The sequence below is a fragment of the Platichthys flesus genome, chromosome 9, assembly GCF_949316205.1.
Source record: "Platichthys flesus chromosome 9, fPlaFle2.1, whole genome shotgun sequence".
Taxonomy (NCBI): Eukaryota; Metazoa; Chordata; class Actinopteri; order Pleuronectiformes; family Pleuronectidae; genus Platichthys; species Platichthys flesus.
Window position 1 is genome coordinate 18,250,930 of NC_084953.1, and position 245,931 is coordinate 18,496,860.

The window sequence follows — 245,931 nt, forward strand, 5'->3', positions numbered from 1 at the left end:
CAGCCCTATGTCACCGAGGTTATGTCTTGGTGTATTTCTTTGTCAGTAAGATTACACACATAACTTTCATGAAACTCTGTGGGTCAGGGAAGAACCCATGAAGTCCTATTAATTCTGTTCCTGGGATCACACAATTGTCATTACAACACAAAGCTCTTATCACCTCAAACTCTCTTGACATCTCTGTCTTCTACGCGTGTGTCACCGCTTTTTCACCAGGAGGTATTATTTATCTGTTTAAATTTGTTTGCGTCTGTCGCACACTATGGGGGGCATAGCTTTAACAAGAGGGCCGATGGAAGGAAGTGGGATGTATAGATTGCCTTTTTTCCCCAAAGTGTAGCTTGTGCCTGCTTGCACCAACCCTAGCTTTAAGGGGAATGTTGGGTCTTGGCTATTTTAGTTTCCAGATTCAACAGTTGGAAGCAAGGTGAACTAAAATCTTTGACAACAGGAAAAAAAAAAAAAGGAACGGAGGGCGGAGTGCCAACAGTTAAAACAAGGTCTCTCCACATGCCACGAGAAATATACCTGACAGGTTGACTGTAGGGTAGAGCACAGACGACTGCTGCCAGTCTGTTCACTACACAGCATGTACATTCAGGATGCATTACTAACCACACTCCTTCCCTGCTTTCTCCTTAGATGACTTAATGGTGCTTCTTCAGCAGAACGTGTTGCTGAGACACACTGTAGGGGGACGTTTACCCCACAGTGACGAGAGAAGGGTTGCGCCCATCAAAACAAGTGCATAGGGGCGAAGTTGCCCCTTGTCTATCGCTGCTACTGATTTAAGCTAGTAACACTCATCACTAGTTGTTTTGGAAGGAGTAACTTCACCCCCTGCAGTGCCAGGGAGGGTCATAGCAGGAAAGAGTTTAGGGACAGAATACTTCTGCTCAGTTCAGGGTCTGAATAGTTTCCAGCAGTCCCGGTTTGAGAAGGGAGGGGCTCTCTCCACCTGCAGCTGCGATATCTGCCTGCACGGCTGCATCCCAGGAGAAGGTGAGCAGAGCTGCAGGGACCTTAGACACAACATACAGACATGAAGATAAACTGACTGCAGCAAAGTGAAAAGAAAAACATACAGATATGAATACTTACTGACTGTGGCAAAATGCTTATACAGGATTGTGTCAAATATGGCACTTCGGTTTGCTTTTGCTTATGTTTATTCAAAGTTCAGTGAAGATTGACTCAGTACGCAGATCCCTGAACAGCAGAAGCAGTTGCTGTTGTTCAGATCTACAACACTTACATTGATGAGTCCCAGCCGCCGCTGCTAAAGAGCTGGTCGCTTGTTTATTCAAAGTTTTTTCATATTGAACGTGTCCAGTGTCCAAATTGATTTATAAAAGTATATGTAACCGTATCGATAAAAGACAAACATTATGTATTGTTGACCTCATTTGTTCCTACAGGACATAAATCTTGCATTAAATTAAACACTTCCATTAAAAAAGGCTCAATGATTTCCTGCAGCAGCTAACTTTGGGGACTGTTTTCAAGGCTGGATTAATGAACATCAGGTTGATACATGACAACAAATCTGATCTAGATTCAAAGTAGTTTCGGTAGACCAGTACAATGAGATGCAGCTTGTTGCAACTCACCAAGTTATGTTCTGCGAGCGCCACTTCCTCTGCCTCTTGCAGTTTGACGCCTCCGGGTGCAATGAGCTCAAAGGGCTGCCAGCCGTCCACCAGGGACTCCCGAACAAACCCAAACAACACAGACAGACGGTCCCACGCATAAAATATGCCTGCGGTCAAAAATCAATCACTGACTCATTATTTACAACCGGGGACATCACAAAAATACATTTTACACCTTGTTGACAATGACCACTTTAACAAAACTTTTTGTTCATGAATGCTTGTGTGTTAAAATAGGAGGGGGTTCTTACCCTGCAGCAGGTTTCCATCAGGGAGCCTGATCCTGAGCAGGGTGTAGTTGTATTTCCTTCTCTCCCTCTGCTCCTCTCTCTCCCTCATGGCTTTTGTACGCATCATGGCGTTCTTCTCCACCAAATCACTCCTGACAAAACACACACAAAACAAGCTGGTCAGCGAGTGCAGCTTCTCTGAAAGGTAAACTATTGCTGATGGAAAAACACAGTCCACAGTCGTGGGACGGGTATGAGATGCACGTTAGTGGCTAGAGCATCACAACCATAACTTCACCAATCCACAAATCAACAGTTGCAATCCAGTCTTTGCACCTGAATTGCTCTGCACCACTCTAATCCATTTACTGTGTAAATGTTTAATGTTAGCTAAACAACCCATTTTAATTTGAACTTTCTATTAGGAGTAATGTAGTTTCCTCTGCTTATTTTAGATGCATATATGGCTTGGGTCGGGTTTGGGCAAACACAGAATGTGGGTTATGGGCGGGATGGTTAGTTTTCTCATGGGCTTGGGTCGGATTTGGACAGAAAAATGCAACCTGAGTCACTCTCAATACTTTAAAATTGTCATGTCCAATGAACTTCTTGCCCGTCTCGTTCAGCTTGATGTATAACACTCTCGGTTAAAAGAAAGTAAGTCTGCACAGCTTCTATTACCAAGAGGTCTGTACCTCTGCAGTTGCTCTCTCTTGAGCTCCTCCGCTGTCAGGTTGTAAAATTCTGACGGAAGATCAAAGCGTTGGGCGTGGGGAGAGGGTCTGAACGCTTGGGGCTGTCTGTCCAGCTGAGCTCTGACTGGCTCGCCTCTCTGGAGTCGATCCCTTCTCTCCTTCATCAATTCCAGTTCATCAGGACTCTGCTCTGGTAACACCAGGAACTCCTCTTCTTCCTCTGATTTCAGCAAACGTGGGCACAAGTTAAAAGATGCAATGACTAATTTTATTCTTCAAGTCGTGATGTTGACTGTGACATGAAAGTGAAAAACCATTGTACAGTGCACAGGAAACATTCCTCAGGAGTAATTTACCTTGACCCTCTATAGGAAGCATGATACTTGCGAAGCCCAGGGCCTCCAGGAACTCTCTGGTGCCCTCCAAAGAACGCACTTTCTCCTTAAAGAAAACAACAGGAAGAATGACTTTTATGAAATCAGTTCGAGCCAATAAAGAAAAATGGCACGAGGTTTCTTCCACACCTGGAACACCTTGTTGCTGAGTTTAATCTTCCTGTATTTCTCCTCTGTGGGACACTTGCATATATTATCCACATACCTGATGATGAAGCAACAAAGACAAATTTAACAGAATTCGTTGACTGGTGGAAGTGTAAAAACAACAGCTCAAAACTGAGGTCAAAGTCAGCCCTAGCTGAAAGGAACATTTCCTCTGTCATTAGTATTGTTATCAATCATTGAAGAGTGTCTTACTTGCTTATGATGTCCACAGCAGCCTTCACTTTCTCTCTGTCTTTGTTAAATGTGTGGACCATCATGACAGAGGCCTCAACTGCATCCTCCTCAAACCGCTGACCGTGAACATACAGGACATGTTTTACTAACAGGATTAACTGAGACATAATCTCACTGCATACACATTCTTATTTGAGCATAACCAAGAACAAGTGATGATTATCATTGAAACATACCATAAAAATGGCCTCCTTAATGTGTACTTCCCTCTCACTCTTAGTTAAAGTGGCTCCAGTTAGTGGACAGGTGAAATACACAGCTGACACAGAGAGACAGGTAGGATCTTTCACTGGCACTTTGGATCCCTGGAAATAAATTAGTCATTTTAACAGTGTTGTCACACTAAATGCTGAGCAAAACATAATACTAATCGAATAACTTCAGAAAGCTTCATTTAGCCGGACACATACCTCAGCTGTTGCTGCTTTATCCTTCTCAGCCAGTGCCACTGCCTCTAGTTCTCTTTTAACTATGATCAAAAGCAGAACATCTTGCAGTTATACATCTTTCAAGAGACAAGTGTATATGCTTTTGTTACAATTATTACTTGAACACATCATTGAATTGTGGCAGTCATCCACAGTCAAAGCTCCCTCATATGAACTTTAAACTTGAAAAAATATCTATGCTCTGCTTCTGAGAATTTCACATGTAATAACTAACACTAGCACAGGTTTCTACCAACAGTTAGTTAGAATTCATACAAAAAACAGACTGAAGTCTTCCGAGTCAATCTATGTGAGGAGCTCAATTACAATTTTACAGATTCCAAGACAGTAGAGGTTATTTTCATCATATTTTGACCTTTTAACCAATTTCCATGCCGTTTACATTACTAAAGCTGTTTTCAGACCGGACCTCCGGAGGAGTTCTGGAGTTCAGTGCACGTCTGGAAGCAGCTCAAATGACCTCTCCCCTAACAGAAATGGTGAGGTTAGGGGAGAGGTGAAAATGAGCTTAGTTGGGTTTCAGACACCGTCCTGAGTGGGAATTGTTGTGATTCCAGGGATGCACCGTTAGTTTGCAGAATGTCAAACAATACTATCAACTTCACAGGATCTCGTCTAAACGATTTTTGTTTAGATATATCAAGTCTCTAGAATTTAAAGAAAGTAAAATAACTGCAGACATTTACAGTGAAAATTTCCATCAACAATTAGAAAGCATTTTCGCCCTCTTTCTTTTCTCTTTCCTATATTTACGTTAAAAGGCATAGTTCAGCCAAAAATGAAAACTCACTCAGTATCTATTAACATATTCTACTGATAACTTAACGGTAGTGTTTAGCTGATTGTCTGTAACACTTGTGTATAAACACGACCACAGACGGGGTTGTTCTGAAAGAGAGGGCTGCACCGTGTCTCACCCTGGTTCCTGATGTGGTCCTGAGAGGTGTGGACCTTGGGCCGGGGCTGCTGTTCAATCCTGGCCAGAGCCGCGGCCCCGGCCCGCTGGGCCCCCTCGCTGGCAGCATGGCGGTTGTGTTTGGCCCCGGAGCTGCTCTGCACCGCCTCGGGCTTGGCGCTGTGGGCGATGAGGGCAGAGGAGGGTGGAGATGGTCAAACCTCAGCTGACCCGCGGTGTTTCACATGCTGACGACAACATTAGCATGTGATGCGTCACGATGCCGTATTGAGCAGCTCAGTCGTGTGTTGTTTACCCAACATTGCGGCTAAATGTGACGTTACTTCACCTATTGACTGAGTAAGCTTGTTGAGGGATTACCTGTCGGACGCCCTGACATTAGCTGCAGAGTGTTATATAATATTGTTGCTAACGCGTAGCAGAAGGCAAAATGAACCATCTACCAAGTGAAGGGTGCTGGTCAACATAAATCTAGTTAGCTTGTCATGCAGCTCAGTAATCGTTACAAACCAGTAGCTAACTACCAGCTGACCTACTGGAGCAGACGTTAGCCAGCTAGCTGAGTTGGCTAGCTGTTTTTAGCGCTTTAGCCGCTGAGAAAAGTTCGCTACTCGCCTGGTGGTCGGGGCTGTAAGCTTCTTTCCGGGCCCCGCTGTTTTAAACTTAATGTCCTTCTTAATGTCATCGAATAACTTCTTCATCTCCTTGGACAGCTGGTGAAGGTGCGGCCGCAGAAGCAGAGCAGCTAGCTTACGTTAGCTAGGAAGAGGACGACCCAAACAAACTGTACTCGAGGGAAAAAACGGCTCCTTGTCGCCGCCAAGTGGCGGAGCTGAACACGGAGGAATCCAATGGCCGCGAGGGACTGATGCTTGTGTTCGATACTGGTGGAAGAAGTATTCAGATGCTCCACCACATATAAAAGTCCTCCATTAATCTTAAGTAAAAATATGCTAGCATCAGCAGAATATACTTAAAGTGTGTGAAGTAAAAGTTCTTAAGGTGCAGTACAATGTTCTTCTATCCTGTCTGACCTGTTTGGATAAATATTAAAGTGCAATAATGTGTACTAGTGCAGAGTCTTTTCTAAACCTGCCTGTTCTCTGGTCCTGTGTTGATGCTCCGGAGCTACTTCACAATTATATCTTGGCAGTAGTGAGTCTTCCTCGAACACTTCTACAAAATACTGTCACTTGTTATCGTTTGTGCACTGGACGTTGTTAGCAGAGCTTTTTGTAAACAGTCTGTGGTGAAGAGTGAAGTCCCAGCTTTTACTGTAATAAACTTTTTATATTTCAATAAAAATAAATAGTCTCTGATCCAAGTATACGTCCTACCTGTTATCTCTATAATGTTTTATTTAATCATTAATCCCTTTTTCCACCGAAAAACACTGCCATTTATGACCTTGTTCATGGTCCTTCTTGCCCTCCTAAACACACTCTGATTGTGAGATAAGATTCCTTCGATTTCCATTTAAACGCTAATCTTTCTGTAATCAGTTTTTCCATTACTTTCCACATATGTGATGTCAGTGCTATTGGCCTATAGTTCATTGGATTTGATAGATCCCTCACCGGTTTCATGATCAATCACAGCCTCTATCCAAATAGCAACTTCCCCACTTCCCATACCTTATTATATAAACCAACTCTTTCAGTAGGGATGCACCGATATGGAAATGCTTGGCCGATACCGATGTTTAAAACAACAATCTGGGCGATAGCTGATGCCGATATTTGTTTATTTTGTTTTGTTGATATTCATTCACCTTTTTGGGCCAGGAAAATATTTCAATCATTATTTAAAAAGCACTATTTTAAATTTGTTCAGCCCTTTATCACTCTTATCTTTTAATGAGCACTAATTTAATCAGATTTATGAAACAATCTTTTATGTTACTAAACTTTATTTAACGGAGACATATTATGCCCATTTTACCACAAGCTGAAATGGTTCTTTGGGATCTTAATGAAATGTCTGCGCCTCTGTCAGCCGAGGCGCACCGCCGGAGGGAGACCCCCGCGCGAAAGGAGGGTTCCCCCATCGTGCGCTGTAGCTGAGGTGATCCGCGAGAAGGGACCGACCCGCTTTCAGAAACGCCGCCTCCGACCGCCGTACCCGGTCCCCTCCAACGGCCCTACTTCCGAACGAGGACCTGCCCCCCCAAAAAACCTAGAGGCGTGCCGCACCCCGAGCCTCCGGTGGAGAGGAGGGCGACGGGGCGACTGCAACCCCAGCCGCGGCACGTGCCCAGCGGTTTTACCACAAATATGAACATCGGCCAATGATATCATTGAAAGTCAAGTTTATTACCGATACGCCGATATCAGTAAACAAGGCGAATATAGGCCGCTACCGATGTTCGGTCGATACATCGGTCACTTCTTTATAATTCTTATTAAATTCTGTTCTTCTTCTTCCTTTGTTTTGTTTATTGGCGGGTGGCAATCAATGTCAAGGGGCATTACCGCCATCTACTGGATCTCAATCTTTCTGCATTGAGGTCCTTTAATCTTTACAAAGACATTTCCTGTCCTTTAGAGCTCTTTGATATGTTTGCTGTCTTTGTAAGCTTTGATCTTTGTTGCTGCTGAGATCTTATAAATATTAGTTGGGGAAAGGAACTAAATGCACTTTGGTGTGATGGTTGCAAGCTGACAACATGGGAACAGTCTATTATCACCAAGAACAAGCCGACAACCAGGGACCAGTGTATTATCACCCGGATAAAGCCGACAACATGGGACCAGTCTATTATCACCAAGAACAAGCTGACAACCAGGGACCAGTCTATTATCACCAAGAACAAGCTGACAACCAGGGACCAGTCTATTATCACCCGGATCAAGCCGACAACCCGGGACCAGTCTATTATCAACAGGATCAAGCCGACAACCAGGGACCGGTCTATTATCACCTGGATCAAGCCGACAACCAGGGGCCAGTCTATTATCACCTGGATCAAGCCGACAACCACGGACCAGTCTATTATCACCCGGATCAAGCCGACAACCCGGGACCAGTCTATTATCACCCGGATCAAGTCGAGAACCAGGGACCAGTCTTCTATCACCTGGATCAAGCCGACAACCCGGGACCAGTCTATTATCACCCGGATCAAGCCGACAACCCGGGACCAGTCTATTATCACCCGGATCAAGCCGACAACCAGGGACCGGTCTATTATCACCTGGATCAAGCCGACAACCACGGACCAGTCTATTATCACCCGGATCAAGCCGACAACCCGGGACCAGTCTATTATCACCCGGATCAAGTCGAGAACCAGGGACCAGTCTTCTATCACCTGGATCAAGCCGACAACCCGGGACCAGTCTATTATCCCCAAGAACAAGCCGACAACCAGGGACCAGTGTATTATCACCCGGATAAAGCCGACAACATGGGACCAGTCTATTATCACCAAGAACAAGCTGACAACCAGGGACCAGTGTATTATCACCCGGATAAAGCCGACAACATGGGACCAGTCTATTATCACCAAGAACAAGCTGACAACCAGGGACCAGTCTATTATCACCCGGATCAAGCCGACAACCCGGGACCAGTCTATTATCACCAGGATCAAGCCGACAACCAGGGACCGGTCTATTATCACCTGGATCAAGCCGACAACCAGGGGCCGGTCTATTATCACCTGGATCAAGCCGACAACCACGGACCAGTCTATTATCACCAGGATCAAGCCGACAACAAGGGACCGGTCTATTATCACCTGGATCAAGCCGACAACCAGGGGCCAGTCTATTATCACCCGGATCAAGCCGACAACCACGGACCAGTCTATTATCACCCGGATCAAGCCGACAACCCGGGACCAGTCTATTATCACCCGGATCAAGTCGAGAACCAGGGACCAGTCTTCTATCACCTGGATCAAGCCGACAACCAGGGACCAGTGTATTATCACCCGGATAAAGCCGACAACATGGGACCAGTCTATTATCACCAAGAACAAGCTGACAACCAGGGACCAGTCTATTATCACCCGGATCAAGCAGACAACCAGGGACCAGTCTATTATCACCTGGATCAAGCCGACAGCCCGGGACCAGTCTATTATCACCAGGATCAAGCCGACAACCAGGGACCGGTCTATTATCACCTGGATCAAGCCGACAACCAGGGGCAAGTCTATTATCACCCGGATCAAGCTGACAACCCGGGACCAGTCTATTATCACCCGGATCAAGTCGAGAACCAGGGACCAGTCTTCTATCACCTGAATCAAGCCGACAACCCAGGACCAGTCTATTATCACCCGGATCAAGCCGACAACCCGGGACCAGTCTATTATCACCAGGATCAAGCCGACAACCAGGGACCGGTCTATTATCACCTGCATCAAGCCGACAACCAGGGGCCAGTCTATTATCACCTGGATCAAGCCGACAACCACGGACCAGTCTATTATCACCCGGATCAAGCCAACAACCCGGGCCCAGTCTATTATCACCCGGATCAAGTCGAGAACCAGGGACCAGTCTTCTATCACCTGGATCAAGCCGACAACCCTGGACCAGTCTATTATCACCCGGATCAAGCCGACAACCCGGGACCAGTCCATTATAACCCGGATCAAGCCAACAACCAGTCCCCAGTTTATTATCACCCGGATCAAGCCGACAACCCGGGACCGGTCTATTATCACCCGGATCAAGCCAACAACCAGGGGCCAGTCTATTATCACCCGGATCAAGTTGAGAACCAGGGACCAGTCTTCTATCACCTGGATCAAGCCGACAACCACGGACCAGTCTATTATCACCCGGATCAAGCCGACAACCCTGGACCAGTCCATTATCACCAGGATCAGGCCGACAACCAGGGACCAGTCTATTATCACCTGCATCAAGCCGACAACCCGGGACCAGTCTATTATCACCAGGATCAAGCCGACAACCCGGGACCAGTCTATTATCACCCGGATCAAGCCGACAACCACGGACCAGTCTATTATCACCCGGATCAAGCCGACAACCCGGGACCAGTCTATTATCACCAGGATCAAGCTGACAACCAGGGACCAGTCTATTATCACCTGGATCAAGCCGACAACCCAGGACCAGTCTATTATCCCCAGGATCAAGCCGACAACCTGGGACCAGTCTATCCTAACAAGGATCAAGCCAACAACCAAGGCAAACCACACAAAAACGTATCTCTGCCTTTTCTGTCTTCGCTAGCAAATGCTGTTTCATCTCACACACAGTCTGCATGGACAAACAAAGCAAAGGCTTTTCGGAAAACAAAGGACCAGACGGCAAACTTTCAAAAGAAATCTAAAGTCACATTACTGCCAACCCCAGCATGAGAAGAGGTCCCACCTCCTTGAGTCTCTAAATAACACCAAGCAGGCTCTGGAGGAGAAGAAGAAAGGGAGAGAGATAACTCAATCTAGGTCTGGAAGTTTGAGGACATTGCTGTCCTAGAAAGGTGAGACTCAGACCAAACTAAAGATGGAATGGAAACAATCACTCTACGTCTTTACCACTTTTAGACTGTGTAAAAACAATAAAAGATTTGTGGAAGTAGTTCGCCAGAGCCCATCCAGGGTAACCAAGGAGAGTTGATTGACACAGCTGAAGTTAGTTGTCCAATGAAGTCTCCCTTGATACATGTAGAGAGACACAGAGATGCAGGAGAAGACACACGCCAGAGCTGTGCTTTCATGACAGGCAGAAACTGATCGACAACTTATGTTTTGTTGTGTTAATGTTTGCTGTTCTTCAATTAACGTGCTGAAACGGGGAATGTTCATCTCTGTCTGTTGTTGGGAGACCCCGGAGCCAACCTCCATTGCCACAGTTTCTCTTAGATTACTGTTTCAACTTATATTTTTGTAAATGTTATATATAATAAAATAAAAAATAATGCTATAATGTACATTTGTTTGTCTTATTAACAGATTGTAATGTTACAAAGCCTAGAAATGATCGTAGCTCAGCAATGTTTTTTAAATTTTTCCCACAATAGAGATTTTATCAGGTAATGTGAGATATTTTTTACATTTGCTCCCCTCTAGGCGAGCTAAAATGATATATCGGTAAAATTTACACATTTCCCATTAGGGGAATTAACATTCAGGATGTTTCCTAGCAATGGAAAGGATCAGGATGTCTTCAGCACAAAGGGCTGGGAAAATATGATTAAAAAAATGTGGTCTTGTGTCTCACTTTACCCCAGCTTAGGGATAAAGTGAAACAGACCCGAGAAATCAAGGGGATTAAGTGATCCACCTATTGTTTCCACTTTAAAACTATCATAACAACACATGTTATAATAGTTAAAATCCTGACAGCTAGATTGTCAACCACACATTCCAAAACTAATATCAAACTAGTAACAGAATCATGGGGATTGGTCAATTAAGCACATTTATGATTTTTATGATTCATGGGATCTCTTGCACACCCTAGCTTACCCACACATTGTTTCTCTGTCCAATTGGCAGGAACAGGGAGATTGTTTTTCTCTGCGTATTCAAATGCCAGTTCACGGCACTTAACTGGAGCAAGGCCATGGCACTGGTCAGTTAGTTGTTTCGAGTGTTGGGCAAGCTCCTCCTCCATCTTATCTCTGAATATTCTCTTTGCCTCAGCTACTGCAGCCTAGGCTACTGATTTTACTTCCCCATTCTCTTTTTTCTTTTGAGGGTTGTCTTGTCATTTGGCATACTTGCATCCAACGGTTCAAATAGGGCTGACCCAGTATGAGCTGGAGACTGTTTTCTGCAGGTGATGGACATCAATTTCATTTGTGCCTCCTGTGATTTGAATCCTTCTCTGATAACTAGTTAACCCAATTGGGGTTTTGTTTCAGTTGTTTCAGTTCCAAGTAGCCAATGTGGGGGATTGGCTGCATCTAGGATTGGCTGCACACTTGTTGACGCACACACATTTCTAGCAAACTTCAAGATTAAACTCTAGGAAGGCAAAGGTTATTATTAATCATGTGTGTGAAGGCCATTTATCTGGCCCAAACTGTTCATGCCCCAACCTCCTATCTTTAGAAAAAAGAGTTCAGTCAGACACAGACTAGCTCAAATTTGAAACCCTAACAATTTGCACGTGTCTTTGCTGTTTGCATGCGTTTTCTTAATTCGCAGTGCGTCGGCCTCTCTCGGCCACCGTAGGAAATGCGCTCAAAATGCACTCGGCTCGTTGAATGTACGAGGAGCACTTGAAGGCAGCACGCCCGCGTCCCTCGGCAACGTCGCCAGTGCCACGTCAGATGCGACGTAGCGGGAGGTGTAGTCCGGGTGGGAGGCGCCGGCAGCAGCACAAAGTAAACTCGGCTCAGACATTACTGGTGCCTCACACCGGAGGAGCGTCTGTGAGGTGAGTTTAATATTTAATCTCATATTGGATGTTTTTACGGAGTGGTTAACAGTCGCAGAGCTGCTCGCGCTGCTCGTGCTGAATCCATCGTCGGACCACACTGACCGATGCTGGGACTTAGCTCTGACAGCTCTCCAGCACCGTGGAGCTCGTATCGTCCTTAATCATCTTATGTTTCATTCATCGCACCACGCTGACAGCGGAGTCCTCCCTGCTCACACGTACATGTCGTGTATGTGGTGGAGTCGACACTGCCTCGTGGGAACTTGATGTCTCAAGGGTTTTTATTAATCGAAGAAATGAATCCATCATTATATCATGATTGTGTCTGGCGGCTCTCTCCTCTCACCCGTCCCGAGAACAGGAACATGTCACTGCTACTCACAGAAGTAAACAGCAATATACATTTGATTGAAATGAGAAGTGAAGTGTTGAAATGATACAGTAACGAGAGGAGTTTACGTGAGGATACCTTCTAGAAGTGAAGGATATTATGTGTGTGTGCTGTTCATAATCGGGGGATTTGTAATGACTTTTATATCTGTATTTAGTTCTGATAATAATTTTTGTTTTAACTATAAACAAAAATTATTATTTCAATATGCTTGTTGTCCAGTGAATGGACCGATGAGACAGCGATGAAAACAAAAGCTCAGACAAATGTGAGGATATCCATCAGTTCTGGATTGTGTCCCTTCAAAGAAGAAGCAGCTGCAGCCCCCACCATCCCATTCCCCCTCCAGTGGTTGCTTGATTTTTCCTGGTAGAGCAGGTTGGAAGGTTGATTACGAATCAACATTCCAAGGTTAATTTGTAATCAGCCTTTCATGAACACTCCCAGTTCAAGATGCCGATGCCTGGGCTTGGTGTTGTCACCAGTCCTGTTTGTTTAATAGCAAGGACTGTAGGAAATGATGTGCTTCAAAGTTTCAGCCGAGGAACTCAACCGCAAAAAAACAAAAGGAATAGCCATCACCCAAACTTCATCTTCCTTCAGTACTGGTGTGTTGAGTTGGCGTGGCCAATCATCTTCTTTTCATCACGAGTGAACTTGTGGTGTTTCCCCTCTAAAAATGATCATAGCTGGTTAAATCAGTGTCTGAATCATCAGACACACATCCCATGTCCTCATCTGTGTTTCCGTGTGGTTACAGAGTTAATCAAAACCAACATCCATCATGGACCCCAGTGTGAGCGGACTCACTCAGAGGTTGGCCGAAGCCGGCCAGTCTCACCTCCTGCAGTTCTGGGGCGAGCTGAGCCCTGAGCAGCAGGCCAACCTGACCCATGACCTGCAAGGAATGGACTTTAAAGAGATCAATGGGTTCTTCAAGAACGCCATGGAGGTGTCCAGCAGCAGCAAGCACGAGAAGATGGACGCCCGCATGGAGCCGGTGCCCCGGGAGGTGCTGGGGAGTGTGTCGAGGGACAGGGGGAGTCTCAAAGAGTGGGAGCAAGCAGGTGAGGATTTATTTGGCCAGAGTGGTTTAAGTCACAAGGACACAAAATATCTTATTTTGGCTCTATTTACTTTTTATTGGGTGTGTGACAATGTCATTCTCAGTAGGAGAGAGAGCTATGAGCAATTATAGTTGGTAAACCGGTCTTACCTGTTTAGAGCATACACATTACATTACATGTCATTTAGCTGACGCTTTTGTCCAAAGCGACTTACATTTTAAGAACACTCAACATTTTATGAGGGGCCATTTAGGGGTTCAGTATCTTGCCAAGGACACTTAGGCATGCAGATGGGAAAGACTGGGATTCGAACCGGCAACCTTCTTGTTGCAGAACACCCTCTCTATCCCCTAGGCCACGACTTTCAAACATTGAGGTAAGACAGGGGAAGAGAGGATTAAACATCACATGCTAACCCAAATGCTATGATGTTGAGATGGCTCAGTGAGCGTTCTGATAATGTGAAATTCCAGAGGTAGGCCCTCATTACAGCCTTTTTTTTAATCACCTATGTAGGAGCTTATCGTTCAGTCCTAGTTGAGTCAGAACATCAGCAACTCCCCGTTTGTCCTCTCTGTGGTTCACAAAACAATTCTCAGCCTCCCTCTCCTTCATAGATCTGAAATATGAGTATGTCTGCTTGTGTTGTTCATTATGTTTTGCGCAATTCCCCCCCTTGCAGTGGGGGTCTGACCACTTTTACTGAGACTGTTGGATTTTCCCTTTTTTTTCCTGGGGGTGATGACAGTGGTGGTGAGCATAGGGGAACATCTGGTATTGATTTGGGCCCTGACGTAAAAGGAGTTTTTGCCTGACCCTCGTTCATGAGGTCATCCTGCTCTGTTGGGACTTGGGTGTGGTGTGTGCGAACATGTGTGTGCGTGTATGTGTGTGTAGATTTGGGAGGGTAATCAAAGTCTACCTGACCTGCCTTAATGGGCATAGACATAAGATAGATATAAACCTTGTCTTTTAATGACCTCAAGTAGAAAGAGTGTGGATATTAAGTCTTGATCAGCAGTTTACGTAAGAGATTATATAAACCATTGAACCAATGGACCACAATAAAGCCAGTCACAGGCTTGGTCAGGGTTATTAGATTTCAGTTCATGGCTTTTCAAATATCATCTTACCTAAGTCCTGGAGGACTGATCATAAAATGTTGGGTGGTGCGTCAGTAAACATTATTTATACTTTTAGTTCTGTTTATTGTTATTTATCAGTTATGTTTTCACAAAACTGCACTATGCCCATCACTACAGATTAGATATTGTCAATTGGGATCATATTCCATCAAGTATATCAACATATTTCACTGCCATATCTCTTCTCTTTACTACAGTTCAATCTGTTGTCCTCTGGCCCCCTCAGGTCTTCACCACATCTCTCAGAGTAAAGTGGCAGCCCTTTTGCTGGCTGGGGGCCAAGGAACCAGACTGGGGGTCTCTTACCCCAAAGGCATGTATGATGTGGGGCTGCCGTCACACAAAACCCTCTTTCAGATCCAGGCCGAACGCATTCTGAAGCTGCAACAGCTGGCGGAGCAGCAGCACAAAATTAAGTGCTGTATACCCTGGTAAGACATGTTGTCATGGTTTGTGAGGTTTTGGATGAAAACAGATTAGTTACTGTGCCTTTCAGATGCAGCTTTATTTAAGAATAATGAACACATCCAATCCCCCAAATACTCTTCTTTCTTTCTTCATTATGAGAACCAAACAATACATGTTGTCTAACTGGGTCAGATCACTGTGATGGTAAAAGGAAGCTCAATCGAGGGGGTTGTGTTACTGGAAACAGACACGTTTCCTTATGAAGCGAGGAAGAGTTAACAGGGTGTAACAGTAACTGCAGCTTATGTCATAAAGTCTGATTCTGTAAAGAAGTTTATTATAAGTCACATAGATGGATTCGGGGGATGTCAGCTTCTTGTTTTTGTGAATAGGCTCTGAAGAAGATTTTGATTTACTAAACATACTGGGTATCCCACAGCTGTACTGTTTTACTGTATATATGATTTAAAATAGAAAGGAGATCAAATAGTGCCATGTTACTTCTCTTTTAACTTCAGGTACATCATGACCAGCGGAAGGACAATGGAGTCCACCAAGGACTTCTTCTCGAGACACAAATACTTTGGCTTGGAGCAGAGCAACATCGTCTTCTTTCAGCAGGGCATGCTTCCCGCCATGGACTACAATGGCAAAATCATCCTTGAGAGCAAAGGGAAGCTCTCCATGGCCCCTGGTAAACTCCCTCATTATCTGTGATTTTGGTTTTAGTAAGTGAGTGTCCCTTAGTTCATTTTTTTTTTTTTAAAGCCTTTCTGTGCTTGTGTTTCAGATGGGAATGGGGGTCTTTACAGAGCCCTGGGGAACCAGGGCATCATGGAGGACATGGAGCGCAGGGGGATTCAGTTCATCCATGTGTACTGTGTAGATAACATCCTGGTCAAAGTGGCAGATCCCACCTTTGTGGGTTTCTGTGTGCAGAAGGGAGCAGATTGTGGAGCTAAGGTTGGTCACACATAAATATCCTGCTTTTTCTCTCTGTAGCTGCCTATTGCATTTCTGATTTGAGATCTCTGCAGTCTCAGTTATTATTTCAAAAGAGTTTTGAGATAAATTAGTGTTATTTATGTATGAAACACAATTATCATATGGTTTAGATTTTAAAGATCTTAATGTTATGATTTAATGGTGTTACTTTGGAAGACCACGGTATCTAAATTATGAGGCTGCATAACGTATTAACTTTTATATCTATCTCTGTGATAACAAACAGGTCTTTAGTAAGAGTTTTATATGCCAATAAAAAGTCATGCTCTCACACTACAGGCTCCAATTTAAGAAAAACAAGATAAACTAAGCGTGACATTAAAGCAGACTTATTATGGTCCAGCCATAAAGTTGTTCTGAACAATGAGCCCTTGTTTTTTTGCGCCTTTTACACTGATAACCTCACTTACCTTTTATCAGACCAGGAAGTCATCATAAGAATGCATGTATTCAATGGTAATATTATTCTAGTTATTCAAATACTGACGTGTGTAGTTAGTGCACAGTGCAGGTGACCAAAGAACATCAGCATTCACTGAACGTGATCCAGTCTGATCAATCAGTCGTGTATAAATTCCAGGGAGGCTAATTTTGCTGTAGAGCGATTGGAATAGAGTTATGTGTCCGTGTGCATGTGTGGCAGTCATGCATTAGGAGGTGTGGTCAGTCTGCTCACACAATGAATTAACTGCCAGGTTTCTGCTTAGCTGCACCTTCCATTGTTGCACCACTGGGTGGCGTAACAGGCCCGTTTGTCTCTTCCTGTGGTCTTTTAGGCAATAAACTCATTACAGCTTTCTAGGAAATTTGAGTAAATGAGCCCAAAATCTTCATCATCACCATTTTTCATCACAGTCTCAGATAACACTAGTGTTTTTTTTTAAGAAGCTGGCATATTTTCCTAAACTATCTGTTTGGACAGAGTGTGGTCTCAATTCAGGGAAGGAAAAGGACTTTTCAGGGTGCAGGGGTTGGACTATAGAACTTTCCACTAGCAAATAAACTACTTTTCTTAGTTTTTTCCCCAAATCTTTTCATTTCTTTTTGGCTAATAACATGTATCAGCCCCTGGACTGTACATAAATAGATGAATAGTTGGTAGGCGACTCACGAATCAGATCAGTTTATGAGGATGATCCATCCACAAAACTATCTTTTGAAATTTGTAGTTACAATGATTAGTCCTCTTCTATATATTTAGTTCATGTAGAAATGCGATGCAAAGCAACACATGCTTCTCTTTATAGTAGAATAATAAAGGTAAACATCATTAAAGATTAACATCATCTATTCTGTCTTACTTTGTATAAAGCAACATTAAAATCATGTCCTGTATTTGATACTGTTGTTCTATTTGGAAGAACTGTCTGACTATCTGTCTTTTTACAAGACCTGTTTGACTTAAGGTAGTTTCTCATGAGGTTTTAGCGACTCTTCATACTTTATCAGAATTACAGTAGTGAGCTCAACTGTATTTGTGAAGCCTTTGTAAAATAGTTACGATCTTGTGCTGGTGGTGGTAATATGTGTTATTCCATGTCTTTAAAGATTTTTGTTGTTAGGTAAGACTGTATATAAAGATAAAGGACACGTCTCTAATTGCCCCCCACTTTCCAGAAATGAAGCCAAAATAGCCTGGATGTGAATGCTGCCATCTTGCACATTAGGAGCCAGAGTCTGTTCAGTAGCGATTAGGGGATGGCTCGACAGAGTCAATCTCAGCTGTCGATTAAGTTTCTTATGTATAAGTTTATATGGCAACAAATGATAAGTTAGGGTTAGGGTTAGGGTTAACCTCATTTAGACCAGGGTTCACTGGTCTCTGGTCAGGGTTCACTGGTCTAAATGAGCACTTAAACATAAAAATAGCGTGTTGTTCATCTTTATATTCAGACTATAGGAAAAACCAAGGAGTAGGCGATACATGACTGGTCAAAAGCAACAACGACCTTAGAGGAAAAGGAGGAAAATATTCAACTAATGTTGAAAAACAAATTGCTGGATGAAGCTCATTGGTTGGCTTGTGGATCAGTAGTTGGGTCTCCTGTTATAAACGTTTTTTCAGTATTTGCCAGAATAAAAAACAGACCTGCAACCATTCGGAAAAATGCTTTATAACCAAATGAGGGATGGCAAATGAGACTTTGTCTCAAAAAGTCAAAATATATAGTTGTCATTGTCCATAAAAATAATAATAATCCCCTGCTTGGGCAATAGGATGTGTTGTCTGGCAACTTCATGAAAATAGTCAAATCAAGTTTCCCCATTCTCATGGCAATTGAAAGTTTAAAGTGAAAGATTTGTGCGCCTGAAGTCAGTCTAGCTGTTTCTAGGCACGATATTTCTTAGCAATACCACAGTGAAATATGTTTTTCAGTCTGAGTATTTCCCCCATATTTCCAGCTAATACAGAAAATATTGAAATATTTAACTGCAGATCATCCAGACCCTGCTCCTGTTTGACATTATGAGTTGTGCGGTGAAGCAGAGATGGAGGGATCAGAGCGAGAGCGTCCCACCCTCCCGTCATAAATATCTAAGCCCCACTACAGTTCATGTGGCTTCACCACCACCCCCTCCTACCCCCTCACCCCACCCCGCTCACCAACCCCCTCATCAGGACTCCGCTCTGTCATTATGACCCAACAGATGAGGAGAGGGATTTTTTCTTGCCGTGCAGGCTTTAATGTGCTGCTGTAGAAAGTGGAAGTTTCTGAAGAGCAACGTCACAAGCCAAATATCAATAACTTGATTACTTCAGGGAATAGTTCAATGATACAGTGAATGCACTGTATTCCACGAGCTTATTCACCAGTCAGAGCTCTTCACAGCACTTTCTCTATCACAAATAATACACACAATGACAGTACAGCCCTCCGGGGTAGTTTGTGGGTTCAGTGTCTTGCCCATGACACTTAGGTATTTGTATATTGGGTAAATTGTCTCAGAACCAACTCACGTCCTGTATTCGGACTACAAGCTCCTCCCCTCAGGCAGAAAGCACCACAGTTTCAAACACTCCTCTGTCCCCCTGTCCATTGTGTTTAACACCACCTAGGCTAAAATATATGTTTAGTATTAAACTTTATTAAAAAAATTCACAGAGGGAAATTTCCTACTGGTACAATAAAGTTCTGTTTTTTTTTTCTTCGACAAACATTTTCCAGGTGGTGGAGAAAACCAATCCGACAGAGGCCGTCGGTGTGGTCTGCAAGGTGGACGGGCATTACCAGGTGGTGGAGTACAGTGAGATCACCCTGGCGACGGCTGAGAAGCGCAGCTCCGACGGTCGACTGATGTTCAATGCGGGAAACGTGGCCAATCACTTCTTCAGCTTTCCCTTCCTCAGAGACGTAGTGCAGTAAGTCAAATGCTTACCCACTCTTGTTCTGTCGTTCTGGTTGCCTCTAGCACGAAGAGTAGCTCGCTGTCATTATACAGTAAATGTGCATAAATAATACAAAAATGTCTCTCTATTGATCAGGAAGTACGAGCCAAAGCTGCAGCACCACGTGGCCCAGAAGAAAATCCCATTTGTGGATTCACAGGGTCATCTAATCAAACCAGACAAACCAAATGGGATTAAAATGGAAAAGTTTGTCTTTGACATCTTCCAGTTTGCCAAGTGAGTTACAGTGCATTTTTTTCACAGAGTGAGTGTATGGTTGACAGTGTCAGCCAATGGCATCGTACCTCAGACGTAAAAGCCTTAAAGTAATAACAATACAATGAACATCTTATGCTCCCTTTGAGAGGCAGCTTAATTGCATATGTTCTTCTGGAAATCCTTCAAGCTCGGGGTTTGACTGGTCCTTGATCTGTTCCTTCACACATGAACCAGCCCCTTTTTCCAGTCCTGATCTATATCCACCAGCCTCAGTCATGCCGTTGCTCCGTGGCCGGGTCCAGCAGCCCCGGCCTGCCAAGCTCTCTGCAGGAGGATGGAGGTTTTATGAGCTGTTCACTCATTCCACCTCCTCCCCTGTTACATGACATCAGCTCTGAGTCATGCCAGTACTAATAGAACTTTACATCTAATGAAAGGATTCCCGTAATGATTGACTGATGGAAAAACACTGCAGACAACTCGGTCTTGCTTCAAGGTTTATTCGCTATATTACAAAGCAGAGGGGAGGAGGAATGGTTTTCTGTGTTGCAGAGGAGATGGATTAGAGTTGTGCTCGGACTGGCAGACTGGCCCCTCCAGCAGAATCCAGATGGGCTGGAACCCTTTGCTGCCTAATTTTAAAAAGGCCCCATATGTTTTCTGTTCCTCCCCCAGTATTGTTTGGTCTCAAGTTTCACTGGCCCTGTTCAGAGCTGGTTGAGGACGAACCAACACGGATATAGGGAAGCACAGAAACTTATATACACAGGGATGGCAGGGGCAATTGATCACAGGTGGAAGACATTAGGACTGGTGCAGACAATCACAAGGGCTGGAAACGGGACAAAGGCGGGAAGTCAAGCCGGACAACACAAGGAGCAGAAACTACAAAATAAAACAGGAAACGGAAGACATGGAGAAAACATTAACACAGAAAGAAACAAAGAGTAGGAAACAGAATGGGACACCGTGAAACACAGGTACGGGTCGAATACAAACATGTACATAGTGATGGACACGATACACAGGGAGGTTATAATCAAAACTGAAAACACTCTTCATTAAAGAGGCGAGAATAAACAGTCCGGATTCATAATCATGACAACTCTGCTTTTATTTCAGAAGCATTTTGTTCATCCCTGAAATTTGTCTTGCACAGACACAATCTTTCCTTTAGCTGTTAAACAGCTCCACAGGAACTACTGGAGAATAAATTCCTTGTATAATATTATAAGTTATAGTTTGTCATCTAATAGTAGCGTCTGATGTATCTTGCCTCTGTGTCTTTCCAATAGGACGTTTGCTGTGTATGAAGTGCTGCGGGAGGATGAGTTCTCCCCGCTGAAGAATGCAGACAGTCAGGATGGAAAGGACACACCCTCCACAGCCAAACACGCCCTCATTTCCCTCCACCACCGCTGGGTTCTCAACGCTGGGGGCCACTTCATCGACGAGAACGGCAGACGCGTGCCTGCCATACCCAGGTGACCATAGCCAGTCGGCTAAAACACACCATCACAAATGTCATGTCCCTTCACACTCACACAATGTGAAAAAAAAAACGTGTTCCAGGTTCCTTGTGCTCCTCCTCACCTTCCAAACACTCGCCACACTTTGTTTTATATGCATTTGGCTTTTTTTTGAGAAGTTATATTATTTTAGCCTCACACTCTCACTTCCCCTTCCCTCCTGCTTGGTCCTGCACCTGTGTGTCCCATGCAATGTTTCCAGAGACGGAGCAGCAGGCAGTGTCACAGATGCTGGCAACAGAAAGTAACTATCCCCCTGCAGTTCTGAGTGCATGGTGACGGGGTTCTCGCTCTTATTTTCCCTCTCTCTTAGTCGTGTAAACGCTACTACTGATCCTTGATGTCCCCTCTCCTTCATTACCACTGAAAAGGAGGAACCTGCATGGAGAGATTCCAGGCAGCCTCCATTTTTCAGTATCTTCACCGTGTGATGAAGTAAATGACAGCGAGGATCCCTTTAAACAACTGAAAACGCAACGCTCTAAGCGTCCTGGTTAGATGATATACAGTCATAATGACCTGCTGACATGTATTTTCCCCTCAGATGGTTGCTACTAATGCACAACATGTATTGCATGCTGGTTAATGGGCTCCTGTCACACTTTATGGCAAACTGTAACAACTCTGCAGTCGCTGAGAAAGCTTTTATTACTGTGTGAAATAGTTAAACAAGGGCCGCAGAACCTTTCTTGCTAAATTTCCTGTGAGTGTCAGTCCACCTGCTTGTTTTGAAAACTGAAATAAGTGAGCATGTGCTTCAGAAACATTCATGGAATCCATGAATGTTAATCGGGCTCTGACTGTTTATGGTGTGCTTCTTCCCTGATCATTCAGCTTTTCCTTTACTCTCATGATACAGCTATGTGGGTGGCCGCTCAGCCGAACACCTGAAACACCTGATGTGTGATTAGTAATTGTCGTCTGTAATGATTATCTAGAAATAAACAATCTGAGTGACGGTAATGTGGTGCAAAGTTCCTCCAGTTTACCAAAAGCACTGGGCGGAGAGGCATTCATATTACCTGTAATTCATGTGTTTTCTTCTAGAGGAAGTCTGTTACAGAGGGACTAATCACCGGTTGTGTTTGGGAATGATGAAACTCTGATTCTTTGCCTTTTGAACTCTAATCACAAGCTGCTGTCGAAGAACAGCTGTGTCCAGGATTCACAGCTGCTTCTCTCCGCTACTGTCCCTCTACCCTTTCTTTAAGGAGACAATCACTCATTCTGTTTCCTTTTATCTTCGATCGTCGCCTAATTTGTCTCTTCTAACGCAGCCTGAAGGACGGAACAGACCTGCCAATCAAATGTGAGGTCTGCCCTCTGGTGTCCTACGGGGGAGAGGTAAGGAGGCAGTGTCTGATGTATGAAATAGAATCTCCAGATGTGGTCTGTACAACCCCAAACAATGACCTGATGGTGTCTGTACTTCTTTAAGGGCCTTGAAGAGTTGGTGAAAGGACGAGAGTTTCATCCCACGCTGATGATCGATGAACATGGAGTCCATGAGCTGGTGAAAAACGGAGTTTAAAGAATGAGAGGAAGAGAGACAACCCAAAGACCAACCTGCCTTTGTCTCTTAACTTCTTGAACTTTAGTTTAATCGCTGTGCAATAACAAATGTCACGTGCATGTGTTCCTGAAATTGACTGTCCTGTCCCAAAAGATGAATGAATGAATAAGATGAAGTGTTTAGTGTTGTTTGCACCATATGATAGCATCATTCCCAGTTCATATTTGTTATGAAGAACACTTGAACACAGCATGAGATGAAGGACAAAATCCCTGTCATAGTGACTGGATGAAGCAGTCTTCAGGTGCATCTATTTATTTTGCTTATGAGACTTATTTTTATATGTATCGATAGATGCTTTATAGGTGGAAATTACCATCTAGTCACTTATCCTGATGATTTTTATACAATATTGGAGTGATTTCTTAACAGCATGTAATTACGGTACATGGTACGGGCTATGGGGGGTATTTATAATATTTTCTTCTTTTCTGATTGTAATCATTAAAGATTAGATACTATTCAGCTTTAAGACTAAATATGATTTTTATCGTCTTTATTAAACAAGTTTCCTACTTGGAAAAACGTGTGACTGTGTTATAAATGTGGTACTTTTTTTTTTTTGCATTATTAGCCCTTTGTATCTTGGAAAAGATTTTCCAGAAAGTGGTTTATGATGGACTGGAAAATGTAGCTCAATTGCAGCTATTCAGTCAGTATTATTTGTTGTTCCATTGTGAATCGTTTCCTTTCTCACTCTCAAGCTACATTACATTAAGCATCATGATGTGACAGATTGCAGTGAGGCTATTTAGCAGAATGACACTGATGTCCTAGTTTGCAGACTGATATTTGTGGGGATGAGTGTGAAATGCGGTAGAAGAGTATGAAGAAACGCTAGCAACTGTGAAGCTACACTTCTACACAAGTTTTTATTTGAGTTATAACGAAATGTGTTTGTTTAAAGATGTTGAGTTTTAGTTTAAAAAACATTCTATAAACAGTCTATGGTAGGTGCTCAAGCTAATGCTAGTTAAATGCTACCTGCTCACAGTGACAGCGCTGATAACCTAATGTTTAGCAGCTATACTGTTGATCTTTCTAACCAGTTTAGAATGTTGACACCTATTAATAATCTGTTGAAGCCCAGAGAACATTGTTAGATGCAAAGTCAGGCGATCACTAGGTTATTAAAAGTCGTGCAGAACAGCCTTCTGTGCCAGACATTGACTGTGTATAAAGATGGATAACGCATCTGCACTTTGTGGCTGTTCAAAAATGAGGCCAAAATGTCCTAGATACATTTGCTGGTATCTTGTTTTTTTCAGTATTTGGAGCCAGAGACCAAGAGATGGAGCTGCAGTATCGAGGTCTCACCAATACACATGCTTGACCAATCACAAGTCAGTCTCAGCTGTCAATCATGGCGTTTCCCCTCATTTTTACTAACGTGGAGGAGACAGGGTTTGAGACAAATACTTCAGCCAGCCACCAGGGAGAACACGAAATGATTTGACTTCACTTGTGGGAGCTGTCGTCTTCCATCTTTATATGCGTGATCTATGGTATCAAATTTGAAATCTACCCATAGCTGCCGGTGAAAAAGGCAGGTCATCACCAAACTCAGCAGTATCATTTTTGTAGCTGTTGTAATCCAAACTCTACAAGTAGCTTTCCACACATCAAGAAAGCAGGAAACCCTGATGTCAAAATGTCCTCTGGATAAAACAAAATACTTTCTTCAGTCTGGTCAAATGTTTCAGGCCACATTAGCTGCAAAACCCACATTTTATGACCTGATTAGAAAACACCCTCTCCACGACACTCTATTCCTAGATCTGGCTGCAGTGACGACACCACCATATTTGATACAAAAACAGTGGATTGTTGCATACATGTATGTATATATACAAATCAAAGATCAGCTTTTTTATACAATCAAACTCAACAGGTGTACTGTATGATGATTTGTATTCACAGCATTTTACACGTGACCTGGGAACTTGATGAGAAGTTGTCTGGGATAGCAGCAACAAACATTTCCTACAAATGTGTTCTGAAATGACTTCAGAGGGGAGCAACACAAACATTACCTCGGATTGTTGCTCCAGCGTCTAGCTGTCAAAAGAAAGGCTCTTTTCAGGAGGAAGAAAGCTTTCTGATTGAGCGTTGGATTCGGCCTTAATTGAAACCTTATGTGAGGCATGTGGAATTCTGGGACTTTGGCACGCTCCCAAGAATCCACAGAATGTTGAAGTTTTTTTTTCCCTACCTTTCTCTCTCTCTCTCTCTCTCTCTCTCTCTCTCTCTCTCTACCCCTCTCCCTCGCTCCTCTCCCTCTCCTTTTTTCCTCTGTGCAGGGGTGTCTTACATCAGCCCTATGAGTCCTGGTGAAGGCGACTGACGGGGAGAGAGCGAGAAGGGCTCGGGTTGTAACATCCAGCCGTCTGACTGTAACTTGGATAATCTGGTACCGTCTCGGAACAAATGGTCTAAAAGGAACAAAGATCATCTAAAAAGTAAGTCAACCTTTTTCTTTTATACTTCTCATCTTTAATTTAGGATCCTTCTTCTTTTTTCTTTGTTGGGACTGTAAAGTTAGGAGTTCAGACGGCGACCAACTTTCATGAAGCCGTGTGTGCCATAAACGTTCACCCTGATCGTCCTTCTTGCATGTTTGAACTCTTTGTACCTTCTGTGTGAAGTGGCTGTTTTTTTTGCATGCCAGACTAGAGGAATGGACAGCAGAGCAGAGGGATGCTGGGCCAGATTCAAACTCCTCTCTGTTGTGCTGCTGCAGATCCAGCTGTTTCTAACTGAGGCTCTAATATATGTTGCTTTACTTTGCTGTGGCTGCATTCAAATGAGATTAAGCCTCATTCCTTTATTTAAATACCTTTCAGCTTCAAATAAAGATCATGATTAGAGATCATATTTTAAATCATGGACGTTTCTATTTAAAAAGATCCTCAAAACTCAAGCGGAAGTAGATCACTTCAACTTTTAAATTATTTTATTCAGAAAATGCATACAAATTAGATGTTTTAATATGTGTTTAAAATGTAACATAATCATTGAGTCTGATTCAGGTTGTCTGTACTCTGTTTACTTCATTATACAATTGACAATACTGTGCTGAATGCTGGAAGTGTCCTTTTTATGGAAAAAAGAAGAGTAACTAAATGAAAAGGATGTGACTTATTTTTCTGCTTCAATCTCACAAACATGTTTGGTTTGCTTTACTGTGGCGGGGGAAGTTAGAAGAATGTTTTGGAAAAGTTAAACAACTGACTCATCTATGGTTGCTCAGAGTTCACTGTGGTCAGCTGGCGAAACTTTGAATGTTCAAGGTACGGCTTTAGAAACGATACTCAGTACACATCCTGCTTTTGTATCATGGAGGTGGTGTGTACGTTTGTGGGCGTTATGTAGGCGTTACGTAGATGGTATGTAGGTGTCCTGCCGTGGTATGGGGGTGACAGGTGCCCACACAGAGGTCTCTGTTCTCTCTCACTGAAGTTATGTGGTGAGTTACCTCGACACAGAAGAGTTAAGGACATGCACAGTGTGCGCTCACAGCTCAGACATCTGGGCAGCGCTCGCTGACCTGAACTGTCGACGTTAGACTGGCACTGATCAATGGAACAATTGTTATGTAGAGGTCAAGGTCATCCTGAGATCGCTCAAGATAGCTGAGTGATTGTGTGTGTGTGTGTGTGTGTGTGTATGCTGTCCACAATGAATGGAACAGACGACTGCTCTTTCTCTTTTTAAGAATATAGCCTTACAGAAAATAAACACAGATGCTCAAGATATCATAATATGACAAGCGAATTGATGATTCAATTCAATTCAATACAATTCACACACACTCAAATCTTTATTTGGGCAATCCTAAGGCACCAAGAGCATGTCAAGTAAAAACAAGAAGGACATAAGTGCAATGTCCAGATACAGTTAAAAATCGGTTGACTATACTAGAACTATACAGTAAGAGTAGTCTATGTAAGTAAATAATCAATTACTACTTGTACCTTAATTGCCCCATTTTGATAATTGATGATGAGTATAATAGCTTGCTGCCGGTCTACAGGCAGAATTTACACTTTTCTTAATGTCATTTAAAGGGATATTATACCTTACAGTGCAAAAACCCTCTTTTAACTCATTTTTGAATATGCAATGCAGAATTGAGACATTAATGTTTGTATTAAACATTTGCATTTAAACTACTCTGTATATCTCTGTATGTATATTTTCCTTCCTCTACAATATGTTAATTGTTTCCACTATGTTAAAAAATCATTATAATTTGTAGAATGCAAGACAAGTCCATGACATATTGGGATATCTGAGAGAAGAGTTCTCCATGTGCTTTCCGACTAAGAGAAACTCACTCTCCTCCTCAATTCCTGTGATCCATTGTCCTCCCTCTAAAAGTTCAGCGGCTTTCTCTGTGGTGTCTACAAATTCTGCACTGAACGTACAAGAAGACAAAACAAATTCCATAAACAAAAAGTGACATTAGAAAATACTCTGATCACCTCCGATTTAGGAGGATTCATATTTTATCAGAGCATCAGGTCGCTCCAGCCTTACATTCCCTTTGTTGTGTGCTCGCTGGGCTGCTGAATATAAAACACCATTTATTAGCGAAAAAAGGTTCTTTGTCGAACTAGAATGGAGGAGCAATCGCTGCAGGGAAATATATGAAATGCCTGTGGTGGATGTCAGAGGGGAGTGGATAATGTTCTCATATTCAGTATTTTTTATTTGTTCAGACAACCGGAAAATGGAGGGAGGGAACGTTCACAGGGAATTTGATCCAAAGCCATCACTCACTATTATTTGGGTGTAATTCAATTTTTATATAGACTGACACTCAAACACACACATTTGTTCTTCTATCTAAGGGAGGACACTCATTGGTATTGTGCCTTCCCTAGGCCCTTACCCTAACCTTAACCATCACAACTAAAAGCCTAACCCTAACCCAAACATTCAACTAAACCTAATACTAACCCTAACTCTAAAACCAAGTCTTAACCCTCAAACCGTCCATTAAAGGTGGGTCAGAAAGTAAGGAACAGACAAAATGTCCTCACTATCCCAAAATGTCCTCACTTTCCCAAAATGTCCTCACTCTGTATAGGTTGTACAGGCTAAAAATGGTCCTCGCAAAGATATCTGTACAAGAGCACAAACGCACACACACACACACACACACACACACACACACTAAGGGATACGATAGAATGAGAGAGCGTATAGATGCAACCACATTATGAGTGTGTTATCACTGCGTCTTTCTAACATGTCATTTCAATTAGCAGCCCCTCCCTCTGGAGGCTGACTGACATCCTCACATACCCTAATCACACCCCACAGCCAAGGCTGTAATTTCAGCCCCACATTCAAAACCCTGCACTTGAGGCACCCGGTGCTTTCTTAGCTTAGCTGTAACTCGATGCTGATGTTGTTTGATTGGAAGTGTTTTCAAATCAATGCCTCTGGCAAGAGAAAACCAGCTGTGCTCGCTCCAGCTGAGGTGCACGCTGTAATTTTGGTATATATAGAGCGACATTTTGGGAAAAGATTGTGCTTAAAAGAGAGCGCTGTTGATTTTGCATCCCACACTTGCTTGAACTTCGACCCTGCCCAAACCAGCCCCTCCCTCATCCCCTACTGTTTGAGGGGGTTTAAGTTACATGTAGCTTGAAGAGGTCCTGCATCTGTCCCTTATATTTCTGAGTTTGAAAGACTTGTTTGTCTCTGACTTGAGGGCCACTTCCAAAACCAGAGATGCTGCAGCTCTAGTTAGAAGAAATATTACATACTCTATATTTGATTTCTTCTGTGATATTTTCCATCGTGGAATAATTGAAGAAGTAATTATAAGGTTGGGTGGAACAGTGGTTTTCACTGTCGCCTCATAGCAAGACGATTCTGGGTTTGCTATGAATGTGAGTGTAAAAGATTGTTTGTCTCTGTATGTTGGCGCTGGGATACTCTGGCTACCTGTCCAGGTTGTACCAGCCTCTTGACAATGTTACCTGGGATCGGCTCCTGTGACACCTAAAGGATAAGCAGTATAGATGGATGGATGGTTGCTTGCTGCTTTTATCCAGACTACAGAAGAGGGAGCTCCACTTGGCAGATGATAAGCAGTGATCACATAACCAAATGATTATAAAGGAGCAAAAAGACAGATGTGAATACACAGTAACACACTGTAACACACGGGAGCCCGTTCCTGAATCCTCCACTATGTTTACACTTGTGGCCTTGTTTTTTTTCCTCATTCAGTCTTCATTCGCTCTCGCCTGTTTACATGTGGCAGCTTCTCTCTGTTTATCTGATGCTCATTATCTGTGTCTCCACCTATGCCTCGCTCGAACCCTGTCTGTGCTAATCACAGGCTGTCAGGGAAGATGGAAGGTAATATTTCAACATCAAAAGGACCTCATGACAGGCTGCAGGCTGACACTGTGCACAAATGACAGCCTGCATGGGCAGTGAATGAGCTGTCACTGCCGTATGACTTGCAATACTGCTGATGTATCATGAACGACACTGGGCGTCACAAATATGTTATAAAGCTATTGCTATCTGCTTTGTTGTGTCAAGTAACTTTATTTGAATGTTAAGGCACGTTAAACCAAGAACTGCATTTTAGTGCAGTTTTGAAATATATACTAATACTTTTTGGCGGGGCTGGGCCCTCATATATAGTATACATAATATATAAAGTGACAGCTCCCCCTTCTTCAGCTATAACAGGGAACTGCCTATGACACATTGATGCATCAATATATAAGAGTGTCTTATACAGTATGATTCTATATCTTGCAGGACAAGTACATGTAGCTGATAGTACCTTTGCTATGAGTATAGTTGTACTTTTGTTATTCATCTACTTACAAAAGCGAAAGATCTAATGCCTCTTCCACCACTTTGTGGTACTATGAGTGCATTTAATGCATATGTGTATACTATTTAATTCATTATTTCCCTTCAGAATAGAGCAGGATATGATATTGTCCTCAACAAAGGAAAAACTCCTTCCTCAGTTCATATAGTGGTGAATGTATAATCTAAACAGATGCAATACAGTGCAGGTATTTAAGTCATATTAGTTTAAGAACTCAGATGTACTTTCCTGTTGAAATTTAAGAAAGTACTTTCTTGCAGTTGAATTGAGGACCCGTGTGCTGGGGATGGATCTCAGCTTTGACGAAGGAAATGGAAAGGAAAAAAAGCCTCTTGGCGTCAGCTGCTGTTTTTCCAATCTGACAGTGTAGCTGTAAAGTTCAGGGTCTGGATATTAAATCAGAATGGATTTCCAGTCAAGGTTTTTAAGAGACTCTCTTTACATAACAAACGCAGGCCTGGTCGCTTCATGATATTCACAATGAACAGTTATGAGTCGAAAACGCTGTGGGTGGATTTTAGCAGGTAGATTAAATACAGGGTTAAATCGGTTCTCCCTTGTGGCCCCTGAACATCAGCTGGTAGTGTTTACGAGCACCGGCATGTGGGCTTGAACAGTTCACATCCTGGGGCGACTAAAGGTCCCGATGGCAGCGTCAGTGAGGTGTTGCAGCAGGTCTGCTCCTGCTCGAGTGTGTCTAACCACCCCCCCCCCCTTTCTTTATTACATAATGTATGTGTAAGGGAAGTCATCACAGTGCAGAGAGGTTATCCTTCAGGACTCTAATTAAAACCTCTCATGCCATCATGCCACCCGTCCAACCATCCACCCATCCATCTATCTAACAGTTCAGCAATCCATCTATCCATCCATCCCTCCTTTTTTGAATTTGTCACAGTAAGGAGCCTGCTTAGCAGCATCTTAATCGTTTTTCATGGTGAACAGTTGCTACAAGATTCCAAGGATTATAAAGCCATTGATCTGTGAGGTATAGTGACATGGAGCACATGATCTTAGCTTTTTTATTTTGTAGTAGTGCAATGGCTTACAATGCAAAGTGTTGTTTTTATCCACTTGATTAAATATCCGTCGGCCGTCGTTACATGTGCAAAGGTGGTGCGAGATATCCTGTAATTGACTTCTCTCCAGGTATCATATCTCACCAGGACAATAGAGGATTGGTTGGTCTTGTAGGAGAGCAAACTTACTAACGTTTATGTGAGTAAAACTGCCTGCCCACATACATCTCAGATTTTACTGCTGCATGCTGACATGGCTCCACCTGACTCTGACTTGGGAATGTGATTTAGATTTCATGCATTGCCATAAAAGTAAAATATCTGTGATACAGATGTTTCAGCCTTAAGGGAGAAACGTGAGCATATAATAGAAAGCATATGTGGATGGTTATGGTGCATAGTATAGGGGCACACAGGCCCGGCACAAACAGCGCACATAAACACACACACACCCTTACAGTATATGCGGCCTGTGCTATAAGGCCTGGAGGTTGAGGTTGTCAAGACAAACCTATGTAAAATGTGATCTGCCTTGTTTTCAGCAGCTCATATACTCAGCATGGCCTCCACTATTTAAGTTTTACTCAACACTCACAACATGTGTTTTTGTGATTTTTATGTGTTTTTCACCTTTATTATTGAAGAGTAAACAAGAAGGTATACAGAGTTATAACATGCAACAAAGTCCCGGAGCTGAAACTGAACCAGCCACATTGGTTTTATGGTATCGGTATTTACCACCAGACCACTAGATGTCCCATTGCACCATTTTCATTTGTGGTCCCTGTGACTCGCCCTTATGCCATTACTGGAATCTTACCAAATGTGTAGGGGACTCTGAAGTGATCAAAGCTGGTAGATGAGTTACTTTAAAAATGTATATAAATAAAGTAAATGTACTTTGTTACATCCCCCCCTGGATACATTCTTGACAGTCACTGCAGTGCAACAAGAACCAATGAAAATACAGACCCTTGTGGCTTTTTTAACCTGCACTGATTTTAACTTAGATTCATTACGAGCATGAATCCAGAATCAAACATTTTGTTTAATATGTTTAACAAGGTTCAGTTTAAGTTGTCAGATTGGTAAAATGACACGGAGTCATGCAAGTGAGCAGAGATTATGAGCTGTATTTAAATTGTGTGATTACAAAAGCAGGGATGTAATTCTGCCGACTTCTAAGCCTAATGCGTTCCTCTTTCAATGGCTGGAGGTCTTGGTGGTTGGATGGTAAAATGTGAAGTTGTTCTCAATCTTCTGAGCCTCTGTCAGAAGCTTTTTGTCCTGCCGGGGGTTGCGTAGAACCCTACATGTTGATGTTGCTGGTTGTGTTTGTGTGTATGTGTGTATGTGTGTGGGAGAACCTGGCGGGAGAGAGCGACTGAGTCGGGAAGCAAAGCCGAGTAAACCTGTGTGTTTACTTTACAAGCTTGTTCCCAGAGAGCAGGAGCTGGTGGTGCACCAGGGTTTCACTGTGTGCTGGTCTCGACCCTCCGAGGGAAATCGGATTATTTATACAAGCAGGAAAGCCTGGGAATCAACCAGAGCAAAACTTCTGCAGGAGGACATGACAATGAGCTTTGGACATAAGATGATTCACCATAGGGAAGGATGTTGATGTACCAACTTTAATATTTTTTCCAAGGTGACCAGATTAGTTATTTATGCCCCTTCTTTTTATGAGCAGTGAATCTCTAATGAATTTAACTTCTCTCTGATTAAAATTATAGCGACGGCTTGTCTGGTTTTCTTGATTGGGCTTCTTGAGCTTGTGGGTTTGTGAGTGGAGGATCTGTCCTCCGCCATTTCCTGAACTAGCCGAGGGGGAGATGATATTTATGGGTGCAGACATTTTTTTTTCTTTTCTGAAGCTGAATTCAAGTCAATAGTTGTTCTTTTCTAGAACGTTCTGCACCTCGTTGATACAATAAACTCTGCTCGCTGCCTTTTAACATTTCCTGTTTATAATAAGCTGTTTGAATTCTAACAGTGCTCCAGTCAGAGTTATTACAGTTTGTTCTTTTTGTAATACTTGATAGACGTCCAGTCTGAGTTCAGAACTGTGATGGAGCACTTTAGCTGTGATATCTTTGGATATATCTGAGTCCCTGACATGTTAGAGATTGTTTTAATGTGAATGAGAGGCCATTAATTCCTCTGGTACAGTACAGACAGTAATTTGCAACCACATTCAGGTACTGTTGGTTATACTTAATATGGTTACTACGGGAGAAAGTTCCACTGCAGTAAATTTCTGTCCTGCTTAAACACACCAGTTGTAATGGTAATATTTTTACATCAAGAAATTCTCCATTATTGATTAATGCAAGTACGCTACCATTTACTTTAGTTCACTTTTTTTATCTGGAGGCTAAATTTTAGATAATAGTGTTAGGTCGTACACTTTCGTCTGAGACATGTCCATTCTCAGTTGAACCTTTTAATAGTAATTTTTCCACTTGTTGTTTCTAAACAGTGACTGAGATAAAATGCAGCGAGTTCTCTGTCCAATCAGAAATGTTCAGAGCTGCCAGACCCATCCCTAAAGTTTGTGAACTTCTGAAAAGTACGACACTACAATCAGGACAAATTTTCTTTGAAAAAAATAAAATCATAATCCAGTATTCGGGGATGGGGGCACACTTGGGAGATGAACTGGAACTTGATTTAACTGCGCTGTTTAAGTTATATTTAATTTTCTTATATATTTGAAAAAAAAAAAGGCCTTGATCAAAAAGAAATAAAAGATTACCACAGAGCCTTAATTATTCCTTGGTCCCTGCGGTGGAAATGAGTTGCTGCAAAGGTTCCCTGTCCCGAGGGAAGTTCCTGTGGTGGAAATGCAACTAATGGGAATTTATTTAAGGGCCTTTGGACACATGGATGAACTGTTTTAAATGATAAAGACAATAGCAGTTATACAATGAACAATTCTACAGTATTTTTGAAATATTCCCTTACTGAATATCGTCTGTGTGTTTGTTGGTACAAAGCAATTACAGTCGACAGGGAGCTACACCACGAACACAGATTGAGCCGTGGACATATAAGACATAATAATGTTTATAGTCCTAAATATGTGTTATAAAATCTCTCTCAATGGATTATGTGTGAGAAAATGTTTGTACAATATTGATATTTGGTGTGGATGTTTATAAGAATAGGAATGAGACACTGTATGCATGGGTATCCTCGCCACACTTTATGTCTAAAAATATTTCTCTGAGGGACAGAGGAGTTTTCCGGAGTAGGAACATATGAGACCAGTTTTCCTTCATGACTTGTTGCCCAGACTTTTATAATCTATCGTCTAAGGTGATGCTCGGACCTTATGAAGAAAAGTTCTATGACGTCTTTGTCCTTTGCTTTATTTCGAAACAGGTAAAGTAACGGACTTTTTCACATTCTTTGCTGTGACCTTGTGTCTTCTCACTTTGGTCGCAGCGGGTAAGACTTTTTTATGTGGATTCTTGATGAGAAAATGCTCCTTTGGCCATTTGAGGAGAAAATGGCTGAAAACTTGTGGAGGTGTCATTAGACCTGACTTGGGTTTATTTTCATAAACGTGACCCAGGAATGCTTTGAGGTATATGATCACTTTCACTTTGGATTTTTTCACGCCAGGCTAAATTAAAAACCCTTTCAACGCTAGCGCCTCTGTGAGAGTGTGACTTGCTTATTTTTTCTAAAAGCTGTTGTCAAATGCCAATGCTAACATGCTAAACAGGTTCAATGTTTACCGTTGTAGTTCAGCATGTTAGCACGTCAACATTGGCTAAGTGGCACTAAGGACTGAGGGAAGGATGGAACAACATCCCAGAACCAAGCAACTAGCAACGCGAAGAGCAATTGTAAACTGTTTATGAAGTTTGATGTCATGACTGCTCCCCTTAAGTGAACCCAAGGCTCCTCTAAATCATACAGTTTTCCCTCACCATGTTAGTGGATAGGACGTGGACAAAACAAAATATAAAATGTTGAATATATTTTCTCAAAGCTAGTTTGTGTCATTTTAGTTAGTTCATATCGCTTCGATGTTTGTTCAATTGTTCTTATCCCAGATGCCATAAAAACAACTCACGTCATGACTAACAGCTTCACGATTGGTTGAGTGTGTGTATCATCAGGATTTTGCAACTGCTGCTTCTCCAACCAAGATCGCTTCTGCACAGACTTTGGTTCCATTTGCGCAAAATAGCAGCATTCGTAACTGGGATATTTTGACCTCATTTCTGAATAGTGGAAGAAGTTGCCGATACAATGTTTATCTTTATATACAGTCTATGAAAGAAACATATCAGCACAAAGGACAATATTTTAAAAAGTTCACTAGCCCATAGTTTACACTTAAGTGCGCATTCAGGTGGGGAATGCTATTTGACACAGATTTTTCTTCTGCTCTGTCACTCAAGAGCTATGAGAGACTATTATCCTATCACTTTTACTCTCACTTGGTTATCTGGTCATGTAGAAGCTGACGTTTTGAAGAGCAATGTCCATTGTTCAAACTTCTTAAGTATTAAGTGGGATAAAGTATAATTATGAAGCTAGATTCTAGGTCGTGATTTGTGTGTGGAAGACAGCTAAAGCATTATAACTAAAAGGCTATGAACTCTTGTGAATGTATACATAGCAAGCAGATATTTAAACATTCAGACGATTTGACAATGGTTTTATTATATAATTTATACTTAATTTTAGTTAGTAGGGGAAAAGGGAAAAAAAGTCCTGGAACAGATATATTTCTAAACCAAGATAGGACGTGAATACGTTTTTCCTGCTGTATCCCTGGAAGACGAGAATGGAGAGAAGTTTCCAGGACTGTGAAACTGGGACTGTTTAAGCAGAATCCAGCTGTTGAATAACAGATGTTTGTTTCATACAGGTATTGAGAACACAGCTGTCCACACTTAGAGGAAGCACCAGCAGTAACTAATACACCGGACATTTCAACAATCACATGACCTTATACACCTTTTCTGTAAACTCATACATAATAGACAAAGTTTTAAATTGAACCCATTTACTACATTTTACATACATTTTACTTTACAGCCATTCTTAAAAACTTACCATAGCCTTCAAAATCATTCTAACTAACGATTTCTGACTAACAATGTTAGTATGAAACTGTTGCCGCTAGTTGAGCAAGACGATACATTCAGTGGTGAGGGATATGCCATTTTGTATCTAAATGAAAAGGCTTCCTCTTGAGTGCTGGTCACGTTTGGAGATGAGTCGTCTGATGTGGTTCAAACTTTATCCGTGTTAACTTTGTTAAACTTGGCTTAAATGCCACTGGCTTCAGCTGTCAGACTGTCAGTGTGTTTGGAGAGGGTAACGCTAAATTTAGCATGTTAACATTTAACATTATCATACTCTAACAACAGCTTTAGCTATGTTAATGCTCATCTCAAAGCACAGCTGAAGTGAGGCTGACGGGAATCAGGTATTATGTTCAGATATTTCCTGTCAGGCACAAGTGTTAGATCAATGGAGATTTTGACCTGAGTATGAGAAGTCAAGAGAATTCATTTTTCGAGGAACCATGTTTAATCAATCCATTAGTTTTGTATGTATTTCACTCTGGTCTGTAAATGTTGACAACTGGGAGAGTGGCCTCCATCTCCAGGAATGGCATGCTTTGCTAAATAGTGAGCAGTGCAGTAAGATGTATGTGATTTGCAGTAAATGGGCTATAATACACTAACCCACCAGTACGGTCCTTTGAGAGTCTCGTTTTGTAGAAGCAAAGGTCAATTCTCCTCCTCTATACAACACAAGAAGCCTTTACAGAAAAACGCTCTGCAGCACGTGGTAAACATATTTTTGACTTCCAAATGCACACAAGCCATCAGGTGTTTGTCTTTCATTAGCAATGAAAGCCAGGAGGAGTTAAACCCGGTTAAAGGGCTCTCAGTGGGAAGTTGCTGTAACCTGAGGCTGCAGGAAATGGAAGAAAGAAAAGCAATGAGATTATATGTGAGGCCACAATGAAAGAAGCAAATCAAGGGTGAAATAAGTGTCAGAAAATTCAACACAGGTCAAACAAGACTAAGGAGGTTTTTACCTCCAGTTTTTGTTTGTTTGTTAGCAAGATTTTGCAAAAACTACTGGATGGAAACATGGTGGAAGGAAGCTGTACGCGTCAGCGAAGAAACTATTACATTTTGGAGGGGATCTTGATCAGAGTGCAGATTCTTACCTCTGCAAAATAGGGAGATTTTAATATTTTCGTTTGATTTCTCTGCAAGTAATGCCTGAATCTTCATGTTGAGAGGACTGATATTTATTCAATTTTAGATGGTTTGTTGGTTTGTCTTCAGGATTATGATTGGCTACTGTATGGATGTCTATGAAACTTAGGTGGGACATGGACCAAGAAAGATCCTCTTACATTTTGGGACAGATCCGGTTCAGGGGGCCGATCCAGGAAAAATATTGTCATCAATTTCTTAATTGTATCAAGATAGGGCGTTTTTGGAGCTTTTCAGACTAATATGTGGGTAATGAAAAAAACTGATATTTATGATATTTAAAACATTGAGAATTTAAATGTGGTTTCACAAGGTACATGGTTTTGTATTTATATAGTGCATTTCTAGTCTTGATGACCACTCAAAGCACTTTTCAGTACAGTTTTACATTCACACACACATTCATACAGTGCATATATTAGCAGCACTTTTGTTGTTCTATGAGGGCCAAATCAATGTTCAGCATCTTGCCTAAGGACTCTTCGGCATGCAGATGGAAAAGACTGGGGATCGAACTACCGACCTTCAGGTTGGAGGACGACCGCTCTACCCCTCAGTCACAGCCGCCCTCACAAGGGGACTGTTGGGCCTTGGCAGTTGTATATGGACCACTGGGTGCCATTCTAGTTACTTCGGCTTTATTTAAAAGGTCTGCTTGTGCATTTGGTTATTAATTCATGGACGATCCCAGTTTCCAGACAAAAGGAAAAACTGAGGAAAGTGTGCTTTAGTATCGGGTATCATTAAAAATTCTGCCTGCTTCTCAAAAATAGAGTAAACTTGGGCATGAGTTCAAAATCAACAGGTCTAGATTTGTTTCCCATAGTGAGTATGGAGCATTTGCAGACATGTTGAAACCGGTGGAGATCCCCTGCTCCCTGTCAGGCTGTTATAATACAGCGCAGTACAGACCTCTGACACCTGACTGAACAGTACGTGAGCTGAAGGCTTGTACAATTGTCCAAACCAAAGTGCTGCAGCTCTGAGCGGTACGATGCTGATCCTGCTGTTTTTTCAATGGTGAGATGTCAGGAAAATGTTGTTTTTGGCCTGTGATGACGACCAGCAAAAACACACACAGTGAAAATTCCCACAGTGCTCTGGTAGCTTTGTTTTGTGTCATGTGTAATTCAATTTAGATAACCCTGCTTTGCTGATATATTTGAAGGTTTACACTGGAGCGTGTTGCCTGTACAACATTTATTTAGATATTAAAAGTGACAACCGCAGACTAAAGGAAAGAAGCATTAATGAATAATTAAATAATAACAGTGATAACTAGACGAAAAAATGACTTATAACTACGTTATTAGCAAAAAGGGGAACTTTTAAGATATTTTACAGTGTGGCAGTTTAAACGTTGCTCTGATGCACTCTCCAATAGACCTGACCTCCGAAAGTCATGATATATCCCCTGTTAGTATAACCAGGCCAGTTAGAAGAATGTACAATGATAAAGATATAGAATCATTAGACATTGCCAAAATAGGAATAAAGCAACAAAAAACCCTGCAGGTACAGATTTTTCTTTGTAATTAATAAAATAAATTAATTATGTTGTTGTTTTTCAGTTACATAAGGTATGGTTAGTGAAGTAAATAATTAATAGAACCTTGGTTATATAACACCAACATTGAGCAGCAGTAAAAGAGCACTGCTTGTAGTTGTTTTAAGTGAAGCAAACCTTTGCTAATATGGGTTAAGGCTGCGCCGCTGTGAACACACCACTGTCTCGTTGGAAATTTTAATTAACAATCCAAACTTTTTACAAGCAACCGAAGATGTTTGCATTTTATTGTTTGTTGTTTCTTTTTATTTTGTGATTTGGACTTCGCATACAAAATATGGAAAGAATCTAATGCTTTTTCTCGGCTGTTTGACTAATGGCGAAACAGTTCGGGGTGGCTTGTTGGCGCTGCATCCGTCCAGTTGAAGTCATGTCTGTGACTCAGGGTCTCTTTCCCCTCTTTCTCCACAATTTGTCCTTTCATTTATTCTTTCATGCGCTCATTCATTTATGCATTCATTCCTTTACTCATAATAATAACGAAATAAAAACTCCATATTAATTTCATAAGAACTACTATGTTGTACGTCTGCTGCTGAAATCTCACCACAGTTACGGTTTAATAGGTCCTCTTTCATACAGTGATAAAGCACAAAATAAATGGAAATTCCATTGTTTTGTGGCAGTTATTATGTCTTTTATTGAGTGAAATAAAAAACATGCTTTCAATTAAAACTCCCGTTTTCCCCTTATATATCTAAACAAATGTTTGGTTCCCATGAATACAGAGACGTAAATACAAAATTAAAGTGTGTGCATGCTGCCGCTAACATTACACACTGAGCTATTTTTTTCTTTCAGCCTTGTGGTCAAACTGACATCATGCGTCCTGCTCTTTCCATCTTCTCTTTTAGATCGGAAGCCAGTGTCTGTGCATGTGTTTGGGATGAAGCACCTGTGGGACGTTCACTTCCTCCTGCTCATCCTCCTCTGCCTGTTAGGAGCCGTCACATCACAGGTCAACCCAGGTAAGTGCGTACAGAAGAGGACACGTTTTATCCTCCAGTTCTTTGGATCTCACCGGCTGTATTCACACCATATACTCAGATGGAATGAGATCATATTCAACACTCTATGAACACTGCAAAGTGACTTTTCTGACTCCTGGGTTGTGTTTTTGGGGGTTTGCTGCTGCAGTCCATCAATCCAGACTGCAACTGATTCTGGATAAGTGCTGCTTTGTCGGAGCCATGTGTTCCCCTCCCTCTGGTCTGGCTTCTTTGATCCCAGCATGCACATCTTTCTCCAGCTCTCCCTTCGCCATACGGGTGGTTTTTGGGGACGTCAATGAAAAGAGACCAATACTTTTTTTTCTTCTTCAAGGAAATAGAGTAGCAACATTTGGTGGGCAGAGGCAGAGTCAAGAAGGAACCAAAGAGAGGTTTTTGGTTATTGTTGAAATTGTTGAAATACGGCAGATATTTGCCAGTAAAAACTCTTGAGTCGCTACTGTTTTTGATTTCAGTCTGAAAGCCTCTGTCATCATGCTTGGTTTTCTTTCTTGTTGAAAGGATAATGATTGAATAAACTCAGATCCAAACAGTTATTAATAATGGTTCTGTCAAAAAACAGATTTTATAGTTCGGACTGATCTCACTCTGTGCTCAATAATAAAAAATCACTTCCACAACATCCTGCCTTACTCCACCCCACTTCTACCTTCAAAATAAAAACTTGTTGTATTATATTCTTCAGTGTTGTAAATCAATTACATTTTGATAAAGTTTGAAAATGAAACAACCATGAGGTTATAATGACCCACCAGAGGGGTTTTCCACCCAAGAAGAAAAACTACGAACTTAACATTTTTTATGTTTAAACATGAATATATTCCACAACAGCTGTTTTCTCGAGCACTTCTCTATACACTCAATCAATCATTTGCACAAAAACATATACACAGACAAGCCACATGTAAACATGCCCTAAAACCTGGCTTGTATTTGTCATTCATGCATTCTTTGTGCCAAAACTAACAGAAATAAAAGAGCTTTTTATTCGGACGTCAAAGAAAGCAAGGGAAGAAACTAGGAGAGTTGAGTGAGATAGAGATCATAGAGTGTGTTTATAGAGGGAGTTTTTGAGTAAAATAGAGTGTTCATGCTGTGGTTGCTTTCATGCATGTCTGCATATGTTAATAGCAACATTTCTGACCTTTTTAACGAGACATAAATGTAACATACGATGCCTTTTTGACATTCAAATTTGTATGCACAATCATAGAGACCGTTTTGCATTCAGCAACAAAAAAACGTCAACATGAATATTTATGAGATATCGCTCAACTACACTTAATAAAGAATTTTAGTAGAACCCTGTGGGACTTGTGTGTTTGTGCTCACATGCATATACCCGCGTGCACATGCATGCTGTGGATCCAGCTATCCCACTGGAGTCTGTGGCTAATGCATACCAGACATTCTGACAGCAGGAAAGTCCATTGAAATAAGCTCTGTCTTTCTCCCCAACACTTGTGTGTGTATATGTGTCTGTGCGTGTATATGTGTCTGTGCAAGTGTGTGTGGTGTGCTCTTCCCAGTACTTGACCACTCATAAGTCATGGAAAGGACTGTTTGTGTATCTGATCATGGTCAAAGTTCAACAAGTTCACCATCAGATTTGTTTTTAAAATCTGACCCAGGGGATTTCTTCATCGAGAAACCACCAGCGATTTACCTCCAGTGTTAAGAAAACCTCAAATCTCCACCTGCTCTAATATATGGAAGCAGGATATATCCACCTATATTCTGTCTGATGCTGTAGTGCTGTTGCATCGAGAAGAGGGACATTTTTCCATAGTCTGGAAATATTCATGGCTGAATTTAGTAGTGCTGAGATGTTGAGTGATGCCAACTTTCCCCTGTTTAAAATTCCCAAGCAGTGGAGTTATACCATCCCTGTCTTTCCCATTTTACTAGTGAGTGGGCGAACTTTATTTCACTGTGGAGAGGGAAGGCGGATGTGTGGACATACAGGCCTGAGCAGAGCAGCCAAATATCATGTAGTGTTATTAATGTGTGGGCTTCTCCTTGTGAGGATGTTTCACATAAATCCCGAATGAATAGATGAATGCATTAGTACTTTTTCTTTCGATCACCAAACTCGAATGACTTTAAAGTGAGACTAACTTCAAAATGAAGAAATAGTTTTACACTAACCAATCAAAAGCAGAAATGCTGCTCGCCCCATTTAAAACCCCGGGGCTGGGTTGTAGTATGGACGGGCATTCACTCCCTGATTGGTTCTTATTAGCTTATAAACTTCCAGAAATCACAGCGTTGCTAACACTTAGTTTCAGTAACAGTTCCAAGTTGTCATTGGTTCATGTGAAAAAATCCCTCGTCCTACTCATCACTATTGCTCTTGCTCGTTCTTAGTATTTTTAGTATTTTCTCTAAGGAATTAACAAACTTCATAGAAGACAATCTGCTTCCTGTTTACACACCAGGAAGCCCGGTGTGCATGAATGGTCTCATACTCAGTTGTGGATCGTGGAGATTACTTCTGATACTGAGATGAATATCTTGTCTGGATGCAGATTTTGTTAAGTTAGTGAAAGCAGCAGGTCATAAACCCCGGGGTTAGAGCGGGTCGTCCTCTACCCAGAAGGTCGGGGGTTCGATCCCAGTCTACCCCATCTGTATGCTGCAAAATCTTTTTGAGCAAGATACTGGACCCCCCCCAAATTGCCCCTGATGCCTGAACCATTCTCATAGTACAAGTGCTGCCCATACATGCACTGTATGAATGTTTGTGTGAATGGATGGACGGCGAAAAACTGTACTGTAAAGTGCTTTGTGTTAATGCAGGTGACCCTTTGTAAATTTCATGTAGTCTTTGAGCCATTGTGAAAGTCAAAATATTGATTCGTGCAAAATATTGATCCTGCAGTTCCCACTTATGACTGCAGTGGCCCCTGTTGGCAAGGTACACGATGCCAATTTTAGGAAGCAATAAAGTAGACAGTAAAACCATAACCATAACTTCCCTGACAGGTATTATGTAGCAGACGTGAGCAGCGACTTGCGTGACTGCTCAGTGTGTGTGATTGGAGTGAGCGGATGGATAGCAAACACTACAGAACAAGCCTGCCTTTCAGTAGTCAGGGTGCGGTAAAATCAAGAAGTTTCAGGGGGGGGGGGGGGGGGTTGGGGTATTGGTCCGTTACTCCTTCATCTCTCTCTTTCTCTCCCTCTCTTCCTTAACCACACAAGGCTGGTATTTTTCCACCTTTTCCAGGCTGATATATTTAGATACTGTGGCCAAATGTGAAGCCTGATGGGTGGCGGGGTTGGTGTGTGTGCGTGTGTGTCTAAAGGCACACCGCTCGCCCCCGAGGTCACCTCTGAGTGGGTTGGGTAGATAAATAAACACAGCAAAAGCCAACATTTGCAAGAGCGGTCATGCATCCGGCACGACACACTGAAACCCCTCTCTCTCTTTCTCTGAATCTCTGTGGGATGTGGTTGAAGACTCTGATAATGACTCTTATTTTCTTCAATTATGTCCCAGGCAATTACTGTGTTTTCCCCCCAACGGGTGATGCTGCACTGTCTGTGGTCTGCAGCTTCTCTGCATATTTCTGGCAAGGCCTCACAGGAAAAACTACACAACTCATGTCGCCGCCTCATACCACATGACATGCACATTATGGCCCCAGCATTTCCTCTAAGAGCTCTGGGCTCTATGACAATGTTTCATGCCAGTGTGGAGACAGGAGATTCAGCACCCTGCTCCCCTCCTTCTCCGTCTCAATGCCTGTTTACACTCTTCACCTCTCTGTGAATCTGGGCTGTGCGGAGGAGTGCCAAACCACCTCAAACCCCATAACCTCTCCCTGGACTGGGCTGCAACCCTGTAACATGAAGACAGATACAACATTTCAGCCTCCTGAAGCCAGATATTATCGTAAATGTTCCACTTTATTTCAAAATATTATCCCACTCTGATTTGATTTTGAACAATTTTCTTGGAGATATCAGTTGTTGCCCTTGAAGCAGGTTTTGACGACTTGTGTTTCACTGCAGCTATGATCCGTTCAGTCTAAGCGCCGCACCTATGATCGAAATGGTTTTGTAATTGTGAATCAGCCGAGTGCTCCACTAATATACAGGGAATATGAGACGAGTGAGGCGGTTTATGGTTGATGTGGTCTGTTTATAGTCAAGGCGATGTAGTGCAAGGGGCAGAGAGGAGGGAAGGGGTGTAAACAGATAAATGATGAGGGCTGAGGGGAAGAGGGCTGAGGAACAACGGTTTGAGAGGACAAGATGAAAGAAAGAAAGAGGAGGCAAATGTCGACATCTGGAAGAGTTTTTGTTTGTGCCTCTTTCAAACTGTCACGGTGTCACTGCGAAGACTGAGCCTGCATGCGTGTGTGTGGTTACATCTACGCCTGCCTTGTGTGCACACGACATGTGAGCTGTGTATCAGATCTGGAGCCCTCGTCCAACCCTTCAGGGGTTTCTACATCTTGACTTTTAAACAAATATTTGGAGGAGATGAAGAGAGAATCGCAGGGAGAGAAAAAGGGGAGGAAAGACAAAGCAGGAGAGGGACAGAGACAGCCCTGAGCCTCCATCTCTGCTGTTGCTGGGGCCTTCTCAAAGGCTTTTCTGTGAGTCAAGGGGCCGAGTTAACAGTGTCAGGATCCCCTAAACTTTTGCTTCCAGCTCCGTTGCTATCACATATACAGAAATCAATTTTCTCCAAAGGCTCTTTCATCCACAGATGAGGGCACCTAGTGGTCACATCCTATTTTGCGGAGTTATCAGTGTTAGACCAAAACAGCCCAAACGTTTAGATAACACATGATGGAAAAGTGCCCTTTTACTTTTCCTTGTGGAAACACCCATTCATTCATTCAGAGTCTTGTAAAAGTTAATAGATACCATGCCGGCTGTGTCACGCTCAGTTAACCAGGAACCCGCTGAGTCCTAATGGGATGAAGCATTTCTAAATCATGGTTTTAATTTGAATCGAGTCTCGCCACCGAAGGAGACAGAAGAGAGGAGAGAGGGATAAGACCACACAGGAGGTCAGGATGGAGAGGAGACAAAAAAAGTAAGGATGAGGGGGTGTATGCAGGAAACAGAGGGCACATTGATTCTATTGACCACACACTGGAGGCGTGATGGACTCCCACCAGACAGTTTTACCACACACACACACACACACACACCCACACACGTTTGTGATACCAATGCTATTTGAATTGGCACTCAATGGATCCAGCTTATTATTTCAATGAAGCAACCACAATTTGAGAGCGAAGAGTGTGTAGTGATCGTGTGTGTGTGTGTGTGTGTGTGTTCTCTCACCCCACTGCTTCACCCAGCATCATTAGGAGCTGGGAGTTCTGTCGTAGAGATGTCTGAGTGTGTCTGGTGAATGTTTGAGTATGGGTTTAGAATTTTCTGCACCCACCAGATGGGTGGTTGGTCTGAGTGTATAGCGGCATGTCTCACAGTGTGCTAATACAGGTAAAAAACAAATTGAATTTAAAGGGGACAACTATTAGATTAAACTAATCAGATAAACAATACAAATACAATTCCCTGATTGAAATTCATTCTTTTTAATTAAATTGTTTAAGTTGAGCAATTTAAATATAAATTATTCAAATACAGGCTGACACAGGTGACCATAGTCCTATTTCTGTCCATTTTTGACAAGACAGAAATTTGACCATAATGGAAAACAATGAACTCTAAAATTGCTGTATTGCTAAAAATATAAAAGTATGTCAGGCAGAAAACATGGAACCTAAAAGAAAATCTCATTGTCATAACAGTTTCATCAAAGTTATTTCTGGATTTTCCAGAATTACAGAAAACCGGTCTTGATGTACTTTACCATAGAGTGGCTGCAAAGTGTAAAGAATGTACCACCAAAGATGAACTAAAAAAGCTGATGACACTACTTCTTATTAGTCACTTATTTTACCCATTTTGGTAAATAGTGTTTATGGCAGAACAAACAGTGGATGTCGGTCTTGTTGTTTTTTGATGACCTCTATTACAGTTTTGATGTTCACTAGTGTTTATTTGTTTCTCAGGTGTGTGTCGGTATCCTCTGGGCATGTCAGGAGGGCAGATACAGGATGAGGACATCTCCGCCTCCAGCCAGTGGTCTGAATCCACCGCCGCTAGATATGGAAGGTCAGTCACACACACGCACACACACACACACACACACGCACACACACACACACACACACACACACACACACACACACACACACACACAAACACACACAAACACACACACACTCACTCACACACACACACACACACACATAAACACACACATAAACACACACATAAACACACACACACTTTACAGTGTGTTTGCCCTATAATGAGTGTATGGGTGCAAGGTGCCAGTGCCTGTTTATTTGCAGTTAACCACAATCTGGGGTATCAGTTCAACCTACAGCCACATGGTTAGGAAGCCTATATATATATGTGCGTGTATGTGTGTGTAGCAAAACTTGGGTGGCCGTCACTCAGTATCAGGATAATGATGTTATGCACATTCTCAATCCATTCTGGCTGTGTTTTCAGCTCTGCCCAGCTCCCTCCCTCCCGTGCCAGGCCCTCGCCCCAAAATGAACAGTTAACGAAAAATTTACAATGCAATCTTTCACCAGATGTTTCCATAACAGGATTTAAAAACTGAAACCCACCACCACATTCCCTTTTACTTTCCTCTCACCATTCCAATTCCATCCTGTCCCAATAGTTCTTCTGCCACACTCTTTTCCCTTTCCTGCTGTAATTCTTCTGCGGCCGTCCATCCACCCACTGTTCATCCCTCAATCGTCCCTCCTCCCTTTTCCATTCATCTCTCTCCAGGCTGGACTTCGAGGAGGGCGATGGTGCGTGGTGTCCGGAAATAACAGTTGAGCCAGACAGCCTCAAGGAGTTCCTCCAGATTGACTTGCGCTCGCTCCACTTCATCACCCTAGTGGGCAGCCAGGGTCGACACGCTGGAGGCATGGGCAATGAGTTCGCCCAGATGTACAAGATCAAGTACAGCCGTGACGGGAGCCGCTGGATCTCGTGGAGGAACAGACAGGGCAAGCAGGCAAGTCAATCCACCAATCAGTAAACTGGTTGGTTTAGATGTTACTGTATGATGTACTTCAAGATTTATGACAAACTTCTGATAAAGATCTGTCTTCAGGTTTTGATTTTATGGCATTTAGTTACTTTCACCAGATATGACAAAGAGGAAATTTATAGAAACAAAGAGGTAATCTATTAAACTAAATCCATATTTGTATGGATTTTCATTATGATATATAGGGGCCATTTCTTCTCAGTCATTAGCTAGTTCCTTTTTGTGTTTGTTTGCAGGTGATTGAAGGAAACAGAAACGCCTATGACATTGTACTAAAGGACCTCGAGCCGCCCATCATTGCTCGCTATGTCCGCTTCATGCCCGTCACAGACCACTCCATGAACGTCTGCATGAGAGTGGAGCTCTACGGCTGTGAATGGCTGGGTAAGACGTGAGAGAGGACTGACAAGAATATAGATAGCATACGTAAGGACTGATGAGGGTATAGAGAGGATACATTAAGACTGATGAGGGTAGAAAGAGGAAACGTAAAGATTGATGAGGGTATAGAGAGGACACGTAAAGACTGACAGGGATATAGAGAGGACACGTAAAGATTGATGAGTGTAGAGAGACGACACGTAAAGACTGATGAGGGTATAGAGAGGATATGTAAGGACTGACAGGGGTATAGAGAGGACAAGTAAAGACTGATGAGGGTATAGAGAGGATACGTAAGGACTGATGAGGGTATAGAGAGGACACATAAGGACTGATGAGGGTATAGAGAGGATACGTAAGGACTGATGAGGGTATAGAGAGGACACATAAGGACTGATAGGGGTATAGAGAGGACACATAAGGACTGATAGGGGTATAGAGAGGACACATAAGGACTGATAGGGGTATAGAGAGGACACATAAGGACTGATGAGGGTATAGAGAGGACATATAAGGACTGATGGGGGTATAGAGAGGACATGTATGGACTGATAAGGGTATCACCCTTCACATTTACAGTACATTCACATTTAGAGTCAATTTAGAGTGTTTCAATTAATCTATTCCCAACCTGCATGTCTTTGGACTGTGGGAAAAAGCTAGACTACCACCGGGCTGCCCCACAGCAATAATAACACAATGCATATTTCTTCCAGTATTAGACACCTCCCCACTTCTGTTCTTTTCCTTTCATGCTCACTTTAATCTCAAATTTCCCAGCATTTGAGTTTGAAGTGTTGGACTCACCAAAAAAAACATTGCTTTACAGATGGTCTCGTGTCATACAACGCTCCAATAGGAGAACAGATGAGCTCGCCTGCTTACCCTGTTTATCTCAACGACTCTGTATATGACGGAGCTGTCATCCACAGGTATGTGTGTTTTACTGTGTGTGCTGTGTTCTCACACCACTGAACTGCTTCACCACTGCTCTTATCCTCCATCACCACCCTCAGAATCAGGTTTTACTGCCAAGGAAGTTTATTCACACAAGGAATTTGCTGTGGTGTATTTTTTGCAAGGTTTTATGTGAAAATAGGAAAATAGGAAACAACAATTTAATATAAAAGACACTTTAAGCTCCAGGGGAAGGATTGTGCAATAGGTTCCAAGGAAACACTAGAGACTGGATTGTGCAATGTACAGTTAGTCCGTTATTTGCCAAGAGAAGTTAAAGTGTCATTCTCACCTCTTTGTTGCCTGGTCACTATGGTGAAAGCAAAGAGTCAGATGGTCGGGAGTGGGTCATGGTGGTTTACTGTGAAGCAATACCTCATGGGAATGACTGAGTCAAAAGTGTCTATAAAGTTAGTTTCAACACTGCAATGAACAACTCAGAGTCTCATTGGTGCTTGGATTAGAATATGGTGAATAATGTCCTCCATGACACAGGCCTCAGAAACACTACAGAGGGAAAAGAAAATGGCCCGTATTACAATATCTCAGCCAACAGTAGCAGTGATGGATTGGTTTTGTAATGCTGCCCTCTAGTGTTGAGTAGTTGTGCCGTTAAAACTATTTGACAACACAGGCTCAGAGATATCACTCCACTAAACAAGTCAGATTTTTTTAAATCAGGACCCATGAATGAATGCCCTATCTCACAATGTTAAAGAAGTAATAAAATAAAGTCCTGGATCCACTCCATGATCCAAATCTTCTCCAAAACATAATGTGTTCTTCTCCGGCCAATATCAAGTTCCATGATAATCTGCCCAGTAGATTTAGCATAACCCTTTTTACTAACTAACAGACAGACACATGACAGGCTGTGATGGCATCTGTATTTTCTACCAATTACCTCTTATCTGTGTTTTTATCAGCATGACAGAGGGCTTGGGTCAGCTGACCGATGGGGTGTGTGGTCTGGACGATTTTACACACAGTCACGTCTACAACGTGTGGCCCGGCTACGACTACGTGGGCTGGAACAACGAAAGTTTCCCCAGTGGATATGTTGAGATCATGTTTGAGTTTGACCGGACTCGAAACTTCACCACCATGAAGGTGATGTACCACAAGATCATCCTTTCACAAAAGTTCAGTTTTACTTCTCTATTCATTTCTAAAACGATCCCCTCAATGTGTCCCGGGTCCAGGTCCACTGCAACAACATGTTTTCCCAGCACGTCAAGGCTTTCCGTCAGGTGGCGTGTTACTTCCGCTCTGACTCAGACTGGGAGGCCTCGCCACTCTCCTTCAGCCCTGTGGTGGATGAGAAGAATCCCAGTGCTCGATTTGTCACAGTCAACCTAGCCAATCACATGGCCAGTGCCATCAAATGCCAGTTCTACTTCGCTGATGCCTGGATGTTGTTCAGTGAGATCACTTTCCAGTCAGGTACTGAAGAATTGTATGCACAATATGTATGTGCTCATTGTATATTCTTAGGTTTTATTATTTTCATTATTGTCACATTTGATGAGCACAAGTGATGCTTGTGTAATATCCTATCTTCAAACAAAATGTTTAAGAATTAACATCACTAACTAAAAAGGAACTATTAAAGCAATTTTTGATGTAATCTAGAAATGATTTTTTTATTCAAATCAATAATTTGTCTCTGCTCAGCTCTGTACCATCTGCCCTTTCAGACACAGCCATGTACAACACCACTCTGGCTCCAACCAAGCCTGGACTGCCACCCAACATACAACCAGGTTAGTGATCTCAAGACCCACACACCAAAGTCTGTACAACTAATAATAGACGGAAACAGTTTTTCAGTTAATAATCCTGCATTATGATTGAGAATGGACAATATGTCTTAATAATTTGACCAACATGGCCACACAAATATAACGTGCAAAAACTGTTCAGGATGTCCCTATTCATTTTTCTATTGATAGTTTTTTAATGTGGTGTCCGAACACTGGATTAGTGATAAAAGATAAAGTATACTCAAACTACAAAGCATGAAGCCTTTATAGGGCCAACTTTGCCCATATTGCATACTTTAATCATACTAAATGCTAAAAAGGAGGTCATGCTGTATGTAGTACACACTGTGTAGCATTAGTATGTTGCATGGATTCACAAGTCTTTATAACTCGGTACAGCAGAAGAAGCACAGATGTTACTGCGGCTCTGTCTTATCAGTCATTTTTAACTTTAATGTATAAACCTTCATCTTTCTCACCGTGACATTTAAATATATCTCTACAATTAGAATTTAAGAAAAAGCAAAAGACACATGGGGGGAACTAATCCTGATAAACTGGTTCTGCATGATGTGGGTGTGCCGGTAAGTCCTATCACTTTGGGCTGATACACCTCAATGAAAAACAACTATGGTTAATTTTAAACCTGTTAGATAAGCCAAATGATCTGCTTGTGATTGACTTTTCATATAAAAAAATTAAATTAGAATGTAATTCAGCGTTTGAATGTGTACATGCTTCAGGACGGGTCTGATTCAATTGCAGATCTACTGTTTGATCCCTCATATCCACATCCTGTCATTAAAAATGTATCTGTATCTCCCTGCCCCTCCACAGAAGATGACCCGACCCACAAAATAGATGACAGCAACACCAGGATTCTGATTGGTTGTTTAGTGGCCATCATCTTCATCCTCGTGGCCATCATCGTCATCATCTTGTGGAGGCAGGTGTGGCAGAAGATGCTGGAGAAGGTGAGCTCACCAATTGCTCAAAAGCGACACCGACAAAAATACTATTGATTTTGCACATTTTCAATTAGATTCCTGAGTTCTCTTTCGGGAGGTGATTAGACCTGTTCCTTCACCCCCACATCCTTTATTCTGTAGGCCTCTCGTCGGATGCTGGACGATGAACTAACTGCTAGTTTGTCAATACAGAGCGAGACGTTCGCCTACAACCACAACCAGTCGAGCACGACCAGTGAACAGGAGTCCAACTCCACCTACGAGCGCATCTTCCCCCTTGGTCCAGACTACCAGGAGCCTTCACGCCTCATATGTAAGCTGCCAGAGTTTTCACAGAGCTCGGAGGAGCCTGGTAGGTGGACATACACGTCTGCTTGCATATCAATTAAAAAAGATATGCACAATAAACATGCTAAATCTTGTCTAATGTGTTCCAGCTTCTACCAGCACAGCAGCATCCAAATCCACCATAGCTACTATCGTCCAGGATGGGGCCCCTCACTATGCAGAGGCAGACATTGTGAACCTGCAAGGTGTGACAGGAGGCAACACGTATGCCATCCCTGCTTTGGCCATGGACCTGCTGTCAGGGAAGGACGTCGCAGTGGAGGAGTTCCCTCGAAAACTGCTCACCTTCAAAGAGAAGCTGGGAGAGGGCCAGTTTGGAGAGGTGTGTGTGTTCGTACCAGACTTTTAAAGATTTATTTAAAAAAAAAAGAGAAAAGAAATAGTAATAAGGATAACACTTATAAACTTTATTTCTGTAGATGCTTTCAAAACCAGAGTTACAATGTGCTTTACAAAATAAAGTGCATAGAAGCAAATAATAGAAAACTCCGATCATAATCAGCGACACAATCAGACAAAACAGATATGAGAACAACATCAAAACAATAAAATTAAAATATGAAGACAAAAAATGAAAAAAAATAACTGCTTATCCGCTTAAAAAAAAAGTTATACTTAAAACTACCCTCTCCTCTCCTCTCCTCTCCTCTCCTCTCCTCTCCTCTCCTCTCCTCTCCTCTCCTCTCCTCTCCTCACCTCTCCTCTCATCTCCTCTCCTCTTCTCTCCTGTCAGGTGCATCTGTGTGAAGCAGATGGAATGCAGGAGTTCATGAATAAAGAGTTTTTATTTGACATCCCAGAGGACGTGCCAGTTTTAGTGGCGGTGAAGATGCTCCGTTCAGATGCTAACAAAAATGCCAGGTATCGACTTGATGCCCCTTTTAGCCTGTTTCCTGTACTATAAATATGACATTGATATAATTCTGATTTGAATCTGTGTAAAATAAGTCACTTAACTTATGCAATGATTCTATCTTGGTAGGAATGACTTCCTGAAAGAGATAAAGATCATGTCGCGTCTGAAGGACCCCAACATCATTCGCCTCCTAGCTGTGTGCATCTACAGCGACCCGCTGTGCATGATCACAGAGTACATGGAGAACGGAGATCTCAACCAGTTTCTGTCCCGCCACGAACCCGAGGGACAGCTCGCTCTGCTCAGCAACGCACCTACTGTCAGGTGAGTAAGTGGCTGCTGTAAATACATGCATACACCTCTTTTATTTTCCTTCACAACCAATTCAACTATATCTTCTCTCTCATTCCCAGCTTCAGTAATCTTTGCTACATGGCCACTCAGATAGCATCAGGGATGAAGTACCTCTCCTCTCTAAACTTTGTCCATCGGGACTTAGCCACGCGAAATTGCCTGGTGGGCAAGAAGTACACGATAAAGATAGCTGACTTTGGCATGAGCAGGAACCTGTACAGCGGTGACTACTACCGCATCCAGGGCAGAGCCGTGCTGCCTATACGCTGGATGTCATGGGAGAGCATCCTGCTGGTGAGGACTCATACTTGAACTATAAAGAAAAATGTTCCCAATCATGTTTTTGCAGCTCCCCCTGTGTACAACTGTTGAACGATATATGCAGACTGTGCTGCTCGCTCTTGACACCCTCTTTTATTGCAGGGTAAATTCACCACAGCTAGTGATGTGTGGGCCTTCGGGGTGACCCTGTGGGAGATACTGAACTTCTGCAAAGAGCAGCCCTACTCTCAGCTCACTGATGAGCAGGTGATAGAGAACACAGGGGAGTTTTTCAGGGACCAGAAAAGACAGGTGAGTGCCATTACAACCATTGCAAATATAAACTAGATTGCCACTCAGTAGAGCACATACCTTCACCAAGGCCAAACAGTCCTTGTAAATTCAATCAAGATGCAGCCAAATTTCACACATTTCTAATAATCAGTCCTTGAATCAGAACCACGAATTACTCTATATCTCGCAATGTTAAAGATGGTGAAATGAAAATCCAAGATCCGACCTCTGATCCGGATCTGCAGCATAATTTAATGGATTCCGACCTATACAGTATCCTTTCACCAATCTGTTGTTTTTTTTGCAAAACAAACAAACTTCCCTCCTTATCGTCTCTAGATCTACTTGCCTCAGCCAGTGCTGTGTCCAGACTCGCTCTACAAGATCATGCTGAGCTGCTGGAGGAGGAACACCAAAGAACGGCCCTCTTTCCAGGAAATACACCAAGCCCTCCTGGAAATACAGCCTTAAGCCGGGGCTACGTTTGCAGACAGTGATTCCCAGGCTGCTCCTCTCTGGAAGAAGTGGTGCTCGACTAAAAAGGGGAGAGACACTCCAGGTTCAATTTGTCTTGTCTTGGGGGTGAGATCGACCTTTGGGCTACAAGCTACGATCTGGGAAACACTGTTCCATGGACTTACCACACCTCAAAGATGGACTACTAGAGACATTTTGTGTGTGTGTCAGTTTGAATTTAATCAGCACAATCACATTGGACAAGATGTCTTATAGAAAGGCAGATATTCTTAAGAAAATCAATTCTGTGTAGTTGCACACCAACCCTGAAAAACACACATGAAACAAAGATGATTACGGTTGTGTGGGGACACATGTTGTGCAAGTCAGAATCAAATGTAGCAAGTGACCTACAGCACTTTTGAAAATAAAATGTTAATTTTGTTGATACGAGTTTAGATTTCCCATTTTGCCCCCGTACTCGGTAAACAAACGTTGTAGAATAACTTTCTTCTTGAGGACTGCTTGAATGTAGAAGGAAAAAGTGCAGCAATCCATTACTGTTACATTTCATTATATTTCAAGTGTTTCATCTCAGTCACTCAGACAAACCTCCACACGTTTTTTAAACAAGAACATTCAGTCTCTCATCTCCCTGCATTTTTCCTACAGTGATCTGAACACATGTATATGCCTGTGTATATTCAATAGATAAGTCTAAATCTCCAATATCAATATTTTGTATTTTATATTTATATGTTCCTATGTGTCTGTTCTGGTTATGTTTTGTGTATTAATATGCTTTTAAAGTTGATGTGTGTGAAATGTCATGTCCTTTACTTTACAAAAATCAGGAATCCAGGCTGTGCTGTGTTGGTTACTAGTATGTTTTCAGTCTGTTTCATTGAAGAGATGTCACTGAGTGTGTTGTGGATGTTGAATAAGAGAAAGTAAATGTCTTTTAAAAGAGGAATGGAGAAGAACATTGAGTTATAAATCATGACTTACGACTGCTGCAGATCACACAGTGGTTTAGCTCATTCAAACACATCCTAAGGACTCCTCAATGGGAATTAGTTATCAGCAGTCAACTTGCTCTCTGTTACTGATCTATGTGTTTACCTGTGTTTTTCCACATGGAATAAAGCTTTGTGTTCTTTGTTTTACTCCAATAGCTTGAACGGCATACTGCATACCACTGTTTGAGCTACATGGCCTGTATTTACAGTTTCTGCACTCTTATCAGAGGCCTTTGTCCCAATTACCTCGTACGTTAAAGACACTTCTATCCATGGCGCATGGCGTCTCAGCCTTTATCTTTCACTATTTCACAGTCTCATGTACTATCTGGTTTGAAGACAAATTCCTAAGTCAATTCATGGCATTTACGTCTTCTCAGTGTCATAAATGAGTGTAGAGCTGCAAAAATGTTATTGCACCCAAATAAGTCATATTTTTTTGTTTTTTTTTTAACTTTGTACTACATTTTTTAGTGAGAATGTTTTTTTTAAACATAAACTGAAGTTGTACATTGATGGACAAATTACAAAATAAAACTTAAACAGGGAAGTGAATACCTCTCTCTGTGTGAGCTGTTGTCTTATTTATGAGGGCTGTTAATGTATACTGTGTGGGCGGTGCTTGAAGCTGACCAGAATGGTGTCAGGATCTCATTGGCTGGATCTCGCTGGAGTGTCCAGTCACAGGACGGAGGTGGAGACGAGACCGACACACATGGACCAGACACAGAACTTGTTGCATGTTAAGGACATTTGTCTGTAAAATTTGTGTTTTCTGTTCCATTTGTTTCCAGTTTGGACCTGAGAAGATGAACAAGGTTGTTTTGGTGACGGGAGCAAATAGGTAATGACTGTATTTGTTGTTGTTGTTGTACACCTGAAGTCTGGCATCTCAAGTGGAAAAAGCAAATCACTTTCTCTCAATATCTTCAATCCTATTTTAGGATGTGTTTAGTATTTCATTCTATTATTTACATATTGGTTATTTATTTGCCTCTTTGAAATTTCTATAAAAATATTCTATAAAAAGCCAGTTATGTTGCTTTTAGTACAAGAATGTGCCATGAACTATTATCTTGAACATTCAGGTACTGTGTGCTTATAATACGTGTCCATGCTATGTGTCTCCCTGCAGTGGCATCGGCCTGGCGCTTTGCGAGCGTCTCCTCTCGCAGGGCTCGGAAGGCCTGCAGCTGGTACTGGCCTGCAGGAACATGCGTCGGGCTCAGGCCGCTCGCGCTGCTCTCCTCACGTCTCACCCCACGGCTCAAGTGGCCCTGCTGCAGCTGGACACCAGCAGCATCTCCTCTGTCATCAGCGCTGCACGGGAGGTCAAGCTCAGGTAGTAGGAAGGCCTCACACACACAAAGACACACACATACACACATTCACGGATTTGAATAACAAGGAACAGATCCTTTTTGTGTGTGTTCGAAAGCAACTAAATACATATCTGTGCCTTTGCTTGTCATCTGCAGGTATAACCGATTAGATTACCTCTACCTGAACGCAGGAATCATGCCAAACCCACAGTTTGATGTAAAAGCCTTTTTCAAAGGCCTCTTCTCAAGGTATGTTATTGATTTTAGATGCTCCTGAGTCATGAAGCCCCTCTATGTCACTACATGTGATGGAGTTTTATAATCTGACCCATCTTCAGTCATCTACATTATTTATATGATGCTTCTATTTCAGCAATATTGTTACCATGCTTGCTACCGGTGCGGGGATTCTGACGCAGAAGGACGACGTCACCTCTGATGGCCTGCAAGAAGTTTTTGCAACCAACCTGTTTGGTCATTTCCTACTAGTCAGTTACATCTACTTTGTCGAACCAAATAATCTTTAGGTCTGATTCACACATAGAACTAATGCACATTCCCTTCATTTCTCTTGTCAGCTGTTTGCCCTTGTGGACCAAATATAGCCGATACTTGAACCGACTGACACTGATCAGTGACGCTCATTAAAAATTAACAGTGTTCCAGCCATAAGGTCACTGCAGACACTTTTCTGCTTAGTGTGCGTTTGCAGGGGAATTCTGTCCGTCATGGCAACTTGCCATCAAAGGAGAACCTGATCAAAAGATCAGAAATGTATCTTTATTGCTTACTTGCTTTTTAGACAGTTAAAGAAAGCTATCTTTTAAAGGGGTCCTTAAAGTCAATTAAGTTTAGGGGAATTTACATATGCTGATTAGTTTCATTCATCTTAAAGGGCATGTTTTGTGCATGAAAAAATATGCTATATTATTGTCCATGCTGCTTGTAAGCTATATCTTAAGAGTTTGTTACAGATGTAAAAGTGAATTCATATTTGAAAGAATTACATTCCACCTGTTTATGATATTGATAAAACTGTTTAAAATGTATCTAACTGTATTTTTTCAAATCAGCAGGATGCCACATTTTGTCACCTTCAAATACAAATTGCAGCAGAAACCAAAGCACGTTTTTCTTTGCTTTGTTATTTAGAACTATAGCTGAACTAAGGCTAAATTACTGTGTTGTGGCCCAGATAAGGGAGCTGGAGCCAGTTCTGTGCCACACAGGTCGGACCTCACAGCTGATCTGGACCTCCTCCATTAACGCCCACCGCTCAGCTTTCAAACTTGAGGACGTACAGCACCTGGGAGGCACCCAGCCCTACAGCTCCTCCAAATATGCCTCCGACCTGCTCAGCCTGGCGCTCAACACACACTACAACAAACAGGTCATCTCTCACACAAATCACATGTTGTGTTGCGTATGTCACATACCTTTTAAAAGTCTTTGATGATCGAGATCCTTCTGCCTTTTTGCTTTCCAGGGTTTGTTCTCATCTGTGATTTGTCCTGGTTTTGTGATGACCAGTCTGACCTACGGCATCCTGCCCTCTTTCCCATCATTCCTCTGGACCCTGCTAATGCCTATCTTTTGGCTTGTGAGTGCAGCTCGCAATTTAAATTACTGACGCACATCTCCTCCTCCAGTTAATATTGTGTGTATGAAATCAGTTTTTGAGTCATTTGCTTTCGTCTCTCATGATCACAGATAAGAATGTTCACCAACAATTTCACCCTGACCCCTTATAATGGAGCTGAAGCCCTGGTATGTAAAATAAAATCTCTAATAAAGTGAAAAAGTGACTTTTAGAACAACTCTAGTTCCGGAAGTATATTTCAAATAATCCAGTAACATTTTGTAAAATTCCTTTAATCCTGGAAACAGATAATAACACATTTGATTCGTAGCAAAAATACAAATTGGAAAAAATGCAAAGATACAAGTGTGTGTACATAATTATTTAAAGAGGGAAGGAACTACATAAACCTGTGCAAACAATCCTTTTCCAATGACTTCCAGTGAATATTCTTAAATTTTACCTTATTAAATATTGTTGCAATAAATTAGCGTTTGTCGTGTATGTATGTATATAATGTATAATGTAGTAACTAATTTAGTAACCCGGAATGATCTGATCACAGCAAATATGATTCTAGAGGTTGTGGTAACCATTTCCATGGAAACAGCAAGCTCCACCAATCTCAGACTTCACCGTCACTTCTGAGGATTGTGGGTAGTGTAGTTGTCTTTTTTGACATTGCAGCTAAAACACTCGTGCTTCCACAGGAGTAAATAACATTGTTTCATTATCTCGTCACTTATAGTAAATCTACCTTGGATGGTTACAATATTGTGTCTGATGATCAAGATCTCTACTCAGACAATGAATCAGACTTCTACTTCCGGAACTATGTTGTTGAGCTCTATATCTATAAAAGAAATTCTGTATTGCTGCTCTCCCCTGTAGTTTTGGTTGTTTAAGCAAAATCCTGAATCACTGGACCCACAAGTGAAGTACCACAGCTTAACATCTGGAATGGGCAACAACTACACACAACCACGGAAGGTGCGGCTAAAACAATTTTTACGTTTAGATAGTCATGTCAAGTAGTTCACAGTCTTGAAACAGAGTTTTGTTTCTCCTGGACCTCTTTTCAGATGGACATCGATTTGGAAACGTCAGAAGTTTTGTATGACAAATTACTGCAACTGGAAAGTGAAGTAAGGAAGAAGCTGAAGGAAAAACAAATATAACCAACCCAACATGTGTGACAGTGGTCCTGCGAGATCTGGATCATCTTGATGGATATCACTCAGTTCTGTGAAAGAAAGATTTTACTTCTTCAGCACGCACACTGTCAGACTTTACAGAATTAACCATCCTCCATGGACATCTGAAATCAAAACAAATTGCAGTGACTGCAATTATTTTAAGTTGAATTTAGCTGTTTACATCTGTTTTATCTGTGTTGTGCTCAAAATAAAATGTCTGTCGTGATGGCTTGGCAGAGAGCTGAGGAGGACAACACCGTTTTGCGATTAGGCATACTTGAATGGTGGACCACGTTTCTGTCTACGCGGTGCAGGAGGGACTATATCCAACAATGTTGTTAATCCCGTGATCCACGCGGCAACCTGCGGTGCAGTCTGACAGCAGACTGTCAGTGTCATCCCAGAAGTTAACGTAAGTGGTCTGAGTGAGCCCCTGTGCAGCGTGTAGCGGAGCCGGTGCCTTGTGCTCACAGACGCACCTGAGGCTCCGCTGTGGAGGGTGTGAGGCGCAGAGGTGCTCCCCGTGTTCCGCTGCTTGTTTCCCGGTCCGGTACTCCTCCTCCGCTCCGCTCAGTTTCGGGTTACAAAAAGCCCAAACCATCCCGCAGAAGTAGATGAAAAACGAACCCATGACCATGACCATGAGCGCGTAGGACTCGATCATGGCTTTGTTGACTGGAGACGTCATCTCTGAAGAATGCGCAGGAACAATAAGCGGGTTTCCAAAGTGTGTTCGGGAGGGGGGAACTGTGCGACTGGCAGCATCACACATGTGGGCTGGGTCAATTCAGTTCCCTCTTCTGCCAGGTGGAGACACTCGGGAAAATATGTATCTTCTCTGTCATCTAACTATCTTAGACCAGTATGATATCTGTGTGAGAAACAAATGTAGCCTCAATAAACCGAATTTGATTTAATAAAATTAAAAATGATTATTATTAATTTGGAGGATAATTCTAATAAAACTCAAATGGTTGTTGTTTGGGGACATTTAAAGAGGTCACGACTGGAGAAAAGACAAAAGATCAAGATAAAGATCACCAAATTGGGGGCGGGCCACCTATTAGCTGTTTTTGAAAGCCTCCTCTCAGCTTGGGGCACCAGGCTATTGGCTGTGTTTTTGGACCAAAAGCTTTTATATAATTTAATATCACATGATTTTCAGGAACGATCACAGATTCCTGAATGATAATGAAGTAAAACCGGGATGAACTGCTGAGGAGAATCATATTTTCAATTAACTGAATTGAAACTTTGTGGACTTTCAATTGAGACCCTTCTGGGCAGAATTTAGAAAAACGGATTAAGTTGAATTTCCTTATTAGGTCATTCTGCACAGCCACTTAGTATAGGACAACTGTGTGGACCCTTTTAAACATGTGTTATTTAAGGTCAAACCGTGAATCCTGTTTTTAGGATTTAGTTGTATTTATGTGTGAGTAAGAAGGTAATGAAACTGTACATTTGTATCTGTGGAGGTAGCTGGGAGAGTACCTTCACCTGGAGGATCAGTCATCACAGGTGAGAGCTGTTAGGTGATTGAGCCTCTGGTTTTAAAGGCAGCGGGGGAGCTGCCTCAGAAGGACACTCTCCGACACTCAAGATGGGAGACACACTGAACACGGAAGAACACGCACAGGGGAAACACTATAGTGCCAAGCTAGTCCCTTTAATTTGAGGTTTGTATATGTTTGTTCACGTGTGTGTTTTGGACTTAATAAAAGATGCTAAAACCTGAATGGTTTGTCTCTGGCTGCTGTGGTGAGAGCCCTGTGGCGTGGTCCACTGCCACAGTAACTTACAAACAGATCAGATTGACGGTGAGTGACTGTGACAGTATTTAAACAGGTTGTTTAAGAAGCCATGAGTCAGTTGTTCTCTAGGTCAGTGTTCACTAACAGACCCATCAGCAGCTGGCAGGGCTTCCCTTTTAAGGTCAAACACTAGCAGCCACAACACAACTCCCAAAATACAAGCAATGATCACTGAGTCAGGCTTACTGCCTTTTTATATTAATATATTAACCAACATTTTAAAATATTACCTTGCTGGGTGGGACATAACTGAACTTAAAAACGTTAGCATCCTTTGTGAAGATGCTGAGAATTTTCTAATTTTATTCACTCATCTGAATAGTAGGTCTTCTACTACTTATTTGTTACACTTTATTCCTTGAAAAGACGCCATTGTTTAGCAATATCACTATTCAGCAAGAAGGCTCTGTGTTCGAATCCCGGTTTTCCAGCCATGGGTCTTTCTGTGTGGAGTTTGGAGGTTCTCCCCATGCAGGGTTTTCTCTGGCTTCCTCCCACAGTTTAGAGGATAATAGTTTTCATCATGTGTAATTTCTTACATACATAACTGTGCTACATTGCAGATCATTTGTATTTCATATGTGAAATATAAACTTGAACCACTCCATTGAATATAGCATCTTTCAGAGTTTAATTTATTTTTAATATAGCAAGGCCCTAACAGTACAGAATACTGTACAACCTTTAGTTTAATGAGCATACAGATATCTTGTATTTCTTTAATCCAGTAAATATGTCTAAGGCTTGGACAGAGTAGAGGTGATAAGAGAATACTTTCTTCTTTATTCTTTTATTTTTAACTACTGTCCAAAACAAAAGGACAAGACATGCAGCCGTACACCCTGCTTCTTTATCAGTATCGGTATCTTCCTATAGTTAAATAATGCCTTTAACTGTGTATTTTTATGTGAAGGGAACATGGAGGGATACAGGCTCTGTATACACAAAACAAAGTTATTTCCATGCACTTTATGTTCCTACAAGCCACACCATGCACCACTCTGGCCCTATAAAAATGACTAAAAAATACAACTGCCCTGCTCCATTCTTTAAACCTTCATTTCCATTATTGGCAGAGACCTCAAATATCCACATAAAATAATGAAAAAGTATATTTGTAGAAAAGAGTGTTTTCAGATATCCTCAATATCACACTTTTGTATTTTGCAGGGACAAGGCCTAGAGTGTGCCTGATTTCTCTCAAGGTTAATGAAGTATTGTGCGAGAAATCAATAGAAATGTTGAAGATATCACAATGTTAAAGACAAAAAGAAAAACTCATGGACACGCCCACTGATCTGGAGCCACAATAAATGTGAATGGTTTCTTTCCTCATCTATAAAGCTACCTTTAAGTTAAGGATAGGTATAGTACTTTTCAATTAATAAGTGCCCATACATGGCTTCCCAAACATGATACTTTCGAGTTAATGCAACATTTTAACAATATCATGGGCCAAATCATGTAAAACCATGACCAAATGAAAATATTTGACTCTTTTAAATAAATGTTTGTCTTTACCAAGCTCTGAGCACTTTTCACCCTGTCCGAATAAACCAACTATCAGGCTATTTTCAATGCTGAGTACAGTACGTTTGCTATGGATCAGGTTTGTTACCCCGAGGAGTGGTGCAAGTGTGAAATGTTAACATGCAGGGTTTAAAAAGAGCCTGGGGGGCACAGTGCAGTGTGAATAGTTCAACATACATTAATACCAGGACCTGGTCACTACAGCCTGTGCAGTTTGTCACTGTTAGATTTTGACTGTAATTCCTAAATTATATGTTTGACCTTTGCTCTGATCATGTCTTCCAAGGTAAATTACCACACAGCAGCTAGCAGATGCACCTGCTGTGTTAGAAGGTTAACTAATGTGTGGATGAAACATGGAGGAAGGACTCGTTACGCTCTATTTGTGTATTTAAAGCTGATAAAGTGGTGGTGCAGCAGTAACAGAGTCTGGGGACGTTTCCACGAGGAGTCAACACAACAGTGTGTAAGGTAATTACCATGCTTTTCCTTCACAGAGGCTAGCAACAGCGCTGAGAACGGCATTGTGGGAAAAGTAGTTTTTCTGTTTGCGTGTACTCTATAGACGTCCATTGTTTGGTCGCTTTCAAAAAACTACACGCCCCAGCCGCGCAAAGCCCCGAGGTCCCGGATGTCTATCGCGCCGGAAGAGAAGAAGGTCCTTTTCCCAGCCATCTTGTGGCTTCATCTAGCGAAGTGTTCGCACCAAGCCTCGTAGAATCGGAGGAAAATCCTGCTGAAGGGGCGCCATCATGCCCGGACAAATGCAAGAAGGTTTTGGCTGTCCCATAACCAATCGGTTCGACCAGCTATTTGACGACGAGTCGGATCCGTTTGAGCTTCTGAAGCAGGCCGAAGCGAGGAAGAAGGAGGCTGCTGCGCTCCCTGGTGCCGCCAAGACCGCAGCCCAGGGTCCCAAGAACCCAAAGAAAGAATCCCAGAAAGAAAGAAAGGTCCCGCTAACCGACAAGAAAGAGGAGATCCAGGCTCCCGTCCCACTCAAGAAAGATGGTAAGCCCGGTTTCATCGTTTTAAGCTCCCGGTCAGACTGGGGCTGAAAGGGTGTTTAGCTAGCAGGCTATGGTGCTCGTTTCCTAGCTAGCGACGGTTCCTAAGCCCCCGTGACATGAGGTCCGCATGGCTGCTATTGTGTCTCTGTGCGCTGTCATTTATGCGAACAATTACATTTTTAGCAAGGTGAATAGCTGGAGGCTGTGCCCCTTCAACTATTCACCGAGATTCAGTTTACGGGCCGACTTGTTTTGGCTCGTCTCCCCATCGGCCTTGTTGAGCAGGTGGAACCCGAAAGCCTGGGTATCCGGGAAAAGTGGCCTGTACATGCATTCATGTTCACGTGCCGTCAGGTCGCGAGGCCACTTGGTGTCCGATCAAGCCCACAGCTGCGGTTATTTACCGATATTTTATTACGTTTTAATATTAAATAAATATATGCATTAAAAGTATGTTCATGTCAAATCAAACGTAACTGGTTAAAACTAAATCGTAGATCAATGTCGAATCGCGGTTTTATTGTAATGGCGGTGGATGAGCCGGTGGTTTTGTATCACTCGGAGCCGAGCTCCCTCACGGAGATGAACCTCGTGGTGACCGTGTGGGGCGTGTTGAAGCTCCGTCTCCGAACTGCCACTTCCCAGTGGCGCACATTACCCGCTCGAGCATGCGCTTGGCCTGTTTCCGCGCATTTAATTTAGTATTTGTGATTTCCGCAGATATACTCTATGTATATTGTGTCAATATTCAAACTACCACCTTGGCTGTGAAAATGGAGGCCAAGTTTATGCCCCGATGTTCCAACGTGTGTATACCACGTTGAATTTACGTCACGCAGAAGTGGAGCATCCAGTGTTAGGTGGATATTTGCTCTCGGACAGTTAAATGGCCATTATCAGCAGGTCACGCTGCCAAGTTGGCTCCTATCTGTTTGCTGGGGAGAAGATTGGGACAGGTGCCGACCACGGTGCGCCCAGCTGCTACTGTGTTCCACAGGGTGTCTATTTTGGTAGCTTGTGGTTTAGGCCAGGGGTGGGATTGGGTCTGTCACATTCGACCATGTGCTCCACAGGTTGAGGGGTTAAAGACGATGACAGGCTTAATTCCGTTCAGTGACTCCGTGATTCTGGTGGTCAACACACGTGGAAACAGAGTGGGAAATGAGTGAACATGCAGGAAACACCTCAGTCCCCATCAAGTTAAATCACAACCCTCTGTATAAAGTTTCTACCTTACAATTGGTAACACATTTTATGAACTTGAGGGAGTTTGAAGTTTTTGCTGTTTTAATATTAAATTAACACTACTGACCAGATACAAGTTGTAGGGTATTTAAAAATAGTATTAAAAAAAATCGTTAATTACAAGAAATGGATTTTACCAGTTGATTGGAAGAAAAAACACATTCGTTGAAATTTTGCTCCATTTAGACGGAACAATAACACTCTTCTTTCTAATGTCTGATGCTCAATGTTGGGTCCTGATCTGTCAATCTCATCGGTCCTCTAACCTCACTGTTTGGTCATCCTAGGTCCCGGCGTGAGGAGAATGGGGCGCAAGCCAGAGGGTGACGGCCCCAGACCCCAGGGTGGACAGGGCTTCCAAGGCGGCCAGGGCGAAGGGCGCCCTCCCACAGACAGACGGCCTGCGGACAGGCGGCCCCCTCGTCGCTTTGAAAGGCCCGCTGGCGAAGGCGGCGAGAAGACCGAGGGTGGTGAATTCTCAGTTGAGAAGTGAGTTCAATTGAACATGTTCACAAAATGTCAAGACTTTTTTCAATGTGTTTAAAGGTCCAGTGTGTAAGATTTAGGAGAATGGAATCTATTGACAGAAATTGTATACAAAAATAATCGTAGTGATGTTTTCATGGGTGTGTTTCATCTAAATTAAACAAATAGTTTTATTTACCCTTGTAGTAGCCCAGACTTGACAAACTAAACACCCTTTGGGTTTTATGAAAACTGAAGGTTACCACAGGTTCTATTTCATGTTTAGAAGGGGAGGGTGTCACTAAATTCTACCCAATTTAACTTTAAATATGTCTTGTAAACTTTTAAGTGAATCACATCAACGCAAAGTAAACTAAAGTACTGTTCAGGTCCTAATAATTTAGGACTAGTGATGGTGTTAATTGTTAATGTGTAAAGTGAGTGCAGGCTGCTGCTGCAAAATGAACACAGACCCTGGGGAGTCCATTAGTATGATAAGTTGGAGGGAGTTTTCTCTCACCCTCCAAGCCGGTGGGGGGTTGGGAGTATGGACAGCAACTGTTTAAGGCGTTGTTTGCAATGATAAGGCTTAGTATGTTTGGCCCAAAATGCTGCATGCAAGTTAATTGATCAGTTAACTTTTTAGGATCGACCCAACAAAAAAATTAAGTCCAAATCTAAATTTAGACTTCTTATAGGTAAAAGCCACAATCCCTTCGTTGTTCTTTAAATGTCATTTAAGGCAGCTAAAATAAATTCATATTTTGTTAGTCTTCTTAGCTCCTCCCAGCTGAATTTATGAAAATAGGCTGATTTAAAGATAGCCCTGCCTTAGAGCTAAGCTTCTGACAGTCAAAGACACTTGTACTTTGCCAAAAAGTAGACTGATAATCATCATCTGTCTTTTCAGACCAATCGGTGACAGGCCAATGAGAGGACGTGGTGGTCCCGGTGGTGCCGGCAGAGGGGCCCGTGGAGGCAGAGGACGTGGCATGGCTCGCAGCGATGGCTTTGACTCCCGGGGCAAGCGTGAATTCGATAGACACAGTGGCAGTGACAAAACGTAAGTACTTTTTTCGCATTAAAAAAAAAAAGTTCACCCATGGTCCGTTAAAGATCTTTGTATGTTTTTATTCAGTAGATGTGCATTGATCGTGGCTAAAGCAAATGTTGTTTCAGTAGTCAGAAGGGTGAGGAGAAGCGTGGTGGAAGTGGATCTCACAACTGGGGCACCGTCAAGGATGAGCTCAAGTAAGTGTCTGTATTTATAATGACAAACTTTGCATTATGAGAGATGAGGGAGTTTCAGAATACGTGCACAGACTCCAATATTGACCTTACATGTATAACACATCTGTGTTAGTTTCTCCTCATTTTGTATTTTAAGAGAACACTTGGTGACGTAATGCTAGTCAGTTAACAGGAGTCACATTTGGAGATGGGTCGTGGGTGTTATTTTTTTATTTCATCAGTTTGAGTGCATGAGTTCAGCATGCTCTATCATCTTAGTATTCACACTGTATCCTGGTTCCAATAGTGACAAACAATTTTTTTTCTTCTCTCCTTAAAAGTGAGCTTGACCAATCAGCCAACCCTGAAGAGACCCCTGAAGGAGAGGAGCATCCACCAGCTGACTCTGAGAACAAGTATGAATTTTCTTGTTTTATTAATCTTGTTATAAATTACAAGAATAATTTGGAGATTTTGGTTTTTCTGTAGTCTACAATATAACAGAGGGATGTGCAGATAAACCTAAATTCATAGTAACATTAATTAGGGTTATGTTAAAACTACTAGTAACACTCAACTCTTTGTGTCTCGTCTTTGTTGAAGGGAGAATGAGGTAGAGGAGGTCAAGGAAGAAGGGCCCAAGGAAATGACTCTGGACGAATGGAAAGCTGTGCAAGACAAGGAGCGGGCCAAGGTGGAATTCAACATCCGTGAGGCCAACGAGGGAGCTCAATGGACCAGAGGGTTTGTGCTGCACAAGTCCAAAGCAGAGGTGAGTCAACAACATAGCTGCGAGAAAACTTTATTTCGGTTAACATAAAAAGCCAAAATGTGTCATTTTTGATCGACCTTGATGATAAGTTATTTATGTCGACTAAAATAGACATTTCTTTGTTTCTAAGGCAGTAAAAAGATCTTTTGTTTTATTGCCATCAAAAAGAAACCGACTCATTCTATTAATCCATTAAGACTCAAGCTCCAAATACAATCACTCTTAAACATAAGAACTTTGTGGGGACAGCCTTGAAAATCAGAGGGTTTTCTGATGAGCTGACAAAATAACTAACGTTCACAAAATCCAAAATGTTTGGCCTCTGAACCAGAAAACACCATTGATGGCTTAAAATTTGAGTTTAATTGTAAATTATACCTTTCCAATTTTTGTGAACTTAAAAGTTAGATAAACCTGAAACTCACCAAGATCCCCCACCCTTCCTGCTCCTCAAACCTACAAGCTAAGCACGCTAACAAACTACTCATTTTCATTGAATCGGAAACTATTCCTAAAAATAATGACACCATGGATGAGATTCACCCTAACATAGCTTCCTGTCTTGCAGATTAATACATGCATGCATTACATCCAGACTGAATTGTTAAGGAAATCCCTTCCCTCTGATTTAGTTTGTAATCTACCACCCCCTCTTCCTCCAGAGAGGTCCCTCTAACTTTAAAAGTGTTGCACCAGTTTCCTGTGTGTGACAGTGAGGTGTCCAGGGTTAACACAAACAGCACTTACTCAATTAGTTTCAAAATAGAGGTGCAAAATGTCCCTGAACACTACATGCCCCAAACCCTCTCCAACAAAAGCTCCCTGACATCATTGTGAATACTGATACAATAAACGAACAGTCTCATTAATACTGACCTATAGTTTTTCACAGCTCTATATATGCAGTAAATGAACGTCTGTTTTTCCTTCATTAAATTTTTTTCATTTGATATGCAGAACAATCTGTTAATAGACAAATAATTTAGTCCACTGTTTACTCTGGACAAAACCTAAACACTGTGGCTCAAGTGAGTGTTTGTGGTAGGAAGATGAGGTTAATGATTGTTGCAGTCAGGAAATGCAGACTTTTTGAATTGAATGTTTTGCTTTTTCTACTTTGTAAAATTGTTTCTTTCATGGAAAACAAAATCTGTTTATTAAAAGCAAAATAGCTTGTATGTTTTAGAAATAACATCTTGTATTTCACCATCACAGGTTAAAAAGGAGGATCTGATTGAAACCCCTAAGGTTGAGGAGCCTAAGGTAAAACAAACATTCTGCCTGTCTTGCACAGTATGACATCAAATGATACATACAAGTTAAATAAGGCAAAGCTGTAAAATGATATTCAATCAATTTTGTAGCCTCAGCTGGAGGATGAGCACCACTTCCGTAAGCCAGCCAATGACATTACGTCCCAGCTGGAGATCAACTTCGGAGATCTGGGCCGTCCGAGCCGTGGACGTGGGGGACCACGTGGTGGCCGGGGAGGTCGTGGCCGTGGCGGTCCCGGTGGCCCTGAAGCCCCAAGGCCGGTCCGCGCAGTAAGGACTGACAAGGTAGATACCTCTACAGTTTAGCTGTTGTCTTTCACTTAACACACCCTCTTAAAATGTGGTCATTGTACCTGTTAAGATTAAAAGCCTGATAGATTCTTGTTACTATAACTAACTCTTTCTTGTGTTTACTTTTCCTTAGCCGTCATCTGTGTCTGTTCCCAACGTGGACGACCCAGAGGCCTTCCCAGCCCTGGCTTAAGCCCCGGCTGCTGCCCTCAGGCCTACAGGAGCCTCCTGAGCACCTCCACTACGAGGCTTGCATGTTCCTGGATCCTTCAGCAAAGTGAAATGATGGAGACGACTGTCATTAACTATGGCACTCAATGTGAGGACTGAGTTTTACCCAATAAAAACAAAAAGAAGATGGAAAAAACAAAACAAAGTAAGGAGAAAAAAAAAAGTAAAAAAAAAAAAATGAAAAGGACTTCTTGCTACACCGGAGCAACTTATTGGTAGAGGTTTTGTACTTGGAAACAAAGTAGCAGGGATGTTTTCATACAGTATTTTTTTCAGAGGTTATGCATTGTCCATTGATACATTTTTGTAATTGCTGCTTGAAAATATGCATTTTCAAAATGTAAGCATAAGAAAAGTATCTGTTAGCTTGGTGTGTGCCATTGCTTGCTTTCTTGCTTTGAAATAGGCACCGCAGAGCTCCAACCCAAGCTCCTCGGCTCTGCCACACCAGGTATTATTGATGAAGTTACAGCTTCATTCATTGAGATTTAAGGATTTTTTTTTCTTTAGCACTGGGGTATTGTTTTATATTTTATACAGGAGGTTATTCTTTTATGATCTTAGGCCTGTAAATCTTGACTATTTTCATAAATTCTTTCAGAGACTGTATTTCAAATGGTGCAAATAAGACACTGCATTGACGAAATGGCGCCTAAATCTGTATTAAGGTTCTCTTTTTTTCTTTCACAAATATTTTTAAGGAGGAACGTTAGGTCATTTTGGAGGAACACATTTGCCATCTCTCGCTAAATTTACACCAATCCAGAGACTTTTGTCAAGTGGATTTATTTGAAGCTGCAGGTTGTTCCATGTGTTCTGATTTTCTCGTATCTGGAGTGCTGTTCACAATCGAGTGTCTCTTCCTCCTCGCACATTTCACCTCTGATTACTCACCATGTGGAAGTCAATCAAAAGTTTTCTTCAAAGAGTGATTCAGAGAGGAAGTGTCTTGATGCAGCCGTAGCCTCCCTCAGGCCTCCTGACTGTTTACACACTCCACTCGAGCATCCTTCCACAGTTGAAACTCAGCCCAGCTTCGTTTGTTTCGGCAATCTGTTCTGTGCTGATATTTTCCTCCACTGTTGACTCGCCCTGTAGCTCTCACAGTGGCACCACTGCATAATTGCTCTGAAAGAAATACAGTCGTTCATTGTGTGGAACAACTGAAGTGCTCTACAAATGTGTGAATTCTAGCCCTGCTATTAGAGACCTCTGTCGGTAAATAAAGATGGTCGATAAATTTTTTGCAGCGTCCCTTTTTTTTGATGTCACAAATGTACTGTTTGAATTGCTCTGCTTGTTGTGTATCTACATACATTCTCTACAAGTTTTGAGAATGAAACTGTAGAGCAGGTAATTGAAACTGTCAACTTTCACCTCTGAATTTAAATTTCAAACGTGTCAAAGTCCAAGAGGACGTAATGGCCTTCTGCCAACACTGAATATCTTAAAACCCACCCTGACGTTCAGTCCGCGGTTCTATTCCTGTATCCTAGTAGGGAGCGACTATTCAAAACAAATTTCAAACTAGAATGCTGCACCCAATGTCAGACCTTCATAGATATCAGTTCCCTAAATGTGCCCATTTATGAATTGTTCCCTGGTTAATCTTGTTCACCAAACAGACGAGTGAAAAGCCCCTCGGCAGAGATGACAAACTCCATCTAAAAACAAACTAGTGCAAAAGATGAAATATTTTATTTTCAGCGATGAAGAGTAAGGCTGCACAAGTAAATCAAATCAAAAGTAAAAATGATATCCAAACATGGTGAGTAGTTGAAAATATTTTAAAGGCAGCTCTGAATATGACTGATCCTCCTTTTTCTAGTATGTTGATAAAAATGTAAAGAAAAGACCTTTCACATTCTATTAGTTTATAAGTATATAGCCATTCTGAAAAAAAAGGATAATGCATACAATTTTAACTTAAGAACATTTATGTCAATGACTACTGCTTAGTTTAGCGCTAGACTTTGTTTTACAGTTCTGATTACAAGTAAAGAGGTAGTTTATGGATTGTCTCAGTGTGATCCAAACAACACACTTATTTTATTGTGTCCATTATCTTCCCACCAGACAGTTCAGGGTTCACCTTAGCTGTCCTGAAAGAAGTCACTACAGAAGTCAATTTTCACCGCGTCCAGAGTTAACTTTCCTCCGAAGCTCATGGGCCCGCTGAAGAGGTGGTGACTGGGGGAGAAACCCAGCCTATCCTCCTCCTGATCCTCCTCTTCCTGATCCTCCTCCATATCTCCCAGACCGTGTGATGAGATGTAGTCGACAGTTGTGCTCTGTGTGTGGTCGGAGCTGTCAGAATCATGGGAGAGGCTCTTGATGTAGGTGGTTGCAGGGTACGGTGGCGTGGCGTCTAAGCTCTGGCTGATCTGAGGAGGGAGTTGCGAGGTGGAGATGTTGCCGCTCTGCCTGGGCAGCTCCTCAATATCGACCAGGATCGGCTCTTCCTCCTCCTCGGTTGTACTGGAGTTACTGTGCTGCTGCTGGAGGTTCATCTTGCCCTGTTGGGAGGACAAAAAGGGCTCAAACCAGGAACAATGAGCTGCAATGTAGCTCAAATATTTTTCTTCTTCTACATAAAATACCTTTTCATGGGTACACTCTTTTGCCCACTTGCTGTTTGCAGGATCTGGGACAACATCGAGCATGAGGCACTGGCAAAACACCCAGAACCTGAGAGGGAACGTGGGAAACTGATCAACAATATAGCATGGAAACTTGTTCTAGCAAAATGATAATTTATTGGTCGTGATACGTAATTTCAATGAGGCTTTCATGGAGCTGCTGTCGTTAACTTACTTCTGGTTAACTGCTGAAAAATTGCACAGGCAAACTATAACCACAATCAGGGCGATGGCACCAAACACAAGGACATTGGTCAGCAGAGTTCCCTCTGCAATCACGAGAAAAACACCGGGAGAAGATTTGAAGTCGCAGCATATTATCTCCTCTAGTACAGTCAGTCAAGAAGTGCAAGAAAAAAGTGTCTACATCATGTGTCCCTGGACAAATCTTGTCTTAATTTGTTTCCATAAGTACTACCATTGAAAGAAATTCTGCTGGAGTCTTAAAGACAAATTGTTAATTATTAATTAAGTCAATAAAACTATTAACACATATTTCCCCAAACTGGCAAGTGTGCTTACGCTGGATTAGGAACTTCATTTGTTGACCCACAGGCCCCTCTCCCTCAGCGGTGGACGCAGTCATCCACAGGCTGTAGACGGCAGGAGACAGGGGCTGGATCACATACGTCCTGACCGATGCTGGCACGGAGTCTGAAATACAAACGTGTACACACACAGCAGAGGAGCAATTTAAAGGAGGCTTATCCTGCTCCTATTCAGGTTCATAATCTATTTTGGGTTATTACTTGCAGAGATCTACATGCTCTGATGTTCAGAAAACATTCATATCTTCATTCTGTTCATTGCTGCAACGATGGCAGGTTTCCCCTTTCCTGACACATCTCCCTCTACCTCTTTCAATGTTTACACAGTCCCTAACAGGCACTAATAAAACAATTCCTACATCTCTGCTGGTGTCCACTGCTGTTCTCTAAATAGATGGTGTAGTTGGTGATACAGCCCCTCTGCTTGCTCCTGGGAAGCTCCGTCCAGGTCACCGTCACTATTTGTCCCTCGACCGTCTCTTGGAAAGATGGACCAACCTCTGGGGCTGCAACCAACAAACACAACAGCATGGAGGAGTCTGTTAACTTCTGTTCACAACACTCCAGTTTCCACCAGTTAGAATAGCACAAGTCATAATAAGCAAATAAGTAAAAATAGTAAAATAATACTAATCATGTATGTATAGCTCCTCTATGATCTTACCTGATTCCAAAGTTGTGACACCTGAAAACACCATCCTGGTCACTGAGCTGTCGCTATAGAAAACATACACTGCCCCCCTGTAGCATTCAAATGGCTTTATACCTGCATAAAGACAAATATAGGAAAACAATATAATTAAATCATTTACGTAAATAAAAAATGACCAAAAACATGTCATGTCATAGGGGTTAGTGATGTGTGACATCCGTTAACCCTCAACAACAGTAGTAGAGGAAAAACTACCCTAAAATGTAAACACCTCAGAGAGAGCCACACGAGAGGGATCCCTCTCCCAGGACGGACAGAGGGGCTATAGATGCCTCGTGTAACCAGCCAACAAACAAACAATCAGCTTCACATTCACACCTCAATTTCATGTCTATTTAGTTTGTAATAAGCTCCAATCTTAACCCTTAATAAAGATACATCGCTGCCTTTGCTTCCTTGTGTTAATCCATCTGTGTCTATTGTACCATCACATGTTCTACCTGTGATGACTGCATGGCCTTCACCGCCGCCCAGTCGGACCCATTTGAGTTCCTCCAGCTTCTGACCCTCTGGGTACCACTCCACCACATAATAGGCTGGTAACAGTGCAGTTTCAGGCTCCCTCCAGGAGATGGTGACATTGTGGATGCCAGTGGTTACTTGCACATCCTGAGAGGACTTGGCTGAGACAAGAGGAGCACGAGTGAATATAACACTATTCAGTTTTAGTAATGCACAGGTCTGCTCAAACAGGCCTGCTGACACAAGTTTAGTTATTTATACCTTTCGTGTGATGTGTGATTGTAGCAGGAGGCGACCACCCTTTGGAGTTGCGAGCCCACACAGTCACTTCGCAGTTAGCACAAGTTGGGACAGAATAATTCCTGTCATCCTGGCTTACGTTGGTGACAAGGTCCAGTCCAGAGCCTGGACAGTAAACTCTGACTCTGTATCCTAGGATCTTCCCTCTTGCGATGGAAATGTGCGGCTTCTGCAACCAGAAAAAAGTTTAAAGGTAAACCAATCAGTATATCCACATATATTTGTGTTTTAATTGAAAATTTCATTTGAAAAGATTTTGTGGCAAACTGTAGGCGCTTCAACATGTGCCTGGGATATGGCTGTAAGAACAGGATGCTCAAAATCAACACGCTGCAGGTTTAGTGAGTAAGACACATCATTTCTGTTCAACTCCTGGTTTCTTGTAAACTGAAACTGTGGTGTCAGTACTCAGGTTTCACTTACCTTTCACAGTCTTTATGTGACATTAAATGAATGTAGGTGTGTGTATTTGTGGTAGAGGGTGGGGATGTGCGAGTGTGTGTGTGTGTGTGTGTGTGAGGGTTTAACACGTCAGAAGTGGTCAAGAGTTGACCTTTAGTTTATGCAGAACATCGTAGTAAGTAGAGATCTGGATGTGTCACTATGGCTACAACACTGCACCACTGCACCACACAGCAGCGTGAGAAGGAGAGTGAACGCATGGAGACGAGGAAACAGCACAGTGGTGTTCTGTGGTCACTGTCATGACAGTCTACATAAAAAAAACTGTCACGACTTACCTTCCAGTAAACTCTCGGGGATTTTGATCCACACGCAGACTCAGCGTACCATACGTCCAACTCTTTTGCAGGAGCTGAAACAATAAAGCATTACAGTGTCACATAAAGGATTAATATTAGCTATAGCTCAAAATAGTATTTCTTTAAAAGTGACACATATAATCTGTGCAGGTCTGACACAGATGACAAACACTTCCAAGAAATCTCGTACATAACATTCTTTCCATTAAAATGACACATAAAGGCAAATATTAAGAGCTTTTTCAAAAGGATATTTTTACATCTGCCATCGGTTGGTTTGTTGGCAGGATTATGCAAAAACGACTTGGGTTTACATGAAACAGGTGGAAGGATGGGGCACGGGACAAAAAAACAGGTCATAAAATGTTGCCGCCGATCCAAAGCGGCAATTTAATACATTTTTTCACTACATCACTTTCTTTAATTATTTTTTTTTAATTCATCAATCTTGATTTGGATGAATTAAAGGACTGATATTCATGAGTGTGTGTAATTTGGTTTTAATTTAACTGACGGAATTTATCATGTAACCGACTCCTGCTACAGAAAGCAAAATTCATTTTCCTCTTTTAGAGCACTGACCAACACAGGGACCAGTGAACATGTGACATGTGATCACTCAGTAAGGAAGTTAAGGTCCCTCCACCCTGTATGTTTGCACAGTATGGAGGAAGTTGTGACCTGAGAGCACTCCACCTCTCTGGACTGCTGATGCTTTAACACGCTTATACAATTAGAAGGGTGATAAAAATAATAAATGATGTTCAACAACCTCAATGTGGGTTTCGAAAACTACACATTGGACACTATTTACATTAATGCCAACTGTTCAAAAGCAGATGAATTATTTCATGGGTCCCAGTTGGGAATGGAGACCTTTGTGTTCGCTACCCAGTGGCAATGTTGTTTTAGTAAAAAAGAGTGCTTTACATTCAACCTTGTTATTGCACACTCTACCAGCTCAGTGAACATAATAACGTTGTTTAATTACCTTGATATTTCACAATTTTATATCAAAACATATTCTCTAAGTCTAATCCACATAATGAGATGATTATATTTGCAGCTGTAAAACATGAAAAGCTATGAGCTTTCATTGGGTTTGCCTAAACCTCCCTCTCAATAACCCCTACCAAATCTCAAATAAACAGTCTGTTCCTCTTTGGAGTCCTAATTGAACGTAACCTTCGTGAAATACTCAAACTCAGTTTGCTTCAAAGGGACGAGTTTTTACTTTAATTCTTTACAAGACGTTTGGTTTGAATACGGGACAAATGGGGAAGTTTGCATTTGAAGGAAATTGTTAATTGAATTTGTTTAATCACTTGTGTGGTTTTAAAAAGGACTTTAACAGCTTAAACTCAACCATCCTCCCGGGGCATGACTGACAACCAAATTTAGTTTAGCCCATTCATTTACTGAATAGTGGAACACAAAAAGATTTTGCCTCCCTTTATGAACCCCAATTTAGAAAAAAACTAGATCTGCCACTGCTCAGGGAAGCTGACAAGATTCTGTGTTTAGTGATGACAGCTGGAAACTTTCTCCAACTTATATGCTCCCCTTTTCCAGTTAAGGCTCAGGACAACGAAGATCACATTTCTCTTCACTTCTGCGCTCGTTTTAGCATCTGTCTACAAATTAACCCTAACCCTAGCTCCTTCTCGTCTTTTCACTGTGACTCAGTTTGACCTGACACAGAAAAAGACTCAACTACAGTTATCATAATTTATTCTCTTATTTTGGTCTTGTATTTATACTGTTGTATGCACTTTTGCAACTGTGCATATTTCGTCTTATCACTCGCTCTCAACACACAACCCAGCGAGAATTGTGTCAGTGGTTTATCCTGCTTGCAGACAGTGGTGAGCTGATAACTGCCTCAAACCACAGAGATACTGTAAATACTTTCACATCTTTAGACAGAATTCGTGCTGCTTTCATTCAGTAAGAGCAGTAATACCCACACGTTGGATAGGAAGAGTTCCCCTACCTTCCTCCTGAGTCCAGCTGGAGATGTTTGTGCTCCACTGACTCCACAGGCCGTAGCTGAATCTGGATCGGACTCTGAAATGGTACACCCTGTAAGGCTCCAGAGAGGAGATGGACTGAGCCGGAACGGAACCCGTCGGCACGCTCTGTAAATAAAAAAGAATAACTCGTCCATGCTCGTATTCTAGTTTTATTTCGTGGGAAAATGCCATGTAGTTAAGTCTAGTCTGATTTATTTATACTAGTGCAGTGCCCGTTCAAAATAAAAGATGTTCAAAATAATAGTAAATGCCAACAAAAAAACAAACAGACACCAGCAGACTCATTAGAAAGAATCAGGCTAAATTAAATGCAAGATTAAATAAGTAGGATATTAAATTAGATTTAAAATTACTGATATTACGACAAGACCTAATGTTTGCCGGGAGACTATTCCAGAGCTTAGGCAGCCACAGAGAAAGCCTGTACCCCTCTAGGTTTAAGAAATGAAGCAGGGATTGAAAGGAGTTGGTATGAAGAAGACCTTGTGACCTGGGGGCAAAGTAGGGAAACAGTGAGGCAGATCACATTGTGAGAACACCTCACTGAGAGTTTGCCTCTGAGCCTATCGGCCTGACAGTCATATCTGTGTATTGCTTTGAATCAGACCTACAAGATACGATCGCACAATGTCGACTTCAGAGGCTCTAAGTAACCGACTGTTATATCTCATGCAACATCTCATCTCTGAAGTGTTAAAGACGTCTTACCAGATCTGGATAAGATGTCCATGTCTGTTCTGCTGCTTTGTACTGGATCTGCAGGTGCTGAGTCCTCACAGGCTGCTCCACTGTGAAAACGCACTCCCGGGAGGAGCACTCTGGTCGCCCAAGAACAGGAGGTAACGGCGTTGCTGCTCAGATCAACACAGACACCAGGGGTCAGATATACTGTCAACACGAGGGACACACAAGATCAGTTGTTCTCTGAACTGTGAAAAAAATCTTATTCTACTAAAACATTTCATAAATTGAAAGGAGGATTTGGGGAGATTATGAAACAGCGTATAAAAGAGCTTCAAACTTTCAGTCACACTCTCATCATCATTTCATGCCTTGAAACTGTCATCACACGTAAAAGAATTGCACGCTCTTCCTGCAGAAAGTACCAGGTACACACAAAGTGAAGGAGCTCAGCCATTTCTGTGGGTCTTACCGATGTCAGTGAGGGAGTACTCAACGGTGGCATTCACCTCAGGGCCCAGTTTATTGGAGACATTAACACGCACGTAGATGAGCTGCACAGACCTGAGGACAGTGAGCGTAACGGACAGTGAACCAGATCCCTTACTGGAGACATTGTGCGTCTTCTGTTCACTCGTTTGATTTCCTGCTACAGTTCTCAGCCTGAAAACACAACAAAGCCAACTTTCAATTGACAGTATAAGAAGGGTCATTTTATTATAGGATGTTTTGGTGACATGTTCAATTCAAGTTTCCTTCTTTTTCAAACTCACCACAGCTCTGTTTTGTCTTTAAGAAAAGTCTGCCTTCCTCTATTCCAAGTGCAGAGCACATCTCCACTTTTATTATTTAAGACCTTGTAGATGCATGACAGGTTTTTAGGACTGTCTGGTACATCTACAGGATGAAGAAGACGAAGAGGAGTTGAATAGATCTTAAATACTGGGGTTTTTAAAGTTTGAATTTGAAAAATCACAGTATCAATGTGTAAAGCATTACAATGTATGGGATGGAAATGTGCCTCAGTTTCAGCCTGGGTTGACTAAGTCTGTTACATTTAGAGAGAAATATGCAATGATAGACAATCTTCATACATTTCCTGCTACCGGTCATCACATTGCTCAGTCTAACTTGGTTCATGTCCAGCAACAAAGCGACCAAGCCTTCATCCTTAAATGCTTGTGTTAAGAGATGTTTTGTAATTTATTTCTTTAGTTAGTGAGTTAGTCTAAGTGTGACCTGTCTTTTGGTATGATAGAGAATTACGGCCATTTAAATAAATAATATATATCAGAGATTAAGAGAATAACATTGTAATATTATAAGAAAAAACATGTTATTATAGAATACATTTGTATATATGCAGCCTGGTCAAAATGCATAGAAACATGTAAATTCACAACTAACAAAATAAATGTTACATCCGCAGTAAATTATCATCAAGTATCAGGACTTTCAAAAGATTGTGCAAAAACTAGGAAGTTCTATCTATGTTCTATTCAAAGGGAAATCTTTTCCAGGAATAATGAGATTGTTTCAAGATTTTAGATTCAGAAAGAGTGGAGAACCGATGCTACCTTAAATAAGAATGGATTATTGTTTCTTATTTTACTTAAAAATACTTTTCTTTTTTATCTTAATATTATGACACTTTTCTCGTATTTCTGTCTTCTCAATTACTACGTTATTATCAAAGTCTCATAAAGTTTTTCTTCATATTGCACTAAGAATCCTTCCTATGTGGCTTGGTTTTGGCAAGTGTAGGAATTAATTTTTTGCACAAAAGTTCTCATTCCCACTCATTAGAAATATACATTTGGGAAGCATTAATACTATGACCAGTCAGTAATGAAAACAGTCAGTAACTGAAGTAGATTAAATGCAAAAATGTGCTAATCTATTAAGTGACAAGTTTCATTGCTTTCCATTGGAGGTTAAGTCTTTTGAAATGGTGGGTGTGTCGTTACTGGACTGTACTTGTTGCATGTGTGAAAATGAAGTGTAATCAACTTGTCGCAGTCAGCTAAAAGACTTTGCTGCGCTCGGTCTTCAACATGTGAACAGTGTGAACTCTAAATAAAGAAGAGAAAGCAGAACCAGCTCGAGGTGCTTGAAATGCACTGCAACGCCCTGAGATGAAAGTCAATACCCTGCAGGATTTTTCTATCTATAGTTTGAAGCTAGAAGTTTTAAATAATCATAATGTGTTAGCATTATTTCAATTAGGTGAGGCTCTTCACTGTTAAAGCTGATGGCTACTGTGGAACTGACATTATAATGCGGTACATGGATTGAACGCTTGGACATTAGTCCTATATGAAATACAATAATCTTAAATCCCCCATTAAAATGTGCATTAACACACTTTGCAGTGAGATAATAGTTTCAGAAACAGATGTTGCTTCTCTTCATACTCACACCCAGTGAAGATGTCCAGTCCACAGGGGTCCAGTGTAGGAGAACAGCTACACTGACAGCTGTATGTCCTGTTCTCTGTTATGTTCACCACCTTAAAATATATGGTTGTAGAATTCAGCTCACTGTGATTCTGTAGTGTTGACGGGTGGCCACTGTACATGGATCCCCTGCACTTGCAGTTAAAGGTGCAGTACACATCAAAACTGGTGTCTCGCTGCACCACGTCTCCAGCGCTGGACCAGATGGTGCAGGACTTCTCACCTAAAAGCAGAAATACCAACTTATAGACTGACATTACGTGTCCATAATGTCTTTAACAGACTAATTTTCTGTTGAGTTTAAAGCAGATTTGGTCATATCTATTACCAAAGGTCTATTTAATCAAAATGTCATCACCAAATCATAAATAAATCGAAGAAAATATATAAAATGTATCTTACATATCAAGACAGATGTTGGTAATGTGCGTCCATAGAGAAGTCTGAGCTTACCCATGCAAAGCTGCACCACCAGCAGTGCAGCAGCGATGAGGACGGAGCATGTTTGAGACATGATGTGTCGTCAGTAACTGTCCTGTTGCTAAGTTCAAATAACAATAGTACACACATGCATTAGGTCAGTCATGGTTTTGAAATAAAGCAAATCTGGGGATAACAGGAAGGATTAATGATTCTCATCATAAGCAAAAGTTAATATATCCCCACGTATTTTCTATTCATATTAAATAACAGTATTTAAGCAGAGGTTTGAGGACAGACACCAGATTAAATTGCAAATGTTTTCAAACAACATTGAAGAGTAATTCAAAATAAGTTTAAAAAAACTCAAATCACTCACCGAGACATCACATCCCAGTAAGACCTCGGAGCCTCATCCAGCTCTGTCCTCCATCGAGAGGCGCTCAGAAACATCTGTCTTCACAGCTGCACGTCATGACTGACTCAAAGTGGCAGCATAGGAGGCGCTGCCATTGGCCCCTCCTCTGGTGTGAAACACTTCAGTCACAGTTCATCAATGAAGTCTGACACACACACACACTCACACAGACACACACACAAACTTAGACTTTTCTTATATTGCATCTTTTCTTTTATTGTTGGCATGCATTTGACATTAGACACATATACACACAAATCAACACCACACACAATGCAGATGCAGGTTTGGTCATAAAATCCCATTTAGAGGTTGAGAAAACTGAACATGACAAAGCTCCTCAGATTGGTTGTTTTAAAACTGAACCCGTCAAAGTTACAACAACACAGCACATCAATTTCCACGCAGACCAAAGTCTCACTCCGTCAGTCACATCCACACGTGCTGCAGAGGAGGACTTTCCCCTGTCGCTGTACCATCCTTATTCACAATGCAAGGCTCAGTAAGAGCTGTTTGACATAAAGTGAGAGATTTCTTACTGCTGAAGTGCGCAGACAAAGGAGAGACCCTCCTGCAAATGTTATTGCCAATGAGGAAGTGAAATAACTCTCAGGAAGTCCTCAAAATAAGGTGTTAACTGCAGAGGGTGCTTGTGTGAGTAGAAACATACACACCAGATGCAGGTTGTTCAAACCTCACACAGAGACTAGGTAACAAGACAAAACCCCAACTGAAGTTTTCGAGTAATTTCACACTTCACTGTTGTCTCGTATTAGACACAGCAGAGGTCACCAAATGTGATCTCAATCTGAAACAGAGAAACATCTTCAGCCGATAATACGGGACTTGGCACAGACATGTACATGATGATTAGTTATCATTTCATATTATATAATTTATCAAGGTTCTGTCAATTTGAAAGTTTACTTTCCTAATTGGGTGGTATAAAGAGAGCAGTGGTGGAGGAAGAGCTCCAAGATTTAACTTCAGTAAAAGAACAAATAAATACACAAAAATGTACCGAAGTAAAATTATCCCATTAAATGTTCTACTTGAGTAAATGTTTAAATTACTAAAACTGAATCTTCCTGCAGAGTGTGACTTATTCCCTAATGCAAATAGCATTATGCCTTAGCCTCTACCTTTTCCAAATACATTGTAGATGTGTCACCAGTGATGCTTCCGTTGCAGGTTATGCTGCATGGTTAGTCCTTGCTCTCATTTCTCACTTTAAAAAATATAAAATACAATGCGAAAATGTAACCCAATGCTATGTAAAGATAGAATGTACAGATATTTGCTAAAGAGATATATAGATATAGCTAGTGAAATAAAAGGGAAAGGTAACAGAATAAATCTACTTAAGTAAAGTACAGGTACATAAAAATGTAGTACATTGGGAACGTAAATATACTATATTATATCCCACCACCAGACAGAGCAGGTTGTGATAGATGGATAAATATTTTTCAGAACTTTTATTGATCTTTTGACGAAGGTCGTGGAAAAGTCAGAGGATGACAAAATATATTCAAATTCTTCCTGAGTGGTGCATGAACATTTGCATGAAAAAACAATCTCACGGATGTCTTGGCCACAAAAGTCACAGATCATCAAAATCCTCAGGGCGTATCATCTGAGAACAATGAATGTTAAACAATACAAACAAACACACAAACAAAGAGACCCATCAAAATCGCCATCCATAAGGCCACTGAAATAATTATTACTCTTAGTAGCATTTTAGTAACTATTCATTGTGTGTGTGTGTGTGTGTGTGTGTATGTGTGCGTGTGTGTGTGTGTGTGTGTGTTTGTATGTTCTTTTTGGGGTTGTTTTTATGTGAAGCACTTTATGGCACTTTATGTTATTTTGTTTGCATCAAAGTGTTATATAAAGTATTCTTTGTAAAATATGGTACAAACGTAACCACAGCCAAATATTTATGATAATGGGCATGAATCAAACTCAGTTTATTCAAGTTTATCATAAATAAACTTAAATAACTTGGTTTTAACAGTTACCGATGATAGTTTTCCAGTGATCTCACAAAGTCACACATCTCAGGAGAAGGGTTGATTGGGTAATGCTTTCTTGAACGTTAGTTTAGTGCAGTTTGTCCTGTTTGTGTCATGCACATGTTCCAGCTAACTCTGTGTGTCACAGAGTGTAGTGACCTGAGGGAAGTAACCTCCACTCATCATCTCTGTGTTCTGGGACAAACAAGTTTCTGCCATGTCAGGAGGGTGGACGACACCATGGTCTAACTCCAGGGAGGGACAGTCCACTTCAGCCTCGCTCTCAGTCCCCCTCCCCCCCGTCGAGAAGCCTCCACTCAAGACATCTGTTGCTTCAGGAGTTTTAGGCCTCAAAATGCCATCAGAAGAGCTGAGAGTCGGTTCCAGAGGTGAATCAGAGTAATCTATTTCCACACTAGAAAGCAAGCCTCCGGGTAGTCCTCTGAATTCACTTAAACATACTTCTTCCTCGACATTGACTGGTACGTCCTTTGGCTCATCTTCCACTTCCTCTTTTTTTGAAGCCAGAGTAGTAATATGAGGTTTGTAGCTGACATGTTCCATCTGCTTTTCAACAAGCGCAGTCCCAGTATCAGATGGTAGTGAAGGTGTCTCCGCTATGGTTTGTCCTAATCCAAAGTGGGATACTTCTACATGGATGACGGGATACACATCGTCCCTCTCCTCCCAGGAAATCAAACTGATGGGCGACAGCAGAGGGTCACTGTCACTAGAAAAGAAGAACCGTTCACCTCTGTCCTGCCGGAGACCAAAATAACAAAGCATAGTTAGATTTTATTGGCTTATCCAGTGGGTTTAATATATAGCAAATGTAATGGAGAAATATAAGATGGCCCCAAAGTGCAAATCATGTCACATCACAAAACACAATGGTATATAAGAAAACATTATGGCAGTAAAGCATAAAGAAAAGGTAGATAGGCTAACAATTGACATGGCTCATGGCTGATTACACGGACAGTGTAAAATTCGACTCGAAACAGCATCATTTTCACAATGTTTATCGCCTTAATGTCCTCTGATATCTTCCTTCAGAGACGCGTTCCCTCATGGATCACAGAGGATCCATACGTTTGAAGAATTGGTCAACAATTACTTTAATTGTGTTGAATTTGGCTGCAACACTGGCATTCCCTAAAACTCCAGAAGAGTTTTGTGGACTCAAACACTTCCCTCACCCCTCCATAGGCATAGTGGTGAGAAGATCATTTTCACTTTCTTTAACATTGTGAAATGTGTGATTGTGAGGCATTTTTCAACATTTATGATGATTTCTCAGAGAATAATTTTGGGATCTTCAAGAGGAAAATCATACATGTTTAGGACACTGATATGTCGGAGTGTTTGCAATGGGGTATTAATCCAAAGAAGTATCTGCAAGTTGTCAAAGTGACAGCAGGAACTAATAACTCACATCACCTTCTATTATAGTACAGAGTGGATATATCTCAACAAACTCAAGAGTTAGTGGGTGTTAATATGTTTAAAACATTCTAAAAATGTATAATTGTGCTGTTGTTATTGGTGATAGTTGCAGATTCTAGCTGTTGCAGTGAAAACAGTTCACAGAGAAAGAGGGAAGCAGGAAGGTGAACACAGTTGTTTACCTCCAGTAGTCTGATGGCATTACTGTTTTCTGGTTTTGGTAAGTTTTCAACAAGCCAGGCAGGTCCCCAGGAAAGACACCTATGTTTGATCCTGACACAGAAAGACAGGTCATCTTAACAGGACTGATGAGGACAGGTCAGTCTCAGCTGCAGTTAAAGGGTACGTTTCCAGAATTAAAACACATCTTATCTAACATCTTATCTGCAACTGAAAAGTAAACTCCATGGTGATTTCATATGAAACACACACATCTCCATCAGAATCACGACTTTGGCACAGTGTCTGTGAAGTGGTTTAAGTTTCTCTTCATGTCAGTCAGGTGAGTTCTTATCGTGATGTTCAGGAGTGTGTGTGTGGTATTTCATGAAACTAGCCACACTGGCATCGATCACGGCTACCAGAAAAACTAAACCTATGATCATTCAAAATCTTTTGCAGGATAACCATATCCCAGTTATGGTCTTTTATGGTTATACCTGAACTGAATATTTGCACTGATTAGATGATGTCTGATGTTTTCTATGAAATAATAATATATATTAAAGCCTTATTGTTTAATACCTTTCCCTCACACAGCTCCAGCACATCAGGTTGGCTGTGATTGCTATGAAAAAGGTGATGATGAAAACAACCACAATCACCAGGCCGGCTAGAAGAGATGAGAGACAGTTTATTACACCAGTTATCATTAGGTTAAGACAACAGAGTTCTCTTGTTTTCCCAGTTTAAGTCTAATTTAGCTGGAATGATACGAAATGAAGAAGAAATACAGTTGCGGCTTTAATGAGTTGGTGTATGTTTTTTTTAGAAATGACCAGAAGGACGGCAGCAGTAGGCTGACCTACAGGAGCTGCAGGCTGGGAGACAATCTGGCTCCCTCGCGGACCTTCTCCTGCTGAGGTGGACGCAGTCAGCTGTAGAGCCAGAGTTCCGTCAGGACAATCCAGCCACATCTGTCTGGGGCCAGATCCAGACACCACCACTGTAGAGAAGTGAAAATAGATCAGATTTTTGGTTAGATTGGCACAATTACAAGATTATTTGGGCCACTGTACCTTTTTAAGTTGAAACCACAAACTTTTTAGCTAAAACTTAAACATTTGCATAACTATTAGATATAGAACAACATATGTGTACATTTCAAGTTACAATTCTTGTCCCCTGAGGAAGGAGGTTTATAGTCCCTTAGTATTTTAGCTCTGTTTTTGGTCTCCACCAACTCCTGAGTGAAACACTCTATCTTGTTCTGCTAAATGCATCATGACATTCACCTCCTACACAGCAACTGTGTCTAGCAAAGAGCATGGAAATATGGATACTAAACTGAAACTAGAAAGTGCCTTTTGGGACGAAGTGCAGTGGGATTGCTGGCTTGTGTCTGTATAAAGATACTGTTGAAGAAATGGGAGTTGGGTAATTTAAAAAAGGATGATGAATGCTGTGCAAGCAGTGCTTAGTGTCAAATACAGGGCTTTAATATTTTTAACTAGTGAAATTATATTCATGCTATAGATAGTCTCACGACTTCTGCCTCTATATTTACTTGTGTGTGGATTTAAAATTTGCATTCATTTATCTGAATGTGTGATTGTCATAAATTCAAGTTAGTATTTATAACATTTAACAGCTGTATAAAATATTTTGTTTATGTGTGACGTTTTGTGCTAGTAGTCATGTCACTTGTAAATATATATATATACACATACATACATTTATAGCTGAAATATGCTGAAGTAGTAAAAGAGAGGAAAAGGTAAACTCTCAGGTGCCTTTACACAATGACGCTCCAGAAATAGTGCCTGGTTACTAACAGCCTTTACGGTTGCATGTGTGCATGTAGCCTCATGGCTTCCTGTTTGTGGTCAAAAGCCAGTTCTAGAAAATATGATTCACTGAAGATACTGTGAAAATGATGGTTACCAGTCTGCTCACTTTACCCACCATCTGCAGTTCCCAGTTATATGTTGAGATGATATATATTCTAACAGACCTTCTGACAGTTTAACCACAACAACCAGTTTAGATATAGGATGAATAGAGATATAAATCCGGTTGTCTGTGGTAAAACTACTAAAGTTAAAGCGTGGAGATGAATTTTCTTTAACAGTGTTGAATGAATGAAGTGCAGTCTTTGTTGGAAATGGAGACTAATCCCACCTTTTGTTTGTCTTTTGTTTTGTTTACAACGTTTGACATTACTGGAAGTGAGAGCAGAAAAACCCTGCTGATGCACTGAAGCATTGTGGGAGGGGGGTATTTGTGGAATGCTTGTTGCACAGTTTCCATTATGTAACAGTGAAAGACAATAGACGCACACTACTGCTTATATTATCTCCCAGACACGTGTGCATAGATACTAGCGTGCTAGAAAAAGCCTTCACCCGACCAAGGTAAAGTACGCACACATACACCAATGAGCACCTTGATGTAACAGAACAGGAAACGATACACGGCCAAGTTGTGTTTCCTTCAAACCTTCAGATCAACACAAAGTCACATTTTACTGTGAAGAATCCTGTCAAGCTCCACAGATTTTTACAAAATCTACTACGGACATTGGTTTAAAGTTTCAACTTAAAGGTTAAGTTCCCAAGTGGTATGTTGTCATTCGGACAGTTTTTCCTTCTTATTACAGGATAGATCCATTTTTTTTTTTACATACTTATGATTGTTTCCATCTGTAGAAATCTGATGTTTATATTGCCACCACAAGATTAAGAAAAAATATGAAGAAGATAAATATACCCTTTATAATATAGACATAGATTAGATTTAAAAAAAATAGCCCTCAACTGATGGTAAATCCTTTCTTGATCATTTGAGTAATTGTGTTTCCTGGTAATTGCCAACATATGAGAAGAATGTCTATCACGATGCCCAGGTGATGTCTTTCCATTTGTTTATGATGTATTATATCTGTCTTATTCACATATGTTGGACAAACACACACATAGGGACACAGCAGAACTGCTCACCCCTGAGTGTTGTGTGGTTGGAGTCCAGTGACTGGACGTAGAGGGTGTAGTTTGTGACAAAGCCCCTTCGCTGGTCCACAGGCAGCTTGTCCCATTGGATCAGGATCCGCCTGGACTCATGAACCAGAACCAACAAGATGGGACCGGACACAGGTCCTATAAAATAAAAAATGAAATAAAAACAATGACATAAAGAGAGGATGGGGATGTTTATCATCTTCATTCTCTCATTGAAAATGTTCCATCCCTATATTTAAGACTGTGTAAATAAGTTCTGGGAACATGCTGAGTGTATGTATCTCACTCTGTTCTTTGGCGTAGACGAGGCCGGATGATGGAGCACTGACACCTCGAGTGGTCACAGCGTACACAGAGATGTTGTACCTCACACCTGCAGTCAGACCTGAAACAACAGGAAAAGTAAACCCTCTCAACTCTAAATATTCACACAAATATTTAACAACACGTATGAATGGAGGATTCAGCTTGGTAAGGATTTACACATTTAATTTAAAAGCTCTGTGAGTGTTGTAATTATAAAGAGCACAAACTAATGTAATTCACCAAGTGATCACAAGAGGTCACTGCTTGATCTCAGTTGAAGTACTTGTGTGTTTGTGTGCCTGTGTGTGCGTGTGTGTGTGTGTGTGTATACCTGTGATGGAGGTGCTGTTCTGATCTTTGTCCAGCTTGTTCCACTGCAGCTGTGTCGCTGGTACACTTATCCACTCCACCACATAGTGCCGCAGTTCTCCTCCAGATGTGGACCAGTGTTTGGTCCCCGGCCACGACCAGGAGACGAGCACAGCGCTGCCGTTAGCTGCAGGAGCCAGCTCTCTCAGTACAGGCCCAAATACACCTGAATAGATAGAATCACATTTTATTAATGGCTTTTTAAAACTTGCTTTGTTAGGTTCTGTCTTAGGTGTTGGATCTTTGAGTACCTGAGTGTGTGAGTGGCACATCAGCTGCTGGAGTGGACCCATATGAAGTGACAGCACTGACGCTCAGGGCCTGAACCTCCGCTGGTACCATAACTGACCTCTGACTGAAAGTCGCGGGACAGGTCCCTGCCTCTTTCTGTTCAAAAAAGATTTTGTATTCTTGAACCACACCACTATAGTCGTCTGGATGCGGAGGCTGTGGGGTAGAAGTCCAATCGTCACGTCAGGTTTAGTTTTCGCCATTATCCCGTAAGAAAGATACTAAATCTTCTTTTCACATACACATAAAAGTGGAACAAAAGATTTAATGATTTAACATATTTCGAAAATCTTAAACTGATCTTTATCAACAAGCATCTATTACTGGTATTTTACATACTTTTGTATGATGAGATCAGTATCAATATAAAAACCAGTTCTAATGAATGTCACACATTACCTTCCATAAAACAATCACCATCAATTGGCTGCTGAACGTCCTCCACACGTGTAGCTCCTGGGATGGACCTAAAGATAAGATGTGGGTTGCGAGTGACGAAAAACTTGTTATGGCATTATCAGTTGCCTTTGTTACGTGATATATACACATTTTGAGGTTGAGACTGTGAGCTTGCCTTTTCCAGGACTTCTCCCTGTCACAGACGAGCTCCATCTGCTGCAGGACGGCCGCTTGCTGGAGGTTGTCAGTCCTGATGTTGAGTCACACGTCCTGATCTGGAACTCGTATTCAGTCAGAGGCCTCAAGTCATCCACTCTCATCAAACCCTCACTGAGCTCTGTTGTCTCTCTGGCTTCCTATAAGACACCAAGAGATCAGGTCTCCTGCTCACTGTCTGATAGAGGCCGATACTGCTAATGAGCATGAAGCTTTTATTTTACCCAGGAGCCGCTGTCTGTGAGGAGCCTGATGTACGATCTGAGAGTCACCGAGAAATCAGAGGTATTCCACTTCAGCACTGCTGCTGTGGAGCTGTCCTCAAACTCTATGTGTAGAATATGAGGGGTGTCTGGTATCACTGCAATGCAAGAGGACGTGCCGTGTGAGGAGTTCTAAGTGCAGCCAAATATCTCCTGGACACACTGGAACACTCATAACGTTAACTGACACAGTGGCATACTATTGTTCAATTAGAGAAACAGTTGATAGTCAGGACACAATCAGTCAAACTGTAACGGCTCACAGGATGACTAATTTCTTCAGAAAGTAGATTATAAATATCACAAATTACATGTTTTTCAAGCTGTGTTAATGTACTCTTGTTCATAGAGACGTGTTGGACTAAAGTGAGGGCTTACCTATATCTTTCTCACACAGCATGAATGGATCAGACTGTGATGCTCCAAAGATGTTGTAAGCCGTGATAATCAACTGGTATTTTGTATTTCCATCGACAATTCTTCGGGGTATTGTGATTTCTTTAGCCTCCTGGGTTTGATTTAAATGTACCTGCGTCCTATTTCCTCTGATGAAAATAAGTTTTGCCATTATCAAAAGCATGGTACTACTCAAAGGCATAAAATAACAGCTTAATTTGACCTCAGACTAACACCGCACCTGTAAACTGAAACGTTGTAGGAAGTAGAGAGGTATGTTTCAGCTCCGCTCTTCCACGAGCAGTGGATGAAGGCTGAGGCCCTCGTCGTTTCACAAGTAACGTTTCCAGGTTTATGTGGTGGTACTTGCGGAGCAAAGATGGGGGATAAAATTGATAATCAATGAAAAGCAAATCAAAACATCTTGTTAAGCCCTGAGGCAAATGCGATTCATGAATAAAGGCCACATCAATGAAATTCGATTGATTGTATTATTGACAAAAAAGTGTGTGATGATAGAAATGGGAGATAAACTATGAATATTAAAATCAGCTCATTTAGATGCTGTACAGCCTCTTCAATTCTGTATTTACACATACACTCAATTTGTTATTTCCTTTTAACTAAGGCTCAGTGTGCAGGATTTAGTGAAATCTACTGGTAAAGTTGCAGATTGCAACCAATTTAATACCCCTCACCTAACCCCGCCTTTCCAAACAGTAGGAGAACCTACAGTGGCCTTTAGGTGATATAAAACACATAGGAGCCAGTGCTTGGTTTGTCCTTTCTCGGCTATAGAAACATGGCAACATGGTGGACCTGCTCCTGATGTAGATATGAAGTGTGCTAGTTTCAGGTGAATATACACTAACAAGAATACAACGTAGACTTAAATCCTCCACACTGAGCCTCATTCTGTAGTCATCAGAGTCAAGTGTACATACGGTCGCCATGTAGATCCAGTCCACTGACAATCCTGGTAACATGACGACTTTTTAGTTTGCAGAGCACGTAAGATTGTGGCATCCGAACATTGGTCAGATTAAAGATTGCCGTGCTGCAGTTGACTTCCTTCCAATCCTTCACTGTCTCGTTGTTCAGATCCAAGATTATTTTCGACCTGCAAGTGAGTTACACAAACTGTATCTGAGCTTTAGCTTCGTCTCTCAAGAGGAGGAACATCAGACTATTTTTCCGAGATACAAAATGACCTATCACGTTGTTCTGTACTTCTACCATTCGTACCACTTCTGGCAGTCATTGATGTGGCAGGTCACTGTCAGGTTCGAGCCAATGAGGAAGACTGTCTTCCTCATTGAGCCAATGAGGAAGACTGGCTCGACTGTCAGGTAGCCAAGTTGTCTGTAGGACAGGCAACCGACTGGGCGCAGAGGGGAACCTGTGCACACAAACACACACACACACACAAACACACACAAACACACACAAACACATATATGAAGACCTATCACGGTGCCTTCTGTACATAAAACCACACTGCATGTCTTTTTTTGTAATAGATTTTTATTATCAATTACTTTAATGTATATTTCATCTATCTATCTATCTATATATCTATCTTTCTATCTATGCATCCATCCATTCATCCATCAATCATCTATCCATCCATCCACCCATCCATATTACTGTCTTTACAATGAGGCATTACAAAAACACAGGTTTGATACAGAATATGTGGCTTTGCATGATTATTTTACTGTGAAAGAAAGAAATTCAAACATTTTTGTCTCGCCACTGTGGTCAGAGCTTAAAACACAGGGTGTAAAACCTCAACAGCCACTGGATACAGTAACGCAGTTTTCCTTTCTCACAGACTCAGAAACTGAAGCGCATCACAATATAGATGGTATAATGTGGTTAGGCAGACAGACTCACGGTGGAGGGAGAAATTGAGAAGTATGATTATCCATCTCCAAATACACGAGAAGAGGTTCATCTCAGATCATCTTTGGTTGGCCCCCAAAAATTGAATCAATCAGGAGCTGTAAACAAAATGGATTCTTATTAATAAAACATATTTCATGGTAAAGAATGACTTCTTTCATAGATCATTTCCATACACGCCACAGTGTGTAAAAACTTACCTCGGCCATGAAGAGCAAACTCTCCTGTGAAAATGTGGTGGAGACTGTTCTACGACTGTTTCCTTTTTTTCTCTAATTTGAATTTGTATCAGATAAGATCAAGCAGCTCCGTTCATCGTCTCTGTGACACACGTTCACCTCACCGTCACTTTTATCATGCAACAAGATGTTCGACGTAGTCACAGCTTTCTTCAGATGACTTGCTCTGTGAGATGCATCTGACGACAGTAATCTGTGCTGTTGAAAGGAAATGTGTTAAAGAGGCCACTGACCTAGTTTGGTGGTATTTCAGTGAAGCCAGAAACTTTGAACATTTGTTTAAGTACTTCACTGTCCTACTTCAGTCACCTGGTTTTCATCACCACAAACCTTCAGATGACATATAACACGTCAGTTTGCTGAGCACCAGCTCTCAATAAACATGCAACTGCTGGCATATAATGAACATTACATGTAAAATGTGATGACTCCAGTCATCTGTGAGAATTATGCTGATCGTAGCTTCACAGCAACCTCATTATTATGATGTGCTTGATCTTTTTACTGGTACTCCCCCTTTCTTACAGTATTTCTAAAAGTGCTGAGGTAGGAAACAAAGCAAATGTTATCAGAGGAAATTAAGTTTCAACAAACATTTTATTAAAATATAATTCACCTGTATCTCTAACTGATAATACATATAAATCTGTTCTTTGAATGTTGATCTTGAAATCAGTGAAACAGACTTACATTCTGAGCTTGAAAGAGGCAACTTCTCTGTAATGACAATGATGCGTATCTTTTCTCACTGAGCTTGTTGCTTGTACAATTTGGACTGTTTGAGGAAATAATTGTGCAGACTGAGACCTTTCAGCCTCGTGTAGTTTTTATAATTTCCTTTCGCTTGTTACTTTCCATCTCTACCTTCAAAAAGCTTTTCTGGGAAAACCCAGATGTCAGAGGGTGTGTGTGTTCATGTAGAGATACGAGAGACCACAAGCTTGAGGTTGGCTAATGTTCAAGACTTTGAAGTTAAAGGTTCTTGTAGAGGGAATCAGATAAAAGTGCAACTTTTATATATGTCAATTATAGAAGTCGGGTTTGATGCACAAGGTTAGCCAGCAGTAAATGAGTTTATTAAAAAAATGTCTGTCCCGCTTCACATCACGATTTATCCAGTCAACTGAATGGTGCAAACTAAATTCCTTAAAGCAGCAGGTATCACACAAAGTCAGTCTGGTAAGCGGCAGTTAGAGTGGTAGCATGGTGCTCTGGATTTTTCTCACCTGCCAAACCTCAGACTGTAACCACCATGTGAACGCACACAGGGGTCTGAGAGAGAAGCATCACTGTTATTAATTGCGACACAAGTCAGGTTTTAGAAAGTCTGACAAAATCGAATGTGCAAAAAAGTTTGAACTTATTGAGTGGTATTAACGTTATGATGAGGGAAATCGATTGCCTAAAGAAGGGGTTTATAGTTTATGGTTTATATACAGAGGACACAGAGGACAGCATCTCCATTCCTCACTTGTCTATGATTAGATGTTTTAGAGCGATATATAAGCGAGCTGCCGTGACTAAACACAGCTCAGATTATATGAAACTTATCTGCCGGTCTTTCTGTTTTCCTGTTTGCATCAGCAGCACTTCCTGCCAATGAATCCATCGGAGGTGTGTCTACATAATAAAGAAAAAGTCCAGTATTTTCTTCCAGTCCATTCTATGTTACTTATAGACGCTTGTTTCTGGCTCATTATCCCCTTGGACGAGGTTTGACCTGTGATGGCGATAAAGACAGAGCACTGACACTAGGCTCTAGAATGAAATAAAATATGATATATTTTAATACATATTCTTACCTTATTGTATTTACTAATTCATTGATACTAAGTGATCACTGAAAGTATTTTTTTGTCTCTATATTATTTGGAGGACCTCTCTGACATGCAGCTTCATGCAAACAGTAAGCAGTCAGCTGGAAGAGCTCAAGATTCAGCTCTGTTTTTCACTTCACTAAGGAGGCCAAAGGTCCTTAGGGGCCTACAACATTACGTAACATTTCCTGGTCGAGCCTGTTTTTTCCTGGACTCCATCATTCCTCGCCCACATTTGATGGGATTAACACAGCCTTTCAGAGAGCTGTTTGAAACATCTTCATTATGATTTTTCAAGCTATTTTTGATTGCTTGGACTTTACTGGTTGGCTCCTGTTTGGTTTTGCATTGTTGCTTTTGACTAATGTGATCAGAAACTGGAGGCCTAACAACCTTCCACCTGGACCATGGGCTCTGCCTTTTCTAGGAAATGTCTTCACCGGAGTTGACTTCAAAACAATGGAGAAGGTGAGATGAACACTGACACTTCATAGAGAGTGTGCATGAACACAGTAGAGTCGTTCTTTAGTATCCATGTGTGACGGTCTCTGTTTTGCTCTGCTGCTATTTCTATGTATTTCACTGGAGTCAGGTTTAATGGAAGTAAAAGCTGTCCATGCTTTTCTGAGTTATTTTCTACACAGACAACCAGACACACAGACACACACACACAAAGACACACAGACACACACACACACACACACACACACACACACACAAACACACACACACAGCATAATGACGTGAGGAATGTTTTGCTATCATTTGTGAATTGCATATCTGTACATGTTCAAGTATTTAACTCAAACCACATTTATCTGGGAAATTGATTTGGTAGTTTTTGCAAAATCCTTCTAACAAACAATCAGACCCAAATGAAAACGTAACCTTCTTGGTGGAGGAAACAAGTGTAAACCGCATCAACATAGGTTACAACATTAACAACGTGAAACTTACATTAATGAGCCCAAAAAATTGATCGACACAAAACTCTCGTCGAAGCGGTTGATACGTTTAATGTTTGAATTTGTGGTTAGCGATGATGTAATTGACCATTGACAATTGACCTTTCTGTGGAAAAAAATGTCTGTGTTTCTTTTCAAAACATCTTCTCTCTTATTGAGTAATTTTTATTTTGACTCCAGCTGGCTCAGGAGTATGGGCCAGTGTTTAGCTTGAGGAGAGGCAGCGAGAGGATGGTGTTTATTTCAGGACACAAGATGGTCAAAGAGGCACTGGTCATCCAGCTGGACAGCTTCGTGGATCGACCCGTCGTTCCTCTCTTCCATGTTGTCTTCAAGGGCCTCGGTGAGTCAATAAATGAATGTTGCAAGATATGTTTTCTCTCCAACTAAATCGTTTTTATGTTGTGTTGAAGCATTTGAGTAGAAATCATGATATCGACAACCAATGTGCATGCAACTACTGGATCATTTTTGAATGCCACATCTGTGTGGCGATAAAACGGTCACAGACATCTTATCCCTCCCAATAGGCATCCAGTACAGGAGAGGATAGAGGGTCACAACTGTTAACTGTAGCTGTTCAAAGTTCTGGAGGTTGTCAATAGTGACAAGAGTTCTAACACATGAAAAAGCATCATATCATAAACTCTGCCCAGTATTCACGTTATTCTGAAACTACATGCATGAATCTTTGTTCTGTTTGCCAACAAGCTAAAGTGATAAGTTCACAGGCATCGCACTGAGCAATGGCTACTTGTGGAAGAAACAGAGGAAGTTTGCCAACACTCACCTGCGTCACTTCGGAGAGGGCCGGAAGTCCCTGGAGAAATGTATTGAAGTGGAAAGCAACTGTCTCTGTGAAGCGTTCAAAGAGGAACAAGGCAAGCAGATACAATAGCTTTGCGAAAATCATCTGTGATTTTTCCTGTGGGATTTATCATTTGAGTTGAATTGACTAATGTATATTCCCAGGAAGACCCTTCAACCCCCACTACACCCTGAACACTGCAGTCGGTAACATCATCTCCTCTGTGGTGTTCGGGCATCGCTTCGAATACAGTGACGAAAGCTTTCGCAGGGTTCTTGAGCTTGACAATGAGGCCGTTCTGCTCGCTGGTTCTCCTCAGACTCAGGTAATTCCTGTATGAAGTATTATCTTGTGATCTAAAAACAAACTGCGTTGCTCATCTTTGTTTTTATTTAATTATCCTTCAACCAGCAAAGCTCTGATTAAGATATAATATCACTTCTGCCAGGGAGTCTTTTTCAAGAGGGGCCGCGAATTAATAAATAACAAATAACACAAAAAGTACTAGAACACTGTGAACAGACTAAATCACAAAACAGACACTTAGAGGAATTAATGAATCAATGGGATACAATCCTATGGATGCAATGATATTGTTCTATGAATACTGATTTTAAAATATATCTTAACATGCTAAGCGAGGGTAATGATTCCTGGTTTAATACACTTTGTAGCGCACATGGATCATGAAAGAAAAAGTATATTCAACAAAGCAGCTCTGGTTAGGAGATACATTTTCTTTCAGATGTTCTCTTATTGTAGCTATAAACAGAGTGTTGTCGTAACTTCAGCACTAAAGCAAAAAAAAGAAAAGATACAGGTGGTCCCTCTATAAACCACAATGATTTTCACTGAACACTTTCATATTATTTACAGTGAGGCAGCATGATATGCTACATCCAGTTCTTTTAAGACAGATAAAGATGCATGCAGACTTATACCAAATTGGATATTAAAAGGTACTTTTCTAACAGTTAAACGAAAACATTTTCACATGAAAATAGAAACCTTGTCTATGGCTGACGAGACTGTGTCCCATCAAACAGCTGTATGATGCCTTCCCTGGCTTGTTTAAGTACCTGCCAGGGCCTCACCAGAAAGTCCACGCCAACTACGCACAGATCAAAGAGTTCCTGAGGAAGGAAATTGAGAAGCACCAGGAGGAGTGGAACTCTGAAGACCCTCGAGATTATATAGATGTATACCTGTCTGGGATTGAGAAGGTATGATCTTTATTATGCTTTCACGGATTTGTTAAACATCGTGGACATTTTAACAAAGAAAGATTATTAATCAGCCCATTATCATAACATGGACAAAACAAGAAAACAGTATGAATATCTATATCTTCCACTGTTAGAGACCTGACCTGCCTACCCACACAAGCGTTTTTACACTGATCTGCCACAACATTTCAAGTAGTTACTGGTTTGAAAGAGTTTATTCTGAACCATCTGAAAAGTTTCTTTTAAATTTGTTCTTATTTACAGCTGTGTCATACCTAAACAGGATTGTTGTATAGTTGCTCAGCACTGGTGCCATAACAGCTTCAGTAGCCATCCTGAGAGGGCGTGGTGTCTGTGTTTTTATTATCTATTGGGAAAATAAGATGTTAAAGTCCTCGATGAGAATGACTGTTAAATATCATGTTGCATCAGTGAATTGTAAAGTATGAAGGCCACAGCCGTGAGTAATGTCAAATCAAATAACCTGTTTTATTGATGACTCATCAGAATAAAGATGATCCTCTGGCTGGCTTCAACATTGAAACCCTGCTGATTTGCACGCTTGACCTGATCGAGGCCGGGACGGAAACAGCCGCCACCACTTTACGCTGGGCGCTCGTATACATGATAAACTTCCCAGAGATACAGAGTCAGTCAATTCAGCCTCATTAATTATTTTAAAGACTGGAGTGCTGTGTTTAATGGCCAATGTTGTGGTACTGGTTCTGCTTCCTCACTCTACAGAGAAAGTCCAAGAAGAGATAGACAGGGTTATAGGACAGTCTCGTCAGCCAACTATGGCCGACAGACCCAACCTGCCCTACACTGACGCCGCCATCCACGAGACTCAAAGGATGGGTAACATTGTTCCGATGGGATTTCCCAAAATGGCGAGTAAAGACACCACACTGGGAGGATACTTTATACCCAAGGTAGAAGACAGTTGTCCACACTCACCCAGATGAATGTCAAGTTGTGAAATTTGCAAATGATTCATTCACAGCAGGTTAAAAAAGCATCCCATGACTCTTTTCAGGGCATGGGTATAACTGCACTGCTATCATCTGTGCTGTTTGATAAGAATGAGTGGGAGACTCCAGACACCTTCAATCCCGACCATTTCTTGGATGCAGAGGGTCAGTTCCGCAGGAGAGACGCCTTCTTGCCATTCTCAGCAGGTTCGTTCTACACTCGTTGATTTCTTTAAAACTCCTTGTCTTATAAGAGTTGCTACCATAAAAATGTATAAGAGGTTGTAAGTGCAGAACCTTCAATCTCATCTGTCTCCGCGCCCAGGTAAACGTGTGTGTTTAGGGGAGCCCCTGGCCAGAATGGAGCTGTTTGTGTTCTTTACGTCTCTCCTCCAACGCTTCACCTTCTCTCCTGTTCCTGGAGAAATGCCCAGCTTGGAGGGTGTGCTGGGCTTTACCCATTCCCCAGACGAGTTCAGGATTCTCGCAACACCCCGTTGATGGCTCTCCATCTCTCCAGCTTCCATCAACCCATCCAAGACAGAGGCATCAATTAGCAGGATGTCCACAGTCTTCTTGCGGCCACAAAATCAAAGATTTGTATTTGTATAATTGAGTAAACACATCAAAGGTCCGTCATTTTAAGTTAAACAATAAGACAATGATTGTATATCGAAACTTGCAATTGTAAAATACTGAGAATGAATTGACTACTATGTGAGTATAAATAGTAAAATAACCACAATGACAAAATTCCCTGTCGTCTGGGTCTTTGGCTTGAGAGCACTCAATGACTGTTCATTGGTTCTTTTAGCAAATTGAAGCCATGATTTCCACAGTCCACCCACAGCCGGGCTTTTTACAGTTATTTTGAATGTGAAAACATGTTTTGTTGTTTATAAGCAAAACTTAACCGACACAACTTTAAGTACCGTTTTACCCAAACCACTGCTCTCTGTTGTTTTTGTGTACTCAGTAGTAAGCCTGAATTATTCATTACATTTTTCCGTTCGACAATGTATTTGCACTGATCACTGATGTGAGAAGCTTTGATGTACAGGTCCTTAGGTACTTCAGTAACAAGCTCACTTTAAATTTTGATAAATCTTTATGGACCAATAATACATAACAAGCAGCTCTTTGAACTTTACATCTCTTAATGACCCCTAATCTAGATAAGTTGGTTGTTAAGTTTCAACTTTTACTTACTTATATAACAGTGATTCCACAACTCCCTTATCAAACTCCAACTTCAATAATAAATAATTATTACAATTTCAAAAGGGCCTCCGCACTGTTGGTGCTCGTGCCTTAATAATACCAATGACACAAACCCCTCAGAAAAAGTTGTTGCCTAAATTAATTTTTGTTTTTGTCTATGCTTTGTTTCAAAAATACATAATTTCCCCTATCACTTTCTTGTAAAAGATCATAGTTCATGTGATTCAAATGGCTCCAAACACCTACACAAAAAACAAAATCTTCATTCACCACAAATGGTTGCATCTCCCCCATATTTGAATAAACCCCCACATTCTCATAACTGCTTTTCACAATAAGAAAGAAAAAGGACAGAAAGTTTAAATTACTTCTTATTAATGAGGGACTTGGAGAGCGCCGGTCACGGATGCAAGAATTTCTCTTCTTCTCTCCTCCCCGCCGCTCTCCAAGACGTCCTCCATTGCTCCACTTCTTTCATCAACGAAACACCGGTCTGGTCAAGAATACTTTGTTTGCGGGATCTCGCAAAAGTTTCTCGGGACTTTCTCGCGATCTCACAAAAGTTTCTTGAGAGCTTGCAAAATTTTCTCAGGATCTCACAAAAGTCCGTCCTTTTTTTTCACCCATCATTTTTTTTTTTCGTGTCCCCTTGGGGGCTCCGTAGTGCACTGAAACTATTGTGTTGTGAAATATTCCTTGTGTTTTGAAAATCAATTTCTACCATTTCTAAGAAACTTGAGATTTGTTTCATGAGCTTCTACTTATGGGATTTGTCTTTCAATATATTCAGGTGAAGTTCAACATTAAACATCATTATTAATCTCAAAAAAGTTTGTGAATAGCACTACTGCTTTAAGCCTCCTCCCATCTACCCTGACAAAGGTCTGGTTTGTTGATGGAAAGGTAATTTAGGGTTATCTGTCACTGATTACACAAGTTAAATGTCAGCACCCTTGTATAGATTTTGTACTGATTGGTTTATTTGTGTTACTCACCAAAATAAAAGGTTGGACACTGGTGCTACACTGGTCAGAAGAGAAAGTACTGGAAAACACAGACCTTCCTCCCGCTGCTGCTTTGCCTTTTGAAACCATGTGGCTTTATGATTTTTTGTTGAGTTTCGACCTTAAGGGGTTGATTCTGTTTCTGTTCATTTTTATTTTAATGGCAGATTTCATCAAACACAGGAATCCACCAAATTATCCTCCAGGACCGCCTGGTCTGCCCATTGTGGGGAATTTCTTCAGTATGGACAGCAAACATCAACACAATTTTTTTACCAAGGTAAATATTACAGGTTTCAACTTACACAACTTTTAAGTTATTTAAGTGTTCATTTATTAATAAATATCATTAAATCTCTTAAAATAGACCCATTATTACACATTTAAACTTGATTGGTCTTAATTGAATTAATAGAACAAATATATATTCAGTTGAATATTCCAATTGTTTCTATCAGGATAGTGGCATATGTGCTTTATTACAACATGTATAACTTGGTCACACAACTTGAAATAATTTACTATTTGATTCGTTTTTAGAAATTCATTAGGAGAAGAAACCTTAAACTATGCTTTACCTGATATTCTGTTATTTTTATCTAGAAGGATAGCTGACACATTGTTATGGTGCATTAGTAGGTATTGTATATAATTTAAAAAGTAAAAAAAAACTTGGCTCAGCTGAATCTCCCTCTCTCATGTCGGCAGCTGGCTGATGTCTACGGGAACGTGTTCAGTGTCCGCCTCGGGGGGAAAAGATGGTGATTGTGACTGGGTATAAGATGGTGAAGGAATCCATAGTGGCACAAGCTGACAACTTTGTGGACCGACCACACAGTCCGATGCTTGACAGGATATACAAAGGCGGCTCAGGTGGAAACATCCCTCTCTTTCTCTTGTCCAGTGCAGAACAGAAGTGACTTCCCACAAGTTGATCACTCTTTTGTTCCTCTGCATGGTCGTGTGTAGGTGGTCTGTTCATGAGTAATGGTGAAACATGGAAGAAACAGCGGCGTTTTGCTTTGTCCACCTTACGTACATTTGGCCTGGGTAAAAGTCTCATGGAGCAGAGCATCTGTGAGGAGATCAGATACCTTCAGGACGTGATGGAGAACGAGAAAGGTGATTGAAATGCAGCATACAATAAGGTCATAATCCCACATGAGGAGTTGTCCTAACATGGACTCCTCTCTTCCAGGTGAACCTTTCAGCACAGCAGGCCTCTTTAACAACGCTGTATCCAACATCATTTGCCAGATGGTGATAACGCTATGAGTACAGCGACCACAACTTCCAGACCATGCTCACATATCTGTCTGAGGTTATCAGGCTGGAAGGCTCCGTATGGGCTTTGGTGAGTCAATAACACACATAAAGTTTAATCATTGCCAGAGAGGACGCTCTCAGGTGGAATTGAGGGGGTCGATTCTCCGTAACCAGGAGGCCCACGTCTCTGCTCAAAATTTAAAAGTTGAAACAAAAAATGTTAACTTTCTTTCCTCTGCTGTTTTCATACATGTAGCTGTATGAATCGTTCCCCAACGTGATGAAGTACTTGCCAGGTCCTCACAACAAATTATTCAGAAACTATATTGACCTCCAAGACTTCATTAACCAGGAGTTACAGAGGCACAAGAAGGACCTGGACCACAGCAATCCCCGGGATTACATCGACACTTTCCTCATTGAAATGGAAAATGTACGTGGCCAGATGTTTTTTTATGTGGAATTTTGGCCCTCTCCCTCATACTGCAAATCATTCACCACTATATCCACTCTCTGAACAGCACAAAGACACCGACTTGGGCTTCACTGACCATAATCTGATTATGTGCTCTATGGATCTATTCCTGGCCGGAACAGAGACCACTGCCACCACATTGCAGTGGGCTTTGGTTTATCTGATCAATAACCCAGAGATCCAAGGTAGGTCACGTGCAAAGCTGCATAGAAAGCTGTGAAATAGGAAGGAAACGTTTGCATCCATCCATACTTAGTAAATGCTACTACTTATTAATACAAACATCAGCATACGGACACACATCATGTTAACATGATAATTTTATGCAGGAATAATGATGAATATGTTCAACTTCTTTGTTCAGGTTGTTAACATGCTAACATTAGCTAATTCATTAAAATGCCAGGGTGATAGACTAAACGATATACCTGATAATGTTGCTACTTGAAATGTTAAAGGAAACAAAGTCTTTACAATACATCTTAAGGGAATATGAACATGAGTACCAAATGAAACCATCCATGTTGAGTTGTTCTGGACCATAGACTGTGTCTAGATGGACAACACATCTCCACCTCCTCCTATTATCCAGAAAAGATTCAAAAATATCCTGGATACATACGCTGCCCTATTGCACTTCTGGAGTCTTTGAAGTAGCATTCCAGGAGGTGGAGCCACAGTAGCAAAGTCAGTCAATATTGTAACCATCCAAAGGAAGACTCACAACAAGCTGCAAGCATGTGAAACTATGTAATATGCTCCTGTAGCAGACACAAGTTCATGTAACAACTGCATAATAATATAAACACATATTATTTGCAATGTCAAGGAGTTGCACGACACGATCCACAATCCTGAAGTATAATAGCAACATTGCTGATTGGTGGAGCCCGCTGTTACCATGGAAATGCTAACAACAACAACGAATACAATGTTGGCTTAACATGGCTCCAATCTGAAATGATGAGATTGTTCAGCTTTACATTAGGTTAATATAATATACACTATACGAAACATTATATATGACACAAACTACAATATATTGCAACACTATATCAACAAAATGGTTAAAATTCCAGAAGAAGTACACTACAAGTTTTTGGAAAGGTATCTGTCTTGTGCAATTGACACAGTTAACATGAAACCCTTAAATGGGGTGCCTTTCGTCATTCAATAAATATGGTTATCATAAAAAAGATATTGAATATTAATATTACAAATATTAATATTATAAAAGGCATTTTATTAATTAAGGTTACCTCTCGGCACCACCGTTCAAAGTAGGGGAAAGATAGACAATTTATTGATTAAGTCTCTTGAAAGAACTAACTACAAATTTGGAACTCTGATTAACAATTAAAAGAATAACTATAACCAAAATCACCATATAGATAGTTAGAAAAGCTCAAGAATATAGAGTCCTTGACTGTGTAGAGGTTTGCAAAATTCACACTAATGCAACATTAATTAAAGCATTTGTGAAAGAAAAACATTCAATATGAAGATAGTAAATTATAAAAACTAGGCATTTACCGATGTATCGTCCGCGGCTGGGGGAGCAGTAGCCCCGTTGCCCTCTTCTCCACGCCGCCGGAGGCTCGCTATGCTGCACGCCTCAAGTTTATTTGGGGGGCTGGGGCAGGTCGTCGTCAGCGGAGCCTCACGGCGTCGCTGGTGCGGGGGCTTTCTTTCTCTTGGCGGTGTCCGTCGCCATCCGGTGGAGGGGACCAGGTACGGCTGGCGGCGGCGGCGACTTTGGCGCGTGTTGGGCCCTTCTCGCGGATAACCTCAGCTACGGCGCCCGCTGGGGGAACCCTCCGGCGGTGCGCCTCGGCTGGCGCCTAGCAGCTGACTTAAGGCCAATGTATGCTTCTCCGTTTTGACGGACACGGACAGATAGGACCGCCTTCTCCGCCGCGGAACGCCCTCTCCGGGGCTCCTCGGAGAGCTTTTCGTGCAGCTCTGATTTTTCTAACTACACGTCGGCATGGCGGAGAGCCCACGGATAGCCCTTGGCTGTGATTGGTCCGCTAACGCCTGCATTTCGGGACGACATCATTTCCGGACCTCAAACTTCCTGTTTCATTCCCTAAACCACAATAAACCTAAATCATAACTACGACGCTTTGATTAATGTGACAAGTGTGTTAAGCCAGCGGCGTTGTCCGGCTGACGGTGGCTGGTGAGAGCACTTACGGCATGTGTGTACGGTCACATAAGGTTTATCATAACAGGGCTGGCGGGCTAGCCACCATGCTAACTGCGGTGGGAACAGCGCAAAAACCCGCTGACTTTAATCCCACGGCTCTCATGACACTGTTTCTCAAACACCATCAGGTTAGAAGCAAACACTTGGTAGTAGTTAGTATCGCATGTCCGTGCTGACTGTGTGTGGAAGCTGGGGGGGAAGACAGCTGCCTCCGTGTAGCTTCAATCTGTTGCAGCTGTTGAATTAGCAACGCAGTTTGGAAACAAGACCGGGGTACCGCTGCGCTAAGACACGACACCATAAGCATTTCAGCAAAGTCTGTCGGGTCATCAACAGCCTTTTTCTGTTAGTTTTCATCGTTCACTGTGTGTGAGGAGCCGGGGGGACGTAAATAAACCAGTGTGGACTTCTTCTATATATCTCATGAGGTAGGCTTCTCTAAACTACTGTTCTGGCAGTGAATTGTTTTTGGAACAAAAAGGCTCATAGAACTATCAATCAAAAAGTGTCCGTCCGTCCGCAACGGACTCGGAGAAGCATACAGAGGCATTAAGAACTGGTGCGGACCAGGGGAATCCGACTGTTTAATTAAAACAAGCATCGCGAAGGCCCACGGTGGGTGTTGACGCGATGTGATTTCTGCCCAGTGCTCTGAATGTCAAAGTTAAGAAATTCAATGAAGCGGGAGTAACTGTTGGCACTCAAAACAGGTCTGTTAAGTTATCTTGACTCGTGCAGTGTAACTTTGCATAAAAAGTATGATCGGTATCGGCCAAGAATTTCCATATCGGTGCATCCCAAATAAAAACACAAATTACTAAAGGTGTACTTACTATATACAGATGTGAATGTGATTATGGGTGTCTGTTTGACTGAGTGTCCTTTCAAAATGGTGCATCTTACAATCTATGGTCTGGACCAAAGCAGTGGACTAATCTACTTATCAACATTGGCAACTTTAAAGCGGTGTTGAATGATAGGAAATATTAATATGGCTACTTTTTCTAAATCAGAATCAGAATCAGAATTCTTTTTATTGCCAAGTATGATTGCACATACAGGAAATTGCCTTGGTGTCGTTCATTGGTGCACTGAACATAAAACAACATTATAAAAACAGCAATATAAAAACAACATATACACATAAAACAACAATATAGAAACAACAATATAAAAACAACATATACACATAAAACAACAATATAAAAACAACATATATACATAAAACAACAATATACAAACAACAATACAAAAACAACATATACACATAAAAAAACAATATAGAAACAACAATATAAGAGCAACAATATAAAAACAACATAAAACAACAATATGGAACAAAATGGAACAAAATATATACAGTACCAGAGTTATGGGCATGTGCGGTGCTAAGAGATTGGTGATAGTGTCACTAATATATCAAGTATAAATTATGTGCAGGGTGGGAGGGACAGAGTCAGTGTGATGCAGAGTCAGTGTGATGCAGGGGGCTTGTTTGTGAGCCCCACTGCCATAGGGAAAAAACTGTTCAGATGGCGCGAGGTCTTAGTCCTGGTGGCCCGGAACCTTTTTCCGGATGGAAGTCTGTGGAAAAGGTGGTGAGCGGGATGAGAAGGATCAGCAATGATCTTGCGTGCTCTCCTACTGGTTCTGGAGTGGAACAGGTCTAGGAGAGCCGGCAGGTCACAGCCGATGACCTTCTCAGCTGACCGAATGATCCGCTGCAGTCTGCCCTTGTCCTTGGCAGTGGAGGCAGCGAACTAAATCAAGACCCAAGGGGATTGGACAGCTCAGATAAATGATTTTCTCCGTAGAAGAACACTTCATGAATCAGATGTAACAAAAAAACAAATGGATTAGCAGTAGCTAATATATATGTGTGCTGTCAGTGGCATTCTAACAGACATGAAGACAGGATCATGATGTTTGATGGCAGATCAAGGAATACAGTTTTTAATATTTCCCCCTTGCCATAAGTTAAAAACCATTTATTTGATGAATTTCAAGAAAAGGTCCAGGCAGAGATAGACGGAGTGATCGGACAGAGCCGTCAGCCCACTATGGCCGACAGACCCAACATGCCCTACACTGACGCTGTCATCCATGAGATTCAGAGAATGGGGAACATTGTTCCTCTGAATGGACTCAGAGTAGCTGCCAAGGACACAACACTGGGTGGTTACTTCATACCTAAGGTACAATGTAATATTTAAAGTCAGAACATGACATATTTATATAATAAAGAGAAATGAAATATGTGTGTGTTGTTGTTGCAGCATTGCTTGTTGTTAACCTATGAATCGTGTTTTTTAGGGTGCGTCCCTTATGCCCGTTCTGACCTCGGTGCTGTTTGACAAAGATGAGTGGGAAACCCCGCACACTTTCAACCCCGGACACTTCCTGGATGCTGAGGGAAAGTTTGTGAGGAAAGAAGCTCACCTGCCTTTCTCTGCAGGTAAACCATGCAGATTAACCTCCATTTTAAACATTACCCAGAATATACATCTTGTGATATTGTGCTCTTACACGTGTGTGTGTGTGTGTGTGTCTGTGTGTCTGTGTTTGCGTGCGTGCATGCGTGTGTGTGTCGCTTCAGGGAAACGTGTATGTCTTGGAGAGGGCCTGGCCAAGATAGAGCTGTTTCTTTTTTTGGTAGGTTTACTGCAGAAGTTCTCTTTCACGGCTCCTGACGGTGTCGAGCTGAGTAAAGAAGGCGTTACTGGAACGACTCGAGTGCCGCACCCCTTCAAGGTTCATGCCAAGGTTCGCTGAATTAGGCGACATCTCACTGAACTGTTTTCTGCTGAATCAACGTGTAACAAGACAAGACACAAGCAAATCACAGAAGAGACGGCTCATTCTGATGCTTTCACTGTTGTATGATCATGTACTGAAGAACTGCTTAGTCTCTCTGCCTGTTCATTTAACTCTGTGTGATGGAGTTAGTGATTTATAAGTTTTTATTGATTTGTTGAAAGTTCAGTTAAAAATTTGTTTGCTTTTGTTTAATTAAGGAAATCATCAATTGGTTTATGTTACTGATAAAAAAGACACATTAAAACAATATAACATGAGATTGAGTTGGTTGGTGCAGCTGTTATAAAATGTATGCTTGTATTTATGCAATATTTTCTCTGGAGGAGGTGCATCTGTGAATGCAAATGTCCGTCTTTCCCCCAAGTGTAAATTCCGTAGAAATCCAGCAGAATCTAATGTGGGAACACAGCAGGGGTTGATGACCCACGACAGACACATGAATGAAAAAAAAGAAATCAAATATCTCCTGGTGAAAAAGCAGTTTCCACACGTAGAAGACACTGACAAAGATGTCAAGAGAGTTTCTGGTGATAAGAGCCGACACTGGTTTCTGTTTGTTGTCAGGAAAACCACTTGATCACTTCCTGCCTTTGTCTGCTGCACCCTTCTGCTCCACCTCTCACCTGAATAATGCAGAGGATTTGTTGCTGTTGGGAACGCTGCTGTGTTGGGCATGAATATGATGTATATTCAGCTTGGAGATCTTTTGAACATGGTTATAAAACATAATGACATTTACATATATGATGCCTTATGCTCAGACTTTTAATTACTATTCCAGATGTGTTCTTTTAGTTCTGTCAGACAACTCACGTTCAATCATGTAATATATTTATTACAACAGATTTAGTGTTTGGCGTCCAGGCTCCAACTTAATCACTCCCCAATATGATTACACAGGAATGATGGGAGTGATGAGCAAATACTTGTAACCCCTTTTTGGAGCCTACAGGTGGATGCTGGGGTGGTGGAGGGACTGAAGCAACAGGTAGCAATACTGCAGCAGCAGTGCGAGCAAGAGGGGTTGATGGGAAATGTCTCTCTGGTTAAATAGACCACCTGATAAGCTGGGTGTGATGGTAATATAGATGGTTGTGGAGTTTGAGGTATGTCACATGATTTATGTCACATGATTGGCGCAGCGCAGCTCGAGTTGCCTGCCAGACCTACCTCGCAGGCGTCGCCATATTTTCCTCCCTTCCCTGAATGTTTTTTGACCCGCTTATGGTAAAAGAAGGGATGTTGTTCAACAGGTCCGTAAATCTTAGGTACAACGCATGCCCAAATTAAGTCAGCTGATCTCTGGTTTTGGGGTAAACACCTCCCCTATAAGAGTCCTTGTCTTGCAAGAGGCGAGCCAGATTTTCACTTATTGGCTTGTGTGTTATCTCCGAGTTACTAGAGCTCGTCCTGACCTGTGAAACTTATTGTAATAAACATTGTATACGTGTAAGTACTGGGTCCGCGGTTTCCTTCCTTCAACAACAACATCGACAAGACTCTGTTGCTTGAAAGACACGACAAGTGAGAGGACAAACTCTGGGTTAGCTCTGCAGCCAATTCTCTAGATTTTACCCAAAGGTCATGTCTGAAATGGCTCAACACTGGAGATGTCAGTTGCACTATCTTCAGCGGCCCAACAAAACTCCCGTAGCAGTATTTCAAATAATTCCATCTATAAAATATCTCCACCAATTTCCTCACAATGTTTTAACCAAGCTGACTGCTTATTTTAAGCAGTTGAGGGTATTTTTTTAAAGCCCACTGAGTAATATTGTGATATTTGTGGGAGTAAATAACGCAGCCTCTCCTTTTCTTAAGCTCAGCAAAGATAAAACACAATTGTTTTAACAAAGAAAATAACATAACCAGTACATATGCACATACCTCCACATACATCCACCAAGCCCCAACAGTCCTCTTCTGAAACCACATTTAAATGCACTAGGTCGCTATTTGTATTAGGATCTGTGCCACACTGCAAAATATCTGTCCCCTGAACATGTCAGATTTTTCTCATCAAGATCCATGACTTGGTCTCTGAGAAATCTTATTATATATTTAAATGGCACCATATCCATAACAAATCCTGGACTGCTCTGGATCCACACCAGATTTTGATTAGCATTTCCTCGGCCGATATTTCCTCCTTCCAAGTTTTGATTCTGCTTAAAAAATCAGCTCCTCCTCTGCTCCATGACGAGGGGTTTCATCTCCTTCTGTGACTTAATCTGAGGGGACTGCTGCTCGTCTCTATCACTGCTCTGCTGCTCTTGTAATTTCTGATCTGATATGGATAAGGCTTTGCTTTGACTAAAGTGCTGAACAAGCTTATAATGTAAAAAAAACATAAAAAATAAATATAAAAACACAAAGCAATAAAACATTAAAAATCATAAATAATAGAGAATAAAATATTGTACAAGAACAAATAGAATCAAGGTCTCAAACTCAGATTGAATTGAAAGCCAAGGAGAAGAAGTGGGTCTTGAGCAATGTTTCTATGCTCTGAGTGTTTCTCTTCTCCATCCCTATCCCCCTTCCCCGGAATCCCTTTGCTTTATCACCCGCAGATCCAGGGCCTCTGTGGCCGCACCATGGATTGCGGTTTGTTGATCGCGCACAGGAAGTCGCGGTGGTGGATCCAGTGTGGCGGATTCTGTGTCGTGTGGGCTGATCGTGGTGGTGGTGGCGGACCCTGTGTGGCGGATTCTGTGTCGTGTGGGCTGATCGTGATGGTGGTGGCGGACCCTGTGTCGCGTTGACATCGGGTACGGGCATTGGACCAGGGCCGCGGCGGCGGCTTGTGGTGGGTGGCGGTGGACGGTGACTGAGGACTGGAGTGGCGTTCTGGTCTGGATGGTGGATCGTGGGCCTGCTGGTTGCTGACCATGGACTGTGATTGCAGCGGGATTGCTTGGCATGTCATGTTGGGGTTGTCCTTCGGGATGCTTACCCTCATCAAATGCTGCTAAAGACTTTAATCTTTAATCTTGAAGACTTTAATCTTGATGATGTTCTCCTGCACGTGGCATCTATTGCCCTTCTGTCCGTCCTGGGAGAGGGATCCCTCACATGTAGCTCTCTCTGAGGTTTCTACGTATTTTTACCCTGTTAAAAGGGTTTTTAGTAGTTTTTCCTTACTCTTGGTGAGGGTTAAGGACAGAGGATGTCACACCCTGTTAAAGCCCTATGAGATGAATTGTAATTTGTGAATATGGGCTATACAAATAAAATTTGACTGATTGATTGATTGATAATGTGAACAGGTCAGCTGTCAGGGGATCCCACTATAAAGTTCCAGTTTGGTCTTTTATGCTGCAGTGGATTGGCTCGTCAACCAAACACTCACACCATGTCCTACAAAGTGACATGCTATTTCCACTCCATGCCAAGACAGCTTGTTGGTGTACACTACTGTCAACTTTAAAATATTTGTATAAGAACACTTAAAAAAAGGCAATAAAACATCAAACATCATAAATAATCTCAAATAAATATCGTATGAGAATAAATTAAATCAAGGTCTCACACTCAGCTAGAATTGCATTATAGCTGGACTTTAGCAATGATTTAAAGGTAACCATGCTCTTAATGGTTCATTCATTCTAATACGAACAGATCAGCTGTTAGAGGAAACCACTGCAAAGTACAAGTTTGGTCTTTTATGCTGCAGTGGATTGGCTCGTCAACCAAACACTCAAACCTTGTCCTACAAAGTGACACGCTATTTCCACACCCTGCCAAGACAACTTGTTGGTGTACACTACTGTCCACATTCAATATATGTATAGTAGACTGAAACACTGCGTATGCTTTGTACACAGTGACGAAAACTCAACAAAGTTTGTGCATAGTACTACTGCTTTAAGTTTCCTCACATCTAGCCTGACAAAGGTCTGGTTTGTTGATGGAAAGGTAGGCGTGGGTTATCTGTCACTGATTACAAAAGTACAATGTCAGGACCATTGTACAGACTTTGTACTGATTGTTTTATTTATATAACTGACCAGAATAAAAGGTTGGACACTGGTGCTACACTGGTCAGTAGAGAAAGAATTGGAAACGACAGACCTTCCTCCTGCTGCTGCTTTGGCTTTTGAAACCATGTGGCTTTATGATTTTTTGTTGAGTTTCGACCTTAAGGGGTTGATTCTGTTTCTGCTCATTTTTATTTTAATGGCAGATTTCATCAAACACAGGAATCCACCAAATTACCCTCCAGGACCGCCTGGTCTGCCCATTGTGGGGAATTTCTTCAGTATGGACAGCAAAAATCCATCCAATTATTTTACCAAGGTAAATATTACAGGTGTGCTTTATTACAACATGTATAACTTGGACAAATAACTTGAAATAATTTACTAATTTAATCCTTTTTAGAAATTCATTAAGAGAATGAAATCTTAAACTATGCTTTACCTGATAATCTGTTAATTTTATCTAGAAGGATAGTTGAAATTTTGTTATTGTGCATTAGTGGGTATTATATATAATTGAAATAGTTAAAAAATACTTGGCTCACCTGAATCTTCCTCTCTCATGTCGGCAGCTGGCTGATGTCTACGGGAACGTGTTCAGTGTCCGCCTCGGGGGGGAAAAGATGGTGTTTGTGACTGGGTATAAGATGGTGAAGGAATCCATAGTGGCACAAGCTGAGAACTTTGTGGACCGACCACACAGTCCGATGGTTGACAGGATATACAAAGGCGGCTCAGGTGGAAACATCCCTCTCTTTCTCTTGTCCAGTGCAGAACAGAAGTGACTTCCCACAAGTTGATCACTCTTTTATTCCTCTGCATGGTCGTGTGTAGGTGGTCTGTTCATGAGTAATGGTGAAACATGGAAGAAACAGCGGCGTTTTGCTTTATCCACCTTACGCACATTTGGCCTGGGTAAAAGTCTCATGGAGCAGAGCATCTGTGAGGAGATCCGATACCTGCAGGACGTGATGGAGAACGAGAAAGGTGGATAAAATGCAGCATACAATAAGGTCATAATCCCACATGAGGAGTTGTCCTAACATGGACTTCTCTCTTCCAGGTGAACCTTTCAGCTCATCAGGCCTCTTCAACAACGCTGTATCCAACATCATTTGCCAGATGGTGATGGGAAAACGCTATGAGTACAGCGACCACAACTTCCAGACCATGCTGACATATCTGTCTGAGGTTATCAGGCTGGAAGGCTCCGTATGGGGTTCCGTGAGTCAATAACACACATAAAGTTTAATCATCGTACGAGAGAGCGCTCTCAGGTGTAATTGAGAGGGTTGATTCTCCGTAACCAGGAGGCCCACGTCTCTGCTCAAAATTTAAAAGTTGAAAGAAAAATGTTAACTTTCTTTCCTCTGCTGTTTTCTTACGTGTAGCTGTATGAATCGTTTCCCAACGTGATGAAGTACTTGCCAGGTCCTCACAACAAATTATTTAGCAACTATATCGACCTCCAAGACTTCATGAACCAGGAGTTACAGAGGCACAAGAAGGACCTGGACCACAGCAATCCCCGGGACTACATCGACACTTTCCTCATTCAAATGGAAAATGTACGTGGCCAGATGTGTTTTATGTAGAGTTTTAGCCCTCTCCCTCAAACTGCAAATCATTCACCACTATATCCACTCTCTGAACAGCACAAAGACACCGACCTGGGCTTCACTGACCATAATCTGATTATGTGCTCTATGGATCTATTCCTGGCCGGAACAGAGACAACTGCCACCACATTGCAGTGGGCTTTGGTTTATCTCATCAATAACCCAGAGATCCAAGGTAGGTCACGTGCAAAGCTGCATAGAAAGCTGTGAAATAGGAAGGAAACGTTTGCATCCATCCATACTTAGTAAATGCTACTACTTATTAATACAAACATCATCATACGGACACACATCATGCTAACATGATAATTTTATGCAGGAATAATGATAAATATGTTCAACTTCTTTGTTCAGGTTGTTAACATGCTAACATTAGCTAATTAATTAAAATGCCAGGGTGATAGACTAAAAGATTTACCTGATAATGTTGCTACTTGAAATGTTAAAGGAAACAAAGTCTTTACAATACATCTTAAGGGAATAATGAACATGAGTACCAAATGAAACCATCCATGTTGAGTTGTTCTGGACCATAGACTGTGTCAAGATGGACAACCCATCTCCAACTCCTCCTATTATCCAGAAAAGATGCAAAAATGCCCTCTTTGCAGTAGCATTCCAGGAGGTGAAGCCACAGTAGCAAAGTCAGTCAATATTGTAACCATCCAAAGGAAGACTCACAACAAGCTACAAGCATGTGAAACGATGTAATTTGCTCCTGTAGAAGACACAAGTTCATGTAACAACTGTATTATAATATATACAGATATTATTCGCAATGTCAAGGAGTTGCACGACACGATCCACAATCCTGAAGTTTAATAGCAACATTGCTGATTGGTGGAGCCCGCTGTTACCATGGAAATGCTAACAACAACAATGAATACAATGTTGGCTTAACTTGGCTCCAATCTGAAATGATGAGATTGTTCAGCTTTACATTAGGTTAATATAATATACACTATACGAAACATTATATATGACACAAACTACAATATATTGCATCAACAACATGGTTAAAAGTCCAGAAGAAGTACACTACAAGTTTTTGGAAAGGGATCGGTCTTGTGCAATTGAAACAGTAAACATGACTGCATTAAATGGTGTGCCTTCCGCCATTCAATAAATATGGTTATCAGAAAAGATATTGAATATTAATATTACAAATATTAACTTTACCTCTCGGCACCACACTTCAAAGGAAGGGAAAGATAGCCAATTTATTGATTAAGTCTCTTGAAAGTACTAACTACAAATTTGGAACTCTGATTAAATATTAAATGAATAACTATAACCAAAATCACCATATAGACAGTTAGAAAAGCTGAAGAATATAGAGTCATATACAGTGTAGAGGTCTGCAAAATTCACACTAATGCAACATTCATTAAAACATTTGTGAAAGGGAAACATTTATTATGAAGATAATCAATTATAAAAACACAAATTGCTTAAGGTGTACTTACTATATACAGATGTGAATGTGAGTATGGGTGTCTGTTTGACTGAGTGTCCTTTCAAAATGTTGCATCATGGTCTGGACCAAAGCAGTGGACTAATCTACTTTTCAACATTGGCAACTTTAAAGCGGTTTTGAAGGATAGGAAATATTAGTATGGCTACTTTTATTAATTTTTTAAACCAAATCAAGGCCCAAGGGGATTGAACAGTTCAGATAAATGATATTCTCCTTAGAAGAACACTTCATGAATCAGATGTAACAAAAAAACAAATGGATTAGCAGCAGCTAATATATATGTGTTTCAGTGGCAATCTAACAGACATGAAGACAGGATCATGATGTTTGATGGCCGACCGAGGAATACAGTTTTTTATATTTCCCCCTTGCCATAAGCTAAAACCATTTATTTGTTGAATATCAAGAAAAGGTCCAGGCAGAGATAGACGGAGTGATCGGACAGAGCCGTCAGCCCACTATGGCCGACAGACCCAACATGCCCTACACTGACGCTGTCATCCATGAGATTCAGAGAATGGGAAACATTGTTCCTCTGAATGGACTCAGAGTAGCTGCCAAGGATACAACACTGGGTGGTTACTTCATACCTAAGGTACAATGTAATATTTAAAGTCAGAACATGACATATTTATATAAGAAAAATAAATGAAATATGTGTGTTTTGTTGTTGCAGCATTGCTTGTTGTTAACCTATGAATCGTGTTTTTTAGGGTGCGTCCATTATGCCCATGCTGACCTCAGTGCTGTTTGACAAAGATGAGTGGGAAACCCCGCACACTTTCAACCCAGGACACTTCCTGGATGCTGATGGAAAGTTTGTGAGGAAAGAAGCTCACCTGCCTTTCTCTGCAGGTAAACCATGCAGATTAACCTCCATTTTAAACATGACCTAGAATATACATCTTGGGATCTTGTGCTCTTACACGTGTGTGTCTGTGTGTGTGTGTGTGTGTGTGTGTGTGTGTGTGTGTGTGTGTGTGTGTGTGTGTGTGTGCGTGTGTGTGCTTGCGTGCGTGCTTGTTTGTGTGCGTGTGTCTGTGTCGCTTCAGGGAAACGTGTGTGTCTCGGAGAGGGCCTGGCCAAGATGGAGCTGTTTCTGTTTTTGGTAGGTTTACTGCAGAAGTTCTCTTTCACGGCTCCTGACGGTGTCGAGCTGAGTACAGAAGGCGTAACTGGAGCGACTCGAGTGCCGCACCCCTTCAAGGTTCATGCCAAGGTTCGCTGAATTAGGCGACATCTCACTGAATCAACGCGTTTCAGGACAAGACACAAGCAATCAGAAGAGACGGCTCATTCTGATGCTGTCACTGTTGTATGATCATGTACTGAAGAACTGCTTAGTCTCTCTGCCTGTTCATTTAACTCTGTGTGATGGAGTTAGTGATTTATAAGTTTTTATTGATTTGTTGAAAGTTTCAGTTTAAAATTTGTTTGCTTTTGTTTAATTAAGGAAATCGTCAATTAATAATAAACTGACATGGTTAAATAAATACATTTAATTAAATGAAATGAAATTATTTGATCATTAATTGGTTTATATTACTGATAAAAAAGACACATTAAAACAATATAACATGAGATTGAGTTGGTTGGTGCAGCTGTTAAAACATTGACGCTTATATTTATGCAATATTTTCTCTGGAGGAGGTGCATCTGTGAATGCAAATGTCCGTCTGTCCCCCAAATGTAAAGTCCGTAGAAATCCAGCAGAATCCAATGTGTAAACACAGCAGGGGTTGATGACGCACGACAGACACATGAATGAAAAAAAGAAATCAAATATCTCCTGGTGAAAAAGCAGTTTCCACACGTAGAGGACACCGTCAAAGATGTCGAGAGTTTCTGGTGATAAGAGCCGACACTGGTTTCTGTGTGTTGTCAGGAAAACCACTTGATCACTTCCTGCCTTAGTCTGCTGCACCCTTCTGCTCCACCTCTCACCTGTATAATGCAGAGGATATGTTGCTGTGATGTGCATGAACATGATGTATATTCAGCTAAGAGATCTTTTGAACATGGTTATAAAACATAATGACATTTACATATATGATGCCTTATGCTCAGACTTTTAATTACTATTCCAGATGTGTTCTGTTAGTTTCCTCCCTTCCCTGAATGTTTTTTGACCCGCTTATGGAATGGTAAAAGAAGGGATGTTGTTCAACAGGTCCGTAAATCTTAGGTACAACGCATGCCCAAATTAAGTCACCTTATCTCTAGTTTTGGGGTAAACACCTCCCCTATAAGAGTCCTTGTCTTGCAAGAGACGAGCCAGATTTTCACTTATTGGCTTGTGTGTTATCTGTGAGTTTCTAGAGCAGGCTGACCTGTGAAACTTCTTGTAATAAACATTGTATACGTGTAAGTACTGGGTCCGCGGTTTCCTTCCTTCAACAACAACATCGACAAGACTCTGTTGCTTGAAAGACACGACAAGTGAAAGACAAACTCTGAGTAAACTCTGCAGCCAAGTTTCTAGATTTTACCCGAAGGTCATGTCTGAAACGGCTCAACACTGGAGATGTCAGTTACACTATCCTCAACGGTCATCCAAAGCTCTCGTAGCAGTATTTCAAATAATTCCAGCTATAAAATATCTCCACAAATTTCCTCACAATGTTTTAACCAAGCTGACTGCTTATTTTAAGCAGTTGAAGGTATTTTTTTAAAGCCCACTGAGTAATATTGTGATATTTGTGGGAGTAATAACGCAGCCTCTCCTTTTCTTAAGCTCAGCAAAGATAAAACACAATTGTTAGAAAATAACATAACCAGTACATATGCACATACCTCCACATACATCCACCAAGCCCCAACAGTCCTCTTCTGAAACCACATTTAAATGCATTAGGTCGCTATTTGTATTAGGATCTGTGCCACACTGCAAAATATCAGTCCCCTAAACATGTCAGATTTTTCTCATCAAGATCCATGACTTGGTCTCTGAGAAATCTTATTATATATTTAAATGGCACCATATCCATAACAAATCCTGGACTGCTCTGGATCCACACCAGATTTTGATTGGCATTTCCTCGGCCGATGTTTCCTCCTTCCAAGTTTTGTGGAAATCTGTACAGTTGTTTGTGTGTGATTCTGCTTAAAAACCAAAAAAAAATTCAACTGACAAAGGTGAAAACTTAACCTCCTTGTGGCTCGTCAAGTTAAGGTCCACAATCTGAGAATCATCCTCATGCAGATTGTTGTCTCTCACTGGCCATTAAAATGTATCTGTACATGAGCTGTGAGTCAGCAGAGCATCAGCCCATCTCTAGCAGGGAACAAATGTGATCCTACTCAGTCATTTCCTCGACTGTGCTCCTCCTCTGCTCCATGACGAGGGGATTCATCTCCTTCTGTGACTTAATCTGAGGGGACTCCTGCTCGTCTCTATCACTGCTCTGCTGCTCGTGTACTTTCTGATCTGATATGGATGACGCTTGTCTTTGACTAAAGTGCTGAACAAGCTTATAATGTAAAAAAAAACATAAAAATAGATATAAAAACACAAAGCAATACAACATAAAAAATCATAAATAATAGAGAATAAAATATTGTACAAGAACAAACAGAATCAAGGTCTCAAAATCAGATTGAATTGAAAGCCAGAGAGAAGAAGTGGGTCTTGAGCAATGTTTCTATGCTCTGATTGTTTCTAATGTGAACAAGTCAGCTGTTAGAGGAAACCACTACAACGTTCCAGTTTGGTCTTTTATGCTGCAGTGGAATGACTCGTCAACCAAACACTCAAACCGTGTCCTACAAAGTGACATGCTATTTCCTCACCATGCCATGACAGCTCGTTGGTGTACACTACTGTACATATTCAATATATGTATAAGTACAATGACACACTGTGTATGCTTTGCACACAGTGACAAAAACTCAACAAAGATTGTGCATAGTACTACTGCTTTAAGCTTCATCACATCTAGCCCTGACAAAGGTCTGGTTTGTTGATGGAACGGTAGGCGTGGGTTGTCTGTCACTGATTACACAAGTACAATGTCAGCACCTTTGTATAGACTTTGTACTGATTTTTTATTTGTGTAACTGACTAGAATAAAAGGTTGAACACTGGTGTTATACTGGTCAGAAGGAAAAGTATTGGAAAACACAGACCTTCCTCCCAGTGCTGCTTTGGCTTTTGAAACCATGTGGCTTTATGATTTTTTGTTGAGTTTCGACCTTAAGGGGTTGATTCTGTTTCTGCTCATTTTTATTTTAATGGCAGATTTCATCAAACACAGGAATCCACCAAATTATCCTCCAGGACCGCCTGGTCTGCCCATTGTGGGGAATTTCTTCAGTATGGACAGCAAAAATCCATCCAATTATTTTACCAAGGTAAATATTACAGGTTTCAACTTCCACAGCTTTTAAGTTATTCAAGTGTTCATTTATTAATAAATATCATTAAATCTGTTAAAACAGACTCATTCTTACACATTTAAACTTGGTTGGATTTGATTGAATTAATAGAACATAAATATATTCAGTTGAATATTCGTATTGTTTCTATCAGGATAGTGGCATATGTGCTTTATGACATGTAGAACTGGGTCACACAACTTGAAATAATTTACTATTTGATTCCTTTTTAGAAATTCATAAAGATTATGAAGAAAGATAGTTGACACGTTGTTATTGTGCATTAGTGGTATTGTATAAAATTTAAATAGTTAAAGTGGACATATTATGAAAATTCCACTCTTCTACTCTTTAATTTGGGTATCTGGCATGTCTACCCTCCCAAAAACTCTGGAAAAAAACAAAGCCGGCGATTTGTTGTGGTTCCTCTATGTCAGAAACGATACGCTAGAGTGCGTCGAATGGGATTACGACCGAAATAAACATCATAGTCACACCATGCCCATGTAGGGAGTCTCGCTACATGGCCTTGGACGAGCGAGCTAATGCTAGCCGGGCTCCATCGGCCCGGTTAGCTCGCAGGCTGAAGTTAGCCGGGGAGCCGGACTCCCCTAGCTAGGCCTGTGGAGCCCTCAACAAAAGGTCAATCTGAGGAGGGCTGTTTTAGACAGGGTAAAAAGGTGCTGTTTTAAATTATCCTTGTGGTATTTTGACCAAAATATGTTACAGACATTTCATTAAGAACCCAAGGAACCATATCAACAGTGGTAAAATGGGCATAATATGTCTCCTTTAAAAAACTACTTGGCTCATCTGAATCTTCCTCTCTCATGTCGGCAGCTGGCTGATGTCTACGGGAACGTGTTCAGTGTCCGCCTCGGGGGGGAAAAGATGGTGTTTGTGACTGGGTATAAGATGGTGAAGGAATCCATAGTCACACAAGCCAATAACTTTGTGGACCGACCACACAGTCCGATGGTTGACAGGATATACAAAGGCGGCTCAGGTGGAAACATCCCTCTCTTTCTCTTGTCCAGTGCAGAACAGAAGTGACTTCCCGCAAGTTGATCACTCTTTTGTTCCTCTGCATGCTTGTGTGTAGGTGGTCTGTTCATGAGTAATGGTGAAACATGGAAGAAACAGCGGCGTTTTGCTTTATCCACCTTACGCACATTTGGCCTGGGTAAAAGTCTCATGGAGCAGAGCATCTGTGAGGAGATCCGATACCTGCAGGATGTGATGGAGAACGAGAAAGGTGGATAAAATGCAGCATACAATAAGGTCATAATTCCACATGAGGAGTTGTCCTAACATGGACTCCTCTCTTCCAGGTGAATCTTTCAGCACAGCAGGCCTCTTCAACAACGCTGTATCCAACATCATTTGCCAGATGGTGATGGGAAAACGCTATGAGTACAGCGACCACAACTTCCAGACCATGCTCACATATCTGTCTGAGGTTATCAGACTGGAAGGCTCCGTATGGGGTTTTGTGAGTCAATAACACACATTAAGTTTAATCAATGCTCGAGAGTGGACGCTCTCAGGTGGAATTGAGGGGTCGATTCTCCGTAACCAGGTGGCCCACGTCTCTGCTCAAAATTTAAAAGTTGAAAGAAAAATGTTAACTTCCCTCCCTCTGCTGTTTTCTTACTGTAGCTTTATGAATCGTTCCCCAACGTGATGAAGTACTTGCCAGGTCCTCACAACAAATTATTTAGCAACTATATTGACCTCCAAGACTTCATTAACCAGGAGTTACAGAGGCACAAGAAGGACTTGGACCACAGCAATCCCCGGGACTACATTGACACTTTCCTCATTGAAAAGGAAAATGTACGTGGTCAGATGTGTTTTACGTAGAGTTTTAGCCCTCTCCCTCAAACTGCAAATCATTCACCACTATATCCACTCTCTGAACAGCACAAAGACACCGACCTGGGGTTCACTGACCATAATCTGATTATGTGCTCTCTGGATCTATTCCTGGCCGGAACAGAGACAACTGCCACCACACTGCAGTGGGCTTTGGTTTATCTAAACAATAACCCTGAGATCCAAGGTAGGTCACGTGCAAAGCTGCATAGAAAGCTCTGAAATGGAGGGAAACAGAAGTTTGCATCTATCCATACTTAGTAAATGCTAATACTTATTAATATAAACATCAGCATATGGACACACTTATACGCACAATGCCAACATGATCATGTTATGCAGAAATTATGATGAATATGTCAAGTTCTTTGTTTAGGTTGTGTACATGCTAAAATTTTATAATTAATTCAAAGATGAGGCAGATTTACCTGATAATGTTGCTACTTGAAATGTTAAAGGATAAACAAAGTCTTTAGATTACATCCTAAGAGAATCATGACCATGAGTACTAAATTAATCTATCCATGTTGAGTTGTTCGGGACTATAGACTGTATCAAGATGGACAACACATTTCCACCTCCTCCCATTATCCAGAAGAGATGCAAAAATATCCTGGATACATACACTGCCCTCTTGCACTTCTGGATTCTTTGCAGTAGCATTCCAGGAGGTGGAGCCACAGTAGCAAAGTCAGGCAGATACAAATGCTCGACCAATCAGAAGTCAATCACATTCACATTCTAATTAGATGTTTTGATTACCAGTCAATATTGTTACGATGATGTTATTGTTAAAATGATGTTATATGCTCCTGTAGAAGAAACAAGTTCATATATTAACTGCGTTATAATATAAACAGATTTTATTTGCAATGTCAAGGAGAAGCACTAAGACCCACAATCCTGAAGTATAATAGCAACCTTGCTGATTGGTGGAGCTCTCTGTTACTATGGAAATGCGAACAACAACAAAGAAATACAATGTTGGCTTAACTTGGCTCCAATCTGAAATGATCAGATCGTTCAGCTTTAAACTAGGTTAATATACTATACACTATACGAAACATTATACATGAACAACAAACAACAACATATTGTAACACTATATTATTAACATGGTTAAAATTCCAGAGGAAGAACGCTGCAAGTTTTTGGAAAGGGATCTTTCAAGTTGAGCAATTGATACATTAAACGTGACACCATGAAATGGTGTGCCTTCGCCATTCAATAAATGTGATTATCACTAACGATATTGAATATTACCATTAAAAATCATAATATTAAATAGCCATCATGTCGTCCATCTTACAATTTATGGTCTGGACGAAAGCAGTGGACTAATCTACTAATCAACATTGCCACCTTTAAAGCAGTGTTTAATGAAATGAACACTTAATATGGCTTATTTTATTTTTCATTAACTAAATCAAGACCCAAGGGGATTGAACAGTTCAGATAGATTATTTTCTCCCTAGAGGAATACTTCATGAATCAGATTCAGATGGATTAGCAGTAGCATATATATATATATATATATGTGTGTCAGTGGCAATTTAAAAGACATGAAGACAGGATCATGATGTTTGATGGCCGACCGAGGAATACAGTTTTTAATATTTCCCCCTTGCCATGAGTTAAAACCATTCATTTGTTGAATTTCAAGAAAAGGTCCAGGCAGAGATAGACGGAGTGATCGGACAGAGCCGTCAGCCCACTATGGCCGACAGACCCAACATGCCCTACACTGACGCTGTCATCCATGAGATCCAGAGAATGGGAAACATTGTTCCTCTGAATGGACTTAGAGTAGCTGCCAAGGACACAACACTGGGTGGTTACTTCATACCTAAGGTACAATGTAATATTTAAAGTCAGAACATGACATATTTATATAAGAAAGAGAAATGAAATATGTGTGTGTTGTTTGGTGTTAACCTATGAATCGTGTTTTTTAGGGTGCGTCCATTATGCCCATGCTGACCTCGGTGCTGTTTGACAAAGATGAGTGGGAAACCCCGCACACTTTCAACCCCGGACACTTCCTGGATGCTGAGGGAAAGTTTGTGAGGAAAGAAGCTCACCTGCCTTTCTCTGCAGGTAAACCATGCAGATTAACCTCCATTTTAAACATGACCTAGAATATACATCTTTGGATCTTGTGCTCTTACACGTGTGTGTCTGTGTGTGTGTGTGTGTGTGTGTGTCTGTGTGTGTGTGTGTGCGTGCGTGTGTGTGTGTGTGTGTCGCTTCAGGGAAACGTGTGTGTCTCGGAGAGGGCCTTGCCAAGATGGAGCTGTTTCTGTTTTTGGTAGGTTTACTGCAGAAGTTCTCTTTCACGGCTCCTGACGGTGTCAAGCTGAGTACAGAAGGAGTTACTGGAACGACTCGAGTGCCGCACCCCTTCAAGGTTCATGCCAAGGTTCGCTGAATTAGACGACATCTCACTGAATCAACGCGTTGCAGGACAAGACACAAGCAAATCACAGAAGAGACGGCTCATTCTGATGCTTTCACTGTTGTATGTTCAAGGACTGAACACCTGCTTAGTCTCTCTGCCTAATTCTGTGTGATGGAGTTAGTTATTTGTAAATTTGTATTGATTTGTTGATAGTTTTAGTTTAAAATATTTTTGCTTTGGTTTAATTAAGGAATTCATCAATTAATAATAAACTGACATGCTTGAATAAATTAATTAAATGAATTGAAATGAAATCATTTGATCATTATTTGGTTGATGTCACTGATAAAAAACACATTCAAAACAATATAACATGAGATTGAGTTGGTTGGTGCAGCTTTTATAACATCAATGCTGGTATTTATGCAATATTTTCTCTGGAGGAAGTGCATGTGTGAATGCAAATGTCCGTCTTTCCTCCAAGTTTAAAGTCCATATAATGTGTGAACACAGCAGGGGTTGATGACGCACGACAGACACATGAATGAAAAAAATTAATCAAATATCTCCTGGAGAAAAAGCAGTTTCCACACGTAGAAGACACCGACAAAGATGTCAAGAGAGTTTCTGGTGATAAGAGCCGAGACCGGTTTCTGTGTGTTGTCAGGAAAACCACTTGATCACTTCCTGCCTTAGTCTGCTGCACCCTTCTGCTCCACCTCTCACCTGTATAATGCAGAGGATTTGTTGCTGTTGTGAAGGCTGCTGTGTTGTGCATGAGTGAAAGACAAACTCTGAGTAAACTCTGCAGCCAATTCTCCAGATTTTACCCGAAGTTCATGTCTGAAACGGCTCAACACTAGAGATGTCAGTTACACTATCCTCAACGGTCATCCAAAACTCCCGTAGCAGTATTCCAAATAATTCCAGCTATAAAATATCTCCACAAATTTCCTCACAATGTTTTAACCAAGCTGTCTGCTTATTTGAAGCAGTTGAAGGTATTTTTTTAAGCCCACTGAGTAATATTGTGATATTTGTGGGAGTAAATAACGCAGCCTCTCCTTTTCTTATGCTCAGCAAAGATAAAACACAACTGTTAGAAAAGAACATAACCAGAACATATCCACATACCTCCATATTACTCCACATACCTCCACCAAGCCCCAACACTCCTCCTCTGAAACCACATTTAAATGCACTAGGTCCAGATTTGTATTGGGATCTGCACCACTCTGCAAAATATCAGTCCCCTAATCATGTCAGATTTTTCTCATCAAGATCCATGACTTATTATATGAGAAATATTATTATATATTTAAAAGGCACCATATCCATAACAAATCCTGGATCTGCTCTTGATCCACACCAGTCTTTAATGGGCTTTTCCTTGGCCGATGTTTCCTCTGTCGTGGCAATTTCTACAATCCCAACTTAACAACGAGGAAATGAGACTCAAATCTCTTACAGTATTGTCACACTTTAATGCTCAGAGCATGGTGCATGCAACAAAGGTTAGTTTGTAATATGCACACCGATGGGAAGCAGTTCTTTGTCTTTATACATTTGGCTCACCCCTCCCACTCTGGTTGGGGTTGTTTCAAGTCAAAGGTTTGGATCTTCTGATGAAATCTAGACAATAATGCCTTAGAAAAAAAGCAATCAGGCCAAGATGAATTCAGTAGTACAGGATACAGCATGATCAAGGTTACATTGTATGAGATTCAATCATGATCAATCAAAGGGGAAATAGTTGTTTGTGTGTGATCCTGCTTAAAACCGACAAACATGCTGCTTGTCTTTATCCCTGCTCTGCTGATCGTGTACTTTCTGATCTGATATGGATGAGGCTTGGTTTTGACTAAAGTGCTGAACAAGCTTAAAATGTAAAAAAAACATTAAACATCATAAATAATTGAGAATAAAATATTGTGCGAGAACAAATAAAATCAAGTTCTCAAACTCAGATTGAATTGAAAGCCAGAGAGAAGAAGTGGGTCTTGAGCAATGTTTCTATGCCCTGAGTGCTTCTAATGTGAAAAGGTCAGCTGTCAGGGGAAACCACTACAAAGTTCAGGACTGGCTCATCAACCAAACACTCAGACCTTGTCCTAAAAAGTGACATGCTATTTCCACACCATGCCATGACAGCTCGTTGGTGTACACTACTGTCCACATTCAATATATGCATAGTAGACTGAAACACTGCGTATGCTTTGCACACAGTTACGAAAACTCAACAAAGTTTGTGCATAGTACTACTGCTTTAAGTTTCCTCATCTACCCTGACAAAGGTCTGGTTTGTTGATGGAAAGGTAAGCGTGGGTTATCTGTCACTGATTACACAAGTACAATGTCAGGACCTTTGTACAGACTTTGTACTGATTGTTTTATTTATATAACTGACCAAAATAAAAGGTTGGACACTGGTCGGTTGGACACTGGTCAGAAGAGAAAGAATTGGAAAACACAGACCTTCCTCCTGCTGCTGCTTTGGCTTTTGAAACCATGTGGCTTTATGATTTTGTGTTGAGTTTCGACCTTAAGGGGTTGATTCTGTTTCTGCTCATTTTTATTTTAATGGCAGATTTCATCAAACACAGGAATCCACGAAATTATCCTCCAGGACCGCCTGGTCTGCCCATTGTGGGGAATTTCTTCAGTATGGACAGCAAAAATCCATCCAATTATTTTACCAAGGTAAATATTACAGGTTTCAACTTACACAGCTTTTAAGTTATTTGAGTGTTCATTTATTAATAAATATCATTAAATCTATTAAAACAGACCCATTATTACCCATTTAAACTAGGTTGGTTTAATTGAATTAATAGAACATATATTTATTCATTTGAATATTCATATTGTTGCTATCAGGATAGTGGTAACTGTGCTTTATAACAACATGTACAACTTGGTCACACAACTTGAAATAAAATTTGATTCCTATTTAGAAATTCATTAAAATAATGAAACCTTAAACAATGCATTACCTGATAATCTGTTATTTTTATGAAGGAAGAATGTTTACACGTTGTTATTGTGCATTAGTGGGTATTGTATTTAATTTAAATAGTTAAAAAATACTTGATATACCTGCAGGACGTGATGGAGAACCAGAAAGGTGGATAAAATGCAGCATACAATAAGGTCATAATCCCACATGAGGAGTTGTCCTAACATGGACTCCTCTCTTCCAGGTGAACCTTTCAGCACAGCAGGCCTCTTCAACAACGCTGTATCCAACATCATTTGCCAGATGGTGATGGGAAAACGCTATGAGTACAGCGACCACAACTTCCAGACCATGCTGACGTATTTGTCTGAGGTTATCAGGCTGGAAGGCTCCGTATGGGGTTTTGTGAGTCAATGACACACATAAAGTTTAATCATTGCCAGAGAGGACGCTCTCAGGTGGAATTGAGGGGTCGATTCTCCGTAACCAGGAGGACCACATCTCTGGTCAAAATAGAAAAAATTAAAGAAAAAGGTTAACTTTCTTTCCTCTGCTGTTTTCTTACTGTAGCTTTATGAATCGTTCCCCAACGTGATGAGCTACTTGCCAGGTCCTCACAACAAAATATTCAGCAACTATATCGACCTCCAAGACTTCATGAACCAGGAGTTACAGAGACACAAGAAGGACCTGGACCACAGCAATCCCCGGGACTACATTGACACTTTCCTCATTGAAAAGGAAAATGTACGTGGCCAGATGTGTTTTACGTTGAGTTTTAGCCCTCTCCCTCAAACTGCAAATCATTCACGACTATATCCACTCTCTGAACAGCACAAAGACACCGACCTGGGCTTCACTGACCATAATCTGATTATTTGCTTTCTGGATCTATTCCTGGCCGGAACAGAGACAACTGCCACCACACTGCAGTGGGCTTTGGTTTATCTCATCAATAACCCTGAGATCCAAGGTAGGTCACGTGCAAAGCTGCATAGAAAGCTGTTTGCATCTATCCATACTTAGTTTGCATCTATCCATACTTAGTAAATGCTAATACTTATTAATATAAACATCAGCATATGGACACACTTATACGCACAATGATAACATGATCATGTTATGCAGGAATTATGATATGTTCAACTTCTTTGTTTAGGTTGTTAACATGGTAACATTTTATGATGAATTCCAATGTGAGGCTGATAGACTAAAAGATTTACCTGATTATGTTGCTACTTGAAATGTTAAAGGATAAACAAAGTCTTTGCAATACATCTTAAGGGAATAAAGACCATGAGTACTAAATTAATCCATCCATGTTGAGTTGTTCTGGACCATAGACTGTATCAAGATGGACAACACATCTCCACCTCCTCCTATTAACCAGAAAAGAGGCAAAAATATCCTGGATACATACGCTGCTATTCCTTCATTTAAGTTGATCAGAAGGAGAGGTTTGTTCCATTCACAGAGTTGAGTAGAAGAAGAATCGAAAAGAGTGATGAAGTGAGCTGGACAGCCACACTTCTCCTCTCTGAGTGTTGAGTAGAAAGAGAAAAAAGAGAGGTGGGACTTGGCTTATATTAACCTGATGACATTCTTGGTTAATAGTGGTTGAAACTGTGTCCCTGGTCAGTTTTCACACCTCTGTATGAAGTTGAAGCACACTTGGAGACTGATTCTGGCTGCTCTGGTTTGTCTAAAAGAACAAAGAAAATGTGCTCAGGCTTCGACTGTAGTTCACAAATACCAGGTCCCGACATTCATTTTAGTTTGGGTTACGTCTCCTCTACTAACATGGAGGTGGCAGGGTTTATGTTCTATACTGCTGCCATCCACTTTTTGGTAGCCATCATGTCGTCCATCTTACGGGCTATGGTCTGGACCAAAGCAGTGGACTAATGTACTTATCAATATTGGTACCTTGAAAGCGGTGTTGAATGATAGGAACTATTAATATGGCTAATTTTATTTAAAAAACTAAATCAAGGCCCAAGGTGATTGAACAGTTCAGATAAATTATTTTCTCCCTAGAAGAACACTTCAGGAAACAGATCTAACAAAAAAAACAAATGGATTAGCAGTAGCATATATATATATATGTGTGTCTGTGGCAATTTAACAGACATGAAGACAGGATCATGATGTTTGATGGCCGACCGAAGAATACAGTTTTTAATATTTCCCCCTTGCCATGAGCTAAAACCATTCATTTGTTGAATTTCAAGAAAAGGTCCAGGCAGAGATAGACGGAGTGATCGGACAGAGCCGTCAGCCCACTATGGCCGACAGACCCAACATGCCCTACACTGACGCTGTCATCCATGAGATCCAGAGGATGGGAAACATTGTTCCTCTGAATGGACTCAGAGTAGCTGCAAAGTACACAACACTGGGTGGTTATTTCATACCTAAGGTAGATTGTCATTTAAGTCAGACCATTACATCTTTATATAAGAAAGAGACATGAAATAAGTGTGTGTTGTTGTTGCAGCATTGCTTGGTGTTAACCTGTGAAGAGTGTTTTTTAGGGTGCGTCCTTTATGCCCATGCTGACCTCGGTGCTGTTTGACAAAGATGAGTGGGAAACCCTGCACACTTTCAACCCCGGACACTTCCTGGATGCTGAGGAAAGAAGCTCACCTGCCTTTCTCTGCAGGTAAACCATGCAGATTAACCTCCATTTTAAACATGACCCAGACTATAAATATTGTGCTCTGACACCTTTGTGATTGTGTGTGTGTGTGTGTGTGTGCCTGTGTGTGTCTGTGTGTGTGTGTCTGTGTGTGTCTGTGTGTGTGTGTGTGTGAGGAGTTTATGGAACGATTCGAGTTCCACCCCCCTTCAAGGTTCATGCCAAGGTTCGCTGAATTAGGCAAAATCTCATTGAATCAATGCGTTACAGAACAAGACACAAGCAAATCACAGAAGAGATGGCTCATTCTGATGCTTTTGTTGTGTATATTCGTTAGAGTAGACCATGTTGGGACGTGCCTTAAACACAAAGACAGGCTTCAATTTATGATGCTTGCCCTCTGGACACTCAGACATTCTCAGAGAGTCCACCAGATGTTTGTCTTATTTACTCTTTACCTTTTGGGGATGACTTTTGACCTAGGGAATTATCTCTGACCAGCTAATGGATGGGATAAGAAGGAATGTTCTTGACCAGTGTGTCTTCATGTTCGGACACAAAAACATGCCCTTATTTAGTCAAAAGTCCCATGGGGGACGTCATTTACCTGAAGTCAAAGGTGGAACCAACGTCCCTATATAAATGTGTGTAAGACCGCCGCACATCAGATTGCATTATTTGGCTTGTGCATCTCCAGGTTTCTAGAGGGCTGACTTGACTGGTGAAACTTCTGTGTAATAAAATTTGTTATACTGAAGTACTTAGTCCTCGGCGTCCTTCCTTCATCATCAACAACTTCGACGACACTCTGCTGCTTGAAAGATACAGCACTTTCACTGTTGTATGATCAAGTACTGAACACCTGCTTAGTCTCTCTGCCTAATTATGTGTGATGGAGTTAGTGACTTGTAAATTTGTATTGATTTGTTGATAGTTTCAGTTTAAAATATTTTTTAATTAATGAAATCATCAATTAATAATAGACTGACCGGGTAAAATAAATAATTGATAATTTATTGGTTCATGTCGCTGATAGTCCGTAGAAATCCAGCAGAACCCAATGTGTGAACTCAGCAGGGGTTGATGACGCACAACAGACACATGAATGAAAAAAGAAAATAAATAACTCCTGGTGAAAAAGCAGTTTCCACACGTAGAAGAGACCGACAATGATGTCAAGAGAGATTGTGGTGAGCAGAGTCAATACGTCACTTCCTGGCTTGGTCTGCTGCACCCTTCTGCTCCACCTCTCGCCTGAATAATGCAGAGGATTCGTTGCTGGTGTGAATGCTGCTGTGTTCTGCATGAGTGAAAGACAAACTCTGGGTAAAGCCAATTTCCCGAAATTTTACCCGCAGTTCATGTCCAAAACGACTTAACAGTAGAGAAGTCGTATAAATCAACTAATATTCTTGAAATATGCCATATCCCACAGATTGTTCTCTCTCACTAGTCATTAAACTGTATCTATACATGAGCCGTGAGTCAGCAGAGCACCAGCCCATCTCTAAAGGCCGGCGCATGCTTCTGCGTTTTCAGAGACATGCAAGGACACACAAGCGCAAGTGTCCCTTGCACTTGCGTACCCCTGCTTGCTTGCTAACGTGCGTCACCGAATTTTTGTAACTATACGACAAAGCTACGAAAGCCTCACGCAGCCCGTAAGGCTATGATTGGTCTGCTAACTACATCCTTTCTGGAGTCACATTTTCGGTTTCATGCCCCATAAGAACAATACCGGCAGAAACCAAGGAAGGATTTATGAAAAAAGAATATGGACCAAGTAGAAGAGCGTTTGGCAGAAGAGATCTGAAAGTATGACCACTTGTATAACCCGTCATTGGCGGATTACAAGGACGTGCAGATGGCCTGGAAGGAGATCTCGGCTAACGTAGATTTGCAGGTCGAGGAGTGTACGAAGCTGTGGAGGAAGATAAGTACGGTGGCCCTGAGAGCTCAACGAACAGCAACTTAAGAAAACACATGCAAGTTAACAAAACACATGCAAGTTGACAAAACACAAGCAAAGTAAGAAAACATCTCCATCAATTTCACAACACAACACAACACATTACAGAAACGCGCAGCAAATAGTCACATGCGCTGCAAATATGAACGTGATTGAATGAGGGCCTGATATCATCGTATCAGGCCCTCATGAAATACCAGGAGCGGGCGTGGGTGTTTGTGTGTGTGTATGTGTGTGTGGCCAGCGCACCGGGGCTCCGGCCCTGCCCACTCGCTCGGAGAGAGCCACAGTGAGCTCTGAGCTCTGAAGATGGTCCGATCTAGAGACATGCCGTCTTCTCCTGTTAAACTGAATTGCGCTAACACGCAAGCCCAAGTTTGTTAGGCCATGTTTTGTCCATAGTGTGCAGGGGTTTGAAACCTTTACTATCAGAAGAGACATTTTGCCCCCTCTTCTGAGCGAGTGGGCGGGGTCGGTGCCCCGAGACCCGAGACCGGTCAGACCGCTACACACACACACACACACACACACGCACAAACACACACACACACACACACACACACACACAAACGCCGGCTCCTGGTATTTCATAAGGGCCTGATACGATGATGATTAAAAAAAGTAACGTGACGTTCAATCACGTTCATCGTTACGTTCAAGTTAATAATATGAAAACTGATTCGTTAAGTTCAGCGATCGCGAAACATATGCACAACACTGTACAGTACAGCCACTACAGAGGGGCTGAAGAGCCGCGTTCGGCTCCAGAGCCGCGGGTTGCCGAACCCTGTGCGGAACCGAAATTGTATAGTGTATTGGACGTTTTAGTGTCTCCTGTGTCCATCCCTTTTACCTGTCCTCTGGAAACACTTCCGTTGTGTTGTCGCCTCTATTTTCTGCGCGTTCGTCTATTTGCTGCGCGTTCGTCTATTTGCTGCGTGTTTGTCTATTTGCTGTGCGTTCGTCTATTTGCAGCGCGTGTGTCTATTTGCAGCGCATGTGTCTATTTGCAGCACGTATGACTATTTCCTGCGCGTTTCTGTAATGTGTTGTGTTGTGTTGTGAAATTGATGAAGATGTTTTCTTACTTTGCTTGTGTTTTGTCAACTTGCATGTGTTTTCTTAAGTTGCTGTTCGTTGACCTCTCAGGGCCACCGTAGATAAGGGACAAATTTATCCGCCAGAAAAAGGCTAAGAGGAGCAGCAGTGGCCATGTAAATTAACAGTCGACGACGACTGCCACACACAAAGAAGGCGTCTCTAAGGTCGTCCTCGACAAAAAACGTTCCTCCACCTAGTGTTCTGGAGTTGAGTTGCATTGCAACACGCGCAACCCTTGGAGAACCATGAATTAAAACGAATCCGTCAACACAACCGGCTGTTCACATCGAACCACCGAAGCTGGATCATCCTCTGCAGCGAGGGTTTCCCCTTGAAAGTATACTGTGGTCAAGTGAGCAGACGTTCGTCTTTTCTTGATTTCAAGTGCGCCCGTATTACAGAATGTATGGTAAATGCAGGTAGTCCATGATACGGAGCGAGACAATCTTTTATGCTACTGTAAAATCCCTTTATTCCATAATTTCTGACAAAGGCTGTTGTCCTCAGCACCACCCTGACTGTTCATTCACTCAGTATCAAGCATATTTACTGTATCAATGAAGAGATTTTACTAAATAAAAGTCAAACATTTGTGGCTTCAAGTAGGTAATTTCTGGATATTTCAAAGTCCTATAAAAAGACTTTGCCTGATATGACTGTGTTCAGGACTTCTCAGGCTACCCAATTACTGAATATCAGACATTTTTACTGTACAGATTAAGAGATTTTACTAAGTAAAGTCCAACATGTTCACAATCAGATTTCACATTTATAATTTTCTGTTAGACAGTATGTGAATGCATTTTAACACACAAATCCCATCAAATCCGTATTAATGTAAATTCCCTGTTGTAATCACACAACAATTTTGGTGTAAAGATATATAAAAATGTCCGTTCACTTCATTTCTGTTAACAAATGGACACAAACCAAAACGTTTGGGTGATTTTTATTCTTCATTGTCCATCACGGTCTCTCCAAAATGTTGCTCTTTGCTATTATCAGCAGCATGCTACATCCAATTCATTTCAAGCGTTTATTGTCATTGAACAGCTGTACAACGAAACTTAAGTGCAACTCTTCTCAGTAGTACAAAGAGACAATAACAGTTAACTATTTAAAATAGCAATGAAGACATATGACCATGACAACAGCAATGTAGCATTTGGTTAAAGCATGGTAAAGCTCGTAAACATGAATAAAGCCTGCTAGTGTGGTAAAACATTTGAAATGATTACTAAGCAATGAACCTCTGTCAGTATTAATTTTTCAGATTCAGTGTGACAGATGTAGCCGGTGGATTCATGCCCGGTGCCTCCAGATGGACACAGCCCAGCTTCAAAATGTGCAAACCGCTGACTGGAATTGCTGTCCGTGTCAAAAATAATTCCACAATCAGTATGCGCTATGTCATTTTTTTTTTTATATGTGACACTGTTTACTTCGTCTGTGTATGAAAGGGTCGCCTAAAACACATATTTTGCCTTTCATAGTATAACCATCTGCAAAAGCAACACTGGTATTGTTTTCACTTTGTGAGTCTGTGTGCAAGTCCCCAGGTGTTTATAATGCTATCTCTCTGTGGACAGATTTTCTCATCCCGATAGTAACCGTGAACGATGCAGTCACAGAACTTTACAAGTGTTGTTTTATATCAAAGTGAAGGCCGCGTTTGAAGATTGGTGTGGCCCAACAATGGCACCTGAATTACGAGGTTAACAGGACGGGGTTGATCTGGACTTTTACGCCCCTTAACCAATTTATCGTCATGGCTGTTTAGGTTTTCTAAATTTGTTTTAGTTTTAATATCACAGTTGAGTGATATTTTGTGTTTTTTACATAAAGGTTTCAGGTTCACATTTTATACAAAATGACATAAATTTTTTTTTTTACCTTGTTATAAAGAACAAAGCTTTTGACAAGTTTTTTTTTATAAAAAGCATTTTTTCCCTCCATTGTTGGCGTTATGTATGTATTTGTTATATATTCCCTGTACTTACAAGATTTGCAATAGTGAAATGGTGATAAATAATCAAGCTCGAAGGGAGCAAAGGAGCCACAGTTGGTGCCAATTCAAAAAATATTATAAAATATAACACTACTTATTGAACAGAGCATAATACATAGGAAGACAAATTGTATTTGTAGTGTAAAGGGGTACCCCAATCTAACCTAAGCATTATCCCTATAAAAGGATAAGATGATTTTTACATATGGGTGCGGCTGGAAGAGAGGGTAAAACAGTTACAGATTCCAAGAAAAGGGACTAGTCATAGGAATGGGAATAGAAGCATATCAGTCTCACTCTGGAACTATTGAGCTAACTGTTTTTATAGTACTTTGAAATATCCAGAAATGATGTATTCCACAGTGGAAATGTTAGACTTTACTTTGAAATATCTCTTAATTTATACAGTAAAAATGTCTGATATTAAGTATGTGGGTAGTCAGAGAGGTCTTGAACACAGTTATATCAGTCTCACACTGGAATTATTGGGCAAAATCTTTTTATAGTACTTTGAAATATTCAGAAATGATTTATTACACAGTAGAAATGTTGCACTTTACTTTGAAAAAACTCTTAATCTATACAGTAAAAATGTCTGATATTGAGTGTGTGGGTAGCCTGAGAGGTCCTTAACACAGGCATATCAGTCTCACACTGGAGTTATTCTGACGTGAAAGGTCCTGAACACAGGCACATCAGTCTCACACTGGAATTATTGGGCAAAGTCTTTTTATAGTACTTTGAAATATCCAGAAATGATGTATTCCACAGTGGAAATGTTGGACTTTACTTTGAAATATCTCTTAATCTGTATAGTAAAAATGTGTGATATTCAGTATGTGGGTAGTCAGAGAGGTCCTGAACACAGTTATATCAGTCTCACACTGGAATTATTGGGCAAAGTCTTTTTATAGTACTTTGAAATATCCAGAAATGATGTATTCCACAGTGGAAATGTTGGACTTTACTTTGAAATATCTCTTAATCTGTATAGTAAAAATGTCTGATATTCAGTATGTGGGTAGTCAGAGAGGTCCTGAACACAGTTATATCAGTCTGACACTGGAATTATTGGGCAAAGTCTTTTTATAGTACTTTGAAATATCCAGAAATGATGTATTCCACAGTGGAAATGTTGGACTTTACTTTGAAATATCTCTTAATCTGTATAGTAAAAATGTCTGATATTCAGTATGTGGGTAGTCAGAGAGGTCCTGAACACAGTTATATCAGTCTCACACTGGAATTATTGGGCAAAGTCTTTTTATAGTACTTTGAAATATCCAGAAATTATGTATTCCACAGTGGAAATGTTGGACTTTACTTTGAAATATCTCTTAATCTGTATAGTAAAAATGTCTGAAATTCAGTATGTGGGTAGTCAGAGAGGTCCTGAACACAGTTATATCAGTCTCACACTGGAATTATTGGGCAAAGTCTTTTTATAGTACTTTGAAATATCCAGAAATGATCTATTACACAGTGGAAATGTTGGACTTTACTTTGAAATATCTCTTAATCTGTATAGTAAAAATGTGTGATATTCAGTATGTGGGTAGTCAGAGAGGTCCTGAACACAGTTATATCAGTCTCACACTGGAATTATTGGGCAAAGTCTTTTTATAGTACTTTGAAATATCCAGAAATGATGTATTCCACAGTGGAAATGTTGGACTTTACTTTGAAATATCTCTTAATCTGTATAGTAAAAATGTCTGATATTCAGTATGTGGGTAGTCAGAGAGGTCCTGAACACAGTTATATCAGTCTGACACTGGAATTATTGGGCAAAGTCTTTTTATAGTACTTTGAAATATCCAGAAATGATGTATTCCACAGTGGAAATGTTGGACTTTACTTTGAAATATCTCTTAATCTGTATAGTAAAAATGTCTGATATTCAGTATGTGGGTAGTCAGAGAGGTCCTGAACACAGTTATATCAGTCTCACACTGGAATTATTGGGCAAAGTCTTTTTATAGTACTTTGAAATATCCAGAAATTATGTATTCCACAGTGGAAATGTTGGACTTTACTTTGAAATATCTCTTAATCTGTATAGTAAAAATGTCTGAAATTCAGTATGTGGGTAGTCAGAGAGGTCCTGAACACAGTTATATCAGTCTCACACTGGAATTATTGGGCAAAGTCTTTTTATAGTACTTTGAAATATCCAGAAATGATGTATTCCACAGTGGAAATGTTGGACTTTACTTTGAAATATCTCTTAATCTGTATAGTAAAAATGTCTGAAATTCAGTATGTGGGTAGTCAGAGAGGTCCTGAACACAGTTATATCAGTCTCACACTGGAATTATTGGGCAAAGTCTTTTTATAGTACTTTGAAATATCCAGAAATGATCTATTACACAGTAGAAATGTTGCACTTTACTTGACCACGAAAAGACGAACGTCTGCTCACTTGACCGTAGTGAAAGACTGGCGCCAGAAAACACACTGGAAATCGTTTATCAACGATATAAATGGCATATTATACATTATATAAATGATCAAATAAGCATCCCATACTTTTGCTTTTCCTGCTGTTCTCCTGGAGTTTCAATTTCCCAGATCCCCCCCCCCCCCCCCCCCATGATACAATTTCAAGCACACAGGCAGGCAGACAGACAGAGCCGGAAAGAGAGGGGAACCCACATTGAACAGAGCATACAACAACCAGCGGAGAAAGCAGAATCACGGGCTGACCAGCGCGGAGAAATGCGTGTCCGGTATGAACAGCCAGGAGGATGCGCGCTGGGCGGCGCTGCGTGGCGCTTCGCTGCCGGTGTGAACAGCACAAATGATTAACACGGGCGCGGAAAGGAGGGGGATAGAATTTGTTGTCATTTGCTCGTCTGTGCTCCTGCTCTGCTCCATGATGAGGGGCTATCCTCTCTTTCTGGGGCTCGATCTGAGGGGACTGCTGCTGGTGTCTATCACTGCTCTGCTGCTCGTGTACTTTCTGAACAAAAAGGATGCTCCTAACTTTCCCCCGGGACCACTAGCACTCCCTCTTCTAGGAAACGTCTTCAGCATCGAAGCCAAACAGCCTCACATTTACCTCACCAAGGTAAGAGGAGAGCATCAAGACATTTAATGCAGTGCTGTTTTTTGGTGATTCTGGCTTGAGCAACTTGAGCATGTCCTTAAGGAGGAATTAATGTCTCATTTACAAATTCTGTATCTCGGAATTTCAATTTTCAGTTACACAAGTATAGTGGAGTTACTAAAAAGTAAGACAAAAGATTTTGTGGCAACAAGATATTAAGCTTACTAATAAAATCAACGCTCCCAAAAAACTGTTGATATTGAGTCACAGTGCTTAACAATATATTGTGCTGAGAAATGCATTTTACCAGAATCACATGCTGGACAACAGGCCTCTTATTCTCTCCCTCTGCATCCACAGCTCGCTGATGTTTATGGGAATGTGTTCTGCATTCGTCTGGGAAGACACAAAACAGTGTTTCTGTCTGGATGGAAGATGGTGAAGGAAGCTTTAGTGACACAGGCGGACAACTTTGTGGATCGACCCTGCAGCCCAATGGTTAACAGAATTTATTCAGGCAACTCAGGTAAACCTGGATTATATACATGAAGTTTGTCAGCATTAAAGCAACACTGTTTTCAGACATGAGCTCCGGTAAATGTCGTGATGAAACCTCCAGAGTATCCAGCTGAGATCTTACTAGGGCACTCTTTTCTCTGTGTCCCAGCCGGTCTTTTCTTCAGTAACGGGAAGGTGTGGAGGAGACAGCGACGCTTCGCCATGGCCATGCTACGCACCTTTGGTCTGGCCAAGAGCTCCACAGAGCGGAGCATCGGTGAAGAGAGCCAACATCTGCATGAGGAGATGGAGAAGGAGAAAGGTAAGCACAAACAACAGGACAGGCACAAATTATAAAGTATACAAGTACTTGCAGAGTGTAGCTTTTTTCATACGTATACTTCATTATTATGGCATCGCTGCTGCTTTCGTTGAAGGAGGAGGGGTCAAATATTACCTGCAAGCTCTGATTGGATCAGCGGATCAATTCAAATCTCATTATTGATAACTAAAACATAAAAAAATAAACATGTAATGCAATGCCTTGTAAAAAGGTGTCTAGGGAAGTAGGAGGTACAGGTATTAGCTGATAAATGTTACGAAAAGTGAAAAGTTTAATTAAAATCTACTTAAGTAAAGTACAGATACATAGAAAGCAGAAAAATAGAAGTACAATAATGAAGTGCATGTTCTTAATTACGTCCCACCACTGTTAATAGATAGACTGAAGACATTTCTTCTGTTCAGGTAAGCCGTTCGACCCCGTGCCGGTCTTAAACAGCGCTGTAGCCAACATCATCTGTCAGATAGTGTTTGGGAGACGGTTTGACTACAGCGATCACGACTTTCAGAGCATGCTGAAGGATCTGACTGTGATTGCCTACTTGGAAGGCTCCATATGGGCTCTAGTAAGACGCCACAGTAACACAGACATTCGCAGATTTGTCACTTGATGGTATTCAACACAAAATTATAAAAGCTAGAGTGAGATCTTCATCTGCCTGTGGATAAAAAAAAAGATGACTGAACGAGTCCCTTGTTTCTTCTCTAAACAGCTTTATGATGCGTGCCCTGCTCTGATGAAACACCTGCCCGGCCCTCACAACGGCATCTTCAGCACCTCCAAATCTCTGGTGGCATCTATCAGGAGAGAGATAGAACGGCACAAGTTAGATCTGAACCCCAGCGACCCCCGAGATTACATCGACACCTTCCTGATAGAAGAGAAAGTACTGTGCTCACATTCTTGACTTAGCCTCTATCGTTACATACATGAACAGGGAGAGAGCCGTTTTTATGAACTAAGTGTATATGTGTTCTGCCTCCAATCTGTGTGACAGCACAACAGGCGCAGTGAACAGGGCTTTGAGGAAGGAAACCTGGCTCTGTGTTGCCTGGATCTGTTCATGGCCGGCAGCGAAACCACCTCAAAGACCCTGCAGTGGGGCCTGATCTACCTCATCAAGAACCCTAATATCCAAGGTGGGACCTCATTTCATGATCCCTACAGTGGCAGCTCAAAGAGCTAATAGATTAAAACTCTTTTCTTTTACCCCGTAGAAAAAGTCCAGGCAGAGATAGACGGAGTGATCGGACAGAGCCGTCAGCCCACTATGGCCGACAGACCAAACATGCCCTACACTGACGCTGTCATCCATGAGATCCAGAGGATGGGAAACATTGTTCCTCTGAATGGACTCAGAGTAGCTGCCAAGGACACAACACTGGGTGGTTACTCCATACCAAAGGTGCCTCTACTTGTAACACACAGTAACTACAAAGTCCTGCATTCAAACTCCTACTAAACAAAAGTATCAGCAAATAACACTTGTAGCATGAAAGTAAAAGTACTCAGAATGTCCCTGTGAGTGAAATATTAAAATATCAGCATGTTAATGACAGTTTACTGTTGTTGCTGCTAGAGTTGGAACTAGTTGGAAATTGTGTTATTAAGTCCAGCAGTTTTGGCCCCTACAAAGAGTCACAAGTCTCCTTAAGGATGATCCATGAGAAAGCAAATATGAGAAAATGTACTTCTACTCCACAAATTATATTTTTCCTTCATCTCTCAAAATTCTGTTTTTTTTTTAATTTTGGATATTTTGGATATATACTGTTTAGGACTAACTTTTTTAAAATCTTTTTAATCATATTATAATTTTCTAAGATTCTTTAAGCTCACATTTACTCGCAGATGTAAATGTAGTAATGTGTGTAGAGGTATACAGGAAAACAATATTTTAAATGCTTAAGTACATTCTAATATACACAAAACTATACTAAAATACAGTACTTGAGTATATGTACTCAGTTACTTTCCACCACTGCCAAAAATGTGCATTTTTAGAATATGTCCATGTGCGAGAGCCTTCTAATGTTACTGTGATACATCTCCTAACACTCGATGGAAATGTAACTCCCAGAAGAAAAGGGTTGGTCCTCCAGTTTCCCATTTTCACTATTTGTTGACTTTTTACAGAAGCTATTTAGAGTGTGTTGACCAGTATTTACTGAAGACACTTAACTGACAAGATAATTACATCAAACATGGACAATAACTGAAGATTCCTTTAGGTCACAAACACATATACTATACCCATACAGGGAGAGGCGGTGGTCTAGTGGCAGAAACTTGGACTATGGGCAGAGGTCTCTGGTTCGTCTCTGGTTCAACTCCACGGAGAGACAACAAAAAGACGAACCTGGATTGATCTGTCCAAAAATCCAAGTGTCTCCCTACCCTGTCTAGTGCCCCTGAGCAAGGCACCTTACTCCCACTCCCCGAGCACCGTACATGGTTGCTCACTGCTCTGTGTGTCCTGCACCAGACGGGTTAAAAGCAGAGATTAAATTTCCCTACCTGCATGAGTGTGCCTTTGCATGTCTGTGCATGTGTTTGGGACTAATAAATGCATCTTAATCTTAATCATATAAGTTAAAGGTCTGCCTATGACAATCCTTTCAGGAGAGACCTTGTGATGAAGACATATTACATCTATACAAATTACAACAGTTGATTGTTCAGGTTCATATTTTGTGCAGGGAACATCTGTGATGCCCAACCTCACTTCTGTGCTGTTTGACAAGACTGAGTGGGAAACTCCAGACACCTTCAACCCCGGACACTTCCTGGATGCTGAGGGAAAGTTTGTGAGGAGGGAAGCGTTTTTACCTTTCTCTGCAGGTTGGAAACTTTAATCATTAAATGCCCTTCATGTTTAATAAAGGAGCTGATGAACTATATTTGCATGGAAGTGCAGATCAAACCAAACCTGAGGGCCACTGTAGGTTCACGTGTAATGGAAGGAGTCCTTAGATTGTTGCATTTGAAAGCCCACCACTAGATGCTGCTAAATCCTACAAGCTGAACCTTAAAGCGGTGCAGGAACAAAGTGATGCTGGCTGCATACTGTGGGTAGATGATGAGAGTTGTGCTTGTCTTTCCCAGGAAAGCGGGCCTGCCTGGGAGAAGGACTGGCGAGAATGGAGCTGTTCTTGTTCTTCGTCAATTTGTTTCAGAAGTTTTGTTTTTCCACTCTGGAAGGAGTTGAGTTGAGGACAGAGGGAATCACTGGAGCCACACGTTCTCCGTACCCCTTTAAGATCTATGCCAAGAGCCGATAAATCCTGTAACTGCTCCCCTGTACTAAATACTAATCCACAATTTATTTTACAGTTTCATAAATAGACAACATCTGCTGCAACACTGGCTAGTTTTCCTTGCCATCCAGAAAAACTGATGATGGAGAAAATTGGTAATGAGGTGGAACTGTAGCCTGCTCTTTGTTTTGCTGCTACACAGAATCACATAATGAGTGACTGTGTGATGAATGAACCTCATTGTGTAACCAGCAAGCAGCAGCAAAATCTCCCTCTTTTGTTATTGACATGTGGACTCATTTATCACTTTCAGTTAAACTGTTGTTCACCATAACATTTTACTACAATAAAAAATGACTTATTTTGTCCCTTTTTGACTCTTGTATGTTGACAACATGAATGTTTGACTGGATCATGGACTCTGTGTAAAGATGGAGGACATAACTGCACCCAGAGAGGGAAGCCAATGTGTCTTGATAGCCACCTAGTGGCTGGCTGCCGTATATGTAAAAAAAACACATCTCTCATGTTAGTATATGGCGCATGGCCCCAACTAATAAATAAAGATTTCTCGAAGATGTTTTCTATAATTTTATCAAGGTCACAGAGATGTTCTGTTGCAAGTACTCTTTCTTGTAAATTTGCTTTCAGTTCTATAATGGCATAAAAACATGCTGAAATGTCACGATTGAAAGCTGAGAATGTGATTGGTCGAACACCACATCTATGGGATTTCACTAACACGGCTCCAAAGTCCTGACTGCTGCTTCGCAGACTCTGGCTCCAAATGTGCCAGATGGTAAGGACAATATCCCAATTTATTCTACTTCATTTATTGACAATGGGAGAAAGCGAATATTTGTCGTCCATCATTATACAGTCTATCGTATGCTGGATCTTTCCTGATGGGGTCAACATGTAAATTGCTTCTTTAGTGTCACATATGATGGTCTGTCTTTTAGCAAGACTGTGTGTGTGTGTGTGTTTTAATCCCTGAATTCAAAGATTGATGCATCTTAATGAGACACTTTAGAAAAAAGGATTTATTTATTTATTCACAAAAAAACAAAGGCTTTAGAACTTCACAATGCCTTCCTCACTTTTCTTCATTTGTACACAAACCTGTGACTGCTATACGTTTGATGGTACTTCTAATTTTTATATGACACTACTTTTAAATCAGCAATGTACAAGAATCAGCCACTGCAAAGGAAAATAAAAGCGCTTTAACAAACATCTGTAGATCAGAAACCATGAAGACAGAAATGACCCTTTAGGGTTACTGCAAACAAAGAGATGAACAAAGCAATCAGCAATCAATCAACAGGCATCGTACTTAAGACTCCATCAGATCAGATGGCCAATAACCACAGATATCAAAGGGAACAACTGCTTCTCTGCAGCTCTATAGGGATCACACCTCTAGTGTTACAATTGTATGAATCCTGAACCAGGTCCCAACATCAGGATCAGGCGCTGGTGTTAAAATCATATTTACATTACAGCAGTACGACTTCATTGACTAGAGTCCTGATTACTTACCACTAAATAAAGCTCAACACATTCAGTGAATTAAAAAAAGGTCTGTCACTTTTCATTTAAAAAATGCTCCCTGTAGGAGTCTAATCTCAATCAAGAGTCTAAAGACATGAGAAACACAACTTATTTTGTGTGATTTGTCGTTGCAGCACCTCAGAGGTTGATCACTAAATTGTGACTTATAAGGTTTTTTACAGCTATGTATTATGGGCTTGTTCCATTAGAAAGAAGAAGAAAAAACTAAGTGACTGATGTTTGATGCCGAAAACAGCTGGTGACCAGCACCAAATATATAAATCATTTCCTTAAAGGTCCCCTCTTCACTGCATAGTATGATGCATCTGTTCTACGTACATCAACAATCATTTTAACTTACATTTAGTTGTCATTAGCATTCAAGTAACTTTTTTTTAAACATCACATTCATATATTTTACAGTCTCCAAATCTGAAAAAGATTGTCCATGTCCTTCATTTCTGACCAAGTGTGACAGGATATAAGAAAGCAAAGGCTAAGTGTTCGGCTGAGACTGCAGTCACCAAGGCAGAAACACATCAAAGTATGAAGCTGTAAGTCTGTGGTAGGGAGCGTGTTCACAACTTTAGCTAGTGAGGTGAACACAGGTTGTGATGTTAACGCTCTATGCAAGAGAGGAAGGTATACTCTAACCATGGGTTGGTGACTTACAGGGTACGGTTTGATAAGAAAGTGCCCATCGATCCACACTCCCACTGTGTGACCCTGAGAGCGGATGTATGGTTTAAGGTCACTTGAGTGCTCACTTTTGGGATGGAGGGAGGGTATTTTTTCCCCTTCACTGAACAAAGGTGAGGCATTTGGCTCTGTGACAAGGTCTATTTGGAGGTGGTGGGAGGCACGCTGATGGAGAGCGCCCGGCGTGGTGCGTTTGAGACTTGACGCTGCTGGGACAAAAAGGACAGGCCAGGGGACAGGGCGGAGGAGCTTCGGCCGCCAAGACGGGACTCGATGGCCAACTTCTGAAAGTTCAGACTCTGAAGAAGAAAAAAAAATGGAAACACAAGTGTCTTGAAATTGAGCTTTTTTGCTCTTCGTATAATATAAAGTAAATCCCAATGAAACCATGACAGTCAGAGGATAAATTAAAGAAAATCTCATACCTTGTTATACCACGCTGTGACAATCAGCTTCTCCTCGTACTCTTTCAGACGGGCCTGCTCACACTGACGCTGGGAGACAAAATAAAATTTGTAAGATGAGAAAAAAAGTCCTTTAGAAACATCCTGTATGTTCATATTAAAAACATTGAACGAACACCGCAAATGTAAAAAATGCTAATTTACTTCCAGGGTGACCAGCTGCTTGTCCCGGTCTGCCAACTGGTTCCTCAGGGCCTGGATCTCAGCGGTGGCTGGATTCAACTTCGGGTCCAGTGCTCGGATCACCTATGAGCAGGAAAGGAAGGACGATACTGAAATTCTGATTCTGATGAGACTTTAAGGTTCAGGAATTAAAGTAACTAGAATAAAATAGAATAATACAAATAAAAACAATTGTCCAAACACTCACATTACGAGCTTTCTCCAGATACATTTTGTACCTCTCTTCCATGGCGCGCATGTCGTCATCCTTCTTCTTAAGAGCAGCCATCAGCTCATCCACCTTCAAGGCTGAGAGACATGGTATTAATTCAAGGTTTATCTGAAGTCATATGGTACTGGTCTGTTTTCGTGCACTCCAATGATTAGAGTAGATAAATGACGTAATGAGACTTACAGGTCTGGGTGTTGTCAGGCTGAAGATCCTCCAGCAGCTCTTTCTTCTTCATGATTTCATCCTGAGCCTCGTTCAGCTGAACCCTGAGGAAAAAGTTTTTTGATTAGATGGATCTAGATGGAAATTCATTTGACATCTCTCGGCTTTAAAGCACCGACCCAAAACCCAAACTTACATGTGTGCATCCAGCTTCCGCTTTAGGTTTGACTGAAAAAAAAAGAAAGAGATGAAAATAGACGCATCAACTATCACAAAGGTAACATCCAGGGGCTTCAATCTCCTTATCTGTTTAATTTTTGACTGAGTGATTGCATAATACAAAGCCAGCACAAAGTCTAAGAGCCTAATGAGATTAACTCTGTGGGGCCTTTTCTCTGTATTGGTGCCAGAGCATTTTGGCACACTTACATCATCGGGTTTTGCCACCTGACTCTGAAGAGCCTTCTGGAGGTCCTCCACCTGCTGCTGCAGCTCACTGATCCGCTCTCTGCTCAATCTGGGGATTTGTCACAACAAAGAGAAAAGACATGTTTGACAATGGAGTCGACGCAATACATCATTAATGTATCATACCACATCTTCCTGTGGCTAATGTAGGAAGACACAGAAACTCTGTTAACCTGTTCTCAGTGTCCAGTTCACTGCGTGTCTTATGTGCTTCCTCCAGCTGAGCCTGCAGATCAGCGATCTTCTCATGCTCATTTTCCTCCTGCTGCACTCTGAGCATCTTGTTCTCATGCTGCAGCCTGATGAACTTTTCTCTGAACAGTCACACAAACAAAGTCAGTGTTGATGCACACTCGCTCACATGAAGAAGAAAGAAAACAAATCCTATGTTGTCTATTACCTGTACTCAATCGGTATTAATTCAGCTGCTAGGTTATCATGGCTGGGGCTGGCAGAAGGAATTATCCCTACATGGAAACATTATGTGCAATTTAGGAAGAAAAAGTGGCTCGTGGATAAATAGGGTCATTGTTTTAAATCTAACATTGTAAAGAAATACCTGCTTGAGCTTGGGAGAGCTGGTGCTGTTGAGCCTGAGTGCATCGCAGCTCCTCATTGATCTCCTTCAGAGAATCTCTTTCAATGATGGTCCTCTAGGGTAGGGGGTGCAAATTCAAAACAACCATACAATTGTTGCTAAAAACTGTAGATAATTTTTTTTAATTTCAGCTAGAGTCAGAAAAATCTTTTGTAATTTCTTCCCAAGACATTTAAAAAGCTGCCACACCTCTTTCTCCTTCATCACGGTTTCGTGCTTCTCCTCCAGCTTCTTCATCTCAAAGGCGAGAGTGTCTGCTCGCCTCGTCTCCTCAGACAACTTATTGTGTAACTCCTTAACCTAAAGAAATCAGGTGAACATGCACATAAGCATATCAAATGGAAAAACATGCATTCGTGGCAGGTGGCATTTAATTAGGAAGTGACTTGTTTGAGTTTGGAGTTTCTCCTTCTAACCACCATCTACCTGTCTCTTGTACGTCTCGAGCTGCGCCCGGGCAGCATTGGCCTTGCGTAGCTCTTCCTCCAGGCTGACAGTGTTGTGCATGTAGGTCATGTTATTCTCCTCCAGCAGCTTCATCTGCCGCTTCAGATCGCCCAGATTCTCCAGTTTACGTTTGTAAGTGTCCACTGAGGCCTCCAGCATCACCACTCGATCTGAGCAGTTTCTGTGTGAACACACAAATACATGTTCAAATATCGAACAAGCTCATAACTAAGTATTCTGTCAAATTAATGTTTTCATATCTGCTTATAGAGGAAGATATATTTACACTGATAATGATATCTCTGTTAAAGGCTCATATTGGCAACTGATCAAATCTGTCATGCTCTGATGTTTGGTCATACAGGAAGAATACTTTGTGTATTGTGGCTGTTTTTCTGCCTCCACCTGTTGACCAAAAATAACCCTCTATGTAAAGACCAGTAAAAATCAACATCAGATAATTTCACTGATTCGTTCCTCTTGTCTGGTTGAGTCTTTGGTAATCAGTAAAATCATGGTCCTTGCCTTCCCTCGCCATCTAACTGTCTCAGCTGTATGCTCAGCTCCTATTGGGAGGCAACAGTCTGTATGCTGCTCCCTGACACACACCTCAGAACGTCCAGTTCATCTTTGAGAGCTCGAGATTCTTCTGCCAAGCTGGTGAGCTCATCATTACGGTGCTGCACCTCAATCAGCTGCTTCTCCAACTCTTCGCAGTGGATCCGGTAGTCGTCCTTTGCAGCCTCCAGCCTAAAAGTTTTAAATGCACAGTTTAGTGGTTCATCAGAAAGAGGTTACTGTAGTTTATTTGAGCAGAAAGTGGCAAACCTGAAGTTCTCCTCCTGCAGTGTCTCCAGCTGCTGCTGTAATTGGCTGTGTTTTCTTCCTGAGGGTGTGCTAGGGTCATCGAATGTGTCAAGCTGATTGGTTCTGTCAGTTAAGACATCATTCTCAGCCAAGAGGCTATTTCGTTCTTCTTGCAGTACGGCCACCTGTCAAGGTGCAAACAAGGTTTTAAAGCCACTCTCAGAGACATTATGATTGTCAAGTTAGTATGCAACACAAATAAAAAACCAATTCACAGCAAGTCACCAAGGACAGTATGTGATGTTAAATTTCTCTTCTGTCAATTATTTCATGCAAAGCAGCAAAATTCACATCAAAAGTCAGATCCCTTCAATCACAGATAACCCTCGTCCTCTCCCATCTGTAAAAGCAAGAAGTGCAGTTAATCCATGCTGAAAATATGAACTATAAAGAAACATGTTGATGAGTGGTTTGTCAGTTTTATTTACCCACCTATCATTTCCACCCAGTCTATTTCACCATCAGCCATTAGACAATCAGTCTGAAAGTTACTTGCAATTTTTTAATTGCAAGTAGTCTGAAATGTCTAAAAGTCTGAAATGTCTGATGGTAAAATATATGAAAACCACCTCTATGACCATGAACTACATGGCTGAAACCATAACAAAAAATGTGTTTGACACATGGTAATAATATATAATATACCAATATGGCAAATGTATAAACTTGGTGCATGAATGTAAAGAAAATGTTCCACTCTCATATATTACAAGTAAAATAAAACTTAACTTAATTATCTTTAAATCATTAATCTGGGCAACAGGAAAAAACTGAGATTATAACTGAAAGGCTTGAAACAATAATATAGAATTTTCACCCAGAGCAACCTCTAACATCTGTTGTCTTGCTCTTGGAGCTATCCTGTCAGCTTGTATAGACAATGAGACATTTTGAAATATTATGATGGTGCTTTTCCCCATAAGAGGTTGATACAATTATTGTATACGATTATTATGACAGAAGTGTCCCTTTGTGAATTATTGCAATAATACCACAAAATATTAAAACACTCATCGCAGGACTCAGGGTGCTGAGAGTCGACTATTAGCAGAGTTAGAGTCAACATTTGAGCAGCGGGTTTAGATGGGTTTAGTTTTGCGGTACGGTCAGCCACGATGGACTTACCTCACTGCGGCGAGAGATGAACAAGACTGGGAGCAGAAAAAATCAATCTGTCGAGAATCCAGTGGAACAGTTGATCAGTTACTGTGCTAAATGTTGTCTGTACAGTGCCAGGGGAGGCCTTGTAGCCGTGGCAGAGCATAGGGTGGTTGTCACGATGGGAGCCAGCAGAGCCCAGACTATAAGCTCACAGTCCTTCTGCCACAGCAGCTCCAGACAATGGACCCAAGCTTTACAGAGAATTACCCAACTCCTGTTTATACTGTACCCTGGGCATGCGATTTCATGCTTGTGTGTGTGTGTGTTGTGTGTATTTGTGTGTGTGTGTGTGTATTCACCTGTCTATCCAGCTCTTGACAGCGTTGGGCTAGTGCTTCCTTCTCGGCTAAAAGTTCAGCAAGGTCCTCGCAGGATTTTTCTAACTGGGCACATGAAGAAGCTGAAGTAAGTAATACACTCACTCACTAACTCCAGCACACACACCAGACACTAAGATAGACTGGTGCTGCTGTACTACTTAATTCAGAGATGCATTTAAACCCTTCTTTAACCTCCACTGCATATTTTCCCTCTTGACTGAGGTGACTAAGTTTCACCTAATGTAAAGCTTGTTATACATCCTTCTGCCTGATGAGGGAGCTGACACCCAGAGTGCTGCACTGTGTATGTGACGTTTACAGGAGTTGTTAAAAGAATATTACATTCATATTCCTGTTTACATTAAACAGAGCATAGTCTGATTAGGATGTTAAGCATTTGGTAATCCGCCATACATGTCGATGTCTCAAAATGCTTTGAAAATTCCAATAGGATGTTATATTACAATTAAAACATATACATGTCTATACAAATTAAGACGTTGAGATCAAAATATTCAACATCTTAATTTTTTAGTTCCGAATAAATATTTTCAAATGAAGATTTATGTATCTTGTTATATACACTTAAATGGTTCATACGGTGCTCCTTTTCAAGTGGTTAAAGTTAGAGCCATAATATATATATAATGTACAACATTGATCTCTGTAGTAAAGACACTGACCTGCTGTTCAAGGTCCCCTGACTGCTCTGCTCCAAAAGGGCCCTTGGTCTCTTTACTCATGAGCTGGAAAGAAAACATTTCACTGGGTTTATTAGACAGACTTTTTATAAGAGCAGCAAAGCCTCACTTAACAACCACTGCTGCTGTCCAAGTCCCATAGAGATGGACACTATCGAGGGAAATTACTGTCACTCACAAAGAGGTAGAAGTGTTCAGCCATGCTTTTCTGTTAATGTTTTATACATCTAGAAAATATGAAGGAGAAAGTATTAAGATGGGCTGACCTCCTGGATGGCTGTCATGACAACAAGCTGCACCGACTCCTCCAAAGTCATGATGATCTGAATGTATTCTGTCAACGGAGTGAGAAAGAGACATCAAACCCATAACTCATTTTGCACTGCGGTCATTGATTTTCCATCAGGGCTCTGCCTTTGTCAGTGGCTTGGACAATAATTCATAATTGATTTTAATTCATAATTTCCCCCGGCATTGTGCAGCACATTTATATTGTAGATGAGGATCTGCACGTCTCTACTTTGTGTACACAAACCATGCTTGGCGTACAAGCAGTCACATACCTTGTTTACGCTCACATCTGACAGCACAGCCCAGTATGAGCTGCAGCAGCCTCCCCGACTCCACAGGGTCTGAATGCTCTGACACCAGGGCCACATCTGGCCAAGGGAAGTCTGAGATCTCCTGACCTAGGACCTGATATGACCAAGCAAGAGATAGAGAACCTAACATGTCATTGTGCTGCAGCTTTCTGAGTGCAAGTATTCACAAATACAGCAAGTTAAACAGCACTGATGTTTAAAAGCTATGTGTGCCTACAGAGATGGCAGCCGTCAGGCTACAACTAAGGAGATTGCTGAATAAAACATTTAGGTTTTGTTTTAATTCAGAAAAATTGTTAGAAAAAAAAAGCAGGGCCCCTAGGATTCCATAGTATGAATGTGTGGCGTGCGAGACTTGAGCTGCTTGTTTAGATCTGTACAACACAATCGCATTTTCCTTAAGCAGGTCTCCTGGGGCTTTATAAGATGTAAACAGTGCAACCCCCATAGACACAGAAGAATCACACTGAGGCTGCCTCTCACAGAGACAAGATGTTTCTTTCAATCACTTAACAACAGAGGACAGTGTGTACAAGGCCGCCGCCTACCTCATTATAATAATCAACCACCATCTGAAGGACCTTCTTCAGGTTGTTCATCTGCGAAGAACAAACAAGGTCACAAAAAAAAATTAAAAAAAATAATAAATTTTATTTATAGAGCGCTTTTCATGATACTCAGACACTTTACAACATTAAAAGTGAATTTTATAATATCACTTTATCATATATGTATATGAACAAAGAGGACAAGGTGACCGGAGAAATACACTCTAGCCTCAAACTATAATAATGTAATGACAGAATAAACAAATATATACGCGTGAGAAAATAATATGCCTTTTTCACAGCAGAAATGTTGACATGTATCAACAGTAAACACTTTCCTTCTAATTCATGCGGGTAAAAATGTACCTGTAGCCCCTTTTTGATTGTTTGCATTTTACTTTCAATAAAATATTCAAGTCCCCAGGACAAAGAGTTATGAAGCAAAGCATGTTGTTAAAACCTGTCAAAATAAAGCCAGTTTGAGTGGATGCTTATTGCATATAAGAGTATGTTGTTCAGCAAAAGTGACCATCATGCATTTTTGTTGTGTAAAATCTGCTTTGGATTTTGGAATTAATAAATATTTTAATTAGTCTTATAAACTTTTGTATGTTTAATAGATTGGATACACAATCAAAAGTGTATTCTAATAACAGGTACATTTTACCCATTGGTAGTTTGAGCTAAACAGCAACCATTGATAGTTATTGTTAAAATGTCCTAGTAATCCATGACAGTGTGACAAAAAGCCCTGGTACAGGCTCTGCTGTTAAAAGGATCTGTGCCAGGACCCTGAAAGAGAAGCAGCTAACTGAAAAATTATTTTACTTTTCAAATACATGTCTAATTGTATCCTGTGGAAAAGGCCTATCATGGTAGACAAGCTGTAGCAGGCAGAACACAGCCAAACAGAAGTAAAGGGAATGGCATGCATTTGTTTCCCTAAGTTCAGCCTTAATGACAAACACACACATTTCACCAGCTGAGTCGGAGCGTAGGGTCAGAGTGCAGGCTAAGGCAAGAATTGTTCCCCCGCCCTGGAGCAGGTAGGAGGTCAGTGTCAAGGACAGTTGAGCAGGACTGAAGCAAACAGAGGATTTTGCACACAGGGGGGTCAGCAATATCTGAAGAGAAAAGCTACACATGGAGGGAGGCCCGGGAGGATGGCACTTCTCTATACCTTCAGTCTCCAGTTGTCATCAACATCTGTTTTGATGCGACCAAGCCATCCATCATCGAACCATGCTGGGTCTCTGCAACACACACCCACAACCACAGTCAAAAAGAAAGAAACATAATCTTCCCTGACTTTTCAGAAAAATAATACAGCTAATATTAGTTATTGTGTATGATTAATTGTCACGTTGGTTGTTTTTCATATTTTTGAATGAAAGTGCTTAAATTTACTTCAGAAAATTATTTCCTGCAGTTGTACATGCTAATAGAGATAATTGTAGTAAGAATAACATGTAAGAGTGAATCTTATCTCAAAACAAAACATGCTTTTCTATCTTTTGTCTATTTCCAACACTAAAGACAGCTCTTACATTAGATTCCTCCCATAATTAATCAACTCTGCTACCAACTGATTCTCCAAAAGAAAGTAATTATTTGTGATTTGATCTGTACGACATCAAACATCCTTGGCTTTTCTGCCAGGCTGCTGCCAAATGTGATGTAATATGACCCAGACAAGACTGGCTTAAGATAATGTATCTGCAGTATCTGTTGTGTGTATGTGTGTGTGTGTGTGTGTGTGTGTGTGTGTGTGTGTGTGTGTGTGTGTGTGTGTGTGTGTGTGTGTGTGTGTGTGTGTGTGTGTGTGTCTTCTCACATCTGATGCAGTGCCTGTGAAATTGCCACTCCAGTGGTCAGCTCCTCCACTGTTGTGCAGGGTGCAGTAGTGTTAAAGGTCTGCAACTGTCAGTCAGAAAAGACAGAACCATCACAGGGACTGGTCAACAATAACAGTTCAAAGATAAAACAGTCAATTATGCAGTCATGCACTTCATTAACCAACCAATCACCCAAGGTTTCCTCCACAACACTGCAGCAAAGCTCGAGTCTCAAAACCACTACGAAGAATAAGTAAAGGAGAGGAGAGAACTGAAGAATGGGACAGCAATGTGGCCGGGTGAAAGGCAGATATTAGTGGCAAAGAAGAGGTTTCAATTTACATAATTTAAGGAGCAGCGAAGATGTGAGGTGAAAAGCGCACATGCTGCTGTTTACATACTGAGGTGTCAGCCAAAAATTTGGAAACACTGGCATTGAGCTTGGCCTGGGGGATAAACAATCCAAATCATTTTCACGATATAATTTTCATCAGTAGCAATATGAAAAGAGTCACAGTGAGGAGGTGCAACACGGAATGGATCAACCTCAGATCTGTAAAATACTGTTTATCAAAAGTTTACGATTCTCTGCTCATGAAGAGTTTAAAACCACAAACTTCACTCAGGAGCAAAAATCGATCTTTACACTTAGAATACATTTTTTTTAAAGTAACATGTTTCGTGGTATTTATCAATATGTACTGATGTGCACCCAGCCCTGCTTATACAGTTCAAATTCAGTTAACTTTGAAACTGAAGTATTTGACTGTCTGGAGACAAAGTGGTTTATTGAGTGTGGTACAAGATCATACAATCACTTAGTGACACTGTTGATCAATAACCAGATAAGTAAGTGATGCGGCTCAGATACAGCCGCAGGATTTAAAAAGTCAGATGAAGCTGACATGAGATCTGTTTAACAAAGGAACTGACTCACAGCCATGGAGCAGGACAGGAGCAGGTGCAGCTACAGCTCGCCATGTATAAAAAGGTATAAAAGTAAGTGTGCTGCTGCAGGTGACTGCTCCGTTTAATCACTTGAATAACGTTAACGAAAAGAGTTAAAGTTACAAAGACATTCCACAAATATCTCCTGCTTAAGTGGATTAGCTCCTTAAACCCGATGAGGATCGAATAAACCGCAGGATGTTGGACGTCCTGGTGGTAACTTTACCCTCACTGGACTGCGGGCTCGTTCCCAACACCGATGAGGATAATAGTAATAATAACAATGGCCGCAGCTGAAGCTAACGGTTAGCTGTTAGCCTGAATCCTATTCTCTGAGAGACACACACACAGGTACATCTCCTCCATGAAGTCCTCCTCGTCTCAGGCGACGCGTTCACAGAAAACACACTCACCCAAACGATGAGGCTCTCGACCAGCACCGTTTTCACGTCGTCCATTTGTTCCATCGGAGCTGAAACAACTTCTATCCACCTGTCAGCAAGCCACTTCCGCTCCTCTCGCCTGCATTTGACCTCACCTGCTGTCAGGAGGCAGATCTGCAACGACAACTGCGTACAGGCGAGAGGCGCTACGGACGTTCCGCCGTGAACACAACGCAGCGTGTACGCGAATGGCGCAGCTTCTTACCTCTCTGACGGTTGGGTTCGATGATGGGGATTGGTTGAGATGAAGCGACGGGACAGTCGACTGATCCAATTAGCATCGAGAGCGGTGATGATTGACGGTTGTTAAGCCCAATCACTTTTTTTAATAAAGTGTGGGGACCAAGTCCAATCATTTGAGAATCTGTGCTAATAAATTGTTTCTAATCAAATGTAATTATAAAATGTTTTTACTTTGCATAGCCTATTGATAAGTGCATTTATTTTTAACAGTTATATTTTCACGTTTTAAATGCTTGTTAATGTTTTAATATGTAACAATAAGTAGGATAGCAAAAGCTGTAAGTTACAGGCAGTGCAGTAAAATGGTTAGTTAATAAATTGACTTGCCATCAGTACAAGTAGATCACTAAGTTTAGCTTTTTTACGTGTAGTCGGTGTGCACAGTTACCATATATATTGTATGATGCTATTTTCACAAAGAAAGATGGTGTAATCTTTTTTCATGTGTTGGTTAAATGCCCTTCACTGATACATTTATATATATAAAAAAAAACATGTTTTTTCAAGAATGTTGTTCTGTCACAGTTTTGACAAAACAAACATTGTTCGTCTGCCAAGTAATAGCACTGACCCGGGCATCGTGAAAACCAAAATTGCAGTTGGATCAATATTACATTTCGCCATCTTAGTAAAGTATACAACCTAACCTCCTGCTATTACCAGCACATAGAGATAATCTTGACTGGTCAGTTTTGCATGTGTCAGCTTTGGGGTTATAAGTTGAATATAACTGGAATGTTAATCTCTTTCAGCCCCATTTTAGATGCTATAATGACTAGAAACACAAAGTATTTTTTTACAATCAACTCTTTTCCCAGATAGCCACTAAAACCATGGCGGCGTGCCAACCCTCCTCTGAGGGTTAATCATTTATCGTTCATCCCCATAAACCTGCTCACCTTATCCCTTTATATATCGCATGTGGCAGCGTGAGTAATTGAAAATCACATCCTCAAGTGTGTTTCCAATAATACGGCTTTAGTCATATATAAGATAACAAATTTGCACTTGTCACCTTGAGGAGAGAATATGGAAAATTCCATTCTTTTCCGAAGCGTCAAGTGCAAATGTGGCCTTGTAACACGTTTAATTTCAATTGGGCTGAGTTCATCAGAAGGAATTGTTATATCAGCCTGTGCAGAAAAGAACTATGTGATTATTGAGCAAATTGCCTCCTAAAATAAGTTTGTGTATGACCTGAGACACATGTGGCCTTCAGGAGTACCTTTCAGTCCTGTGTTTAAAGTAGGTGAGCTCCTCTCTTTACTCAGAGGCCCTGACCCTCACTGACTGATGGCTGCTATTTTTAGATGACCTAAACCATGATGACCCCCCCCCCCCCCCCCCCCCCCCCTCTCTGTAGCTCCTATCAGAGGTGAGGTGAAGGGCTTTAGTGGACGTTTGCCAAGGTATTTCCGCAATTCTGCTGTCATGATGAATTGCGTGAAGTAACATCCCCAGTCGCTGTCAGATACCACACGAGAGTTTTATCTGACATTTGCAATTGATACAATAATACAAATAGACAGAGTTGGAAACTTTGTTGCTGCATTTTGAGTTTTTAATTTTACCCAACACCTGATTTAGAAAGAAAACGAGTGGCCACAGTGTGATCATATTTAAGGAACTGTTGCTTAGAGACATCTGCCTGGATCTATGCCAAGCCTCCTTTTCTGTTGCTGGGGTTATTATCTACAGCTGAAAAGCCCTGGGTGCAGCATAGTGTTAATGTCAGTGACAGCCACATGCAAGTCACCACCAATAGTTTACTGTGAGGCAACAATTATGTGAAGTTGTTTTGTTGGCAGAGTAAACTTTAAGTAAATGATCAACACAGTCAGATGTAACCTACTTGAACACTGCCCGGGACAGTTCTTTTCCAGCTTTGATCTTGTGACGAGTCATGTGACCCAGATAGTTTTCCTCTAACCACACCGATGTGAGAAATACATTGTTTTTTTTTTTTAGATCTAAAATACTTTCACTCAAAACAATTCATCACAGTCTGATGAAAGGTGTGTATGTGTGTTCCCTGGTGCAAAAAGCGCTGCCTCACTGATCTCATTGCACCGCTGGTCCCTTTAAGCAGGAAGAGCTGATATTGGAAGGTGCAGTTGATCATTAACAGGCAGACAGTTTATTTTGTTCAGTGATGCAGGCAGGCTGCACTTCACTTCCTTCCAGGAGACAGTGACTCTCTGTCAGCTGCTGCTTCTGTAGTTCAGCTATGCAGCCGCACAGCAAATCTCAATCAAGGTGAGTCTCACTTTATGAGTTTGCGTTTTGATCTCATGAAAAACAGAGTTGGCTCACCTCAGGTGTTTAAAATACTGTAGCTTGAAAACCCAAATCGTTGCTCAATGGTGTGAACTTTAACATATTTTTATACCAGAACAAATGCGAGTATTCTTCAACTGATTATGGGTTTCAGTAACTGACTCATAATTTGATAAGATGATATCTGTAAATTATAATATGATCGTTGTATAAAATGCCAAATCAAAATTGATGCCAGCTCAATCTATTTAACGTACTTCTATTATTTCTTGCATTAATTCACTTTCCATTTGGAAATTATAAGCCCTGGTGGGTGCAACACGTCCATCGGCTCACAGAAGCATATCTGCGAAAGGGCTGTAGTCAAAGCATCTGCATCTGTAAACCACACACAGAAAAAAAAATGCTGAGCACAATCAAACTTATCTCACCAATCAATAGTTTTGTGTCAGTATGACCTCATTAGCTGATAAATAGGATCTAAGGTGTGTATTATCATTGTCATCTTGTCATGTCACGTTGCAGATCGAACTGTCTCCTCTCAGAGGGTCGAGTGGGTCAGAGTCTTCCCGGATCATCCAGGGCTTTGGTCTGCACAATGGAGCAGTCATCTTCTCCGTGTGTGAGCTGCCACAAGGTGAAAGCTTCACTTACTTACACACAGTACCAAATGTGATCTTATTTTGAAGGGACTGGAGAAAAATAACAAATACAAAGGCAGTGACATCATAATGATAATACTGATAAAGGTCTTGCTGTTTACATAGACCTAACATAAAGTCCCTGCACACGTATTGTGTATCTACTGTACTACACTGGAAATTGTTCAGGATCATCAAAGCTTTTCAGAGATTTGTAGAGCTCAGGATCGTCAAAATTCCTGCTCCCCGGACTTATCCCATTGTTTTATTCTTTCTTTCCTTTAAACTTTACAGGACTCTGCAGAGTTCTGCTCATCCACAGGTCATCAAGACAGGCACTGCCCTGTGTGCCTGCAGACAGCCAGCTTCCCCGTGCAGACCAACTGTGGCCATTTGTTCTGTGGTATGATATTAAACACACACACACCCACACACTTTTATTCATGCATCTGCTCACTCCATCATTTACTGTATGAAAAGGGATTTATTTATTTTCCATTGATCTCGCTCACCGGTTACCTCCCGTGTTTATGTCTGCTTCCTTGGCTGAGTTAGCATCATCGTGCTACAGATGTGTGTCCAAAACATTGATATGAAATCTCTCAGTCTACTTATGTTTCCCAACTCTGCCCCTAAATTAGCTTTTCACGTATATATACACATCAAGAACGTTGTGTACTTTGCTGAGCTACTTCAGGCTGGAGTTGTCTGTACTGGACTCTTCATGCAACCTTGACAAAATACTTTGAAAGCACTCCTAGAAGATATCATCTTTGTAAAGCATTTCAGGATTCTCCAAAACCACTGGAACTGGAACTTTCTAATTTAGTTGGAGGTTAACAAACATAAAATGAAAGTCACTTCTCAAAAGTTTTTTGAGGAAGAAAAATGTCCAAAACTGTCTTGAGTATTTGTTTGTTTTGTTGCTTCATTGATTGACACAAGGGTGTCATATAGTGTAAATAGTGAAATGTGGATTGAAAGGTTCTGATTTGGGTTTGATTCTCCAGCTCCCTGTCTGATCGCCTACTGGAGACACGGCTCATGGTTGGACGCTATCAGCTGCCCGCTCTGCAGACAGAAGGTACAGAAAACATGTTCAAATGTAAACACAGTCTGAACAGTTCCGAATGAGTGTGAACATGGAGTTAAAATGTGCCTTTTACAGGTCAGCGCGCTGTGCCATCTATTTAACGAGAGTCGATCAGACCGACAGTCAAAGGAAGTGCTTGGGGAAATCACAGATTACAACAGACGTTATTCTGGAGCTCCACGACGGGTCAGTTCTCCACCCAACCCTCAGACGTGACATCACACATCACACACCTCCAGCTAACAGCTCTGTCCTACTGGAAGGAAACAAGTGTTTTATTTGAAACTTCTCTTTCCACAGTAATTCTCCCTCTTCTCCATTCTCCACCTGTCTGGTTGTGTAAAATTCAAGATTACATCAGATTAGACCATAGAAAGGAACTCCTGCTCTGTTGTCCTGTTATAATAGGTGTGGTAACTGGAGTACCACCTACACAACCACAACCATTCACTGTCCTAGACAACCACCACCCTCCAGACAATAGTGTCTGGTGAACACACATTGTACTGACACACCTTTTTATCCAACTGGGCATTTTTGTCTTTGACATATTAACGGTACTTATTTCCCACATACATCTCCTTCACATGAATACATATGGTGGCACTCTTCACTAAAAGAGGTTAAAGATGTTAACCTGATGTTAAAGTGCACTGTAAAGTACGGCAGCTGATTTTTGAGATGACACAGTTTTGGAATAACTCTTTAAAAACCCAAATAAATTCATTTTAAATTAAACCTATTATTCTCATTTTTTAGCATCATAATTTACTTTCGGAGTAAAGAAGGTCGGCTGTTCGATCCCAGTCTTCCCCAAGTGAATTCCCCAAAGTGCCTTTGGGCAAGATACTGAACCCTGAATTACACCTCACAGAAAAAGTGCTGCCTAAAGAGGAACTTTATGAATGCATGTGTGAATGGCAATAAATTGTAATGTAAAACACTTTGAGTGGCCACCTAGACTAGAAAAGCACTATGTAGGTACAGACCATTTACCTTTACTGCAGACTTTGGGCCTTTAAAATTTGCAGATATAAATGATTTAGCTTCTCTTTTAATACTATAGAGTAAAGGCATATGTGACATTTGAATGATCTATAAATTCATTCGGCATGATTTCCTCTCTTCTTCTGGCCACTGACAGGTAACAGACTACCTGTGTGACGCGCCCCTCCTCCTGCAGTTACTCGCTCGGAGCCTCGGCACCATGGGAAGTCTTGTGTGGCTGTTTTTCTTCAGGGTGGCCCTGTGCTGCGTGGGGACCGTGATGTCCATCTCCTCCCCTCCTTTGGACCCAGTCTCCCCTTCATCAGCGAGTCCCCTGGAGTCAGACCCCTCCCTCTGCGGACTGCTTGGGGTGCTGGATGACCTGGTGGTGGTCATCCTGCTCCTAATCTGCATTATCAACATCAACCAGCAAATGGTGTCAGAGAGAGGAGGACACTCAGCGAACACTACGACCTCTCGAGGAGTCATGGGGAATTCACTGTAGACAGGCGCTGCTGTCAAGCTGTTTGACATGAACTTGTGTTGGATTTCATCCTTCTGGCCGCGGATGGTTGTTTAGTGGATGCAGAGATATTGACATCAACACTGACTGTAAAAGTCAAGATGTCAAAATGTGTCTCAGTCTCCAGTCCTGTCTGTCAACTGTTTACAGAGCCTATGTATAGGTGACATAATAGCTCAAATATGATTTGCAGTGTGATTCAGCTTTGCTTAAAAAAATCTTCATGTACATTAATGCTCAATTTATATCTTTAAAACATTTTGACATACAAATAACCTGACGTTGTTATACTCCTCTAACTGGGCAGCAATTAACCCCTCACCTTTTTTCAGCAAGCTGAAGAAAATCGCTCATGTCAATACTGGAATAATGACATCTACGAAAATCCTTTATATTGTTTGTTTTTAAGTGTAAAATAAAGAATATTTATTGTTTTATGTCATATTTTATGTTTATTTGCAGATTCAGTTTCTTGGGTTTCAGCATAGCAACATTGGTAATGTCAGCAGGCTCCACTGGCACATTAGTGAGATATATTGAGAGTTCCTGTGCAATGAAAACAGAATCCACAGAAGTCTCAAAGTTAAAGGATTACAGCATGTATTGGTAATAATGTAAACAGTCAAAGTACCACAGTAGGTAAAAAAGTGAAGAACCATATTGACTAAGTGAACAAAGGTTCAGTCCACACACACTCAACAGAGACACTGCTATCTGGACAGCAACAGAGATTTGGACAGAGAATGATCATCACTGTGTGTTGCTGCACCAGGCGGCTGCGTTCTTGAACATGCGCAGCCACGGAGAGGGTGTGAGAGAAGCCCTGAAGTCCCTCGGGGCCCAGGGCCACTGCCAGCCAAGGGTGCAACGCTCCGGGTGGGGCATCATGGCCAGGTGTCTGCCGTCCGTGGAACAGAGCCCTGCGATACCCTGCGGGGAGCCGTTAGGGTTCAGAGGGTACTCTTCAGTCGGACAACCCAGGTCGTCAAGGTAACGCAGGGGGGCGTAGCCTCCAGAAATAATCTGGTCTTGAGCCTGGGAGCTCCGGAATTGCATCAGACCTGGGGAGAGGAAAGCAGTTTTGGGAAAATCAATATAAAACACAACTGTGGATTACAGAACACACTGACCCTGTGACATGTGAGTCAGCAGATCGAGCCGTCATTGCATAAGGTCACCTGTCACAGTGATTCGCTTTTTTGTGCTCACTTATGATCCAACAGACTTTCTCCAGCTTTCAGCAGGTTACAATTGTAAACAAACTACAGGCAGAGACTTTACTGCAAACAAGCCAAGTGCAGTTATCAGTTCCATGTTGGTCTTTGTTTTCACCATTTCCTTCAAAGTGTACCGAGTGCTAGTTTCTTTTTCACATAAGTAAAAGCTTCTCCACACAAACAGTGATACTTTTCGAAGAAGAGTTAGGTCACGAAAACATTTTAGCTGATTAAAAAACAGATAGCCGATGCATTTCAGTCAATGTGGTGCGGCTCTTTTGCTCCCAACATGGATTGTTTTCCTGTGGGAACCTGCCCAGACATGATAAGTCAAACTAGAAAACCTTTCCCTCTTCTGCATATTCACATATATAATCTATTTATAGACATAACATAAGGTTATACTGACAGCTTAGAACCACACACAGCAGTTTTCTTATACTTATGACCATTTAAGAAGTATGTCAGTACATTATTGAATTTACAGCAGATTCCTGACTGTACCTTCTCCATGTGCAACCCAGACTCCTAGAGCGGAGCCCTCCATGCCTCTGAGCCATATGGACGGGGAAGCCTGGATCCCAACGCTGACGAAGCGCGACTCAAACCTGCCAGACTTATTATGGGTCAACGCCACCTCAGACTCTGGGGTAAAAATGGAAAACAACAATTGTGTTAGGCCTGGTAACTACTGTAAAAATGCTTCTCAGTGATGACAACATTAATTTCTTCACCAACTGTTACAATGTACTACTGCAGTGGTATATTATCATTGCTTTTCCTTCATTTTTCTCATACCTGCTCCATCTTTGCCTTCTCCCACCCAGCCCAGCAGGGCCAGAAGCTGGCAGCCATTACACACACCCAGACTCAGTGTGTCGTCCCGCTGCCTGAAGCGATCAAACTCAGCCTTGGCTTTGGGGTTATATGCAACTGTGGCAGCCCAACCTTTCATGAAAGGAGAATGTTGTTACACAGGATGAAATCAGTGTCTCACAGTACTCTGGAGATGTGTGTGTGTTTGTGTGTGTGTGTGGTTCTTTACCTTTGGCAGATCCCAGGACGTCTCCGTAACTGAATCCACCGACAAACACAACAGCTTTGAAACGCTCCAGGGTCAGGGAGCCGGAGCAAAGGTCCTGCATTGTGACGTCCCACACCTACACACAAATATAGACATCGCTCCGGTAAACATACAGTGCAGCCAGTTAATGAAGGTGATTGTGTCTCACACCTACCTCAAAGCCGGCCATGTACAGAGAGACAGACATCTCTCTGTCTCCGTTACTGCCTTCTTCCCTGATCACAGCTACACGAGGCAATGCTGCAGCTGAACCACAACAAGACAAAGACAGATTTATGATTAATACAAAATTTGTCAACGCTAATTTTAATATATTATATAAAAATGTCTGTATATAGCTACTCCAATGCTCCAATAGTCATGACAATTCTTTAGATCTTTCTTTCTTTATAGTATTAGAAAAAATAACTAATCCATGAACTGATCATGAAGATAGTTATTCCTTTGGAGCCTTGGATACACTAAATAATAAATTGTTATTATCAGTTATGTTTACTCTCACTGAGCTGAGGCGTTTCCAAGGGGTTGAAGGAGAGTTTAAAGTAGGGCTGCGTCCTCGTGGCCAGCCCCGACTCTTCCTGTTCAACACAGAGCTCATTGGACTGCAGTCGCTCAAGCTGGAAACTTGTATCCTCCCACAGAGCTCTGAGGCTGGGGAGCGGCTCTCTCAGCAGCTCCTGTCCGTCCACGCGAACACTGACCTGGAGACGCAGTGAGAGAAACAGGAGATGACTCTCATCGCACATGAAGTGAAATGGTTTCAGATGCATATCCAGGATGATGTCTCACCACAGCCTCTGGTCCAAAGCCACAGGTTCTGCCGATGCGGAGGCATTGCACGCCTGCATTGCAGAGTCTCTGACTCACTGTTTCTACATTTGTCTGTGACACCTCGAGAACCAAACCCAACTCCTCACTGAACAGCAGCTCCATGACTGTGTAGACAAAGATGCATGATTTTTTTTACTATTTATAATCTGTAGTTTAAAGGGATAAACAAACTCACGTACCTCCAGTTCCTCCAGACGACAACTCAACGTCAATTCCACGGTTTCCAGCAAATGCCATCTCCAGCAAACAGGAGATGAGGCCTCCGTCACTGATGTCATGTCCCGCACTCAGCAGACGATCTGAAAGAAAACAATAGTCTTCATGATTCTTTTCACTACAATTTTTTACTTCCACACTTTATAACAACTTACATCAAATTCACTTAAGATTGAACGCCAGATGTACTCAACTTCTGAAAAATGAAATAAATACAACCTAAAAAGGCAGATAATACACAGTAAACCCACTAGGTGGCAGTGCTCATACAGCACTAAAAGGCTTATTGACTAGCGTATGAAAATAAAGCAAAGAGCTCTCACAGACGGAATGGTACACAAGGCTACACTTTGTCTTCTTCAATGGTAGATTGTGCTTTGCTGACTGCAGACTGACCGTGTATGAGAGTCTGAGTGGTGCTGAAGCAGGAAATGAACAGTTCTGGATGGTCCAGGTCAGGGGAGCAATCTCCCAGCTGGCTGTAGCACTGAGCCAGGGCAGAGCCTCCCAGACGATGATGGCCTGGACTGAGAGGAACCCACAACAACACGCCTGCAGACAGAGGATGAAGGGTCAGAGGACGTCTGTTAGTCAGTTAGTCAGGTGTGTGTTAGCGCAGTGGTTCATGACCTCTTCAAGTCACAACCACCAGTGTGATAAGGCTGGTGCAATTTTATTGTTCATTAGTTTTGTTTTGTCCAACCACTAAATCTGACTCACACACTCGGTAAAATCTATTTTAAAGCACATGATGTTACTGTTACATTCATTTAAAAGTTATTATTAGATATATAATTAAATTTACATATATTATTTAACCTTTTCTCAAAAATCAGCTGGTGATCTCCAGAAATCATCGAGCGACCCCCAGGATGTGAATCATTGTGTTAAGCTGCAGTTATGCTTTATGGATTGGTAAATGCACACTACCAACTGTTATGTCAACATGACGCTTTTCCTATTATATTTCTGCTTGTGGTGCAGCAACTTGATACAGTCTTCTAAACAGCTGCAGAGAAAAATACAATACCCCCAGAAAAGGCAAAGAAGACAAAGTAACAAAACAGTTTTAGTTATATAAACTACGTAATTAGGCTATAGAGAGATAAAGAAATGGATTATGAGATCATTTTAAATTCTGTATTCTGTGTCATCTTCTGACTTCTGTTTAAACTAAAACTCTAGCAACAAGACTTTTGAATTTTCATTTCGTTCGAATCGTTCATGCACACATTTCTGTATCTGTGAGTGTCATGCCTTTGCCATCTGGATCCTCCAGATCGGGCGTCACAGTGGCCGTGATGTCAGGACAAACCGCATATGCAGAGATAACCAGAGCACCTGAAACAAAACCAAGTTTAAGTGAAAACACACTTCTACCCACAGACATACACACACTTCTATATACACAAACACACACACAGTGAGAGTACCTGGAGCTTTGACTGTCTCCTTCCCAACTCTAGCCGCCATACTCAGAGAGTCTTTTCCGCCATCGATGGCCACTCCCAGCTGACCCATGACCTCACACATGGCTTTGCAGGCCTCCCACAAACAAGCTCCTTCCCCGGGCAGCTTGGCAGCCCACATCCAGTTACCACTACACTTCACATCCTGAAGACACAGGTCCAGGACATTTATTTGGTAACAATATTGAAGTCATTGGATATTTGTCGCACTTCTTACATAATCTCCATTATTTTATAAATTGAGGTTAATATGAATTTTTGTTAAATTTTTTATGCATGGCATACTTCATGAATTTCCACTATTTGGGTTTTGAAAGAGACAGATTCCTTGACTTTTCTCATGCGCTCCATTATCTGCTCACCTTCAGCGCTGTGACTCTAGCAAACACCAGATTGGTCAGAGCTTCTCCCACAGCCATACGAGCCCCTGCTGCAGGACACACCAGCCCTTTAATGGGCTGCTCCCCGATGGCTGTCGCCGCTCCCTCTGTGCTGAACGCTGACAGAGCAACAACAGCCACGTCAGCCAGTGGCGTGTGAAGAGGCCCGACACACTGTTGCTGAGCAACCAACCCTGTCACAGACCGGTCCACCTGAAAGAGGGACAGAGGGAAAATGAGAAAAGCCACATGTTGTCTGCACGAATTTACTTCTGAAGGGCCAGAGAGTGAGATGGGGACGTAACACACACCTTGTTGGTCAGGTAGCGCTTGGACGCCACAGCAGGCAAACGCAGAACTCTGTCCAGAGCATCCCTGACCAACAGCCCAGCAGGAAGAGCCAGTGGCTTGTGGGTTGGGGTCAAACGCTCCATCTTAAAATCCTTCTGAGGCATTTTTCCCAGAACCCACTCCAGCTGCAGGTCAACAGGACAGCGCCCTCTGTCTGCCTGATCACCATTACCTTTCTCATCATCCACCAGGACAATCTGTGGGAGAGATCAAGACAGAAATAAATTATGCTGAACTGGAAACTCACTAAATATAAATCATAGGGTTTTACAGCAAAGGAACCACTTATCATTGAAGCTTATATATTGGGACACGATGTGTATAAATGGAATTGATCCAACTGAAACATGCCTTGCCATCTCCAGTGATGTTTCCCACAAAGTCAATTGGACACTTCTCCCTCCGACACACCTTCTCAACATAAGACTTGTCTGTGGGGCGGAGCAGCACAGCATTGCTCTCCTGATATTCTGCTCCCCACAGCTCCAACACACTCAGTGTGGGGTCACCTTTCTACACAGCAGCAAGGGAAGAGGACAAAAAGAAGAGTGAAATTAACTGAGAAACAGCAGAATGTGTACTTGTGGATCCTAGGCTGTAGTTCTAAATTTCGGTGCAAGTAAAATGTCTGAGTGAGAATACAGCAGGATATTCTTAGCGTGAGTGGACTTGTGAATGACGTTTCTAACATTCAATGGACGAAAAACTGAAAAAAAAAAAGAATATAAATATCTCGACATACACATAAAAGATGCTGACAAAGATGTCACCTTGTCTTGTAAAAGACAACGAGATTTGAATGCTTTTAGTTATAAGGGCTGACCCGATGTCGATGTGCTATAAGAAAAATCATGTCCTGCCTCCTGTGGGCTCTACCCAGGCGCCACCCTTCCCCTGAATGTTCAAGAAATCGCCTGGAATTGTGAATACATCTAACCCTAACCCTGACTCAGCAACTCATGAACATTTCCCGACCCAATTTACATGTTTGTAGATGTGTTCATGATCTGATTACCTTGAATCTGCTGCAGTAGATCACAGCTCCGGCTGGCTCACTGAGCTCCTTCAGTACGTTACCTGAAGATGAGAACATGTCTCAATACCTCATCTTTTGTATTAATGCTGAAAAAACAGCCTCATGTTTCGTACCGTTTCCTCCCGCCCCCTGATCATGTATACTGCAGATTGGATTCCCACTGCTTCTTTCCAGACAGGCTCTGAGAGCTCGATTCATCTTCTGCTCCATCTCAGCGTCTCCTCTCTGCACTGCACCCAGATCCCTGTCGCTAGAGTTGTCCCCCTGCACCTACAAACCAAAATATGAATAAATACATCAAGCTGTCCACACCAGATTGGTTCACTGACAGTCTGGGTGTGATTTAATATGATGCCCATACTTCTACAGAGGAGGCCGCTCCTCCACCCACTCCTATCCTGTACACAGGCCCTCCGATCTTCACCACTTCCATTCCTGTTGGATCAGGGCAGCAGAGGGAAGGTGTAGGTTATTGATGTAAATACAGACACTGCATTAATTCAACAAATGTTTCGACATTCTGCTAAATTTGTACCAGTCTCTGCCCCTTCTTTGTTTACATCTGAATCTTCGATAGAACCGAGACCACCACTGAACATGATTGGCTTAACCCACTCTCGCCGCTCGCCGTTAGCCAGCCGCATCCCAAAGGAGCGAGCAAAACCTAGAAAGGGAATCATAATGAAGAGAGTACGATGAAACAGTGGACTGAAGAAAAAATGAATCAATATTATGGTTGCTTTGCTGTTTTGTAACATGTGCCGATCAGTTCTGTCACATGTGTTGATTCCAGTAAAGAATGATCTGTAACTTAATTCTTCAGTATATGTCGAGCCGGTTTCCTACCTGACAGGACAGGTTCTCCAAACTTGTTGCCGTAGTCTGACGCTCCGTCACTGGCCTCGATGGCCACCTGCAGCGGAGAGGCGAAGCTTGAGGGATAATCCCAGCTCTCTCCATCAGACTCCCAGGGGAGAACGTAACCTGAGGAGGACAACAGTCAGAGAAGACTGAGCGGAGAATTATTTTTGATAAAACACTGATCATTCTCTGGAGACCTGTCCAGCATGTACCCCACCTCTGGGATTGGATCCGGTCCCCCCACCCCCTGCTATCCTCAAAGGATAAGCTGCATAGATTATGAATGAAAGGACTTTCCAAGGTTTTCTGTGTCTCCGTTGTATCTCTTCATTAGTTTAAGTGAGGCTCAGGGATATTTTTTCTATTCATAGGTCCCCTGGGTCACATCATTAGTAGACATGATGTCTCTTCATCATTCTGCTGATGACACACAGATGTACCCTACAGTCAGGCACATGGCTATCGGCATGATTAAAGACGACTGACATATAACATGTCCCGTCTCTCAATCAAAAAAATAACAAATTACCTAGATTGATGACGTTGTAATGCAATGTCAGTGTCCTGCCCAAGGACACTTCAGCATGCAGACTGGACGGGCTGAGAATTGAACAACGGACCTTTAAATTATTGGACAAACCACTCTACCTCCTGAGACACAGCCACCAATTTGTTAGCAGGATTACAGAGACTACTGAACCGATATCCACCAAACTTAGTGGGTGGATAGGACCCATTACTTTTAGGTATGAAGGCAGATTAAAGTGTGAATACAGGATTTATTTTTTTTACTTTCGTTAACTAGGTTTTATGAGAAATAAATAATTTAGGTACAACCCACTTCTTTTATATTTCTACAATAACAACTATACAATCTTCTGTATGATTGGTCGGCGCTGTACCGCATATTTGTCTAGTTTCATAATTTGCTGACTTTAAGCATATTCAAAATAAAAATAAATAAGTGGTGAGTGTTTACTGAAACCTGGAGTAAGTGGGCGTGGCAGCACATATCTTCGCTTTTATACTTTGAGTGACACTTATTAAACCCATGGATGACATCTTGTTCTGTCTCCTGAAGATACACACTGAGCTTCTTTCACATCTGATGAAGAAGAGACAGATGATGGAACTTAGACTGAACGATAAATGAAACCCTGTCGTGATGAGGTACATGTGTGTGATTGGTCTTTATAGAATTCAGGCGGCTGAAGTGACTTTGTTGGGATTTCATTTTGCTGCTGGTGGAATTAATTTCTATTGGCTGAGCTGTTCCCTCTATTCAGGGATTTATAGAAAGTTAGAACCTGCTTATAATTACACATGTTGCTCTCGGCTTTGACATGAACAGCTACTCCACAGATATGCACACAAAATATATATATAAATTATGCTCATCAGCTACTACAATGTCATTTTAAAGTAGCATTAAAAATGTTTTATTATTTTAGTGCCCATCATTCCTCTAATATATATTAATGTAGCACTGCATACATTGTAGACTGCATGCAGTGCGGGTGTAGCATCCATCTGAGAACATTTCAAGTTAATATTACTCTTGAAAATAAAGCAACTCCTAGTCTTACCTGGTATGTGCAGATTGCCAAAGCAGTATCCTGCAGTGCCCGCGATGACGTGCCCTCCTCGTCCAGCAGCCTGCACGTCTCTGATACGACCTCCCGTCCCTGTGGTGGCGCCACTGAACGGTGCAACACCTATATGTCAGAGGAAGTGGAACATTATTATAGGGAGTAAAACACGTGAGGAAAAAAGACACTTAAGGGTAATTTTCACACCTGAAAGTCTGGACCATGGTTCAAGTTATGTCTTTATTATATTGCAAAAATTTAATCTGGTTTAGTTTGGTTTCACATTGTAATTTGGGGAGAAGACTAAAGAAGTTAGTTTGACATCCCCTGTATCCCTATACTTGACATTGATTGGATGGGAGGTGGCTGTGTTGTCAATTCAGTGATATTTTTTGAATAAACCTCATTAAAAAAGTAGTCACTGTTTGAATGGAGACAATGAAATAACTGGTTCACGTCATTAGTTTCATTACCACTCTTATATTATTATGGTATTACTACCAGCAAAATGAGCGTCCTTGTAATTCAAACATTATATCGTCAAAAGTGAGGACTACAAACTATCCTGTGAGCCGCTTCAATTTTTTTCATTTTTATTCTATTGTTAATGTTGTCTCAACTTACTGAGATTGGTCTGACAATCTAAACTATTCAAATAAATCTTTCAATGAGCCAAACTATGTTTCTTTTTGATCTGGCCTAAAACCACCTCTTTTGGTCAGTCTAACTTTTAGTCCTTTGCTTCGAATCGTGGTCTGAGGCACTTTTCACAACCGGTTATTTGGTTCTGACCAAACTGAAAAGTCCAAAGGTCTGGAACAAACAAGGGAGGTATGAAAGTGTCCTTATATAGCAGGTAAGAATAATGTTTTTGTCCGGACCTGTTGGGAAGTTGTGTGTCTCTGCGGTGAAGATGACATGACGTAGTGAGGGCCGTGTCTCATACGAGCTGGCCTGGGATGGGTCTTTTGGGTAAACGCACTCCAGTTCCATGCCTTTGATACCACTGGAGATGCACGCGCACACACACACATACACACACACACATTTAGACAGAGTGTGAAATGCACACACACACGCCATCTGTGGTTGCTGTGCAGCTTCCACTGCTACCTGCTGTTGTCGCAGAACTTGATGACGTTGTTCTGATTGCTGTGCTGCTGGGTGTCCATTATGAGACTGAAAAGAGTCTCCTTCTGCTCCTGCCCATCAATCACCATCCGTCCCCGGAAAAACCAGTGACGACTGTGTTCACTGGGACACCACATGGCAAGAAATCATTATTGAACAAGAACACCACAGATTGAAAACTACAGAGCCGAGCAACATGCATGCAACAAAAAGCTATCCTGCAAATCTGCAGACAACAAACCCCACCTGTTGGACTGGGCCATGTCAAAACACTCCACGCTGGTGGGGTTCCTTTGAATCCTCTGGAACATGGATGTGTAGAAGTCCAGATCCCAGGAGTCAAAGGCCAGACCTGCATTAAGCATAACATGCACATGACATTTTAAAGAAAAACAAAAAGATGTTGAATGTTCTCTTATGACAGCAATGGAGATGACAACCCACACAGAGGTCAGCACTCATGATGCAAAATGAATCAGTCAACACAAACACAATCCCACACAGTTATTTATATCCTTTACAAACTTCTTCGGAAAAGAGACACAATAAATAAACCATAGGAAGGAATTATAACTTAAAGTATGAGCTGCCTTAAAATGATCATAAGAGTTTGTCTCCTTTCTAAAATAAAGACACCATGTTTAACTCGGAGGGGGAAGCAAAACAGGGAAAGCAAAATGTATCCTTACAGACAATTAGGATGCTACAGACTCACACAGGCCCTTCTTAATCATGCCCTAATGACCAGTTGAGCCTGAGGGAGCCCATTAACTATGAATGGAAATTATTCTCATCCATTTGAGCGGCTTGTGAATATTAATGAGGCTTGGTTGAGGTGAATTAACAGTGTATTCAAATAAGCGTGCACGTCTGAGCCATAGACTGTATATAGGGAAGCATCTTGATCGCCACCTAGTGGTGCAGTACAGGTCATAAATCCTGCTTTCTTCAGGTAAATAGATGGAATTTCAAAGTACAATTCAAATACATTTATCTCAAAGATGGTTTCTGTTATTTTAGGTAATTCATATCGACTGATTCGAGGGTCCACTTTCCTGCTAAGTTTAATTTTAAATAGTTAAAAGCAGATTGAAACATCTTGATTGACAGCTGACTGTGTATAGGCGATACCTTGCTACCACAAAGACTTTGGCTACAAATGGCGTCAAAGCACTGTATGGTTTTGGTTCATTTCTGGATAGTGGGAGGAAGTAGAAACTTCTCATCCATCTTTGTAAACAGTCTATGGTTTCAACATGTTTATACAAAGTAATCTGTCCTGCGAGGCCTTAGTGGTGGTATGTACTCTACTTAGAACCATTATACTCTCTTTATAGGTTTCATTTGCTTTCACTTAACACACACACACACACCCAACACACGTGCACGTGTAAGATAATGAGCAGCAGCATCACTGTCCTGTGACTTTAACGAGCTAAGTAATAATGTCATGCATCATGGGACATTATTACCTCCACCAGCACACACACAGTGTACTCACAGATAGCTGCAAGACTGAAAAGATGCATATAGAAAGAGAGAGGTGAGTGTGAATTCAGTACTCATTTGTGTGACAACTGTTGGAGCAGAGATTGAGAAAGCCCGAGTCTGAAATATCTGCAAAGAGAAACTGTGAAGACAGTCTCACCCAGTTCATCGTTTGCCGTCTCTAAAGCTGCACGACCCTTCCCCAGGATGTCCACCTCAAACACGGGCTTTGGTTTGGTGTCCACGGTGAAGGAGGTGATGGGATGTTGGTAGATACACTCTGTCATACTGTCGTACAGACACTCAATCAGCTTCTTCAGATCTCCATTGAGGTCGGTCACACTCTCCTCCTTTCTGGGCTAAAGGGAAGAGAGACGTGTAAACATGAAGAGACACAAGAATCCTGAATAAATGCTACAAAATCAGTTTACTGTGAGTGTGTGAGAGTGTTGTGTGTGTGTGTGTGCGTTCAAACCTTGATTAGAAACCTGCGCGACAGCTCGACTCGTGTGACATTAGTCAGGCCGGCGCTCTGGCAGATGGACACAGCGTTAGTGGACCAGGCAGTGGAGAAGTTCAACCTGAAGATCGAAACAACAACGATAGCAATGAAATCTGATTCAAACCCGTTCTTTGGCTTTAATATCTTCCTTTCTGCTCTGGTGCTGTGTTCTTAAACTGCCATGGGTTCAAAAGTAAATGGTTCTCCAAGTTATTTCAATGGAATTCCTCAGAATAAATATGTTATTCTTACAGATTAAGCTGATCAGATTTCTACATAATCTTCCAATTGGCATTCCCTTACTTAATTTTGTATCATGTTAGTAGATGCTATAAGCCACCGTAGATAATCTTACATATCCTGGCCAGCATGCAGAGAAATGCAAAGACTAACAGTTTGTGCTGCTGGGATGTAGACTATAGTTGTCTAGCGATACATGGACGTTTAACCATTTTGCAAATGTTATATTTTTCTTTTGAGGGCCTCCGAGGGCGTCACATCTCCATTACAATTAGTAGAAATACTCACAAGTAGCTCAGTATTAATATTAATGCTTTATGACCTCAGCTACATTGACCATTACTAAAAATATGTACTATAGTAATGTCCAGATTGTTATGGTATTTATAGAGCACATGTATGATCCTCAGAGGATAGACCTTCAAGGTTTGGTACACATTGAGCTTTTCCTATATTACCAATCTCACGTGGAACTCCAATAATATAACCTTATGATCAGAAAATTCTGTGCAGGGATAGGTGCTTGTTTTATTTGATGGTTATGAACATTGTAGCATCCAGGGGTCACTAGTGAGGCTTCAAATTTAATGAAATTAATGCCAAAGTAGAGTAATAACATAAGAATAAACATTTGCGGTCAAAATATAGAAACCGGACATCAGTGTGTGAGAGTATTTTCATGTACGTTTCAACTCATATGTTTTAAAATGTGTGTAGGACAAAAACAGAGGCACAGCTTGTAGCACAGCTCATTTATTGACCCACTGTGTGGATGTAACAGTACCTGGGTCCGATCTCCACCAGTTTCTCGCCGCTGCCCTCTGTGAGGTTTGGCTTCTCTGACAAAGGGTCTGAATGCAGGGCAGGACGAAACAACCAGAGGAGAACCTCCTTCTGCTCTGTGCTGAGACTCACGCAGCCTGCAGCAGGAAGCAAGGAGACAGAGGGGCAGAGGTGGAAAACACAGCAAAGGGTACATTAGAGAATATGTCCAGCATTTGATCAACTGCTTTTCTGTCCATGGCCTTAAACCATGATCTGCTACACACTCACCTGTAAGCTCCACGTTGTAGCACAGCTCGGTGGTGATTGACAGTTGCGGGTAGAGCTTGGCCGCCCGCTGTAAGGCCCGCCCCTTGACAGCCTCGTTACTGTAGAACTGCACCACAGCCATGACTGATAGAGCTTGGGGAAAAATAAATTCAACTCCATTAATTAAATCAATCACCAACGTCACGGAAAAAAAGATTGTCAGCATCTTGTGTCGATGACATTGATTCACTCTGTCTGACTGAGTGCATATTCTAAACTAATGCAAGGAATCACACAGGTCAGGGGTCAATGGTGGTGATCAATGGTAAATAAGGGCTGTTGTATTTTCTGACTTTGTCTCCAGATCCGATTGGTTGAAACAAATCAATAATCAAGATAGCAGGTCCCTAATGGAATGGTAGCAAATCCTGGAGTATCACCACAAACATACACACAGAAGAGTCTCCATCAGGTCTCAGTGTGGTCAAACCATGAAGTTCAAACAACTAAGTGATAGACAATTAATTACTCGCAATTTATCTATAGACAGGATTTACTTTTCAATATAAAGGGTCTACAACATGGTTGGGAAAAAAACAACCAAGAGTGTAGCAATCTTTGAATCAAGTTACATCATATTTCTTGTTGCTCTTGGTTTGTACCCTCGGGGTCGAATGCACTTACTGTAAGTTGCTTTGGATAAACGCGTCAGCTAAATGAAATGTAATATTTAATGCATATTTAATTTAAAGCAAACAATATATTTTTGATCAGAACACCACAGTTTACATATATTTCAATCTAGTTAACCTATATTTTAATTGTCACTGGAAGAAAAGTTATTTCAAGATCAAATGTTCACCTGTGTAATACCTCCTTACTGTGCTAACACAATATACAAGCAATATATTGATAGATGGGATGTTTGTTGTATTGCTATTGATTAAAGTTATATTGCGATACTTTTGATATTGTTTTATTGCCGAGTTGTACACAATGAATCTGCAAACATAATTTATTTTTCCTTTACGTTGGTAGAAAACCAACATAATCCCATATTTGTGAAGGTTCTCATTGCATCTTTAACAATTATACATTTGTTCAAAGGCAACTGGACTTGCTTTGTGTTTCTAGAGGTTTTTGCGTTCTGAAATGAAGACGCCTCTTGGATGCCATGTACAACTGCTGAAGACAAACTACCCTCAATGTGTGTTTTGTCTCAGAAGAAGTCAAATATCGTCACTGAACTAAGCTACATCATATTTAGTCTGAGCGATCACTGTAGTTTACATTTGTGTTTTCATTCAAACCTTGGCAACAAACAACCAGAGTAAAATAAATTAATATTTATATTGCGACCATGTGATGTTTAAATTAGCATAATAATAAAAGCATGTGTCTACATCACGCACACGCACACGCGCACGCGCGCACACGCGCACACGCACACGCACACACACACGCACACACACACACACACACACACACAGATTATTGGCTCATTGATTGTGTGCATGTTGGAGGTCACACACTGCACGGTCAGGAGCTTTCTGTTAGTTCTTAACCACATGCATGCAGGCACGCGCAGGCGCGCGCACAGCGATAATCAAACAGCTTGTCTACAGTAACAATGTGGATGATACAGAGGATCTTTCTTCTAAATATGAAGCAGGTGAAGGTTGACTTGTCACCTGGTTCATATTTAGTAGACGGAGCCTCTGTATCAACTTGAGAAAACTAGTCCCTCTGACTTTGACAGGATGTTAGCACGTTGTTGTTCCGCTTACTCGACTTGTGGGTGGAAGTTAAAAAGTGAAAAGTTAGCACTGGAGTTAGCCGAGAGCTAGTGAGTAAAGTTAGCTAAGTTAGCTTGAGCGTCAGCCTCTGTGACAGCGAGGTAGAGTGTGTGTGTCTCACCTCCGGTGTCCTGGAGAAAGGTCTGCTGCTCTTCAGTGAATGAATGAACCAGAGGAAGAGGAGGAGGAGGAAGAAGTGGTGGTCGGTGCAGGTCTGTGGCTCAGGACAACACAGAAGAGGATGAGGACCTCTACACCCGCGTGTGCCTTCAAAACTCTGCGCATGCGCGACAGTGTGCTGCTCGCTGGGCAAGATCTCATGACTTTTAGAAATATGGTGTTGTGGGGGGGTTGTCTCTGTCCTCATCACACACTGAGCAAGTTTGTCATTGGTATGATTTATAATGTACACTCCTTAGTAAAGACCTCAAAGATGTATTTAATCAACTTGCTTTGTTTTCAGAGTCAGTAAAGTGTGGCTACATTTAAATCAGCCATGTGTGATCAACTAAAACTGCAAACATTTGGTTTATTTCCTCGACCAATCAGTGCAACTTCCAACTGTGTCAAGTTCAGGGGCTGCGTCCTTTGGAAGCTGGGTTTGAAATCCGAGAGGCAAGACAACACTTTCCCATCTCAAAGGCTCCTTTAAGAGGTCAAGATTTAGGTAAAAGGAATATATTGGTAGAAATTGATTATAACATAATCCTACTGATGTTTTCAATAGTGTGTTTCGTCTAACTTGCAAGAATTTTGGTTTTCTTTACCCTAGAATGGGCCTTTTGTATTAAATACTTTATATTTACATCGGGAGTGGATCCTCTCTACAGTTTAATCTCAACTGAAGGCTACCACACATGTTTGAAAGGGGAGGGTGAGGTCAGCTGCAACATGTAACTTCCCCACTAGATGACACTAAATTCTACTCATTTAATTTTTACACATGGCCTTTGCATCATTTCCTCCCTGAGAAACATAGGCTCCAAAAGGTGGATGCTTCGAAGGCCAATGCATCCCAAGAGGAATCATTGCGCTTTAGTGACGTAATGGCGCCGGCAAGCGACAAGATGCCCAATGCTTGAGAATCCCGCTTCAACTCAACTGAACAACTAAAGGTACACAAGGAATACAAAAAACAAGGAGTATTCAGACTTTCTTATCCTGTCCAAATTCAGATGTTGCTAGGTAGGACAAGCTGGTGACACTGATCACGGAAATGATCTGTACACAAGACCACTTAAAGACAGACCTGAGATATTAGGACAAAAACATGTTTTGTGAGGCCAAAGTGACCTTGAACTTTATTCTCCAAAGACATTCTTAATTCAGGCCTACCACTTGGCCCTATCCCTTTGTTTTGCAGCCTTGAAGTGGAAGCGTTGTCCTATTTCTTAATGTGATTTAATTTGTGGCTCCGTTTGCAGGGGACACTACCAGCAAAGGGCACTTTTTAGGTAGGGAGAGGGAGAGGAATTGGGACATGGCCTTAAGATGACACATTCAGGAGGCAAAAAAGGAGGCAAAAAATGAGTTATTGAGATATGTTCACAAGAATGGTAAGGACCCCAAAAATGGGAGGAATAATACAAGGTTTAGTATTTGTTTATCATGACTTCATTCCTGAACATGTATTGAAGACTGATACAACATAAAAACCTTCAAATTTAAAATTAAAAAGGTCACGTTTTAATTGTAGAAGTTTGTAAAATTGACTGCTGATTTACAGTGAGGTTCCTGTTGAAAAAAGGTGGGACGTCTATGTTGTTTGACCCACTAAACATATTTAAAAAGAGGGAGGATAATCCAAATACTTATGCATTTCTTCAGTGAAGGGATACAGTAATGAAATACATTTACATCATTAATTTACCAAGGGATAGGTTTGATGTATTGTATTTAACAGAATATACAGTCACTCTAACCGCCAATCAGTAGAACGTGACATCACTCACTCTCTGAACTGCATTTTACCGTAAAGCCACCAGGACTCATGTTCAGGTCTATAAGGTGCAACTGGGGCCACTTTGCAGAATTCTACTGCCTACTGCCACTTCATATGACATACCATAATAATCTAGCAATTTGCAGTCCTTCAATGTAAATTATGTTTGAGAAGTCCTTGTTTGTTACTGCTATTGTTTAATGATGTGTACTGTTCGATCAGGTTAGGTATTGATCTGTTGTTGGTGGGTTTTGTGAAATTGTGTTACTTCCGACACTGGTTATCATGTTGACTGTGGTGCTCTAGGGAGCTGTGGCTCAGGAGGTAGAGCGGGTTGTCCACTAATGAGAGGGTACGTAGTTTGATCTCCGACTTCTGCGTCCTGAAGTGTCCATAAGCAAGACACCGAACCCCACGTTGCCCCTTGACAGCTGCATAAGAAAGTGCTGTGAATGTGCATGTGGATGGCTAAACTTTGCACTTTGTCATCCAGGCGAGAAAAGTGTTATTTAAATACACACCATTTACCATTTAACCGTGACAGGGAGTGCATGATTGAAATACTCAAATTACAGAGTGGAACCACTCACACACAGGGAGAGAGTCAGGATGTGCAGTCTTAGATATATTTAATAAATTAAAGCCAAGGTACAAAAAAAAACAATGTACATTTCATACCACCCTTCCCTCTTCCTCGTACCACTCTTCCTTTAAACCGTGACAAACACTTGCTTATATTTCTCACGATACAGACAGAGGATCAGAGTTGAACGTCCCGTCCCTCACAGTTCAGAGCAGACTCGGAGGCAGACCAGCTCACTCTCCAGAGCTGACTCTGGCCTCCCGTCTCAGTTTACGTCACATCTTTGAGCAACGCATCACACGCTGAGCACATTTGTCCCCTGAACCCCGAACCCCGAACCCCCCCCCCCCAACACACATACATGCTACATGTCTGCAGGCACCTCGGATAAGACAGAAGGATTAGACTGAGATAAAGTTTTATCAGAGACCACAAAGTACATGTTGATGCTGTGTGTTTTTAGATGTCGACTGATCCTGCTGATTCACTAGGCTCTGTTCTTGTTTACAGCGGTCACATCACTTCATCAATAATGTCTCTAGCAAATTGGCTGAGCACTCGCTCCGTACTAAATCTTGTTGGAAAACGCTGAGAATTACTTTCTCAGAGACCTTGTTACAGAACTCTAATCCTTCTTGGTCCTCTCCAAGGCAGTGAGCCAGGTGAATGAGTGAAAGGATTTTTGGGGATCTTGTTCACGAGCGTTTTGTTGAGAGTTGGTGTCAATAACAAAAAGATGGTTGAGTCTGGTCACTGAGTATCCACTTGATGAGGAGCTTTAATGGATGGGTGTGATGTGCCGACAAGGTGAAATATTGGACGTCCCTTGTCAGCCTTTAGGAGGAGTCTGAATGAGTATGGTGTGAAGAAGTGAAGAAATTAGGAAATGAATGGACTCTTTGTTTAAAAGATAGGAGGAAGTCATGGATGTGTACTATAGGTCCAATATAAGTGCACTGAACGAGTGGAAAAAAGTTTACATCTGTGCACACACAGCCTCTCATACAGGTATGAACAAACGCATACACTCAAATACAAGTGTTCAGCAATTACTGTTAATATTCACAACTTGATTAATATTTTTGCACGATAACAGTGACTAAGCTGTCCAAGGTCATGATTAAAAATCCCTCCAAATATCTCCTCCCAGTTTCCATCCTGTGCCTCTTTCTAGCTGCCGGCTACTATCATGCCTTCTCGTCTCCAGCCTTTACAGTCCTGCTCTCCCTAAAGGAACCACTGCATAAATATCACTCTCTACGATCCGAGGAGACTGCAGTATGACTGAGCGGGACTGCATGAGGTAAGGCCCTATACGCAGAGGGCTGGGCAAGAGCGAGCAGACTGTTTTTAGCATAAGTTTTATGTTCTTCAGCTTTCTGTCTCGACTCAGCCACCCTTAAAGCAATATATAACCCAAAAAGGACAAATTCATAAAACATTTTATGATAATTTGGCAATAAATTCTCCTGGGGGCATGAGTGGGAGTAAATAGTTCTGTATTCATGTGATTTTTCCTGCAGAATCCACTGACATTGATTCTTCACGCCTCCCTTTAGCAGCAGCAGCAGCAGGACCGACGACCGCCATCTTTCTATTTGTGTACATATACATTTATATACTTAATTTGATTTACTTTGAAAAATAATGTCAAGTAGCTACGTACGATACCACTACCATTTCATATGGATGCTAATCACCAGGAAACAACCTAGGAACCACAGGAAGATCTATAGGGGCAGAACAAGACAGAGAGAGGAGGAGGCGTGAGGCAGCATGCTGGGTGTGCTGCTCGAAGCTCTGCCAAAGAAAAAGGCCTTTAAATGAGGAGAGAGGGGAAGCGATCAATCTGAGAACAGAAACAGAAAACCGGAGCAGAGAGGACAGCCTCCCTAAAGCCACCGGGGATTTCATGTTTTGTCCATTAATCCGACGGCAAGTGGGTGCAGGGAAGGTTTCGTGTCTTGTCCTGCAGCGGGGGTTAGGGTAATCTTTACAATCACTTCATGGTATCTTCACTGACAGGGTTTGGTGTGAACTGTGTTGTTGTGGCATCCAGCTGGTTTGCACTGAGGGCAGAGGTCACGGTTAGGTGAGAGTCCGAGAGTAGAGTTTCAGTATTCAGCGGCGTACTCTGTCCCATGGAGCCCTCTGCACAGTAGTGTGAACTCTTTCACCATTTCCTTTATCCGCCTCTTGTTCACTCGTTCTCTGCATGATGGAGGATGGCAAAGGGAAAAAAAAATACAAACAGTTATATAGTATATGCGAAATAATAATTTGGTTTAGTCGACTGGACAGACACATTGGCCCCCTTCAGACCTGGTATTACCACTCATCCTGAGAGATTTGTGTGGCATTAAAATGCATATGAATGTTTCTCCTGGGACCACTTGTGATTGGATCTTACTTCCCGCTCTCACACAGTAAGAGCGAAAGTATACATACACAAAGGTATGTCGCCACATGTGTCCCATGACCAACTTCAAGTGATAAGATTTTATAAGACATGTTGAGGACACATTTGGGTACTTTCACACATTCATTTTGAACTGACCACTTGTGACTGGATCACTCAGAACGGTTGATAGTACCAGGTCGGACAGGGGTCATTCACCAAAAAAGATGTTGCATCAAATGTCCAGTATTGCACCTGAGTATCTGCTGTGAGAAGTGGTTTTTCTGGTCCACTGTGACCCGTGCCGACGGGAACCCTGGCGGCTGCAGTGCCTCCTTCAACCACACAGCGAGCAGAGAGAAGCAGTGCTTGTTCAGGGAGAAAAGCACTTCTGCAAACTGGTCCATCAGGCTCCGAGACGCCCCGCCCCCGATGCCCTGGAGAGAGAGCAGATGAGGCTTTCTACATTAGGGACTTAATTTCAAAGTAAGAGGGAGAAAAGTTTGGAGTGTGATACCACAGCAAACTGCAGTGGTGGCAGAATGATGATGAAACATGTTCTATGGTATGATGTGTCCGTGTGTAATGTGGTGCTCCTCACCTCCAACACGGCCTGCACTAACAGCTTGCCGTCCTCCTGCACCAACCTGGCCAATGGAGGCACATCTGAGCAGCGAGGTAACAGTTCAGTCTAACGCAGAGACACAACGAAAAAGACTGATTAAAATTCATGTTTGCAAGGGATTCAGTTGTTTTTGTGTGTGTGTGGGTGTGTGTGCGCGCGCTCACAAAGAACAAGCACGTTGACTTGACTGTCGGAGCTTCAGGAAATTTGAGTGACAGTACTCCTAGAAGTTGGAGAGAGAGAATGTGGCATAAATAAACTACTGAAGATTGTTGTCAAACATTTACAGTTTGTACTTTGTACTGACAGGCAGATATTTCACATCAACTGTAGCAAAACAAACACACAGTTTACTGTGTGTGTTTGTGTGAAGCGTGGTGCAAACTTACCACAGTGGAACACTGCTTTCACATCAAGAGACTCAGACAAGAACAAATCGGGCTTCCGTTTGAGGGCCTAAAAGGCAGATAAAGGCATTAAACAGAGTATGTTTGTGTCTGATTCAACCCAATCGGCAATGCTTCACCACAATTCACTGCATAAGCTCCTCAAAATACTGCTATCAAATATACCCGCTCAGCCTGGTAGCCGGATCTGACAGCAACACAGGACTGGGACCAGATCTGCCTACCAGGCTATTGTACTCTCTCCATCTGTTTAGAAAAAACTATATCCAAACTGATACAGAGATCCTCCAATGCAGAACTCAGCAGGTATAACAAACAAATTGCAAAAAATCAAACTTTGAAATCATTAGAAACTTAAGTCAAACTAAAGGCAATGATGGTTTTGGCTTTGTTTCTAGAAATCAATCTTAATTGAAACATTGCTTTTTTTTTGGCTGACTGGATTTTTTTTGACTGACTGTTTTTTTTTGGCTGACTGGACTGAATATGCAACAGAAGTGTGTAAGTAATTAACATGTGCATATAAATAGAAATACAACTCATCTCATAATAATGAACTCATTTAGGATGGAGGAGAGGAGAGAGGGAGAGAGGGAAAGGGAGAGAGATGAAGGTCAGCTCTATCCAAAGATAGAAAACAAAGGAAGAAGAATGAAGACAAAAATATAAAACAGAAGAGCCATCAGCCAATTTGTCTGCACTGATTAATATTAGTTGAATATTAATTCATTTGGGCTTTGATTGGCTCTGGGCTGGAATGACTTCAGAGGACGAGCGGGTTCAGAGACTAACCAGTCACCTGGGACCACAACACTCAAACAGACCCAATTACAACAGCTTCCCAAGAGCGCTGCGTCAACTAAAATGTTTCATCTGAGGGTGTTGATGTTTTTTCCGGGAGCAAATGTGCCCTGATGTTGACTTTACAGGAAAAAAGGAAAAGAGATCAAGTAAAAATTTAGAATTTCCAGGCAGAACGTTAATGTGCACAAATGTCTCACTTCTGCATTTTGAAGCAGCATGTAGTAGGGCAGTGATATACACCCATATCTTAATCAACTGAAGGATTACACAGTCCTGTGTGAGTTATGAGACTTATAATGCCACTTTAGGATTATTAAACCTTTCTAAAAACCTAGAGGCTGTAAAAAATGCAGCACCAGCTCACAAAAAATATCTTTGTCTGTCTCATCTACAAAGAATAAAGATTTTCTTACCTATGAATACATCTACACAACTTTAAATATCGATATGTAATGGATATATCAGGATTTACAATTATCAATTAGCTACGGGATAGTATGTATTTCAAAGTGGCGAGGTGACTGTTAGAATCAAAAGCGTTTGAGAAGAGACTGACGTCTCTTTTTCAAACATGCCCTTCACGTTTCATTCCAGTGCCTGGCCTATGTGATGGGACTTCTTAGGGCCCAGCAACAGAAAGAGATATAGAGAAGGAGGAGAGGACAGAAAAAGGGAGAAACTAGAAAAGGAGAGAAAGAGGGAGAGAAACCCAAAGTGAATGAAATAAGAAACCAAAAACACACCTGAGCTTGGAGTTGCATAAATGAATCAACAATATCAGGATGATCCCTGGGTCCTAAAATATAATAAAGATGAAACTTAAGAAATCATAAGAGAATAATATACAAACAGCAACTGAATAGATTCAACAGTCATGTAGAAACAAAAGATAACTCAAAAATATTTCATTGAAAAAATTCACAGGTGAATAAGGAACAAAGGGGTGGTGGGGGGAGGGCATATGAAGCTTTGGCAGAGTCCTTTAAGAACAGACCAACCAAAAACCGAAAACACGCAGAAGACAAAGACATGGGTCAGTCTGGAGATAAAAACTAAAAACAAAGAAGTAACGAGATAAAAGGAACAAACCTAAAGAAAGAAAAGTGGGTTTGGAGTGGGAACCCAGGAGGCACCTCTGTTACTGTTACAGTTTGGAGGAAAGGAGGCACCAAACCTGAATGAATCCCCCCTCACCTCTCCCCCTCATGAGAAACTGCTGGCTTTACTGTGATCAGACAACCAACATGTTTCCTCGCAGGTTGAAGTGCTTTGGGGAGAGAGGTGATCAGCAAGGGTTCATTCAGAACTGGTCAATAACATCCCCTTCAAAGATGAGCCTGTAGCCATCGGCATGAATCACGCTCAAAGATCAGGGTTAGTCCTGATATAACTACCTCCCTTATGCTGGACACAGACTACAAGACTTAAAAATGCGACAGATTACAAATGAGGCACAATTAAAAACACATTTCTGAGTCAGAGTTGAGATTCCTGACTTTCAAACAGGGTTTATTCCGATATCTTTAGTTTTGTGTTGGAGTTACTCCAACACCAAACTTGTACTAACAAGGAACAAACGTCTGTAGTGAGCGCCCAGCTTTAGCTGTTCCCAGACTCCAAAAAGGGTTTCCTGCTCAATACCCCCACCAGACCTCAACCACACACAACTCCTCAAGAGAATATAGGGCTTATTCAGAGGGCCGAAATGAGGAGCGCGACCCAAATCCTAGCACAGCAGTGGCTGCAGCTGTATTGAGCTGGCACACCCTGCTATGTTAGTTGTCAGCCAACTGAATAAGCAAGAGGTCTCTGTGCTGTGACTGTATCCTGCACTGATAATGTCTACTGAAGGGCACCTGCTCAGAAAAGAAAGTGTTTAGAGGCAGGAGGAGAAGCAGCCATCACTGAATCACTCAAAGCAGGAAAGGAAGAGAGGGAAAATAGGACAACACAACGGGAGGGGAAGCAGCAGACAGTCCTGACACAAGTGCTACAAGCCAAGAGTAGTGAATTGAATTATAGAATCCTTGATGATGTCTGTAATATGTTGAGAGAAAATCAGAACATTCATCTGGCTATAGGGTCACCCACATGAGGATACAAGTTACTTCCATGCAGCCCAAACACTCAACAGTAAATTCACCCACAACTATATTAATGTAACAAATGAATAAAAAAAATGGAATAAGCAAAGGCTAGGCTGATCAATACAGAAAACATTGCAACTTGTACAAGTCAAAAACAAAACATTAAATACTTAAGTGATTTAAATAACTGTCTATAATCAGCCTGCATTGATAAAATAATCATTTGAGAAAGACCTCTATGTGTCATGAGAGCAAACGTTTAAAGATCAGATGTGACAGAGTACAGTGACCTCTGACCTTGTTATTACATCCAGGTCGAGCTATTTGTATTGTCTACAGCACATAAGCAATTGCAACTGTAAATGGGAGTTAATGACACCAAAACATACACAGAATATGAAACAAATTGTCTCTCTCTCCCTTCTACACCAGGGATGTTATTCTGCAGCTCAATAAATCAAATCAGAAACAAATTTCTAGCAGTAGTTTGAACAGAAACAGTTCACAGTGTTCACACACCCGCCCCCTGCTGGACCCCCTACCTTGTTGGAAGATGGAGAGCGTTACCGAGGTAACCAGCTCAAACAGAGCCTTGATGGGTGGGAAGTGGGCTGTCTCGCTGGCAAAGATATGAACCATCTGAAACAGCAGGACATCGAATCAGTCACTCTCCGTGTTACCCAGGTTACAACAGCCAGCAGCAGGAGACAGAGAACGTCAGCTGTGGTTAAACCTGTGTTTAACAGCAGCTGGTTAATATTCAGACGTACCTGTCGTGTGAGGTCGAGGGCGGGGGCTTGGGGAATTGTACTGTACATCTGTCCAAGCATCTCGCTTAGCTGAGACACCATGGGAGCAAAGTCGTGGAGCAGCGTCTTCACCGACTTCTCAAAGATGGCACACACCGCCTGAGGAGCAACATGAGATCAGCTTCACTGGAGTGATCTTATCATTACATCTCTGCATCATTCAGGAAGTTCTTCAAAAGCAGAAATGTAACAATGTTGACGACTTACCTCTACAACCTGCGAGTCGTTGAGCCACTTGCTGAGGACCGTCTGTATGAGAGCAAAGACTTGCTGCAAAACCACCACCACCTGACAAACAAAATCAAAATGTAAATAAAATGGATAAAACACAAACTAATTAACAAGTAATAGCATTAGGTATTAGCATTTTACACATGGGATCCTCCAATATCCTACAAGATCCTTTATATGCCATAGAGGCATATATTTCTATAAGCAGACTTTCGAAAGAATATGGTTGAGTGACAGGACGCAATTTTTCTGTTGGCCACCCTCACCACTACAAACAAGCAGCATCCGATGTATTCAGACTAATATTGGTCATTATCTCTCATTCATAGATTAAGCCCAGTGCTTACAGTCAGTCTATTTGCTAAATCACCCAACCAAGTGACAGTGATGTGTGGTGACTGACCGGGTTTGGTCCAGGTGGGGGTGGGGCTGCTTTGACTGGTGGCGCTGAGCCGTCCGCTGATTCGTCATCCTGCTTGCTGATGTCGAGGGTAGTGAACAAGTTGGAGAGCAGCCCCAGTATGTGAATGATGGCCAACTTATTGGAGGGATTAGGCTAAAAGAAAAAAGAAAAGTGATAAATAAAATATTACAACTGGTGAGCACACAACCCAACCCCACTGTACAACTGGCTTAGTGAGTTCATTGGTGTGTGCTTTAAGAAACCCCTGCTTTGGTAATAAATACTTTTTTTGTCATCATAATTCACACCAGAAAATTAAGTGATATTTAAAGAACAAAATAATTGGCTGAGAAATAATAATTCATGTCAGTACTAGTTAAATAATTTAAACCGGCTGGACAGCAATATTGCATCATTTTCTTACACGTTTCCTTGCCGTCCTCGACACACATGCAAGTTCACACACACACACGCACACGGACACACATCTCCCCCAGGTAAAATCATTAATTAGGATTTCGCTAGCGATACTTAATCATTGCTCTGTCTCCATGGTGATGTAACAGAGCCAAAAGACTAGACAGAGGACAAAGATGAGACTGCCACGCCCTCCCGCAGCCACATCTCTCCTCTCTTCTAAAATCTACCTCCTCACAACATTGATGCTTTTAGTCCAAAGCATATTGTGTTCGACATCCCCGTCAGAGCTGCTCCACCAGCATTTTCCATCAGCCCTGCCCGACATTTTGGACATTCACCCCTTATGTAATGTAACCTTAAGGTCTCCCCACTAGGTGCCACTATTTTTCCGGTTCCAGACACAGCTCCTAATTTATTAGTCTGATGTAATGCCAATACATCAAAATTAGAGACAGAAATAATAAGAGAGGGAGGAAGTCAGGAAGGGTATATTAGATAATGTGTGACTGTGTTTGTGTGTGTGTGTGGAGAGTGAGGGGTGAGACAAGGACAGAGACAGACAGACGCATAGAGAAATGAAAAGCTTTATCTAAGCTGACATCTCTATTCACCCCACCCGAGGTCTTTACTGAGTGAAGAACAAGGGATCAGGAGAAACTTTACTTCCTTCCACCTCCAGGAGATATTAATCAGTGTATTTTTAGAGCTCCATATTTGTACTATCCAACATGATAAACACAACATCCAGGTTCCATTAAGACCTGACATTTAAACAGGGTAAACAATTCTCCTTTGCATGAATGTGCGCATGCGCAATTTAACGGCAACCTACTGCAGCTATGTGTGCATAGGCACTTTTTCCTTTTTTTTAAACTCAGAGATTGTCTGTATTTTTCCATGAAGGAGTGAAATTGTGTCTTTGCTACTCCCATTTGAGTCACTAGCCAATGGTGTAGGGTCAAATCCAATCTGGTCCCACAGAGAAATGTTCCACTGCGGTGACACCACACAGACTCAAAGCGTGTTTCAATTGGCCAGAGTCCATCTGTGCTTGCTCTGTATTTTTAGTGTGTGCGTTTCACTGTTACACATGGCTGTGTGTACGCACCGTCTCATCCGCTAGTTTCTCCAGTTGTTGAATGTATGGGGTGATGAGAGAGTGAAGGTTTCTGAGGATGTCTTCCACAGGGAGAGCGGAGAGCAGAAAGCCCAGAGCCTGCATCAGCCACATGCACTGACTCGTCTGCAGGAGGAGATGATCGCAGAGTTATTATCAGTACAGCCACAAGTCAAAGTTTCAAACTGAACCAGATTTTATCATAAACTTGGACTTAGTAATGGCATTCTTTCACAGCATTCCTTATGTAAATGTGACTTTTTAACTGAGAGAGAGTGAATGTGAGAAACACTGACCTTGTGGATCTGCTTTATAAGCACCTCCTTTAGAGAAAAAAAAGAAAGAGTGATGGTTCTTTTATTCTGAAAGTACGACATCACAAATTATCGAAGAAACGTAATTCCAAAAATACTTCGCTGAGAGGATTTCAAAGGGTAATGGCTATTTCTGGAGAACAGGCAGATTGCATAAGTCTGCAACACCAGAGCCATTAAAAGTAAAAAAAAAAATTAAAATGTATTATTACTGTACGGTGGTGAGAAGGGACAACCAATTAGAACTTAGATGAACCACAAGAAAATTAAGAAACATCCATTCAACAACACATTTACACGCTGTAGATGCGTGCAAGTAGCACAGACGACAACAGAAGTGTTTCCAGTGATGAGTCGCTCGGGCGAAATTGTGATTCGATGCTTTGTTACTTTTGAAGTTATTGCAGTCGGCTACATGTCATTGGTGTCTGAAAATCTGTTTTGTTACAGATTTATATTAAAAGGCAGTGAAAAAGCATTGCCAAATAAACATCCTGATTCATCACTTTTTTTTACCTTTGGAAACACGTCCGTTGTCATCCCTAATTGCATCATGTGCTGTCAGGAAGATGTTTTCTAAATTTGCTCTCTAAACCAACATGTTATCCGCTTTTATACCTGATCAAATGGGTAGAAAAAACAGCATATTAAATAAGTACCTGGGATACGGCGACTATGTTGGTTGCGTAAGGGGGCAGGTCATATTTGCATTCCCTACAAATCTTCTTGAGTGTAGACACAGAGGAAACCGAGAGGTCAGGGTTTCCTAAAGCCTGTAGCACCAAGGGCAAAACACTGCTGAGCATCACCGGGTGGTCAGCCAACCATTCAGCCAGAGCACCTAGTGAGAGAACAGATCAGATACGCAGTGAGAAACGTGCGTGTGTGTGCGTGTGTGTTACTGGAATAAAACATTGTCATTTTTCTTTTCTTTTTTTCTTTATGCTTGGGGGTTGCAGGAAGCCAATCCCAGCTGACATTTGGCGAGGGGCAGCGTGCACCCTGGGCAGGAAGGCAGTCTGTAAGAGGGCTGATATGAGTTGTTTTCAGACATTACCTTTGGACATTTTCCTGAAATATTCCTGCCAGCAGAATACAGCAGGACCATGTCAGGAAAAACTCACAGCAAATGAGTGGGTGATGAAGTGAGTGAGTGGGTGATAAGGTGATGACAAAACGGGAAGAATCCCAATGCAAAAGTAAACATTACGGCTGAGTTAGTAGCTTCTTCTCCCACCATCTTCGACGTGCTATCAACAAAAACACTGTTTTCCACAGTTACATTTAAATGTCAAGTCCTGCCTCCTGCATGCTCTACCCAGAAGCCACCCCTCTCCTGAATGTTCCAGACTTTCTCCTGTTGTTGTGTCCGACTTAATGTCCTGCTGCATTCTTCATATGTGGAAGGCATCTCCAGAAAATGTCTGAACCCAATTTTCGGACATTATCCAAAGTTTGAGTCTGAAAACAGCTATAGAGACAAACAACCCTTCACACTCACACCAACAGTTAATCTAAGCTGCATGGTTTTGGACAGTGGGAGGAGGCTGGAACAACTGCACAAAACCTCCGCACAGAAAGGCCTCAGCCCCACTGTACCACCATGTCATCCTCATTAGCTTCTTTTCTGCACATTTAAAATGCAATAATATTTTATTAAGGCTGGTATGATGCAATCAGTACTTGTCTTACCTATCGTGAACATCACTGTGTCTGCTAACTGGACGTTGTTGATATTGATTCTGGGGATGAGTCCTATTAGGCCTGGGATAACGTCGGAGTAGTTGACGTCTATCGTTTCTGCTATGGACTGGAAGCCGTACAGCAAAGCTTCTGTGTGCTGTAGGAAGAGAACACAGTTAAAGGCACTTGCAAAACGACAAAAACATGGGAAATTCTTATTTATATAAATTGTTTAAGGACTGTCAATATATATTTGAACTTTCTTGAGGTATATATTGGTTTTTGTGTGTGGACTGGTTATAAACAGTAAGTATAATGGTGTGTGGGTGTGTGTCTCACCCACCTGCCACGATGTGGGCTGCTCTGCATTAGTCAACAGTCTCCCTAGTTTATCATACAGGTTACTCAGCAGCTCTGCTCCGAGCATCTCATACACATACATGAGTGTGTCAGAGATATCCACCCTAAAAGAAAGACATGCACAGATATTTTAGGGGAAATCATCTTAAAACAATATCTGTTCATCTATTTGTAATCCAGGTTCTGCCCTCTCAGCTGCCAGTCCAGTAACACACACTCATCTGTTGACCAATCATCCTGTCAACAAGTAATTTCTGAATCAATCAGGCCGTCACTGACACACAACAGTGTAGACACACAAAAACACACAAACACACACCTGTAGATCCTGAACTGCTCTTTCTCATCTGAGGACCAAGATGCGTACTCCTGGTCGGACGGGAACTGGGCTTTGTGCAGCAGAACATCCACCAACTGGAAATACACCGGCCTGTAGACCTGCAGATACACTGCCTGCTTCTCTGGCTCAAACGACATGATTTCATCCTGTGGAAGGAGGAATAAGGAATAATAAGGACAAGAAAAAATAGTCTTGGGTCTGGAACATAAAATTATTTTTGCACTTCACCAACCAAAAGCATCTGTTGTGGCTTTCACAGTGTTAAAGGCTATTTACCAGACACTTGAGTAAATGTCACTATTTATTAAAAAACATCAACCTGATCACTTAATATCACTAACTTGACATTACCAGTTTGCATAAACCAAGAATTTAATTATGTTGTATAACACAGAAGATAAAAGAACATGCACTCACACATGCTGTCAGATTTTTTTATGTGCAGACGAAGGCCAGACCCCAGTAAGTAGCACGTTTGTACATCATGATTTTAAACAGTCCAGAGCTCCAGCATGTTCTCGTACGCCATATTTCAAGGACTTTCCAGGGCCAGCTCCCATAAATTCAAGGATCCAATACAGCATAGTAATTGATGTGAATCAAGGTTAAGCACTAACACTTCTTAGCTGTGCTGTGTTAGAGTGGTAGAAAAAAATGTGGTCTCAGCGGCAGCCTGTAGCTTATTTACTAATGTTAATGTTTTATTTTTTCAATACAAATATACATACATACATATATGTCTATGTATATATATAAGGCTCATTTTGTGTTTATGTTCAAAGAAGTGTGTAAATCGTGCAAGTTGGACAAAGTCCAGTGACCCTTTATTTATCAATTGATCCTTACATTGCTTTAATATTAAGATAGAGCCCATCATAATATTGGATTTGAACATGTCTTACTTGTAGCGTGTACCAGAAGGTGAGTGTGAGGGAGCTGGTAGTCTCATTGACTGGGTAGTGGCCGGGGATGCCTGTACAAAACATGATCATGTTGACTAAAGCCAGGAAGCTCTGCCAGTGATCCACCTGCTCCAACAGAGTCCTGGAGAGAGAGGAAGGTGAAAGTCAAACAGCTGCACAGTGCCGGTTGTACATTGGTGAAGTAACGACTCACTCTCAATGTGTCCTTCATTACGCACAAGAGCACATGAAAAGGTGACATGGTGGATGTAGAGATGACACACTCTGAACAGCGAGTGTTGTAGAGCTGCCATTTGATAGAGTGGTTTATTTCGAATATTTTATATTTATTGATTTTTATAAAATTGAATTAGAGAATCTGAACTCCCCCCAATATCAACTAACTACCTCTGTCTGTGAGTTTTCTGTTTGTCTGTTTCTCAGTAGGATTACTCAAAAACTACTGAACCAATTTCCATAAGTTTTTGTGGAGGGATTTTGAGGCCATTGAATTGTTGGAGCGGATCCACATAGACAGGCAGCTCCTGGAATTATTTTTTCACTTTATTTAACATAGAGAGAGGGGATGTTAACCTTGAGGGAAACATGCTTTCTACGAGCGAGCGAGCACACACACGCACCTGGAGTGGTTCTCTCCCAATGTGACAACGATCCGGCAGATTCCGTGGCACGTCTCCATGTCTCCATTCTGAACAGCCTCTCTGAGCTGCTCCTGCAGGGCGAGCACTCGAGGAACCAGTTTCAGCAAAGTGTTCACATATCTATAACCAAACAAAAACAAGGACATACAAAAACAAACAAAACAGAAAAACAGCAGAACTGACAGGTTAGACTGTACTTCATTTAAAGAACTGATGTGAAATCAGACACAATGCTATACAAATGAAAAGAGCATCACATGCACAGCCAGTGAGACTCGCCAGATGGATATATACAACTGACTCACACCGCTCACAGCTAGGTTGATGTATTTATTGCTGGTACTCTTGCTGGTGTATTTATATATATATTTCAAATCAAATATCAGTCCACGTCAGTCCAACCTCTGATCCAGAACACCCACCCCTAAAAACCCACACATATACAGGGGAACCAGAAAAACTATTCAGAGCCCGAGCTCAGAGCTGCACCACTGTCAGTTTAAATTCTGTCTTCTTCCTGCTGTCTCAGCCATCTATAATAACTAACACACACACAAACTCACAATAGCATGAGTATGCAGCCTTCAACGCAAGCTCAGATCTGGTCATATAACATTAATGACAACATTGGATAACATCCTCCTGTCATCATTAATGACAGTCTAGTGAAGGGGTGACATTTGGAGATGAAGGTCGTGCGTGTGTGTGCGCCTGAATGTCACTGAGGAGATTGTGTGAATGCTGTGAATGTAAACCATATTATGTGTGTGTGTGTGTGTGTCAGTCCCAGGGGGTTTGTGGTATGCAGCTTGTGCTTCATCTTTCATGAGGACATCAATAAGAACGTGGGTCCAGGTGGATGAATATTCATCAATGACACAACAAGGTGAAGGAAGTAAGTAGTGAAATTCGGGGAGGAAAAAAACAGAACTCAATCAGAAAAATGTAGAATTTAATCTGTTGTTGTTTTTCTATTGACACTTTTTCCACTAATCATTTAAATGTTGAAAAAATTTGAAAAACATCAATCTGAACTAAAAAAGAATGAGCCCCAAAATTATGCAATCTAAAAGGTGGACCCAGAGGTTTGCCCTTTTGCTATTGATTTCCTTTCTGCCCATTGATAAATCCTTTAATTCTAAAATGTAATCTCTTTTAAAAACAACAGTAGCCAACAAGATGATTGGCTAGAAACAATGGCCCTAATATGCCTCCTCTACTCTGTGGGTCAAACGCATCTCTTACCACAGTCCTGTAAACATTTATTATTTCAATTTCCCTCAGGCCCTTTTATGAGGTGAGGAGCTGAATATATGGTCCTGCCTTATGCTGTCGAGTCCCATGCTCAGCTGCCAATGCTGATTCAGTCTTTTCTGGAGAAAAGCTCCACCCTGCTGTGATATGTATGTTGTTCTGGCCTCCATCTAATAAGCCTGTAGCTGTATGTGTGTGTGTCTACTGGCCTACATCTTCTGTATTTGGCTGTGCGATTGATGCTGAGAGAGCAGGGCAGGGGCAGACTGCACTTACTGTAACTGTGTGTGTGTGTGTGAATGCACTCAGAAGATCATTCATATTTAACAAGGCGCTCTGCAGATGCAGGTCATGCACTCTTAGCTCGAAAACAGGACTTGTTGTGTATGCTGTGCGATTAAAAGCCGACTGGAATCGTATGTGTTCTTCCGTTTCTGTCATTAGAGACGACGTGGCGGTTCCTCTGAGACGGTCTGCTGCAGTCTCCTCTTCTCTAGCTCACTGTTGCCCTTCCTCTCCTCTTCTGCTCCCCCGTTCCACTGCTATACACATTCTCCCTCAATCCTGACTCCTCCTTTATTCCCTCCTTCCCTCCTCCCCCACCCCTGATCCCCTCTGCAATTACTGCAACACTTCGAGACAGGGGAAATGTGTTGCCAGGCAACAGGATGCAGCTGGACCAATAGCATCCCCCCAAATGAGTTGACTGTAATGTGTTCAAACAGAGGGAGAGAACAAGAAACAGGGAGGGGGCTTTAGTTCTGATTGTTAGAGGAGAGAAAGGGGGAAAAGGAAGAACCCAAAGAAACAGTGGCAGATAGATAAAACATAAAACAAACAAAGAAGAATCTACAGAGTGAAAAGAGGTGGGCTATGACTCAGAGAGAGAGGAAGGAGAAACCCTTTATAAACAACCCCCATACTTCTTACAGATTCATAAACACACAACAATTTATCTCCTCAAATGTAACCCTACAAATCACACAATGCTCTGACAAAAACAGACGCCACATGTGTCTCAAGAGACGCCACTAATGAGACAGTGAAGACTTTTGGGAGGATCTGAAAAACAAGTACACGACAGAGGACTGTGATCTGTTCAAGTGCCACACAATAAGACAGGAGGAAATAAATTGATATTGGAAAATAAGTGTAGTTGTACAAACCAGCTCTGAAATCAGAATCAGAGTCGATTAAAATGCGCGCGGCAACACTTGCTTAGGCTTTTCTCCTTGTAACTCTCCTCACCATTAATCATATTCCTAGTGTCTGATCGCTTGACATGTCAGTGTCTTTAAACTCACTTGTCAGCAGCAACTTTACAAATACTGACCCTCCCCCCATCTATGAAGCAGGACAGAGGTGTGACGGATGGCGTCTTATATTCCTGTACATTTCACACCTTCCCCTACCCTTCTTCCAGTTTTAGCTGTTGTCTCTTCCCGTCACCCCCGCCCTCTATCTCTCCCTCTCTCTAGGGGAGGGGGTAATGGGTGCCTGCCACGTCAGAATCAGCCAGGGCATGATGACATCTCTCCCAAGCTCTGTAACCATGGCAACACCAGCCAACCGAGAAATGCCTCTCTCCTCCCCCTGGCAGTCAACTTGCCCTGTATCAATCCCTCCTTCCTTCCCTCCATCCCTCCCTGACGGCCTTCCAGTGCCCACCCTCTGTTTCCTGCTGTCAGCTAATACATACTTTTTTTACTCTGCTCTGATGTCCTTTCTTCAGTCATTACCATGTCAAGCTTTTCATAATGTTGTTCCTTCTTTCCTCTGCCTTTTCATTGGGTTTGCATTGGAGTACCCACTGGCACACATTTGTACTGTGGAAGTTCTACTATATTTTGTGTTTTTTGATATAGATGATATTCATGCAATTTCCATATCAGTACACACCTTTGCGAGTCGGGCTGTGAGATGGCATTGACTATTGCCTCTACCGCTGTGTCGAAGAGCTCTGGGTCAGGCAGGGCACTGAAGCAGTCGTGCACCAGGTCTTCGCTCTCGCTGAGGGGCACATCCAGCAGCACCCAGGATGACAGGCAGCGCAGCACGCGAGCTTTCACCGCCCCAGGACTGTCTGTTTGCCGCAGCAGTTGCTGCAGTAAGGGACACACTGACCCCCACTCGCGGCCCAGGGCACCCCGAACCTATAGGATGGATGATAGCAGGGTTTAGACTCATAGTGTTATGCTCACATGTTATTATCCTATGTTTTATAGACCTGGGTATCAAGTCTTTTATGCTGGTGCCATTAAGATGTAATAACTTGCTTTTTGGGATATTGAGGCGGTTCTCATCTACAAATCCTTTAGATACATTCACAAATGAGTTTGTTCATATACCAGGACATAAGTCAAGACTATGTAGACAAGTAAACACGTTTCAGTATTTTCTGCCAGTTTCTTGAGGTTCCACAACATTCTCAATACTTGGTTCTAAAGACACAATTCTGTCAATAATTAATATGATATTAAACGAAAACATGAAAATACTGGTGCACAGGTAGTGCACCTGTGCAACAGCTGGGAAATGTTGGTGCCTGCAGACATACCTGTCCCTTTCGATACTGTGGCAGGCGGCTGGTCTGGAACTCTTCAGGCAGGACAGTGAGCAGCTCCAGCAATGCCAGGCAGCGTGCCCGGCCATCCACCCCTCCCCCCTCTTCCTGAAACACCCGCACCATCTCTGAAACTGCGCCTGGCCACGCCTCAGGCATTGTGTTGAGTGCCAGAGAGGCCAGGGCCACACACAGGCGGGTGAGTACCATCTTGGAGCCAGAGGAGAAGCAGGCAATCTGGGAGAACAGCTGGGTCTTGAGAGACTCGTACTGATCTGTGGGTATGTCTGACCAATAGCGGGATATCTTGGTATGGAGTGCACTAGCACCGAAATACTGGATCTCTGGCACCTGTGACGGATGATAAGATAGATACAAATGATTAAAAATGCTTTTTTTCTCAGCGTGTTCATATGTTTGTTTGTCGGGACTTGACAGTTGATGTTTCACTTGAATTTACAACCAAAAAAAGATGTGTGCAAAGTATAAAATGTATTTATGAGCAAATGTGTGGATTACATGTAGGCTTTTCCTAAATTCAGCAGGTTTTAGGTGGATACTAACTTGATGTCAGGTGGACTGTTGGCTGAGCTCAGAGTGAGTGAGAAGACCTGCTTACAAAAGCTGCTGTCATCAGTTAAATTAAGAAACCTTGTCGGCTGTTTGTCAGATCAGCTGTCACTAATTAAACTTAGCTGCTGTCAATTGCTGCATCCCTGCAAGCCACTGTCAGTACCTATTAAAAGTAAGTAAGTTAGCGTCAAGCCTGTGTGTGTGAGTTCACTGTACCTTGTCTGGGCTCAGCAGGGCCCAGCAAAACTGCCAGGCCTGAGGCGAGACCTGAGCCTGCATTAGCCATTTCTGGGCCAGGTTCTTGTTTTCTATATTGGGATCATAGTACAACTGATGGAGAGCCTAAGAGGAAAGGAGAAAGAAAAGAAGAAAACTGAGCATGGGGGGAATCCGTACAATCTGTGGATGGTTGAACAACTTTGTAATTTATATTACATATAAATTATTTGAGAGATGTTTGCGATCACACTCCACCCATTCACAACAGTCCTTTCAGCTCTTGTTTGATGGAATAAAGTGGGTACCTTGACAGAACCAGATCATTTTCTTGCTCTCAAACAAACAGGAGAGCACACAGAAACATCGTTGAAAGTTCAACCTCGAAAAACCTGGACAATGGAGTAAGCAGTGACCTGAAAACAGCACTCTCTGAAGTAGAGCTGTGCGTAATTTGAGTACTTGAGTGCAAGGGGAACGCCAAGAGAAAGGAGATAACGGATGAGGTAAAAAAAAGGGAAAGCAATGAAAATAAAAGACGGGAAAACAGGCGCATTAATTAAACAGACAACTCTAATCCCGGGCAGTGCTAGAGGAGAGGTTTAGGCGCTACTCTGCAAGAACTCTGTCTCACTCAAACGCATCTAATACAGATGCTCCCTGAACTATGGACTGAACAGCAGTACATGTCTGACAAGCAACACAGAGCCCATTTGGTGAGCTCTTCTTTAACCCCTGAAGCCTGCTCACATCAATTCCTCCACCACCAACCCTTCTCTCCATCTATCCGACTCCTACCAGCCTATGATACATCAGCTTTCATTCAACCCATCAGCTCTCTGTCTTGATCTCAGTCTTCTACTAAAAGCTACATTTCTCCCCATTCACTCATAACAGATGTACCGGCTGTGTTATAGTGGAGGATGAATAATACTGTGAAGAAAGGGTCACCGGGTACGATGCTGCAACTGCAGCGATAGAGAAGAAAATCAAAACAGTGTCAATAAAAGCTGGAACCAGAGTCCCAGCTGATGTTCTCTCCCTGTTTGCCATCCTGAAACACAATAGGGTTGGTCGATGTATACCGAATTGGCATATGAGGATGTCAATACAGACGTGATTGTCAGGTATAGATTACAAATTAAGGTGGTGTGCTCAAAGTAATGTACAGAAATACAAAGCAAATGATCCAAAATAAAGAGTTAGCCACAACCCTGATCTTGGATTTAAAAAATGTTCTGTGTCACAGTGGCGCAGAGGTTAGCACTGTTTCTTTACAACAAGAATAACGCTCCTGCTTCCTCCCACAGTCCAAAGACATGCAGATTAGGGTTAGGTTAATTGGAGACTCTAAATTGGCGGTAGATGTCAACGATTCTTTATCTCGGCATGTTGGCCCTGTGACACGCTGGTGACATGTCCAGGGTGTACCCTGACTCTCGCCCAATGTCAGCTGGGATTGGCACTAGCTCCCCTCTCACAGGTGGGGTTGGTAGGTTGTATCTGAATAACCCTTTTTCATATTTGTTGAAATCCTCTTTACGTACCGATAGCCTCAATAAAGTTGTCTGAAAAATAAAAATGCTGGTGCCCTTGCTGGACTGTAATAGACAACCGACTGAAGTGATTTGCTGGCATACCTGTCTGTCATAAAACCACCAACCTGCCTGTGTGCACCCTGCACATGATTACTCTGCACAGACCACAGACTTCAGCCGGAGAGACATACATGGTTAAAGTAGAGATGATAGCCAGAATTTAGATAGCAAGTCCCAGAGAATTCAGATTGTAGCAGTTGTCAGGCAGCCTGCAGTCATGTGTTTGGGAGCTTTGACGAGAGGGCCTAAGTATAGCCAGCTCTAGCTAGCTTTACCAGGAGTACCAACCATAGCTTTAAATGATAAGTAATCTAGACAATGGGAAATGATGGATAAAATGTTTTCCAGTTCTGTTTATCTTTGTTTACAGCTCAGTACAGTGCAGACACCTGAGTAATATTACGAGCAATGATGCTGGAATCAACAATGAGATGATGAGCCCAGCAGACAGCCCCACCCCCTATAACGGTGTAATAATGATCTATATCTAGATACTGCAGAGCTCTGAACATGGCTGACTGGGTGTTAATGAGCAGAGAGCTGGCTGGCATTTGTACGTACATGTGTGAAAGTGAGCTATAGGTGCAGGTACAGTGCATCAGGTGCTGTCTCTGTGCTCCTCTAATATCAACCTCTACCATGTGATGGTTTTGTATTTAGAACTGAACAGGGCAGGGCTGCATGACGAAACAGTTGAAATATTCAATGGGTTAATCTATGGTGATTTGAGGTCTTTTCATGAGTCATTATCACACCTTCAATCAGAAAGCATTTACATGAGGGTGATTTTTGTTAGTCAGCTCCACTCTGCCCTTTCTGTAAACGAGGCTGTGATATCAGGGTTCCAAGCAGCAGCGGCTCATTACCGCAGTCCTCTGTGTGATCGCAGACCCCTCCTTATCCAATCCCAAACAGCGCCGTGTCTGAGTGCGTCTGTCCTTTCCTGGTTTATTATCAAAGCACAAGACACAAAACAGTCTCCTCAATTCACTGCTTTAATCCTCTCACAGAGAACCGCCGCCTCTCTTCTAGAAATCAAGGCAGAAATGCCGTAGTTATCTCCACTGACTGTAATTGTGCGTAATTAATTGGCTTTTAAAACAAGCAAAATACGTGCTGCACACCTCTAGAAACAGCAGTGTTTGTTTTCAGCTCAGGCAGCTAACTGTATCTCCAGATGGTGGCAACCTGCCTGAACCACCTGGCTTCACCTGAGGATGGCGTGCTCCTGGCAGACACTGTCAGAGGTCATTAGACTCCTCTACCATCCTTTTTGCAACAGAGGGAGGAAGGGAAGAGGGATGCGAGTGTAAAAGCATGGCTCAGTGAGACACATTCACCATCTGCTCTCATATATAACAACAGATTAGCTGCTATATGCTTGTGTGCTCATGAGGAAAACTATAGTGTAAGTCCGACACTACGACGCGACACCTTTACAATGCATTACGATCATTGTCCTTGAATAATATTTTTTGGTGCACAGGGTAGAGATCTCGATGATGAGAAGCAGACAGATCTGACAAAGGGGCAGTCTTTATATTTTTTAGTGAACATCCCAGAAATCTATTTCCCCAAATGTGTATCACCTCATCCCACATCATCAAACACACACACTTTGGCCATGTCTTTGCACACTGATCAAACTCAGGAGCCAATTACCCCCTAAGTGCCATAGGTTGACTGCATTTTCGAGCCATCTGTCTTTAACAGTGTCAGGCTCAAAGTCATCGTGGCGACGGAAGGGTAATGCGGGCGCTGTGCTGCAGAAGGCAGTATCACACCACTGACCAATCAGGACATTGTGTTATAACTGTGAGAATCAAAGGCAGGAATGATGATTAATGAGGAAACAAAGAAGAATAGTTTATGTCAGGGTGTGTGTGGGCGCTTGTTGACAGCAGACGGCCAAGACAGAAATTAAGAATACCATGTTGCCAACAGTGATAAAATCTCAGCACATGAAAAGCAAATTCACCCACAAAGCAACATGTTAACCCATCAGCATTGAGCTTGGTTTTTTTCCGTCATATAATTCAGAATACTGATCACGCCCAGCTGCTGAATCAGTGGTTATGCCATACCATCTCCCTGCCTGCTAAAATAAATAAAAGGATAAAGATAGAAGCATGTATGCATCATGTAACCTACAAGACATGTGATCCACCTTGATCCCGTATGTATTACTGTCAAATAGAGAAATGGATGTAATGCTCATAATAATCCCTCTTTTCCTTCTGAAGTAGCCTCTCATACCACCCAGAAAACTAAACAATAAACCATGCAGTATCTCTCGGTGTCAGATTTATCTGTCCTGCTATGTTCTGCAATATGTTTTGCTGGCAGCTTGAATCATCTGCACAAAACCACGTTACAAGAACGCTGCATTTGTATGTCGCATACATCTGATCCTAACTTCACTTGAAGCCAGTTTGCTTCACAAGCTCGCCTTTCCAATGACAGGATCCTGTGGGAGGAATCTACTGACCAGATGATTACAGATAATTATGGTAACAGAGTTCCGTCCCTGACCAAGTGCCCTTAAGCAAGATGTTGACCCAGTACAGTGCCCGTGCTGTGCTTCTTTCTGCTGGTACAGCCGTTGTTTCTCTTGGAGGACAAAATGCTGAATGACAAAAGCCTGACTGGCACCCTCTTCACAAGCACATTGTGGAACTCTGAAATTACTCCAAAAGCCACATGCAAGCTGAAAAGCAATTCTGACGTTAATTACAGTCAAGCGGAAATTTAAGGCGGCATACAAAACCATTCATTTTAAACACCAAGTTATTGACAATGTGGATCTTTGTTCCAGAGACCCACAACTGAACAAAGGTCTTTCTATTGGACACATGGACTCATACAAATACTGTTCCTGGAACCATCATCTCCACTACTGCCCACTGCACAGAAAAAGTGACAATTTTGCACCACTGGACTTTCAGCAAAAGCAGCTGCTCATATCATCTTATAAGAAGCACAATTCCTCATTCTATTGACGTCCTCGGAAATGACATGTCTGTGGCTGCAGTGACTTTTTGTCAAAGGAGAAAACAACATCACAGATTCTTATAAAACGGCATTGAGCTGATGATCTGATGCTTAGACTGCAGTGATGAAGCACACACTGATTCTGCGGAAACCTTTTTTCTCCCTCTTGTTCCACTGAATGAACAGCATCATGCTGATTCCATAACCAAATACACATATGTCATCCCAGCCAAATTATCTAGAGGATGTATCTCACCCAAACAGCCTGAATATGCTTTCTAAATATAACAGAGTCTTAGAAGAACAATATCTCATCAGTTTTGAAATGCATGTGTGGTGTAATTACAAAAGTGCTCAAAGCCTTTGTGGGAAGTGATACTTCAGATGCTCTTTGTCGTTTTCTAGCAGTTAATGAGATTACTTATAGTGCTGTAGCATAAATGCTGATTGGAAAATGCATCTTAGATTTAATGAACCCTTCTAGGACATGACTAAGTGGCGTTCCGGTTTCCTGAATTCATGAAAGACAAAGGGTGGATCAGTTTTAAAGTCAAAAGTTCAGTGTCTTAAAGTAGGTTACAAAGGTTAAAAAAAATATGTATATAGTAACACCAATCCCACTAACCACTACAAAACTCCAAGCATTTCCTGTTTCATATTATTAAATAAATCACTGAATGCATATCTGACATGTGGCTCAGATCATTTTTTTGATGAATATCAGACTACGGTTTTGTTCCCTTGGGGTATTCTTGAAAGCAAAGATTCACTTCCATTACTAACCCTAAACCCTAACCCTAAGACGCATTACAAAAAATTTGACTGATTTATTGAATATTCTGTGCACATTCATGAGGTTGGATTTCACAGAGAAATACCTTAATACATCATAACAAATGATTTATGAAACTGTCAGTTCTATTTATTTTACACAGTGATTTCTCAAACTTTAATGTGATAACATTTTGAGGAAATGTAACTTGTTTTCCCTTGAGCCACACAAAATTATTTTAGAAGTCATTCTCTCCAGCTGTGAAAATGAACATGAGCGATGGAAATTAGATTCCATCCAAAGGGAGACCGGACCTCACTCGCTGTTTGTCATTCCTTCCCTTTTATTATTAAACCAGAAACCAGGTAATCAAGCCAAGACATTTCCCCTGCAGGAATGTGCCTCTCTCCCTCAAAAACTGCCTCGAATCATATCTGTCGCATCACCTTCCTCCTCCCTCACCTCCTCCTCTTTCTTTAGTGGCTCTGTGACAAACATCGACCCTGTCCCACCCATCCCATCCCTCCCCTCACCCCACCCCCACCCAATCTATCTCATCACATCAACTCTGCTCCTCCACAGGAGCACCTTTCTCCCTCTCTCTCTCCCTCCCTCCCCATTGTCTCCCCACACCCATATGCTCTCGTCCGAGTCAGTGGCCGCCCAGCAGCAACCTGACAGCCAGAAGCACACGCTCAGACGCGCGCGCGCACACACACAAACACACACGATTCAACACAGAACAAGATTCAGACCCAGACAAACATCTCACAACGACAGACATGGCAAAGCATTGGCGTAATATTTTTGCCATTTGACCATTCTAAACACTATTAAATAATTAAAGATGAGAGAATGACTGAAACAACGGCAGATGAGCTGAATGCCTGTGTGCAAGTACAGACGCTTTATCTCTCCAAATTAAGACAGTAAATACATAATGTGGCTGCAAAAGCAAAGCGCTCGTGCTTTATTTCTCCAGACGTGCGTCATATTTCGAACATGAAGCTTCATTGTTTCCCGCTGACAAGGAGCGCGACACTCACCTTCTCTACGTTTTCCACCGTGATGTCCAGGGCGTCCGGTGTGGCTGCGATCCTCCCCGGCGTCTCCATATCTCCGCTGACACGGAGCTGTCAAGCGACAGAAGAGGAGCAACACATTCAGGAGCGAACGGCTAATGTTGAACTTCAGTATTTGACCCAGCGCCACCCCCACACAACACATCCACACACCCGCAGCGCACAACCACTCATCAGCAGGACGAGCTCGGGCTTCTACGATTTAAAAAATCCCACGAGAAGCTAACCGGCAAGCTAACATTAGCTCATTTAATTTGAGAGCTAGGCTAGCCGATGCTAGCCACCACAATAGATAAACACTAGAGCGCAGCTATGCTAACTCCATTCTAGCTAACGAGGCAATTCATGCAACTTAACGCTCCCCTGGTGCTGATCGGCACCGAGCGAGGCAGGTATACTGACATTTTCAAGGTGTGACAGCATTACGAACACAATGCCGTCTCCGAGTGTGTTCTGTGGGCTGCCTAAGAGACCGAGATTTCCACACCTTTCTGTCCCGAGACGGTGTGAGACGATGCGGGCAGATCCGCTCTGCCGCTGCTCCGTCACTCGGAGCTCTGCTACATTCAGGCACCGTGGGAAAAAATAGGACTGTCAGGGACCACCCAATAACACGGTGCGTGAAACAGCTATTTCTGTAGTTCCATTCACATGGATGTTCCAAAGCAGAAACAAACACACATATTAACTGACTGCGTTCCTGTTGTCTTTATTTTTCTTCTTCTTTTTTATTAAACAAGGACAATGCGCAAACACGTTTATCTCAAAATGAGAAGCGATAATTTATGCTAGATTTATCAACTCCTTTCCATCTGTAGTCCTTGGGCGGGTACACTCCAAATCTAAAAGACACAAATTACATAAAAATATTAACACCACCAAAGTCTATATATCACACAGTTATACAGACAGATCCATGAGTACACATCAACATAAACCAGCACATTTATTCAATATGTCGGGGAAAATTGCAATCAACACAATTCAAAATCGGAATCAGGTTCAGATTAATGTTGACTTGACTGATTGCGCATTATCCTCAAAAAAATATATTTTTTACACCAAAGGAAAAGGAAAGAGAGTCTGTGCAAGTTTCAAGCTCAGCTGCAAGCATAGTCCAATGTTTGATGAGAAAGCAGGCCGATGGGATGTTTATGTCTGAATTTATAGCAGATCGAGATATTCTGCTCATTTGCTCTGAGCGGGAAGGAAAGAGAGTTGGCAGAGCAGCATGGTTGATGACCTTAAAGGTTCAGTGTGTAAGACTCAAGTCCTCACAGAAATCTCTGCAGAAGCTGCCATGTTTTTTACAGTAGCCCAAACTGGAAAAACTAAACACCTTTTGAGTTCTTATGACAGCTGAAGGCTACCATTAGGTTTCCTTCTTGTTTGGAAGGGGGGGGGGGTGAGGGGAGGGGTATGCAGCTGCAACATGCAACTTTATCACTAGATCTCACTTAATACCACACACTGAACCTTTAAATACCAAACGTACCTCAGAAAACAGAAGCCTTTAGAAAACCCTTTAGAAAATAAGACAATGTATAGAGCAACAGCGCCTCCACGTGGGACAAAGAAGACATCACACTACAGTAAAATGCACTGTAGACAGTACTGCATTGCACACCCTATTAAAAATATCCCAAACAGGCAATGCAATTTTTTTTTTAATTGTCTTCATATAGTCTTTTGTGATAATAAACAACATGATAGATAAAAAAAAGGTAAGAATCTCATCTTTAATTCCAGAAGTCCCTTTTGAGAAGTTACACAAGGGCTTTATGATATACATAATTCAAAACCACAAATAAAAACTCTCATATAACAGAATATGACTGAATAGACTAAATAATATTAATCTGTGAAAGATCACTTGTAAACTGTAAAAAGTTGTTTTACATAACTTTACTTTAATATGATGTATGTTTTATGATTGTATGTTTTATGATTGTATGTGTTATGAATGTATGTTTTAGGATTGTATGTTTTAGGATTATATGTTTTATGATTGTATGTTTCAATCAGTAAATACAATTACAGTAAACTACTAACATAAGATAACGTTTGTATTCCGTAAATTAATATCAGGGGAAAGTATATATTTTTATCTTTTTCATTTTCTTTTTTACAGATATAAATGAAATGTCAAATGATCGTGTGAGTCTCATCGCTTCGAAATATGTTTGCGTTGTTGCACAGTCGTACAATGCGCTGCTCTGATACGTGCTGTTTGGCGGGTAGGTGTCAGTCCGCGCACTAAACCAGCGCCATGGCACAGTCAGTCAGAGCCAACAGGGAACACGTGGCACTGGAGAGAGAGAGAGAGAGAGAGAGAGAGAGAGAGAGAGAGAGAGAGAGAGAGAGAGAGAGAGAGAGAGAGTACACCCTCCTCCTCCCACTCCTCCTTCAGTCCCTGCAGCCACGCACACACACAGAGCTGCAGTGCGCAGTAGGACAGTGTTACTGTAACTGCGTGGCCTGCATCTGACTGGGATTTCGTGCGACATATTCAAGTGTCCGGTGACAACAAGACGAGAGGAGACGACGTTTACTGTTGACATGAGGAGGAGTGAGATGATGGAGAACAAACTCTGGACTGTCCTCTGTGCCCTGCTGCTGCTGACTGTTAACTTGGGATCCACTGAAGATGGTACGTCATGGTTGATTCTTTCTTTATTTCAGCTTTTGCTTTCTGAGTGATTAAATCTTCAAAATGTGGCCGGAATTGCAACGTTTTGCTCCTCACAACACACTCACAGTCATTACGTTGGCTTTCATCTTTGTCCTGAGGGCACTTACTCTGACTTTAACCTACTACTTGCCAAACACTTGCCCATTTGGGGCATTCTTCTGATCATTGAGCAGCTGTGGATCAAAAAGGTAACTTTGTGTTTTCCCTGTGTGTTTCCTATGTTCTTCAACTAGGTCTGATTTATAGCATTACAACATGTGTAAAACTACACACCATCCACAACGCCTGCCTCTGTAGCACCTATGTTGGTTGTGTTTGATAATTAGATCGTTAAATGGACAGAGCTCATGCTTTTTTTACACCATCATCTGAGTTCCTCTTTTCTGACCCCGACATCAGAATGACACTCTTGACTCTCTGCCACCTTCAGCAAAACTGAAACTGAAACGGTTCATTTCTGGTTGATTTTATTCTAACTCAGATCTTTGTTTCAACAGCCTCAGTTTATCCTTCACATCACCCCCCCCCCCCCACACACACACACACACACTTCCTCTCTCTGTGTGTACAACATTTACACACCTCACAAACCTGGATTTCACTCCCCCCACCTTCTGCTTTCTCCACTCCACATACTGTACCTTTCCTCCTTTGTCCCCTCCTACCTCTCTCGTCTCTCTGTCCCCATCAGCTCCTCTCATTACAAAGTAAAATGAGAGGATTGACAGTAGAGGAAATTTCATTGGGTACAACTGTCCTATCAGCCCTTAGAGCTAAACTGAATTTTAAGCTGAATTCACAAGAACAGAAAAAAGCAGAGATCCACTGGAACACTGTTATCTCACTGGCTTCATTCTAATTGGTTTTCCTCTGCACAGTGCCAATTAACACATTTAAATACAGTGTGGCTACTGTAGCAGGTTCAGTACAGTGACTTATTTAAACAGCATGTTATCTGTATTTGTCTAGATGTGCCTAAACATATTTTAAGCAGAATTAAAAAAACCATTATTATCTTGTTTCTGTGGTCAAGGTCTCATGACTCTGAGGAACTAAGGAAGTTTGGATATTAACTTTATTAACATTCTAAATTTTTTCAGTTTCTGTCCAGATAATGAAGTTTAAAATCATTAGTGAATATTTTTATTTACAAATGTTGAATGGACTGTATTAATATTGAGCTTTTATAGTCTTATTGACCAATCAAAACTCTTCATCGTACAAGCAACATTGATCCTTTCATGCAATCATTGCTATTATATGCTACGCTTTATCTTTCACACACTGTTGTCAGGAGATTTCTGGGGTTCAGTATCTTTCCCCAGGACACTTCAGCATGCAGATGGGGATTGAACCACAGAACTTCTGGTTTGAGGACGACCACTCTACCCCTCAGCCACAGCCGTTGCCGTCTTTGAATAATCAATAACCTATCTACTCTTCTATTAACTATAACTCAAACAGTACTACACATAATGATTATATGAGCTAAATCTATTTTAATGTTTTATAGTCTCATGGAAACTAATTATTTGGTTGAAGCAGAATTTGATTCACATTAAAGCTATTGAAATTCTCATGTGGTATAATATGACCTAGCAGGAGTGGAAAAGAAGATGAGAGGCCATGCTGCATGAGAGGTCACACACAGACTGCCAATAAACAGTTAAAATAAGTGCTGACAAGGCCCAGCACAGAGCTGCTTCAGTCCTCCACTGTTTTCAGTTCCACTTAAAGGAAAAAACGGGTCAAAATGATCTGTGCTAGCGACTCCAAAACTCACATCACATGCTGTGATAGCAGCTTTATGTATATAGATCTCACTGTGAAGGAACAACTAGTATGATAGGCTGGTGCTGAAGTTGCAGACATCTGCTCGTCGGAGCAATGGTTGGCTGCTCTGTTCCCCTCACCGGCAGGGTCAAGAAGAGAGAAAGAGCTGTTTGCCATACACGCTGCAGTGGTCTGAGGAGCTGTAAGAGCCTGTTACATCTACACAGAGGAGTGAGCAACAGTGGAAACAGTGGTTCTCTTTACCTATCTACTCTACTTTACTCTAGACACACACACACACACACACACACACACACACACAGTTATATTTTCACAAAACAGACCTCAGCATTTGACCTAAGCTGCTCTAATGGAGCTAAAGTGAGGGAACAAGGCCAGTATTATACAGCCAAGCACCTCTGTCTATTTATGCCTACTTTGTATCATTTGCACTCTCTCTCTCTCTCTCTCTCTCTCTCTCTCTCTCTCTCTCTCTCTCTCTCTCTCTCTCTCTCTCTCTCTCTCTCAGTGTGTGTGTGTGCTAATGAGCTGTGTGAGTGATTATACAGGTAATGAGAGGTATCACGGCAGTAACTGAGCGGTAATGACATTACAGTGCATGAGTTCTCTGGTCTTCATCAAAAGGAAGCCGGCCGGTACACAGATGAAGTCTGGTGCAGTGGTGCTAAATACATCAAGGAGAAAATTCAAAAGAGAAGGAAAGAGTGAGAGAGAGAGAGAGGGAGAGAGAGAGAGAGAGAGAGAGAGAGAGAGAGAGAGAGAGAGAGAGAGAGAGATGGAAGGTCCTTGTTAAAACCATATTACTTCAAAAACCAAAAATTACTTTCGTCTCATGTGGTTTGTAGCTGATGCCATGAAAAGTAAAAGTAAAAATTGGTCCTTATTCATTTTATGTTACAGTCTGAAATTATGTTTTACATTAATGTGGGTTAGTTGTAATTTATTGGAAATTTCTGCATTTATTTAGCTCAGTAGTTCCAAATCTGGAGATCAAGACCACACAAAGGACGTAAGATAAATGCGAGTGGTCACGTGTACAGTTAACAAGATGAATAAACAGAATACTCCTGCAACACAAATCATTATTTTTAAATTTTCCAAAATGAGGAAACACCTAAACTCTTGCTGTTTGGCAGGATGAGGATACATGACTTAAGTCAAACTGCTCACAAGTCAGTGGGTCATAGCTTCACTTTGTTTTACTCAAAGTCAAAAGAGGTTCGGAAGATGAGACAAGATAAGATAAGAAAAAACCTTACCATCTCGTCCCTCTGGCAGATGTGGATCGGTATGCAGAAGTGATAAATAAAACTGTTATAACATTACAATAATATAATAATTATACTATGGTTGTGAAATATGAGGGATCCCCTGAAAGCCTCAACATCTAAATTCTGGGGGGTCTAAATCTTCTAAAAATGATTTCTCACTCCTAATTGTCATTAAAATGTCTTCTAAGAGAGTCCTGTGTCCAGTTTAGGTCGGCAGGGTTTCCACTATGTTCATTTTGCAGTGGCAGCTCGTCACTCCTTCAGGATGGGGCAGACAAACATGGTCCGGTATCCTTATATCTATATATATCATTTATTTATATTTATATGCAAACACAAGAGCACAAGAAAGGCGGGACCATCCCGATTGCCAATGGCTACTTAGCATTCTGATAAAGCTATAGGAACAATCGTTAATACAAGTGAAGCATCTCAATGCATGTATATTTTGGGTTTGAATAATAACTATATAGATAAACACTGAATAATACTCTTTTCATTAATTCAAAGAAATTACTTTAAAGTCAACAATGAACTTTCCACGAATTAGAATAAGTAGTTGGTGAGGAAATCGAAAGACAGACAGACAGAAAGACAGACAGAAACTGTTGAGTCATATCATAGATCCACTATGTCTGTCTGCTGCACAGACAATCTGTGGCCTGTTGCTCCATGTTTGGCTGCAATAATAAGCTAATAAGTTGTTAATGACTGAAATTCACTAGGAATTGGCCATCAACTATCTCTGGCACTGTCTTCTCCTCATTAGGTGCTGCCTCACAGAGTGCTCCGGGGGCTGAGGTCGTCACTGGGGCCCCAGCTGCAGCCTCTGCGCCTGCTCCGGGCCCGGAACCCACCAGTCATCGTGCTCCGGCACTTATCGGCTCTGACACAAACACCAGCTCCAGTGGCACCGGCAGTTTGAGCAGTAACACGACGGAAATAACCTCTCCGTCTCCTCAACCGGAGGGAAAAAACGGTAACCATTGACCTCTTATTTATATAATGAAAATAGATATATTAAATAAAGAAATATGACGGTAGACAGATGGTGGACTAAGTCACATATCTGGTCAACTGCGCGTGATGTGATGTTGGCAAATATACACACATGTCTACTCTCACAATACTCCTATTAATTGTGTGTGTTTAAGGTTTGAGAGTGTGGAAGATTTGTCACACTTCAGGAGAATTTAGCCAGATGTCCAGCTGGAGGGGGCTAAGGTTTTTTATGAGCTATATTTAACACAGTCCTTATCGCTTCTCTCCATGTCCAGAAGACAAGGCCACATAGTGAAAGGGTTATAAAGTGTTGGCAATCATGGCACAAATGCAGCACAAGCAGAGAGACCAACACTTCAGACTCAAATAAAAAAACTAGCACAGAGAATGAAAAAAGATCAGAGATGGTTTAAGATATGAGAGCTAGTTACTAAGAGAATCATATTTTGGCCCCTGTGTGTGTCTTTGTTGGTTGGTCGGTTTGTTTCTTTGATTGACAGAAGGATAGCGCTCAACAATTTTCCACCAAACTTGCTACAAGGATGGAAGATGTGCCAAGACAGATCCCATTCAAATTTAGGACAGATCTGGGCCTGACGGGGGAAGATCCGATTATTTAAATTCCAGTAATAACTTAACATTTTCACATATTTTCATGGGAATAATGCAAGGTTGTTGATGAAAAAATCGGACATATTTGAGGTGATTATATTTCTGAGTGTGTCATTCTAGTTCAACAGGGAACAATTTGGTTCCGAGAGCAATGGTGAAATGTTCTTGTAGAGGAGTTTACACTGAAGCGATGGTGTTGAGGAAAGAAGTGATTAAATGCTGTGTGACTTTTCACAAGGTGGTGAGAAGGGGAGAAGTGAAATACTTCCCCCTACCACACACATACACAAACACACACACACACAAACACATACACACACAAACACACACACACACACACACACGCACACACACACACACACACACACACTCAAACACACCTTTTTATCCTCTGTCTGCACACATACATACCCACACACTGTGCTGGTTCACACATTATATTCATAAACATATCTGCAGGCTAATGCACACTTTCAGACTATTTATATCTATACCATTTAATAAGCTGTTGTAGCCGTGGCAGCCTAGCACTCAAATATCTGGGGTTTTGAAATTCAAGTCTTCTGCTTTCATCTCAGTACAATGGAGCTGAATGGATTTTTATTTGTGGTGCTAATGGCATTGGACATTTACACTTCAAGAGTTTACAGCCAGTGTGAGGCTGTAGGCCCGGTGGTGCTTTGAGCTAAACGCTAACACCAGCCTGCTAATAAGATCTCAATGACAGAGCTACCACGCTCATATCAAGCAGGTATCCTGTCCATTATAGTTAGTTAGTTTAGCATATTAGCATGCAAAGAATAAGTGCAGCTGATAAAATGTTGTCAGTTTTCCACATGGACTCTATTTAAGATGGTGGACATGACTGCTCCCCAAATTTGAAGCCAAATCATTATGATCGCCACCAGGTGGCTGGCTCCTGTAACCATGCCTCCTCCATGTAAGTGGATGGGATGTGGACCAAACTAAAAAGTGGAAATACACGTTAAATCAAATTATCTCCAAGACGGTTTCTGTCATTTCATTTTATTCTTAAATCCAGGTTCACATTTCACTTCTTGATGCAATAAAAACAGGTGGAAACATCACGATTGACAGCTGAGGCCGAGTATCGATTGCTCGAGTGTATTTGAAGTTTGTATCCAGGACAACTTGACTTAATTTCTGAAGAGTGGGAGGAAGTCCATCCATCGTCCGTCTTTGTATACAGTCAGGATATACATGGTTTAGCAGGTATTTGTACATTAAAATGTTGGTGTTGATTAAAAGTTAAAAGATCGGAGAATTACAATTCATATTGAGGAGGAGACCAATAACTTATTTCACGGCAATCCATCTAATAATTATTGCGACAATTCATAAATGTTAAATTCATGGTGGAAGCAGCAGAAAGTCTGACAATCACAATCATGAGAATAAATCTTTAGGGAACCATCAATGTTGTAAGTATCCATCTAGGAACTACTAACGTATTCCCAATTATTCAATGTGTTGCCATCAATGAAACTTCATTCAGCTCTAGTGTAAAGGCAGAAAACTAGAGAAGTATACTTTAAAACCTCCATTTCTAGTAGTAATTCCTCATATTCTTCTGTCAGATATGACATCACATTTCATATATTAACTAAGCTACTACCATAATGGTAATGAATAAATATCAGCCTGATAGAATTGTTACTGTATTTTGACGAGAACGTTGTCTTTTTCTTTCTGTAGATACAAACATCGCCTCTCCCATGGTGTCAGCGGTTCCTGAAAACAGGTCGAACAAATCTGATGATTTGTCATTGCAGCCTCAAACTCTCCCTCCTGTGAGCCAGAACACCACCTCTCAAACAACCATCGCCTCCACCTCTCACACCACCACCACAAGCCCCCCTCAAACGACTCATGATATGCCTGTAGACACTACGACCACCAACTCATCAAAAAATCCCGCAAAGTCACCTCCTGACTCCATCTCAACCACAGAGCAGCCGGCCGAACCCACAACACAACCACCCACAACTGCCCCAACACCTGAGCCAACAAAGCCGGAAACTACCGTTACCACCTCCACCACCACAACTACGGCTACCAGCACCCAGTCCAAGTCAACATCCAGCACCTCCTCCTCTCAAGAGTCCCCCAATGCCAAATCACAGACCCTGAAACCTCCACACACATCACAGTCCCACACAACCCGAGGCCCAGCGAAGTCCACCACCGCCCCACCAAGCAGCTCCACCCCCCAGGCCAAAGCTGACACGCCCTCCCAGCTGAACGTTGGGGGTGACCGTAAGTGCAAAACATCTTCTGTGTTGGTGTTTTTCTGGACTCTTCACTGGCTGGATATTGACAGAGGCAGAAGTGCGTTGGTTTTTACAACAGAGGCGACACTGTGTTTTGTTTTCCAGCACAAACCAGTCCCCCCTTCTACACACACGCACACAGACAAACACAGACACACACACGCCACGCATGCCCATCTATATCTTCCACAAGCACTGTCACCACCAGGCACTCCACAATTATAGCTCTGTTTAGGAACAGCGCCGAAGCAGTCATGGGACTTGGGCCTTGAGAATGCTCTGTTTTCTTTTTCTGTCTGTCTCTCACACCCTTTGTCTGCCTACTCAATGATTTATTCATCCACTTTCTGTGTTGCTGCATGTCCGGTGTATAATTATTATATTTTCACCATGAGCTATCTGTTTCCAGGCTTAAGCTGTGGATGGAAAAAAAGGAGGAAAAACTTCTTTCCATTGACAAGCCTGCTTACAGCTAAAATATAAAATCTCTCTGCTCCTCTCGCTCTGTATGGTTTTATAAGGCCACACTTGGAATCATGCCTCTTTCCATTAGCCAGTAGAACAGGGAGCATTCACTGCTCTGTGGTTGTTGTTACTTTTGACCAGATGATATAAAAAAAAGCAGAGTTTACCAGACAGAATTCCTTTGCAAAACCTCCTGCATAGAGATACGTACAAGGAGTTGAAGGTCAATAATGTTTTCACAGATTATGCAGCACTCTATTCTATGCATTTGAATCCAAATCCCCAAATTATGCCCTATATATAAATGTCCTTCTTCAACAATGTAATCAAGTACTGTACAGGCAAGGTTAACATCACCATCCTGTGTTTGACACTTCTGTTCTGAGCTACATGATAAACACTCAAGCTCAACTTGTTGCTGTAGCGTCTATATTTAGATCCAGTAACAGCGTCAAACAGTCATGTAAGGACCTGTAATTCTTTTATCAACAGCGAAGTTTAATCCATTTCAGCTTGTTTACTTGAGCAGGTCTGAGTTTATAGAGGAATGGGCCCTCAGCGATGTACTCTGTTTCCTTCCCAGCAATGATGGTCCACGAATCGCCCACATTAGACCCTCTCCTAGCCGGCCTGGTGACAGCCTTCATCATCACTGCTGTCATCATCACTCTGCTCCTCTTCCTCAAACTGCGCCGAAGAGACAACCGCCCAGAGTTCCGCAGGCTGCAGGATTTACCTATGGTGAGCTACAATCCTGTCTCAACATTTACTTAAAAGTATTTATTTGGAATAACTGAAAATGTACTGCTACAAACCAAATCTCTACCACTTTTTAAAAGGTAACTAATTGCTTCAAGGATTCTTAATGAAAAACTAATGCTCTATCAATCTGTTATGTCTATTATACCATATAATATGTACAAACCATCAATAAGAACAGCTTTCAGGTCGACACGTTGGTGTTTATCCTTCCCCACAATCCAGAATGTGAAGCCGCGGCAGCAAGTCCTGCCGAAACACACGCTTGACCAAATGCGAGGCAGTCTCAGCTGTCGGTAACAATTCACCCCAGTTTTATAACATCACATAAGTTATTAAAACCAAACTTACCAGGAACATGAGTACTATGGAATATGAGGAAATATGATGATAAGAACTACCTTAAATGACAGGAGCCCCCTTTGAGAAAACAATATTTGCCATGCAATTTGACTTTTTAGTTTGAGCCTGACACATCCGTGAACATGGAGAAGGCAGGGTTTATGTATATTTACCTATACTGCAGCCAGCCACCAGGGTGGCGAATAAGACGCTTTGGCTTCTCTTTGGGGAGCTGTCATGTCATCCATCTTGCGTTACGGTCTTGGACATGTAGCAAGTTAACTGGTTGTAGCTTCATATTCAGCGCATATCCATCGTAATGTTAAACTTTCAGCAAGGAAACGTATAAATATATTTCCCAAAACATCAAACTATTTCTTGAATGACTTTAAACGACTTTAATAACTTTAAATTAGTAACTCGCTTGTCATGGAGCCCTGTAATATGTTATTAATGGATTCTAACAGATTCATAAAACATTAGTACATGAATTATTGATCCTTGATAACGATAACCATTGCAATTTATAAACCTTTTACAAAGGGGCACCACAAAATCTATTGTTTGATATGTAAGCACTTTTGACCATGTGGACTGTGTAAACACACAATGTAATGGCTTCTTATGTTATTACATTCTTTCTGTGCAGGATGACATGATGGAGGACACACCTTTGTCCATGTACAGCTACTAATGGAGGCAGGATGGAAATTGATGGCACCTATAAAAACCCTCCGTTAATGCAGGCTCATGCTAAAGTGTTTTGCCTTAATCTGCGCCAAACAGAGAGAGTTCTGGGTAGGTATGAGCAAACTCCTGGCTTGCTTTCATTTATTCAGATCATTGACATTTAGGAAAGGACACGATTGAAGCTGCAATGGACAATGAAGACATCGCCTATGATGATGACCCTTGAGCACGTTCATTTTAATGCCTGTAATTACAAATTCGGCAAATTCATCTTCTCAGTACCGTTTGGTTCATATTTTCCAGCTCATGATTTGGGGTTGTATAATATATTTAAAATTTCCACAGAAAGGAAAAATGTCTGTGTGAAGCACAAAGCCACATTGTCGGTTGTATCCATCAGTGTGGTGGTATACAGCTGGACACAGATTCAGCCAGACTCTTTACCAAGGGAAGCAGATATAATCTCCCCCATTCAGTTTATGTTGTAAAGTCTGGTTAGACTGAAGGTCAATAGCATCCTGACAGAGAGGCCAGAGAAGAAATATGAACAAGATAAAGACCAAATGGCCTGACTACAGAGTTAATGAGGTTGCACTTTACTTTCTGGAGTGGAAATAAGTCGACAAATATTTTTATGTATGAGAGAAAGATATGTTCTGTGTGTCAGCATAGAATAAGAGCATGGATGTGTGTTTTTAGGTCTGTGTGCATATGCGTGAGTGTCTTAAGGGTGAATGTATGATGTTTTTTGGAGGCATGGCAGAATATATTTAAACTTGAGTTGAGATGGATGTGTTACTGTTCTTTTGTTTCTTTCCTGGAGTCTTCAGTTCAGGAGAGAGTGCCTTACACAACACAGGATCAGCTTTCGTTGTAAACACTATTTATACTGCAACCAACTAACTTCCAGATTTACCAGTCTTCTCCAGTATTTCCGTGTGATTCCCATCTTAATACACAATGAGCGCCCGGTTGCTGCTCTGACTTGCCTGTGTTTGAAAGACTAGCCTTGAGCGTGTTCGACATGAAGCACTCACTCATACAATGACAGTTTGCAGGCTGAAATTGGCCAGTGGCCTTTCCTCAGAATGTTAGCATTGTCCTGTGCAGTGTAAATACTACTGATGACTGTTTCATGGAAAGACAACTTTGTGAAACACTTCACTTTTAATCACTTCTTTACTCTTCACCAGACAGAAACACATTGACTGCAATGGCACTCCGTAGAGCGTATACCTCCGCCAAGGCCCAACAGACCCCATAAATTCAATCAAGTGGCACCAAATTTTTCACACTCATAGACATCAGTTTTCTCAATGTGCCTGACTTCTTTCATCATTATCCATAAATTTTCCCTTGGGGAAATGGTGAAAATGTTGAAAAACACCCAATCTCACAAAATACTTGGATCCACTCCCTGATCTGGATTCACAATATAATTGGATAGGTTCTTCCCTGACAACTATTGCGTCATTCCACCAAGTTTTGTGGAAGTTTGTCCTGAGGTTTTTGCTCAATCTTGCCGAGAAACAAAGGGGACAGGGGTGAAAACATAACCTCCTTGGCAGAGATAGAAATGTTGCAAGGACTGATGGGACAGCACCTTGTTTCCAGCAGGCGAGCTGTGAACTATACCATTGATTTTCCGTGTTTTAAGCTCGGCCGTGTTTTCGCTTTGTAAATGTGCAGGAAAAAGATGAGTGGAAGTTAGACACACACAGGAAGACCGAAGAACCCCATCAATACAAAACACACACAGCTCCTATTTATTTACGACTTAGCTCATGAACTGATACATCAAGCTCTTGAAATGGAGATAACTTGTTTGGCATACAATTTTGTGCAATGAAAAACTGAAAATTAACAGAGGAACTCAATGTAACAGTGCCTTTCCCAAAGGTTGAGCCCACACAACAGCTTCAGTGCTCTTTGACACAGATTCTACTCCCAGTTCACTCACTGGGACTGTCAACTAACATGCTGCTCCAAATTCTCCTATGTTGTTTAGATGAGTTGAGATCTGGTGGATGTGAATCATCTTCATACTTGTCAAACTATCCAGTGAATCCATGTCAATCGTATACTTCCAGTATTAAAGTTAGGGTTGGTAGTTGGTTTCTCAAGCACATTTTAGCTTATTTGTGGAAATCCTTTTCACCACTGACAAATTAAGTTTTATGAAGAATAAAATGGTTTCTGTAGCCCTTGCAGGACTGTAATAAACATACCAAATCTTTTCAAACGGACCAAATGAAGTGATTGGCTGGCTTTACCTGTCTGTCACTAACAAATCGGCCTGAGAGCCGATAGTCAGAAGTTAGCGAGCGGGTCACGGATAAAAGTATTTTTCTAGTAGTTGTCAGGCAGTGATCGTTCATGTGTTTTGGGGACGTAGCTTTGGCGAGAATGTATCAGTTGCTTTTGATATCTTTTCTGGAATTACCAACCCTAGCTTTAAATGAGACTCTTAAGATTCCCGATTGAAAGCCAAAGTTGTCTGTAAACTCCTGTATTTGTTCACTTCTTTAAATGTCCTTAGTATCCTGACTGCACACTGAGGCTTTGTTGTCAAACATGGAATATGGACTGTTGATGTTGTATGATTAAAGGTATTTTGAGACAAAACTTCTGCGTTTCCTCTTATTCCCTCCACGGATCTGTTATTACCAGGATTTCGGGAGTTCTGCTGCTCTAAAGAGACGACCACAGAGAGACAAGCTCCTCTCCGTTAAAATACAGAGTTTTATTGTTGGAGACAAAACACAAAACATTTCTTTTTACAGATTTACAATGAAGGCATCAGTGCATTGCTGTACTGCAGCCCCACTGCACAATACTTGTCAAATGTAATAAAGTGCAGTCAGATTCATCAGTCACTCACAAACAGATCAGCCTTTTCATTAAATGTCTCTTTAACAAGAAGAGCTTTTTAGGAGATGTTTGTTTAAATACTGCTCTGTGCTAGTGACGGTTTTCTACAAGGTTTTTCTTGTTGCTTACTTTGACAAGATGACAAATAATCTGAATGGTTGGATGAGCTGGAAAGTGTATCTGGTCACATGTCCACAAGCCCAGCCTGTCATTTAACTTGCTGTGGTCTGCGCTCCCTGATGGGGGGGGGGGGTTTGTCTGGATGCTGAATTATTTAACAGCTTGACACCCACCTGCAAGCCCGGGACAGTTTGACTCGTGTCAGACAAGACAGCATAAAGGGGACTCCTGACAGTCTCAACTGAGTTGTGCATATGTAAAGACATCACAGTGGAGGTAGTGTGGGTGTGTCTCTGTAATGTTAATGGGTTCCTCTTGGCTCTCACTTCAGATGCATTACCAGGAATTACAATCGTCATCAGTTTCCTTCTGGACTTAAAAGTGCATTATGTCAGGAAGAAACACTCATTAAATATCCATTACTCTGCTACACTGAACAGTGTTGCACTGCATATAGCACACGAATAACACAAAGCCAAAAGGTACTGAGTCTTAACACATGTATTATGACTGAACACAAACTGTTTATGCCATTATATTAACGTTAAATTTGTAGTTATTAAAGGAGTTAAGGCAGTATAGGCATACTGTAAGCCCTCACTTTTCAAATCAAAAGCACAGTGATGACTGGCTTCCTTATGGATCCTATTGCAGTTATGGATACACATGAAAGTCAGAAACATTAACCACATCAAACCTTTACCTAACCCAACCATCTGTAATCATAAAAACCTAAGTAGAACTATTTTCAGTCTCGTCCTGCCTAAAACCAAAACCTTGTGGTTTAGCTTGCTATCCACCAATGCCTCTGCCCCTAACTCTGGTAGGAGCCATAATTTATAATCAGCAACACACAACATGGTGCAAAGGGTGTTTGCTTCTTCGCTGACACAAAGCACTGCCATCCTGGCCGTGAAAGGAGACCTTTTCTGAATGTAACTCTCACAAGAGGATGTTGGTTCTTTAAACAGCTGCCTGTCGTTTCCTGCATGCAACCAGTCAGTACATGTGGGCACAATTCAATTGGGGGATGCACAAATTATATTTGCTTAATTATTATTGTAATTAAGTACGTTTATATGTATCTGTACTCAGGTAGATTTATTTTCAGGTCTTTTTTCCCTTTTACATCACAGCAAATACTGTATCATTAAATATTTGTACTTTCTGCTAACCCATTTTTTGCAATGTGTGAAATGTTCACATTGTTTTTTAAAGTACTAGTAAATAATTAGTAATGAGAGGGGAACCGCTCCAATCAGAGCGGGCAGGCAACATTAGACTCTGCCTCCTTCAGCAGCAGCATCTGTGGTGAAGGAATCTAAACTGGATTCAGAACAGGTCAATGCATTCAGGAACAGGCTACACTTGGCAAGTACCTACATTTTTAATACTTAAAATATATTTCAAAAGGAAGTATTTACTAACATGTACTCAAAAAGAAAGTTAATGTTGTAAGTTTTCTTTTATTTGACTACATTTTTAATTTATGTAATTGTTTTTGCTTTAGTGAATTGTTTGACTTCTTCCCTCTACCACTGAAGCCGTTTTCAGAAATGTCCTGCTGAGGATATCTGGAGAATTGGATCCGGAATATCTTAAGCAACACAGTGGGTGATTCGCTGCTTGGACACATTCACAATTATGAAAACTTCTTGGAGTTGGTGCAGCAAAAAGGGATGATGAAACATATTCATTTAGCTGGGGAGTTCATGTAATTTTGGTTACAAGACATCGCCGTCAGCTCTTTTCACCACAAACTCTCGTGACATCTTCGTCTGTGTCTTCTAAGAGTGTGACACCACTTTTTCACCCAGAGATATTCTTTTTTGCTTGGGACAGTTTGTACTGTCATGTGCTAACAAGACTTGGGGAGAGTATGATGATGAATATTTAAATAAAAAAAGAGAGTGAAGGAGTTAGCATCTGATCAATCTGTTGGTGGTTTGTTTTACCATGCTGCGTTTAGTGCCACTTTGGATGAAACGGTTTCCAGATTTCAAGTTTAAAAAGAAAGTTTGATCCTCGCGATTTTTCTGAGTCCCTAACATTAATGTTATTCTCACAAATAACTGTTTACACATTCTTGAAAATTCCCCTAAAGAAAAAAGTACTTTCCCCACTGGTATCAATGGATTATCACACATCATACTCAAGTAGGTCTGAAAGAGCAACACGAAGTAGGACGACATAATTATATGTTGTTCTATGTATCCGCCACTGCTGCAAAGTCTGCTGCTATTGCCTCTCTTTTATTGTGTTCCTCTTCCCTGGGGACAACACAGGAAATTAACCATATGGCTGGTTGTCTAATACAGTTTCTATTCTTAAAGTTTGGGGTTTTGCAACAGATGTTCTCACTCACATACAAACACACAGATCAAACAAAATGAATCAATACAAAAATTATAAAACAGGTCAGAGGTCATTAAGACTTAGGTCAGATGCTAAATCTGGGTCCACATTGTAATCAAGGAGATCTTCTTCATCACCACTTTCATCATTGTCCTCCAGGTCCGATCCTGGACAACTAAAATCGCTCCGTCTGGACTGAACGCTGAGACGTACTTGTGGCTTTTGAGGAAGAGCTGGCAGAGGTGAAGAGCAGAGGAGAATAAGTTAACGTACATGTGAGTGAGTGGGTGGGTGAGTGAGAGAGTGGGTGTGTTTGTGAACAAGAAGGACCGAGTAGCTCTTTGCTGTATTACCATGTGGGATTTTGTTGGACGGTATTCAAATGTTTTCCCATAACGTACGTGTGTGTGCGTGCAGGCTTGTGTGCGCGTCAAATTAGCCTGGCTACATGGGCCCAAATCACTCTGGGAAACATTTAGAGCACAGATTGTAATCTCTTCCAGGAACGTCAGTCTGCTCTGAGAGTCTCGGGGGTGAGCAGTGCATGTGCTCACACAGAAACACACACATACATACACACAAACTGTACAAATTTATTAAGTAACAACTGTCTTGTCTGAGAACTTGGGGGAGGAAATTTGAGTTTTACAGCTTTATCTGAAGAAAAAAAAAAACTTTTACAGTGAAGCTGTAAAGCCATGATTACAGTTTTTATTTTATCTTTACACTTTTCTCTTCCTTTAATTATATCGCATTTACTTGTGATATATTTAAAGAATTAGTTTAAAATTTGGGTAAATGTGTATTTGCTTTCTTGCTGAAAATTAGATCAAAGGAGTGTATGTCTGCAAGGTAATGAAGCTACATTTGGGAGAGGGTTAGCGGAGCTTTTCACAAAGACTGAAAAAGGGAGACACAGCACCTGGATCTGTTCAAAAGTAACTAAGACCCTTTGGTGGTATTAAAATCCATCCTGAGTGATCCAATCACATGTGGACAGCTCTAAGTAAAAGTCTGAATGCACCCGAAAACATGATAATATTCCTGAGATTCAATTATTCAAACCACATTCGGAGGGGCATGTGGCCACATTGTTTCGCTGTGAGAAGCGTGAACGCAAATGCTTCCTGGGCCAAATATGAAAAACTGTCTATTCGGCTGAATTCCTCTGACCTGCTACAGTTTCAACTCTATTCAGTGCCCATATGTAGATTTGTCTGTAGCCAACGCCACAATGTCAACACTGATCTGTGTGTTGACATGCTTTGCAAATAGACAAGGGGAGTGAGAGGATGAGATCCGATCACTAGACGTCACACAGGTAAAGCATTCAGGATTTTAAAACCAGGTGTGACCAGACAAACTTAGTGCTGCACACTTGTGATCGGATTGCTCAGGACAGATGTTAACACCAGGCCTGCTCCCAGCACATCTTAAAATGCAAACTGAATTAAGCAACACATGGAGGTTTTACAGGTGTGATATGGAGGATAGATTCTTGTCTGGGAGCAGTTACGCCCAGTAGGGCTTTAACTGTGTTGTTACAGTGGAACTTATCAGAAGCTCCAGAACACCAGTTAGAGCTGCATATTTCTTCTAATCTAAACCTGAGCAAGGAGCTGAATAAGTGCATTTCCCAAAATGTCAAGCTGCTCTTCTGACTAACAGTGGTAAACACAGACGGGTGCTCTCCACGGTGAGACAGAACTACTGGGATGAGTCAGAGCAAAGGTTGAGCCAGATGTGTGGGAGAGGAACAGGAGAGGGGGGGGGGGGGGGGGACTACATGTCTCATCCTGCTAAAGCCGTCATCAGTGTGTGTACCCATCTGGTGACCGTGTAACCTATTCTGCTGGAGTGTGTGATCCTATCGTCAGAACATGTTCCTATTGTTGTGTGTGTAGGTGGAAAGGCGGCTTGTGAAAATGATAACGGATGTTGCACAAAGTAACCATGCTTCTAATTTCAGAGTAAATGGACTAAATCAACTGTATTTATAAAGAGATTCCCTAGACTTATAAACCACTCAAGGAGCTTTACTGTACAAACCAAGTGCACACATTCATACAGCGCTACTATATGCTGCACTGTTTCTATCACACAGCACACACACTGCCAGGACCGACACCAGGAAGTGACTTTCTGGTTGTTGGACAACCCGCTCTGCCTCCTGAGCCACATCCTTACCCGAGTCTTTGTCATCTAGCCATGAAAGATCATCTGAGCTGATCTCAGCCAAGCTCGGGGTCAGACTGAAGTCCTCAGAGTCAGAGTCTGGCTCTTCCACTCTGACTCCCCTACTGTGTCCGTGGGGGAGAGATACTGGTGACGCCCCTGAATCACACAGGAAAACATGTTTAAATTGATTTATTAATCGTTTATTGAGTCAGTGTGTGTGTGTGTGTGTGTTACAGAGACTTACCTGATGTGTGCACAGACAGTAATGGTGTTGGTTCATGTTCTTGAAGGGTAAGACTCCTGACCTTGTCTTTCAGCTCTGACACAACCATTCTATTGTAACAAGTTTAACGCAACACATGTAATCCACAAAAAGAAGAGACATAATTCTAGAAACACACATTTGTGCACACGCTCACACATTTACCTGATCTGGCGGACCTCTTGCTGTGTGTGTGAATACTGAGAAACGTTTTTTGCCAGATCAGTGCTGTGAGTTCTGTAGCTCTCTGTTAGCTCCTCCAGTGTCTGAACAGAACAAACAAATGAAAGGTTAAGGACCTGAAAGACTACAAACCACAAATCACACAAGCAAACACAAGCTGCATGTTATATTGTGTGTGCACCTTGCAGCTGCGTTCGTACTGTCTCCTGGTCTCTCTGGCCTCTGACTGCTGGAGGAACACGTCCTCCTCCTGTCGCCCTGTCAAACAGAAGAAGAAAGAGCCGACACCGTGAGCAAGACTGTACTTGTCTTTTGCTTGACAGGCCAGCACAGAGCTCAGGACATGTCGAGTCCCGCAGAATCAATGTGAAGACATGATGCAGGTGTGTTTGCCCTCGTGTGACTCACTTAACCGCGTTTTCAGCTGGTCCACCTCCCTCCGCAAGTGTTCCAACTCCTCTCGGCGAATCTTTGAGTTGAAACTGAGGGTGACAAAAAGACAAATGATGACAAACTGATGTGTAGTTTCCCCTCCTTCATACCTGTCTTCCCAAAAAATGAAAATGTCACTCAGACGTCTTTGTAAAAGCGAAGTCTTTATGAATGTTTTCATATCAATCACGAGTTTCAAAGTCTGCAGTTACGCCCCACAACCCTAACGCACCTCTCCTCTAAGTTGCCTAGCGACGTGGCTCTGGTGATGTGTCCCCGCAGACTGCTCAGCTCACGTCCCACCTCTCTCCTCCACTGCTCCATCATTCTCTCTGCACCTGGACTTTGTCCCCTCTGCGGTTTGTCCCTCTCTCTTTCACTCTCCCTCAGGTCCTCTCGCAAGCTGTGAACCTCCTCTGGAAAAGAAGACAGTTTTCTTTGAATACAAGTATTTCCCCTCCCGCAGTTACCTTGTAGGCAAATCCCAATAATTTATTAAAAGTTCTAATTATTAATGAATCCTCTCTTGATGCAGGTATTTTGCAGTTTCACACAGTAGAGGTTCGGGTAGTGAGCAGAGAAGACACAGAAGAGTGAGCTCTGGTGGGAAAGTCTAGTGAGAAACAGTGATGAGACAGCGTTTTATAGATAAATATATAATTCTAGCATATTTACAGCTTGATTTATTCATCTGGCAGGCACTTTCTACACAATGTACAAATGAAGAACAATGCAAACCACATTAGAAAGTAAAAAATATGAAAACTTAGCAAAACATAAATAAGTCAGACAAATAAATAGGCTGAACACCTGTAAGAACTCATCTCTTCCAAGTGCTGTAAGTTCTGATGGTTCCCAAACTGAGACTATATCTTCCTGGGAATCCTCTTTAATGGATGGGTGGTGTATTAACAGCATTGTCCCCTCTTTCATCATCTACAGCTTAAATGTCTATCTGCAAGACACCCAACCTCTCAAGTGTATGTGCTCACTGCTCCAAGTGTCTGTTTTTGTGTTCACAGGGGTCACATTTCTTGTACGGGTAAAACTCACTTTGGTAAGCAAGAATTACTATTCTTCCTATTGAAGTGAGGATCCTGGGAGGTTTCACTCTTTTCTTCCTGATGACATCTGAGTCAAACAATCATAGCAGAAATAGAAGTAAATGTATTTGGTTTTATCCCACAAACCATGACCATCTGCAACATTAAAACAGATGAAATTCACAATGCAACTCAATAAGCATATAATGTTAAGAAAAGACTGGAATAACCTGTGAGTTCTTTCATGACAGTTTTCCTTGTTTACTGTGATTAAACTAATCAGTTATTTTTATATTCAAACTGTAAGAGGAAGAAAAGGCTTAAAGCTTGAGGTTGCAAGCAGTTTAAAGCTAACTTACAGAACAGAGCTAACCAAGAAAGAGGAGGAGTGTTTGGAGATGAATGGTTTAGTTATAGCGGATAAAAATGTATTTGATGGACTACAATTCATTTAAACTCTAATATAATTAAGTTCAAAAGTGTTTTGGATCAGTTTAAGATAAAGAGGGACGATATAAAGAATTAGTGGTCATGAGTGACTTTTACTAGGTCAGAGTTAAAATCAAAGGACTGTAAATGAACCCGTATTAAATGTAACTGGATTCGACCAAACTGTTTCTCAACTAATTCTCTGAATTTTATAATTTACTACATTTTGGAATCAGACATGTCAATAATCGTGTGGTTATAATTTATTTAGGCATAAATAATTTAAGTATCCCCTTAAGAATGTGAAATTCTTTGTTTATTTTTCATGCGTGACCTGTCGACTTCGTTTGGGTGCAACTAGGTTAAATAGCGATGAACTGGATAAGAGCTCCAGCTCCTTTCTTCTACTCGACGATACTAGGAGTCAGGTGTTGTGCGTTTGTTTGAGGATAACATGACTCAGTAAGAAAGGAGGTAAGCAGCCACGGTGCAGCAGTTACCTTGTAGTGTCTGGATGTGACGTTGTTGTGACAGGCGATCCTTTTCCATGTCATGGAGTTTCTTGGTGAGAGAGTCAATCGCCTTGCAAAGACATTAGAAGCAGACATGTGGAACTCTGTCAGAGCTAACGCACCAAAATACATCACATAAATGCCGCAGCTACGTTATCTTGCACATCCGGCTTGATCCGACAAATGGTTGCACACATGCTTGAGCGAACAAATAATCAAACACCTGGCTCTGCATCTGTAGTTGAGACTGGAGAGCATCCACGTCTGCCCATTGCACACCGGAACTGTGTGAGGGGGATGGCTGTCGGGGAAGAGGGGCTCGGGGGGGAGGAGCAGGAGGGTCCAAATCGAAATCAGGTATCCACTCCCTCGCAGGAAACAAATCTGGAGAGGAAGAGGGATATGCAAGAGGTTTTCCACAAAGAGCTCAAATCAAATCAAAGGAGCTTAAACCACTGTCTCTACCTCAATCTATAATATATTGTAAATCCTGTCTAATGTGTTATTCAGGCTTTTATCTATTCTCGTCTCATTGCAATGCACTTTACTCAGGTATCCGTCGGGGCTCCCTACACTGTCTTCAGTTGGTCCAAAATGCTCTCACTCAAAATTACTGGAAGAAAGAGGCAAAAACATATCACCGCTGTGCCTGTATATCACCGGTTAGCTTTCATATTGATTTTAGAATTTCATTACACACGGCCTAGGACCAGAGTACATTTCAGCATTATCTAGGTGGTGTGTGCCCTCCTGAGTGCTGAGATCTGCAGATGGAGCCTTGTTGGTCCCTCCCAGGTCTCAGAGTGGGCACAGGGAGATCAAGCTTTTGCTGTTAAAGCCATTTGAAACTGTCTTTAGCTTATTTTAAATGTCGTCTCAAAGCCTTTGTCTTTTTCTGCTTTATCTCTAATGTGGCCAATGTCCTATAAGTCAACTAGATTGTCTGGTTTTTAATATTTTTGGTTTAACTTTGTGTTCTTAAGTACTTTGTTACATTGTTAAGAAAAGTGAAATGGAATAGAGAAATAGACATAGATAAAAATTTACAAAAATTGCAGCCTTTTTATTCTGTTGTCTACCTCATTCTGACTATGAGTAACAAGTGGGTTATTTTTTTTTAACAGACAAAGTGAGATTCACTGATGTGAAACAGTTCACCCACTTTCTCCTTTGGAGAATTTCCCCGGTGACGTCAGTCTCTCCTGGGGACAAAAACATGTTTCAGATTCAAAGTGTTGTACTTTCCCAAACGCTCAACAACAGTCCCGCTTTTAAATGTGGAGCAATCCTGCCATCTACAGACAGCTGCAATAACAACAACGTACAACTGACTACAGCACCCCAGGCTCCTGGGTATTTTATATGAATGTCACTGTTGTAAAACGAAAATCCCTCTGTGCACAATAAACATATGATTACTGTAATTTCCTGCAACACCATATCATGAGAAGCACTCACCCTCATCTTTGCTACGCTGCCATCTGCCACTGACAGGATAGAGCTCAGCTGAGAGTCCCAGTTCATGTCTGTCTAAACAAAGAAAGGGGGAAGCACATAAACTGAAGTTGTCAAACACACATTTCATTCAGGGTCAGTCGTTCATTTTTGATCCAAGGTGCAACAGCGACGTGTCAGACAGTGTTGAGCGGCCTGTGGTGGGAGGCGATACACCAAACACCAGCAGTAACTTTAGACGGGTGTTGTCTAGTGGCTGGTTGGTGAGGCAACCAGCTAGCGGAGATCTCACCCACTTTATGGAGAGTTACATCGCATCAGGGTGTTAGCATGTGGGCAGGCTGATTGAATGCGTCTGATGAATGAGTCCCACTGGGGAATAGCTGTGCACAGTCTCCAGGAGCAAATACAGAGGTGATTCAGGGCAGGAACCTCCATTAACACCCTTCACCCCGAGGACAGACTTGCTAACAAAAACGTAGCTAAACATGTAAACATACACTTAAGGCTTAGCAAACGTTAAGAAGGCACTGACCTAAGCTAGTTCTAGTAGCAGACACTGATTTATGTCTGTACTTTATTGTACAACCGGTCGTTAAATATTTAAAGTCACACGTGATAATGTTTGAACCAGCTGGACTGACCTCAGCGAGCTACTCCCAGAAAACCCAACGAGCTGCCATCCCACTTTTTTTAAATCCACGGGCACATAACGGCAACGTGATTGCGTATGACGTAGACGCCGGTGTCTTCTGGGTAATGTAATAGGTGGTGACGCAAAAGAACACCACCACCCACAATGCCTCGCTTTGTGTTGACATCATGCAGTAATGGCGGCCACCGCTCAGAACGTGGAGAGTGTCACAGGGCTTTTAGAGAACTCTTTATCTACACTGGGATTTGAAGTTTACCCTCTAAAGGTATTATCAAAGCACTTTATTTTATATATGTAGCTGTTGGTGATGAGAGGGGGTTTCAGGTTGTGCAAATGCACTTTATTTTATATATGTAGCTGTTGGTGATGAGAGGGGGTTTCAGGTTGTGCAAATAAAACTCAGTACATCCCATAATATTAAATAAAATAAGGTTATTGAATCAGCTGTGTATGTTCCGTCTACCCACGTTGTTTATTTATATGGTACAAGCAGAGAGAGATAGAGAGAGAGAGACAGAGAGAGAAGGAAGCGAGATAGAGAGAGAGAGAGAGTCCCCATCATGAAAATTATAAAGTTTTAATATGAAGACGTGTTTTAAGGTCAGGTAAAGTTTAGATAGGTAGTAACTATGATTAAGGTAGGGAGGTAAGATGTGAATTTTGGTTAAGGTCAGGGTTAGTCTCTCTCTCTCTCTCTCTCTCTCTCTCTCTCTCTCTCTCTCTCTCTCTCTCTCTCTCTCTCTCTCTCTCTCTCTCTCTCTCTCACTCTCACTCTCACACTTACTCTCACACTCACACTCTTTCCCGCTATGTCCTCAGGTTGGCTGGTATAACTCGCTGCTGCCTGTCTCACTGCGTCTGGCCTCTCCTGATGACAGCCTGGCTCTGGTGGTGCTCAGCACTCCTGCCATGTTTGAACAAGCCTTCCTGCCGTTCATGGAGGAGAGGGGCTGTCAGGGAGTGACAGACCCCATAGACCAGTGTGTCAAACACTGTGTCACTTCAGCTGTCTCAAAGGTGGGTGTCATGGAGGGAGACAGGCATTCTTCATCGTGGCTATATATCCTGATCCTATAAGTTGTCCGAAATTGCAATTGAATGTCATACAAATATAAAATAAACAGATGGAGATTTCATGTTTTGTTTATAAAAGTTAAAAAAAATCAACCTACTACTCTACAATGATGTAAAAATCCAGCAAACCAATAAAGCAGCCCCACAAGATAGATATTCTCTAGGGGTTTATTTGTTCATATGGTGTTTATAATTGTAATGCTCAAACCTAGGCAGACATAGGATTGTCACTAGAGCCCAATTGATAGGGATTTTAAGGGCCTATGGCAATACTGATGTTAGTTAGTAAACAATTTTAGATACTACTTTATTGGCAGATTTGTATATTTAAAACATTTGGCAATGATCCCTAAAATGTCGTTATCAAACCCATATGACAATGAAATGTAAATCCGGCATGATATTTTAAAGTTTAACCATAAACGTCCCCATCAAAAAATATAAAGGAAAACAAAAATATACAACTTGAATTAAGATTTTTTCAATTTCATATCGGTGAAAAGCTCAGATCCACAGATTTTCCCAACCAATACATGGATTGGACTCTAACTGCAACTGTTTCTATTTACACGATCACCTTATCATCCGACACCTGAACTTTCCCCGCCCCTCTCTCTCTGCCCCGCAGTGTTTCCCAGGACAGACGCTGGATGTGAGATTCGACTACGAGCTGCTTCCCAGCAGGAAACCAAAGTTCTTGGCGCAGACTGCAGCTCACGTGTCTGGAGCAGCTTTCTACTACCAACAGTCAGACGTCACAGATCATCCCTGGGCTGAAAGAGTAATGCTTATTTTCGTGGAGACTCATTGTTTGCTGCAGAGATAACTATCACTTTGTGGATTAGCGTATACCTCCTCACATGAATTTTTGTTTATGTTTACCCACAGAAGATGTTTGGTGTGTGCGTGCATCCCAGGTTCGGGGGCTGGTTTGCCATCAGGGCTCTGCTGGTGTTTGGAGATGTGACGCTGGGCTCCGAGCTGGTGCAGCCGCCTCCTCCTGACTGCGTGCCCACCAGAGAGGGAAGGATACAGCTGCTCGAGGCTTTCAACCTCCGCTGGCAGGTATAGCACCTCAGCACTGCCACTTATCATACCTGTTGCACACACAGTACTCTAAATAGACACCAGGGATTTAAACCAAAGACATGCAGACAAATAACCTTTAAATAAAAAACCACCCATGCTTTGAAGGTTTCGTTGTCCTACGAGGAGTTTTTTTCTGTTCACTCTGTACTGCACTGGAAGGGAGAGGAGAATGTCTGTCTTCTCTATTATCGGTTTTCTACGCTAAATACCCAAACATATTCCAACCAAAAACATTAAGCGTGTGTGGTGTTTATCATATTTACCATTTAAACATGTTTTTTACAATTTAAGTGCCACGATTACAAGTAAAACAGTTTCTTAAACATTTCTGTTCAGGTAAACATTAGATTCACAAACCCTTTTTCTTCTCTGCAAATGTCATCTGGATGTAGAGAAAATAGGATTGATTGTGATTAAATATATTTACCTAGAATTTAACACAGCATTAAATCATGATCATGTAATTAAGTACTGTAAATGCTCATTCACAAAAAATCAATGCAATTGTGTGTTATCTGGTAATTGAAAAATAATGTTTATATTAATTATCATTCTGGAAATTTTTTAAGGAGGGTAATGCATTTCAATTTTTTTTTTTTAATTAAAACAAATTTAAGTATTTTAATTTGAGGCCTTACAAATCTTGGATATGTCAAAAGACTACTGTATTATTACAGTCTTAAATAAATTTAGCTAGATCTTAATTATGTCAATGTTCGTTTAATTCTACTTCCGTCGTGCTTTAAAATTAGTTTAATTTGTTAAGAGAAATGTTTTGGCAACATGTTTAGTTTGCGATGTCTCTCTGTGTCTGAGCATCTTAAGTCAAATCAGTGCGTCATTACATCTTGTGTCTAATTGTTATCTCCAGGACTGGAGCTACAGAGACATCATCCCTCCCATCCAGACCTACTCTCAGAAACAGAGGGACTACTTTTCCACTCCTCCCGCTCAGCGCTTTGCTCTGCTCAGGAGTTGGGGCCTCCTGCCGAAGGAGGAGGACCACCAATCTGAAAGCAGCTCGCACGCACAGACCGGGGAGGGCGGACACGGCTGAGAGAGAGGAGCAGCCACAGCGTGGACGTACAGACGAGTGACAAATTAACGGAAACATTTGCAGAGATACAGGATGACAACACTCCCATCCAAAGGTCACGAGGGGTCAGTGAATGGTGGGAAGATGATCATGAGTATGAAAATTATGTGAATGATGTGCTCTGGTATTCAAAGTCACCAGATCTCCACCCATGGTAGATTTTCAACCAACATGATAAATATCATTCTGTACCACCACCATCAGAACACAGATCCAGTGCTGTTTATCCTTCTGGTAGAGTCCAGACACTTGTCGCATCATTGCCAAGGGGAACTGAAGCTGTTCTGGGAGCCCGTCGTGGCCAAACACCTGACTAAGATTCTGTAAAGCTGCTTTAAGTCATACTCTTACATTTTCTCTGGAGGAGGCGCGTCTGTGCAAAAAACCTCCCACTGCGTGGTCAATTTGTGATGGACAAAGTGTGGGTAAAGTCCTGATCTAATTCTCAAGATTTTACCCACAGGTCATGTCTGAAAACAGCCTATCTTGCCTTTTTTTTTAATTTGCCACCCGTCTTTATTTCCCATTCACTATGAGAACAAACCTCCACTGTAGGTCAGACTTGTAAGGATATTTTGTTTGAACCCGATCGATCAGCTGTATATTGAGACCAGAGCTAAAATGCTGATCTAAGCTGATTGTAAAGGTTATGTGAAAGCTATTTTGTAGTATGTGGGGTACTTTTCCAGGACTTGTCTAAGAATGGTTATTCACACTACTTCACACTGAGTAATACTTGCCTGAATAAAAGGCAACTGCTCTCATTGTGTGATTTCATGAAATCCTGATGTTGTACCAATTCATACATATTGTATGAAATCAATGGAAAGGGCCTTGTTGCTTTTCCTTTAAAAGGACAGTTAACAGATGAATATAATTTCTATTTGAGTACAATATTTAAAATATGTTGTTGAAGTGTGGGGAATGTTCTAGAAATCTAAATTGTATCTTATTGCGAGAACCAGTCTTGAAACATTTGTTCTGTCATGTGCTACAATATTTTGAAGAATGCACTTTATTAAAACTGTAGATGTTTATGAAGCAGCAAAGGATTTTATTCACTACATGGGATTGTTTGATTTATTTAATATCTTAATAGTGAAGCTATAAATATATTTGAAAAAGAGTGTTTGACTCAATGTATTTTATTTTAAGAAATGTTAAACACCACCAACTAAGTAAGGCTAATGTTAAAATGTTCAACATTTAAAATAAAAAATGTAAATCAATGATTGCCGCTTTAGGTAAATAACTTTTAAAGGATAATTTCAGCAATTTTTATAAAGATTCTTACGATCTTACCATAGATTGTATATAAAGATGGATGACACATCTCCACTTCCTTCCACAATCCAGAAATGAAACAGAAATATTCAGGCTACAACTGCTGCCATCGTGCATATTTGGAGTAAGAGTCTGCTCAGTTGTGAAACACATGCTCGAACAATCACCAGCAACTCTCATCTGTCAATCATTAAGTTTCACCCAAGCTGCCGGAAAAATGGTTGAACACTTGAACAAACATCGGTGTGATGCTACCTAAAATGACAGGAACCATCTTTGAGAAAAACCTATTTCCCATTTGCTTTTGCCCATGTCCTATGTCAGCCACTAGGGGGCGATCAAAATGCATTGGCTTCACTTGGGGGAGCTGTCATGTCGTCCTTATAGTGTATGATTCATAGCATCCCTTCTGTTAACTATCATAGCAGGTACTTCACAATAGTAGTAGTATAATTACTAGTTATATAGAGTTGTATTTGCACGTGTACTAGTTATTTTGTGAATACAAATGATTTGTGTTGCCTATCAGTCTATTCATCTAAACTTTTATAGTCTCAGTTGTTTTGTATTCAGTTCACCAGACAAACGTTTTGATGCATTATAGATGTGAGCTGCCTCTGCCCCCTTGCAGCCTGGTGACAGACTAATGACTTTCTACAGTGACTGCCCCTTCTGTGACAGGGTCAGCACCTACACTGTCACCAGGTTTTTCAAGAACGCCTAAAACCTGCATCAAACCAGCAGTGGACCTGCACTGAGCAGCTCTCCGGGACAGTGAGGGGTTAACAGTAGCTCAGCAGTAGATATTCACAGCTGGTCATGTCGAACGTTACTCCTCTAGATGTCGCTCTCGTCTTGATAATGCAGGTTGTGCCTTTGTGCTGCTGTTTCTGTACTCAGTACTTGGAAAAAGTTAAGTAGGGACTCTGCAGATAACCTGCATCACATTTCAGACTATACCATCTGCACACTGTTACACAGCCCATAGATCTTCAACTGTATTCAATTTGTAGCTAAATTCTAAGTCATTACACGTGCACAATTCGAAGAAGCCATTCTGCGGTTCTGCATTTGGTTTAGTTCACATTTTCTATCCCTCGCAACACTCCATCTCTCTTCCAATGCCCCCCCCCCCCATGCTATACTGTCTATCTGTGTACTGAATCAGCATTTTGGGGCAGTATGCCGCAGGCCTGCATTCAGAGGCAGAGCATTGTGTGAATTATTCTCCCACAGTCTCTTGATTTGGCGCCCATCCCCTTATGTTGCTCTTTTACTCATCTCATTCTCTCCCTCTCTCTCCCGCTCTCTCGCTCTCTCTCTTCGGATGTGCAGTTAACATCTGGCCTCTGCAGATCAACTCTCAGTCCCAAGGATCCTTAAATATCCATAATCACATCATGACTCTTACTCTTCATTTTCAATTTCCCTTCAGTTTTGATTCATATTGCATTACAGTTATGACGCATGTTTAGCAGATAACTACACATGACTTAAAGGTTATCATCCTGGATGTATGCATTTTGCGAACTATATTTTCCAGAAGCAATTTACCAAAAAGTATGTTCAGCACAAACCTACACAATTGTGGTTTTTCTGCATCCATTTATAAAGCCAGAGGTTTATAATTTTCCTTTGAGACATCTGACAGAGTGAGAAACAAACATTGTCATTCACAGGGTCTGCACATCTCGGACTCGGTGGGCGAGGAGGCTGTAAGATTTCTCCTCAGAGGTGAGTGGTGTTCATCATCCGCAGCAGGGAGTACAATGATATTACACTGCATGTCAGAGATGAAGCAGTTAGACATAAAGAGTCAGGTGAGGCTGAGAGCCGGCCCGTTCCACTCTATGTACTGTCCTGCAGTTTTCTCCACAGTGCAGTTTCAGCTCTGGCAGACGGAGCTACTCTGCTGAGCTCTCACGGTTGCTGCGGAGGCTGGTTCGCACTTCGCCTGTTTTGGGAGACAAAGGGTTAGCAACTCTTATACCACTGGATAATATAACAGTTTTCTCTACACAATACAAATGAAAAGCCAGTGAGACATGAATCTAGAACATATCAAATCATATTAAATTTGTATTTCCCATATTCACAAATCACAATTTATCTGATAGGGCTTAACCAAGGTGCAACATCCTCTGTCCTTAATCCTCAACCAGAGTGGGTAAAAACTTTGAACAGGAAAAAAACACTAAGATATGTCAGGGGGAATCACATGTGAGGGATCTGTCTCCCAGACAGAGGTGCAGTAGATGCTGTGTGCAACAGAGCACATCAATAAAATAATAATATTTACAACATTCATAATAAAAGACAGTGTCTAGCATAAATGGAAAAGTTTATCAATGTTTAAAGTATTTATACAAAAGGAAAAGTCGGACAGAGATTAAGGGGCAATTGTAATGATAGAGGTATAGTCAGTATGGGTATATGGGAGTAGGTTATATTGTATATCTAAGGCAAGCAACCTACTTGTAATCATAATTTACAATCAGATGTCATCACAATCCACAATCTGGCTGTAGCCACAATCCTAGATCTGCATGTATTGATGAGGCATTAATATGAAGAGGCAGAGGAGGAATACAAAAAATCTTATAGATAGATTAAGTCTATAATGTTTATTCCATGTTTTTGTAGATTAACCCTCCATCAGGCAGGAACTAGGCACCAATTCCACAGCAGGGACTTGTAAATCCAAGAGAAGCTAATTTGGTGACACTACAGAGCTGAGAATCAATCTGTTCTGAGAATTTGTGTGCAGAAAAACCACTTGACATTGATGTCATGTTTGTGCACATCCAGAATTATCTGGCGTTGAAATAGTTTCACACAGAGACAAGAGATAAAAGAAGATAAAGAAAGGGTTGGAAAAGATGAAATGAAGAATATGAGTAGTGTTCCATGAGTTGTGGATCAGTGGAGCGGTGTTATCCGCCCACAGACATCCGTGAGCAACAAGCCAGGGGAAAGGCCAGCAGCGTAGCAGCAACCGAATGAGGAACTGAGCTCTGAGTGGGGGGAGTAGATCCACAAAGAAACAATAATATAATATATACATATAAATAAATAAATATATTATAATGCACTGATTACGTAAAAATGGAGAAACATTTTAAAATTTAGACTTTGAGTTCTCAAATATCACACACACATGTAAATTTATGACAACCAGACACGAGTTTAATTGTGCTTCCTGTACTTCCTCTCTCTGCTTATGTTAACAAAATGTTCTCATAATTTGTCACGGATTCCCTCCTTCTCTCTTTAAACCACTCTGCCTCAGTGCGTGCACGTGTTTCCAGAGGTGATACACTTTTAAGACGTCTCCTTATCAGCTTCTTGGATTAGCATAATTAACAAGTCTTATGCCTCGAGAATTCCCCCTGCAGCCGGTTGGCTGTCAGCTCCGTTGTGGGGAACAGTGAGGCGTGAAGAGGGAGTGGTCAGCCAAGGGAGGGGTGGGTAAGAGGAGGACTGTCCAAATATCTCATCATCAGACAATTAGAGTAGAAATCCCTTTTTATGCACCCGCAGAGACAATTAATATAAATGTGAAATTACTAGAAAACTAGAATGGTACTCAGTAGAGCTCCTACCTCTGTCAAGGCAAAAACAGTCCCTTTAAATCCAATCAAGCTGCACCACATTTCACAGACTCATATATATATGTTCTCTTAATGTGCCCTAATTTTTTTCACCAAGATCCATAAATGATTTCCATGGAAATCAGTAAAAAGTGACGAATGCCCCTAAACGCCCTGTCTCTCAATGTTCAAGAAAGTGAAAAACAATCCTGGATCTTCCCCATGACCCGGATCCCCACCATAATTTAATAGGTTGTTCCCATAGACTGTATATAAAGAGGTTGTTCCCTGAAACAGCACAGCATCCCTCATGGAAATATGAAGAGTAGTTTTTGCCTCATCTTGCAAATGAGCAAAGAATCTTAACAACAAAGAAATGGCCAGGGGGAAAACACAACCTCATTGGTGGAGTAAATCAAAATCAACAAAAGGTACAAAATCAGATGCATCATGTATAGAATCCAGGCACAAAGTCACTCACTATGTCAACAAATACAACTGACATACATGGGTTCGCCAATGAACCATCACTGAGTCTGCACGCAAACACAAGACTCTTGTTTTCATAATTAGTAATTACACGATGTGGAACAGGGCAATGACCGAGCAAGTGATTGTGTATTGGAAAAAATCTGCCAGCAACCCCCCCAGCCACTGGGATGTGAATATAATTGTACTCGTTGGTGAAGCAGAGGGATGTGACAGTTTGTATCTGGACTGGATTGTTACCACAGCTTTAATTCTGTGTCTCTCAGAGGAACAACCGGGTAACAACAATTATCTGACATCCATTGTCTCCACTATAAACCAGGCGCTTCAGAGTATAGTGAGGCAGTCAGACAGGAGAGAGGGATTAGCACAAACCGAGGGCCTCTTTTACATAATCCACTGTTTTAGATTAGCTTCATTCCACTGAGAATGGGATCCGTCTAACTCTTGGAAACAGGATGGAGAACTGCAGCCCCACAGGTCCCGAGTAGAGACAAAAAGTCACACGCAGTTTCAGCTGTTTACAACCTATTCATCAATGAGGTTTTCACTGCTGTCTGCTTATTTATTGGTAAATTAGATTGTTTATCAAGAGAGTTTACACAGAAACAACTCTGCACATTACCACATAACTTTGTTGAAGGATGCGCCCATAACCGGGTCAGAGGAGAACACAGTAACTTCTCAAAGGTATTGGCAGATGACAGCCTGATATTATTGAATGTCACGCCCAAAACCCACCCATGATTGATTAACAGACAAGACTACAACCGTCTAACATACCTTTCATGGCAACTGATTCTGACTGATGCCATTCTGCATCGGTCACTCGTGGCAACTGTTGCTCAGCCAAGGTTATGGGCTGACTTCATCTCATTCCCTCACAACATAAGCTGAACCCCCTAAGGCTTGGATTGTTATCCAAAAATGATGGATAACAATCTCCCGGCCTCCTTTGTGTGCCATCTCCTCTTCCCTTAACCAAATAGCTTCCAGAGCACCATGTTCTATAAAGATGCACCAAATTGCACACACTAATAGATATAAAGTGCTTTAAGTGGTCAACAAGACTATAACAAAGCGCTGTATAAATACACACCATTTACCATTTCTCTAAAAGTGCCTCATTTGTTATCAAGATCTATGAATTATTCCAATGGAAAATGGTGGAAATGTTGAAAAACTCTCTATCTTCTAAGGAATCCTGGATCCACCACCTAATCCAGATCAGCATTAAAATTTGATTGGTTCCTCCCTTATCAGTACCACATCCATCCACCACGTTTTGTGGATATCCTGTATACAAACAAAACAGCAAACAAACCGAAAGGGGAGAAATCATAACCTCCTTGGATGAGGTAATAAAACTGAGTAGATATGTGGAGTAAAACTGCACCAACACCACAGATACCCTCCAGTACATAAATTAATAACAGTGAGCCGAAGCTTGACATCCTCATTCACTGAATAGTTTGATTGATTCTTTATTTTTCATTTAGTTAAATACTCGGTGCACTTAAAGCGTGAGACACTTTCTCCCCCTGCTCTGCTTCCAGCTGAATCACTGCAATTAACTCCAGCCCACCATCCTCAGTGTGCCCGCCGTGCTGCTGGGGATCACATGGAGGCTCTCATGAGCTAATTTATAGCCATGCATTAAAATATTACATCACAGCTCTCCATGAACTCTAAATCCGCCTTTTATATGAGATTAGGCCCTTACTGTAGCTCTGACTGCAGGAAACAGAGAGAACGTTTTCGTTAACATCGCCTCTCCCTTTTGTTCTTGTTGTTTTTCTTCTGCATCGCAGTTCTTCAGAGGGAACAGCAGACAAGTGTTTGGTCACTTATTGATCTTTTCTGCAGCTTCTCACCTCCCTCCCTTGCTGCGTCTCTGTCCCTTCACGTCTCCTCTTCTTTTGTTGCATTGTGTTTCTGGGCTATATGGAGGAAATTGTGCTCACGTCATATTTGAGTTATCATTACCTGTGATTGCTCTCTGTGGGGTCTGTGTCTCCTCGGTTTTGGGGGAAAGGGATCATATTTTTGTTGTTTAACATGAGGTAAATACATTTTCTTTACTTGGTTAAAGGGGTGGGGAACCATATACCAAAGGGGGCATTTCATTGACATCCTATATAGGTCCTACAAAATTATTGAATATATTTATAATATATCTCTGAGAAAGTTATTTTATAAATAAATGTCTCTGACAATGGCTCGACCTGCTTCTCTTCAGTGATGCTTCTGATGTCAGATGGTAGTGATGATGATGATGATACTGCTGGTTCCACACAAAAAACTTCTTTAAACAAATTGTTTGTCCCATGCATGGCTTGCAAAGACACATATCCCTTCCTTATCAAATTGGTCAGTGTTTGTTCTGCCTTTTGTTTCACTGCAGACCAAATACAAATCTGTATACGTCCTGCTGTGTCCCTCAGTGTTTTTTAATACCTTGTATCATATCATGAAAGCTTCTCTTCACTGGTCAAAACCCCCACTAAGATCTGTGTTTCTTCTGCAATGGAAAGAGATCAAATCAACATTAACTCCCATTAGAACACACTAATATGGAAAGACAGCAAGGTGAGAGATCTTCTCAGTTTGTAATGTTTTGGTTTGTGACAATGAACATGACGAACTGGGGAAAAAACAGAGACTTAATCCTGCGCTGCCAATGGGAAAGGAATAAATCATCTTTTGTTTATGGGTTTACCCGTATTTAAAACACCTGCGAATACCTGCTTATTTTGGTGTAAAAGATATAGACTATAGTGTATAATCCACTCTGCCATATTTCGTTGTAACAAACTCTCTGGCTCTAGCAGCTCCACAGTGGCACCAAACTTCTTCAATAAATTATCCTTCTGGGTGAGGTTTCAGATTCTTAGCCTATCAGCTTGCTCACAACAAAACTTACTTGCATAATATTGTCTCTGTCAGAATGTGGTCTTGTGGAAGCTGGGAAAACATTCTCCACTGAGCATATCCCAGCAAACTGGGAATGTTGGTTTGACATTTTTCTTGGAAATTGTGACATTCGGCATCTACTTTTCCTGGTTGTCAACATGGTGACCACCTTGACTGACATGTCACTATTAACTATTTTATGTTATTTTATTCTATTGCATGAAAAGGCTATTGCTGCCATAATATCTCTGTATTTCTGAGATATACCTTTTTTATTTATGAGATGTTTTGCTGTCTGGGCCAAATTGTCTTGTCATATACAGTCCAGAGGCTTCAGTTTCAGCACCCCCTGGGTTACGGTGCTAAACATCAACACCAGACAGTTTGTTATTGAGTTTTAAATGACTCCACAGATGGACATGAACCGAAGAAGAGCTTGGGAATCAGAATTGAGAATTACTTACAGATTTCAAGCATTATGTGGTATCGTGTGTGTGTGTCTACTACCCACCCACTACATCATGCATCCTGACCATAGCATTAATGCATTGTGCTGCAGGCTCATAAATCACTTATTACAGCCGATAGGTTCTTTGAATACATATCTCTGTGCATGTGGATGCATTCTCATGTAAATGATCCCCACCCTGAGGGCCACAATGCCTCTACATTACATAATTATAAAGTTTTATTAATCCAATATTTCATGCACAGTAACAGCAAGAAATACAAACTAAATCCCCTTAAAGTGTAGTGCTGCTCCTGATTAGTATTTTACCTTATAGTCAGAAATGGGCGGGTGTTGTGACCCGGGACAGGTGATTTAATCTGATTGGTGGTTCAGTGTCAGCGAGCAAGCGTGCACCACCATGTAAAATATCCCTCGCAACGTAGCTGGTCAAAGGTCAAAGCCTCATCGAAGCCAAACACTAAAATATTCACAGGCTGACGTGGAACTTCATCTTGGAGAGCGAGAGAAGGCTGCAGGCGGTGTACTCAGTACACCTGTCATCCACCCTTCAACGTCCATAAGTGTAATGGGAGAACAGCTGAATTCATTAGGCTCCGAATGACCTGCTATGACGAGCAATTCTGTTTCAAACACAGTCAGGCACCTGCGGGAGAGAGGAAATTAGCATTTTAAATAGAGACGATTATAGGCCAGGCCACTGTGTGTGTCTGTGTGTGTGTGTGTTTGTGTGTGTGTGTCTGCGCGTGCCTGTTCTACTCACTTACTTTGCGTGGTTCATGCCATCTAAAATATTGACACAATATAATGCTCTCCTCCCACGCCTCAATGCATCTCTTTATAAATAGAGTCCCGGTGCTGAGCGCAGCTGGAGAGCTCTTCTGCGAGCACTTGAATTGACACAACACAAAGAAACCGCTCTGCCCTACTCCTACATTTAGCTGGCAGGCCTTGCAAAATAGTTACCAGAGTGGGGATTCAAAGTGCAGATGGTCTTGATATGAAAGTTAAGGAAAATCGGCTTCAAAGAGACTGCATTGTTGAGCAAAGCAGAATTTTGAATCATAGTTTATATTAGAGTTTGCACATTAGTGGTTTAACTGATCTAGCCCTCAGTCTCAAAACCTATTTGATTTGAATTCAATTCAATTATGTTTGAGTAGCACAAAATCACAACGCACATTATCTCAAGGCATTTGACAGAGTGAGGTTGAGACCTTACAAGAGACCTTAAGCTCTGTCAGACTTTGTTAAAATTGAAATAGTAATAGTGATAGTTATAGATGTGATGATGCTATGAAGGACAGCAGCACCAGATGAACTGCCATGAAACTTTGCACAAATATTCATGGTCCCCAGAGGATAAATGCAAATTGCGTTGACTGGTCATCATCGGACCGCTCCTCTAGCACCAGCATGAGGTTGTGTGTGCTTGTGTGTATCTATGGTGTGTATATGTGTAAAGGATCACCTGTGATGACACTGTGTTACTCTTTGCTAAATCTCGTATCACTATTGCCCACACTCAACAATAGTCTGTCTCTTAACATTTGGCGTTATAAAAAATATCTCATCTCAAATGTAAAAGACCTCACAGTGATTCCTGTGAGGTCTTTTACATTTTTCCTGTGATTCCGCACCAGCTGCAGTGGTAATGCTTTCATTGTTTTTAAGGAGCGCACACATAGTTATTCTGTCGACTGAAAAGTGTCAGCATAATCACTGGGTCGAGTACAAATAGGTTTTCAGAGTGAAATGAGTCGTTAAACATTAAAATCTTCTTTGTGAAGAGTCACAAAAGGTTCTTCACTGCAAACAAGGCAGAGGCAGGTGCACTCACGGCGCACACACGCACACGTACACACTCACACACACAAACACACACACACATCCCATGAGGATGTGAGGACAAGATTGCACGTATTTACAGAAGAGCTCAGGAGTCATGTAACGATTTAGGCCAAACTCTTGTGAAGTCTTCTCAGGACTGTGTACTCACCACATTGAGAAGTGAGATGATCTCAGGGCCATCTCACTTCTCAAGCTCAATCTGCCATAGCCTTCACACAGAAAGAAAACAAAAGTTTCATCTTTACCACTCCTCTTCCTCAATCATACACACTGGTGTGACATGAGCAGGGTTAAGGTCATGCGTAGTGCTGGACTGTGTGTGTGTGTGTGTGTGTGTGTGTGTGTGTGTGTGTGTGTGTGTGTGTGTGTGTGTGTGTGTGTGTGTGTGTGTGTGTGTGTAAGTAAATAAGTAAGCAAACTATTGCACACTCAGCGACTCCATGCTCTGCTCCTCTATCAGGTTCATTATGTGTTCACCAGACACTGATGAGCTGTTTGTTCTCCTGAGGTCCCAGCAGCTCAGTCATAGCTGCATTCTACACAACATACAATAAGCCAAATGTCTTTGTTTCTAAATCTCTGTTTTTATGTACAAATAAAGGACACAGTTTATTTACGTGACCTCATTTGGCTGCAGACTGGAAACCAGTGTGGGTGTTACTCACTTGTGACTTGCAGGAGCGGATGTGGCAGCAGCACTGCTGCGCTCATAAGCAGGCGTTTGAAACAAGTCCTGTAATGGAATCAGAGAATTTCATTCTACAGTTTAAAGTATATCCTTAAATGTTTACAGTCTAACTCCAGCAGGATAGAAATATTCACACATACCTTGATGGGCTTCTACATGGCTTTGAAGGCATCATAATTCTCTACTTTTCAATTCTTCATGGTGTACACGACAACAAAGAACTATCAGATAATGCAAAATGTCGGAACAAAACGATAAGTGTAACGATAAAAAGAGCTCAATGCAGAGATAATCCAGACACAAGTGATTGGAAAGGGATTGGACAGTCTACTAACACACACACACACGCACTCACGCACACACGCACTCACGCACACAGCACACACACACACACACACACACACACACACACACACACACAGATCGACAGTAGAGCATCTGTATGAAAAGAGAGAGAGGCCCTTGTGGAGGAGAGGAAACACAGAATTGTATCTCCTTCTCTTCTCTTCCTTTCTTCCCACCTTTTATTCAGCTCTGTCATGTATTGATCCAAAATGACTGTTTTTAGCTTCAGCCTGCAGCATGATATCTGACCCTGTCTTTTTACAACAGTGCTTTCGTTTTGCCCTCTTTCATCTAGAGGCTCATGAGAGAAACTTTGACAAATAAAAACCTGCTTACGCTACCGATTCCTGTGACTTGTGGTTGCTACTTTTATTAAATTGGCCTCATAACATTTTCACAGCATAGAAACTCCTGCTGGGATGGAGATGTGTGTTTATCTCTTTGGGGAGATTGTTAAAGATAGACAGGTAAAAGGTAGAAAGCAGTGAGATAGCAGTGATGTGCACTTTGCGGTCGCTTGGGAAGCAATAAAGATCAGCAAATTCATCAGTCCAACCCAGACAGCGGGTGAAAGCAGGCAGTAGATGCAGTTTCTTGTAAGCTATTGAGTTTATATGGGTACTCTCCTGAGAGTGAAACACTGCTGCAAGAAGAGGACAGTTTACAGAAGAAGTGTCACACAGATGATTCAACAGCTCTGACAGAAGTGTGTTCTCTCATCGTGTTGTCAGATTCAGAAAAGTGTGCAGAGCTTCTGTGGCTGTGTCGTCTGAGCGGGGTTTCTACGTGGCTTTATTCAGTTTCTCCTGTGAAGAGTCAGACTACACCTCTACCTGGAATGTGATCAAAAGGCTATCAATCACTCACACACAGCTACTATAATCACCCCCAAAAAGTGCTGAGCCAGCAGGTTCTGAAAGAAGGGAATGTGAGAAATCTATCCTATATTTGTGTTTTGACCAAAAGATGCAAGGTAAGCATAAATGCTTTACATTTTCCCTGAGGCCGAACAGGGGGCCCCTGCTGCAGGGTTTGACTTTTCAAGGACCCAAGTCCTCCCCATCCTCCCAAGTCCTCCATGTTCAGACCCTATGCTACACGTCTGAACCCTTTTGTGAAGGTAAACAGCTCCAAAGATCACAGATGAAATGTTATTATTACTTTAATATGTAGAAAAGATGAATTTCCAAATGAGAAGAAGACAACATTTGTAAAGGTCTTTAAATCCTGGGCTATATTTTGCTATCATTGCAGTTACCAGGCAACCCACAGAGACCAAAGTTACTGCAACCAGACTAATTGTTTCCTGCATAGACTGTAAAGATGGACGACATGAACTCTCCCTAAAAGTAAAGCCCAAGTCCACGACGAATTCCATTTTTCTCAATGAAGCTTTCTGTCATTTTAGGTAATTATCATCAAACTGATGTTTGTTAAAGGTTACAAGTTTGGCTTTAATTGATACTATACAAAATGATTGACAGCTAAGACTGACTCGCCATTGGTTGAGGGTGTGTATCGGCCGGACCTCTGTATGGCATATTCTATGCAGCCGAGAGGTCGATGTTGTTGTTGAAGTTGTTGATGATGAAGGAAGGACTCCGAGGAATTACAGGTCGGAACGGGCATCTAGATACCTGGAGATACACAGGCCAAAAGTGAAATCTGACTTGCAGGGGTCGAAAGCACATTTATATAGGGAGATTGGTTCCGCCCATGACTTCAGGTAAAACACATCCCACTTGGGATTTCTGACTAAATAAGGATATGTTTTTGTACCTGAAGATGAAAACACATTGGTCAAGAACACTCCTTCTGCACCCATCCTTTAGCTGGTCAGAGATAATTCCCTAGGTCAAAGGTCATCCCCAAAAGGTAAAGAGCAAAAATAGATGGACATCTGGAGGACTCTCTGAGCCCAGAAGATAGGCAGCATAAATGTAAGCCTGTCATTATGTTTTAAGCACATACCAACATGTTTTACTCTAACAAATACACAACATCTGTCCATTCTCTGATCATTTCTAGATAGTGGGAGGAAGGGGAGACGTGTCAACCATCTTTATATACAGTCAGTGGTTTCCAGTCTTTATGCTAACCTAAGCTAAGTGGCTGCTGGTTCCACTAATTACTCAGGTCAGTGGTGACCAACCTTCTCACGTTTGTCAATTTTGTGGCCCTAAAACTTTAACATTACTGTTTATGAGTTCTCTTTTTTTTTGTTTGCCTGTTTTTGAGATGATAAAATTAAGATCACTTTTTACTCCATGTCTTAGTTCTGCATCGGGTTCTTAAATCTAGTAAATTAACATATCAGATTTATCAGTTTTGGGGCTGCCCGTTTTTTGGTGAGAAAGAATTTGAGATGACACAAATTGTGAAAAGCCTGATCAATTAGACCAGTTACAGCCTATACCCCTTAGTTGACAGTGACCACCCCCCTTACATACTAACTCCTGCTCACAGATTAACTCTGACGGAACACATGAAAGGATGGGATGCATCTGATTGCACTGGATGCTCCAACTCAGATAATCTTTGTTCTAAGTACCTTTTCCTGAAGTCCCTCATTTCTCCTCCACACCCAGGCCCTCTCCTTCATGAAGAGACCCTGAATTGGAGCTGGATCCACATCCAGGACCTCTCCCCCACTGTGGGCTTCACACACACATACGTACGCACCCATAACTCAGACACACTACCCCCTCTTCCTCCTTTCTTTCGCACACCATTACGCACACACTGGCACAGAGTAGAGAGAATAATACACTTTGTATTCATGTGGAGACCTATTCAGTGATGACTTCTGTGTTTGTGTACGTCTTTCAAGAGTCTCTGTAACTGTCAAAACAGGACCCAGAAATTAGTTTATAATGTGGATCTAAATCCCAAAAAGAGTTTAATTACTTGTCTTGGCTAATTCCCTAATTTGATACCTCAGTCTAGCGGTAGAAAAAAAAACAAGAGACTTGATTAGGTGGAAAAGAGAAAGCAGAGAGGGGAGGAAGAAGAGGAGGGTTAGGGACTAGAGAGAATAAGATATGATGAGACCTCATTAAGGCATAGCAAAGAGAACGTGTGAGGGTGCACGCTCATGTGCCAGTGTGTTCAACACAGCGAGCGCGATCCAGTGTGTCTTGTGTGTGTGTGTGTGGGGGGGGGGGGTCAGTCACAGTAGATCTAGGAAGCCCCTGGGAGGGTTAAGTAGGGAAACAGAAGAGATTGAGGTGGGAGATTCTCATCAAAAATGTCCAAATAGGGAAAGGTGTCAGAAAGAGCCACCCTGCGAGGGGACAGATGAGAACGGAGGCATCATCAGAAGTGTGTGTGTGTGTGTGTGTCTGTGTGTGTGTGTGTGTGTGTGTGTGAGTGTGTGTTTCTTATTAACCATTTTTTTGTTTGCCTTTCACATATGAAAAACTCAGCAGAAGATTGTACAGGTCAGCCAGGTTCACAACAGGAAAAATAAATACATCACATTCAGGTGCACCTGTCTAGGACATATATATATATATATATAATATGTGTTTTTGTTTAAAGCACATGGACACAGGCATCAGTGCTCGTGAATCTCGTTGTCTTTACTTGACATCTGCATCCACGTCTTGTATGTTTATGCCTCCTCTTCTTCATCCTGAGATATTTGTATTCTTTTAGTTTTGTCATCAACACGCCGACTTTCTTGCTATGAAATTACCAGACATTTTCCTGCTGTATACTCTCATGGACTCACTCTGACATATTCCCGGACATCTTACCAGGGGGCTGGCAGGAAAAGTTCTGAAACATCCCTGGAGCAACTTACTCTGACATTTCCCTTCGCACACAGCCCCTAACTCAGGTGTAGGAGAAAAGTAGGAGTTAACGGGAGTCACTTAACCATCCTAAGATTAGCAGTGTAACGATGGGGGGGGGGGAAGATATCCACACGACTTCAGGGCTCCATCTCAGGGACGAGGTCGCGTTGAGAGGGGTGATTTGCTGGTGATGGCGAGGGGGGCGGGGGGGGGAGTGTCCTCGGGGCCAGTCCGGTGGTAATGAGCTGTTAGTCTCAGAGGAGGACGAACTCTATTACAGGAACACTGAGTTGCTATTCTGAGGTTTAATCTGAGGCACAGAGGCTGTTTCACCTCCTCATGCCGCTCAGCACAGATACGTGCTCTCCCTCTGACAACCTGCTGAGCGTAATGGAGAGAACTGGGTCTCAGTTAGAGAATCATATCTGGAAAACGTTCCAATTGAATACTGTATTCACTGTGACATAGTTTAGTGTTTCAGTGTGATTTGATTTCCCCGCCCTCCCCCTCTTTGACTAAAACAGATTTGGGAATCTCCTAATGTTCCTCAACAAGATCATAGGTTCCATCCTGGAATGAGACGTCAGACAGCTGGTCGGCAGGTTGAGGTCAGAGTGTCAAACATCTGCTGGAGACATTTTTGTGAGTCACACAAACAGTACTGGTTCTTTAACGTCATCACTCACATGTCAGTACATTCTTTAACATGTGACTGGTGTGATTTTATAACACGAATGCTATTTATGTGAGTTGTTAACAGCCTGTCATTCTATTTGTCACTGCACATAAACTGTCATAGATGGTTTTCTCCAGGTACTCTGGCCTTTTTCCCACAGTACAAACACATGCAGATTGGGTTGGGTCCAACCGGAGCTTGTAATCTGACCATAGGTGTGAATGAACGTGTGAGAGGGTGTTTGTCTCCTTAGCTGCTTTCAGACATGCACTGAACTCTGGTTTAATTGCTATATTTGAGGACCCAAGATGCAGAGCGCAGACAGACTCAGACAGACTTGTGGATTGGACAGGCTGAACAAAAAACTGCGGGAGACCAAAAAGCAGAGGTTCCAGTCGGGTCCTCAAAAAATACAAAACCAGACTTCAAGGTTGCTCTGATGAAGATTGAAGTAAAGTATAGAGTTTTTATGCAGCTGGAATCGGGTGTGGTAGTGAACCAGACTGAAAAGGAAGGTCAGAGGAAGACAGTAAAGAAACTAAAGAGATTCAGGTATGGGGATAAAAACCCAGCCAGGAGAGAGGCATACTGCCAGATCCTAACAAACTCAAGATATTCTCCTGAAATGTTCTAGAGGGGCTGTTTGTGAGAACGTGAATGTCCCAGTCAGTAGCTCTCTCTCCAGAGTTGCTACTGCTGCTTGAGATGGATGGATGAACTGTATCAAAGGGTTTTTACTCTCAGTCAATTGTCTGTCTGAATAGGACATGAGTTGGGCAACTGTAGCAGAAAACACAAAAGAAGGTCATGGAAACGACAGTGCACAGAGGTTTTGCTCTACACCTGTTCCAGTTTGCATTCGTTCCATCTCCTTATTCTTGTTACAAAAGGTAAAAGGAGAGTAGAAAGGGTTCCTTGTCCTTGTTTTTCTGCCTCAGTGTGCGACTGTGACCTGGTGACACACTGATCTGTCAGGATCGATTGAGGCTCCTCGAGGCTGGCCGCACAGACCAAGCCTGGCGTTCTGGCACCGGCATGCCATGTCTGGTCGACCATCCGTCCACGAAACCAAGGACCACAGTGACGCACCACACACCTACCTTAAACACAGATTCTACACCATGAACTGGGCTGCCAGGGTGAACCTTCTCTTCCAGATAATGTGCAGTGCATGGATACACACTCTCCTTCTGTATGCCACTCTCTCTCTACCTCCCTCAGCAGCGTTTTTATTCTCTCCCTACATTATGTGCCAAGCGAAGACTGCTCCACTGCAGTATCTGACCCATCCTGGCAGAGGTGAGGCTGGATGATAAAAGCGTTGTTCCTGCCAAAAAAGACTAGAGAAGATAAAGGGAGGAAGGTAAAGCAAAGGAGAACAAAGACACGACAAATAAGGAGAGAGAGGCAAATAAGATAGAAATATGAGAGCAAGCAGGAGACAAAAGAAACACTGGAGCCACAAAGGATGCTGAACATTTTGAAAAATGAAATTAGGAGATGGTGAAAGATTTGGAAATACTTGAAAAAGAGTTGTTCAGGGTTGACAAGGTTTGAGTGGTTGCAGGTGCAGTATAATACACCTATTTTCTCTTCCTCTCCTACACCTCCATCCCTCCCATCTCGTGTGCCAGGCTGTTGGTGCAGAGTCTAAATCAATCACCTCTCTGCCCTCCTTCTCTCCATCCACACATTGTGCTGACATAGACGGCGTTTCCACCGCAGAGACCAGGGTCTAAGTTAAGTTCTGCAGGATGGTTTAACCCCTCATAACAGTGCATGAGGCAGCCTTTGGTTGGGGCTTACAGCACTGAAGATGACTGATTGGTTGAGAAACGTTTTCTCTACAATAACTCGTAAAATCTGTTTCCTTACTTTAAGTCAACCATTTGGGTGTTTTGAACATGGCTTGTTAGTAGAGGTCTTCTTCTTTACAGAATTGACTCAATAATCCCTTTTGGAAAGCAGCAAATCCCAATAAACAGCAGCACAATGTGAAACTTCTCCACATGTACTAGTGTGGTAGTGTTGTTATTTAAAGAGTCAACATGTCTCCACTTCCTCAAGATATCCAGAAATGGAGCCAAAATGTCCTGGATATGAACGCTGCCATCTTGCAGCATAGGACGCCATTAGCCACTTCGACCAACAGTGATGTTGTCCTTATAAACAGTCTTCAGTAGTTATAGCATAATTGTTTTATATTGTGTATTACCGCCATCCAGTGGAATAGCTTCTTGAAGCCGTCAATCGTTCACACATCCGCAGATTATTTTGCAAAATCTCCCCGTCTTTAGACTGTGGTGGACACCATTCTCTGCAGGAACCTTATTTTCGTTGGACAAAGTTCTTGGGAGTTAAGTTCCAGCTACTTTTAGCCAATATGCAGCTGTAGTGAGTATATTCCTTCTCATAATTATAGAACACAGAAAAGACTCAAGAAAAAACACACATTTAAAAAAGAATGAAACCACAGTCGCTTGTTAAACATCAGTCTATCATTTTAATAATAGTAAAAGATAAAATAGCACTTAATATAAGTTACTGCAGTTTTTAAATAGCCAGAACCGCTAGTCATACAGAAGCAAGTTCTGTGTAGATAGTGTCTGTGTGTGTGTGTGTGTATGTGTGTGTCTTTGCGTGCATGTGTAGTCTCTTGTTTGTTGCTCTTTTTGTGTTTCTGTGTGAGTGCATGTGTTGTGTTTTATACGTTTAGAAAGTGTGACATGTTCATATGAAACATCTGTCTCTGACCTC

The 245,931-nt window shown here is 41.6% G+C and overlaps 17 protein-coding genes and 2 pseudogenes across 28 annotated transcripts in view; 12 read left to right on the forward strand and 7 right to left on the reverse strand.

Annotated features, from left to right (window-relative positions):
* ubxn6 (UBX domain protein 6) overlaps window positions 1–5,492 on the reverse strand; it is a 6,670-nt gene extending 1,178 nt beyond the window's left edge. Inside the window, exons 1-11 of the mRNA XM_062395181.1 lie at window positions 5,358–5,492; window positions 4,744–4,901; window positions 3,788–3,846; window positions 3,554–3,682; window positions 3,336–3,433; window positions 3,105–3,180; window positions 2,937–3,021; window positions 2,581–2,800; window positions 1,907–2,037; window positions 1,614–1,762; window positions 1–1,025 (exon numbers count right to left, since the gene is read on the reverse strand). The exon at window positions 1–1,025 is cut by the window's left edge and continues 1,178 nt beyond it. Coding sequence (XP_062251165.1) covers window positions 900–1,025; window positions 1,614–1,762; window positions 1,907–2,037; window positions 2,581–2,800; window positions 2,937–3,021; window positions 3,105–3,180; window positions 3,336–3,433; window positions 3,554–3,682; window positions 3,788–3,846; window positions 4,744–4,901; window positions 5,358–5,443 — 1,317 coding nt within the window. The 5' untranslated portion in view covers window positions 5,444–5,492 and the 3' untranslated portion in view covers window positions 1–899. The remainder of the gene's footprint in view (window positions 1,026–1,613; window positions 1,763–1,906; window positions 2,038–2,580; window positions 2,801–2,936; window positions 3,022–3,104; window positions 3,181–3,335; window positions 3,434–3,553; window positions 3,683–3,787; window positions 3,847–4,743; window positions 4,902–5,357) is intronic.
* Window positions 5,493–11,970: 6,478 nt separating this feature from the next.
* On the forward strand, window positions 11,971–23,371 carry uap1 (UDP-N-acetylglucosamine pyrophosphorylase 1). Of its 2 annotated transcripts, XM_062395859.1 has the most exons (11): window positions 11,971–12,106; window positions 13,261–13,567; window positions 14,939–15,143; window positions 15,639–15,814; window positions 15,911–16,083; window positions 19,293–19,486; window positions 19,610–19,750; window positions 21,028–21,216; window positions 21,464–21,505; window positions 22,539–22,605; window positions 22,700–23,371. In XM_062395859.1, the coding sequence occupies exons 2-11, from the start codon at window positions 13,285–13,287 to the stop codon at window positions 22,790–22,792; spliced, it is 1,563 nt and encodes a 520-aa protein (XP_062251843.1). In that variant the 5' UTR covers window positions 11,971–12,106; window positions 13,261–13,284; the 3' UTR covers window positions 22,793–23,371. The 2 variants fall into 2 exon arrangements, with proteins under 2 accessions (XP_062251843.1, XP_062251844.1); XM_062395860.1 differs by lacking the exon at window positions 21,464–21,505.
* Window positions 23,372–25,139: 1,768 nt separating this feature from the next.
* On the forward strand, window positions 25,140–54,893 carry ddr2a (discoidin domain receptor tyrosine kinase 2a). Of its 3 annotated transcripts, none has more exons than XM_062396219.1 (17): window positions 25,140–25,293; window positions 39,406–39,519; window positions 45,609–45,711; window positions 46,408–46,639; window positions 46,912–47,059; window positions 47,886–47,988; window positions 48,940–49,123; window positions 49,216–49,456; window positions 49,711–49,776; window positions 50,614–50,750; window positions 50,886–51,096; window positions 51,182–51,414; window positions 51,826–51,953; window positions 52,075–52,272; window positions 52,362–52,596; window positions 52,726–52,875; window positions 53,197–54,893. In XM_062396219.1, exons 2-17 carry the CDS (start codon window positions 39,438–39,440, stop codon window positions 53,326–53,328), a joined length of 2,583 nt encoding a protein of 860 aa, XP_062252203.1. In that variant the 5' UTR covers window positions 25,140–25,293; window positions 39,406–39,437; the 3' UTR covers window positions 53,329–54,893. The 3 variants fall into 3 exon arrangements, with proteins under 3 accessions (XP_062252203.1, XP_062252204.1, XP_062252205.1); XM_062396220.1 differs by having other exon boundaries at window positions 50,886–51,057; XM_062396221.1 differs by having other exon boundaries at window positions 50,937–51,096.
* A 115-nt stretch (window positions 54,894–55,008) lies between these two features.
* On the forward strand, window positions 55,009–58,683 carry hsd17b7 (hydroxysteroid (17-beta) dehydrogenase 7). The gene is made up of 9 exons (XM_062396226.1): window positions 55,009–55,176; window positions 55,468–55,674; window positions 55,811–55,903; window positions 56,028–56,142; window positions 56,850–57,044; window positions 57,141–57,254; window positions 57,365–57,421; window positions 58,125–58,223; window positions 58,316–58,683. The coding sequence occupies exons 1-9, from the start codon at window positions 55,073–55,075 to the stop codon at window positions 58,409–58,411; spliced, it is 1,080 nt and encodes a 359-aa protein (XP_062252210.1). The 5' UTR covers window positions 55,009–55,072; the 3' UTR covers window positions 58,412–58,683.
* Window positions 58,684–62,415: 3,732 nt separating this feature from the next.
* Window positions 62,416–69,536, forward strand: serbp1a (SERPINE1 mRNA binding protein 1a). 4 transcript variants are annotated; one of them, XM_062396222.1, is made up of 9 exons: window positions 62,416–62,784; window positions 64,316–64,517; window positions 65,404–65,556; window positions 65,673–65,744; window positions 66,065–66,139; window positions 66,324–66,495; window positions 67,711–67,758; window positions 67,860–68,054; window positions 68,194–69,536. In XM_062396222.1, exons 1-9 carry the CDS (start codon window positions 62,526–62,528, stop codon window positions 68,251–68,253), a joined length of 1,236 nt encoding a protein of 411 aa, XP_062252206.1. In that variant the 5' UTR covers window positions 62,416–62,525; the 3' UTR covers window positions 68,254–69,536. The 4 variants fall into 4 exon arrangements, with proteins under 4 accessions (XP_062252206.1, XP_062252208.1, XP_062252207.1 ...); XM_062396224.1 differs by having other exon boundaries at window positions 65,676–65,744; XM_062396223.1 differs by having other exon boundaries at window positions 62,417–62,784; window positions 66,327–66,495.
* Window positions 69,537–69,967: 431 nt separating this feature from the next.
* Window positions 69,968–79,747, reverse strand: il12rb2 (interleukin 12 receptor, beta 2a). The gene is made up of 16 exons (XM_062396443.1): window positions 79,683–79,747; window positions 79,337–79,424; window positions 78,846–79,106; window positions 77,201–77,324; window positions 76,900–77,090; window positions 76,455–76,597; window positions 75,707–75,851; window positions 73,693–73,766; window positions 72,914–73,121; window positions 72,631–72,813; window positions 72,143–72,244; window positions 71,838–71,984; window positions 71,453–71,584; window positions 71,106–71,199; window positions 70,892–70,979; window positions 69,968–70,807 (listed from the first exon to the last, which is right to left on the reverse strand). The coding sequence occupies exons 2-16, from the start codon at window positions 79,395–79,397 to the stop codon at window positions 70,385–70,387; spliced, it is 2,376 nt and encodes a 791-aa protein (XP_062252427.1). The 5' UTR covers window positions 79,398–79,424; window positions 79,683–79,747; the 3' UTR covers window positions 69,968–70,384.
* A 186-nt stretch (window positions 79,748–79,933) lies between these two features.
* On the reverse strand, window positions 79,934–91,025 carry il23r (interleukin 23 receptor). Its single transcript, XM_062394669.1, has 17 exons — window positions 90,707–91,025; window positions 90,498–90,604; window positions 89,847–90,000; window positions 89,546–89,721; window positions 88,843–88,966; window positions 88,584–88,750; window positions 88,167–88,303; window positions 87,902–88,082; window positions 87,727–87,794; window positions 87,288–87,483; window positions 86,999–87,202; window positions 86,648–86,746; window positions 86,344–86,499; window positions 84,210–84,350; window positions 83,930–84,017; window positions 83,368–83,458; window positions 79,934–82,498 (listed from the first exon to the last, which is right to left on the reverse strand). Exons 2-17 carry the CDS (start codon window positions 90,556–90,558, stop codon window positions 81,869–81,871), a joined length of 2,673 nt encoding a protein of 890 aa, XP_062250653.1. The 5' UTR covers window positions 90,559–90,604; window positions 90,707–91,025; the 3' UTR covers window positions 79,934–81,868.
* A 1,772-nt stretch (window positions 91,026–92,797) lies between these two features.
* Window positions 92,798–98,628, forward strand: LOC133961263 (cytochrome P450 2J2-like). The gene is made up of 9 exons (XM_062396336.1): window positions 92,798–93,030; window positions 93,708–93,870; window positions 94,259–94,408; window positions 94,500–94,660; window positions 95,382–95,558; window positions 96,069–96,210; window positions 96,306–96,493; window positions 96,598–96,739; window positions 96,858–98,628. Exons 1-9 carry the CDS (start codon window positions 92,848–92,850, stop codon window positions 97,031–97,033), a joined length of 1,482 nt encoding a protein of 493 aa, XP_062252320.1. The 5' UTR covers window positions 92,798–92,847; the 3' UTR covers window positions 97,034–98,628.
* A 140-nt stretch (window positions 98,629–98,768) lies between these two features.
* On the forward strand, window positions 98,769–105,781 carry LOC133961262 (cytochrome P450 2J4-like; annotated as a pseudogene).
* Window positions 105,782–109,592: 3,811 nt separating this feature from the next.
* On the forward strand, window positions 109,593–121,550 carry LOC133960833 (uncharacterized). The gene is made up of 18 exons (XM_062395678.1): window positions 109,593–109,823; window positions 110,077–110,242; window positions 110,339–110,491; window positions 110,568–110,728; window positions 110,896–111,072; window positions 111,160–111,298; window positions 113,008–113,195; window positions 113,314–113,455; window positions 113,653–113,826; window positions 116,679–116,950; window positions 117,815–117,980; window positions 118,077–118,229; window positions 118,306–118,466; window positions 118,634–118,810; window positions 118,898–119,036; window positions 120,513–120,700; window positions 120,805–120,946; window positions 121,102–121,550. The coding sequence occupies exons 1-18, from the start codon at window positions 109,632–109,634 to the stop codon at window positions 121,275–121,277; spliced, it is 3,066 nt and encodes a 1,021-aa protein (XP_062251662.1). The 5' UTR covers window positions 109,593–109,631; the 3' UTR covers window positions 121,278–121,550.
* A 1,841-nt stretch (window positions 121,551–123,391) lies between these two features.
* On the forward strand, window positions 123,392–127,598 carry LOC133960834 (cytochrome P450 2J4-like; annotated as a pseudogene).
* A 3,612-nt stretch (window positions 127,599–131,210) lies between these two features.
* Window positions 131,211–139,434, forward strand: LOC133961261 (cytochrome P450 2J2-like). The gene is made up of 9 exons (XM_062396335.1): window positions 131,211–134,989; window positions 135,329–135,494; window positions 135,636–135,788; window positions 136,214–136,374; window positions 136,522–136,695; window positions 136,807–136,948; window positions 137,027–137,214; window positions 138,509–138,650; window positions 138,915–139,434. The coding sequence occupies exons 1-9, from the start codon at window positions 134,720–134,722 to the stop codon at window positions 139,088–139,090; spliced, it is 1,572 nt and encodes a 523-aa protein (XP_062252319.1). The 5' UTR covers window positions 131,211–134,719; the 3' UTR covers window positions 139,091–139,434.
* Window positions 139,435–140,089: 655 nt separating this feature from the next.
* Window positions 140,090–151,459, reverse strand: hook1 (hook microtubule-tethering protein 1). 2 transcript variants are annotated; one of them, XM_062396333.1, is made up of 23 exons: window positions 151,248–151,459; window positions 150,288–150,332; window positions 149,886–149,971; window positions 149,232–149,304; window positions 148,052–148,102; window positions 147,465–147,597; window positions 147,168–147,235; window positions 146,884–146,946; window positions 146,180–146,263; window positions 144,681–144,844; window positions 144,462–144,602; window positions 143,832–144,033; window positions 143,595–143,705; window positions 143,367–143,460; window positions 143,208–143,274; window positions 142,981–143,121; window positions 142,769–142,856; window positions 142,536–142,567; window positions 142,361–142,443; window positions 142,154–142,254; window positions 141,928–142,029; window positions 141,745–141,813; window positions 140,090–141,618 (listed from the first exon to the last, which is right to left on the reverse strand). In XM_062396333.1, the coding sequence occupies exons 1-23, from the start codon at window positions 151,299–151,301 to the stop codon at window positions 141,460–141,462; spliced, it is 2,211 nt and encodes a 736-aa protein (XP_062252317.1). In that variant the 5' UTR covers window positions 151,302–151,459; the 3' UTR covers window positions 140,090–141,459. The 2 variants fall into 2 exon arrangements, with proteins under 2 accessions (XP_062252317.1, XP_062252318.1); XM_062396334.1 differs by lacking the exon at window positions 150,288–150,332 and having other exon boundaries at window positions 151,248–151,458.
* Window positions 151,460–153,669: 2,210 nt separating this feature from the next.
* LOC133960482 (E3 ubiquitin-protein ligase RNF170-like) lies at window positions 153,670–157,478 on the forward strand. The gene is made up of 6 exons (XM_062395118.1): window positions 153,670–153,776; window positions 154,323–154,434; window positions 154,733–154,841; window positions 155,449–155,522; window positions 155,607–155,717; window positions 156,676–157,478. Exons 1-6 carry the CDS (start codon window positions 153,748–153,750, stop codon window positions 157,021–157,023), a joined length of 783 nt encoding a protein of 260 aa, XP_062251102.1. The 5' UTR covers window positions 153,670–153,747; the 3' UTR covers window positions 157,024–157,478.
* Window positions 157,467–172,536, reverse strand: pfas (phosphoribosylformylglycinamidine synthase). Of its 2 annotated transcripts, none has more exons than XM_062395117.1 (28): window positions 172,386–172,536; window positions 170,490–170,621; window positions 170,221–170,356; window positions 169,170–169,275; window positions 168,855–169,053; window positions 167,453–167,558; window positions 167,189–167,329; window positions 166,957–167,081; window positions 166,073–166,201; window positions 164,472–164,609; window positions 164,161–164,289; window positions 163,987–164,060; window positions 163,739–163,895; window positions 163,605–163,666; window positions 162,941–163,102; window positions 162,550–162,786; window positions 162,221–162,451; window positions 161,823–162,003; window positions 161,647–161,730; window positions 160,786–160,941; window positions 160,353–160,472; window positions 160,132–160,277; window positions 159,845–160,043; window positions 159,497–159,588; window positions 159,304–159,418; window positions 159,057–159,206; window positions 158,763–158,903; window positions 157,467–158,102 (listed from the first exon to the last, which is right to left on the reverse strand). In XM_062395117.1, the coding sequence occupies exons 2-28, from the start codon at window positions 170,608–170,610 to the stop codon at window positions 157,792–157,794; spliced, it is 3,948 nt and encodes a 1,315-aa protein (XP_062251101.1). In that variant the 5' UTR covers window positions 170,611–170,621; window positions 172,386–172,536; the 3' UTR covers window positions 157,467–157,791. The 2 variants fall into 2 exon arrangements, with proteins under 2 accessions (XP_062251101.1, XP_062251100.1); XM_062395116.1 differs by having other exon boundaries at window positions 159,839–160,043.
* Window positions 172,537–175,134: 2,598 nt separating this feature from the next.
* Window positions 175,135–199,938, reverse strand: LOC133960982 (importin-13-like). 2 transcript variants are annotated; one of them, XM_062395888.1, is made up of 23 exons: window positions 199,803–199,938; window positions 199,365–199,451; window positions 192,958–193,083; window positions 192,163–192,519; window positions 191,505–191,758; window positions 188,331–188,471; window positions 187,690–187,831; window positions 186,767–186,933; window positions 186,431–186,551; window positions 186,097–186,244; window positions 185,064–185,245; window positions 184,387–184,413; window positions 184,082–184,216; window positions 182,554–182,706; window positions 182,127–182,207; window positions 181,881–182,018; window positions 181,653–181,749; window positions 179,767–179,819; window positions 178,202–178,268; window positions 177,977–178,035; window positions 177,789–177,878; window positions 177,443–177,624; window positions 175,135–177,000 (listed from the first exon to the last, which is right to left on the reverse strand). In XM_062395888.1, the coding sequence occupies exons 1-23, from the start codon at window positions 199,821–199,823 to the stop codon at window positions 176,904–176,906; spliced, it is 2,925 nt and encodes a 974-aa protein (XP_062251872.1). In that variant the 5' UTR covers window positions 199,824–199,938; the 3' UTR covers window positions 175,135–176,903. The 2 variants fall into 2 exon arrangements, 1 of the variants encoding a protein (XP_062251872.1); XR_009921954.1 differs by lacking the exons at window positions 175,135–177,000; window positions 177,443–177,624; window positions 179,767–179,819 and having other exon boundaries at window positions 177,798–177,878.
* A 1,863-nt stretch (window positions 199,939–201,801) lies between these two features.
* On the forward strand, window positions 201,802–213,943 carry LOC133960984 (mucin-2-like). The gene is made up of 5 exons (XM_062395893.1): window positions 201,802–202,050; window positions 205,927–206,136; window positions 208,488–209,048; window positions 210,111–210,268; window positions 211,278–213,943. The coding sequence occupies exons 1-5, from the start codon at window positions 201,960–201,962 to the stop codon at window positions 211,320–211,322; spliced, it is 1,065 nt and encodes a 354-aa protein (XP_062251877.1). The 5' UTR covers window positions 201,802–201,959; the 3' UTR covers window positions 211,323–213,943.
* Window positions 213,944–214,037: 94 nt separating this feature from the next.
* Window positions 214,038–223,883, reverse strand: LOC133960983 (uncharacterized). 3 transcript variants are annotated; one of them, XM_062395889.1, is made up of 13 exons: window positions 223,803–223,883; window positions 223,162–223,233; window positions 222,866–222,905; window positions 221,927–222,087; window positions 221,692–221,773; window positions 220,773–220,850; window positions 219,952–220,135; window positions 219,696–219,769; window positions 219,469–219,545; window positions 219,270–219,370; window positions 219,087–219,175; window positions 218,852–218,998; window positions 214,038–216,897 (listed from the first exon to the last, which is right to left on the reverse strand). In XM_062395889.1, the coding sequence occupies exons 2-13, from the start codon at window positions 223,225–223,227 to the stop codon at window positions 216,728–216,730; spliced, it is 1,269 nt and encodes a 422-aa protein (XP_062251873.1). In that variant the 5' UTR covers window positions 223,228–223,233; window positions 223,803–223,883; the 3' UTR covers window positions 214,038–216,727. The 3 variants fall into 3 exon arrangements, with proteins under 3 accessions (XP_062251873.1, XP_062251874.1, XP_062251875.1); XM_062395890.1 differs by having other exon boundaries at window positions 223,162–223,229; window positions 223,803–223,873; XM_062395891.1 differs by lacking the exon at window positions 220,773–220,850.
* A 94-nt stretch (window positions 223,884–223,977) lies between these two features.
* mmachc (metabolism of cobalamin associated C) lies at window positions 223,978–228,198 on the forward strand. The gene is made up of 5 exons (XM_062396323.1): window positions 223,978–224,078; window positions 224,633–224,830; window positions 225,516–225,668; window positions 225,776–225,952; window positions 226,848–228,198. The coding sequence occupies exons 1-5, from the start codon at window positions 223,989–223,991 to the stop codon at window positions 227,031–227,033; spliced, it is 804 nt and encodes a 267-aa protein (XP_062252307.1). The 5' UTR covers window positions 223,978–223,988; the 3' UTR covers window positions 227,034–228,198.
* Window positions 228,199–245,931: the final 17,733 nt, after the last annotated feature.

What these genes read in the sequence shown, in the direction of transcription:
- uap1 (XM_062395859.1), top strand. Translation starts at nt 13,285, where the DNA reads ATGGACCCCAGTGTGAGCGGACTCACTCAGAGGTTGGCCGAAGCCGGC. An exon ending in ATTAAGTGCTGTATACCCTG is followed by an intron (nt 15,144 to 15,638) that starts GTAAGACATGTT and finishes TTTTAACTTCAG; the next exon opens with GTACATCATGACCAGCGGAA. An exon ending in CGCGTGCCTGCCATACCCAG is followed by an intron (nt 21,217 to 21,463) that starts GTGACCATAGCC and finishes CAATGTTTCCAG; the next exon opens with AGACGGAGCAGCAGGCAGTG.
- ddr2a (XM_062396219.1), top strand. Translation starts at nt 39,438, where the DNA reads ATGAAGCACCTGTGGGACGTTCACTTCCTCCTGCTCATCCTCCTCTGC. An exon ending in TGAGATCACTTTCCAGTCAG is followed by an intron (nt 49,457 to 49,710) that starts GTACTGAAGAAT and finishes CTGCCCTTTCAG; the next exon opens with ACACAGCCATGTACAACACC. An exon ending in GAGAGGGCCAGTTTGGAGAG is followed by an intron (nt 51,415 to 51,825) that starts GTGTGTGTGTTC and finishes CTCTCCTGTCAG; the next exon opens with GTGCATCTGTGTGAAGCAGA.
- hsd17b7 (XM_062396226.1), top strand. Translation starts at nt 55,073, where the DNA reads ATGTTAAGGACATTTGTCTGTAAAATTTGTGTTTTCTGTTCCATTTGT. An exon ending in TGTTTGGTCATTTCCTACTA is followed by an intron (nt 56,143 to 56,849) that starts GTCAGTTACATC and finishes GTTGTGGCCCAG; the next exon opens with ATAAGGGAGCTGGAGCCAGT. An exon ending in ATAATGGAGCTGAAGCCCTG is followed by an intron (nt 57,422 to 58,124) that starts GTATGTAAAATA and finishes TCTCCCCTGTAG; the next exon opens with TTTTGGTTGTTTAAGCAAAA.
- serbp1a (XM_062396222.1), top strand. Translation starts at nt 62,526, where the DNA reads ATGCCCGGACAAATGCAAGAAGGTTTTGGCTGTCCCATAACCAATCGG. An exon ending in CGTCCCACTCAAGAAAGATG is followed by an intron (nt 62,785 to 64,315) that starts GTAAGCCCGGTT and finishes TGGTCATCCTAG; the next exon opens with GTCCCGGCGTGAGGAGAATG. An exon ending in TGCACAAGTCCAAAGCAGAG is followed by an intron (nt 66,496 to 67,710) that starts GTGAGTCAACAA and finishes TCACCATCACAG; the next exon opens with GTTAAAAAGGAGGATCTGAT.
- il12rb2 (XM_062396443.1), bottom strand. Translation starts at nt 79,397, where the DNA reads ATGTCTCAAACATGCTCCGTCCTCATCGCTGCTGCACTGCTGGTGGTG. An exon ending in CCCCGAGAGTTTACTGGAAG is followed by an intron (nt 73,122 to 73,692) that starts GTAAGTCGTGAC and finishes TTCTGGTTGCAG; the next exon opens with AAGCCGCACATTTCCATCGC. An exon ending in AAGAGTGTACCCATGAAAAG is followed by an intron (nt 70,808 to 70,891) that starts GTATTTTATGTA and finishes TCCTCCCAACAG; the next exon opens with GGCAAGATGAACCTCCAGCA.
- il23r (XM_062394669.1), bottom strand. Translation starts at nt 90,558, where the DNA reads ATGAACCTCTTCTCGTGTATTTGGAGATGGATAATCATACTTCTCAAT. An exon ending in TACAACGTTTCAGTTTACAG is followed by an intron (nt 88,751 to 88,842) that starts GTGCGGTGTTAG and finishes TATTTTCATCAG; the next exon opens with AGGAAATAGGACGCAGGTAC. An exon ending in CAACCACACAACACTCAGGG is followed by an intron (nt 84,351 to 86,343) that starts GTGAGCAGTTCT and finishes ACTTCTCTACAG; the next exon opens with TGGTGGTGTCTGGATCTGGC.
- LOC133961263 (XM_062396336.1), top strand. Translation starts at nt 92,848, where the DNA reads ATGATTTTTCAAGCTATTTTTGATTGCTTGGACTTTACTGGTTGGCTC. An exon ending in ACCTGTCTGGGATTGAGAAG is followed by an intron (nt 95,559 to 96,068) that starts GTATGATCTTTA and finishes ATGACTCATCAG; the next exon opens with AATAAAGATGATCCTCTGGC. An exon ending in AAACTTCCCAGAGATACAGA is followed by an intron (nt 96,211 to 96,305) that starts GTCAGTCAATTC and finishes CTCACTCTACAG; the next exon opens with AGAAAGTCCAAGAAGAGATA.
- LOC133960833 (XM_062395678.1), top strand. Translation starts at nt 109,632, where the DNA reads ATGTGGCTTTATGATTTTTTGTTGAGTTTCGACCTTAAGGGGTTGATT. An exon ending in CAATAACCCAGAGATCCAAG is followed by an intron (nt 111,299 to 113,007) that starts GTAGGTCACGTG and finishes TTGAATATCAAG; the next exon opens with AAAAGGTCCAGGCAGAGATA. An exon ending in GTGGTTACTTCATACCTAAG is followed by an intron (nt 120,701 to 120,804) that starts GTACAATGTAAT and finishes CGTGTTTTTTAG; the next exon opens with GGTGCGTCCATTATGCCCAT.
- LOC133961261 (XM_062396335.1), top strand. Translation starts at nt 134,720, where the DNA reads ATGATTAACACGGGCGCGGAAAGGAGGGGGATAGAATTTGTTGTCATT. An exon ending in CTCACATTTACCTCACCAAG is followed by an intron (nt 134,990 to 135,328) that starts GTAAGAGGAGAG and finishes CTGCATCCACAG; the next exon opens with CTCGCTGATGTTTATGGGAA. An exon ending in CCTTCCTGATAGAAGAGAAA is followed by an intron (nt 136,696 to 136,806) that starts GTACTGTGCTCA and finishes TCTGTGTGACAG; the next exon opens with CACAACAGGCGCAGTGAACA.
- hook1 (XM_062396333.1), bottom strand. Translation starts at nt 151,301, where the DNA reads ATGGAACAAATGGACGACGTGAAAACGGTGCTGGTCGAGAGCCTCATC. An exon ending in TGGTTGATTATTATAATGAG is followed by an intron (nt 147,598 to 148,051) that starts GTAGGCGGCGGC and finishes TGGTCATATCAG; the next exon opens with GTCCTAGGTCAGGAGATCTC. An exon ending in TTAATACCGATTGAGTACAG is followed by an intron (nt 143,122 to 143,207) that starts GTAATAGACAAC and finishes GTGACTGTTCAG; the next exon opens with AGAAAAGTTCATCAGGCTGC.
- LOC133960482 (XM_062395118.1), top strand. Translation starts at nt 153,748, where the DNA reads ATGCAGCCGCACAGCAAATCTCAATCAAG. An exon ending in CACAGCAAATCTCAATCAAG is followed by an intron (nt 153,777 to 154,322) that starts GTGAGTCTCACT and finishes GTCACGTTGCAG; the next exon opens with ATCGAACTGTCTCCTCTCAG. An exon ending in CGTGTGTGAGCTGCCACAAG is followed by an intron (nt 154,435 to 154,732) that starts GTGAAAGCTTCA and finishes TAAACTTTACAG; the next exon opens with GACTCTGCAGAGTTCTGCTC.
- pfas (XM_062395116.1), bottom strand. Translation starts at nt 170,610, where the DNA reads ATGGCTGTGGTGCAGTTCTACAGTAACGAGGCTGTCAAGGGGCGGGCC. An exon ending in GGAGACAGTCAAAGCTCCAG is followed by an intron (nt 161,731 to 161,822) that starts GTACTCTCACTG and finishes GTTTTGTTTCAG; the next exon opens with GTGCTCTGGTTATCTCTGCA. An exon ending in AGAAGGCAAAGATGGAGCAG is followed by an intron (nt 158,904 to 159,056) that starts GTATGAGAAAAA and finishes TTTTTACCCCAG; the next exon opens with AGTCTGAGGTGGCGTTGACC.
- LOC133960982 (XM_062395888.1), bottom strand. Translation starts at nt 199,823, where the DNA reads ATGCTGTCACACCTTGAAAAT. An exon ending in AGCAGCCCACATCGTGGCAG is followed by an intron (nt 186,245 to 186,430) that starts GTGGGTGAGACA and finishes CTCTTCCTACAG; the next exon opens with CACACAGAAGCTTTGCTGTA. An exon ending in AGTCAACGTGCTTGTTCTTT is followed by an intron (nt 177,879 to 177,976) that starts GTGAGCGCGCGC and finishes TCTCTGCGTTAG; the next exon opens with ACTGAACTGTTACCTCGCTG.
- LOC133960984 (XM_062395893.1), top strand. Translation starts at nt 201,960, where the DNA reads ATGAGGAGGAGTGAGATGATGGAGAACAAACTCTGGACTGTCCTCTGT. An exon ending in CTTGGGATCCACTGAAGATG is followed by an intron (nt 202,051 to 205,926) that starts GTACGTCATGGT and finishes TCTCCTCATTAG; the next exon opens with GTGCTGCCTCACAGAGTGCT. An exon ending in TCAACCGGAGGGAAAAAACG is followed by an intron (nt 206,137 to 208,487) that starts GTAACCATTGAC and finishes TTCTTTCTGTAG; the next exon opens with ATACAAACATCGCCTCTCCC.
- LOC133960983 (XM_062395889.1), bottom strand. Translation starts at nt 223,227, where the DNA reads ATGAACTGGGACTCTCAGCTGAGCTCTATCCTGTCAGTGGCAGATGGC. An exon ending in CTAGGCAACTTAGAGGAGAG is followed by an intron (nt 219,770 to 219,951) that starts GTGCGTTAGGGT and finishes TGTCACCCTCAG; the next exon opens with TTTCAACTCAAAGATTCGCC. An exon ending in GCTAGATGACAAAGACTCGG is followed by an intron (nt 216,898 to 218,851) that starts GTAAGGATGTGG and finishes CACCTCTGCCAG; the next exon opens with CTCTTCCTCAAAAGCCACAA.
- mmachc (XM_062396323.1), top strand. Translation starts at nt 223,989, where the DNA reads ATGGCGGCCACCGCTCAGAACGTGGAGAGTGTCACAGGGCTTTTAGAG. An exon ending in ATCATCCCTGGGCTGAAAGA is followed by an intron (nt 225,669 to 225,775) that starts GTAATGCTTATT and finishes GTTTACCCACAG; the next exon opens with AAGATGTTTGGTGTGTGCGT. An exon ending in CTTTCAACCTCCGCTGGCAG is followed by an intron (nt 225,953 to 226,847) that starts GTATAGCACCTC and finishes TGTTATCTCCAG; the next exon opens with GACTGGAGCTACAGAGACAT.